At 39.1% G+C, this 288,358-nt stretch overlaps 2 protein-coding genes across 2 annotated transcripts; both read left to right on the top strand.

Annotated features, from left to right (window-relative positions):
• The first annotated feature begins 104,286 nt into the window (after positions 1-104,286).
• Positions 104,287-107,432, top strand: LOC138202342 (leucine-rich repeat-containing protein 51-like). The gene is made up of 4 exons (XM_069156280.1): positions 104,287-104,338; positions 105,360-105,565; positions 105,942-106,090; positions 107,312-107,432. Exons 1-4 carry the CDS (start codon positions 104,287-104,289, stop codon positions 107,430-107,432), a joined length of 528 nt encoding a protein of 175 aa, XP_069012381.1.
• A 9,102-nt stretch (positions 107,433-116,534) lies between these two features.
• Positions 116,535-285,934, top strand: LOC138201961 (protocadherin-15-like). Its single transcript, XM_069155579.1, has 40 exons — positions 116,535-116,658; positions 140,118-140,268; positions 153,227-153,241; positions 153,732-153,797; positions 163,839-163,999; positions 164,548-164,703; positions 167,775-167,894; positions 168,277-168,387; positions 172,164-172,334; positions 181,637-181,745; positions 183,556-183,668; positions 185,785-185,991; positions 188,622-188,756; positions 191,396-191,545; positions 191,671-191,762; positions 192,488-192,589; positions 198,875-199,007; positions 199,664-199,743; positions 202,253-202,346; positions 206,925-207,053; positions 216,447-216,566; positions 216,731-216,916; positions 217,794-218,030; positions 219,292-219,408; positions 221,828-221,968; positions 224,106-224,218; positions 244,578-244,687; positions 244,903-245,043; positions 248,296-248,423; positions 251,626-251,856; positions 252,207-252,295; positions 254,051-254,227; positions 254,757-254,975; positions 256,019-256,027; positions 257,369-257,479; positions 272,899-272,920; positions 273,548-273,586; positions 273,744-273,817; positions 279,779-279,908; positions 284,477-285,934. Exons 2-40 carry the CDS (start codon positions 140,136-140,138, stop codon positions 285,245-285,247), a joined length of 5,442 nt encoding a protein of 1,813 aa, XP_069011680.1. The 5' UTR covers positions 116,535-116,658; positions 140,118-140,135; the 3' UTR covers positions 285,248-285,934.
• The last annotated feature ends 2,424 nt before the right edge of the window (positions 285,935-288,358 follow it).

The raw sequence follows: 288,358 nt of genomic DNA, 5'->3' as shown, positions 1-288,358 counted from the left end.
ATGTTCACTTCGTTGCAGTTCAGATTTTGGTGGTCAAAGGTCAAAGCTCATGGTCACTATGTCTTTCCTATTCTTTTGAGCGTCATACCTCAAGAACGCCTTGAAGGATTTGGTACAAATATTTACTTGGATGCAAGGATGAAATGTTTAGATGTTGGTTATCAAAGCTCAAAGTTCAAGGTCAATATGACCCCACGTCTGTCCTTATCCACCCATTCCATTCTTGTGTATGTAAAATCGCAGAAATGCCTTAAGAAAATTTCATCAAATTTGTCACAAACATTCAATTTCACTCAAGAATGAACATTCACCGTGGAAATCCAACGTTCACCATGGATGGCCGTGGGAGGTCAGTACTGAACCTTTGCACATTCAGCATTGACGTCCAAGGGCGTTGAAAGGATGTCTTTTTTTCACCGTCCACAGTGGACCCCTTTTTTCAATGTCTTTTCAACGTCCACCTTGCACATACTTTGGACGTCAATGCTCAACGTTCAAAGGGTGTTTATAAAAGACATATTTTCGTAAAACAGTAGATTTGAACTGAAAGCCCTATATTATTTAAAACGTTCTGACTCACGAAACTTTCAGAACAAAAGAAGCTTGTGTGATTGGTTTACCCGAAGCAGAAATAAACTAGACTAATTATTTGTTTTGGTCTCTTCATGGGAAGAGTTGATAGTGGATAACAATCATTTAAAACTCAAGAACCAGTCATCCAATAAGAGACTTTTAAAAGTGTACAGCACAGTTGGATTTGAATTGGTTTTGTGGTGCCTATGGTGCCTAAGGACATGCATGTAGGACCTTGTGAAGTGTGAACTCTAGAGCGACTGGAGCTTTAGAAGGTTTTGAGGCAAAAGCACAGATATTCTGCAGTAATAAAAGCCACGTCTTTCCAAAAGGAGAGGATCCTTGAGTTTCTAGAAGATTTGCTCTTCCCTTGGATCCCAGCTGATTTATTCAGTACAAACATTATAAGTAGAAGTACAACAGGATGAGACAGCATGCAATTGGTTCAGCCATTCACACATACACAGCAGTAGCCACATCAGGACATACTGCATACACAAAATGTATGGGAATAGAAAAAAAAGAAAATAGAAAATTCAATATTGAACACACAGCATATGTGTATTTTCACAGTTTTTCAAGGACTTGGCAAGTTTTTTTTTAAGTTTCCTGGGGAACTTGTTACAGTTCTTCTGTGGATTTAGGTTGAGTTCTGTCTCTTCGTGTAATCCTAGACTGTACAATGCTAAGATCAGGACACTGGAGGCCACATCATCTGTTGCAGGACTCGTGCTCTATGTTTGGGGTCACTGTCATGCTGCAAAATGAATTTAGGGCCGATCAGACGCCTCCTTCATGGTATTTTGTGGAAACTACATCCACAGTCGCACACATTTTATGAGACACAGGAAAACTGACAGTGACCCTGCAATCCCCCACAATGTGAGAAATGTGAGTGCAGATACTCATATCCATACACAGAGTTAATGGATTCACAGTTGTGCTTGAGTGTGAGAAACAGACAGGGTTGGCATGAAAATAAAAAGTGAACGAGAAACATGTTTACAGCATATTCATTTTTGAGGCTATCATCTCTCGAGGCTACAGCAGAGGGATTTCAAACAGACACTTTTTTCCTCCAAATGCCATATATTCCCAGGTGAACCCAGGTCATAGCTATGATCCTCATTTGACTGCGCCCACTACATTGCAGTCATTACGGGGAAATGCAAACAAGACTGGGTAAAATTGCTGTGGAAAGATTTTTAAGGCCTATGTTCATAGTGAATGCAAGATGACACACATAATGTATCACACAACCAAGTATACATTGAAATAATGCCAGAACAAATGTCATTGTCATTGGCTGATTCAATAAACATGGGCTGAAACAACACACTCTGACAAAGCTGTACACTCACAGGGTGTCTGTTGGCTGCAGGTGCAATGGGGTGGGCGCACATGAAAAATTTCAGGTGGCACAAAAACATATCAAGCACACGGACAGAAAATCAACCGTTCAGACATCAGTGGATTTATAGGGGGCTAGCCTGCATTTAACAAATGCCTGCCACTTTTTCAAAATAAAATTTGCAAAAACCACTCAAAGGAAATACCCATGTGAAAGTGGTCCTTCAGTCACAAGCTTTTGCCATGGACTTGACCCCCTGTCCACCGAACCGAATTTAACCAGACTATCAAAAAATACTTACAGCATTGCAGTTAAATGCCTCCGCCAACCAGTAAAATTGCAGTCTACATCCATCATTTTGTGGTATACAATTTTAGTATATGAATAAAATAGATTTGACTTGACCTTACTGTTCTTGCTTTGCTGTATGTCTACCATATTAGGGTGTTAATTCAAATTCATTATAAGGGTTCACATGCTTGGCCAATAAAGCTGTGGAGTTTGCATGCTCTCCACTTAACTGTGTGGGTTTTCGCCGGCTTCACTGACTACAGTGTAGTCACTACACTGTGCTCTAACTCCCTCCCACAGTCCAAATACATGTTTATCAGGTCGATAGGTGATTCTATATTGGCTGCAGGTGTGAATGTAAGTGTTGATCATCTGTACGTCTGCGTTGGCCCTGTAATGGACTGGCAACGTGCCTTTCACCCAATGTACGCTTGAACAGGATCCAGCGCCCCTGTGACTCTCTATAGGATGAAGTCGGTATAGATGAGGGATGGACAATTGATCACAAAGTTGTAGCCATGAAAGTAGACCGTGCTTGAATGCAGCTGTTGCTGCAAAAAAGCAAAAAAAAAAAAAAAAAAAATTCTAAAACGTGGATGCTTCACACACATCTTGTTGAAAGGTTTGTACTCAAAGTCAGGATGGAGAATCGTCTTGTAAATTTGTCATTGTTTGTGCAAAGACAGTTGAAAATTAAACCAGTACAGAAATGAAGAAAAGGAATAATATCTCTGGCTGTGATGCACCAGAGTGATGTCAGCCATTGATGATGGATTGAGTTTATTCTGAAACGCCCTCAGTGGAGTCTGTTTGATTTACAAGGAGAAGAATAGGTGATGATGATATGGTGAGGTGGCTCAGGGACTTTCAACAGATGGCTGAACATAAGAGACGAGCAGGGCAACATTTGTGGTATACTGGCAAAGGACAGGGTTGACAATTGAATAGTTGTTGTACTTGATTGGTTTTCCTACCACGGGCTAAGATAGGTTGGGTGAGCTGTGTGTTAAAGTGTGCACTGCTGTGGGGGAAGTATCTGAATATGTGAGTCGCACTTCCCAACTTGGGTCGTGCATTCCAAATATGTTTCACACTCAGTGTGTGTGTGGAGTTGTTGATCTCAGTCGTTGAGAGCTCGTTCTTTCGCTCCTCCTCGGTTCTCTCTCTTGAGAGCTCCTCACAGAGCCACTCATTCACACACACAGAAATGTATTTTCTTTACCATTATTTTTAAGGCATTTGCACAAAGGATTCACACATTATATCCCTACTCACCCACCCACCCCATTCCCTCTTAGGTAACTAAAAAGAAATCAGGGACTCATTATTTGTCATATCTGGCAGAAGGTCCAGAATCTGTTGCTCCTCTGTGCACCGAAGTCATTTTGCATGGATTTGGCAGTTCTGACGATAAAGCAATATCTACATACTTCAATGGGAACAAAACTACTTAAAAGACAATGATATAATTTCTGCTCCACAGATAATTGCTCCAAACGCAACATTTCTCAGGTTCACATGTAGTGTGTGAATAATCATGACTATGAAACGTTTAATTAAATGCCAAGAAACAAGTCTAAAAAAATGTAAACTAAACTGAACTGCAGAGGAAAGGTGAGGCTTGGCTGCAAAACAGGAGGGAAGACTTTCTTCATCTTTGAAACTGCAAAAGAGACAAAACAAGTATTTAAATTGTAAAATGTAGGATCATGGCCGTACACATTTTTGTTTCGCAAACAATTTGAACAAGAGATTGATCAGTCTGTTAAAGAGTATAATATCCGGGCGCTCGCACAGTGCGCGTCGGGGATATGGCGGTTCGGGGCCGCCAGCTCGGAGCCGTGTCACGGCGAGACATCAAACTTTGCCTTTTGACAAAGTCGAACGAAATTCTCAATATATCATCGACCACATGTTTAGGCTATTCTGACCCGACTTTAGGCTCATGTGATCAACCAGCTCGATGTAGCATGTGAAAGTATGAAAAGTGTAATTTCGGGTTGTCAGCAGGGGGCGCTATGACTATGAGCGAATATTATCATACAGATGTGTTCAGACCGGACTGTTATCGTACCTGTAAACGTTTGGAGAAGGTCGATCCATGTGCCACGGGCACACCCATTGACGAAAACGAATTATTTTAGCAATTTTAATCCCAAACATATTAAGAGTGCACAGAAAAAAAAAAATGTCAAGTCGATCTGACAAAATCTCGAGGAGGAGTTCGTTAAAGTGCAACATGTGCGAATCGGCCAAAATGGCGAATGAATTCAAAATGGCGGTCTTATTGTTGAGTTGACGTAATGGTGCAACGTAACTTTTTTGTACGTCCAGGTGTGATACGCGTCCACTTAATTTCGTGCATGCAGGTAAATGTAGCCGCCGGGGCATCTCTTTAGGGGGCGCTAGCGAGCCATTTGGCCACGCCCACTCGCGACTCCACTAAAACGCTAAATCTTTCGCTGGGAGAGATGTGTGTAAAAACCTTCATGAGTTTTTGAAAATGATAAAGCCTCCATAAATGCAATTTATTTGTATGAATAATAATAATAATAATAATAATAATAATAATAATAAGGAACAAAAATGATCCCTTGGATAACAATAGGGCTTTCGCACTCTCGGTGCTCGGGCCCTAATACCTTTGCTGGATAATACGACATCTGTTGTGGGTGGTTCTTGTTAATCGCTTGGTTATATCCTCCTCTGTTTCCAAATTGTCTTATCTTTCGGGATGTTTGCCTCCCTCACAGCTCCTCTTGACTGTAACTACACTAATTTAGGCGCAACGAAAATCCGGCTTTGCCACCGTGGAGCACCGGGCGGCTCACGTTGCTGCGTTTCGCAGTTGGGAGTCCGGCGAAACCAGCTGATGTTCAGTGTCAGCTGATGGCAGTAGGCCTGCAAGACCAACCTGCGCCCTGAGGACTGAATCCTCGGACTTTTGGAAATATTATTGAAGACATCAAGGGTAAGCAATTTAAACTCGTTGATGAAGCTCGGTTTGCGCGTAAACTCGTAGGTAACCGAGAGGACCGTGGTTAAAAAAAAAAAAAAAAAAGGTGTGCATGTCTGTGGCCATTGTTGTTTCAGGTAGGCTACTTTTTTTTTTCTTTCCAACACGTGTGTGTTTGTACTGTTTATTGTTGCTGCTGCTGCTTGCTGTATTTGCTGTAAGTCTTGCTGTATCTTGCTGTACGTGGCAGATAATGTGCTTTTGTGCCCTCTACATGGAGTATTATACTCAGTTGGCAGTTTATTAGACGCACCTGCAAAAATCCAGTGCGGTTGAATGCAACACCTTGTATATCTGAAGGTTATAACCGTCAGTTTTTGTTGAAACTGTTTGAGAGAAGCTAAATGGTCTTGGTTTGGAGGCTGTAGTTTGTGGTGCTATTGAAATGGATTGCATTATAAAGAGCCGTTCTTTATTCTTTGATTGTCTGCGAGCTCTCCTGCAATAGTTCTGATATCTGGCTTCGCTACTGTCCTAAAACCAGCTTACTGCTGGAGGAAGCCGTCATTTAATACTGTCAAACACGACAAGATAATATACTGGAGATTTAATCTATATTGTCAAATCTATGGAGGCCTAACTTCTACAGGAATTATTTACTAATATTTATCTGCAGCACATAAAGTTAAGTACCTGTCAGATTTTGTATTTTTTAAGTGCAAGCAGAGATGAGTCTGGACCATTTTTCCAAATCTAAAAGTTTGACACCAGTCAGAGTGGCTTGATCTCACAGGATATGGGAGTCATCAATCATTTTTAGATGCTGGCGATTAAGTAGGAGGCTCAGTACTGTTCAAGACATCCAGCCAAAAGTGAACGCAGCTGAAAAAAAAAGCACAGAGTTCGAAGAAAAACTGTAGATGATAATGCTGGTTACTGCTATTTGTCTGTGCCATTAAGTATCAGAATAGTGGAGGCAGTGCAGGGAAAACCCCCCCAAAAAACATCAATTAAGAGTATTTGAAAAGCTGCAGCTGGAGATCCCCGCTGAGGTGGCGTAACTAATAAATCTATCCTGGACTTGCTTTGCACATATCACCCCCCATGCCTTTTCTAACAGCGTGGACATCAAGCATGATTCACGGGCAGAATTATTCATGCTTTCATTTAAGCTTCAGAAAAGAGAATGTTCCATTATTGGGGCGCACAAAATTCCCTCTGGGGAAATTAGTGTGTTCATTGCCACGTTGTAGTTCAGTGACACACTGAACTCGGAGAGCAGGGGATTGAAGGGAGTAGCAGTGTGTAGCAGTGATCCAAAATTAAATGCTTAAAACAGAAAGTGCTTCAGCATGTAGAAACTCGGCGGTTCTGAGCCAGAAAAGGCACCGTGGATTTATCTTGAAATAATCCGATTTACACCTTGATACATGTCCCTCTGCACATGATGCATGTATATTTACAAATAAGGTAAATAGCAACATATTGAAAACTTTTATAAAAAAAAAAAGTAAATATGGGAAATAATTCCTTCAACTCTCTATGGAACAAAGTTGGGACAATTTCATATAATTCATTTTAGATATTTTTCTTAGCTGCTGCAATTTGCTTCTCTCCTGAAGATCAATAAAGTTCATCTTATCTTATCAGCATGGTTTAGGGATGTTTAAAGGGGAACAAAATGAAACGAATGAAAAACGAAATGGAACTGCAGAGGCAGAACAAAACTTCACCAGTTTACGCCCGGAAGAAAGGCGAGCGCGCACACAGACATGGCAGCTGTGAGAATGGTTTATTGATTAGTGATCATGCCTGCAGTGGCATTTCAATCCTTTTTAACCAACAGAGGAAATTCCACTAAGCAATTTATTACAAATGACACTACAGCTGTGTGTGTGTGTGTGTGTGTGTGCGTGTGTGCGTGCGTGCGTCTGCGTGTGTGCGCGTGCGTGCGTGTGTGACACCATTGATGTTGGTTTGTGTGTGTAGTAGTCAAGTATATACCTATAAAACAGGTGGAAATATGCCAACTGTGTGTGTGTGTGTGTGTGTGTGTGTGTGTGTGTGTGAAATCATCACCCATCCAGCAGGGAGTTTGAGAGAAGGTTCAGACAGGCGAAGAACAATCAGCATGAAGGATTGAGAGAAGAGAGGGAGGAGAGCAGTCTCAATGGAGGCGGAGAGGGAAAGAAAGGGAGACAAAACAGAGGAGGACACGGGAGTCAAAGAGAAATAAAGAGATTGAGAGGTTTGAAAAAGTATCCAGACAGACGAGAGAAACAGTGGGAGAGTCAGCAACAGACACAAAGATGTGAACGGAGAGTGGAGACGTGCGGGAAAACTCTGGTTCTGAACATTCCCATGACATCTCATTGTCAATTCATATTTTATATACAGTACATTCTTCTATTTTTTTAAATTTTTTAAATTTTTTTACTGACTTATTTCCCAAAATGTTGTTTCTTTGATAGCATACTGTAAACATTTGGATGGCTTTTATTCTGAAACTTTGTCCTGTCTCGTCACTTTATGGCTGATGACAGTAACTTAATTGCAGCTGTCAGCATGCACTTTACAGTGGCTGCAGCAAAGTGCTGCTAATGTTACTTCTATCATGTGAGAGTTGCTTACTTTCCATCATAAAAGCCCACTGGACATAAATACGGGCGACCTTCCTGAAGAGGGAAGCTCTTTTGGTAACAAATGTTTCTGTAATGTTTCTATTTGTAATGTCGCTGACAATAGTTATAGTTATAGTGCTGTATAGACAGGTGTCCTTTTAATTACATCATTTTCTTCTGCCTTCTTCTTCTGCACTAATTTAATGGCACCCGCCTGAAAAATTATCACCACCAACTGTTTTTCTTGACCAACCAATTCCTAATAGAAGCATAACGGTAGTGGGTGGTCATTAATTCAGATTTTCTTTTGCCCATTTTCTTGTATTTGCATTAAATTTTAATGTGAACCCAGCCATCAATAGAGGTGGAAAAAGGAGGGAGGGGGGGGGGGGGGGGAGAGAGAGATATGACAAAGGCTTAGAGGGCCTTGACAGCATTAAGAGAGCAAAAGGGAGAAAATCCAAAAAGGCAGGAAAGAACAACAGTATCTACGGTACCTTGAAGTGCATTTTCTACAATATAGCCTAATTATGAGTGAAGTAAAAATAGCCTCCACTTAATTTCTGATATCACATTCAAAGTCTTTTATATTCAGGAGCTATGACAGCTAAGTAAATCCCTGATGTACAGTATTTTGCAACAGATAGAACATCCGAGGATTATTGAAAACATGGTTGGAGAACTTCTCACTGAAGTACAAGGAGATGTGCACATGGGTAGAGGGCAAGAAAGGCAGGCAGACAGAAAGACGAGACAAGGAACGGAGACCGAAGTCATTTGAAGTTTCTGTATATATTATTGACATGCATGTTCAGTCGAGCTTTACTGGTGTAATTCATATTCATGTGGCGCTCCAAGTCACAACAAAATATCATCTCGGAGCAAAATTCCCACTCTTTCTGAATGTTATCCAAAGGCAGCTGGACTAGTTTGATGTTCTTGAAGACATTTGACTCCTCATCACAAAGGCCTCCTCAGTTCCTCAGACCGGTGAGGAGTTTCAGGTCTCTATCCTGAGAGTCTGTTGGCGGTCAGATGTGAGTCCTTGACCCACCTGGCCTTCGTTTGCGTCCTGAGAGGTGCAGCTTTGTGTATGTGCTGTACGACCTATACAGTGTATTGTATGAGTCGTCGTGTCTAAATATGTGAATGAGCTGTAAAATGTTGACGCTGATGAATGGAACTAGTAGTCGTGGAAGTAAAGGTTGTGGTTACGGTTTTAATTGATCTTTCTGGTTCTTTATTGCTCCTGTTTTCTTTATATGGTTTGAAGAGTACTTTATTATTAGTTTACCTTACATTTGAGGACAAAGCAGAGCTACTTCTAGGCCAATTCCAGGACCAAGAAGGGTTTCCATTAGTGAAGAAATTGCGTGAATAAATCTGAACTTAAAAGGAAAAGAGATGATGACCTTAACCTTTCCGACAAATCTAATTCTGTAATCTACTCCATCATAATCTAAATAAGTGTACCTGTTATGAAGGATAAATCAATGTCGTGCTGGAAGGAGCTTGGTCATTTTTTGTTTTTTTTAAATGATCTGAATGAGCTTCAATAACTACAACTTAAAGATACAGTAACTGAGTTTTGGGACTTTTGGGGGCAACGGATACAAACTGAAAGCACAACATTGACATACTATTAACCTTCCTGTTGTCCTCGGGTCTTTCGTGACCCAAAATGGTTTTGAAAATGGGTCACGAAAGACCCGAGGACAACAGGAAGGCCTGATATGCTGACCTGGAAAGCAATGATTCAATTTTTTACACATTTGGCAGATATAGGGCATCATTAGCACTCATTTGGAATCGTGTCTCTCTATGCAAATCCAGTATGCAAACTGTTTTGGTTCTCTTTCTGGTCTTTACAAACTCCTGAGTGAAATATGTTTAGCTGCTAAGTGCTAACTACTGTTTAGCATTTTGTTCCCTGTTTGGTGCCAAGCATGCGCCGAGTTGTTTCTTTTAGACCCATTTCAGCGGTGCAGCTGCTTTTTAAGCTCCAAAAATGATGCTGTTTAAGTAACCCCAAGAAAGATTTGGTCACTATGCCGTAAAGCTCTGCGGAGGGAGGTAGAAGCAGCTGCATAACTCCAGCGTAGGTGCTGCCAAGATGCGCTCTGATGAACCGTACCTACCCCCCCCCCCCCCCCCACCAAAATAGAAAGTAAATGATTTAATTGCCATCAGAATGTGTTTTTAGCGGCGTCACAGGTGGAGCAATTTCTAACTTTAAATATATGAACGTTTGGGCCGGTTCTGCCAAAATAAGAGTAAGTTTAGGGCGTGAAGCCAGGGAGGGCACAACAGGTAAATTAGATCTACGGTGTGTATCAAATAAATCTTTTGGACTAAATCTATTTCAGTGCAAGGTACCTCATCTTTTGTGTGTTTATGTGAAAACATTATCATCATCAAACATATTTACAACTGTTTGGAGACATTTTTTTTTTTTGGTTTTGTTGTTTTTGCCTCTCTCGTACGGTTTGCTCAAGCCTCCTTAGTTCTGGCTCCGAGCCCTCGAAGCACTGGGAGTCAAGCTACCGATGGTAAATGAAGGTGATGATGATAAATGATGTACAGTTACTGAGGGAATATTTTTTATTTAGCCTTTCAAGAGGAGCAGCGTCAGTGCAAGAGCTGGCTGTCGACTTCAGAGAAACCACATCTTTGGGGTGAAGCCATGTTTCCATTAAGGGAGCCGACAGGGCGCGGGCACGTTCAAACGCATTCAGCGTATCTTAAGCATTCTGTCTTTCCATCTCTGTATTTTCATCTTTTTAACTTGCCCCCTTTCACTGCCGTACTTGGACACACACGTGCGCGAAAAACACACACACACACACACACACACACACACACACACACACACACACACACACACACACACACACACACACACACACACACACACACACCAGCGCTTCACATAGTCAAATGTGTGCGTGATTAATTTTTACATGTAACATCTGGGCTCGGGCGTATCTGTCTGAATACTTAGCAGCCTGGTCTCTGGAGAAAAATGCACCGAGATGGAAAAATGTCAGAAACTTTAAAAGTCAAACTGGATGCATACCGAAACGTATATATTTTGTTGTTGTTTATAAACCTTTTAGTAAAATCTGCTCATTGCTTCCTTCTCGGACAGTAGATTTCAGAACATGTAACCCACGGCAGCGGTGTGGAAACTGTCACTTGACGGTGTCATTAAACCTGTCAGAAGCTCGCAAACAAACCACCATGGTAACCAAAAATGTTGTTTTTCTGTGCTGATGTTATAATCATAATACTTAAGTGTCAATAGATTCGGTTGATTGAGTTGATTTATTCACCGTGTCATGCTAACACCAACATTCGCATACATTTCACTGTAATCGGGCTCCGTTTTGGACTTGAACTCTCAGTTACCAAGTTACGTCTGGGAACTCTGTGACACACGAGCATCATGTGTCCATTAATGTGGTAAGTTAGCAGCTGTTTGTGAGTCCTCTGTGCGTTCTGTGTGCAAGTCATGTCCCTCATAGTGAGTGAATGTTGTGTCTGTTTCTTTATGCAGTGATCTGTGAAGCTTTTGCAGTCAGATCTCCTTAATGCACTACATAATTAAGCATCATTTTCTTAACCTGCGCTTCATATTTGGGCATAGATGTTTGGCAATGTTTTAGATGTGTTGCATTATCTTAACCTGTACTTATCAAAGTGATGGCGGTCAAATGTCGCATGTCGCTGCAAACTCAAACCCCCATTTAACTTTATGGCACTTTTTTGTAACTGTGATTAGCATACTAAAGGTTTAAAGTCATTTTCTGGTAGAGTTTCACTTTAGTTTGTCTAGCTTCTGCCAGTATGAGATGATGACTGATAAGAAATAAGTCGTTGTTGAAATGCTCTGTCAAAAGTTAATTTTTATATTACATTTTGATTGCAAGGACCACTGCTGAAGCAACAGTGATTTGGTAATATAAATTTGTTTCACATTTCTATTCAACTGAGTAAATATTATAGGAAAAATAATTGATTTCTGAAAATATAAATTTACTTTGAATAGTGGTGATCTGTGAGGCATCGATGAGTCATCTCAACAAGTCATTTAATTTCATATTCTACAACAGAAATGTGATTATGAACCAACGGTATCCAAGATCTGGAAAATGATTAAAACTGTTTGTTGTATGTTTTTTGTTTTTGCACCCATTTATTATAACCACTTCAAAAATTAAACATGCCAGAACAGCTATGACATGCATTGTTCTCCAGTGCTTTGCCAAAATCTGATCGAGTAATCCAAGATGCCGATACTTGTATCTTGCTTTTGTACAGAACATATTAAGAGAGATGAAAGTAAACAAATACATTGTTAAAATGGATGTAGACCAGTGTTCTCCAACCTTTTTTCCGCCGAGAGCTACTTTGACAGCCTCTGAGAGCCTCTCGGGTTTAGCTACATTTATTCAAATAGCTGAGCTCCACCCAAACCAGCTGGATATGCTGCTTTTCTCTAAACATGAACAAACTGATACTTAACCAGTACCTCGCAAGCTACTGGTTGGAGACCCCTAACATAGGATATAGGGTTGCAGGACGATGTTCTCGCACACTGTCATGAAGTTACACATTTTTTTCTAAGTGTTGCACTTCTAAAATACTCCTGTCACCCATTCCTGCCTCTTATAGTTCTTATCAGTTGTACTCGACATCATTTTGAGGATGACTAAATGGCGCTCGTGTCAGATGGAGACACGCACATAATAATGCCTCAAAGTCAAGTCCTGGGAATCTTTTCCGCCCGAGAACCATATTTCCCTTTTTAGTATCCGTGTAACATTTTAAATGCTGAATGATATTGCATATTAATTCCATCTGTAATAGAAAGAGTGAGTCTCATGGCAGCCTGTTCACGTCTCGACTCGCAGCCGCTCCTCCAGTTCAGTAGCCTTGTCTTTTAGCTTTCAGCTCCAATTGTGGTGTTAGATATTTATGGATCAGAGGTTCACGATAAGGTTTAGAAATGAGAGGCAGGCAAGACCAACTCGCCAGGGAGAAACGGACAGGATCGAATATCACAGGTTTGATCTCGGTTAACTGACATTGTTTTCCATCAGTGTCCATGTGCACTTGAACAAAACAAGGAAGCCCCACTGTATGTGCTCACCGAAGGATGTTTTAAGACCGATTCCTCTGGCTTTTCAGGGGCTTTTCACCCCACTTTATATAATTTGGACATTTTTTTTTTTAACATGAATGCTAAATATGGCAGATGTTTGTTTGTTGCTATAGAGTGTTTCCTCGTGTCTTTCTTTTGTATATTTTGTCCTTTTGTAAATTGTTGGCGGATGGACAATGCCACTGTTCATCGCTGATGCCTGACAAAAGGAGTCCAAATAACGTTTTTTTCACATCGGGTTATAGTTTGATTCACTCTCATTAGTGTTTAGTAAGGAGTGTTATTGCATGACTGGTCAGCGAGTGTGTATGAGAGGGAGCAGTTTGTCTCATCAGCAAACTGTATTAGAAGACTCTTTTTCTGGGCTCAGCTTTTTGGTTTAAAGGGCTTTGGAATGGAGGGTGCATTTGGGGCTGGATTTAAGCTGGATAATAAATTTCAGTCAATCTCAGATTAGTTTAAAACAATGTTAATGTTTCACCAACAATTAGGGACGATTTCAAACTGGAACTAAAACACAAGGTAAAATGTAAATAGAACTGTAATCAGTTAATAAAAGTAAGTGATGGTGTATATTTGTATGTTTGAGGTCCTCTGATTATTTTTACATTAGCATTAATGAATATTCTTTTTTTACTATACTTAAAATTCACTATTTAATTTGTAATTGTGATATAACATTTGTATCATCTAATACACAGCATTCTAGTTCTCCACTTAAATCTGTTTAGAACGGACTTATCCAGTAAACCATGTTTGAAGTGACAAATGGGTTTCTGTAATCACTAATTCAGTTGTTCAAAGCTTCTGCCATTCTATATTACTGTGTAGTTGGCTATTTTTTTTTCTTTTTTTTCCAAGACACTCCCACGCAATCTGTCTGATTCGGTCTGTCTTTAAACTCCCTTCCTGCATCCTTTTCATTTCCTCCTGCTCCCTCCGATCTCCTTTTACCCGCTGAATTAAAACCAGTTTTATCGGAGGGAATCAGCCGTGTTATTATCATCATCAGTGCTGACTAATGTCCCTCAACGCAAGCATTGTAATGCAACAATCAATTCCAGGCTTTAATTATTAAGCGCGTATTGGTGTGCAGTTTGTATTAGCAGTGCTGGAGACTCGTAAATGATTAAAGATATTCAGTCTGACCCAGCAGTGTGTGTGTGTGTATGTGTGTGTGTGTGCGCGTGTGTGCGCGCGTGTGTGTGTGTGCGCGTGTGTGTGTGTGTGTACACAAAAGAGGGAGAGAGCACTGTATGGAAAAACGCTGCTTTGTCGATTTACGGAAGGCTAGACTTGCCATGAAAGGCTGTTGAAGAAATGAAGTGAAAGTGGTATTGATGGCAAAAACTCATGAATGCTCCAGTAAAAAACATGTTTTCATAAAAATGCAGAGAGCGACGTGGCTGTAGCTTTAACCCCAGCATCGGTACAGAAATTTCCCTGTACTTTATACTCGAGCAGAATATGAAAAGTATTCTTTGACAAAACAATCCCAACACATCGTTATCTGACCAGCTTTTTTTGTTGTTTTGTTTTTCCATCAAATGGTCTTCATTTGCAGATTGAGTTAGTGCGGTTAAAGTTTTTCCATGCATAAGCTCGGTGATTGCTATTTTCCTCGTCAATTTAAGTGACCATTATCTTCTCAATCAATCAATTGATCTTTATTGGTGATCTTTTAATCTTGTGGTATATAAAATGTTGGAACACTGGGAAAAAAAAAGTTTTAAATGATACAAAACACTAAGAAGCAAATCCTCACATTTGAGAACGAGGAAGAAAGGGGAATGGTGTTTTTGCTTGAACAATGACTGAGATGACTTAATGATTATCCAAATAGTTGTCTTTCAATCAACATCCACTGTATGATTGTTTCCGCTTTTAATCTAATTGTAATCTAGGAATTGTCATTTGTGTTGGCTTGAATGAGAACTGTGTACATTTTTTTTTTTTTATTTTGCTTTAAAATAACAGCTTCACAATTTTGATGGTGCACTGACTTGAAATGTAGAGAATGGCACCTTTTTCATTCCCACTCTGAATCCTCAATGCCTGTTCTGGCACTGTGTAACTTTGGCGACTGGGTACGATCTCCTGGGAGAAGTATGGAACACACTTGGTCTGTATTCTCAGAGCCTGTAGAACTACACAACATGGCGGTGGGTATCTTTCCGTAAGGACATCATCGTCAGTGGCAGAAAGAGAGACTGACCCAGCAGGAGACTGAACTCGAGTAAATCTCAGACGGGCTTTTAATAATTGACAAGAGCTTACCAAAATAAATGGCTGCGAGACAAACACCCTCCTTGCTGTTCTACTTGTAAGAAGTACCAGCCAGCTTGCTGCATCTTGTGTCGTTGCTCCGGTTTGGTGTTTGGCTCTCTTCGGAAATGTGTCACCTCACCTAGTTTTTGATCTTACGTCGGCCCATTCTGACGGAGGTTTAGTTTCGCATTGATGTTCACATTTTTTTTTGTGTTACTAACTACTATTGAAGTCGCTATTTTCGGGTAAGGATTGAACTTTTGAACTTTAAAAAGGTCCCTCTCTTTGGGGGATGATCTTTTGACCCCTGAAGACAACCTGCAGGAAGGAACTAGAGCGATAGTCCCATATTACGATTGTGCAGTTTTGTACCATTTTAATTAGCGGAGTCTCATAGTGAGGAGAATAGTAAACCTTGGTGGGCCTGAGGTGGAACAGTTGTGCTGATGTCTAATTACACGAAACAGTGCGTTTCCCTTCCCCTCCATGTCAGATAAAGCTTACGCCAGTCAATTACTGGGTCTACTCTGCTGCATTACACATATCTGTATATTATGCATAGAGCCGTAGACGTATGCAAATACCTTCTGAAACTGGTATTGGATGAAATACAGACAATGTCATGCAATGGTTTTGTGTGTTAAAATGTAATCACGTTCATGGTAATTTGCACATATTCATTGGGACAAGCAGCTTAAAGTTTTGTGAAGCATAATGAAAGCATGGAAATCCCACCGTGTCCCTTTAGGGGCCCTGAAGGAGTCTCTCCTACATTGGTGAAGGATTTAGATTGTTCAATCCTGGTTTACACTAGCGATGGGCATTTCAAGCAAAACCACTATTTGAAATTCGCTCTGAACTATTTGATTTTTTTTCTTTGAATATTCAGCCCTCTACCGCCCGACCGCGCGCGCACTCGCGCGTTAATACACATGTATTTATCTAACTTTACCCACATGGTTTGCACCTCCTCTTTATTTATGTTTTGAAGGAGTTCCGGTCGGAACTTTCCGACGGCTGCAGTTGTCTTTGCACGTTTCCCCATGTTCGCATCAGGACATCTAATAACGGGACAGCTTTACCCGCAAACCCCCGGACGCCCCTCCCCCCCCTCCCCGTCATTCTTCTCTCCATGTTATTTAATGTGGCTGGCAGGCAGCTTGTAGGCGCATTATCGCCACCTTCTGGCGGGAGCGTCGCATTACAACGAGGCGCCGGTAAAAACGAAGGGAAATGAGGAAGAAGGAAAGCCGCATGTATTAATAGATTTTTGGAGATTAGAACGACTAATCGAAATTCGGGACCCATCCTTAGTTTACACTTGGTGTAACATGTGACAAGAGACGACACAAGATACGAGAGAGAGGATCTGGCGATGAACGCTTCTGACTACCTGCTGTTTCTGATTTGGTTGAGAGAACCCACCGTTTTTATGGCTTGCCTGTGTGTGCGTTTTAGATGTGGATAAGCATATGTGCGAGTTTGTGGTTGTGTGCATTCATGTGTACAGTGTGTACATTTCCTTTACCATCTGTCTGCATGTGTATATACTTAGTTGCAGTCGTGGGCAGCGGAGTTTTTTTTTTTTTTTTCCTTTTTCTTTTTCTTTGTGAGCTTTTGAAATCCAATAATGTGAATCTTGCCTACAGCCTTAGAAAATCTCGTCAAAAAGTGTGAACAGCAGGGTTGTTCAGGTGGAAGGCTTTGTAGTTATAAGGTCTTTGATATTTGGCAATTTTTTAACGGCAAGTCAGACAAGGCTGCACAGGTAGGGGGGAGAGCAATTAACGTGACTCATAGCTGATCTAGCATTAGGGCACATAAGAATTAATATGAAACTCAAGGTATAAACGTTTTCATTGATGTGAGTTTATATACCCAATAGCGTACAAACACTAAGTTGCGTTGTATTCTTTTTCTTTTCTCTTTTTTTTTTTTTTTTATAGCTGTTCCGCTTACCCAAATGGCTTGTTAGCCTTACAAGTGTTTCTGTATTTAAGTAAATGGTTGAATGCAAGCACATATTTTTTTTATGTTTTAATGGATGATAAAGTCAAACGCATCAAATGTGTAGTTGCATTTAAAGATGCGCTGTGAGGCTTTCTTGTAAACAGCTATGATTACAGTCACTATAGGGTTGGGTCGTCATCTGTGTTTTCATGTTGTCCTATTTTCATTACTAGCGATCACGAATGGAGATTTTTACCAGCCATTTTCATTTTCTCTTTGTGTGTGTGTGTGTGTGTGTGTGTGTGTGTGTGTGTGTGTGTGTGTGTGTGTGTGTGTGTGTGTGAGGTATGCACGTTTCTCTCTCTTTTTCTCCAATTTCACACTCGGGGAGAGCGCAGACCTTTGCTAAGGCCAAAGTACCCTTTTCAGTGCAAACATTTTGACTTGTCATTGTAGGTAAGGCACCGCCATTGCTTAAATGGGGGACCGAATGGAACCTACTCTACTCTTCTATCGTATGCAAATCTACAACCACAGCCACTGCATACCTCGCCATAAAGACTGCTTGCTGTATTAAGTTTGAAAAAAGTACATGTGTATCCCAGAGGATTACCGGTGCCAGCAAATGTGGATCGTGATATGCCGTTGTCGTTTTTCTAGAATGGCCCGTTTTGTTGCTGTTGAAATTTTTTCTAGTAAAGAAAAAGGTGTCATGATGAACACGGGTCACAATTGTAATTTTATAGTCAAACTGAAAGTGAAATAGGGAAAAAAATTCGAAAGAACTGCAAATTATCTCAGTAAAATGATGCGTGAATGTATAATATAAGCTAATACATAATTCATCTACCATGTTGTGCTATAATTGTGATTTTAAAGTGCTATTTTCATTTCCAAACATAATAAATTAAAACACTAAAAGATACTTGGGTTTAGATGTGCAACTGTAATAAAGCAAAATGGAGTAGGAAAAGAATAATAATAATTTATTTTTTTTCACTAAATTGTTGGCTCTAAATGAGCGAGTACGCTGAGTGGTTGTGAAAATGAAGTTTCAGTGCGTGTTTGTTTATCAGAGTCTGCACATGAATGCATGTGCTTAACTGGCCATTAAAACCCTGTGTGATTGCAGTCAGCATTTTCAAAGATCTTTATCTTTATGATGGATCAATAAGTACATTAAGCATTCAGTTTACTGAGCAGCTATACGTGAACAGATGCTGAACAGACCTCACAAGTCTCGTCAGGGTTTTGACGTAGGTGGAAATTAATTAAGTGACTGACAACAGGCACATCAATTCAACAGACTCAGCCTTTTAAATGTTAAGTGTTTAAAAGCAAGAAGATGCACGTCAAGAACCCGGCAGGTTCAGCTCAGATGTCTTTGTGCTGCGATATATATATATAAAAAAAAGATATTTAAAGTGAATGAGTGCCAAATCGTCCAGGTGTTTAATAGTGTCATTGCGAAAGCAGTAGCAGTGCGTGCTTAATGGTCGCTCCACTAACTGTCCACCTCTCATCCCACCATAGATTGCGATGAGCTGTCACATTTTATCGCCTCCTTCATCACTTAAGACATCATTCCACACTGTCATTCAGTTCATCTCCATGTTGATTGGATGCCTTTCACCTCCTCGACAAACCTTTTAGGAACCAGCCCTGCCACAGTTTGCCTATTCATTTGCTTTTGATTTAATTGGCTAAATGTATCCCGGAAGGCAGAGTGAAGTTAGGCTGACCATTGCTAAAGAGACAAAGGCAGCTGCAATAAGAAACTGTTGGGGGTTATTAGGCTATTTACGACTCCATTTGTGGTTTTATGGCTGGCATGATGCTCCTAGAAAATGAGTTTGAAAATGCTTTGTTGGCGAGCAGCGGATTATGAGATTGAGGTCCCAGAAATAGTTTGGCTGCACAGTGGGGCACTGAAACTTAAAATCTCTCCCGTTTCCGATGTCGGTACTTTTTTTTTTTTCGTCGGACTGGCAGCCGTTGCAAATATTTCAGCCTTCATTTTCTCCTCTTTTTCCTACTCTAGTATGCTTCCAGTTCAAGAGAGTGTTATCTCCTCTCTTTCAGTTTATTATTCACCTTAATAACTGTCGGGTAAAGTGCCCACTAGTAAACACACAATTTCAACTTTAAACAGTGATTTCCTTTCTAGATGGAGCATTACATGTTCGCTGTCAAATTTCTTTTCTTAAAGCCCGTGTTATAAAAATGGACTTTTACAGAGAAAAAACATTGAAATGAAATGACAGGTAAACAAGTGGCAAACAAGCAGTCTGAGTAAGACAGAAAAATAAAATTATGCAAGCATTTGTTTTAGCCAAGAAATACAGTTGCGTGTTAAAAATCAACAAAACCGTATTGCCAGACTGCCTCTACTGTAAAAAAATCTGGTCATTCCATCCTTTTACAAGCCGGAATATAGGAAAGTCACAGCATTTTCTGACCTTATTGCTACCCGAGTGAGTTTCCTGTACCTTTGTGGTCATTACATCATATTTCAAAATGTGCTCATGGGAAAGCATCTTGTGAAAGCATTACCAGTCGTCCTCAAAACACTCTATTCTAGCGCATTTAAAAAAAAAGAAAGAATGTATTTAATAACCTTGTCTTTGGCAGATATTTCTGTTGCAGACTTTGTCACATATTTCTTTCATTTCCTGTACAGTATGTTCAAATATTGAAGTTATATGAAATATTTGTACGACATATACCTAATTCTGTCAGAAGAAAAACTAAAATATCTGTCCATTTTTAGATGCACTATTACCTCTATACTTACTGCCATTTTATATATAATGTCTTTGTTTATAATATAGCATTAATTAAGGCCCAAGGAATGGCTGTGTTGGTCAGTTGCTTGGTCCACCACTTTGGTCCAGATTGAAATGTTTCAGCAACTATTGGGTGGACTGCCATGGAATTTGTTACAGATATCCATGAATGTCCAGGATGACTTTGGTGGCCCTCTGACTTTTCATATAGTGGAAGCACCAATTCAAAATTATTACTTGTATGCCTCAACTTTACAATTAGATGGATTGGCATAAAATTAATGGATATCAGAGGATGTGTTCAATTGATTTTACGATGTACATCTCTGTTTTTCATCTAACCATTTAAAATTTTTTTTGTGTTAGTCTCATTTTTCACCAAATACCTAAAACCAACCAAACAAACAAACAACTTGATGAATTGTGAACATGCTAACATTAGCATTTCGCTCAAAGCCTTGCTTTACTCAAGTGCATCTTGTTATATTTTAAATAATTTACTCTTTTCTTAAGTTTGGCCGTATACCTAGCTATACAGTTTTTTTTATTTGTATAAAATTACCATTTGCATTTAATTTAGAGTTGCTATGTGCTCTACGCTCATGACCCTTAGTTTTAAAGAGGTGCTGACCTTTGCTCAAACCTTTGTATACTTATACTGTAGCCTGTCTTCACATGTTCAAATGTTCCACACAAGTTCAGATCTGAAACCTGATTTGCATTCAGATCAGGCTAAACGTGGAGTCTATGTGTAATTTGACGGGAAACCATGACGTGAGTTTAAAAAGAAAATTGCTACACCATTTTATGCTGATTTCAACCTGCATGAAGCATTTCAATCTACATAATGTCCTTATCACACAGTGCCACAGGGGCAGCTTGTCTCAAGTCTCTTTTCTTTCGTTTACTGTTCCTCTCGCTCGTCTCACTCGCCCTGCTCCCTCTTTGCATTTTGCACAGTCTGTTTCTTTTCTATCCGCAAGTTTCTTTCACTTTCTTTTCTGTCTCTAACTGCAATAATGAAATACGAATTTAATCGACAGCTTACAGGAGAAGTCCATTTTATTAGAATTAATGTCATCAAAATCCCCAATAGCAATAGGGAAGTAGAGTGTGGTCAGATAGATAAGAAAATCACTACACAGATATCATGTGACAAGATACAAGACGCACTAAATGAAAAGTTTTAAATGCTTACATTGAAAGTTCTTCTATTCTAAAATTGTTTATTGTGTACATGTTTTTTCTTGACCTAACCCATGATTTATTTATCACACTGTACACATTCAGTGTTCTTTCTGTCATACAAATGTACTAAATGCACCCAGATGAATTTATATATGATCGTATCGTATAGGCACACAAACACAAGGTCCCGTTCGTCCTTGTGTAGCTTTTTTGACAGTGGCCGCAGGATTTAATTGAGTTCCTGTCAGAAATATCAATTGTTCAATTTCTCATGTGTCATAGGGTTGGCGAGAGGGAAGTGAGAGGTTGGAGGATTTTCTCTCTCCCATTGTATGAACAAACTGTCAGTCCAAAGGCTGAAATAGAACAAAATCAAAACAAATAGAAATTGAGAGAATGGAAAGAAGACCAGATAGATCAGTTTTAATTAATTAATTCTTAACTGTTTTGATATCCTTCCAAATTAAAGGCTTTTTTTTTGTGTTGTGCAGTTTACAGACATTTTTTTTCTCTCGTAAAAAGCAGGTTTTGTTTGTATTTCTTTGCTTATTTGCTTGTAAATGCGTATTAATTAATCACTGTCAGTGCATTTATCTATGGCTGCATCTTCAAAGGTCAAGAAATCATCGGGTAGCTTGTTGTCAGCTTCCAGCGTCTAGTGTGCTGAACACTCAGGCCGCTATTCCTCTGTTTTCACCTTTATCCTTAATTCTTATTGAAACAGTAAAATAAGCACAAACCAGCTTCCATTCCCCTCCATGCCTGTGGTGTATAGAGGAAATGTAGGGATGTGGAGTATGAAGAAAAGGCTGGTAGATTAGAGTCACACAGTGTGATTAAGCACTTGATTGTCAAGTATCGGAAAGTGGTTTCAGGTGTAGTAGCTACTTCTTTCTATCTCCTTTTTCCCCTTTTCATGAATAGACTTTGAAAAACACTTGTTAGCCTCATTTCTAATCATAGTATTGGCTCCCATCCAGAAAAATGTGGAGAATTTCAATATTCTTACTAATCAAAGAAGTAAGACTCCAGATGTTACTCTGACAGGTTTATGTCTCTGCTAATATACCGTGAGAAGCTGTTTTCAAGCCGTTTCAGCCCATTTCAATTTCTCGAGGTCGCAGCATGTCACGAGAAGTCTTCCACCTGTCATGTATACTTTTGTTACAGATGGAGAAGTTTCAGCAAAGGTGTAGAGGGAATTGTTCCACCAAGGTTTACTAGATTTTAAGTAATTAAGAAGTCTAAACTGCAAAAAGCTTAACAGAGGGGAGTTTGACATTTTTCAACTTTTTATTGTGAGGTGTAACAGATTTTTAACTTGTGACCTTTGATGCCATCATTGCTTACAAGACGGAAAGCCAATTTCTTGGCCCCGTCGGGACTGCTTTAAACAATGAGCACACAGCTTCTCTTCTTCAGTTGTATGTAAACTGTCGGATTGCCTTAGTTGTAAGAGGCTGTGTTCAAACATCTCTTATGAAAGCTGGGATTTATGTTTGCTTGATAGAGTCATGCATACTATTTCAAAAATAAATATGACACTTGTAGCACCATGGGGTCCTTTTTGAAATTTTACATTTTTGGATATTTTTTTATATTTGTTTCATATTTAGCATTCACTTCTCCCAAACACTGACCTGCTCCAGCCACCTCACTAACTCCTACCCCATGTTCCACTATGTTTTATTGGCTCTAAGAGATGCACTGTAGTTATCTGAGCCAAAGGGATTTCCTTTGATGTTTCTGCCACAATGTGAGCTTAGTAATGACAAGCCACCGTCAAATTTCGGCTTTCAGAGTTTCCCTTTGATTTTAATGGTGTGGAGTAGGACAGTGAGTGTGTCTAATTGGCCTATGAGAAATATGAACGGAGATGCACACATGCAAAAGAATAGGAATGCATGCTTATGAACACAATGTCATCCACACGCATGTGCATGCTGTGTGTATGTGCACAAAGGCATGTTACAGTAGACGAGATACGCGTGCAGAATGTTTTGTTTCAACACAACTAAACATCTGGTGGAGGTGATTCACACCCAAACCATATTGCAAGTTAGTCCCCTCATAAATATTCTTTATGGACAGCATGGGCTTGCCTAGAATAAAGTACAGTGAATTATTCAAGTGGAAACGTTTTTTGAGATACAGCAGTGACTCAAATCTTAATGAAAAGCGAGGCATGGATTTATCAAGTAGCCACACTCGCTGGCATGCCCATACCTGCTCATCCACAGAGAGGAGGGCATGCACACTAACTTTGCATTTTGGATTTTTTTTTTTAAACCTGTATACGGTTGTTTTCTTACACACACAGTCACAGTAAATCATATCACAGGCATAAATATGCGCTGTCATTCACATGCTTTTAAAAATTTTTTTTTTTATCACACCTTATCACTTTCATTTTGTCATTCCACACTTGCATTCACAGTTGCTGTTGTGCATTATAATTACTTGTGTGCACTGTTACACGTGTTTGGCAGATCTTATTTAAGTTGCCACGGTGTTGTCTTATAGGCTCGCAGTAAGAGGATAAACAACAATTTTGAGCACTGATATGACTTAAAAATTATTAAAATTCCTGTGGTTTTGTCTTTGCGGGCCTGCCCGGAGCAAACTTTTTCAGTGAAGGTCATGTAGTTAAAGTTGATTAAAACTGCTGAAATAACCTATAATGTTCATTCAGTTCCATGCTTTCCATCACATTTAGGTTACACTCGGACTACAAAGTAGGGGCTAATATAACATTGACTGTCTTTACCCACTCACCCTCCACTCTTTCTTTTCACTCTGTTCCGGCGGCTTCTCCTTCCCTTCTCACTGTTTTTTTTTTTTTTTTTTTTTTTTTTTTTTTGTCTCGTCAGACTTCTGAATTTTTCTTATGAAACAAGCCTCTTTATACTGTCACAAAAGTTTTGGTTGTGAATCAGAAATCTTGCGAATCAAAAACTTTTGGTTGTGTAGGTCCCACGTATTATGTCCAACTCGACTCGCAACCGAAAATTTTGATTGTTTTTGTTTTGTTTTTAATGCTTGCGTAAAAGAAAGACAGAAGTACCTTCATACATATCTGCTGGTTTTATTTAGTTATTTTAGTCACTGTTTCACGCACACAATAAACACACTGATGGCTTCTATCCGACAGCAGTATGGTGGTACTTGCACTTTTGTGTAGATGTGTAGTGCTTGTGTTCAACGACAACAGCTGCAGGTTGCTCAGCCGCCGCAGTTTGAAAATAGGTTGATGGACCCTCACTTTTTGCGACATAAGAATGACAGTTCAATTCAATAACATTTTATTTATACAACGCCAAATCACAACACGGGTTATTTCATGTCACTTAACACATTTAAAATCCTTACAGCAGAACTTTACAAAATTATGCAGAGAAACCCAACAATTCAACAATTCCCACATAAGCTAGGAGGGAAAAGCTCCACTTTAAGGGAGAAAAACCTCCAACAGAGGGAAGGGAAAAACTCCCTCTTAACAGGAACAATTAAGGATGGGATGTATCCACCATCCGGGTACTCATAGTCAAGTGCAGTAGCATGCAGTGCACTATGAGACTATGAACTCTAAATGACAAGGGTAAGTATGCAAATATGCAGTTTCAGACACAGCCTTACTCTTGTATCTGTAATGCTCAGTGTTGGGTAGAAGCTATTGATCATTATGGTATTAAGGTATACAAAGCAAAAACTAGGCAGAGATTTGATCTACTATCTGAATTATATAAACCAGATTTGGTGCTCAAATCACAGTTAAGTAGTGCAGTGCTTGCTGTCATCATCTACATCACTCTGCAGAGTTCACTGATGAGTTCTGCTTCCAGCTGCCAGGCCCAATTGATTTTCACTGAATCTTTTCCAGACTAATACCTTGTGAAAACGGAGCTTGCAAGATTTGCTCAGACTTCTGCAAGGATGATATTTTTCAAGCCGGCCATGCGGGTATCCTGGAAATTTAGGTTAAGGGATGAGAGGTATAGTGTCACTGCGGGACTCTGTCTGGATGTAAGAGGAAGTCTTTTTTTTTGGTGGGATCAACTGTGGTGAGACTGAGGCTCTGTGGTGTGGTGTCTTGTCCGTAGCTCTCAGCAGGCTTCAGGGTAGACTGACAGGGAATGTGTTTTGAGTAATGGGTCTCTTGCAAGTTGCAGTATGTCTCAAGCAATTGAGGTAAGGCTGCTGAAGTCTAAGCACCTGCTATTGCATCTCTCATGCTGGGGCAGTGTGCTGATAATAAACAACTTGGCAGCTGTCTGCCCATGACATCATGCTCAATGCCCCCTCGCAGCTTCCTGGCAGAGATTCAGAAGAAGTTAGTGGATGCTTTCTGGTCTGGTCTTCTTTGGCTTGACTGACGTGAAGACTCCGGTGGCAGCTTTCCAGGTTCAGGCAGCGCAGACCAAGTTGCCAAGCTGCTGCATGGATCGTAAAGGCTAGGACACAGGCCAGTCTATAAGCAGACTTCCAGCATCTCCTAATGAGGCAAGAGGAACTTGACACCACAGCCCCCTCAGCTACATCTGGCCTGTCATGCAATTGGACTGAGAGGAATGATATGTGACAACTTTAACCCTAGATTTCCTCTGTGATCTGCCAGTTTAGTCGACAGACTGAACTCATCGCTTTGAGAGCGCTAAAAATGTTTATCCAGAAGGTGCTGGGGGCTCCGGAAGACACAGTTTGATGCAGTATCGTGATGCCACATGGAATTATAGGTTGGATGTGGGAGTGCAGCCTCAGTTCCTTATAGTAAAGGTATTAGCAGAACCTGGAGGCTCAAAGAGAATGGGGGCAGGGGGGGCTGCTGTCATTTATTCAGCCTGGCGCCCGAGGCGGTTTAAACAGACAGATCGTTGACTGTGTAAGAAGTCTTTGACAGGTTGAACTCTGTTTAGTCATTGGAGATTTATGTGTAATGATTTTAGTCATGGTTTCTGTGCGGCTTTAAGAATGATAATGTTGGTCAGTCAGTCCATCCACTTCTTTGCTCCAGGCTGAAATATCTCAACTAGTGTTGAACATTACATTGAGTACTGCCACCAAGTTTTTACTTGCCAAATAAAGTTAGAATGTTAACAAGCTGAATTAAAATGGTGAACATGAAAAAAATAGTACCATATTCATTAGCATTTTACAATCTGTTTGTGTAAGAATAAGGCCTGGGAGTGACAGTACACTGTTTTATAGGTGTTGTATGCTTCACCACTTCTTCGAATTGTTTTTTACCTTTTGAAAAGAATGTGACTTTCTGTTTCGCACTGTTTTCTGTCTTTTTGGTAAGCTTAGCTAACTAGCTGCTCTTTTTAGCTTCATGTTTATGAACACACGAGGTGGTATCAACCTTCTCATCTAACTCTTTACAAGACAGCAAATAATGTATGTCCCATAACTGCAAACTATTATATTATCTTAAGTTTATTGACTATACTGGCCTCGACTTCAGTGGAAACCACTATACTGTATGATCAATGTGGCAGACTTGAGGAACTCAAAAATGGCGAGGGTCACAGTTAATCCATTTGGAGTTGAAGAAACCCAATATGTTTCAGAGTTCAAGCTAATTTCACACATCCTAATGAGGCCTTGTTGGTGGAGTCCATTCATTTTTCTCAGAAATGATATTGACATATGCCTGGCTGTTTGGGGACTGCGACACAATATTGACTGTGAAAGGAGGATCTCTGGCTTTGAATTGCAATTCAGTCTGTCTGTGCTGCCAGCATTGTAGATATTGATGCATTCAGTCCTGTGATTGGGTTTGAGTGAAGATGAATGGGTGCTTGCAATTTCTTTTGTTTAGTAAACCCCAGTCCTCAGAGTACACAGCTTCAGAAGAGGTTCAAAAGTGGGAAGAAGAGAGAGGTTGAAAGGTTTTATATAATCATGGCTCACCTACCGTATCTCCTCCTGAGAACAGTAACACTTTTATGGATAGAAAAATACTTCACGGTGCCAGAAGGGAAATATCTACCTTGACATTACTGATTGAGGTGGAGCCAGAAATACTACATGGTTGGTTTATGTTTCACTCCAGAGACAGGAGTGCAATTGGAAACAAATCATCAGTATTAGAAAATAGATATACATCAGCTGAATTATTGAATACCATAACATATAGAACACAATTTTTTTTTAAATGGTTGTTAAAAAAAAAAAATAGCACTTCATCCTAACTGTACATGCCGTTCCTGTTACATTGTAAAATATATTGGTGGGATAAGCAGTATGATGTGAAGAGAAAAGCTAATTATTTGCTGTTTAAACAAATGTGCACTGAACTATATTTTTTTATACAAAACCATGTGTATTAATTGCGTGTAAAAGGGCTTGGTTGTTCTCCACGGCACCAAACAGCAGACAAAATTAGGAACTGACGACCTCTGATGGAAAAGTTAGCAGCTGAAAGACCCAGATATTACTTCACCTTGTTCTGCTGGCTCAATGGACGAAACAAAAATGTATACATAAAGAAGTAATGAAGCTTCAAATAGCAGATTTCCAACCTTGTCGTTATCTGAATTAGGTATTGTCTGAAAATCAACAAATACAAAAGTGGATGTGATGGGCGAGAATATGTTTTCCAGTGTTTTGGCTGACATCTATATTCAATCGTATTTATTTAAGCCAGAGTATACTGCCCAAGTAATGCAGCGAAGAGAAGCAGCGGCTGCCTGCATATGCATTAGGATATGGCCGTCGGGGACCGTCCAGAAACTGAACCGACAGCGACTATTAGCGCTTTCGCCCAAACTGTCCTCTGATGATAACAGAAAGAGAATCATTCCGCAGCAATAAACTCCAGCATGTTTTTGTAGGATGCTGTTGCAGACACATGTCAAGAGAGCGTGCTTTACTATGTATTAAAGTTTCAAGCCTGACTTGAACTAGAGGTGTACTGGAGACAACTAAAATCAGCAGGGCCGAGGGGGCAGATGTCCATCGAGTGGGTAGTTTTGTCCCCTAGCGCTATGTTTTGTCCATCAAAGTGGGCTGAGGTGGTTATACACGGCTACATTGCACAAGTGGTTTTCTCAAGATGCTGTGCTGTTTTTTTTTTTACGGTAGTTTCTAACATCACAGTATAATCGCCTTTTTTCACATCTTTTGCTCTCTGAAAACAATATCATCCAGCTGCTTATTGTTATGTTGAGTGGAGGCTGCAAAGGGAGTGATTTGGCAAAGGGAATAAAGCTCACACTGAGGAAGTTATTGCTTTAATTGAACACATTTACCAGCAACACTGATTGGACAGCCTCATAAAAAGGGAAATATTTCCCTGCAAGTCAACCTAGAAGTCCTGAATGTAGACGGGTTAACTGTCACATACTCACTTGTAGGAGAAAATAAATCGTTTCGAAAACTGTTTGTCTGCTAAAGTTAATATATTCTTTTTTTTTTTGTCTTCTGGTAATTTAACTATTTCGTCACTAGTTTTCAAAGATTCCAGCCAAAGAAGCACAGAAAGTGAAGGAAAAGTTTCCAGGTTCAGTGGGTCTGTTGTGAGATTTGATGTCAACTGTCATCCTTGGGGATTCTCGGTGGTTCAAGAGAATGTGGTCATGACTGGGTTCAAAGAGATCCTATTTTTTATTTTTATGTTATTTTTCTGAAAACGGTGTGTCATCATCAGCATAGCTTTTATACAACTCCCAGGCTTCCTCATGAAGAGGACAAAAACCTCAACCTTCATTATCATTCTGTACACACGCATGTACACACCCATATACTTTATTCTTAGAAAAAAAACATGCTGTGTCTCACTTTTCCCCCAACACAGGAACACAGACACACACAACACACACCGTTCTTTACAGGAAATAGAGACTATGATGAAACCTCAGTGAAATGTTCAGAGCTCTAATATCCGAAAGGACTGATGAACGTCAGTCACCTCCTCAGAGCGGATTATCCTGTGTGTGTGTGTGTGTGTGTGTGTGTGGAGAAACAGTGACAGAGAGGTACAAATACGTCCCACTAATATCTGAAATTGGATCACAGGATCAAAAGACCCGAGTACTTGGCTATTTTGCACACACATGGGATTCAAGAACAACTGGACAATGTCAGTTTTTATCACTGGCCGCAAAACATTCTGAGCGTGTGTGCATTTGTGCGTAGCAGTAGTCATCCATTGAAACACAAATAAATTGGATGAAGTCATACTTCATGCATTATTTTATTGAAATGAAACAAGAGTATAGATTCAGTATCTTTTGAGTGGTTAAAACAGTGATGTCTAAATCAATATGAATTGGTAAACAGAATATATATATATATACACGTGACTGATAGAGTCTCTACCTGTAGCTGAAGAGTCCAGTTCCGTGACCTCGGTACTGCGTCAAAGCTTTTTGCTGATGTTGTGGTTTCTTGTGCTTCACTGGACTGTGACCTAAAGCGCACAGTTAGGGGGTTTGCAGCCGAGTGTGATGCTGCCAAGATGTGGGTCACCAACCCCCAATTCTGAGACCACGGCATGCTACTGCAAAAAATGATGGATTCCCACTTTCAGGTTGTGAGTGAGATGTAGCCCGGAGTAGTGGCACAGCAGTAATGCAGGCTTTGTACCAGACTATCACGGCGACAAGGGACCTATGGGAAGATGAACCTCTCATTATACGAGATGATTACAACTCTCACCTACGATCATAAGCCCCGCGTAGAACAGGAGAGGCTGTTTGAGCTGTTTTAAATTCCTAATTAAGATGTCCTCCGCATGCTCCCCTATCAAAGGGTTACAGACATGTCCAACTGTGAAGGGACCATACGATTGGCCGAGGGCTGAAAGATTTGCCAAATTCTCATGCATTTTTTCCCCCTCCATATCGATAATTAGCACAGCATACATTTAATACCATTTCGGTGTTAGGAAAAGTATTTTATGTCATTTTTTTAAAAAACATTTTCAAAACGATTTATTTTTTTAAACTCCGCTACTGTAATAATAGCTACCAGCTAACTGTTAGCCTGTGAGCTAGTTGATTAGCCTGTTGGCATCGGTGTGTGAACAAAGAAGAAGCTGTTGATTTATGGCCAAAAGACAGCTGTTTTACCTCAGTGCACAAAACCTTAAAAAGTGTCCTTTTTATGCTGGAATCAAAAAAAAAAAATGTCACAAAAAGCTTTGGTTGCAAATCAGACCTCGGGTTGCAAGTCAAAAACTTTTGGATGCGAGTTGACTTGGGTGTAATGGAGGAGGAGACATGAGTTTCTATTGGTGGGTTTGACTTGGATCCACAGCATGGCCGTAGACACACTTTGCTTCATCTGGCTCTCAAAACCGTTTTTTTTTTTTTTTTTTTTTTTTTTTTTTTTTTTTAATGCTTGCATAAAAAAGACACAAAAGTACCTTTATACGTCTGTCTGTTGACCGACAGTAAAGTGGAAGTTTCAGCCTGAGACTAGCCAGGTATTTCAGAATAAAAGCACTGGTTCTTTTTCTTCGATTCATTTCTTTTGATTGTACACATATGGTCAACGGGCTTGCGATAAACGGACCATTCAGGCTCCTGTAAGGACAAGTGGACAAGTCCTGTTTAGAGAGGGACATAAAATTAGTAATTCAAAACGTAAAAAAAAAAAAAAGTTTTCCCACCAAACAAACTCTGATGTTTCCTGTCACAAAAACGATGGCACTACATGACAAGACACTTTTGTAGCAATGACAGCACGTGCTCATTGATGTCAAAATAGAAACGGGAGCACCTTTTAACTGAGAAAAATAGGGACACAAAGGATTAAATGCAGAAAAGAAAGGTCAGGCAGGCAGGCAGTTGAAATTTACATTTTATTATTCTGACACCGATTACGCTTATTTTGGCAAACTGAGCCTTTGCATGCGAGAGCGGAAAAAGTGCGATATTACTGAAATTGAGTCTTCTGACATTTTTGAGACCGCGATCGTGTGATTATCAACACAAAATGGAACTGGCTACGCTGTATTTGTCCTCTAGATGTGCATTGAAAAAAAAACCCAACAACGATTAGTTGAGGATGACGTGTGTTTTCAAGCAGCGCGAGTCCTGCGCTCTGCTGAATACCTCAGGCAGGTGGAAAGCATCTTGTACAATGGTTCAAATGAGCTCTGGCAGCAAAAGTTTATATTCAAACAATCTCTGTGAGGTTTCATTCCAATACTGTTACGCATGCGTTTGAATATAATGTCATCTGACATACAGTGTGTGACTCACTACTTCCAAAAATAAACCTCTCCTGTAAATAATGATACAGGTAGGAGATTACATTGGGTTTCATGAACAAACATTCTGTTGTAGATTTCACATTATCAGCCTCACATTTTGTCCTTGTCAACCTTTCTCTAATTTACAATCTTGTCTCACGACATCTGCACTGCAGCCTCGTCTCTCTTCCGCTCTCTTGTCACGCTATCCTTCTTTCGCCGTGTCCCTCTTTCTTGTATCTTATTGATTTGATCCTGTAGTCTCCCCTAATACTCAGCTTGGTTGGGCAGCAGCACTAGCTTATGATGCAGTGAAATGTCAGGTGCCTTTGGGAGGACAAGATTAGAGAGCTCAGAGCGAGCCGTCTGTCTTCGTCCCCCTCTTCTAATCACTCGTCTCTTCCTCTTTCTCTTCTTCGTCTCCATGTCCGTGTGTGTCTGTGTCTGTCTCACCCTCCTTGCTTTTTCCTTTCTTGTTATTACTCTGTCCACTCTTCCTAATCCTCTCGAGTGCTGGTTTTCCGAAACCATATTAACACGGGGATCATCTTTGTCTTGTTGAATTAGAATGGAACTGAGAAACAGCCGAGTAGCTGCTGTCAAGTTAAAACCTTGAATGTGCGGAGGAATTCCGGTCGACAGCACTAATATTTTTGTTGTTGTTACACAGCCAACCCTTATCTCTCCATGGGGTCAGGAACTTTATTTGTCACGTGACGGGGACACTGTAAGGTTTCAAATTATGTCAGAACGAGGCACTTTCAAACTCTGACATTTAAGTAACGTGCTTCGATGATGAACCAAAGTAAAATACATTTAAGCACCTCTTTATTAAACTACTAATGACTCTAACCCTAAACTAAAAAAGTTAAGATATCACATTTCATATACTGTACAATTATTTCATGATGGCAAATAAACCCTGTAGTGTTATACTAATATTCCTTGCATTTAAAACTTGTAACCATTTTAAGGCCCCAAACCTAAAGTTAAAGGCTTAATATATTTATAGGTTTTTGTTACAAAAATATTACTTTTTTTATTTACAAACGTAAATTTTTGTGTCCCGCTTTAGATTGAGGTTTGTCTTTATTTTTATGTATTTAACCTTTATTTAAACAGGAGAGTCCCATTGAGATTAAAAATCTCTTTTTCAAGGGATACCTGGCCAAGACAGGCAGCAACATAAGAAACGCATAGTTACAGACAGAAGAACACAGAATGAGACAAGTTAAAAGAAACTAAATGTTAAGAGTCAGTTAAGTTGCGTAACCTGGTTAATTTAAAATGCTGTTATTCACCCTCACTGGCGATAGCCATAGACAGAGGCATTATGTTTTTGGGTTGCCCGTCTGTTAGCCCATTCTTGGAAACACGATATCTCAGGAGCACCTTGAGGAAATGTCTTCAAATTTGGCAAAAACATTCACTTGGAACTGAATCATTTTTAGCGGAAAAAGGTGGCAAGGTCATTGGGACCTCCCATTGAACCATTCTTGTGAATGCGTTATCTCAGAGAATTTCTTTAAACCCGGCACAAACTTTTGCCTTCAGCTCTCGGATGGACTGATTAGATATTAGTGGTGAAATGTCAAGGTCACTGTGCCCTCGCATCTGCCCCATTCTTGTAAATGCGATCGCTCAGCAACACCGTGAGGGACGTTCCACAAATTTGTCACAAACATTCACTTGGACTCGAGAAGGAATTGATTAGGTTTTGGTGGCCAAAGGTAATTGTTGATCGTAAAGATCTTCTCTGCTTTTGGCTGATGTGTGTCAAGCGACAACACATCAACATTTTAAAATTCATAGCTTCTTTGCAGCAACATCTACCTTTTGAAGCATTGAAGAGCTACAGCTAGAAATATTATTGAAGACTTTTTTTTTGGCAGTACTGCGAAGGTATTTGCAATTGCCACATTTAAAAGAGGTGCTTGCATTTCAAAGTTAATTTGATTAATACAGCCACCATAAAACCATAAATTCATGAATAAATGATAAAATGTTCGACCGGCTGTGAATAGAACATCACTACATACCCACTTCCTTCCTCCCTATGAATGAAGTTGAATTGCCAAATTGATAACTCGTACTGACAGCACACACTTGAGTGGAGCACAGATCCTTATAAGTAATATTGATTGGTTTTGTCATCATTGGCATCCATTTCTTATTTCTTTCTCGACAACTTAAATAGGACGAATTCCAATAAAAAAAAACAAAAATAAAACAACCAAAAAAGTCAAGCACTCCTCTGAATAACAGTTGTCAGAACAAAATGCTGTGGTGCAGAAATATAAATGATTCAATTTATACTTTAATACAAAGGCACAAGTAAAAATAATTCAAGTAAACTAATCATGTCACAGCCTCCTAATAGTGAACTGAAAAAAAACCCCTCGTCTTTACACTCTGAACAAGAAAGGAGGGAGAGTTCACCAGGGTCACAGGTTTGTTTATGAATCAGGAAACAGGCAGAACAAAAACATTTTTTTTTTCTCACATTTGCGCTGTTGTGTACAAAAAGGACAAATGCGTATCATAAAATGAGGAAATAGAAAAGATATCCACAAGGGACCAAGCTTTTCCAGGTAAATTACATTACGCCGCTTTCAATTCTTGGCTGTTTTTTTTTTCCTGTAGGACGATTATAGGGTCAGTGTCATCATGAATAAGAAGAAAAACACAAAACGCCACATTTGATGCATAAATATCGGGTAAAACTCTCTGTAATAACAATAAGTCTCTGTTGCTATTTAGCTGTCTACTATTGTGAAAGTAATTACAGTCCATCACTGTCAAAAATTCATCATTAGAATGAATTATTACTTGTGCTTGTCATCAAATTCAGCTCCCATAAATCCTGAATCTTACTGTCAGGAGCAAAAGTTCTTGTTCGGCCTTACCAATTCTCTCTCTCTCTCTCTCTTTCCTGGGGATATATATAAACATGTTGGAAGTAAATTATTTTATTTCACTCCTTCCACCATCTGTCATGGTGAGAACCTGTGAAAGCTTTGGCTCCATTTGCACTCGAAGAACAGCACCCTTTTACTATTTGGTGTTACACATCAATCTCCTTTAGTGTTACTGTGGTCACAAAATGTCTAAAAATCAATACGACAGAAGTCTAAAAGAGCCTATTGGCAATCAGCCACAGTGATGAATATACAGCTTGCCACTCAGTCTCAATGGCTTATTCGCGCAAAGACGTTATTACCTTGGAAAAAAGAAAACACGTATCAGTTTCTCAAATGGCTTGATTTTCTTTTTTTTTTTCTTTTTTCTGTACTTGATGCAGTTTTGACCTTCTGCCCGAAAGCTATTTCCTCCCGTTTCCCTGTCTAAGCTAAGCTACGCTAACTGGCGGGTGGCTTTATCTGTACCTGAGAAATGGGAGTCTTCTCATCTACAGTGCTTATAGTTTCCAATCATTTCTTCGTTCAAAACATTTATTTGTTCTGTCATTGTCATGTGGTAATACAGCTACAAACGGGAGTGATTATGACAATGCTCTGACAACCCATATATTACACAAATAAACAAACAAAAATATCAGCAATGCTTAATTTTAAGATTGACCTGTGTACTCCCAGGCGGAAAATAGATAAAATAACAAATGTCCTTTGAGACAAGTGCAACATATTCAAGATAAAATTAACCATTAAAGCCTCCCATCAGTAAGATTTCAGCTTTATGGTGTCTTACTCTCTTTTTGTCAACGTTGAGGACAGCAATTTTTTAAATTTTAGTACAAAATTGATCAGGGGCTTCATACTTACTTTCAGTGAGCTCCACACGGTCGTGGTATGGGTCGTACAGTGAAGTCGCAGGTTCTGGCTGTGCTCTAGAATTTGTGTTTTGGCAGTGCAAGTAAATATGTATACTTATAATAGACTACTTTGACAGTAATTGTCTGGATCACAGGGCGTACTGAGCCAAGGAAGTCTCATTCTGTGCGGGACATCATGTTCCCAACAGGTAAGGGCAAAAACACTTACCCTTACTCCATTTCAAGCTGCACTACATTGTTAGAAAACCCAACCCTGAACCCAAAATTTGTAAAAATGGATGTTTTGTCATTTTAATGATTTAAAAAGATTCTCTTCAACTTTTTAGATGAGTCTCTGCACGCATGATGCTCAACAATCACTCCAGGAGAATTTAACTTCGGAAAAAATACAATAACGGCAAAAAATAGTTAATGTGATGGATTACTTCAAGTAACTTTTAAGCATCTGCAAGTTCTTGCTTTAATTAAAAAAAAAATAATAATTTGGAGTTTGTATAATAGGGGTGGGCATTTCGAGCACAAATTCTATTCAATGATCGCTTGGAACTATTTGACTATTATTTCGACTATTATTATATATTATATTACGACCACAGCTGTTGTCGTCTTTGCATGTTTCTCTTGTTCGCACCGTGGTATCTAATCTCACAGCGCCACAATTTTTCCTTGCAAAGCGCCGGACCCTCAAAGTAATGTGTACTTCTTCTCCCTATATTGTTTAGAGGCTGGCAGACAGCTTGTAGGTGCATTAACGCCACCTTCTGAAAGGATTAACGCATTACAAACAGACGCCAGTAAAAACGGGGAAATAAAGAAAGATGAGTCGTACAGATGGATCCATTTTTTTTTTTGTTATCATTTAAGGACTATTCAATTAATAAAAAAAATTATAACCCATTCCTAACATATAGTATACAATTAAAGATGCCAAGAATCTTGCAGATGGTCTCACTCTTAAGTGAACTTTACAATAATTATAAAAATGGCACTGTCAATACACAATGACTTACTAATGGGAAACTGATGCGCATGTTTGATATAATTCATGTGAAACGTTTCAAACTCCGAACTGGATGCAAGACCTGCTGCAGTATCCTTGAAAAAGAATCCACAACTGACCGGGACGTCTGACATCCCTCCACTCCCGTAGAACAAAACCCCAGTCGCTCAAGCTTTGACAAAATGTTAAGTAGCAGGACCACACATAATAATGGACAAGTCATTGGGGGGGTTAGAGAGACGGGGTGACTGACAGCCTGTTCATGTTCATCGTGCACCATACAAATTGCCCCATTACGGGTATTAAAGTTTTCTAATATAATCCGTTAATAAACTCAAAACACACTCACTGCAGGCTGCTCCTACTGTGTTGACCAACCAGACAAATAATATTTGTGTTGGCATGTTCTATTTTTTAACAAATATTGGAAGCCTGTACACTTTGACTAAGCTCTCAGCGGTTGTGTGTGTGTGTGTGTGTGTGTGTGTGTGTGTGTGTGTGTGTGTGTGTGCGTGTGTGATATCCCTGCCTTTTGTTCCATGGCTTTGTGCTGCTTGGGAGGGATGATTTTTGTGACAGTTTTTGTATTCACAGCATGGGGCTGTACAGTAGGCAAACGCATACAGCCAGGGGAGACACATTAGGATTGCCACACAAACGCACACGCATGCAATGTCTCGGAGTCTTATAAAGCAAAACAGAGAGAAGTAGAAAGGCCAAATGCAGAAATATAAATGGCAAAAAAACAAAACGAACCAATACTCCTCCTCTCTGCGTTTCTACCCAATGCTGTTCTTGCTCCAGGTGAAAGGCAGAGTATTAAATTACCCAAATTAATCAATCAAACACTTAACTGTTAAATATGTTAACTTTTTTATTGTACTCTCGCTTTAGACAAAATAGTCAGATATCTGCTGGAAAGCCTTGGCATCAGTTAGAGGCTGAATGCTAACTGTTTTTTTTTTTTGCTGGTAACCTTACTGACTCGAGTACTGCGTGTTAACTGAAATGTGAATGAGCCTTGACAGAAAGTGACAGTTATTCTGGTTCTACAAAAGAAAAATTTAACAAAAACTGCTGCCTTAACTGTAGACCTTGAATACATGTTCAGTAAAAAAAAAAAAAAAAAGTATGAATTATTCATCGATTAATTACAGTTAATAATTTGAAATATACAAGGCAGTATTGCAGAGGGACATGTGGTGTAAACGGTTGGTGAGCCAGAAGGAATCACAGATGTATTTGCTGACCGTCCATAAGTGCTGTTAAAAATGTTTCATTCATTTTTAAAAGTTAATTAAGTATTGATTGGAAACATGGCCATCTACGTGTATGCATTTCTGTCAGTTAAATGAAACCTTTCCACATTTACTGTGTTTGTGAGAAATTCATAAATTATGCCAGGTTATCTCAGGACAAAGGGATCTTGGGTTAAGGTGTGTGTGTGTGTGTGTATGTGTGTGTGTGTGTGTGTGTATGTGTGTGTGTGTGTGTGCGCGTGCGTGTTAAATGTTTAATTCATTTCGCAGGGCGGCCAAGGACAACAGGGAGATTTGGGTTTTGGAAATGTGTGCATGTTTTGGAGGCTGGAGGTATCCTGTGTTTGTGCGCGTCTGTTTTTGTTTGTCGTCTCTCAATGCCATCTGTTAAGTAATGAATCACCTGTGAAGTCTGCAACACCAGTACATGAGCGTCTCTGTGGGACGGTCGTAATCGCTGTCAGAGAGAATTAAGATTCGCCTCATCAACAACACGGATACACTCACATCCATATAAACACATGTTGACTGCAGCTACACAAATCCCAAAGAAATAACAAGTAATACATTCACACGTACTATTCTTTTTCTTCCCATTTACTCAGAAGTAGGGCTTTTTTTTTTTTTTTTAACGTTTTAGCCAATTAATCAATACTAAAAATGCAACTGTGGCTAGTAGCTCGATCCTGCATTATGTTTTGAGACGTTGAAAATTCTATCCAGCTCTGAAAAAGCCTTGAAAAGCTGGTAGTTATAACAAAGGTCACTGTTGAAATGACGCACTGTCTCGTCAAGTTGGTTCGGAGTAAACTGGCAGATTTCAGAAAGTTGCAGACTGTAAAATTGTGAGTTTCAATCATCTCGCTGTGGTTCTTTGGTCTCAACTGAGCCTAAAAGTCACTGGAATAAAAAAAAAAAAAAAAAAAAAAAAAAAAAAAGTCTAAACGTTTTTTTTTGCTTTGTGAGAAGGTGGAATTTGGCAAAAAAGCCAACAGAGGTCAAACATGACTCCAGAGAGGTCAAATTGCTGCATCAAAGTTTACTAATCTTGAACCGTTTGTAGAATATTTCACTCTTCCACTTGATTCTTTCTTGACCGGATTTTGATGGGCTGCCTGCAGATTTCTTTTATATATTTTTTTCTACTTGTTCACGTAAATCCAACAATTAAATACGAGGTCATGCAAATTAAAAAAAAAGCTTTTCCTTTCTAAAGGTCTAAACGAACGAGAAACTAAATTATTGTTAATCTCACCCTCTAAAATGAAAAACATGTTACTCAAAATGTTAAATTAATAATCTAAATGTCAGTAATTACTTCCAGCATTACATTACTTCTATGCCCATCTTCCTGTATTTCTGGTTATCACAACAAACACATGCAGTAGAGACATGTGGTGGTGGAACCACTGAAGCAGAAATGATGTCTATTAATCAAACTAATTGTGTGTGTGTGTGTGTGTGTGTTAGTGTTAGTTATTGGTACACAGGAGTGTTGCGCGTGTCACCGGGAGCAGTCCGATTTAGATACTTGTTTGTGTGTCGAAGGGTTCGCGGCGAGGTCAGCAGCTCTTTCTGACACCAGACTTTTCAGTACTCATTTATGTGCAGTACTAATTATCAGCCTGATAATTACAGACACATTGAAAGACAGAGCAATACGTGGCCGGGGGCATGCGCACGTGGGCGCACATATTTGCCGTAGGTTGACACGTAATGAGATGAAAAGAAAAGAAGAGGAGGCACATTTGTTGCGTCACAGGAGCAACTTGAAGGATGTCTATCAAGCAGCTTTATGGGTAAAAATGTACTCGGAGAATTGATGCGTCACTTCCACAGTCAAGCAGATGTTCACTGGAACCGCCATCACATCACGGTGTGAGTTTCTTTTTTTTTTTCTTCTTTTTGAAACGCGTACATTGGCTTTATATAACTGCATCATTAACCACTTGAGGATGTAACGGTAAATCATGACAAAGGACACGTTTAACAGTAAACGGTGACACAACGTTCACAAAGCCAAACGCTATCTTGTTTAGGCTGATGAAGCAATAGCTCATAACGTTGGCTCATAACGCTGGTTGGCTCCCGCCGTGGCCGTTAAGTATGTTCACCTTAATTTAATCAAATTGTGAGGTCAGTAAAGAGTCACACCTCTACTCGAAACATTACATGATTTTCAAAATACCCACACAATCCCAACACGACTGTTAAACTTAATTGAAGGAGTACGATTCTGCAACACATTCAGAGTCTACATGGAGGTCTGAATTAGAACTCCTCCGGTACACTAAACACTCATTGCAGTGCGGTAATTGCCACCCATTGAGTTTTAGGTTTTTAAGTTGCTGTAGTAAAAAAAACCAACCTAAATCAGAGAATTGGTGAACAAAATTCACATTTCAAGTTGAAGCTAAAAGTCGACTAATCATAAGAGTAGGAATGGTTACCAATACCTGAATATAACTTTTGAGGCAATTCAGCAAGTTACTGTTGCAATAGGATTTACTTAAATTATTGAAACCTATTCTTTAATTATATCCAAGGTCCTTCTTTATGTGAAGTTGTTTGGTGTTTCTTGTAGAGATTTTATGCTTGTTGTTCCGTCTTCATCATTGCTGAGTGCTCTAGTTCCGCCTGTCGATCCACAGGTCTGTTGGTTTTATGCGAGCATGTCTCCTTTTAATCTATCTGTTACCTCCATCTCTTTCTCCATCTCTCTCTGAATCCGTCTTCTCTTCCTCAGAAGCCACTGAACTTCAACAAGTTTTGCTTAGCTCGGAGCAATATTTAATTGGCGTTTCCTTTTGGCAAGCCAATCAAAGGGACCAAGAACATGAAATCGTCCCGTTTCCCCTGGCTACTGAATGAAATGGTTCCTGTGGTGTCGGGATGAGTGTGTTCCCATGACGACCATATGAGGTTTTGTTCCCGTGGTGATATGAAACTTATTCAAGTTCTTTGATTTCCCAACGGAACAGAACGAGGGAGAGTGGGAGGGGAGGAAAAAAAGATTCTGGAAAAAACAGGGGAGACGTAGAGAAAAAGAAACGTAGAGGGAGAGATGAGCTGGTAGAGATGGACGAGTCAAGAAAAATTGATTTTGAGAGGTGGGTTGGGGGGGGGGGGGGGGGGTAGAAATAGCCCTGTAAAAAAGAGGAAAAGAAAGGTATGAGGTCTGGACTACTGGTATGGCTGGAGGATGAAAACAGATTGTTTTTCTTGTTTTCAGGATCAGTGAATTGAACAGTCCTGCAGCAATCTTAAGTTTATCGCCAAGTTTTATTGCAAAACAGTCCGTCCGTCCGTCTGTCCATCCGTCCGTCTGTCCATCCATCTATCTGTTTTTCCCTTCTTTTTTGCTCCCCTGCTTGTTTCTTGTATTCTTCCAAACCCAGGAGCCTGTAAGGAGCAGATTTAGATTTTGTTTTTCAGGCTCACTGAATTGAACAGGCCTCCAGCAATCTGCTGTTTACCACTAAGTTTCCCTGCAACCCCACTCGTGAGAAAAATGATCTTCAAAACATGTTTGTTTGGTCCTTCGCTCTTTCTTTGCGGGAAGGAACAGAAAATCGATCGATTTTAAAAAAAAAATCGACGTGTACAGTAAAATTTGCAGTTTGTAATAGTCAGTTCTTTCATATGTTAAAAAAAAAAAAAAACCCGTGTTGAACATGGTAATATGAATGACAATCCTCAGTTTAGTATTAATATGATGGCCAGACGCACACACATTTGAACTCCAAACGTGTTTCGTCATCAGTTTGCTAAAACATTATTGGCTAACGTAGAGCATGTTTGTTTGTGTTGGCAAACACTGGCTTATGTCTGCAAACAGATGTCTTGTTGAGTACAAAGAGTCAGTGACAAACAGTGGGTAAAGAGGAAGAATGTGAGATTAAATATTTATGGGGATGTTTAAATATTAGGGTAAAGGTGGTAAAATCTTCTTTGTGTTGAACCTTTGTCCAGCAGTTCTGTGATTAGTACAATTTGGGGTCAAATGGTGGCTATAAATACATTGATTTAACAAACAAGATCCCACACTCTTTTTCATTTTAATCATTCAGGTTTATAAGCCCTCTGCTGAGGCTGAAGCCGATAGTCCTGGTAACGGGTCTAATTAAACAACAATGTGGGTGGACCTCGGGTGTGTTAACTCCAGGAAAAACAGTATCACCATGAAATTTAAAGAAGCCATGGCAAAACATTTTTATTTTACTGCACTTTCACTGTGCATGCGTTCTACATCATATGTTGCACGAGTTTACCCCCCCCCCCCCCCCACACACACACACACCGAGGTAATGAAAACCAGAGGCCAGCAGCATCATGGGATGTCAACTCTACAGTTGGAGTTGTTGCTTCAGTAAGACTTCAATACAAGTTTTCTGAAATAAACCTGTGTCACATTTGTGAATTAGGTTGAACAAATTGTAAAAAAGCACAGAAACAGTCATCAGGAAAACACTTACTGCAAAATATACTGTTTTATGAGCTTTGGTGACAAAGGCAAGGTCCTTGGAATGCTTTTGAAAATATCTCGCGTCACAGTAAACGGACCATTTACCTTTTATTAGTACAAATGCATCTCATTTACCATGGAAAAACGTTATCAGCTTAGTGACAAGTCTGAACATGTATTGTTTGCACTCAGTGAAAAAATGTCATCATCAATTGCTCATCAAAAATGTGCCTCTTAGTAACAAGCGGTGCACACGCTGTGCACCTGCCTGTTGGCACATATTGCTATCTTAATGAGGCGCCCCTTGAAACAACATTAAAATAGTGCCACTGGTTTCAAACTAGGTTTTCCTTCCTGCCTCAAGATAGCAATGCACCAACAACAAAGTACATTTGCTATTTTAACAGCTTGGGTGCTGGACGGGGAAATGACAACCGTGTCGGCCTGAAACGAGTGTGTTAAGAGACAAATGAGCAAACACTGATATCGAAAGGATGAGGTGGAACGTGACCAGTGCGAGGCAGTCGAGCCCATCATGTCTACATTTTATATATATATATATAAATATATTTTTGGTTTTTATTGACAGTCCAAGTTAATAATATATTTGTTACCCTTTAGATGTATATGTAGTTTTGACCGTTTCTTGCCCAGGTGCTCTGTTTTTCATTTCCCCAGTGTTTTGTTAGAAAGGGCCTAAATTGGATTTATTTTACGCAATCCCGTTGCGGTTTAACGGTCTACAAGCTATTTGGAGTTTGTTTTTCGGATTCCCTCCTCACATTTCTCATTTGCACAAACAAAAGATTCTAAATGGGGCTTAAAGCAAACTAAACCTCCGCCGAAGGCCCTCTTTATTCCAGGTAATCTCGAATGCATGTGCGTACGTGTGCGTCTTGTCTGTCAAGTGTCAGGTATGAGTATATAATTCAGCTCTTTCATCTGGCATCACAGACACACTGATAATTAGGTTGGTACACGCACACACGCAGACCTAATACAAGCTGATTGGAAGTGCGCTCTTGTATACACCCAAAGGCTCTTGTGCACCTGCTACTGCAGAAAATGAGAACAGACACACAAAATACAAGCAAACGAGATGCAAATGTGTGAAAGTGTCTACATGCACGCACACACACACACACACACACACACACACACTGGAAATGACCTAGCTCCAGGATGTTATTGGCATGTGGTTTGTTTTCAGACTTATTTAGAATTTGGTATTTCTATAAACTGGCCAAGTACAGCCAGTCTTTTTGGACTCACTCGATGCTTCTTTCTTGGCTCAGTTTTGTTTAGGTCCGTTTAGGGGTGTCTCAGTATACCGGCATCGATGTTAGCCGCGATATTTAAAAAAAATAAATGTTATTATTGCATTAATAAAGTACATGCAATAATATTGTAAAAAGTCCATCACCAACACCTTATCCAGTTTACACTCCAACACAGAAGGTGGCGGTATCGCTGCTTTGTGCTGGTTGTCACTTGCAATGCAGCTAACGAAAAGGAAATCTTAGCATAACATTGTAAACAGATATAACATGACAACTCTCCTGATAATAATATGAATATTTTTGAATAGATGTCGTGATAATATAGTTATTGTGAATTGTTTGATGTAGGTTCAGTGTGTATCAGGTAAATACATGGTGATCTAGTCTGGATTTGTTTTTCCATCAAGCTGTTTAAAACTGAGCTACTTGACAATCTTAAGTACGAGTTAGTTCATGGACATTTTTGTTTTGGTCAACCTCAGGTACTGAAGGACTCTAAATGTAATGTGTGATATGACTGTATGATGAGGTGTGTTTGACATTGTGTGTGCTTGATTTCTTCATTTTGAAAATTAATTATCAGCAGGTTACACCCCAATTAAAAAAAACAAAATATTTTGTTTGATGTCAGCATTTGCACGTGTAGAATATGTCAGCAGACTTCATATGACAGGAACAACTCGTCCTATCTTATCACTTGCTTGCACACTAATTTGATGTGTTCTCCTGAATACCGAATAATCCACTTAATATCCAACATAGTGCTGCTTTGTTTTGTCGTGTTCTGTTCTGCAAACATGTGTGTGCAAAATTTGTCTTGTCACAATTTGACACCTGTCTCTTTTGCATGAGTCCATTACTGTATTTTTAGATATTTTTTAATAGTTTGATCTTTGCCAAAATGTTTTTTGTTTTTTTGTAATAGATATTTTCTTATTGTCTGAAATTGACTTGAGGTTGGGTTGGCAGTATTATTTGTAAAATGGTTTACACTTTGGTTTGATGAAGGTATTGAGTGACTGATTTTTTTTTTTTTTTTGTTTTTTTCTCTGGTCCTTCTATTCTGTCTAATCTGTTTTTTGGCAGATTGACAAAAGTATGTCAATTTGTTCCCAACTCATCCTCTCTGTTAAACGATAACAGAAGTTTTTAGAAATGAATAGTATAACGGTGACAGAAGAACCGATGTTAGGTTTAGCAAAGATGCACCAAAAGTCTCTGGGTTCAGGCAGAATTTATGAAATACACTTATGGCTTTTCAGTAAAATGTTTTCTTTTTGGGTAAGACACTGCATCCTCGGTATGGAATGGCGTTAACAAAGAAGTAACAGTACGTGTGTAAAGGAGACTTTTGGGCCACATACTTGGTGGATAAATTTAGATCACTAATCTGAGATTATTACAATCAATAACTGCAACGTGATCTGGGAGTAGGAGAATTCTCACACTGTATATAGTTATTTCATACATATTTGTCAGTACCTAAAGCTGTAACTAAATCAATTTAAATCAAAGATTTTTAATCACCTCTAAGCAGGTCACTATTTCAGAATTAATTAGTTAATACGCTTAAAATAATATTAATATATTATATTGTATTATAATATATAAAATATTAATATATGACATGCATGAAAGTTTAACAGGGAGGTTCTCCTGAAATACACATGAAAAGATCTGCTACTGTAGCTCAACTTTTCTACCACTCTGATGGTCATAAAGGATGTAGAGACATAAAGTATTATAGGATTAAGGGGACTGTAGTGACAAAAGCTGAATAGAATATTCATAATCGTGTTTATATTTTGGTGTATAAACAAAAAACAAAAATCACCTGCAAATTTAGGTATTTTGCTACCAGGAAGTGAAAGAAATTGAGCTACTTATCAGAAGCAAACTGAAATGTGTAGAATGAGCCAAGTGACAAGTATATGTTGCATCTTGCAAGATATGATGTACACTACTCTATTACTACATGTCACACTAATACGCTACTGATACAAGAACATCAAGCAAGCTTTTAAATTGCTTGCACAGTCTTGTACACTTGAATGAAAGAGGAGACGGATAAGGCAGAACAACCTTTACCGTAAAGGACCAGGACCACACTTTGGGACATACTTTGCTCTCTTTTGCGCTCTTATGAAAAGATCAATCACTCTTCTGTCTGTACAGTAAATATTTAATTGGAGCAGGCGCTTGTGAACTTAGCTTAGCATAAAGAGTAGAAACAGGTCAGTGGAAATGAAACAGAATTTTTTTGCATACCAGCACTTCCAATTAATTTAATTGGGTAATTTCACAGGTTCTGGTTGGCAGATTTTTTTTAAATTTTTTTTTTTAAACAGCCAGGCTAGCTGTATTCATTCTTTGTGCTAATCCAGGCAAACAGGACCCTGGCTGTAGCTTGAAATTTACTGTGCAGATTTGGGATAATTTTATCTGACTCACTGCAAGAAAATATTAAAGTATTTGTTAAGACTCCAAACTCTAGAAATCTTGCGTTTAGTGCATTTAAAATACCCCTATTCTAAGAGTCCAAGTGAGGAATAGACATAATTGACTTGAGGGATGCGTTTTCTTTTTTTGCAAGGAGTGTTTCTTTAAATGCATAAACAAAAAAAATCTGTTTGGAGAACATCTGTCTTTTAAACACCCACATTTTAGTTTAGTTTTTATACAGGAAGCTAGAATACAAAGACACACAATACACCTCGACATAAAGGTTCCCTCTGCAGGGCACGATGGTGCATCTGAGTACTTGGTGTCTGTCTTTTTTTTTTTTTTTTTTTCCAAAATCATTATGTTGTGTTCGAGATGGGTTAAAAGTCCAGGTGCAAAGAGCTATGTTGCTTTTTTTTTTTTTTTTTTTTTTTATGTTGCTTTTGCACGCACACCTCCCATTTTCCATTTCTCCTCTCCACTGTCTCTATCATGGATCATTATATGATGTGTTCAGGTGATAATTATGAGTGAAAAATAAGAGCAGTGCAAGACATAATGTTATTTTATACACATGGCACGTCCACAGACGGAGAAACACACACACAGACAGTCTGTCTCTGGTTAAATAATTATGAAGAAATATTAGTGTATCGTCAGTTCAGATCGATAAGCAATCACAGTATGACCTTCATGTACAGGCACAAACATACACACACATACAGCTGGAATGGGTCCATAGCACGTTTTCACAAATGGATATTCCTCATCACGTGACACATTTTTTTGTGGTTGAGGATCTTGGATCTCCCATGCCTTAAACACAGCCTCGATACATAGTACGTTTTGGATTTGACATCACCGGTATTGCTTTACAGCAAATTGCTCTACAGCACAGTGTTCCTCCTGTGTAAACTGAAATACTTAGTTTTACACGTTTATCACAGAGTCAGATAATTGTTTTAAATGATAATAAACAATACTTTCAGAATTTGATATTAATATTTATAACCTGGGATTTTCTGCAAGCATGACAACGCAGAATTTTATTGTTAAAATTATTATTTGTGTAATTTCGCTATCCTGAAGAGATATTTGAAATCAGTGATATTAATTTTCTATGGTAAAAAGATACTTTAGACAATCATTAAGATTTCGTTTAGGAATAATTTGAACAAAAATTTAAGTTTTAAAGTAATGCTACCTAGGACCTTTCTAATACACCCCCCTCCCCCCACCACAAAAAAAAAAAAAAAAAAAAAAAGCTGCTAACATCGGAGCTAACAAAATGTTTGAGACAATCAGCCAGTTATATTTTCGAAATACAGGTCAAATTATTAAACCCCTTTAATCTGCAAGCCCTTCTACTGATCTGAATAAAAATGTATGAAACATTTAACTAAAGCCTTGGTACGCAAAGAAAGTTCCATAAAATATATTTTAGGGATTTTTGAGGACATAATGGGGAACTTACTAATAGTACTGAAGGTAATTAAAAATAGATACACATATTCAACAACCTCTTAAGTCAGTGTTAAATAATATATAACACTTTGGCCTTTTTGAACTCCGGTAAATGTTTCTCAATTTCTTCCAAACATTTCTTTTTTGGGATTTTAACGCGTACCTCAAGAGCAGAACTTATACAGTAAGTATCCAGATCTTATGCAAGAGAAATTAGGGTCAATGTTACTTTTCTGTCACTGAGGCATTCAAGTATAACACATCTGACCTCTTGAGCACTGCGTCGAAACTGCACATAATGAATGAATTAAAACTCAATTCACTTGTCAATATCCATAATTGTTTTTAGCTAAAAAAAACATTTTCTTTTATTGGAGAATTCTATTTAAATAGTGTTGACGAGTTAAAGTCAAAAGTTCGTAATTAGAATAAATAGGTTTAGGAGAACCACCTCAATATTTTTTGAAAACCTTACCTTTAAGCACAACTATGAGAGACATATTCACCCTTGATTGCAGCACTCATTTGTGCTTGACTTGTGATTAAAATATTTCCAACAGCACTTAAAAGGCATCATAATAACTGCAATAGCAAGCGGCATTATTATGTAGCTGCACATTGATTTCAGCAGAACTAACACTTGTTGCCCTCATGTCACATTGACTGCAACAAAATAACTGAATCAATTGTTGACATGGGGTCATATCTGCCTCTGGGTGCGGTATATATTTATTTAATTCTTTGTTTTCTCTGCAGATTAATTCTGTCACTTATCGGTGTTCATTTACCTGGGTACGCTCACTTATAATTAATGCACACCACAATGAGCCTATTGTTGTCACCCCGAGTTCACGCAAGACAGAATGTACCAAAGTAAAGTCGACAAGGTGAAGATGGATCAGTGTCACACTTAGTTTTGGTTTCTAATTTTCTGGAAAAACAAAGACTCTCACCAGCATACGCAGACAGGCAAGTGCACAGTCTTTTGTTTGATCCCGAGATACATCTCAGAGACTGAGGAAGAGTGAAACAAACTTCTGTGTCCGAAGTATCTCTTCAGAATTTAGATTAACACTGATATAACTAAGATTCATAAACTAATAATACAAAGTGACAAACTGATAAAAAAAACAACCTGCATCCCACTTTTTATATGATGGACTTTCATTGACAGACTGATAATATTCAAATTAAGTCAGTTATTTCTAGAGCCTATTTTAAAAACAGCACTGACCAAACTGCATACACAGGATAAATTGTATTATTTGATTCATGTTTAAAATCAAATTAAATGAGGAATTATGAATTAAAAACATAAAATAGTGGATCTAAGAAAATTAATAAAATTAACTAAATCATATGATGTATGGATATGATAATAAACACAACACAAACAACTAAAGATGAACAGAAGGTAGTTTGCGATCACTGATGTCTTAATGATGACTCTTAAAATGCTAAAGTGAAAAGAGATGGTTCTATTGACTGCTCTTAAAGATATCAATGGGGTGGAACGATTTCGTAAAAAGTAGCAAATTATCCCACAATTTGGCACTGACAAAATAAACTGCTTCATCACCTTTGGTTTTTAACTAAGTGTTTGGAAAGGAGTGCAGTGATTGGTCAGCTGGGAGGTCTGAGGGATCTGGAGATGGAATAGGAACAAGAAGTTCAGAGTCCATTCTGTGCTTTAAAAACCAATACAAAAATCCTAAAATCAATTCTGTTCCTCATCGTAACAGGTGAAGGGAGGCCACTACTGAGGATATGATGTTTTTCAAGGCTGACTAAATAGTCATTGCAACGAGACGACTACAGTTATCGAGGTGAGAGGAAACAAAAGCATAAAAACAAATTCAATTCCAAAGGAATTTAAAGGCCAAAAGACACAGCCGCTCCTATTGGTTTTCTATGTATAACCTGTCGCGGATGCGCGCACCCAACATAAACTCCACAGTACTTATCTTATTTCCAGCCTCGAGAAAATTAATTTTTGTACTTGCCGGCTCCCATAGACATTTATTTTCCACTACGTTCTCAGACACTTTGACTTTCTCACCTCTTTCTGCTGCATTCTCACAATTGGTGAGAAGAGACTATTTATCATGGTCGAGAAATATCCCAAGCTGCGCGCCCCTACTGCCGTTATTACCTGGACAATTGGCAACTTATCCAAAGTATGTTTTTTTTTTTTTTTTTTTTTTTTTTACATGTTGTATGTGGTCCTCTTGCATTGCTGTGTGACGCATCCGATTAATGCTAGGAGCAACAGTTGACGTGGGGCAAATGACGCACTTTTTTAAGCTTAACACTGCATAGATATCTAGTTCTCAGCGTGAGGAGCAACTGGGTGTTGTCTGCCTAATAATAGGAGTTCATATACTTAGAAAAAAAAAATAGACTTCAAAGGAAGCATATACAGGATAAACAAAATAGGGCCTAATATAGAGCCTTGGGGTACTCCACAGAATATGGGTGAAAAGGAAGAGACAGATCTGTCTTGGATTTAGAAGACAACAAGTCAACAGTATGCGCCTTTCATTGTGAGAAATATCAGAATTAGTCAAACACGGTTACAAATGGTAATTCGGTAGGCATTGTCATGATTTCTTTTATAAACACTATGCTGCCCAAATCCCATGAACACCTGATGGTAAAAATTACTATTTTTTTAGGATGATTTTTAGATGATAAGTAAAAACACTCATCAGTAAGCATTACAGCTTTGTTTTAATTAATAAAAGATGTCCATTAAATGAGTCATGTTGTTTGGCTTATAGTCCATTACATTTTCTCTCTTGGTGTACCACTCTAATCCCATGTGAGTAAATTTAGTGGCAAACTGGTCACAGCTTATCATATATTACTTGCCCTTTGTTTGTTTACACCACTGGCAACACAACAGGCTTTAAGCTGTGTTTTTTCTGTATGCGTGTCTGATTCAGAGGGAAAGCAAGAATAACAGATGAAGGTTCATGGGCCTGTCTGTCTATATTAAAAGTTTCCCTCAGATAGGGACTGTTTTTAATTGTGTCTGGAGGGTGTGTTTGTTTTGGTGTTTGTTGACCTCCCTGAGTGCATGCAGATGGTGCCTTGAACAACTGGGACCAGGAGGACTCACATCTGCCCATTTGGCTGGCTTTCGGTTTATCTTTATAGTTTAGTTTATCTATTTATTTATTTAGATTGATGCAGAGAGCTCTGACCACAACTGTGTCCGATTCCTTTAGGATGAATTGGAACGCCAACTGAGAGCGAGGCCTTATTGCTCAACCTCAGTGGCTGATGCCATTAATGCTCTCGTGGGAGAATGGAAGTAAATCCTTGCAGATTTGTTCCAGGAATATATTAATTTTGGAACAAGATGGTTAACAATTCTATGCTTTTTCCCATATGGTATACTGTCGTTAAATGAACAAAAATGTTGATAATTTATTTTGAAGTAATTTTAAGCAAAATAATAAGAAACTTCTCGAATGCAAATGTTTGATAGTTTTCTCACTTATGTGAATATTCTACTGGATACAAGTATTAATGTGAGTTTTTGTACATGTTTTTTTCCTCATTTCTTTGACATTTTGTTTAGACAAATCCAGTTTTTAGGCAGCACAGGGCTCAAAACAAAAGAAATTGTATAGAGCCTTTTATATGCTGGAAATATAGTCATCAAAATAGTCCTGGGCAATATATTGATATTATATCAAGGTTGTGATTTGAGAATAGACAGGTTCGATATTTTTAAACTGTAGTATTGAGATATGGCATAAATGTTTCAATTTTGTGGGTTTAAAGGCTGCATTGCAGTGATGTGATCATTTCTGAACTCACCAGACTGTTCTGTTTGTTATATTATTTGCCTTTTATCCACTTAGTCATTTTATAAACATTACCGATGAGTATTTATTAAAATTATTATTGTGTAAATATTTTGTGACGGCACCAATAGTCATCCCTACAATTATGTCTCCATATCAATATAAAGGTATTTGGTCAAAACTAAAGTATTATTTGGCTTAATCCATTGTCGCCTGGCCCCACATAAAACACCATTAAAATGAAGGTTTTGACAATAAACTTTCAGCTTTGGAAATAAATTAAAATCCACAACCTATGCTCCATGAAATTAATTTCATTCCAACAATGTTTCAATTGCATTCTGAACAGCATGAACTGCTAAAGATGGAGCAATCTGCCTTTATGGGGCCAATAAAACCGAACTGGAACCCCATGACTTTTGAGATGGGAATTATATTAAATGATGCTTCTCCTCTGATTATCATAACATAAATCATAGATTGCAGCTTAGATGATTCATAATGTAACCATTGTCGGCTTCTTCTTTGTATGCAAAAAAACACAATTTTTATTTTTAAGAATATAATGTGCCTTTTAACCACTAATGAAAACGTGTCATATGTTGGGGCGCCACTACACACACAAATACACACTTTCATTTAATGTGCACTTTCACACATGCCAGACTGTGTTTCACACACACTACAAGTAGTCTCGCGTATGTTCTCACTCTTTCTCTTCCTATCATCACATCTTTTTAGGCTACAGAGTTCACACTAAATACATTTTCTTTTGCAAATTTTTTTCTTAACCTAAAACCTTCATCGAAATGCCCTTTTCCTCCTTCTGCAAAAAGAGGTTTTCTTCGGCCAAATAATATTGCTTATGTAAAGGCTGCCTCACTGTCTCTGCCTCCTTCTCACTCTGTGTGACTGTGAAAGTGTGTCTGGATGTTACAGTGTGCGGTAGGGTGTGCCTGAGTCTGAGGTTAATAATTTAAAAATGTCCTCAGGGTTTGGCAAAGCAGTGTGAGTTACCGTGCCCCTGAGAGGACAGTACATTAATGTAAAATAGCATTCAGAGAGACAGCTTAAAGATAGCAAATATGAACAGGTATGAATGTACAGGAAGGAGATTGCTTTCATTATTTTGTATTGCACAGTGCTTATCTGTATCAGTTATTTTAATGTCGTGTTTCCTTGACTATATATACATTTACATTTTCATCTTTCTCCTTTTTATACACATAAAATTGACATAAAATACTGACATGTTGCTTAAAGCTCTATGATTGCATTATCCTTTGGGCTGGAAAAACAACATATAGTAGTGGGTATTGTTCAAAATCCCTGTTCAGATATTGAACATTTCATTACATTTCAATTAGCTGACGCTTTTGTCCAAAGCGACTTATAATAAGTGCATTTCAACCATGAGGGTACAAAACCCAGAACAACAAGAATCAAGAAAATACAATTTTCTTCAAGAAAGCGCGTCCGGTATATTGTATTAGGTAATAAACTATTAGGAAAAAAGAATTACACTGACAGGTAAATCTTAGATTGGACAGTTGTGGCAACTGTCATCCTTCATCATTAGCTCTTCATGGACCCTATGTAGGGAAATCAAGACAAATTCAAGTGAATTTATAATCCTTATTCTTTTATTTATATCTGATGAAGTGTGACTTATTAAATTTACTCTAATACTTTTCTCAAAACTATAGTTCCGAATTTTTGTTATATTCAAGCCAAACGAAATGAGATGTTTATTTAGCCTCTCGCCACTTGATAAATCTCTCTGTATTTCACGGTAGACAGAGTTTCTAAATCTCGTGTCTGGTGATACATTCCCAGGCTTTATGGGCAGAACATGTGCACCAAGGGCTAACACTGGCTAATCCAGTTCCATAAACTTCTATAGGGCTAACCCCATACTAACTTGAATGGCAATAAAATATTTAAATTGTGCAACTGCTAACCTTTTCAAGGTCTGAATGGATCACATTCTTGTAGTGAAACAAATCAGTTTGTGGATGCCGTTACACTCGGATCAATTTATCTACCATTTTACAGCCAAGTAGAAGCGACTGAGTAGGCTACGACAGAGCCGATGACGTAAGCATGCGTTTTCAGTGATTATGTTGGTACTTTCACTGGCCGAAGGTGGAGACAAATGTTCCATGCTGCCGGTTTAAGTACGGATTTAACTACTGGCGGAGTTGTATGAGGGTAGATCAAAGAGTTTCCTGTCTGCATCTGTTGCCCGCAAATGGTGCGCAGCAAGGCGATGTGCTCGGAGCACAGAGAAGCTTCAACCTTTTTAAATGAGTACTCCAAGTCACGTTGCTTGATCAGAATCCGCAGCCGAGTTACACATGCTTTTGTGAACAGTTGTCCGGGTGCATCGGCGATATTTTTATGTACCTGAAACTAGACTAGAGATCATAATCAGGCTTTTAAATTACCTAATTTTGCCAAGGTATACCAGAAGGTGGTCCCCTTTTTTCAGGCTGTCTCAGCCCAGTTGTTCAGTCCACAACAGATTTTGATTTGCATCTTTCAAACCAGCCCAATAAACAGAATTGGCAAAAGTATTGGAGTATGCTGGATCCAAAGCAAACAGATGTGACATAGAAGCACTCTATCCTATCTAATTTATGGAATATCATTCTCTTAAATTCATATTCGTTGACTTCCTGTGTTAAACAACATGCATAGTACAGGAGCACACACAGGATTTTGATGTGTGAATATCTACTCCCCTGTTAGTTGACCAGTTGTTTCAATTAAGAATTGACTCCTTTCTTCTGACATTTACTTGGGTCATTCTTGCACACGTCGTCGTCACACTCCCACAGTTGTGACAGTTATGATGTGTCCTGGATAGCAGAAGTCACAAAGTGCAACACTCTCCAACAAAACGGAAAACAGCTTATATGTCAAACAAATACACAGGAGAATTCACAACATCACCAAATCTGTTGCCTGAAGCAAACTCATGAAAAAAGAAGAAAAGTGTCATGTAAAAAAAAACAAAAAAAAACTGCTAAGAAACTAATCAAATTGCTGTCACAAACAAACAAGTCAAGTAGTAAAGACTAAGCTCTGTGTATAACTTACCGTGCATTCTTTTCACAGCAAACAACGTGTCAAAATTCTCCTTTTCCCCAAACTTATTTTGTCAGTGATGTGTAGAAGCAGTGCCATCTCACATACAGTAGCTAAAGTATACATTGTTTACCATAGTCCAGTGGATAATGTACAGGTGCTTTACAAGGAGCCAGCACAGAAAGAAAACAATAATTGTCTTTACTCAGTGGCTCCAGAGCTTTTTTCTTTTTATTTAAGCTGTCATCATTTTGTGTCGTTTTATTTTTATTTTGTCACTTGAACACCGCCAGCTTCCGTCGCTGAGTCTGACAGATAAATTACATTTTTCGTGCAGGTTTAAGAGACGATGGCGTTGGTGGCCCGGCAACGGCACAGCCATGACGATGAGGGTTTTAATTCAGTTTACGGCTGAAGCGTCCACGTTCTTGTTTTCTCTGTACGCTGTGTGCAATCATAAAGCAAGTCAGAGACACAAGAAAAAAAGATAGAACGAATGAAAGAAAGCATTAAGGTTGCTAATTTCTTCTTTTAAAAATACCACGTGTGCTTGGGTGACGACCTGCTGGGCATTGAAGGAAAAGGTCTCCTCTGAATTCAAATGAATCATACTGACAGTAAGATCCTGTGAAATTCCTTTAATTACCACCCAGTCAAAATATTGTGAAGGTCACTCACTCTGACAGAGTATGTTTAAAAAAATAAAGCAGCACAGCAGTCGTAACTTTTTTTTGAGCTGAAGTCACAAAAGTAAAATTGACTGTGTATGCAAATGAGGCATGCTGTAAATATAATGTAAATATACCTTGGATTCTCATTTTCATATGCCCATGTATGAAAAGTCCACACAGGAGTTTTCTGTGCTCTCCTCTTTGGATTGAGGTATGGACACAGTAAAATGCAAACTACTCGAAGACAGTGAAGTGGCTAAAGCTGCAAATATAAAGCTTAGTTTGCAGTTTTGCCGGTAGGCTGTTCCGTGCGTGCATAATTGCTTTGAAAAATTGCAGAATTATCCCTTTAACTGGAAAACTATTCTGTGCCCCAATGTGTGCGCGTGTGCATGCGTGTGCGTGTGTGTGTGCGCGCGGCTTTAGTACGGTTTGGGCATGCTAATGTGTAAATGTGCTTGTGTGCCTGTTTGACTGAGTGTATGAATTATTTACTAGTAATATCTCATAAGAAGCATATTATACAGACTGCTCAAGACAAAGCCCTCCTGAACCCCATCACTGACTATAATCATAGCCTACAGCCGCACAGTGGGAGAGACAGACAGAGCCGGAGAGTCGGAAATAAGTGTCAAAAGAGTAAAAAAAAAAAAAAAAAAAAAAAAAGAGGTGCAAATGGAGGAAAGGAAGTAGTCACTGAAGTGTCACTTTGTGCATAATTTCTCCTCAACTGTTTTCCTGTGTTTGTCTGTCTCCCCTTTGATTACTCTTCGTATCACTATCAACGTGTATGCGATTCTGCGTGTTAAATAATTGATCAAACCTTTTTATCGATTCTAACAAAGTGAATGGTTGCCAGTTTGTGCTCAGCATCGAGCTGAGTTCCGAACTTTGGTCATTTTATGGCACAGACGAACGACTTCGTTACTATATAGTAAAAAAAAAAAAAAGAAGCCTTTTCATTCGGTACCAAATTTTGATACTTAGGCTACATCCACACTAACACGTTTTCATTTTTAATATTCACACAAAACGCAAGCCAAAACATGATCCAATACTGCGTTTGTAGTTCTTCTTAAGTGGCCTGGCCACGTTAATAAAATCATTGTTTTAGCTTAGGTAAATTAATCTTAGATTAAAAAAAAAAAAAAAAAAAAAAAAAAAACTTATTTCATGATATTCATAATCATTTTTGGCTATATACCTCTCCGAGCTGTGTACCCCGCAGTGAAAGCTTCTTAAGGGAACATTGGTGAATTGTACCATCTACTGATTGCTTTCATCTGCGGCGTTAAAGGCTGATTTGTAAATTGCAGCTACAGAAAATAACCTGGGTTACATTCTCCCCCTCTAAAGTGTAATGTCATGTTTTTTTTGGTTGGATTTTGCAAGATTGGTATCCAAAAAAAAAAATCGTTCAATAGCCAAAATCACAGTTGAAGCACAGGCAATGGTATGGAAAATTGTAAAATGATACACGGCCATTGTGACACATTAAACAATCTGCTTTTTATGTTGCCAGAAAGAATAAATTTCTGTCCCTGTCCGTATCTCTCTCTCTCTCCCCTATTATCTGTCATCATCTTTCATGACATCTGACAATCTCCCCGAGACGAATAATGAGTGTTTCAGAGGTCACATCGGCCCTTATCATCTCTAGATGATGACAAACTGACCTCACACTAACAACTCATCTGCCTGACCAACCCCGTCACTCCAGCAATCAATCAATTTATGTAATTTCCATTGATCAGATCAGCCTTACTGTCCATTTTCCAGATAATGATGCCAGGCTGAGTGTAAACTGCTTTTGTTTTCCATCAGAAAAAAAACAGTTTTACTGTGGACTTTTTCATCTTTTGATATTTGAAACTTATCCCTTCTTCTGCCCCTCCTCCCTTTTGCTGTTTTCCTTCGCCCCTTCTCTTCATCCCTCCTTCTATCTGTCAGATAAATACCGTTAAGTGGTTCAGGGGTGGAATCATCACTCACTGTCCTTCTGTGCCTCTTACAAAAAACACTAGCCCCACACCAGTGATTTATATCATGTATATGGCCCCTCCTTCGCTCCCCCAGCCATCAATCAACCGTGCAGCCTGTTTTCATCACTCAGATCAGCAGTGATCCACGGCTTTAGAATGGAGGCAACTACAGGTGTTCAAGTTTAGGTGGATGTTGCCGTCTCGGCATCCTCAGCAGTTAATGATCCATATGGAAGAAATAGATAATTAGACGCACGAGTTTTTCATTGCAGCATTGAGGTGCAGTCTTAGTATTATAGCACACCATCATTGTTTAATTGCACTTAAAATGGCTTTTGATTCCAGCATATCCCCGTTTGAATATCTGCCAATGAGAGCTACTTTGGACAGACAGTACACAGATACAGAACTGCATTATACTTTTACTACTAGGATTTTCAAACAATATGTTGCACCTGAGAGAAACTATTTTGAGGATAAGTATGAGCTTGTTGGTCCAGAAAATATAACGCTATCAGGTAACAAACTTCACTGGAGTAGCTGGAGTTGTAGATTTTTCTAAAGCGATTATACAGCAGGATAGCGCTCATAATGTTAACTTAGACTACTTCCAGAGAATGGATTTTTGTTGGTAAGCTAGTTAGCTGCGCACGCTAACCTTTGCAGTCTGCATTGAAGCAGACAGACACAGTATTTAATCTCTGCAATACACTTTTTCTCTGGTGATTTTGGTTTTGGAAAGGTGACTAAAAAAACACTAGGTTTTAGTTGCATCATCCCACAGTTTAACTAGTTTAATGTATTTGGAAAAATGATATAACACTATTACTAAACCATATATCAGTCAATAACTAGAAATATCTTTTTTTTAATACTACGTCAAACTATCATAATCTTTTATAATACAGCTAGAGAGGGAAACATCCCACATGTTTACTACTGATTTGAACTGTATCAAATATCTCTATAAACCTGCTAGTGTGCTGCAGTGCCTTTGAGGAAAAATAGTGGAAAAGGCACCGATGAGAGATTATCTTTCTTATCTTCTTTATCTTCCAAATCTGTTTAAGTCTGCCTAATTGGGTATTAATTTGGCCAAATCAAGATTCTGATTAGAATGATCCCCAATTAACCCATTTAACTCAGGTTTCGAGCCTCAGAAAGGAAATCTTGCTTTGTTTTTTGAAGGCTTTCATGGGATGCTTCGATTTTATACTCAAATGGCTTAAAAGTGTACTAAAAAAATAATTACTTTTCTTCTTTGGAACAACCTCTGGAGAACTCTTAACAGTTCCATAATAAAATCAAACAAAACCCCCCAAAAGGGCAACATAACAGCATGTTGGGATTTGCTGGACTTATTTTAATGCTGAATTCTTACTGAAAGAAAGAAATCATGAAGGCATATTTGATGTGAGCGTGGTTCATTTTGTAGCTTAAAGACAACTACCAGATATCAGTAAACACGGATACAAATGCATGTTAGATAGCCTATATTTAGTGAAATTGTTTTCCAGTTATGGACACTCTTGTCAATATGAAACCATCAGTTATCACTGGCTGCCAGGGTGGCACGAGTTTTGTTTCCAGAAATTGCTACCTGCCTCCTTTGAGGCAAAAGCTTTGATAACTAGGAGGAAGTTGTGCAGTAATTAGTGCTCGAATTGATGCTGTCAACAGGGACCCATGGTTTCCTGTTGGAAGTGATACTTAAATTTGACTTGAAAACATTTTGTTCAAAAACAGTACCACAGAGTGTCCACTCCACTTTGGTATGTCTGTCTGCTGTATCTGTCTGCGTTTCTGTTTCTGTCTCTTTGCCAGCCAGTTTATCTCTGTGTCTGTCATGCAGTGCAGCTCAGGTTTGAGCAGGGGGGATTAGAACCTACAACCATTTCTTCTTCTTTAATAGGATTTGACAGAGAGGGGCTAGTTTCACTCTCTCTCTCTCTCTCTCTCTGTGTGTGTGTCTGTCTGTCTGTCTGTCTGTCTGTGCGTGTGTGCGCGCTTGTGTGTGTGTGCGTGTGCACCCCCATCAGGGCTGCCATGGTCACATGCCCCAGTCAGAGTCACATATAATGTCAAGTCTGAGGCCATCAGTACATTAATCCCTCAACGAGTGTGTGGGTGTGGGTGTGTTCTTGTATCTCATGCATGCTGGTGCCTGTGTCATGTGTAGGACTTTCCAAGTCATAATCCCCCATGGAATAAACTGTGTGTGTTTGAGTGCATACATGTGAAGAGTGTTCAGGAGGGGAATAGAGGGTCTGAGACAGTCTAAAGCTCAGTCTTCATAGGATATCCTCTAAGCTTGATAAAAGGTGGCGGTATTGCTCCTTCAATTACTGCTCACAATGAAACAAATACATTAAGTGAGGCAGCAATTCATAATCTAAGATGATCAAAATTCTGTTTATGTTTGATCAATTAAATTATATTGAAAATAGGTCAATAATTAATTTCTAACCTGATTTGGTTGGCTCAGATAGATCCCTCTAGTTCCAAACAAGCAATCATAGTTATAGCTACTGTATATGTATACCACCTTTTCACATCGTACATGAGCAGTTTTGTGTCATTGTCTGTTTATGATTGTCTTATAAAAAAATAAAAAAAATTCATTTGGTTGTTTTATTCTCAAAAGTTACTAAGAAGTAGTGCCACTGGGCCGCTGTTTACAATGCTCAGATTTCCTTTTTGTTAGCTGCATGGCAAGTGACAACCAGCACAAAGCAGCGATACTGCCACCTTCTGTGTTGGAGTGTAAACTGGATAGGTGTTGGTGATGGACTTTTTACGATATTATTGCATGTACTTTATTAATGCAATGATAACATTTATTTTTTTAAATATCGCGGCTAACATCTATATTGAGACACCCCAAAACGGACCTAAACAAAACTGAGCCAAGAAAGAAGCATCAAGTGAGTGCAGAAATACTGGCTGCACTTGGCCAGTTTATAGAAATACCAAATTCTAAATAAGTCTGAAAACAAAACACATGCCAATAACATCCTGGAGCTAGGTCATTTCCAGTGTGTGTGTGTGTGTGTGTGTGTGTGTGTGTGTGTGCCCCCTTTCACTTTGAGCCTTTCATTTTCTTGAAATATGATTGGAGTTCATTCATGCTGAAGGTCACTGTTGAACACCTCAGTTAACCCCTTCTTGCAACAGCTCTTTTGGGCCCTTTTTCACCAGATAAAAAAAACATTAAATTGTAATAATTTTATTTATTCCTCTCAGTGAGAGTGAAGGACAGTGAATACACACTACAGTTAAAAAAAAAAGTATTTAAATTGTGCATTTCCCAATTTCCATTGGAATAAAATTTCAGGTTAATGTCAGAGTGCTAAGCTTTTACAAGGCAACAAATAAAACGAGGCTTAGAATATAGTTACTGGTAATGTTGACACCTTCTTTAATATACCGCAAACTTAAGTTTTGCTTCATAAGCAATTACTTCCACATGTAATTCCACATGTTATTGGGAGGCACGGTGGTGCAGTGGTTAGCATTGTCGCCTCACAGCAAAAAGGTTCCGGGTTCAAATCCGGTCCTGGGCCTTTCTGTGTGGAGTTTGCATGTTCTCCCTGTGCTTGCGTGGGTTCTCTCTGGGTTCTCCGGCTTCCTCCCATCATCCAAAAACATGCACCTCGGGTTGGTTGGCGCCGCGGTCGTGGCAGCCTGTTGCAGCAGCTCCCCCTCGGGATGCTGCTGTAGCGAAAGAATTTCCCCTCGGGGATTAATAGAGTACAATAAAAAAAAATAAAAATAAAATAAACTGTAGATGCTGGTGTCCACACACCAGGGGGCTCTGCAGAGAGAGGTCAACCTGTGTGGTGTTTGTGTTGCTGTCCAAGGTACTGAATCAGTGCATCTGAAGTTATTGGAGGACACAGTCGTTCTGATTTTCGCTGCTAATTTGGGAAGTGCATTGTACTAGTGGTCAATGAATTATTGACTGGTAAGGAACACTTAAATCATTGAATTCTAAAACGTAGTAGCTGAGACTGATCAGCCTTGCATTGTCCTGCAGTGTTGGTCCTCAGAAATTACTGCTGTGCGTGCACAAGATGCCATTAAGAGAATGAATGGTGCGGGCCTTATATCAGAATGTGAAATAAGATTGGTAACAGACACAAAAAGAGCACAAGTAAGCAGAGCATGAGAACAATTCTGCTTGCTGCTTGTCAAAAAAGCATGCAAATCGGGAAAAGTTGAATGCTTGTTAGAGTTCTACTGCAGCTAATGAACTCTTAAAACGTATGTTTTGATGGTGATGGTCCTGTTGACATGTTAATTACTTTCCCTTGTGGAATACATAAATGACAGATGTTGTTTGAAGAAGGTAGCAATCTAGCAAGTGTAACAATGCCTCCTGACTTAATACAGATCAAGACGGGATAAGTCCAGCACCAAGTGTTCCTATCCACCCCCACAGTGACATCATAAGCCAGAATCAGTCAGTCACAAAGCTGCACCACCAGAAATGTTAGGATGAGTGGTCGGCTTCAGGTCAGAGGCTTTGTGTGAATTAAAGGTCTATCTAGTCACCCCAAACAAGAACAGAGATGGATGCAGCTGAGATTCCTGCATCTGAGGGTTTACAGGGGTTCAACCCCAATGTGAGTGCAATGACCAAGCCTACCCTCATCTGCTCTTGGCTCATGAAAGGTTAAGTCATTTATCTTTCTCTCGCACTTGATAAATCATTTTCATAGTCCAAAATTGATATGGTCCCTGTGCCCGTCTCTGTTGAATGGTGCCCTGTCTGAGCTATGCTACGCCACATCATTATCCAGGCCACCTGCTCGCGGGTCGACAGATGGGAGAGGCTTAGCTCGTGCAACCCCCCCCCCCCCCCTCCCCGACTGACGGCTCGAGTCTTGCGAGCAGACGTTTGTCAAAGACAACCACAACAGACTCTGCATGACTCTTGTATGCTCAAACACTTCTTGTATGTGGCTCTCTAATGTGCAAACCCATACGGGCTTCTGTTACTTCGGAGTTGGTGAGAGAGAAGTTATGCTGAGAAACGAATTCAAGAGTAGGGTTGCGACACAGCGGACTAAAGCTAACACGAGTAGTTCTTAAAGTTTTCCAGACATTGTCAAAGGGGAGAGGCAACCGAACAAAAACCAAAACAACAACAACACCGCTCTTTCATGTGAAGTTAAAATATGCTTTACAGCCACAGGCCTATATACAAATTACTGTATGACTTTGTAACAGGCTTAGCTCTATTAATTCATCTCATGCCAAGTTATTTTTAGCCACACTAATAGGTGGTTTGTACATTACTGACCGTCAGGAAGGCAGATCACGTTCAGCAGCTATGGAGTGGTAGACGGTCTGCATTTATATAGCACCCTTTTACCATAGCGGTCTTAAAGCACTTTAAAATTTGTTTCCTATTCACACACACATTTACACACCAATTTTATAGGGTGTATAGTACTACCATAAGTCAAGAGCGTACGCTTTCAATTTGAGAGCATGATTCATTGTTTTCCCCAATTAAATATTATAAAATTCTCTCAAAAGTCTCCCTCGTGGACTTGCTCAGCTCTCTTTCAAAACTGTATGTCTTTGCTAATATACACAGTTTAACCGTTCATCATTGCACTCTTTATTGCGCTCACAAAAATTCTGCTCTCGGATCTCAGCTCGCGCTCTCGGGAATTTTGGGAAATGACCCCAAATGACCCTGTCAAAATTCCCCAACCAATAGAATGGGCAGGTATGACGCTGACCAATGAAATCGTCACTGCCTTCTTGTGGGCGCACTTGCTCTACGTCTTACAGCGTCCCTTACAGACGGCGGCGGCTGAAGCAGGTTCATCCATTCCCGTCCTTCACAGCCTTATCAAATATACTAAGCTTGTTTTCTCAGAACTTTTGGAGTTCATAGTTGCACAAATGTCAGATTTTTTTTTTGCTATAATAGCTACATATACTACTAGCCCCATTTGGACAGGAGGACCCTGGAATTGGACCACCGACCTTACGATTTGGCCTGGGACGCACTGCATGCATGGAGTGTGCGTCGCGGCTACCTCGGTATACTGCTGCAGCTTGCTCGTGTGTGTGTGTGTGTGTGTGTGTGTGTGTGTGTGTGTGTGTGTGTGCGCCCACACTGGCAGCATCTCGGCTGCATTGCCCTATATTTCTAGATCATAATGGCCATCAATAATCACGTTTGAAGTCGGCCAATTTTGTTGTGACCAAAAATCTGGCACGTCATTTTTGTTCACCGTTGTTCAGAGCGAGACCCGGAGACGGAAAGCTAGAGAGGAGGCGAGCACACCTGCAGGAACTGTTTAATTATTGACATAATATGATAAGAGCCCACGTTGGGTTTCTGCTATGACAATGTAGTAAACGTATGATTTATAGATCACATGTCTAGTTGACACACCTCAGCTGCAAGGCATGACACACGTCTCGCACAGAGACTGTGTGGCTGCTGTAACCTGCTCACAAAATGAAAATCAAGACAATCTGCAACTGCCATGCACATGCCACGCAGGCAGTGTGTGCCAGGGTTTAGTGGGCAACCGGCTCCACCATCTGAGCCACAGCCGCCCCATTATATTTTGCACAGACTTTGTGGTCTTGGACAGATAAAATGTACTGACGATGGAGATCCCCTGACTTTTTGCCACCATGAGGTTTTCGGTGAAATGTCGGGACAACAGTTGGATGGAATGCGGTTCAATTTGGTAGTCATGTTCCCTGAAAGATCAATTTCAATGATTTTGTTGAGCCTTGAAGTTTGTTGAGCCAGTATCGAAGTCAAGGTAAAGTTCCTGGTATTTTTCGGTGTTTTCTGGCTTGTCAAACAGACTGGTAGAGCTCACAGCATGGTACTGTCAAAAACTAATGAAAGTACCATAAACCTCTGCTGTACATCGTGTTTACATCTTAGTTTTTTTGCATTCAAATGTTCTGAAATAAGATATTGAATATGGTAACGTTTTGGTAGGAGCTAAATATTAGCATGTTAAAATTGTCAGCATGCAGATGTGCTTCAGTGTCCCACCAGAGGGGTTATAGACTCATGATATTTAAAAACATCAGATTTTGTCAGTTGCAAAAAGGTTTTAACGTCAAAGATTGAAACAAAAGTCTGTTTAATTCCAGCCTCTCTATTTTTCTTCCTCTAAGTTTAGGACACCGTTATATTAAAAGTGCATTGAAAATGAAGCAAAACAAATTGTTCAATTTATATTTCTCATTATATAGTACATACCTCAACCCTGTTGAGTCACAATGACCTCCTGTCTCATTTACTGTGTTTATGTTGTGCAATACTACTATCTAAACTTTTTATTAAACTGTATTATCTGCAGGATAAAACCTGCGGTTACAATAGTGCAACACTGCTTATTGTTTCGCAATTTTAGAAAACCACTGCTTAAACTGGAAGACTTGAAACTCCAGTGTGACAAGCGGTAACGTTACACAATCATACTTGCTATTTAAAATCTTATAACAGCTGAACTTTATCGTAAACTTCACGACAACATACCAAGGCTGTGTTCAAATGGTTCACTTCCTTACTATAGTTCAATATGAAGTGCATCGGCCATTTTGCGGTGCTGTTAGAAATTTCATGAACTATAAATTTCATTATCTATACAGCGCACTACAAAAATCGTTGCAAGGCACACCAAAATCTGAGGGTATACCTTACATAGACCATCATGCATTGTGGCCTGTCTCCTGAGTGTTGTTGCCGAAAGAGAGCCGTTAAATGTTGAGCAAAAAATATGCTGCACTTCTGTTTTTCTAACCAACTCAATAATTACAGAGTACTGAATAATTACAGAAGGTCTCCACACTCTATTTCAATGTCCAGCCTAATATGTTTGATGTGGGCATATCGCTACAAATAATTAGCATAATGCTTGCTTAGGCGCTAAAAATAGGACTTCTTTTTTTTTTTCCCCATTGAGAGCCCGGTGAGCATAATTACAGGGTATTAAAAAAAAAATACTTTGAAAATGTCTCTCAGAACCACATCTAAGGAAATGTAGTTGATCAGTCCAAACTTGATATGTTTTGTTTGTTTGGCTAAAAAGCTAATTCATAAACTATTAAACAAAACTACCAGTGCTTCACAAAATGAGGTTCATTTAATGTGTTTGATTGCTTTTCACGGGTAACATTACACAATTAATAGGCTCTATTGAAGATTAGTAGATCATAATATGGTTAGAGCTGTAGTTCCCATCATGCCCGAGTAGGTGGATAGAGTGCAAAATAATGAATAATGCTGAAATAAAGTTACGTGTGCACAGCTCTTTATTATAAAGTTTTATTTTAACATTGTGAATATTTACATACATTTCCAATGTGTTCTTATCCAAAAATAGCAACATTGGCATCATGTGGGGCGATGTTCTGGTGCTTGTTAAGAAAAATAAATGACCTATATACTGCGCATAATTATGTTGCAGTGCAACATCCAAATATTGTCCAAAATCTATCAACAGCTGTCTGCTGTTCTCTCCTAGTGACTATTTTATGTAGCAAACAGTATATAGTGAGTTTACGTTTCGAAACGCATCCCAAATCTTTAGATTAAGACTTTGAATCAGGATGTTTGTGCAGTAAATTGCAAGATAGCATTTTTCCACATTTAGTAACGGATTATATTGAGACCGACTGTATTTTCTCATAATCTGCTCTCATCATAGAATGAAACACTCACTCAACCTTACCTCAGTGTTGGCCTAAAGCTCCATTAGCAACAATAACACCGAGCTGCCTTCTGTGTTTCTCTGAAATGCTGCTTGTGCTGCTGCTGTCAAACAGGAATGTCACCGATAAATGACTGCTCCTTTTGTGTCGCCATGAAAACGCTCATGACGCGTTCGAAGTCATTAATGCAGAGTCGATGCAGAATCAGGCACTTTTTGCAACCGAGTGCACACGCTTCCATCACAAACTGGGCTCGTATGTCGTCTGTGAGGCAACTGTATATAATAAAGCACTCAGGATGACAGTCATGTACGATTGAAACCTGAGATTTGAAGCATGATCAAGCCACATTGTGCTTGCTGCACGGTCTTGCAGGTTGTTAAATCTTTCTCGCTGTGCTGCGTAGTTATTACTCTCCGCTCACTGCTTTCTTTTTTGCTCTCCATTTGCAAAATCAAGTTTTAAATATTTCTTATTACTTCCCAAAGTCTCCGAAGGCATAACGGATAAAAATGCAGACACGCATATACACACAGCTTCCGCTGCATTCATCTCCCTCCCTCTCTCACAAACACACAAACCTCTCCGATGTCACGTACACAAACACCAACTTACTAATGTACACCAAGAGCAAAGCATAATTTCTGATTTGCTAAACATCATTCACTTCCCTCTTGCCTTGGGGATAACTGGTTCTTTTTTTTTTTTATTTATCGTGCTTTATATTGGTGCGTGATAAATGTGCTGTTTGCAACACTGCTTGCATTTATTTTGAGTGTTTGCATGTAGCCGCCTCTCTGGGGTAATTCGTGATGGATGAAAGTCAGATGTTCAATTGTTAAATATTTGATGACGTTCTATCATTGATTTTTTGTTTTTGCTGATGCCTCCTCCATAAAGGTGAGCAGTACTGAGATGGCATCAAAGACTTTGGAATCATTTCTTTGTTTTTCTGTCTGACTTTCTAACTCTGTCTCTGTCTGTGTCCTTTTTATTACACTGTCAGTAGAGCTGCAGGAAATATGCAGTCAGCACTTTTTTTTAATGAACATTGTGAAACATGTAGACTGAGCACTATCTCTGTAATTATTTCCATACAGAATTTATTTAAGTAGCCCACTAAAATCCCTCTGATGCCAGTCAAAAAAATTGTGTTTTTTGTTTTTGTTGTATTATTACATCCTAGGCTGATTAAAGTCCTGCTAGAATGGCTGAGCTTGCATAACAGCCACTTTAATTATCCATTTACCAGCCCTCCCTTGTCCAAGTAGCAATTGTCCAGTCATAGCTTACCAACCAAGCTTGGCAGGCCTGTCAGACTGTGGCTGTCTCCACATGCTTAAGTGGTGTGCATATAGTTCTGACTGTAATTACAATGAAACGATCAGAAGAAGTAAAAAAACTAAACATGGATACCAAAAGACCTCAGGGATATCCGACAGCGGCAACATTCCTCAATGTGAAAATAACTGTACGTGTCAACAAACCGCTGGTAACACGCAGCTTCAAGGCCACCATCGCTGGCAGTTACATCTAAATATAATCAAATATTAATACTGACACAACTGATTGGGCTAATTTCAAAAGAGCAATGCACGTTGGGTCTTTAACTGGTTTCAGTTGTTAAAACAGGCTCATAGAAATTAAGTCAAAACTCATTTTTGTCTTATTACATGGTTCTACCATGATACACGTTTTCAACATCATGTCCAAGAATACTTTTGAATATCATTTTTTTATTAGTTTTTCACTGTCACTGTTAAAATTGCTTTTTATTGCAATAAATTTCCATTTTACTTATTTTCTTTACTAAATTTACTCATTACTTATTTTGTTACCCTGCTAGATACAAGTGTTCCTTATACACCTACGTTTACTCTCTCTACTCTTTACTAAACTCTGGCACAAAAATTTCCTTTGGGAAGAATACTTTTTTTTCTTGTCTTTAAAAAAAAGCTATTTCTTTATTTTTATTTATCATCAGGTTGTGATGATGCTGACTTTTTGCTTGGGTCCATTCAGCCTTAGCCTCAGTCTTGTAGTACTACATGAAAACATGAAAGAATTAGCTGGAGACAATGTTTTTAACTACCCATGAAGCTAATTATTATCTTAATTGGATGCTAAATAGAGATTATAACATCTGCCAGCAATAGGTGCCTGCTTTTCAATATATTTGTCTGAAATAGGAATGGGCATTTCAAGCAAAAATACCATTTGATAATTGAAAACAAATTGACCTTCATATTTGAGATAATGGCTGATATTTGTGCTGTACATCCAACATCAAACTGACTTCATCTGGCTATTGATTATTGATCAGTGGATGGATTGTTTCTTGGTGCTTTTCTCTCTTATGATTGGGCATGAATGTGGTAGATTTATATGCTCGCTTTACCTGCAGAGATTGCATTGCACCTCATCTTCACTCATGTTTTAAAGGAGTTCCACGCTGAACTTTTTGACAGGTTTTTCCTGGAAAGTGTCAGGTCAGGTCAGGATGTTGATAAAATCACAGAGGCCTTAGAAGAATGGCGCTAAAATCTAAATTGTGATTTGAGAACACTGTCTTTTTAATTGTTTGGATGCCAAATTAACCCTTCTGGTCTGGGGAGGAGGGAAAGGAAGGGGAGGAGGTTGTTGAAGATGTTCAGCCTGCCACATTGACACCGTCCTAATGACCTCAGCTGTTGATTTGTTTGTTTGATGTGTTCTAGTTTAAATTCAAAGTCTGATGTCTTATCCCTGCACTGATTATATGATTACTAAATCTAATGAGCTCATTAATTGCTCTGAGGCATTTTAATGAATGTTCTAATTGAAAAGCAATCCTGCCCTGATGGAGAGAGGAAACCCCAGAGAATTTCAGTGCCGGATAGAGACAATTCAAACAGAAGAAATATTTCATTATTTTTCCTCATATCAATTAATTAGTTTTCAATTAAGGTGGTTGGTGAACAAATTTGGTCAGAAAAGGATGAGATGGACATTCATATTTTAGAGAGTTTGATCATAGTCTTCCTCCAGCATGTAGCTGTCTCTCTCTGTAGGCTAATGATCATTACAAATATCATTTTGGTAAAGTTCAAAACTTATGGCTGATATTTCAAGTTTCCTTTTCCTCTTGTCCTTTTACTGTTACTCTTTTATACTCGTCACTCCTTTTTTCTCTCCATGACTTTGCTGAATGACGAAGGAAAATATTGGCTTGAGAGTTTTTTAAATTAACTCATGCATTCATTCATGTGTTTTTTCTTTTCTCCTTATCTACCTCTTCTCTTTGTTTTCCAGCCCCTCACATTTCTGCTTTACTTCCTTCCTTCTCCCCATGTTCCTCTCCTTTATAACACTACTTAAACTATCTATCCATAATCAGGATTATCGCCACAGCTACCATGCTGGTAATGACCTCAACAACAGATGAATGGTAAATCAATAAGCACAGACCTTGCCGCATAATTGGACTGGGCCTCTCTCATTCATACAACAATAACTTAATTATGGAGGGAGACAACCAAAGTAATTGAGATGTTATTTTATGAAATTATCGTCGTAAAAAAGATGTGGAATTGTGTGGAGAGGCAGTGATGTGGCCTAGTAAGGCAAAGAGATTGATCTTTATCTGGAAGGTTAAGGGTTTAACCTTGGTTAACAGACATTGTTTGCCAGGTTGAAGTGTCCTTTGAGCAGTGCCGGGGTCTCCAGTCTTTTTAATGTCTTTGAACTGACACTTCTCCTCTGTATGATTAATTGTGTTTTTTATTTCCATATAGGTAATGGGTCGTGTTTCGGTCTAAGTCTGCACTTTAAATCTCAGAACCGGAGAAGGGTCATGGTCCTCTTTTTGTGGACTTTTCTTAGATGAGTATCATTGAGATCCACTTCTACAGATCTGTGGCCTTTAGTGGAAACTAAAGACGGGTCAATTTAGAGACTAAGTGAGGTGAGAGCTGATAGAGGAGCAGGTTTGCTCATTTTGTTTTGCCTGGATAACTCGTAAATGCTAAGATTCTACAGTTGTCTACATGAGGACAGCAGGTCTGTAAGTCTAAGTCAGTCTATGTCAGTTTGCTAACATGCTGATTTTTTAGCAGGTACAGTCATTTCTACCATGTTTAAAACCTTAGTTTAGCATTACAGCTCGCTATCATTCAATATACAAGTACAACACCAAGTACACGTGAGGCTGACGCAAATTAGGTTTTTCAGACACATACTAAATTACATGAACCAAAGTCTGTGACAAATGAAAATTATGACACGCTAATAGTGTTAGACGAAACGTTATGGGGACCACCAAAGTTATTACAACCAATCCTGAGGGAGATGTGAATGTCGGAACTGGAGTTTTATGGATGACACTCTATCCAACAATTGTTTTGTCAGTTGCGTAGAGGAATCAGAAGCGTCGTCTCGAAGGGCAGCAATAAGCACCGGTGGCCTCGTCGGAGCCAAAATGCAACACTGCTCGGCCTTTTGACTAAAGTCCCCATCTTGTGAAAAATATGAATTTCCATCAGTTTGTTAATGCAACTGTCGAATAATACTATCTGATCTGAGAGGTTTGAAAAAAGATCCTCATTTGTTGTGAACCAGGAGGAAAGCTTGTCCTCTTCTTTTCATTTACAATAATTTACCAGGGGAAAACAACACCCACAAACAAGAGCATAACAGAAAACAAAACAGATGAATCCAACAGACTGGCCCTGTGTACCGATGATAACATAACACCATTAGAACACCTAAGCCAAGATAATAAAGTGAACTAATGGAGATAATTGAATTTTGTATTGCCCTCAATTACAATTTCACCTTCACTAGCTTCATTTACCATCTCCCTCTCAGCCAGGGTATGAATTTAATGATTTGTCTTTCTTTCAGAGTGGCTTAATCTCCTTCTCTCCCTCCCTGCAGTATGCCTCCCCTCCTCCCTTTGTCCTTCTCTCTCTGCCTCCGTCTTGTAATCTTCACCTCCCTCTTTGTAAATTTCTCTTGGACGCTTAGAAACAAGTTCTTTTTGCAAATACAATGCAAATAGACAAAGATACACAAGTATGGATGAACAGCACAAGGTTTTCAAGAACATCTGCACACACACTGATATATTCAGTTTAGCTTGGCGCGCGCGCACACACACACACACACACACACACACTCTACCATACAAGGCTGTAACACCAAGTGATGGGTGTTAAGGGAGTTAGTACATGTCTGACTGGCTGATTGATCTTGTTGTGAATGGGTGTGTGTGTGTGTGCGTGCGTTTGCGTGTGCGTGCGTTTGCGTGCACGTGCATGCGTGGAGACAGCTTCAAACAGTAAAGGTTGACACTGGGTGGATGGTGTGTGACATACGTGACATACTGTACAAAGAGCACACTTTGTTTCTACAGTAGCAGTTAAGCAGCTGAGGGCAAAATGTTATTCGGTGACACAGTTCAGTCACCACTGTTACTGAGTAAAATGTGTTTGTAAAAATGTAACAATAACGTCTGCTGTAATATGACAAAGCTTTGTTTGCTTTGCAACATTTTAAAATGTGTGCAGCGTAATTAAGAGCCAATGTCACGCGATGACGGCGTGAAGTCAAAATGGAGGGAAGAAATTAAAGGCAAATCAGCGAGGAGAAGTAAGTTTCGAAACATTTCACACCGAAACTATTAACGAGTAAACGGTGCGCCCCTTGTTGCACATGCTAAAGGGTTGTAGCCTGTAGAAAGATTGACGCTGCTAACGAGCTGGTCTTTCGTTGAAGTATCATCAGTCTTCCTGAAAAAGTGAAGCATAGTCTGCGCTTTCCATCCATGTTTGAGATAAATGACACCATTTGCCATTAAAAGTTGAAACCACTGCGACTTAACATTGTACAACTTTTTGGTTAGCTTACAGAAAGCAGCGACTGAAACTTGTTTTCTTCCTTATTTTATTGCCATCAAAAGTCATTTCTGCCTTCATCTGTAATCTCCACTCTACAAAAACATTTAGACCTTTCTGGCCTCTCCGTTTTGCCGTGATAATAGTTACATTTGAGCTAAGCCCTGTGCTACGACTTCTATGTGCAGGGTAAACACTGGGAGTAACATAACAAGTTTACCTTTGCAAAAAAAAATTATCTAAAGCGGCAAGAAAGGGCTGCCGAGACACTTCAGGTGTAACATAGCATAACATGAATAGCAAGCTGATGAAGAAGGCTGTCTATGTGTTGGGGACTGCAGCTCGGGAGCGCCAAATGATGGTTGGAAGATGTTGGACAAACTTCTTTACATAATGAACAACACTTTACACCCCCTGCACGACTTGCATGTCAGACAGCTGAGTGTTGTCAGCTGATGGCTCCACTGTAATAAAGGCCACCACAGGAAGTCATTCCTGCCCACTGCAATAACAATATATGGTGAGCCCCCTCTGTGCAGAGAGGGGGGAATGTACAGACTGCATTTAATTTGCAGGATGGCTCAAAAAGTTCAGAGATGGCTCACTGTGTCGTGCTCAGACCAGGAAGAAGTTATGACCTTCCTGCCATAAAAAGGAAGGTTGAGCAGAGAGCGCACTTCAAAGTTTGTGTCCAACTTTTTGGGAACAGAAAGAAGTCACGGGGAGACAAATCCGGCGAGTAGCGGTGTTGGGGATATTCATTCGGTTCCTTTGCCTCTTTTCGCCGTGCAGGAGTGCCTTTTGTTTATGTCTCGGCATTTTGCTCTTTAAATTTTTAGCCTTGTTTTTGGTTGGTTCTCTGGTTTGAATTTGCACAGCAAGGCAGATGGCTATGCCGTGGAAAAAGGAGTTGACCTGAATGTAGACTTGGTTTGAGGTCTTGGGAACATTTTTTTGATTTACTGCAGCCAGAGTTTGCTATTTGTGATCTTTATACTTATAAATTGTTTTGCTGGTTGTGCTTCTATTTTAAAACATCTCAATCTTAATTCTGATTATATTGATTCAAGTTTTACAGTAATCAGTGCCAGCAGACCTGAAACGGTGAGAAATACGGCTCTCTACCATAAAAAAGACTGGATGAAATTGACTTGACTCGAAAAGGACATGATTCTTTGGACTTGGCTCCTTCTGCTTTTGACCTTTAACCCATCTGTCATGATTCCTGACCCAAGTTGTAGTTTTCTTTTTTTTTTTTTTGCCCCAATTTGTCAATTATCCATGTGCTCACCAGATGACTTTCTCATCTGTCCACTCATCCGACTCCCACCTCCAGCTGTCCTCCAGTCAGTGGCCAGATTGTCACATCATTCATGCTTTTCATGTTGTTCGTCGTTATTCTCGCCATCCTTTTGATTACCTATTATTTTTCCGGTACATGTACTTGGCTGCCAGTCAGCCTTTATTTTTGCCATCTCCTCTACTAAAGTCCTAATGGCTCCTTTTTCCTGTTACGCAATAACTTGACGCCATCAGGCTTGAGAACTTCTGGGAAACGGTGTTAAATGCTGCTAAAAAAAAAAGAAAGAAATATTCTGTATTTTAAAAACAGTGCCATGCCTGTCAGAACAAACAGATAGGACCCATGATCTCATACTGTTGAGCAATTATGTTCTGGGGCTTCAAATACAAACGTGATTATTTTTCTGTGTATTTAAAAAAAAACTTTTAACAGAATCTTTTAATAGAACATGGACATTTAATTTTCACATGGTCCTCTTTTGCCAGCTCTGACAGGTGCGTGAAGGCCCACCTATGGAATATGTGATGGAAATAAGACTTATTGTTTACACAAAGGAGCACTGGAGTAGAGGGGCAGAGAGCTGGAACAGGGAGAGACACTTACACAAAATGAATTAAAAGCTGCATCCGTGTTTGAACACGGAGAACACCCAACACGTCTCCTCATTTGTTGAAAACATCACGTAAACTAAAACACAAAGAGAGAGAGAGAGAGTGAGAGGAACACATGAAAGGTAGAGGGCAGGACAAAGATGAAAGTGAAGGAAGGCTGAGAGTGAGAAATGAGACGAGGAGGACGATGGATGGATCGGGAACTGAAAACGGAGATACGGCAGATTGACAGAGGCACTGTGATACAGGTGATTGACAAGAGAAGAGACAGGTAGAGAAGGAGAAAAGATGATTAAGGGAAACTCGAAGACAGAAAAAGGTCATTTAATTTCTTTACAAATCCATACAAACCTATTTGAAGTTTAATGGATGAAACATTAATAAAAAAAACTTGAACATTCCCAGAATTCCTGTTACAGTTACACAACCTTTTTCTAAGAAGTCTTATTAGTGAGAGTTAAATGCATTGCTCTGATCAGGACTTTGTTAAATGGAGGTGGAAAATGTGACCCACTGCTCCTGACCTTCTTTGGAAAAAAAGAAATGCTCATTACTTTACTGTCTGCTGACATAATAAACACATGACCTTTACTGTGTGAAATACACTAGCGTCCACCTCTGCCCTTTCCCCCCCGAAAGTCTCTAAGGTTTCACACTTGGAAGTCTATTCATTTCTTGCTAGGGCAGGCCGCCTACACAATAATGAAAACCTTGAAGTGGAAATGGGGCACTACCACGCACCACTAAACTTTCTTTTCACATATATTTAAACACACCCTTTGAAACTCTTTGTATACAAGGTTACTCCAAATGAAGATGTGATCTAAGGGGTCACGGGGTGTCTGGTACTCTGTCATCATTTAAATGGTTCACATATCCTGACATTCTTCCCTCTTAAACATCAATGAAGACATCATGCCACATTACAAATTGACTTGACTGACCTTACCATAGTAGTGAACTACAATGATTTTTTTTTTTTAGAGGTTTTCTTTCACTGGACATTAATCTGATGCCTTAACGTGCATAAATACAGCACATTTACAGTAGCTACCCATTCTCTTACGCCCACACACATAGTCAGTCTATATGTGTGCGTGTTATCTCTCCATTGCTCTCCCTTTATCGTTGACCTCCGCTGTCTCATTATCACAGCGATTGAGAAATTGTGTATGTGCGTGTCACAGAATAGAAATGGTTCTTTTTCATCGCATGTCTAAGGGGGCTCTTTAACTTTTTGGGACATTGTTGGCTGGAATTCAGCTGAGAATCTTTTTCTTGTATGCGAGAGTCCAGACTCATGTTGACCTAAATCTTTTGGAGACTGAATCAGCCATTTTGCAGAGGCAGAAAATAAGAATATGAGGGTGGGTCTGAAAGCTCTGTGACTGCCCTTTTTGTGCTTGAACGTTGTGCAGCACTGTGATTTGAACGGAGCTAAAAAAAAATAATAATAACCTGTAACCTGCGTGAGTAAGCACTCCAAGTTTTGTCACTTGATCAAAGAGTTACACATACTTTTGTGAGCAGTAGTCCGGTTCTCTGTCTGTTTGATTAACAGGTCTGTGGTGCAGTCAGGTTTTTGCAATAGGTGGCCAGGTGCAGTGTCCTTGGGTTCCCAATAAGGTTGAGTCGAATTCACCTCCTGCTCCTCCCCAGCTTGTCCAATTATGGTCACTTCTGGCTCCAAAATAGCAAGACCTCCAAAATGCCAAATTTCAGGCTCTAGAACGGCAGTTCACAAACTAATGATGTCAAGGGTGGTTGGTTGAGGAGAACGCCGTTCACTTTCCATTTCCAACCACGTGTTGGGACAGTTTTTTAAAACCGCTAGTTTCTGTCTCCATGACGACAACGGTTTAATAATGCTGGATGCAGAAGAACGCTCTTCGCTTCCCTTATCCAACTCCAACTTAGGACAGTTTTTTGAAACTGCGCCTACTGTTGCTATTGTGACAAAGGTTGCAAAATTTAAAGAGGCACTAACTTTAGTGCACAATATTTTCACACAAACCATTGTATTGCTCAAGTACTTTTCAAGTGTTTTTTTGTGCCTAAACCTATGCGGGGAAGCTGATTTAGGAAAAACCTGTTGGTTGCATTTGAAGGTAGGAACAAACCACCTTTATGGTTGTATGGGTTGAGTTGACTTGGTTTCGGCATACATTTCATTCATCGAAGCGAATACATTTTTGAGGATTCAAACCATTCAATCACTCATTCGGTTATCCACCATACACTAATTCATTGACCGAGATGAAGCATGAGCCATATTGGGAAAAGACAGCAGGCCATCGTGTATAAACATTTGCCAGCCAGGTTTAGTCTGAATGTTCAGAGCTGACATTAATAATACATGTCCAGTACAGCTGATGGTTTCATTTGCTCCTTGTTGTGAACAGTCCTGTTTGGTTGCAGTCAGACTCATCATGGAATGAGTCCTTCACGGTGAAAGAACTGGGAAAAAGGATCTCGCCTGGCTCTCCACCATCTGCACAATCCAATCTGTTCCCAGAGTCTCTCCTCCTGGTGGACAACATTGTGGCTATGTGAAGGTAGATGAGTCTCTTCTCCAACTGGATTGGCAGCGGCTTACAGTCACGATTTTCAATGTGGCGTACCATAATCTGCACAGATGCACAGTCCAGACTGTTTGAACTCAGTCTAGGCTCTGTGTAAGCTGTCAGTGCTGTAATGCTTCTGAGAACAACCTGCCAGTTTGGAGGAAGGTATAATAAAACGCTCAGTCGAGAGTAAGGTGCACATGACTGTTGATTTTTCATTATTTTAGTGTCAACTTTAAAAGGACTTTAAACTTGAAATCTCCGTCATTCACACATTGAAATAACGTAGAGTTTTGATCCTGATCAACAAATATATTCTCTACGCCACGAGAATAATTAAAGTATTTACTGTCCCAAGAACCCAGAGAGAAAACGAGGAGACATAAAGGAAAAGCCAGAGTCTACCCAAAGTGAGAAAAGGAAAGAAAAATGTATGCGTTTGTGCTCTTTGTTATGACTGTAGGTCTAACTTAGATGTCTTATCCGCAATAGAGCGACTGTGGACGATTTGGGGGATAAATTAATCATGAAGTGTCATTTTTATGGCATCGCTCTGGGTATAGCAATGTCAGTCTGTCGGTCTGTTCACCGCTGTTTACATCTCAACATCTACTCCATGGATTGGCGCTGAGCTCCCTACTTTTCCGAAAGCACCTCCAAGAGGTCGACCATTTGTGGTTTCATGTCTTGAAATTTGGTTAAAACAATGTCTACCTCACGGTAAAATATTTTGATGACTTTTTGTCATTGCAATTTCAAAGATCCCACAGTGATGACCTCAGATGTCTTCTTTTGTCTAAGCAACAGTCCAAAAAACTCCAACGGTATTGAGTTTTAATGATCATATGAGAGAAAAAAGTAGAAAAATTCTTAGATCTGCGAACCAGGCATCAGCAAATTTGTGAAATTATAGAAAATTTGAAAAAAACTATTTGATTATAAAATTTTGCTTTTTTAATTTTCTGTCAGCAAACTAATCAGTTAATGGATGTATTGCTAAACTGACATACTTTTCCAAATTTGTCACGAGTAATGTTGGTGTGCTGTCTCCCTAAAATAAGAGGGTGAACATTGTTAACATGACGCACACAACATTAACATGCTAACATTTAGCTCATCCTTGCAGAACCTATAACACAACATCTGACTCGTTTTCCCTTAAAAACAAATGATAAGAGGTTATACGAGATGTACAAACAAACATACACGGGTACAAGTATACATAAGTTGAAAGACACTCCCTCAGTTGGACACATACACACATCATCCAAACACAAACTTTGTTATGCCCTCCTGCATTATTACTCTTGCGCATTCACACATTCATGCATCATTTAATTTTTTAATCCCTCTCTCTATCTCGCATACTTATTCTGTGACTCCCTCTCTGTTTCTATTTCTCTCCCCAAAACACACACACACACACACACACACACACACACACACACACACACACACACACACACACACACACACACACACACACACATATCTCAGCTGCCACGGTGACTAATGAGAATATGTGACAGCGCTGGCGGTAAGTGAGACGGAGAGGAAGTGGATTCGAAGGACACCTGAATTTGTCATTGAGGAAATGAAGGGTTACAGGGTTCCCTGCTTTCAACTTCCTCCTGCCCGACCAATGCCTGATGAATATTTGGAATATACTTACAGACAGAGAAGACAAAATCTGAAACACTCAGTTATGAATGTGACCGCTGTCTTTTTTTTTATATTCGTTTATCTTTATCCACTTTGCTTTCCTGCACATTTATCTCTGCCTTAATTCGGGTCTTCCTCTCTTCCTCCCTATTTCACTATCTTGCTTTCGCTCGTCTCAAATCACTCCCCCTTTTGGTATTCATTTACTGCCTCTTCACCATCACTCACACTTTGTTTGTGTCTCTACCGTCTCTGTCCCGTCTCTATTATCATCTATTCTGCCGTCCTTTTCTTCTTTTCTCTACTCATCTCCCTTTTCCTTTTTATCCACACTCTCATATTTCTCTGTCTATCCATTTCTCTGTCCCTCTTTCTCAGGTGGCAGAGCAGATTAGTGGTTAGTGAGACCATCCCATTACTGTAAGGTTACAGATTCAATCTCAGAGGCAGGCAGTGTGCGCATCAACACCCGTGTGTCCTGTCAACATGTCCTTGAGCAAGATGCTGAATATACACTTGCAGAGTCATTTTGAGTCAGTCTTGATATAAGATGACGGCCAAAAATTTTATATTTTGCTTTAACTGCCACTGACGTCATCCTAAATGCATTCATTCTATCCTTTCTCCTCCACCCATCATAAGTGCTGTCATTACACTAAACCAGTATTCCCTGCAGTAATAGTTGGTATGCATAGACTTGTTTTGTACAGCTAATTTAGGTATGATTAATAATAGCTTTACAATATATTAATCTGCCATTCGTCTGAATAATTATGTGAAAAATAATTTTGGTCTATAAATGGTATAAAGAAAATAGTGAAAAAGTCCACCCTGTTTTCTCAAAGGAGTTAAAGGTGACATCGTAATATGAGTCTGAAACCCAAACATATGCAGTTGTACAACAGTGTGCAACAGAGATGAGGTCAAAACATGCAAAACTTACAAATGTGTTATCTGGATCAGGATCTGCATCTGGCGAAGGACGGTAATTCTGATTAGATAATGGGTTGTAATTTTTGAAGATTGCCTGAAATTCTCTGAGAATGTGAGAGATGAATTGTACAAAATTTCAAGGTAGCCTCATTCATGATCAGTGAAGTGTGAAATCAAATTTTGGCAGCATTTCTGAGAATGAATATGCTTTGACAAATTTGTTGTGTCTCTTCACACACTGCAGATCACAGAGTTGGACAACCAATTAAAAGAACGCATCACATCATCAAACATCTTGTTCGGTGGTTCTATGCCGCCGACTCTCTACATTCAAGTTATACTTCAGTGCAAGTGACAGTACAGGAGATATACCTAGAAAAACAATACATACACCAATTCCCCCACATAAAGTGGTATTTATGGAAAAGTGGTGAAATTTCAATCAATGGCACATAAACTATCCTGTGTTGTATGTTTTTCATTGTTTTATCATCATTGTTTTAATGGAAGGCATAATTTAATGGTTTTTAATTGTATGCTCTTTAGTAAAGCCCTGTTGAAAGTCTGTTTTCATATTGATATAAACTAAATCATTATGTTTGACAGTTCATGAGGATGCTGATTATTGATTGCTTTACGTAGTAGGCGTGAGAATTTCTCGGTTCAAAGATTTATCGTGATGTGGATGAGAACGGCTATGTATTGATGCAGTGACACAACGTAATCACACAAGATCCACTTCTCTAATTCTGAAGTAATCCAAGCTGCGTATAATGGGTGCACGTGTTGTCTGTTGTCTGGTATTGGTGGAGAACTTTACTTTCTTCCTTCTTTTCATTGACAAGTCGAACAGGTTCATATACAGTATATCTAAATGTGACTTGAGGTTCATGCATGTTTGCACAGTTCCTCGGTAAATTAGATTTATAAAACGGAGCACTGTGTACACTTAGCTTTATGAATCTGGAAATAATGCTTATTTCAATTTTTATGCATAAAAAATGTTTTATTAATTTGTCTGCACACACTGCTTAGATCTGGGCCCTGATGGTAATGTGTCCATCAGATTATTTTTTAACTTGAACCTTGTCCCATGGCCATCAACTTTGACAAAAATCATTGCGATAGTTAATGACGAACCAACAATCTGGGCTGGTTCCCGAGGAGAGAGCTTTTCTACAGAAACTGGTATACATTATGTCCTGACTTTGACATGTCAGGATGTAAGCATGTCATTTATGTATATAACTGGTGGTCTAAGGTGGTCATTTCATGAGTGAGATTACTTTTATTCAGAAGAAAAATATTCCAGTATCATCTTATCATATCAAGCAAATGAACAAATCATCTTGTAAAGTGAGAACAAAATGAGGTTTTCTCTTCTTTCTGTCAAGCGTCCTAGAAGACCATTTGCCACATCCTTATCTGGCTTTCAAAGACTTATCTTCTTGGAGAGAAAATATCTTTTTTTGGGGGTTGGGGGTGAAAGAAAGTGATGACAAAACAAAGGCTTTGATTGTTCGAAGGATTCTTGGAAGCGTCTGTCAAGCACTTAAGGTTTGAAGAAGCAGCTTTGAAGAAGAGTGTTATTTCTTGATAATTATAAATAGATGTTTGTGAGTGGACTGCATCTTTGCTTCAGTCAACATTTCATCACACCAGAGGCGCGCTTGTTTGTGTGTATGCACTCTATATGTAGCCTGCCAAACGTGGGCATGTGCTCCGAGGGCACTGCTTTAATTAAAAAGGCTTTGATTTAGCTTTAACAAGGGTTAATGATTATATTACAGACAAAGCAGTGCGTCAGAGACACACAAACCAACTCAGATGGAGAAAGCCGTGTAATTTCTCTTGATTGTGGATCATTTAATGCATTTCTCTGCATGTAAACCTCTCTGTCAGACGGCGTCTCAACCTGGAAACCAGCTCTGTTGTTCAGCGACAAATCGGAGCTTTCTTGCTTCGGGCTTTAGGAAGAGATTTGTTCATGTCGCAAATCAAAGCAATGCTGTCCAAGATTATAGGAACAGCATAAGTTTTCCTTTGAAGTATAGCGCATAAGTAGGCTTTTTTTCTTACTCGCAATGTGCTCTAGAACAAAGTCCTTCAAGTCGAATCATGTTTTCTGTGGCTGGATATTAACTTGTTATATAGAAAGCAAACAGCTGGTCAATTTTCTTGTGTTATGTGAAATATCCATTGGTGCTTGGTATATGCACGTAAAGCATATTTACTATTTATTTGTTTGTAGCTGCGTGTGCCTGTTTGCCCGTGTGTGTGTGTGTGTGTGTGTGTGTGTGTGTGTTGCCTTCCTGAGTCGATGATTGGAGCATTCTTGGCTTAACCTCTAACTCTCACAAGTCAATATTACAACAATTACCACCAACGCATAAAATGTCAATATATGACATTTGCAGAGGTCAAACTAGAATTTTGCTGCCCTGAGAAACTCGGCCAATATGAGCCAACGGGCGATGTTGTACCTTAAGTAAACTGCCAAGTCAGATTTTAATATTCACTGATTTTATAATGCAATCATTTGGAAAGGGTTAAAGGCCCTAAAAACATACTTTGCCAATCAGCATGGTACAGCATCCAGTTCCATGCACCAATCAGGATTTAGCATCATTTCAGTCAGAATGTGCTGACAGCATGGATGTTCCAGAGAGAGTAGTATACCAAGGCTGTGTCCCAAGTGGCATACTTTGTACACTAACAAATAGTGCTTTTACAAGTTAGCACTTTTACTTGTGTAGTACTTGAATATTGACAGGTTGCCGTTTTCTCAAACTAGACACTGCTGTTGTGCAGTTCGTGCATCACTTGCCAACATATCTGCTGAGTTTAAAATATTTTACACAGCCATTAACGTGTTTTCGTTCCCCTCTATTTAACACACAATAAACACTGATGGCCTCAATCCAACTACAGTATGGTAGTACTTTTATTCAGTGCTGCAGCTTCATTAGAAGCCTTAACTTAAAAATTATTTACGCCTGTGGTCCCTCCCTTTCTTCAACGTAGCCAAGATGGCGACCGTTGCATGTTAGTATGTAAGTACGCCATTTGGAACACAGCACATGTTTCATTCATATGAATATGCATGTGGCTGCTGAGGTGGATGACTTCCTGTTGGCTCTACATAAACTTGAATAGGAAAAAAATACATTGTTTGTAGACTTTCCAAATTTAATGACAGAATGGATAAAATTATAACAAAAAGGACATTTTGTGAGGTTTGTGTCACCCAGGAAATATATTGCACCTTTTTCAGTGATTGTGTATGGGAAAGATGTTTTGGGACAGCGTGCAGCATGTGATGAAAGTGGAAGTTGTAGTAATGCAGTTTGGCCGCTAAAATCAACACACGCAATGTTGGTGCCGGGCTGTGCACATTCAAATGCTAATTAGACAGCATGATTGTTGCACGTGTGCCTCGGACTGTTCACAATAAAAGACCAGTCCTAAAATGTGGAGTTTGATCATGGAACACACTAGAAACCTTCGATGACCCTTTGGAGAAGTGTTTTCTTCACCTTCTTCCTGAGGCCCATTGTCAGATGATTAGCCATAGCCATTAATCCATAGCAACAGATGAGGAATATATATTCTTCCTTCTCTTCCTCCTCTCTCTAAAGGACAGCTCTTTAGTCTCTCTGTGGTGGCAAATTGTCTTTGTCCTCGAGTATTTCTCTCAATAAAACCTGATCAAATGCAGCACAGGAGATCCACCATCATTTTAGGCGTTGGCAGAGTGGGGGCAGAGTGAAAGACAGTTTACATCCCAGTGTGTTGGCATTATCTGTTTATACAGAGAGACGTAAACATACAAGCATCCAGACTGACCAACACACTGGGAAAGGGGATGATGGTTATCACAAACTGGGCTCTTTGTGTTAGTGCGTCTGTGAGGCAGACAAACAGACCAGTGTAAATTATGTCTGTTGCGAAATTACTGCTCTGGAATGAAGGTCACCATTTTAGCATATCTTATTGTGCTCTCTGAAACAGACTCGGAATACAAATGCATGAATAATGCATCCAGAGACAAAGTTACCATGTTTGATGCTGCCGAGATGAAGTGCAACTTATTATTTCAGGACGTGATTGACAGATGATAACGACAAGTTGTATCATGGATTGGTTGTTTGATGTCACACACTCCTTTGATGCTTAGCTAAAAAAAGAAAGATCACATACACAAATATGGATGAACAAAAGCATAACGGGAAAATAAAAGTTTGTGTTTGGCAGTTAACTTTTTGAAGTCTGTTCAAAGGAACAGTTTGCCACCATTGATATGGTATTAGGTCAAACCTGCATCTTGGCTGTATTGATTTGACAAATAACGCAAAACCACAAGCATTTTTTTTTCCTGCTAAAGCAGAGTTACAACTTTTATTTTCAACGGTATTGCTTGCAAAATCTCTCTCTTTCACACAGAATGACATTTGGAGTTAAATGCTCCCAGCCAAGCCAGCTAAAGAAGTGTGTTTACCTTGTCAACAAGAAAAACAAGCTCAGCGCCTGTAGCGACTATTTAAGAACGCTAACGTTCCTGTCTGAGTTTTTCTGCTTGCCTGACAAATGTGCAAACATAACATTGAATGCACCACGACAATACCCAACAAGAAAATAAATAAAGTCTTGTTACAGTTAAAATCCCCATATTAGTTCTATCAATCACTGGCTTTATAAAAACAACACTGTTTCATGCTGTAGAAATTTTGATGCATGACTGAATGTATTGTATTTTATCCACAGGGAGGAAAAGATGAGTTTTTACTGTCACTTCTTTTTAGAGCCCTCATTTAGCATGCATGTTACACTGATTGATCAACGGTGTTGTTTCACATTTCAGTCCGAGTTTTATTTGGTGACACCCATGGTTCCCGTGGTGAAAGCAAGTGCAGTAAAAATACAACCACAAACACGGCTACTTTGTCAGAAATACATGAGAAAAGCAACTTGTGCGTCAGTTTACATTGCAATTAAACAAATGCGTGGCTTTACTGAAGAAATCTGTCAATGATAATTTCAACGGTGACCTAATTTATTGCTGCAGAAGGTGCAAATAGTGTCCCAGAACAGTGGGGCACAGTGAAATTTGTTACCTTCTGTGGAGATCAGCTCACTGTGGCTGCTCCATGTTGTTCTGTTACTTTCTAAAATGGAAAATGATCAACTATCAAAAAAACGTTAATTGATTGATTGCAGTAAACTTGTATTTGGAGCAAATTAATATCACTGTGATACAGTGTAAATAAACACGTTAACCAGTGGGTTACCAGCTGTTGAAATTAATTAAATTGGTTACATGCCTCATTTCCTTTCATTACAAAATGCAGCATTGACGGACTCTGCAATTAACAAGGGAAACGACTGAACTGTTCTTATTCGAGGGTGTCAAATTGTGCTGCTTTTTCTCAGCCCGCTGGTATGAGATACACCCAAGGGCCCTTGGGTTTAGGCATGAAAAAACACGTGGTTAGGATTATGAAATGATCATTGTTGAGTCGCAGTTTGATTAGGTTTACGCACCAAAACTAAATCATGATTTGGGTTAAAATTTTTATATTTACAAAAGTAACATTATGTTTGTCACGTGTGTTACTTGAAGTATGGTACGTTACGTTAAGTAAGTAACTTACTGATGTTACTTAAAAAAAAAAATCCACATTGACGTTTGCTTTCTAACAGACTCCAACATTGTCTCTTGGATGAAAGTACCATGTTAGAGAATGGGCTGAAAATACAGCACTGGGCAGAAAGGTAGTGCATGAGTGTAAACACATTGAATGACTCTCTCTTATTTGTCAGTAATATAAATATAAAAAAAAAAAGCTAAAGTGATGAAGTATTTAAAAAATTCCTGTCCAACCTCTGGCCACAACTGCATGAATACTAATTTCTCTGTCTTTGTTCTTTTCGTCACAGATTTTTTTTTTTTTTTCCCCCCTGCGTCTCTTTATCAACTACCCCACATGCTGCTCAACCTCCCACAGTCGCCCTCTGCACGATTCCTTGTTTTTCTTTCTCTTCCACCCCCTACAAGGAAAAATGTATTGTGCGCTTGTCAACATGACTTCTTATTATGGGGCTAAGTAAGTGTAAAATTGACTTTCGGCCAGAATGTGACAACTCACTGAAACCTACAACCCTGCAGACTCAAACCACAGTTGGTTTGAGTCTGTGGGGTTGCGTCTCTCTGTGCGTGCATGTGCGTGTGCGTGTGTGTGTGTGTGTGTGTGAGAGAGCATGTATTGCATATTTCTATGTTTGAGCACATCTACTGTGAACAACACGTGTGAAACTCAGTAGCACATTTGTCTTTCAAGTCGGAGATCTAAAGGGTAGAGGAGAATGTGATTTTACCCTTTGGGTTTCCTTTTAAGACAAGTATGTACCATCCTTTATCCTACAAAACAAAGTGGTTTTGAAAAGAGACAATGTTGGGTGTATATGTTGTCAGTCAGGTAAATGTTCTGCATTAGTAGACTAACTAATTTACACATCAATGTGACCTGCCAGCTCTGTTGTTCATTTGCTCAAAAGCATTTGAATGCTTTTACGAGGCACAGAGTGACTGCAGGTTTCAATATTTTAGCCTACATTTATTTATTTACACAAATTTACGTTAACATCACGCAAAACCTTTTGTGTGTGGACTATTTGTTGTGTATTTTGCAGATGTCCTCTTGAGGCTATTTTCATATAGCACCCCACTTAATCACACCACTTAATCAATTTCAACCTCCCTGGTCTTTAAAGTAGACCAAGAAATGTGTTCTCCTTCTGCTACAGGCACTGTATGTGAAATAGTTACAAAATAATTATGAGTGAATGTTTTTTTTAACAACTAAAACAAAGCAAACTTAAGTAACTTTGTAGGCTGATTTTTGTTGTTAAAGGAAATAACAACAGTAAACACAAAATGAACAAAAAAAAGAAACCGATTAACAACTACTTCACATGAGGTACAAATATCAAAAATGACCAAATTAGGAAGTAAAAAAAAAAACACAAGGACAAAACTCTGCTTCTGAAATGCTCCCGCCGCATCATGAATCGGTGAACAGGACAGAACAGACGTGACAGACCCGTCCGTGGTGGAAAATCCAGGTTACTTTCTGACATCAGCTGGGCAGCAGTAACTGGAGCAGTACCATAGAAACACGCTAAGCAGTAGAGTCCCTCACCGTTGCCCAGGCTGTTGTTCTAATGTAAGGAGATCTGTAACCCTCAGCGAGGAGCACCATTTCAGAGGAGTGCTCGAGGCACTTCATACAAAGTTCAGTCAGTTTGAACTTTGCTCCTTTTGCCGATGGCCTTTCCAAGAGCAGCCTTTGTGCTGAAATGAGGGGAAAATACAGGTTGAGATAGAATATAATACCTCAATGGAAGCAGCATCGAAAAGTAGAGATTTGTTTCCTGTCACAGAATTTAGACTCTTTCATATTTGTAATGTATTTTGTCTGTACTCAGCCAAAGATTGTTTATGAAGTCAAAGAAGCATTACTCTGTAACATGACAATCACGAGTAGACAGAGCAGTACTGATTGCAACACTTGAGTCCCAGGAGTTGCATTCTCTTAGTTATTGTTATTGTTAATTTTAATAATTTCAGATGGGATAACTTTTGAGTTTTGAACTAGACCCTCAGCATTTGTATCAACTAGATTGTGAAAAATAAGGTGTGTATGATTTGTTGGATACGATTGTTATTTCAATGTATCACCTACATGTTTAATCAATATGTAGATAAATGTAAGTATTGGACTGGACTCTGTCTCAACCAACTCCGAGTGATAAAGGATCCAGTTTGGGATTGTAGCCAAAATAACTTGATCTCACTGATTGACAATCAGATCTGCTTCTAAGCGTGAGACTGCTCCAGTCCCATTTGTTTATGCATCATTGATGCAACAGCAATTGTATACACTGTGCTGCTTCATAGTTTTCAGTCATTTAAGTGTGGAATACAGGACATTTTCGCATCTTTTCTAATTTTCCAACATGATATTTCTACTGTGATTTAGTTTAACTGGCATAACATTTAATCATTGCATTACTTTACAGAAATTACACATTTTCATTTTGAATTTTAGATTCTTTTTCTGGACTCGATTCAAAAATGTCGTGTTAAACCTGGAACATTTATCAACCGATGATGCTATTACAGCATTTGTTGCAAACTGTGTAACTGTGTTGAATAAGCACAATAAATAATACTAGATAGATTGATCCCTGGATTTTTCCATTTAAGTAGCTCTTCCTGATACTTCAAAGGGTACTTTTGCAAGTTTTTCTCGATTGTTATAGGAAACTGCCATCCTTGTTTTTTTGTTGTTGTCATGATTGGCCAGTTGATAAAAACAGCAGTTGATGTCCTACGTGCTTTTACGAAAAAGGTCAGTTGTTTTCAACTTTTGGTGGCACTCTCCTCAGCCAGAAAAAGCAGCTTGGCACAGAGCTTTTTAAAGGGCAGCTGCAGTCTGAGTTTTTCCATTGTTTTGTTATGCATAAACCAAAAGATACACACACACACGCAAACACACGAGGGAGGAAAAAAAAAAAAAAAAGTCGCACAGCGTCTCCTCTGTTCTGGGACACGCGAGTGAGATAGATGTCTCTATTAAACTGGAGGGAGTGGAAAACATGTGGATAGAGCATAACAGTGGAAATGAGTGTAGATATGTCGAGAGATAGAGCAGCAGGAGATTCAGAGTGGTGATAGAAACCCCAGACAGAAAGCACGTGAGAAAAGTATCGTTAGAGAAGTTAGAAAGAGTCCTTGAGTCCTGAATAGTGCAACGAAGTGAATGAGAACGTAGCAGATAGAGAGGAGGCGAGATTGCAGATGTCATGTTGACGGATGGGCTGACATTTCCTCTGCCCTCGCTAACGCTGTCTCACTGCTGACACTGCTACTGTACACACAGACACACAGACACACTTAAAGTTTTATCTTTACTGAATCTTTGTCACATTTACTTTGACACAAATGTGGCCTCCCGCTCTCATCCGATCGCACGCTTCATTAGCTTAGCCGCCTTGTTGTCGTCGTCCTTGTTGCCGTCGTCCTTGCTGTCAGCGTTCTTGCAGGTATCGGTGTTTAAAATCTAAACTGGAACAAGATGAAGTTTGTTTTAAAGAGTTCCCCAGATGCAGTTCAGATTGTGCCTCTGACAAAGACAAATCTAAAGTGATGTGTTGCACTTCTAACAATCTGTCCACTAAATAAAATAGACGACAGTAAATGAGTAATCAATCCTAACTGATCTTTCGTGGGAGACGTATATGGAGGCACCAAAAGTAGGTCTGCAACCCATTTTGAGCTGAAACCAGCTAGAAGGCTGTGTTGAATTATGGTTCACGGTTTTCTTTCAGCTTTTCTCCTTGTTTTTCTTGGTAACATTTTGAAAGTGGAATCTGTGTCTCATTCTTCATGGGAGATAGCGTCCAGATAGAAATACATGATTTGTTATGGCATTAAACAGGTCTTTTTTCTACATGAAATGCAATGCATTAGCTCAACTCTGATGTTAGAATGCCAATTATAAGGCAGGGTTATTTGTATGGCACCTTTTAAAACTCAAAAAACAGTTCAACACATCAAAGCATTTAATGAAAATGCCATGAAAAGGAAAATTGAAAAGACTAATACATAAAAGGAATCGAAGAAAAATCATGTAAAAAATATCACTTCAGCATGTTGCACCTTATAAAAAGACACATGACAAAAATCTAAGGCAACATGCAGATTTGATATGTGAAGAATGTTTTAATTTAAAAGTTGTTTCCATCTGTGTGAATCATACAGTAACTCAAGACCATTTATAACTTCAAGAAATGTACTTTGACTTTTACAATGGAGAAGTTTTCTGGACATAAAACACATAATTCGGCTTTAGTTGACAAAAGATTCAGTTGATTCAGTAATGGGACAGCTGATGGTATCTGATTGATACCATGATGGTATCTGTTCAAAATAATGATATTTTAAACTTCATTTTCTTTTTAGTTTTACAATCAATCACAATGATTGAGAGAGCAGATGATGCAGTTGTGCCTGCTTTGCGCACTTAACATTTCATGTTCGAGCAGGTCATTAATCAAGTAAATTTAATAAATAAATTGCCTGTAAATTCAACAAAAAATGAAGGCTAACAACTAAACTCTGTCAGTTTGCATGTGCTCGCGATCTTTACTTATCTTCCCACGTACATGACCACACAAGACGTGGATGACATGCTCCCTCCTATTAGCAGCAAGCAGGTTTTAATCGATGTTGGACAGATGAGGACAGCTATAAAACCAGCTGGAGGGTTAGCTAACCCTAACCCAGTCATGGGTGCAGATTAGGATGATCTGTCAGAAATAAAGTTGAAGTTAAAGCTGTGTTTGTTGTATGGAAACATTTTATCTTCCATAAAGAACAGAAAAGAACCACGATACAGGAAATGCAAATACACAAGGAAATATAGTTGCTGCTCCAAAGGTACACACAACCAATTTATTTCCTGAATCCCAAACGCAACCATGTCAGAGAATACGCTGAGTGCATGTCTAACAAAAAGGTAATAGCGGAAAATCACTTTCCTAACCTGGGGACTTCAGACACAGCAGTGCATTACACAGGTGCTTGCTAAATACGCTAAAACTTTAATTTGGTAAGCACCTTTTGGGGAATTGCGAGGGCCTGCAGTATTTATGTAATTTAATTTTTGATTTTCTAAAGTAACATAAGATGTGGAGTTTTGATTTGTATTTCAGCAAATGCTTGGCAGGGGTCTGAACCAGTTAAAATGACATAAAAAAAAAAATTACTCTCAAAGATGCCCAGTTGGAAACATTTTGGTCAGGAGAGGACTAGATTTTAATCAACAAAAAAACACTGTTGTTACGATTGACTGTTAAACTGGTGTTGCTTGGGGTCCAAATCCATGATTGACTATATATGTAATGCAATGAAAGTAAATCTTTTGCTTTGAAGATAGATTTTGTGCACAAGATACATTTTAAAGCTAATTAGTTGGGTGATGGTGCCCAACACACTTTCATATCAGGAAAAAAAAAATGTATGCTGATTTAAGAAGTGTTATTTTTATACATTGATGTACAACAGTCGATCTACACATCGCTTTTATTGCCGTTTCCATGGATGAGTTTATTTTTCACTGGGGAATGATGTCCCCATTCTTGACCCCACCGCCAAAGTCATGTCTGACTGTTTTTTTTTTTTTTTACATACATACTGTAATTGTTAGAAAATATGGGTAGTCATTTATTTAGTCACTTATCGCAGATCACAATCAAGGTCGATTAACGGAGATCCCAAGAGAGCCACAGTGATTAGCAAATATATCACTATCATGACACCTCAAACATGCTTCTCTGTTTTGGTTTTCAGAGAAAGGTAAAGCAAGGTGAATTCAGGTAGGACTTGTGTACTCCTCCTAAAAATGCTCCATTAAATGTTAAATGAAATTCTCTTTTTGTGCCTTTGAAGTTGTGTAGGCTATGATCAAAGGCAGGGCTGCGAGCCATATTCCTGCCATCGTGAAGAATCCTCTCGACTCCAAACATTTAGGTGTGTATGTGTGTGTCTGTTTCACTTGAAGAAAAAGTTGATGGTCTTTTGTGTTTAACTTTCATGACCCAAGGGCCTATAATTTTCTTTGTTGATGATTTGAAAAATGTACTGCTGTCAATCTGAAGGTATGTTTACTTTGCAGAAATTGGAAAGTTTTTTTTTTTTTTTTTTTTTTTTTTAACTTTTTTTGGTGGTTTTCACATGATCTTTCCGCTGTATTACATTGTACGCCAGAAAAATACAACACAAATTGGCATGTGGAGCTCAATGTCCCACTATGCTAAAAAAAAATACAATCAATGATATGCTCAATTTATTTCAGTCCCCAAACTGTACAGTTTTGGACCGTTTTATTTAGTCGGAGAGTCATGGGGAGCAAATGAGGTAGAATTAGTCTCGTGGGTGATGTCAGTGGAGGAAGCTAAATCCTTGTTGTCTTAATTAAAGCTCAGTGAATAGACGGAAATCACCGTGGCCTAAAGCCTCTGTGCACAACACCACTGGGAGAATAAAGTTTTCAAGCTAATAATTATGTTGATTGTGCTTTTTAGTGGGAACAAAGCTTTCTGAGAGTACAAAGCAAAGCAAGCCATTACAATCATCGTCAAGGGAAAAGCCAGTCTGTTGATGGAGCCATCAGTCATTTCTAAATTAGTGACAGTTCACATGTCGCACTTAAATAAAACTCACTGATGAAGCTAACTGGCGCCTCACAGAAATTGTGCACGAGTTCATCTTTTCCATGTTCAGGCCTAATAATGACCATGAAGGGAATACAATAAATGATTAGTGTATAATGGGGGATTTCTCACACAAATAGTGATCCTGAAGTGTTTGGGCTGTATGTGTAGCAGCTAAAGAAACAAACCTTGTAAAAAAAAACCATACATTTTTTTGTGTACCCTTTAATACAGCTCAGTATCACAACAAAGCGTATAAAACACCTTTGAGTCCACAAGAGGAGACTGTCAGTGTCACGTTTTGCCTCGCCTAGGCATGTATGACCAGGGTCGGTCAAGGGTGGTCGAATGGATCAAACCCAGGACTCTCACACAGGGGACCAGGGGTCAAGTTCGCGAGAAAGAAACATGGATATCTTTTGAGTAAGGTAATTACATACTGTAATGCATTGAACTTGCATAGCATGCATTACGTAATTTAACGCATGTTACGTTACTTCAGTAAAATCACAAATTTGAACCCAAACCACGATCTTTTCATAATCCTAACCACATGGTTGTAACTCTTACCCCCCGAGTTCTTGATGGCTAAGCTTAAGGCACCTTACTTCTCCTAGTATTCTCTAGTGGACTAATGGATCTATTACACGTTTAATGTGTTAATGGTTTGGTTGATCATACCAATTGTAAAATTAAGTATTTATCAGTCCGATGCAAATCTTATTTAAGACACTAGAATATACAAGATATTAGAATCACAGAATGGTCGGTCATTTTGTTGCTGTAACAACTTACTAAGGCTGTCAGCTACTCAAAAAAACTGCAAACCTATCCAGATTAGATTTTTTTTTAGCTTAACAGCTGCCTGGATCAGTTTTTACAGCTGTCTGTAATGCAATTTCTACAATGCCCAGCAAAGCATGGCTGGTCTAAACTGCTGCAGTCAGACTCCTAGAATTGCAAATTAAGAAAACTGCATATTACTCCCATTTTAGCTCAACTTCAGTGGCTCCACTTTGCAGTTTAGGATTGATTTTTAAAATGTTATTGATCACATTTAAGAAACACTTTGGATTAGTGCCCAGCCAAAGCTCCCTAGGCATTTCACATTTGAGGCTGAGGACTAATGCTGACCTTTACAGTTGATGATATTTGAAGTGATTCAAGAGTTTGGGACTATCTAATGAAATGAGGACAGATATATTTGGGTTGCTGGAAAGAAAGTTCAGAATATCAGTCAGATCTGTTCTTATACTTCCAAGAGAGTTTTATGAATATATGATATCGATTTTTGACATAGATTGTTGTTCCATTGCACATCTTCAGAATCCATGTCTGAATTCTTCTTTTAGATTTTTACCTGGAATTTTGTATCCCTAAATAAGGAAATTGATTCAGCAGCTGAAATCACTTTGGGTTTGTGGTTGTCACCTTGGGTTCCCTGATTAGTCTCTTTTATAGCTGAATGAAATACTGGTGGTATATTTCGAAACAACTTTTTGGTTCTGCCTTTTAACTTTTGGTTGTTATTGCCTGGTATGTTAGGGCATTTAAAAATGTGTAGTTTGGTTCATTTGATCCAGTCCATGCAAAAAAACTGACACATTGCTGCATTTGAGTTCTGGTCTGACTCATATTCACACTGACTTTGACTGACAACAGATTAGTCTTCACCTTAATGTGTCATATGTGTATATTTATGTTCTCTGGCAGCACAAATTACTCACAATACAACAGCTGATTATGCACATTATAAGTAGGTTATTACTGCAGGCTGCGCATCGACCACCTGTTATGAATAATGACAAACAGGTAAAGACTAGCAAGCGTCTTGCACAGCAATACTCTGCGATGTTTACTGTGGGATGACTCTGTATTTTTAATAGACTTAATGAACTGACAGAGTACACAGGGGATACAGACATAACAGCGCAGTTTAAACTGCTTTGGACTGTCTGATTGATCAGGGGAAATCATCTGCACTCACATCCTGTAGCAGATAGATGTAATTATTTATAGTGGCATCAATTATACAGATTGAACTGTTTAGGAACAGCAGATGGATTTATTAGTAGTTCAACTTTGGAATATGTACAAGCATATGAGAAAATATACAAAATAACCCAACATTTTAAACATGAACCTAAAGTAATGAAAATGCTGATCTGTATTCAAACTGCACCTTCAAAACAACAAAAAGGATGATTGAGTTCGGAAGGCCAACACCCTCTATACTTTTAGAATTAGGCTTAAAACTCTCCTTTTTGATAAAATGTGTAATTAGGGATGGCTCAGATGACCCTGAACATTCCTTTAGTGTTGCTCTGTTTGTGCTCTGTTGCTACTATTTTAAAATGTTCCTTAACATTGATGTTTTTTTTTTGGTTATCTATAATTTGACTGTCTTTAATTGTAAAGTGTAGGACCATGTTTCATGGAGAATTTGGACTGTAAGTAAAAACTGCTTCATTGATTGAACTCATAAACAATAAGGTTCAAATACAAACATAACATATAGGTGAGCTAGTCTGTCTTTGACAAAAAAAATTAGAAGCTATGGATAAAATCCTGATAAGTTTCTTCGGTTTACACCATTGACTGTATATAAAAGTAGACTGAACTTCCGGGTCTGAAAAGCTGATGCAGAAGTGCCTTAAGCTGCAATACCACCGAGTGCCACTAGAAGTTGGCTCCAAAAAGACTCCACTTCCATAGACTCCCTTTCTACTAGTCTCATGAAATACCACGTCAATAATTTTTTTTACACCCAGTCATATGGGTGTTGTCAGTTAAAGTCACTCCTTCTTGTACATTTTCGGGCATTCCATCTGAAAATAATCCCCACATTAATGAGAAAATAAGCCTCATAAAGCCGTGTTTTAGGCAGCGTGTCTGATTTATTGACCCGCCTATGGTGCAGCCAGGTTTCAATCATTGGTTGGCGGGACGTAATATTGTCGGATTTCTAATCAGATCGAGTCAGATTCACCACTCGCTCCCTCCCACATCATCCAAATATGGCGACTTCCAGCTCCAAACCGCTACGAATTGGCAAGATGGTGACGGCCAACATCCGACCTCGAGGCCTCATAACGACTATTCACAAATCAATGCGTGACGTCACTGTTGGTTGCCGCTTCATCTACATGCACTTTTCAAACGGTTCTCTGCGCCAGCTTATCATTTAACCGTCTACTGCCTTCGATATAAATCCACCACACAAACGGGCCAATGGTCAAACACTCTTCTGGGTTTTTAAAGATGCTCTCTGTAGGCCATCTCGCACACAATACCACAAACATTCATACACATGCAGAGAGGCATGCAAGCAGTGCATCTACAAGCACTATCATCTTTTTTCTCACACATTCACACACACATACACACATTCACTGTTGGGTGTGTTAAGTATTGTTTTTCTCTCTATTGCCTGTTGTGTGACAGCTAATTAAACCCTTCAGTAACGTCCTCTTTTCCTGCACCATGGACCGACATTAGTCACTATTATCTTCACAAAAATGCAGAATATACATATACATACACACACACACACACACACACACACACACTTGTGAAAGAAACACATATAAACAAGCATGCCCTCACAGAATCAGCTGCTGACACAAACACTTTTTTTTATGCGGTGTCAAACAGCTACTGTGTGTCCTCAGAATATATTTAACTTCCTTCTAGCTTTGCGCTAAGAAAAAAAAACCTCAGACATACAACACATTCTCATTCATCATTTCTTTCTTCACACATGTAGACATGCACATTCTCTCTCCATCACTTATTCCTCTAATGCTAAGAGGTCACTCTGTGTGTGGAAGATAATAATGAATTATGGTTTTCTCTGCAAACACACACACACACACACACACACACACACGCACATATTACATTCTCAGGGGAGCAAAGCACATTTAAATGACTTTGTCTATGATTGTCTGTGTGTGTGTGTGTGTGTGTGTGTGTGTGTGTGTGTGTGTGTGTGTGTGTGTGTAATCTGCTGATGTCAAGTGTTCATTTGACAGGCCATAGAGATATATATCTTCCCATTACCTTCTTAATCATATGACCTTTATAAAGTCAATCAAAATGGATTTATATTTTCCTCAAGTCTTTGAGCTGGTCATAATGTCACAAGAATGAAAGTTGTTTTAACATTGAATGTGTATTTAAAATCTTTGCTGTGTCACTTTCATCACTTAATTATATATAATATGTTAACAGTGAACTTATCCTATTATAACTTGATAAGAGTCTTCTGAACTCTGCATAAATTCTGAATCTGAATCTAATGGCTTGAAATTGGTTCATGCATTTAAAAATGTTCAAATGTGATGTTTAAACATGAATGCAACACACATCTTTGAACATTAAAGACCCCATGCAGTGAAAATCTATTTTTTAACCTTGTTTTTTTTTTAATAAGCTATGAATGAAGTAAGCAATCAATGCCATGGCTGAGCATTTCTGTTTTAGAACTGCATCGATAGTTTGGCAGTCTTAAAACCACAGGTTCAGACCATAGACTGTATAAAAATGGACAGTCAATAGGTTTGAAAATTTAAACCAGTGCAGAGAAGCCTTAAAATGCAATACCACTAAGGGCCACTAAGAACGGGCTCTGAGAAATAATTGGCTCCACTAGACTTCCATTAAAAAACTGTCAATTTCTCTCTGGAAGTACAGACTCCCACACACACCCTCAATTATGTTATGATCAGTGTTCTGGGGGTTCCTCTGAAAACAATTCCATAATTGATTAGATGTTAGTCCTTAAAGAGATGTAAATTTAGGAGCATGGCAGGTTTGATTGACATGCCTGAAAGGTAGTCAGGCTGCCAGTATAGGTGAGTGATGATCTCAGTCAGATCCATCCCTCAGTCCTCCCTATCTCATTCAAATATGGTCCAAAAAACAAGATGGCAACAGCCAAAATACCAGACTAAAGCCTCTAAAATTTCCCTACTGTTCCCAGACCCATGTTTTAACTCCATAGGGGCTCCATAGGGAATCGTTTGCAGTCGTTCCATCCTACTGGCCCACACTCTGTCAAAGCATCAACTACCCAAAGCCCGTGTCGATCAAAGCGTTTTTTTCCCTGAGCGCAGCGTATTTTCTTTAATTATTTTAATGGAAGTACCATTGTTTTTTCAAATGCCAGCAATGTGACAAAAAAAAAAAAATCCTGAACTATTTGTATATTGATAGATCTGTGCATGCTGAATGAAGGCAAAGGTTTCAAGTTACATCTAATCCACTTTAAGGTATTAGGGGAATTTTGTATTTAACAAAAAAATCTAAATAACCATGTGATGAGTTTGTAAGGGGTTTAATCAATGCCGGGAGAGGGACTTTAGTGACACTGACAATAACATTAGGCACACTGTAAAACATTTTTGCAGTCTGCTTCCTTATAAACCTCACTTACTGAGTCATGCAGACTTCAACTAATTCAAAGCCGTTCTCTCGCTTCTCAATTTCTGTGACTCAAGTTCAGTTTATGTAATTAAATTCCTTAATTTCTTATGCATATCATTTGGGATTCTGTTGTAATATCCTCAATTTGTGGCCAAATTAAAAAAAATAAAAAATAATCGTGACTGCAGAGCTTCCTTGAATTCTGTTCTTATTTCCCATCAAACTCTCACGACCTCAGAAACATCATTTCAGTTCAGTTCATTTTACTCCAGGGAATGCACATATTTGTGTTTTCTTTTCTGTGATCCATCCATAAAAGACTTTAGTTTTAGTTTTGGCATAATGACTCACTCACACTCGTGGGTTTCCTGTTTGAATGTTTTGTACCAGATCCTTCCACCCTCTTGTCAGGTTTCCATTTTACTCCAGGGACTGCACAGCAAGGTTTTATGTTCTTCTCTTAACAAAGATATATTTAGGAAGAGAGCAGAACAGAGCAACAGATCTGTCAGGTTTTTCCTAATTTGTATAAGCATCCCAGCATATACAGTGTTTCATTTTTACTCCTGGGAATCAAGACTTTTACTTTTCATTAGGTTGTGTTTTTATAATTAAGAACTAATTTTGAAGATGAAATTCCAGGTGAATTTAAAACCTTTCAGCCACAGAAACTTTGTTTTACTTCTGGGATGCATTCTTTTGAAGTTTATCATAAACTTGTATTCACTTTTTCTCTTATACCAGCCAGACTGTGCAGTATGTATCACAAGTCCTCTCCATAACAATAGTTTTAAATGTCAGCAGTCATAACTCCATATTTTATTTGTAAGTAGGAAAAATTCTTAAGTAACAGCTGGTAAAGCTTCCCATTTTATTGGATTCTTAATGGGGAATCTTGGGAATATAATGTAAGTACTCTAGTATATATGTTGGTAATGTCACATATGTTGAGGTTGAGTTTGGTTTCCCAACATGAGTCTTTTTAGGCAATTCAATCTCAAGTGTAGACTCAAATAAAATTATTTGAACATGCTTAGCCTCAGTAGTCTTTTGCAAACAAATTAAACCAAACTTCTACCCATATGTAATTAAATCCTTGGAATTTACACTACTTAATATGGTAGAAACATATTGCAAAATTATTTCTGTGTCCTTAAATAATCCCTTTTTGAATAATGGATTGCAGTTTGTAACCTTTAACTCAACTCTACAGTATACTGTACATGTTAGATTTTTGTCTGATAGCCAAACTGCCTGATTGAGAGAAAGAGCTCTGCCGGCTGCTGCTGCAAGAAATATAGCCAATTACACTGGAAGATGATATTATTTAAGGATGAGCTGTGATCTGTAAAGTTAAAACAAGACTAATACAGCCATGCTAGTGGATCTCTGAGGCTGTACTGAGGCTAATAATTGCTTTTCGGTAAATGTTGAGGTCTGCATAGAAGTGTGTTTATAATGGCAATGCTAACACATGCTGATCTTTAGAAGGTATAATTTTTTTTAAAAGTCGGACATCATTTGTTTTTTGCATATTCATTTTTTAAATAAAAAAAAAAAGGACGTTATGTCAACTGGTGCAGTTGGTGCACTCTCTGACCTTGCTTGGCAACAAGCACATGTATTAATTGAATTCTTACTGCTTCTTCAACCAGCCATGCTAAAACATCAAAAGAGGCACCAAACAGGATCAGTGTGGTATGACTGATTTTCCTGCACACCAGCACCATGATTTTTTTTTTTAGGTATATTTTAATCCTAAAATGAGAACAAATCTGTGAAATTTATTTGGCTCTTGCGTTTAAGTGATCAAGCTATGAAGATTTTGGCGTGTGACTGGAGTACCCCTCCTCAACTCTTTGCCAGAGGAGTTTGAGCAACGTTCTCTCATTTTTACCAGCAAACCTCTCTGGTGGCGCCCTTGACAAAATCACTTAACCTCACCTGCTACAGCTGAGCTGCACTGTGGCTGTATTGAGCAAGTCCCTGAAGTCACTGTGTAATTGAATGAAGGTGAAACGGGTGGTAGCAAAAGGGTTCCCAGTGGTCTTTAGCTAACAAAATGTTTGAAAAAAAGAGTGGATGATGAGACTGTGCAGCCTTTCAGTTGTGAATCTTTCTTAGGTGCTAAGTTTTGAATAAAGGCTTGATTTTTTTTTAACTAGAGTCCCGGTGCCACTTTGCTTTTTGCTCTTCCGTGTCACTTATCACTGGGCGTATCGGTTAATGTAAAGCTACTCCTTTGTGTTTCCTTAACAAAAATATATAATATAATATTTATACATATTTGTATGTATTCATATTTATACCAGGATAAAATGGTGTTTACTGGTCATTTAAAAATAATAATTCTCTAATGCTTCATTTTGTGTTGTTATTTTTTTCTACTGCCATTTGAGGGGCAAACAGAAACTTCAGCGACTGCTCCTATTGCGCGCAAATGTAGCGTAGCACTGTGACGTGCACAGAGCAGGGAAAAGCTGTAACCTTCATCAGTAAGTAAGTCATGTTGCTCAATCAACATTAGCACCCGAGTTAGTTTTTGTGACCAATTTGTCGGGCTCGTCTGCGATTTTGACATGGACCTGTGGAGGTAAAGAGCACACATCAAAGTTTGTGTTCAATTTTTGGGATACAGAGAGACGTTGTGTCAGGTGTTGGTGTTGATCAAGTGACGTAACTTAAAATACTTTCTCATAAAAGTTCCTGCTTCCCCCAGCTCCATGTAAGTTACAGGGCTGCACTGCTTACACACGCAACAGGTGTAGTACCAGGAACTTTTTGACTGGCCCTCGTAGCACATTGATAACATCATATTTTAACGATGTTCATAAATTCATCTATGAATCAATCATCACTTGGCAACTTGAAGCTGGGTAATCTGAACCCTGAATGTCGGTAGATGATGAGATGTCACACAGAGTAAGTGACTAGCTGGTGGTGCAAGGTTATAAAGTAGTAGGCCTCTTCCTCTGGGGACTGTGTGGCTTAAGTGGGAGATCGACTAACTGACATTGCCCATCCCTCCAGCTACACTGTGCCAGCATGGCTTCGCTTGAGATTGTGTTGTGTTATAAATTAGATGTTTTAGATTACATTAAATTAAATAGTTTTTTAACTTTTAAATTCAGTTTTCATCTATTGAAGTCATTTTAGTCAAATCAACACAGTTTTCTCTTAACTTCACACACAATGCCTTTAAAAGCAGAATGAGAAAATGATAAAGATGACATTTTTCTCTACGTTTTCAACCAAAGCTGTACAACTGAGTGAGTAACTAATTAGTAGCATCACTGTAAAGCATCAGAAGCCTAACTTCCTCACTAATGGACTGAAACACTGCTTGTCATATTGACTGACATGACTGATGCTTTGTGTGGCTGGTTGAACGGCCATCTGACAGAGCAGCTAACTGGCTGATTGACTAGCTCGCTGACTGACTAAACATCTGAGTATCTGAGAGAGACTGTCTGCGAGGGCAGCTGGTGGACAGTCAGTATACTCTTAATACTATGTAAGCAGCCATGCATGTCCATACCATGAGAAGGCTGAGTGACTGGTGGGCTAATACCATGACCTCCTAAAAGGAGAGGAGGCGAGGGATAGAGAGAGGGAGAGGTGACATAGAGAAGGCAAGGGCAAGTGAAGAGAAGAAGACGGGTTTTATATATATATATATATATATATATATATATATATATATATATATATATATATATATATATATATATATATATATATATATATATATATATATATATACAGAAGAAAATGAAGGGAAAAACAAATATTGGAAAAAATTGTGGCAAGAACACAGATTTGTTTTGAAGTGCTAGATCTGACACAAAGGGCCACTCACCAGTATAAGAGGACAAAAAGGAAAGATTGATGGGACACAGACAGAAAGAGAAAGCGAGAAAGTAAAATGGAGAAGATCAGTACTTCTCGATATCGAAGTGTGCTAGAGAGTGAAGGAAGGAAAAGAGGTAAGATGAGGGCAAAGCCTGAGCTCTGTGGCAGAAGAATTTCATGTAGGTGTACGATGGAGAAAGATTGCCTCCATGTCCCTTCGGGCAACACAGGATATGGATTGTATCTGGGGTCTCATTTTGGTGTTTGTGTTAATGGAGTTGTGTGTCGGGGTCTTTGTATTTTTACAGTAAGTGGGTACCTGCAGACATTCACAGTGTGCGTGTGTCCTTGTCCCCCTGGGCAACAGAGTTTCCTAGAGGGCATAAGCGATGATGTCTAGTATTGAATCCTCTCGTGGCATTACAGAAAGAGTTGCACATTTTTAGTAGAGAGGAGGGGCGTGGGGAAGCTGAGGATGCAGGATATGTATAAATGTTTCAAATAAAACACTGACACATATCACCCTTTCTCAACTTTCATCTGAACTTGCAGGAAAATTAAGACAAAAAAAAAGGAGCCTATCCCAGCTCACTTTTGGGCAAAGGCAGGTTCCACCCTGGACAGGTCGCCAGCCCATCACAGGGCCAACAAACAGAGACAGACAGAAACAAAGTCCATTCACGCGCTCTTTCGCCCCTAAGGGCAATTTGTAGAATCACCAATTAACCTGACATGCATGTCTTTGGACGGTGGGAGGAAGCCGGAGTACCCGGAGAAAACCCACGCAGGCACAGTGAAATATTAATATCTTGTTAAAAAATACATATACTTTAAATAAACCAATAAATGGGGAAGACAAGAAAAGAATACATAGCTAGTGCAAGTCTGTATGACGCAATCACTGAATCATTGACCTACTTCATCACAAATTTGCCACAAAAGTGAGTAAATTCATTTTACCTTTCGATCTTTCAAGGCTGCCAAAACTAAACCTGACGAGTCGATGAAAAGGCTTTTGAATTTTTTCCGCTTTATGTTGTATTTTTTTTTTGGCTTGGATTAGCTGCTATGTCATGACGCATGCCAACTGCCTGGTTCACATTTACTTCAACAGTCAAAACTCAGCTTGATTTTTATATGATTAACTGAATTGTAAGTTATACGTAGGACAACACCAGATCTGTCTGTGGGATTTCGGATATGTCTATTCATGTTCACTCTTCCTCACTGAAGCTGTGAAAATATTTTCACATGCAGGTCTGTATGACAACAGCTGCCATGCACCTAAACCTGATGTGAAAAAAAGCCCCTTGCGCTGCACGGGAGTGCTGATGCGTGCTGATCCTGGATTTATGCTGTGCCTTTCATCCAATATGACTCTAATTCTGAAGCATAATGGACTGGTCAAACTGCACACATATTCCTGATCCATTGTGGCAAAGTCTGTGGCAGGTGGTGAAACTCAAATGTCCTTGAAAGGCCAACTTTTGACTGGCAGTACAAAGGCAGGGATATGATCAGAGGGAACGTGGTGTGAGACCAGATAAATCCAGCATAGAAGTCTGTAAAACACAGCTAGTTAGAATGCACCGTGAATCTATTTTCTTAATTGATGGTGTATTTGGAACAAGGTTATTCACACCAAGATATCAGTGCCATTGCCAGAGTGGAGTTAGGGTGTCCGTAAATTGCAGGTTTCGGTGTCAGGTCGCCTCAATCAAAGAGCCAGAGCTCTGTTTCACCAATTATCCATTCAGCAAACAAACAAGGAGAGAACTCCTTTTCCCCACTGACAACAACTTCAATACATAATTCAGTTTGGGGACATAGTGTGCTAAGTTAAAGGTGTGACTTCCATCAAGTTTGGATTGTATCCAGTCAGAAGGAAGCTAGATGAGCGACTTGCGTCTTTTTTCTTTATTTCATGTGCTGATTATCTTGAGGCCTTCAACCTATAGTGTCACTGTACTATCATGCATATTTATGCATATTTGGTACAATAAAATACCTTACCACTCTCGCTACTCAGCATCTTAAGCTTCATTGTGTTTGCAGCTGAATGGACTCATTGTGGTACACCGGGAAGATCATCACTCGGCTAGATGGGACTTGCAGAGGAAGGAGAGAGGGCTACACACTCGCAGGTCCATAGCTTCCCATCTGGTCTCCTGCTTGATGTTTTATTCAGTTAAAATGACCCTGTTTCCTGATCTATGATCTTAAGAGATTCAGACACACACACACACACACACACACACACACACACACACACACACACACCTCCAACGTGCCCTACTGAGTTTCCTCATGTTAATATTCAGTTTCTAGTCTATTTTTATTAACAGCATTTTAAATTGAGAAGCAGCATGGAAGCAAGCCTGAGCATGTGCCTTATAAACACACACTCCATGACTATTTCACGGACACCGTAAAAAGTACTAGCCGCTGGTTCTGTGTCCTTGACTCCGACTCCTTCCCTGTCTCTCTGTTTTTCTTCCATCTTATTGAAGTACTGCCCTTACTGCTTCAATAAGACGCTGTTATGCTATTAGCGAGGCAAAACCACTAATACACACCGACATCTTGAGTGAGTGACAAGGTGAGGAAAAACTCCGGCTGATGGATATAATTTTCCATCATCACCTTTTCCTTCCATCTCTCAGCCCTCTTTCGGAAACTCGTCCTCCATTTGCCCTCTCGGACTCATGTCCAGGAGAATACTCTCATTTTCAATCTGCCAGCACAATTTGGTGGTCGTCTGGACAGCTCGTTCATAGGGGGGTCACGTTCAGACAAACACATTAACATTTAAGTCTTTGGCCAACATTGATTCAGCAGTTCATCTGACCGCCATGTCTTTGGACGATGTGAGGAAACACCCATCGTGCACGCAATGCACATACAAGTAAAGAAACATGCATGTGTATCTCTGCATGTGTACATATATTGCACGTGTATGCACTAAATGGATCTGCATGTGTATTATTGTCAACTTTTGTTTAAAGTAAGGATGGATGTGGTTCAAGCCTGGATGACTGACAGCCAAATCTCCAGGTCTTGAGACTGGTTCATCTCCTGTTAGTTGGCGTAGTAAAGATTACACCAGTTAAAAGAAGTACAAACAGCCTCTGCAGCAAACAGATATTAAAAATGAGCCTTTCCCCAAGCGTTAAGGCCCCGTTACTTTGTTGCTATTTCGCGTCAGCTCTTCATTAACTCGTAATTGGGTATTTAGTCGTAAGGGAGGACAATAATTGTCAATAGGAATTGTCAGCTGATGACAGTTCCAGGGCTGATCAATTCTCTGACTCTTTAGCCCTTGTGGTAACACTTCACAACCAAGGAAGCTGGCACACAAGTGGTGGAGAAGGGTCTACATGCAGAGACCTTAGAGACCTTACAGGCAACCTCATCGCAAACATCAACGTCCGAAGTATGCAAAGCAGCATCTGGATAAGCCCGAGAGTTTTGGTAACAAATGCTGTGGCCAGATGAAGTTCAATATGAGCTCCTCAGCCGTGATCGTCAAGGGTAAATTTGATAAAAGAACGCTTGACTAACTGTTAAACACTGATGTGGAAATATTCTGCTTTTGGGTTGTGTGACAGCCAGTGGCACAACAAACACTGCATGGACAGAGGGAAGAGTGGACTCTTCATTCTTCATTCTGGCTGCAGATGTCACAGTCAATCCAGAAACTGACACTGAAAACAGGCTGGGTTCCACAATAGAACAATGATCCGCTGCATACTTCAAAAATCCAGTGAACTGTTTCAGGGGAAACATGCTGAACCTCTTGGAATGGCACCTCACTGTCCACCTCACATCATTGAAAATCTGTGGGTAGATCATCTTAAACATGTCATGTATGCAAGACAGCTTAAAGCTCGTTCAGAAGTGATCTGCAAGGAAGAGTGTGAAAAGTCCTAAATCAAGAATTGAAAGACTCTTGACTCCCTACAAAAGATTTTTGCAAGCTGTGAAATCTGCAACAAGAGCAGGTTACCAAGTAGGGTGCCCAAACTTTTTAATAGTGTATTCACTGCAGGGTGTATTTTTTACCTGTTTTCTCTTCAAAGTTCATCAAAATATGAAATTTTCCCAGGAATGCCCAAACTTTTCCATGGTATATCTGTATTTGTAAAGTATTTTAATAATTCAAAATGCTCCTAAAAGAACAGCTTTGTTCATAAATCACTCCATGAAACTTCACAATTGTTTGTGTTTAAAAGAGAGAAAGAAATAGAGGCAAATTGGTAATGGTAATTATTTGCTTGTTACTTTAAATTCATAATGATATTAAAATTGTAAGTAAAAGAAGTAATGAGTGTCCATTTTAGAATTTCATCACTAGGAAACTGTTTTAAATATTTTGTTTTCAATGTATTTGTTTGTGCTTGAATGTAATTCTGCGGAACAGTCGTGTTCAGTTGCTGCTGTAGGTTTAATCTGAACATGAGAAGTGTGTGAACATGTATGGCCCTCCAGTGGATATGTCATTTAAAGATCTCTGCCATGTTACAGGTAGTATCATATTTCTCTAACTAGTTAACCTTACATTAGGTGACCATATGTTGTTGTTTTTTTATTTTATTTTTTTCATCAAAGTGCTAGGAAATACCTACTATCTCGTCTACATGCTATCATAATCAAGGCTCAATGTTGTAATGAATAGAACACTCAAAAATAGATGACAATGTCTGAGCATTTGCAGTATAGTAAATATACCGTTTAGGGTTGGGGACCGAAATTTGATACTTTCATGGCACTGACCGAACTACTTAAATACTCTATACCATCAAAACATGCCCTGTCATTTGATACTAAATTTTGATAGCTAAGCTACATCAATATTAAACATGTTATCATTTTATTACGTTTACGCAAGAGTAAAACTCATTAGCGTCAGTGAGCAACAACGTTTACTTTAAGTCCGCCCACAGAGATAAAGTCACTCTGTTTCAACTAAAGTAAATTTCACATTAAAATGCCTTATTTTACTCTTTTCAAAGTAATTTGTATCAACATATCTGTCTGAGTTGCATGCACTAAAGTGACTTAAATCTTCTCTGTGCGCAGCCAGCGAGCTGGCATTTACTGATAACATGTGAGGCGTTTAGGGAACATCAGTAAGTTCCAGTAAGCGTCCAGCAAGAATTGGCATGTGAGGCATTATAGTAAGCATCTGGTAATTGTAGGTACAGAAAATCCATCCATCCATTATCTATACCCGCTTTATCCTGAACAGGGTCACGGGGAGTACAGAAAATCACCTGGGTTAAACTGTCCTTTTCCGAAATTCATGAAAACTGTGATATATTCAAATTGTTTTTGAAAAATGTATTGTTCAGGAACAGGTATCAAAGCCAAGGTATCTGTACTGGTGTTGAACATTTTTGAACAATACCCAGCCCTAAAACTGTGTGAATCCAAAGAATCTGAGAAGACTCCTCATTTATCTTTTGCCAACAGAAATGTAAATGCCAGTATTCAAGAAAAAAAACAACATGCTTTACTGACTGTAATTGCTTCATTTGTGGTTCAGGTGTGCTGTCGGAGATACCCCGAGAAGGCCAGCGCCCTTTAAACAGAAACGTACAGGGGATGTACATGAGCCGCGTTTTGCGTCTCAGTAACAACAACCTCGCTGACCTCGACGGCCTCGAGTACACCCTCGGCCTCCTTCTGGCTCGACCATCAAAGATCGGATGGCTGGACCTGTCCTTCAACAAACTCAAAAGCATAGACTCTGTGAGACTTCTCTCATGGCTCTGTGTTTGCTTCTTGGCGTCTTCAGTTTCTGAGCTCTCTCCATTTGTTTGATCATGTCTCGTATTTGTTTTTGCTTTTGGACCTATGATTACACAATTATGAAGTCTTCTTTGTTCGTATTGTCATTAACGAAGATTAAAAATGCACCATTTGTGTTTATTTTATTCCCTCAACGTTATGAATTGAAACCGTATATATTTAATCAGTATTTAATGGTAAAGTTTCTCTTTCAAAGATGTTGTCATTTCAGATTTCTTTACAAATGAATCTTCTTTATTCCTGCTAGTACTATTTATGCATCTACATGTTGGATTTTAATTTACAACTTAGCTGTATGAGTGTGTCTGCGTTTCAGGTTTTGTGCAACCTGCAAGAGCTGCATGTGTTGTACCTTCATGGCAACCGCATTTGGAACCAGTCAGCTATTGACAAGCTGGGAGCACTGCAGCATCTACACACCATTACGCTGCATGGAAATCCCATCGAACACACCCAAAACTACAGGTGACAACCTCATTTTATGTTCTTACAGTTTCGTAACGATGGTACTTATAGATCACAATGATGCTCGGGATCTCAAGTCTTGATTGGTATTTTATAACTTTTTCTGCGGCAGAAGCAATCCCTGTCCGTCATTGTTCATTGCGAATGGCTGTTACTTCCACTGCATCAGATAAAGTGTATAAAGTTTCACAGCTTTCTCGTATAGTGTGGCTTGTGTGTGTTGAAAGAAAGTGGTTGAAGATGTATAACTATAACTAATACAACATTTTAAAAGTACTTCATTACGAGTAAAACTAATACAGATGTATTGCCATCTTAATGCACTTCCAATACCGCAAGTAAGACTACTTGTTTGCTGAACCCATCCTGTGATAGATAAATTAAATGGCATTATTAGGTTGTTGATATCAAACAGTGCTGATCAGTAATATGTCTTTTTACTGATGCATCAATGTCCACGCAGTATTTTACTGTTTGTCGCTGGTAGAGTTTGATATAGTTTTACCTTTACATATGCAATAGTGGGTCACAAACTGTCAACAAGAGTCACAAAATAACTGGAGGAACATGAGATAATTTGTCGGGTGGAACAGTTTTTCTTCTTTTGGGCCTTGAACAGTTATTGAAATTTGAGGAGTTTAGAGGGAAAATATCTCTTATGGAACAGTTGACATTCATAGATATATGAAATGTGACAAGACGGTGTCTTTTTGTAAGAGGGTCACAATCCATAAAGACTGGGAACCACTGATTTGATCCTAGACAACTAAAATACATCATGTTTAATAACCTCATTATGCTTTTCTATGCTTTAAAAGGAAAATCTAAGCTATAACTAGTGAAAAGAACTGTCAAATAAATGTAGTAGAATAAAAAGTGTCATTTTATCTTCTTAAATGGAGTGGAATAGACACATTAAGTTGCAAAACCTGAAAATATTCAAGTAAAGAAGAAGTACTTCTAAAGTGTAGCTGCAGTACAGGCATTTAGCTACTTGATTTAATGTATATCTCATTTCATATTATCATTCGTGTGCAATATTTAGAAAGTACAAACAAGGTCTACTTAGCACTGACTGAAAGGCATCTTCCTTATTCAACATGTAGTGTGACTTCATTGTATGGAAGCACATAAAGGTTCCATAGAGGATCAATGTTGACCTAAAATGTGTGCATGTGATCTCTATCTGTTTGTGGTCTGTGTGTATTTGTGTGTGTTTAGAAGTTATGCGATTTCTGCATTGCCTAAGTTGAAGAAGATGGACTTCAGTTCTGTCACCCGAAATGAGCGCGCCTTGGCAAAAATTCGGCGTTGCTGTCCCACATATGCCAATGACTTTTAACAGTTCTTTAAGTCGTTATTTTTGAATAAATGATTCTTTCTCACAAATCTAATACTTGTATGTATTTTTTTTTTCAAACTGATTCATTAAATCAGTGGTCCCCAACTTTTCAGACCTTGTACCACTTTGTACCAAATCAAATTTTTCAAGTAACTACCAATACTGCACATGCCAACAATTTTTTTCATATTATAAAATTCACTGAGTTTAGTCTGTAAGTCTGTAGTTCAAATGTTAGGCCTTACAGCAAGGCTCATATGTACCCACTGGTAGAGTAACTCCCGAACTGCGGCACCACAGTGTGGGAATCACTGTATTAAAAGATGCCAGTAACGCTTGCTGTATTTAATGGTTTGGAGTCCGAAAGCTTCGTCGAGCCGTCAACTAAATCTACTCTCACCTTTGGCTGGTGAGCTACTTATTTTTGTTAGTGTAGATACATTATGGTATAAAAGGCCATTGACTCAACAACATAATGATATAATAACTGTAACTCCCTATTCATTTATTTGGGCAATAGAAGGTGTAGGTTTAGTTTATTAGGTGACACACACTTATAGTTGGAAAATAAACATTTTGTCTGTTGTTCAATTGTTTGTAAAATTGATTTAGTTTAACATACTTTTACTTACTTTTTAATTGTCACTTTAAACAACTTCTATGTTTTGTACTATGTGACCACAGTGTGTGTGTGTGTGTGTGTGTGTGTGTGTGTGTGTTGTGTAGTGTACATGTAATGTGGATGGAGGATGGGTTCTGCTTCAATGTAATTAGAACTCGATTTACAGGCACACGCGCACACACAACAAAAGTACAGATGTGATATATTCAGTTTACATTATAAACAGCTTAGGGTCTCTGCTATTGCCGTCTGGTCATGTTAGAGAAGAAATGTACACCATATATCAGCCCTGAGGCTGAATTAACTGGCTGCCAGGCAGGCTGCGTTTGGTGCAGCATCACCGTATCTGTGTTTAATTGGTGCAATGGGGAAGTCCCTGAATCAGTATCTAGAACATGCCACACAAAAGTTGACCACTGACACCAATAATAATTACATTATTTAGAGGTTCATTTCGACCCTGTGGAATTAAACCCTGAAACTGATCCATGTGTGAAGTAATTCTGTATGTCAGTGTTTCAGTTTCCTTTGAAACCTGCACTTACATGGTTCTTTTGAAACAGCACTTAGACCATGTGTCAAACTGTGCAGTGAAGCCAAGATCAATGAATATCTTTCAGTCAGGATGGCAGCTGCTCTCAGTAGGATGGCCCGCTTTGTACACTGCTTGAGGAAACACTTGCACTTTATAGATTTTGACCGCCGACTGTACATGCATGTCACTTTTTTTGTTGATATCTTAGATGTACTTTGTATGTAGGCTAACGGAAGTAAAAATACATTAAGCACTATGTTTTAGAGGGTGGAGACAGAGGTGGGCATAGATCTGTGCTTACTGAATAAAGGCACTGGTGTCAGGCTTCTTTAGGCCATCTTATGGATATTATTTGGAGAAAAAAAAACAGTATTTTTAATCAACAAACGTTTTTACGGGTTAAATCAATACCAGAAGAGGGATTTTAAATGTGCCACCTGCATTTCTCCAGACGAGATGATCTGGCTTTTGGCTGAAGTTAACCTTCGCTTACTCAATAATTTGTTACCTTTTGTTTTATCAGTGGTAGAGAGCAAGCAAACCAACTGTGAAGTGGAACTTTTCATTGGAAAACGATTCAAATGACAAGTATCTAACCACTGAGAAACCTTCATGATTTCCACCAAAGCCACACTTGTTTTCACTGTTATTCTTAGGCATATTTTCTTGTACGTCATTCAGCATACTGTTTATATAAACACATGATCTATTAGTTCTATCATTTTCAACATCCCTCTCCAGATGGCTGCTTTTCTTCTGAAAAGAGCTAATTTGGTGAGTTTTTTTTTTTTTTTTTTTTTTTTTTTTTTTTTTTTTTTATCTCATTAACTGTGTCAGATCAGGGAGAAAAAAAAAGGATATCCAGCATTTAACATTCAGTGAACTAAGTGAATTGCCTGACAGCTTGAAAATGGTCTGAATGTGAGACAAAAAAGAAGAAACCAAATACTATTATGACACCTGAGTCACCAGCTTAACCACTGCCACAAGATGCATACCACATTCAAAAGGTGAACAGTGGGAGCACACCAAAGTGACTGATGGAAATGTTTTGACCAGATATCATGGCTCAACTGCACTACTGAGTTTTAAAACGCATCATCAGTAGGTGTGTAGCAGCTTGGAGTAAGCCCCAGCCAATCAACTTCCATGCTTTTCTGTCCTTTCAAAACAACACAGTGTGTGCTGTGGCTGTTTGACACCTGTGTGGTGCAAAGCAGAGCACAAAAATGTCTGGCAAAAACATAATGTCTTTGTGCGGGGGGGGGGGGGGGGGGGGGCACAAAAATAGCTTCGGCAAACACACATGACCTTAAATTGAATTGAACATGTGGTCTTCCTGTCTGAGAGGAACCCGTCGCCAGGTGAGAGCCACACAGGAGTTGTAACCAGTGGGAGAAAGGCATCCACTTTTAATCAGCCAATATGTATAAAGTAAATGGCTACCATTATGAGCCACACATCACTGTCCTGGCTAAGTGGTCTTTCACTGTGTGGTCACTCTCAGCACAGCCCCACATGTGTATTGTTAGATAAAAAAAAAAAAAAAAAGCTGTCTTCTTTACTCCTGTGTGAGGGAAATATCAAAGTCAAAGCTATCATTCTTAAAAGGACGGAGCAGAGCTGCACCTAGCACCACGCGGCTTTGATGTGGTCTGAGCAGGCAGACGACATGCACAAATCCCAGTAATCCTCGACACTAAAATTGTACTGCGCTGCTTGATCGTCGCTGACACACCCCCTGCTGTGCCTCTCCTCCCACTTGGTGCTGTTGTTCCCCGCTCCCTTCAGGAGATATGACATCACTACAGGACACAGACAGTGTTTAAAAGGGATTCTGTTTGTCAAGACTAAAAGCTCGAGCTACACCAGACAGTTATATTTTCAGGTTTGGGAGAGAATCCAGCAAGGGAGTCATAAAGGACACAGTCCAGAGAGTGTTATTTTATGGGTCCAGATGTGTTTAATAAATCATTTTTCCCCAGACCTAATTAAACACTTACCACCTAGCCCTGTTAAGCTATTAACATCTGCTCTATCAAATGAACTAGGAAGAGCTCCAGCATTAGATGGATTTAACGGTGGCAGGCAGAATAAATATAGTCTTCTCTTTCATGTTGTTCTTCCCTTTTCCTATTTTCTCTGCTTCTCTCTCCTCACTGTGTGTGTTTATGTTGCTTTCAGTCTTTATAATTGTCCTAACATCTGCTGCTCTTGCTTAACACTTTTTGTTTGATTTTTTTTTTGTTGTTGTTGAAAAAAAGGCATCCTTTGCTGCTTCTCTTATCAGAGAGGGTGTAAGTTATAAAAGCTGTGGTGAGTTTAATTTCCTCTGTGTTTCTTCCACATTCTTTAAAAGATTAATGGCAGACACTCAGCCACTGAGACTGAAACACTGCACATTCTCCAGAACAAGGCTCTTCAGAGGGTGTAATTACATGACACATTTTAAAGGAAATAACGCATTTTTTTAATACCTCAGACTATGACTCATGCTAACTTTGCTTTTACCACCTACATTGTAACATTTATGAGAAGTTTACATACATACTTCGAGTCCAACTTAAACTGAACACTAATTGGCCAGCAGATTAACTACTTTTAATAACCCCAGAATGTCCCCCTAAAACCTATATAGATTTTACTGCCATATAGGTCATCTGGTGAATCGGCTAACTACGACCCATATTTACATTTATTCTGACATTGAGTGGCCGTAGTAATCTTGACTGGAGCAGAGGAAGTCAGGTGAGATAGGAAAATAAGTTACCCAAAAAACGTGACTTGGTCTGACAAACATGTTAAGTTTCTTTCCTCATAGAACACTTACAAAGGCATTTTTTTCTCTTGATACTTTAAATCATACATTGTTTACATCCCTGGTTACCAGCTTTCAATCATCTCTGTTGCCTTTTTTTTTTTTTTTTTTTCCCCACTCTTTCCTTGCTATTTACCACTGAAAACTGCTGATCAGCAGAATTTGCCCCATGCATGTTCACCTGCCTCCTCGTGCATGCTCAGTACAAACAAAAGGTGGACAGCGCTACTATTGGTCAAATACTCCACTGGGAACCTTTAAGTGCACTCGGCTACTACTGCAGAAATGGCAGAACATTTTATTGAAACAGATTTACGTCAAAATGAAGATTATTCAGTGTTCACATTTTTTTTTCACCTTTGGCTTGCATTAGTATCAATGCAGAGGAAAGCACATCCACACATGAAATTACTGTCAAGTCACATTAATTTAAAGGAAAATAATTTGAATAAGTAAAAGTTAGACCCTACAGACTGAAGAAAATGCCCGTTTAAAAGAAACAGGGAGAAAGATGGAGATGGGCTGAGATGAGGAGTCTGTGTAAATATATGTGGTTAAAAAAAAAGCAGGGATGAATTAAAAAGCGGCATATTCTCTAAATATCAATTTCATTTAGGATTAAGTAATTCATTTAAAACTCATATCTCTATGCCTGCTTGTGTAACTTAGGTCTTCATTGCGGTGTCTCTACAGACTGATGGACAGCGAATTTCACCTTTACGGATCAGCAATATAAAATCAACTGTGTTCCCTCAGTGATATGATGGTATCTCTGCCCAACCGACTCTCCTGCTCGGCGCCTCATGCTGCTCCACTTATTATATCCATAACAGCAGATATTCAGTGTGACACCTGCTAATTGTACAGACTCAGAGGAGCGTCAATACCCAGTGAATGACAGCTCCTTTTTGATCCATCCTGTGCTTTGTTGGACAAGACAAACTTCCCTTGTACTGGGGGTTTGCCATGATTGGTTCAGGCCTACTGATCTTGGCTGCTGTCCCCTGAGCTCAATAGGATTTGGTGTAATCCCACAGAGCAGAGCAAAGCAGATGGACACACAGGTAAGATCACAGTAGTGTAGGCTATAATTGGCCTGGCCCTCTGCCTGCAAACCCCTTTTACTGGTAGTCATTTCAACCTTTTAATTATGTAATCGGATTTCAAATTAAAGTTACTTTTTTTTTTTTTTTTTTTGCTTTCAATGACCATTACAATGTATAACCAACGGGGACAATTAATTTAGAAATCCTTTTACTTTACATAGTAATCCTGCAGAGCAGATGGACAGACAGGTCGGTCTACAGTCATACTGGAGCACCAGGCAGGTACACTACATCCATCATATCTGTGTCATCAAATTAGAAAATAAAGCAAGTCATTACAAGATGCACTGTAATATAATTGAGCACATGGCTATCTTAAAGCTATCACTCTTCCTATCACATAAATTATTCGGAAAATATAAAGCCATGGATCACATCAGTTGTGGTTGAGCTGCACTGTCACAGCTACAGTAGTCTGCTCCGTGCAGCACAGCACTTTGGGATTGTGCATCTTTTTGGATATTTAATGCCAAAAGTTTCTCACGATAATAATGATAACAATACAAATTATTTTTTCTTAATTGCAGATGAAACATCTTGGTTTAAGAAGAAAGTAGCAGCATTGTGTTTCTGCTCTAACATGGTGACTGTACTTGCAACGACTCCTGGTATCCAAAATCGAACCTCTTTATACCAAAACAAGTTGCTGCTATGCCTTTAAATGACTGGAGATAAACTACTCTGTGCTGTTGTTTACCTTTTGTGTTACAGTGCAACAACATTCAACTTTTATATTGAACAAGAGACACAAAGATGGCGTTTGTTCGGTCTTATCTAACACATACCCTTCCAGATTGCTCAGTAAATGAGAAATTAAGATTTGAGGAAGTTGCATTAAAATTGTTTGTTGACAAGTTTAGCCAATTGTAATCAATTTAAAGTCCTTTTGCTGCCAGATTTGTCTCAAACGAGGACTCGTGTCCTATGCATTGTTTGCAGTTTGGTCACAGCCACTGCTTCGTAAATACTTCAAGCTTCTACAGTCAAATAGATGTGGCAGTAAAGCAGGATTAGTTGACTCTGACAAAGAGAGAAAAGGATTACTCCATCTTAGATCCCCTTACTTCAGTTTGCTGTACTTCTCTGTGCAGACAAACCAACAGAATTGACTTTGTGTAAATTAGCTCCATGTTTACTGATCTTGTCTTCTGGTTGCTTATTTCTACTGCTGTGTTGATATATTTTCTTTTTTTAAGTGCAAATATGTCGTTTTGGAAAGTTCAGTTACTCACGAAATAAATATCTCTTTGAAATTGCTTCGAAAGTAATCTCTTTTCAAAAACAAACAGTGAGCCGATCAGCAGGCTAAGAAAAACCTTTATGATGGTGAGAGCTGCAGGATTACACAAAAGTTTTCGACGGAGACTTTGGAGATTGATTAAACCACACTGAAGACGTACAATCAACTCTTTTGCAGGAGGTCGGTTTTGCTCCTTAAATCTACATATTCATAATCATTATTTTAAAAGTTGCTAGCTGTGATGCTACTGTAGCCAGCGTGTATTCTGCATCTCCCACTGAGCAAATAGAATGATTACAGCTTCAGAATTATTTTTTGAAACGCTGTGTGTGTTGTAGACTATTAGGAAGTTATGCAAAAACTTGTATTCAGAATGATTAAGCAAGTAGTTCAGTAGTAGATGGACTATTGTGTATTGTCATGGGCAAGAATACATGGAATAAGGAAGACAATGTCTGTTTTCCAAATGATGCAATTTCCTCAGTACACTCGCATATAGTGCTCTTACATGTCAGTACACTTACCTGTGTTGCCAAAAATAACTGCAACATTTGAATGCATCGCCTGCCAACATATCTGCCGGCTTTCATTATTTTACCCAGAAATCAACGCGTTGCCATGACCTCTGGGTAACGCACGCTATAAACACACTGATGTCTTCTATCGAAGTATGGTGGTAGTAAAATAAAACTTTTGTGTGGTACTCAATGACAGGCGCAGCTTCCTTTGCCACTGCAGTTTGAAAATACTTCAGGTTCAGGTCCCTCTTTTTTCCTCTACGTGGCCAAAATGGTGACTGCAGATTGTGAAAAGGGTCCAGCGTTTCACACCCAATTTTTGGGCTGTTTTGAGGTCACCATCTGGGTACCAAGAGTACACCATTCTTGACGGTGTGAATGCACTCAGAATAGTGAGTGGTAGTACGTCAGTATGCCCTGGAACACAGCCTATATGTTTCTGGTTCTGTTGCATCAATTTTGATCCTTTTTTTTAACTGTACATCATGACTGATATTTTTATCGAAATATGACGATAAATCGATGGAGAACTCTTTTAAGTACAAATTTGAGGTACTTTCTGCAGGAACTTTTGAATCTATAACTACATTTATTTCCCTTTTAGCCTACATGGTTTCTTACAGTTTAAGATTCTTCAACCCTTTGCCATAGTTTGGTCTACTATATTGTATAATAAATAAAATTGGCTCAAGCTCCACAAGATACAGCATCTAAAATCCTAGCATCAGTAACATCAAACGGAAATATCATTTCTGTTTAATGTATAATATATATGCTTACTTTTGAAGTTTTCTTAAAGTACATTTCGCTGATGTGCACTTGTGTACTTGAGTAAAGTTTGAAATTCTGTTCTTATTTTGTATTGTGTTGTTCATTTCCTTTACTTATAAGTAAAGGATCAGAGGAGTTATTTCACCATAGACTCCGCCCCTTAGGTTGTACTCTCCATGGATAAATTAATAGATCTTACCCTCTTGTAAATGTACTGACTTTTTGATTCTCAACAGTAAACTTCCAATAGGATATCAGTATTGCAAGTTCTTGTATCCCATTTATTTATCTTTTTAGTAATTTATTTGATGTTTATTGTCTGAAATGTTAATGCTGTTATTAGAATATGTACAGCATCACAGTTGCATGTCCACTTTTGGCAGTGAGGAAAATAATGAATAAGGACTGTTGAAGGGAAATGACCAAGACATTTCATTCCTTGCTGCCAAAGAGTCCGACTCCTGGCGTGAATTTGAATAGTGGAAGAAACACACATGAACTGTTAATCCTGAATAAATAGGGATACTTTACAGCTCCAAACACGCATGGAATCCAAGTGTTAATTGCACAGTGCCCTTTTTCAAAAATGATCGGGAATTAAAATTCACTTGGTGTTGCTCCTCTCTTACACCTGTAGCAGCGTATCGGCTACAACGCGAAGGGAAAATATAAGATAATCGGGTCGTCTTTGCTTCTTTTTTTTTTTTTTTTTTGGTGCCGTTTATTGTGCATTGCAAACTTTTGCAGAGAAAAATGTGTTTCACTTCAGGGGAAGATATTCGTCTTTTGTCTTTGATGCTACTCACCTCATTGGACTTTTGTTTTGACAAACGTGAGTGTGGAGGACACACTGACGAGTTAAAATCTGATAATACACTCCAAACAGTGCTCCTTTGCCTCGCTCTCCGCCATGGGGCGCAAAGACCGGAGCAGAGCGGAACACAGCAGAGCAACCACCCGGTAATCCGTGCGCCTTTTGCCGTGGAGATAATTCGATTATGGTGCACCGATCACACACCGTCTCTGCTGCTTGCAGCTCCTGCGGTAAATGCAAGGCTACCTTAAGACAAAACCTCCCTTTCTGACTGCGCATCGCCTCTCTCTCTCTCTCTCTCTCTTCCCTGAGCTGATGTCGCTGGGTCTCTCTGCCTCCCCCTCCCTCTCCGTCTCTCTGTGGTTGGGAAAGCAAGGGGGAACACTAGAGCACATATACTGTTACTCTGTCTCTCTCCTACAGAGCTCGTAGTTACCTTGCAAGTCCCACACTGGAGACTTGAACTAAAGAAGACTGGAGGAGAGGAAGCATATCAAGGCCACATCTCTTTTTGTGACTTGAAAACAAACTACCCGGCGTTTTTCTCGCCTTTAAAGACGCGGGCAGCAGAATTTCTCCCCTTCCTCCTCACCCACAAAAAAGTGGGGTCATTTTTTTTTTTTTTTTTTTTTTTTTTTTTTTTTTTTTTTTTTGTGGCCGGGCGGGCGGGTGGATGAGTTGTGTGGATGTTATTTCCTGGATTTTCCCCTCGGCCTGTGTTTTACCGCGGCCCAGAGACAGCAACAGTGTGTGGAAAAGTAGCTTTGAATGTTAAACATATGGCTTCAACGAGGATAACACGGTAAGTCTTCCAGTGTATCCCTCTTGAGCCCGTATTCCTTAATGAAACATCTATATTCTGATTTATGGTGTGTGTGTGTGTGTGTGTGTGTGTGTGTGTGTGTGTGTGTGTGTGTGTGTGTTACTCGATGGTGACTTTAGTGACCTAAAGGCAACATGTTTTTAACGTTATATCTTGATCTTCTTCCGGCTTCATCTTCTGTCAGCCTGTACACAGTTGATATTCCTCGGTGTTTTATATTGTTTTTGATAAAATAAATAAATACAAATTAAGCAGTTTGCATGTGTGCAGAGAAAACGCTGCTCCTGTGACTAAAATAGAGACAAGACAGATAGCCCTGATGGCAGACTGCTGACACATGCTTTGAAAAACTCTGGCTTTCTTCATGACTGTATTGAGTACAGTACTTTGGATAGTTGGAGCTGCTGCTTATAGATTTTGGGCCAAATGGGAGAGAATTCGCTCTCCGTGGTCCTGAACCCGCCTGATGGGATTATTGGTACTGGTTTAGTAAATTGACGTCGACTTGAATTAATTCAAGACGAGTCAGCGGATTTATTGGAAATGCGCAGCTTTAATTTATTTCACATCTCCTCTAGCTATTGATGATCACTGATGCACTGTGATCATTATGATAGGGATCGATTAGACATGAACTTCGGTGCTTTTTATGCATCCCGGCTTGATAGACGGTTTTTCGTGTGATTAAGGTGGATAAACTGAATTAAGTTGTATTTCCGGTGGTCTTACTACAAAAGGTTAAAACCAATTTTAGCCATGTGCTCTGTAAATCATTATTGCCCTTTCCCCCACACTCCCTTGTCACTGCCGTCTCATCCGGCATGCCGGGAGTGTGGTTTATTTTCAACAAGTAGACAGTGAGAGCCTCCACGCTAGGGGGTATATGGTCTGTCTGACAGGCATGCAGTGGTCCCGTCAAAAGCAGGTTACCTCACAGCAGCCTGTGTGTCTCGGATTATGAAGAGAGAGAGAGAGAGAGAGAGAGAGAGTCATCCGATTACTTTAAATTACGGCAAGCTGTCGCCTCCTCAATACAGAGCAGAAAGTCAAGGGGAGAAAGTCAAAGGTGACAGGAGGTGGAGGTGATGTAAATGATGTGTAACAGGTAAAAGATGTTGATGTTTCCTCTCCTTTTTCTTTCTTGATTCTGGTGCTTTTACAATAGTGTGCTTTTATTATGGATTTAATCAAGGACTGTAAATCAACATATGGACCTTTATGCAAAGTGAGGTTTGCTCAGTCATGTCTGAAAGTGGCTTGTACACACAGGAAGAGCTATTTAGTACTAAATAATCATTAATGACAGACAGATATGCTGCTGCTTTGTGTGTGTTATGATGAAGCGCAGCCAGAGACTGTGTCCAAGGGAGCATACCCAGTGGAATATGTGACATTGCTTTCTACCTGTGTGTGTGCGAGTGTGTGTGTGTGTGTGTGTGGGCGGGTGGGATTGTGTGTGTGTGTGTGTGTGTGTGTGTGTGTGTGTGTGTGTGTGTGTGTGCGTGCGTGCGTAGAGGGGGGTCAGACAGACAGAATGTGTTTTGTGAACCTGGGACCCGTCCACTCCTCACCATGTCAAATCCTGTTAGTCACGCTGGATGACAGAAGCACCAGGGCTTCAATTTAAATAACTGCAGCTTAGTCCTTGCCTTTGAATGGGAGATTTTCTATAAAGTGATGTCTTACTGTGGTTGGAACTTTTTTTTTTTTGTTGTTAGTTATGAGGCAGAGCCACCTTCCTTGAAGCAAAGCCTCTTTATTTCCTTGCTTTATACCAAAAAAAAAAATATATATATATATATATATATATTCTTATGTTTCTCCAAACAAATATTTCTGGGTTTGGGAGTATTTTTGATAGAACTTGCACTCTGTAATGTTAGTTGACCGTGATCATATAGAATCTTGCACCGATTGTGATTGCCTGGAAAAAAATCAACACATATCAAGTAGTGCAAATATATAGAGGATTAAGCAAACCATATGATTGTTCCTGAGATCTTTTCAACCAATAAGTCTTGCTCTGTCTAAAAGTGTCCTTTTTCAAGTACTTTAATGACTCTACATTCAACTTATTCTGTTGAGTAGTCGTCATTCAATTTTGTAAAACTCTTCTTATGAGGTTTGGAAAAAGTTCAAAGACATTTCATTATCTGACAGTGCCCACTTCAATCTTCCGTATTTTTGTACAAACACGTGTCCCAAACACTTTATGGGGAAAAAGTGCTTTGTTTCAAAGTCACCCAGAGTATTTTGTAATTTAATCAACAGAAACTATGCTGTCAAACAGATGAATCATTGCTGATTTGTGTGTTTCCAAAGTGAGGGATTATCATTTTAAAATACCAGTGTGTAGGTTTCAAGGGGATTAATCGGGGAAAATGGTATCATTTTGTTGAAATTATGTTTTCATTAGTTTATAATCACCTGAAACGAGGAGCTGTTGCTTTTACATTAACTTTGAATGAGCCCTCCATAATTACGTAGAGATGGGGTTCTTTTCCACAGTGCACACCATGTTGCATTGCCATGTTTCTACTTTCTACTTTTGTGAGTTTCGCGGGCACCATAGATTCTCTTACATGCTTAAAGGGGAAAGTGAGATAAAGACTGTTCAGTTCGTTGCATTCTGCAACTTTACCACCATACTAACATATCCTGCAAACTGGTCCTTTACATGTGCCATTTTTCTTTTGTCCTTTTATTGTGGCAGTTCTTAAAACAGGGTTTCTTTATTTTCAGGAAATTTGAGCTGACTACCTGGCAGGTAAACAGTAGCTAACTTGGGCCCCAAGGTTCACAATTATGAACTACTTTTTGGTCACAATCTCCCCAATGCTTCTGTGTCTGTGTCTGTGCTGTCTTTTATTTTGAAATGTAAGATTTTTTTTTTAACACTGTAAGAGCATCAAAATTCCTTTTAAGTTGTGCGTCATTGAGGATTTGAGTTTTTTCTTCCGCTTTTGTACAGTATCATACATCACTATAAAGAAAATGATACAAGCTATTAAAAAGGCTCTAAATGTCAAAAGTTTGAGTGTAGCTATTAGAAAATCAATAGTAAATGTTATCTACGGTGCCGACATGTATTCCCCCTATGACACAGCAGAAATCATATTAGAAACAAAGGGATCGCAAGAATATGGAGGTAGACGGTCTGACATTTTAAGCAAAAGTTACAAGCCAAACAAAATGTCCCTAGCAGACTAGTTGTTTGTAAATTCAGATGTCTTAATGGTTTTGTAAAAGTTAAAAAAAAATTCCTGGTACTTGTTTCTTGATTTTTCAAAGTGGCAGCATTGGAATGGGCCATTTAATGTAAGTGAACTCTGATCTGCAAACTACTATGTGTTAGCCGTACAAGTACGGTTTATAAATGTAGGCTGAATTTTCCCATTACAGCAGATGTGAGGCTGGAGTGATGGGGTTTCCTCTCTGTGACCGAACAGACCCAAAGGCAGGGTTACTGATTAGCCCGGTTTCCACAGAACTTGGCATAGCTGGTAGAGCCTTACTCAGATTTCATTACAGTCACCTGGAGCTGCCCCACTGACAGTCATGAAAAACTGACAATGATGACATAAACATTCAGAAATACTTTCCCCCGCCTCCGGCAGCTGTCTGAAATTCACACCTCAACTGCAGCTGTGGTCAAAAGTGTAAGAAAAGCATCTCAAATTTCCCAATGATTCGGTAAAAGCTTCATCATATAGAAATATTCTGACCCTGCATGACCTAAGAACATGTACACGGTAATTATGTGGAGTTTGACTGATTGAACTGTCATATTCAGCTGGGAAAGAAGTTCTGAGATTAGCACCCTCATTCATCTTGCCAAGGCAGGGAGGAAACCTTTCTGCATGTCCAAACCATGTTTCATTGTCTTTGAATACAGAGTCAAGCACAGGGCTAAAATGTTTGTCTCAAAGTTAAAAATTCTGGCTACGTTGCCCTAAAATTTGTATTTATCACTCTAAGTTAATAACATTTTCTCATCCCTGTGTGGCTGTGATTAGTAATGAACAAAACATGGCCTTGCAAAGACCTTATGACGCAAGATAATGACAAAAGTTTTTATTTTATGGGACCTATAATTAGTAAAGCTTGGGACTGACTTTTGCGTTTCATTTGATTATTTATTATTATTCATTATTATTATTATTATTTTGAGTTCAGGCATTGAGCCGTGACATTGATTCACAACACTCCTCAACCTAGATGCTAATTCTTAGATGAAAAGATCTATTAGGTCTCAACAAATGTGGCTGTTGTGTAGTACACTCGCTGCCATGGCATCATGTTTTCTATCTCTTTGATCATAATTGACGTAGATACCAGTGTGACTTAATGATTTGGTCTTGCTGAAATCTTTTATTTCCAAAAATATTTTTTGGGTTGGTCTTGTTTTGTTCTATAATTTCAAGCGAATGTCAGAAAGTTCAGAGAGCTTCTTCTGCTGCCTTTTTTTTTTTTTTTTTAAATTCCACCAACGTTTTCCACGGGTAAAAACAAAACAAGGGAAAGCCCTTATTATAGCTGTATTTACAATTACTTATGTCACACCTTTAACATCTGCACACTCTGCATTTGGTTTCATCCCTCCAGTGGCCAGACTACCTATTAGAAAGATGTCATATTCAATAAGCTACACTCATGGAGGCAGGCTTAACTATTGTTATTGCCGAGTTCTTCAGTTTCTGAGTGTTGGAGTATGTGCCGTCCTCAGAGGTATTGGCCAACTCTGTGTATCGCAAGCATACGTCTTCTATCTGATCTTATTAGGGGTTTTGCAAATGTACTGTACTTTCCCTAGTTCCTCTGCATTTACAGCAGAGTGGAACCCATTTTTAGGTCCAGAACTTACCATTTTTCTCGTGTCCATCTTTAAAAAGAACCACTGATTAGAAGAGCTTGTACTTTTGTTCCTTTTGTTTAACAAAACTCATTATTTTGAATGCTTCTTCCAAACTGTGCATTCATTTCAGTATTAATTTATATATATATATATCACACTCATTGGACTGTGTGAACCTAGACAATAAAGGTAACCTACTAGAGGGTGGGCACTTATTGTATGTTTGGCTTAACAACAAGCGGTTGTCGACATGTGCATAATTAGTCAGACTTATAAATAATGCTAATGGAATCCGAACTAAAAACATATGATTTGGGTTTATGGATTTCTATTTCCGTTTAAGTGTTCATCTCAGATGAGATATTGTGGCAAAAAGTTACAGAGCAAACGCAACAAGAGTTACTATTTTAAAAGTAACTTCACGGACGTTCAAACAATAGTCACAGCATTCTCTTTTTGTGAATGAGCAATAGTTTCTTTTATTCTATTAGATCTATAAGCATTGATAAATTATGTCATTATTATATTGTACAAACTGTGGCAGGGGGCAGGATTATGAAGAAATCTAACCCAACATTGAGAAATGCACATTAGATTCCAGTCTTCTCTGATTTTGAATTAGATTTTTTTCTTAAGAAGGCAATTCACACTGGTTAATGTTTCAAATGAGTTTAACTGTTATTATCCAACTTCAGCGCAGAAGTCTTGATCCTCATTGACATTTTCTTTGTTCAGGCTGTTGCTTGAGCCAGGTGCTGTTTTGAATGCTTTTGTGTGAGGGATTTAGTTTACATTCAACAATACAACTGAACGGAGTACATTTTTCCTAACAAGATTATCTGCCTGCTGGCCAAAAATGCTGCCTGAAATCTGCATATCTGGCAACCCAGGCAGGGAAAACAAAGAGGCAAATTAACAAACGCTGCCTAACTTATTTTCATTGTGACCAAATTTGTATTGTGTTTGTTACTTTTGAAGGGCATTACACATTTTATTATACGGTGCACAGTTAGTAACCACTTTATATAATTTTAACTGGCAACAGTCAAGCAAATAAAGAAAGGCAACGGGTGAAAAATAAAGAAACTCAAAAAAACAACTTACTTCACCAACATGCAAACCTGATGTCCCACTCTACATTTTAATTCAGCCAGACCCGCAGTGTCTAAAAGTGGGTCGAAAATGAATTTTTGGTTGTTTGTGGTGGGTCCCTGTACAAAAAGAACTTTACGAGTATCCCTGAGTCCCAGGGAGAGATTAAAGGAACTCAATTTTAATCCTGTGTGGTAAAAGTTCTGAGAACCCTCTGCCCCAGTTTAATACCCTAAGTATATTTCTATCTGATCAGGGTCTCCTAAATCTCTTCAGTCCTGGACCCAAATAAGAAAGAATTAGTCAATGAGCTTTAGACATATTATATCATGCTACTATGTTTTCCGTGTAGATTCACCATCTCCACTGCGGAGGCATAATCATAATTTTACATATTGAGGTAATGATACATGGCCAACAACAGTTAGTTCAATGGCAATCTATTTAGTGAGGCTGGAATTGTAAAAGTGGGACATAACCAAAGGGCAATGAGTTAATGAAGTAGCCGGCTTTCACCCATATTGAAGCCACCTAAGGCAGCATCCTTTTTTGCCTTTATTCTGGAAGCACAGCTGCAGCGGTTATTTAGGGTCAGAAATGGCTTTCATGTCTGTGTGTAAACAGCATAACAGAGAGAAAAAAAGCATTTTTATTATAATTGGAAATGTTGAGACAACATAAATGGACATCAGTTAGAATAAATAAAAGTAAACCTTTTAGTTTAATGCAAATGCCCCCCATACATACAGTCCACATAGAGTACAGTACAAAACCAAATAATAAAGAAGGAACACACTCACGCAGTTTGCAGTTTATTCTCTTTCTAGTGTTAATAATACAAATAATATTGTTTAAACTTACATTTAAAGCTGCTCCAATTTTTGTCTTTACCTTTGCCATTTTAATCGAGTTTCATCAACAGTAGCAGAACAGTAAACTGTAAAAAGCCACTGTATTCTATCTGCTCTGCCCACATGGCAATATGGTGTTACGCCAGTGTGTAATACACTCGTCAGCCCAGTCCTCAGAGTTGGGACACTTTTTTTTGTTTTAAAGAAAGCTATGTTTCTTTTTCATGGACTCAGTACCTCATCTCCTGGGTGAAAATCCAACCACCTTCAACCTGTCTGTCATATGTCCTCCCCCATATCACCTCCTTCTTTGACCCCGGACATACATTCATGTAGTTTTTCCTCCTAGGCAAGTCAAAATGTCACACTGACACGGTATCCTCTATGGACTGATGAGTGTGTTGCATGGTTTGGCCTGAAACTGGACTGCACATGGAAGACAGATACAGTTAGGTGTTTTTCTTAGAAAGTGGTGGAGTCTAAAACTAAGCTAAAATGTAACTAAAAATGTAATCTACAGATCGACAGATCACCCGAACTCCAAACTCTGTCTGGTTAACCGTGAAAACAGACAACTTTTGCTGACACATTAGCTGTCAACTTTTCAAAGCCCCTAATATGTCGAAGGTATGCGATTCGTGATGGGAGATTATTGTTTTCAGATTGTTGTTGAGAAACCTGCAATAATTGAGTTTTTCGACCTCTTATAGGCAGTGTAAGCAACTTAGGAACAAAACTCACTTTTTATGAGTGAACCCTTTGGGTTTATGGGAAATGGTTATTCGTAGCATAAGTTACAGAGTAACACCAGGAAAAGTGTTCGTGTCCACCTGATTTAGCTCTGTTTTTGGTCTCCTCCACCTCCTAAGGGAAATCTCTAGCGCTTTAGCTGTTAAACGCTCCACTGTATCGACCAGCTAGTTGCTTACTGTGCCCGTCTGCCATTTAGTCCTAAGCAGGTTGGTTTTTCACTGAAAACACCTGCCTGCTGCAGCCAAATATAGCTCTGTGAGGGTGGTGACAGTAAATGTGCAAGTGAGGGAGTCGAACAATGACCCCTGAAATATTGTCTGTTGGCATAAGCAATATTTCCTTTTACCTTTAAGTGCAAGGTATCCAGAAAATCCTTAATAGACGTAGATGAATAATTCATCAGCTGTGCATTACCTTCCGAACTGATGGGCAGCAAACACACCACAAGAATATCACTAATATTACAAACAGATTACATTTCTGTTTTTAGAGCAAAGCGTCATTTGTTGATAAGATATTGTATGTCTTACTATTAATATATTATGTTATTTGTCTCAAGGTGGACACTTCACTTAAACTACATGTAAAGTCAGACTATCGCAGGGAATTTAGTGCATTTGGAGAGCCACAGACGATTGTGCCAGGAAGTTAGCGTGTCTGATTTAAGACCTGAAGATTCTCTGAGGCTGTGGTGTGATAGGCGCTGGAGTCGTAGACACTTTTAGCTAAGCACACACACACAGTCACGCATAACTGTTAGCAAAAATTTCCATTACAGGTGCCATAAATAGAAAAAAAAAAAAAAAAAAAAAAAAGTACCGGGTGTTAGTATGCATTTGCATGTGATAATTTGTTGTTTTCTCTTTGGGTGGGGAACAGAAGATGCAGCGAGCTGTAACAATGGGAGAATATTTGTGTGGTGTGTGTGTGTGTGTGTGTGTGTGTGTGTGTGTGTGTGTGTGTGTGTGTGCGCGCGCGCATGTCTGTGTGTTAGCGGCCACATGCTAACCCACAGAAGGGTGCCAGTGTTAAGTCTCGCCTCTGGCTCAGTGTGTGTGTATGAGAGGAAGAGAGGGAGGGAGATTACAGTGGCTATTGCCAACTTCAAAGTGTCTACTGGTGTTGTGCCAGGTCAGCATGTTTACACAGGAGAATTGGTGTTGGGACACACACACACACACACACACACACACACACACACACACACACACACACACACTCTTGTAAATGCACATGTGCAGATACACCTTATCGCCTGTTCTGGCTCCTGAACACACACACATACTCACACACAAAACGGACACCGCCCAGAGTGTATTGGTCTTATCAGTGGTCCCAGTGAGTTAGGGGAGGCATTTAATCAGGGTCAACGTGCAGCTCTTGGCATCAAACTGATTCCACCATCTCGCTCTCTCTCTCTCTCCCTCCCTCCTCGCTCCATGTCTTTCTTTCACTCACTCTCCCTTCACACTGAGAAGTCGAGTTGGATAAATATTGCCCAGCAACAGAATTCTGTTCCAGAAAAGTTAAAACTGGATCACTGGAGGCTTAAAATAGTTTCGCTCATAGATTTACTAACTTTCCTAGCTACTTTTGGGAAAGGTTGGACAAGTGTAGCCAGCTCTGCATCATGCTGGACTTGAAAGTCACAGATTTTGACCCTTGTGGGAACTAAAGCAGTTGGACTTGCACACTGGATTTGTGTGAAAACAGCTGGCCTGGATATGGCCAACAGTCACAAAACTGCCAACCCAACACATCGTCATACCGAAATTAAATGGAAGATTGATTTTCACTGACTCCCGAAACCACACATACGAATGTTGTTAATTGGTCACAGTTTGATTCATTTTACTTCTTGGTTAAGTTTAGGAAAAGATCATTGATATATAATCTAGTTTTACTGTATATCATAAAATGCTCAACTAACAGTTGTTGCAAGTATAGTACTACTCCAAAGGTATTGTTTAGCATATAAAAAACATGGTTCAGTGGTTGTGGATGGCTTAACGAAAGAGAAAATCTATATAGAAATACCCAAATATACAACAGACATAAAATAACATGAACCAGAGGGCTGTTGATACTAAAAAAATATATTCTTAATTGGGTCTAATATGATATATAATTTATCCCATGATGCATTATTTATAATATGTTGTAGCATTAATAATTTATAATAAATTATATAATTTAATAAAAATTTATGGTATTTATATTCATGACAGTGAATTAACATGTTAAAGAAGATTTTGTACGTTCACCCAAATCACGTTTTGTAATTTATACTCTGCAACTCTAAATGAAATCAGCTTGATTCCTGCGTTATTAGTTCAATAGCTCAGATGTGTTCATTTGGAATGCATGTGAGGTAAAACATGAGGATAGCAATTTATAGATTGTGGGAAATATTTAAATTGTAACTACTGACATGTAAATCTACTAAAACGGCAATTGAATTAAGTATCAGTAATGCATATAGTAACACAGACACGAATAATGATCACTGTCTCAGTATTTGAAGGAGCTCAGTTGGTTATAGTGTGGATTTCCATGCCCGTATTGAGGGTGACGATTTTCTTGGACCAGCAAACGACCTTTAGGGGGAAAGACGAAGCTTAGAGTCCACTGATGAGACTTGTCCCATCCTTAGGGGAAAAGTAAGAACTTTAGATGTCAGTTAGTGTGATGTGAATCTTCACTTTTTCTTAGCAAAACAGTCCCCCAACTTGAATGTGAAACAACTTCTGAAGAAACTATACCAGTTCAAGATTGCCATGCAAGCAGCGTGGCTTTAGGGATGCGGTGTCAGCCTGGAAGACCTTTAGTTTGGTCATTTAAATGCCAAACTCGTCAGGTTTTTCTAACATCCCAGATCAAAGAAGTATTTTCCAGATTTTAATTATCTTTACATATTAATGAAATGTAATAAGTAGCTCCAACTGGGACTCATTCAGATTTTCCTTGATAGAAAATATAGAACAACTGCTCATCAAGTAAAATCCTGGACAGGCAGCAAGATTTTAGTTGGATCAGTAGACTGTTATCTGAAGTGCTTTGTCAGCTGTGCGATGTCAGAGTAGGACAATGTTGGCTCTGTTTTTATTGTGGATCATGATTTTTTTTTTTAAGGTGCAAGAATTCAAAAATTCTTTGGTGTACACAAGTCGATGTACAGTGTGTTTTATGAACATACTGAGACCAATTGAAAGCCAATTGAAAACTCAGCCATTGGTTACATCACTTTTTCTTTTTATCATATTCCCTCCTTTCCACTTTTCTTCCCCCTTTCTTTCTTGCAGTCTCTTTTCTCTCCTTTGTGTTTTCTCCTGCTCCCTTTCCACAACACAAAACCGGTAACTGTATGACCAATTATTTTCACCCGTTCACCAGTATGGTTTCCCCGTCCATTCCTGACTCTCCCTGCCGTCGTTAATATTTTACAAAGCTGTCAGTTTTGAAATGTTTTGAAAGTGGTTAGTGTTTTTCTGTTGCTGTTTCGTACAATGCTCATGACCTTGTATTTCAAGGGAAGGTTCATCCTGGTTTTCTCGTTAATGTTTTTGCCTTTGAATTATTGTATATTACTGTTTTTTTTAATTTCCCAAAATGTGAAATATTCTCACAATTTATTTAAAATCTTGACTCTTAAATGGAAAAACACGCTTCTGAATATTCTCTTAACACATGTTGGGATCCAACCAAGCCAAGCATCACAGGAGCTGCTCTCTCCGGCTGGTTTAAGATGTGTTTAGTGAATCATTATTTCATGCATTTGTTAATTTATTTAATGCCTCCTTTATTGGTTTATCAAATAATGATGGAAGAGGAGCTTTGTGCTCAAGCCCTGTGCGTGCCGATTAGTGCTCTACAGATCATTGGATCAGCAGCTTTGCAGCCAGACTCAGGTGGCAACATTTAAGCGGTGTTGGCAGATGTGAGCTGCATGCAAGCCCTGATGCCTGTTCCAGGGCAGTATGTCATGCCTGCATAGTGAGTGTATAAATTAGTTCACTTGGATGGCAGAGGTAGGTTTTAAAAATTTGACATTTTTCAGTAGCAAATTCATTGTGAAATGGAGAGCTCTGGTGTGGTGGCAGTGTTAAGAATCCCTGTCAGGTACTTACAAGTGTGTATTATAAAGGTGAATATTTCTTAAATTCCTGCCTTTTTTAAACTGGAAAATAGTAACTTCGGAGTGAGCGTTATTAATTTGCAGGAAAATGTACGGCCATTTTAATAATGACGTCGTGACGGTGAAGAATTTTTCATAGCCTCGATACTTCAGCTTGTATTTTTTCCATCACTGTGGTCAGTCGAGATTTGCTTGGGACATATGTCATTCCATGTTGGCTCTTCAATAAATAAATGACCGCAGTTCCCTTTCTCCGACAATATGTCACTTTCTAGCCCTGGTTGGACACACTCGCAGTTTGCTGGATGTCCTTGGGTTTTTCTGCCAATTTTCAAGCTAGAAAAATATGGCAGCTGTTCAGGGAATGTCAATGTTCTCCTCGACTCTTCACCAGAATCAGTTTCTAAACATTTTTCAGGCAAAAAATAGTATGGCACGCAATACTTCAATACTCCGTAGTTTACTAGTTGACTGTAGCGTATCTGTTTGGCCCAAACAGTTCTCAAACAATGTTTTCTGTTTTCAGACTTCAATGTCATTGCAGAAACTGATTTCCAGACATATTTAATAATTCAGTGGGACAAGCCAAAGAAAAGCAGAAACATCTCCAATGCTTTTACCCTAAAAATATAGACTTTGTATATACATACAAAAAGACTGCGAAGTAGATGCCACTTTTCTGAATATAGGATATCTGTGGTTTCCGTTGGAGAGACTTTGGGCTAACAAGTGACAGCTGACAGCTACGAGCTCTGCAAACTTTTGTTAGCTTGAGTTAAGGAAAAAAAAGAAAAAAAAAAAGAAAAGTATCAAACAAATTTAATTTTGGAGCTGCCATGACATTAGAGATGAAATCAACTGCATGAAATGAGATGTGAGATTTAGTGCCGTCCATGCAGTTATGTGACTGTGAAATAATTGAGGAGCAGAGAGGTGAGGGCTATCTGACTGATCAGCCATGGTCACCAGTGGCAGCACAATCTGTCATAGTTAACACCTACTTACACCATGTTAACTGCGGGGCATGCCTCATTATTCACTCCCTTACATATGACAACATATGGGACTACACCAGCTCATTGGCACTTCCACTCACATGCATGCATACTCATCCATACTGATTACACTCTATTGTGTGGTGCACTGAATACTTCTGATGTTTTGTCACCTGCCAGCAGAGAGAGCTGCTCAGGAACAGAACAGGAAATGAGTCATCACGGCTTAATGGAGGACAGGAAATAGATGGTTAAGGCTTAACTGTGCTATCCTGGTTCATTAACTACCAAGTGAGTCAAATGGAATATGTATTCAGTGTGTGTGCTGGTTGGTAAATTGGCCACAAACTGAAGTATTTTGCAGAGAGCTCCTTGTAAATGTCTTTTCAGGTAGTTCTCTGTTTGTAGCTTTTTAAAAAAAAAATGAGAAAACAGAATTACATTTTAAATAGATATCTTCAGCTTGAAACTTTTCATGCTAGTTTTTCATTCCCTCTTTTCATTCCCAGCATACAAAGTCCCGACTCCTGTTTTTGCCAGGAGGCTGCCCAATGTCAGGTATTAATTGGCTTTCTAATAGCCACTATAAGCACATATTCACACAAATACCTTTCATACCAAAGGGCCAACCAGGGCTATACCCATGTTGATTTGGTGTTTGAAAGGGTCAACCGGCGTTGTGTGACTCAGCTTTGTGACCGAGGTTGGTCAAGGGTCGATTTCAGTGTGAATGGAACCATCCGGCTTGCCGTGTTGTGCGCCCACCCACTTTTCCAGCCTGCGAGTTGATTGTTGCATCTCTGTGGGTGTCAAGTACTTCAACAAATTGCACTACGTCCCTGCTTGTGACCCAGGTCCTATCTGAACTGTCATGACTGGGTATTAACCCATGTTGACTGACTCAGTTTGACTTGATAAAAGAAGAATTGAACATTGGTCACATAACCCCGGTCAGACTCTGGTCATTTGTATGAAAGACGTATTACATAATCCTTCAGATCAGTGCCTTTAGTATCTTTAAAAATGTTGTACATCTTAATCTAGATGAACACGTGGGGCTGAGTTATCGGTCATTACTGTCTCATATTTAAGAGGTGACACTGGATGAAAACTGGATTTGAACTTCATTTTTTTTATTGATGTTGTTGAGCTTCTCTAAATTGTCCTGTCAGAGCAGGAGACACCAAATACTGTGGGACCCTACCAATAATAGAGGACCATTACAGTGGCTTACACTGCTTGCATTAATTACATAAATGATATTGCATGGAGACAGTGACCTGCAGGTCTTGCTATAATGCATCTATAATTTATGTCAGCCACCTGGGGGCTGGAGTTTCTGCACCTTTACATCCCACCATGATGCCTTGACAAAGGAAGTTTCCCAGGTACGTCTTCGGAAGGCAGCAGAGAGCCTAGACTTAATTTTACACTCTCACTGAAGAAGCACTGTTTCCATAAGATTTTTACTTTGATATCAAGCAAACCTTAACCCAGTTGTACTATAACTTCTCATACAGCCAACCAGCATTGAGCTGTTTTCCTTTTTGAACAGTAACAGAAATGAGCTGAAATGGATGTGTGATTAAAAAGCCTTAAATGTGACTCGACTTTTGAGGATCTGACAAAACATCCCCGCCAAATTCTCCAATGTGGAACAATTGGACATGCTGATAAATTGTCCTCAAATGACCCAACTTCGTTCTCCCCCCTCCCTCTTTGTGTCTATTTGTTTTTGTTCATTTAAACTTCTTTCACTTTCTCACTCTTGCTTTGAATTTAAATCATTCATTGGCATGACTTTTGAACAAAGTAATATTACCATGTCAGTTTTAACAAATGTATGAATAAAACAAACAATCACATGGTATTTTGGTGCTTTGTGGTGCTTTATTGGGTAATCACTCAGAATAGCAAACATGTACTAAACTGTAATATTTATATTATGTCTCTCCCTCTCTTTCACTAGAAATCCCCTTCTTCATATTTCTCCAAACAGTTGTTCCCAAATGTATTCTGTCATCAGTTTTTTTCACTCTTCTTTGTTTTCTCTGGCTCCATCCGTGCTCTCAGTTTTTGCCAATTTGGTGATTGTTTGGAAAATTTCTCCTGTAAATCTTGTGTATATATATTTTTTTTTTTCTTGCTTCTGGGGTTACCCAAGTAATCAATACATATATTTCCGTAGCTCTACAATAATAGACTGATTAAATTTGGAAACGAAAAGTCCTTCAAGGCGGATGCGAGCAAATCCCCCAAATTGCTTCATTTGTTTGGTCGCACTTGAGGTAACATAACTGTTGGTTTCGTTGGTATGAATGTGTGGCAGCGTTATGTCGCCTCTTAGTAGTCTGGCCTGATTGGTGCTTTGAAGTGCTGTTGAAAATATTCAAATTACAACTTGAGTGCAAAATAATTGACACTGCGACACAATAGAAAACAACCTGGAATTAAAAAAAGGGGGGATTCTTGAACAATACTTAAGGGGCCTGATTTACTAAGATCTCAAATAAAGGGTACAACATTGCGTGTTCCTTTTGCGTTTAATTTACTAAGAGTAATTGTGTCATTGAAATCAGGTGCAAATCGCTGTATTTAAATGAGGGGTTTGCGTTAAAGTGGTTCCAGCCATGAAAAACACAGAACGGCCACAAAAGGAAATCTGATCCCATTGAAATTAAGAAATATGAATAAATATAACAAGAACAACACACTTTATAGGAGATTATTAGCAAGAAAGTCAATATTGTGGGGAAAACAGTTGGCATTTATTTGACATTGTGTCCAAATATGCTCTGTCTAGTTGTAGTGCTGAGTGTTCATGTTGAAGGCTGTTGGGAGGAGAGGTACATATCAGGTCAGTTATGGTGGGCTGCTCTAATTTGTACTCCTCCTGTATGTTTCCACATTATTAAGCTGGACGTTTTAGTTTTATTTCAGAACCTGCTTTGCTTTGTCTTCGTCCCCTTTTTGTCTCCTACTTAAGAATTTGCTGTCTAAAATCCAGAACTTGAACATTAAGCCTTAAGCTTGAAAAACTCTTTTATAATTTATGTTTACTTCTGTGCTCTCGCTTACTGTCTTCTCTGTCTCTGTGCATTTTTCTCTTTTCAGTACTTACGTGCAATCAGGGAAATTGAGGTGTTTGCCTCTTCACACTCACAGGTTCCTGCTGCTTTGCTCCGTGACACTCGGTGAGATTGGCAGAGTGAGATGAGCACAGTGCCCCCCACCATTAGCGTATTGGGCAGCCTGGTCAACACAACTGTATGGGCATGAGTGTGCATATGTGTTAGCGCTCTCTGATAGTGCTAAGTGGGGTAGATTTTGTCCCTAATCAGCATGTTGCAAACCTAGTCAAGCTGGTTTAAAAGCTATTCATGCAGAAGCTCCAAATGCAGTTGTATGTAATGCAGTTTTCTCAAACCTACATGCATTATCTAATTCATTTTAACAGTGTTATGCAAGCTGTTTGTTGCATTAAGGCGCACAAAGCGGATTCAAAATGTTTAGCTAGACACTTGTCTATATGTACTTGACTATTGGCAGCCCGGAACCTACTTGCCTCGAATGATTACGTACGTCATTGTACTGTCAGCATGGCTCCATTTCATACCATCCTGTAAGGAGAAAGTTACAGTTCACTCGCTGTCTGTCCTGGTGAAACACACTCGAGCAAAACAATAAACCCCCCCCACACTAAGTTGCTCTGCGTAAGTCTGTCAGCCATCTGTCTTAAATGGAAAAGAAAAAAAAAAAAATTCTCATCTTGTTTTGGAAGCAGAATAGCTGCGAAAGATCCAAAGCAGGCACACACTCACAAACAAGCAAACAGACGGACTGACAGAAAATAAACAGACAGATGTCGGCTGTGACAGTACAAGGAAAAATATGCTTATTTGTTGTCACACATGCACAGTCAGTTGGATTTACAGTAACAAGGTCTTATCAGTCACATGCAATGACGGGAAGCGGATCACAAAGACCGAGCAAGTGAGCAACTTAAAACAACATGTCAACATCTCTCACTCTCACTTATTGTTTTTATAAGTCTTCCTGTTTGTTACTTGTTTATTTTTTACGCGCACGAATGTGGCACACATTCTCTATCAATATCTCATCTGTTTAAAGGTTAAAGTTTTGCTTCTTTCCTTTCCAAAGCTTCTATTTTCATTTGTTTGTTTCTCTCTCGTTCTCTTCTCTTTCGTTTCTTTCTCAGTTTGCCATTGTTTCTCTCTCGTCGTCCTATCTATCTTAACCACATGCCTGCTCTGCCCTCTTCTCATTTCCTCTTACTCCCTGTGTTCACTTCACATCAATGGGAGGTTGTTGGTGTTCAATGAAACCATTGGCCTTTAAAGTGCAGGTCACAAACTCTGCCTCATTCCTCTTCTTTTTTCTTTTTTGCCTGTCTGTCTCGTGTTGTCTGGGACAAAGTCTCCGTCTTTGGTTTCTTTTCCTTTTTTTCTCACGTAATCTCTTGTTGTCGCTCGTGTTTTTTTTTTAAGCCTCCGCCCGTCTCTCCTCTTGTTCTCTGCTCTCTCTCCCTTCCACTGTTTCCACTGCATTTCCATGTTTCTGTGACTCTCTCCTCATTTCCTTTGTGTGAGCATCTCTCTGTCTCTCTCTCTTCCTCTCTGTCGGGTGTATTTCCACTCCTCTCTGGAGGAATAAAGCTTTTTGAAGTCCTACCAGAGGAGAAGCGCCTTCAGCCCTAATACACTTCATCCCAGTTACTGACGCTTACAGCATGGCCTACTATTGTCTGCCACAGTGCTCCGTCAACTTTACCAGGGAATTAAACATGAGGCAGCAACTCTCAACGCACACAGTCTCACAGTTGTGATTCGGAACTGGTTCTTGTGTTGCGCAATATATGAACACATATCAATCAATGCCTTTTAAATAAACAACAACAACAACAACAAAAAAGGCACTTTTGGCCTCGTGACCAGGTACATGTTAAACCAAGTGTTTAAGGTAGACTTAGGTGCACTGCTGCTAGAGCACTTAAATGTGTGGCTATGCTCAGTAAGATGCAGTTGTGATGCAAAACTCCTTTCAGTAACTGTTATTATAGTATCATCATTATCTTATCACACAACAATATTACAGTCTTGCAGGATGGATCTGTAAAAATATTCTCAGTTGCAAAGTTTATAGTTTCTCATTTATTGATATCTTAATTATGTGTTCATAATTATGTGTCTGTATATTCATTTATTCTTCTAATTGTTCTAATTGGTTGTTTATGTAAAGTCAGACGTTGTACGATACCCTCCAAACCAACTTGTATGCCATTGACATTTATGTATAGTATAAGGACCTTGTCAGAGGAAGGTTTGGGTTATTATATAGTGAAGTGTTTTGTCTTAAAGCCAGGTGAGATCTGGGCCTCCTTTGAGACACTTGACTTTAAGCTTTTGACCTTAAGATTTTGATTAATGTTGCTAGCTGCAGTTGTGAACAATATTTCACTGTTCAGTGCAAAACTAAATTGGTTTGATTGCCATTAAACAGAGATTTTACTGTTTCATTTACAGTGCACCAGTGTATTGACCAGTGTATTGACCAGTGACACAAATATTTACAATATGCTTGACTGTAGTGTCAGTATGGCAGAACATATTCATGTACATTAAAATGCTGTTTTAGAAAAGTGCCCTAGTCAAGATAGGCAGCATATGGAAAAGCAAAAGATTTAACAGAAATTCTGTTTTGTGTTGAAGTTTAAACGCCCCTGAATTAACTCTTGTGATAACAAATGTTGTTGTTAACCGCTGAACAGATTCCACAAGTTAGTGTCAAACTTGAAAACTAATAGCAAACAATAAACATTGAATTTACATCTGTCAAAGTAAAAGCCTGACTATATGCAATGTTTAGGACAATTTAGCTTTATCAGTATTAAGAGAGCATCACTATATCATGAGTTGGAGCCCTATATTCAGCACCTCCATTTTCTCCAGTTTGATAATTCTGATGTAGTATAATAGTTAACTTGTCTGCTTCTCTTTATCTTCATATCATCCTCTGTGATTGGTCTACATTTAATGAGGAAAATCAGTTATCTGGAGTCATGTTGTTTAGCAGCTGCAAAAGCTTTCAGTCAGGGACTCATCCTCTCACGATTGCATATTGGCAAACATTAGAAGATTCATATAATATTGGGTTTAGACTCCAGGCTGAGAAAGTCAACAAAAGGTCTACTTTAGATGAGTATATCATTTGACAACGAGAAGGTTCTGGGTTCCAACCGGTTGGCTGGGCCCTGTGTGGAGTTTGCATGTTCACTTTGTGCATGTGTTCTGCTTTCCTCTCACAGTCCATAGACATGCGAGCTAGGTTAATTGGTGATTTTAAATTGGATGTCGGTGTGAGTGAATGGTCTGTGTTGGCTCTGTGATTCACTGGCAACCCGTACAGGGTCTGTGGATGAATGGATGGATCTCCTGGCCAGACCCAGTCATAGTTTAGAGATGCTATAATTTGAGGACCAGTGTCTCTGTTTTCTCATTTACAATTAACTGGCAATATTATTTGGTAATAAAGGAAGCTGTGGGGCTTTGGCTTTGAAGTGAAATGAGAAAATATCTAGTTTTGAAATGAGTTTGGTTGCGAGCAGGTGTACACAAACCCCTTTTCATCTGTCAAAAATCAATCTGTGGTGGTCGTGTTGGCCGGTGATAATAGGCTATGGAGCACCTTTGAGATCAGGTTATTGCCCCTCAAACAAATTAATTTTAGATTTGCTGTCCTTTGTCCAAATTCACCTCATAAAAAGAAAAGTTCAACTTTTATGAGAGTTTTGACTGTGGGTTTTAAAGAAAAGTGTAACTGGTTATTGGCTATACAGCAATTTAAAAGCAATACTATGTGAAGTGGGGATGGGTTATGATTTTTGAATTGGCATTATATCATAAAAAAAAAAAATCAAATAGTTTATGAGACTATTGTCTTATCTTTAAAACAAAAAACATTTACTTGTGCCTGATAGCAATACATTACTACCACCAGAGGGTGGCGGTAATGCACCTAAAAGCTGTTCGACAGCTCCCATTAAGCAACAAGAAGAATGTGTTACTGCCAGGTGTCGATAAAACGTGTGGCTATGTGACATAACATGCTACAATACAAACAACAGAAACATGCAAGGATGACCCCAGCCATCAGAAACTTATGCATGGAACTCCTTCACAAATAAGCAAAAATTAGGTGTAGTGCAATCTCCGATAAAGCTGGCATACCATTAACTCAATCAATAATCATGGCTAGCATTGTCACCAGAAGTTTGATGTTAAACAGAGCAAACAATTGTCCTCATCTCAAACACAATAACCAAAGAGATGCTTCTCATCAGCTTTGAACAAAATGAGGGTTTTAGTTTGTTGAGTCCAAGTTTACGGTCGGGAGTCACTCTCTCTTTTTTGTGTGCGTGTGTGCGTCAAAAACTTGCCAGTAAATATCGTATAGTAAGTCTACTTAAAATACCCATCCCTAGTTTGTAGTATGTCTGTACACTTTAGGATATCTGTTCTTGTAGTTGTTCATTGTATAGTTTGCAATTTGTTGAAATGGTATTTTCACAAATAAATGTCTGATATTTTGTTATTCTTTGAGCACATTCATACAAAATTAATTACAAGTATCAAAGTCATCCCTCATTTTGCAAAATTAAAAGATTAATCCTGGCATTGCAACATTACCTCTTGCATAAAATAATTCTGTAAACTGTGTTTCGTGCTTCTGATGTAATCTTAAATACAAGCCGGCACTAATGCCTGTGGTCCAAGCTCAGCCTCATGTATGCATCAGTTTATTGACTACCAGACTGGTTAGTCACCTGGCCTTATTAAAAACAAAACCCTGCTTGAATTATTTATGAAATTCATCAACAGGTCTACCACTACATTAAGGACTCTGATGTTCAATTCAATGAACATCTAGTATCCCTGGTGATTCATAAATATCAGTGCAATCAGCAAATTTGCTTTTATGTTGACAGAGTATCTCTACAATGTCAATGGTGTTATCAGTTCTCTCTGCAGCAGGCATTCTCTGCCACTCTGTCACATCTTGATAACCATCCACCACCTTCACTTGCACACCATTATGGATAATCAGTTAAGAGCACGATGGCATTGTGAGTCTGAAGTGTGTCCTACAAATGAAGCTGGTCCCGGTTCAAGTCCCCATGACTGCTGGATCTCACCTCTGGGGTTTGGTAGAATATCTCAATTACATTTTCATTGTCAGCCAACTCCATCTCCATTCAGAGGGTAGGGCAGTAGTACTCTGACTCTGTCACAGTAATCTCTGCTGTGGGAGTTTCATAAATCAGTCCTAATTAAACAGGCGGCAGATTTTGCGTGACGGGAAGCGGTTAATGTTGTCCTTACTGAACGAGCCTAGCACAGTTCAGTTTCACTTACGGTCCTACTCAGCATAATCTTATGTGTAGAGGAAAGAATATCCTCAGTCTTACCATGGAAATAAGATAATGAAGACTGGGACACAACAACACTAAGGAGGTGAAGGTGTTTGCCCGACATCGTGCTATATCTTAAGTAATTGAATTATACAAACAGAATAAGAAATTCTATAGGTTCTATAACGATACAGAATCAAAACAGTCTCTCACTACATGTTACATTTTATGTCTGAAACTGAAAAAATAAAATGTGTTCCTGTGGCTTATTTTCTTTATTAAAAGACAAATGAGCAACTACAGATGTATCAAGTCAGTGGCCAAAACATTCATGATTTTGACAGTTATCACTTTGTCCAGCGCAGGAAAAAAAAACAACAGCTCCATTGAATAAACTACATGCACAGCAGAGCGGGTACTTGATTTAGTTTCACCCATATCCATAAAAGGCACCTCCTTTAATGTATTTCTGACAATACTCTATGGTCAAGCTGTGACATTCAGCCCATGGATGTCCAGGGCTTATGGAAAATGAGGTTCATAAAAACTCAATTTAAGAGGGCTCAAAGGTTTCTGGACACTTGTAGCAACCATAGACTGTACATAAAAGTGGACGTAGCTTCTGGGTTTTGAAAAAGGAGGCCAGTGTGGAAGTGCCTTTAACTGCAGTAGCACCGAGGGCCACTAGGGGCTGGGTCCAAAAATGGCTCTGGCTCCATAGACTGCCATTCAACTTCTCTCATTAAATACAAACTCAGTAAATATTTTCCAGAAGTTTTTATGGTGTCATTTTCTAAAGTTACTCCTTCTTATTAGTTTTCTGGCAGTCCATTGGAATATAATTCCATCTTTAATTACATATTAGCCCTAAAAAGTGGTGTGTTTGGGAGCGTGTCTGGTGGTTGACAGGTCCGTGGTGCAGTCAGGTTTCTGCTTTTGGTGGGCGGGAGCACTGTCCTTAGGATCCCAATCAGATTGATTCTGATTGGGAAACTCCTCCCCAGTTTATCCAAATATGGTCACTTCTGGCTCCAAAATAACAAAATGGCGATGGCCAAAATACCACACTCAAGGCTTCAGAAGTGCAGTTCACAAACCAAAGGGTGACATCACAGTTGGTTTCACCAGTACTTAAGAGCTCACATGTGGCTCACGGTTGTAGAGTGAGGTGGAGTTGTCGGTAAGATGAGTAAAAAAAAGATGGCCATGCAAGTGAGGACAAGAGTAGTGCTGTAAAAAGTCTCTTCACTGGATGAGTGAAAGAAAAAAGTCAATACAATACATTAACATATCCTTTGACTGTCTTTAGCTTCAAACAAACCTTCTGCTTCCCCTTAAGCTGCCTGTCCACCCTATAACATGTAATTAATCTCATTTTAAGCAATGCACACAGAGAAGCTGCAAATACACACACCCCCCCCTCCCCACCCCTCACCCCCCCCTCCACACACACACACACACACACACACACACACACACACACACACACACACACACACACACACACCACCACACCAGCTTAATGTATTTTTCTCCCCCTCTCCTCTGTATAGCATTTCAAATGTGGCAAATGTTCCACCTCAGGATCTGAGATGTTGTTGGCACCGCTGGCATTTTACATTGCACAAAATATTTCTTCCTTTATCATCATCTGCAGGTTTCTATATTTTCCGTTGTGCTTGCAATCCCCGTGAAGCAATCATTTACTTTGATGCACGAGCACAAAGATTGATCAAAGATTTCAGATTGCGACGCCTTAGCTGTGAAGAGCAGCCACAAAATGAATATCAAATGCCATCTGAGCTTTAGATTGTGAGAACATCCCATCTTTGGGATGTAATGGAGCGCACTGTCAATATGGAAAGCATCTTTTCATTCAAAGCTCATTTCTGTAGGGACGGTGAATGCAGTGCGTAGAGTTCAGCTACATTTAATTCTATAGTTTGGTGTTGGATTCTGATATTTGGGAGCAGATTCTGGGTCCAGTGAAGCGTGTTTCCCCTTCCTTAATCTGGACCTAACTGTACCCCTTGCCCTAAACAGTTCTCTCTGCTGATGATTTGGAATCAAATGTTCTGATGTACTGATGCTGTTGCTGTTAATGTGATAATGTGTTTCCACATTGCTGTGTGATGGAACCAAAAAAGGAAGTACCTGCAAAGTGCTGCACTTTAATATATATATATATTTTTTAATTTAGAACAAGGCCGACCGAGGCCACCAGATGTTTTTGTCTTCCAAGTTGGATGCTGTGCAGGTAAATGTGAGGTCAATGATTGTGTCTAACCTGCGTTCTTATGTTCTTGTCTCTGTCTCTCTCTTTGCACAGCTGGATGCTCGGTGAAGCATGGTGTTGAAGATGGGTAGAATGCGCTTAATGGGGCCACTGTCACGGGGCCAGGTCAAATGGCTGAGCCTAACGGGAACGGGAGTCCTTTATCTGCTGCTGCTATCAACCTGTCTCGGCCAAGACACCGAAGGTAAAGGGAGTCTCTCTTTGCGTCTCCTCCTCTCTCTGCTTTGTCTCTTTGTCTATTTTCTCGGTTTTATAATTCAGAGTAGATTTAAGTTGTCTGAGCAGGGACTGTTTTGACTTTGTTTTAAAGTAAGTCCCAAGATTTTTCTAATGCAAAATTCATTTGTGTGGTACATTGTCAGAGGGTGTGGGTAGTATCCTCAGTTTTACTTTTTATATCATCTACCGCAGTCCTTTCCTGTTTTTATTCCATTTCATAGTCACTTCTACCCAACACTTTAACATTGATACGTTCCGCTTGAGCCATAAAGTTAATATTTGATTCTATTTAATTTACAACTTAAATGCAGCGTACCATGTAATAATACACTGATTGTGTGATAATAATAGTCCTCACTGCTCACCCAGTAATAAGTACATCCTCTCTCAGTTTTGCAGAGTCTATATTAAGATACTAATCTGGAGAGATGCATAGTGTCTGGAGATTTTTAGCCACATTAGCTCCATGGCTCAAGTAATGTCAGTGCTTGTTCGGCACTTTGGTCCAGATTGAAATATCCCAACTCTTAAAGATACTACAGTGATTTGTTTTAGACACGAAAAGTAAAGTAATGAAGCTGATGAAAAGTAACGCCATGAATAGTTTGTATTTATCAATCATACAGTTTATACATTAGTGCAGTAACAGAAAAAAACTAAATCATTTATTTAGTGTGACCGTCCTTTGCCTTTGAAGGTGTTTTCACCCATGAGAGTCTCGACCAAGGTCTGAAACAAGGTACATGATGTTACATTGTTTGAATTCAATCCAGTTAGTTTAAATCTCATATAATATTGTGAGTGTACTGGTTTGTAGATGGGTGTGAGTCTGACGTTCACGTGTTCTCAATTGGTCCGGTAACCTTTCCTGAATGGATTGATGTCCTTGTCATGATACTATTATTATTTTATTTTTTTCATGGCATTTGTACCAGCATTTATTTTCCTCTTCAAAAATAAGTTATAGGTTTCTGCATTTTTATTAGTTTTTCATGTTGACCTTTGATTTCTTTGTCAGACCAAATCACCACACTCTAAATAAACCAAACCATGATTCAGTTTGAATTGGAGCGAGATCACCTCTTTTGGGAGATCAGTTTCTGATCATTTGGGGCACCTTTCACACCTGCTATTTTGATTCAAACAAAACTGAAAAGTGTGAAAGTACCCTAAAACCGCTACAATTGTCCTTGGTACAGCTAGGCACACTTTTCCAATGCACTTGGAAAGTTGGCAAACAATCTGGGAGAAGTTGCCACAGTTTATCTCCATTTTTTTCTGTCTTTTCATGTACTCCCAGACTGACTTGATGAAGTTGAGATCCGGACTCTGTGTGTGTGTGTGTGTGTGTGTGTGTGTGTGTGTGTGTGTGTGTGTGTGTGTGTGTGTGTGTGTGTGTGTGTGTGGAGGGGGGAGGCGGGGGGTGAACAGATACACAGAGCTGCTTGAAGTCTTGTTACCTTGTCCTGACAAACCAGAGGGATGCCAAGAGAACTATGTGCCTTTACAATCCCATTGCGACACATTACAGGCAAAAAAACAACAACTAAAATTTGCATGCTGAATACCCAAATTCTTAAATCTGTTTTACAGACAGACATTCATGAAAAGATGTGACTCATTTAACCAATGATATGTCATTTCTAATTAAATGTAACTGTTGATGAAAAAGGAAACTGTGATGTACAATTATAACATAATGATGATAAACATGGTAATAATGGCCATCTTAGCCAAAGTCCTGATAGAGGAAACAATCTAATTGTTTAGGTGGATGTTACTATAATCCTCAGTTTTAGAGCCCTGTTGTGACACAAAGTCTCTTCTCTCACTTCAGAAAGTATGAGTAATCCGCACTTCATTTTACAATAGCCACAGTTGACGGGGAAAAAAAAAAATCAGACGCTGATATTTTAATGTTGAAAAAACATCCCGTAACTGAGGGGAAACTGAAGCAAGGTAAAATAGAAATTAAGTCATCACCAAAGGGAGACCTCAGCATTATACTCCCTTGACTTTCTGCTCGATTTATCAGAATATTAATATTCCATTTAACTCGTAGTCTGTGAGATTTATCTGGTTGGCATTTAGCTGACGGGGGGGCTCTAGCTGGAGGTGAACGTCTGCCAGAGTACGCTTCTGCGAAGAAGTAGAAGGGGATCATCTGTGAGCATCAAGTATGTCTGTCAGTGTAGGTTTTTTTTGTGAATTACACAATTCTAAACATCGCTTCAATTCAGATCTCCCCGGACCCATCTGTATCTCTCCTCCCCATCACATCCGTCCACCTGTATTCTGTTACACCTGCACAACCACTGACAGGGTCTCACAAACAGGATTGCAGGCATTATGCGGGCGGATCTGTACATAAGAATAGTATGTTTTAATGAGCCTGGGTCTCCAGTTGACAGACAATGTTGTACTTGGTGTTGATCCCCTCATGACATGAGTGCTGGTGTGATTTTAATGAGCTCGAGTGCCAGGACAAGCGGTTGATTTCAGCTGTTTGCACCACAGCACGACAAGGGTACTAGCATGTTTTAATTAGTGTGGGTCCCTTAGCACCAGGCTATATTTACTCCCTTTCGGTTTTCCGAGTGTGAAGGATACCAGGATGTTTTTAATGACCCTCAATCACAGTGTGAGAAACCTCACAATGTGTCAAATCAGGCCTTAAAGTTTAATAGCTCCAAACCCTTTTACTCCTGTTTGTTTTTCTTCTCTCGAAACATTTCATAACTTCTGCTTAAGCTCAATGTTTTAGCACTGATATCAGTTTGACTTGTAGCACACCAGCAGCTTAATTTAGCCATTGTTACAGATTCAAACTCAACAGTCCTCTGTGCTCAGGAACTACAGCCGAGTGACAAACAGCAGAGTAAAATGCAAACTTCTGTTGAATTCCCATACTTGAGTTGACTGAATTATCCATTTATTTGAAGCCAGTTGTGTGTAAGCGGTGCTTCACTGGTCGTTTTAATTGAATGTGACTTATCTGCGAATGTGAACAAGCCCCGACAGAAGGGATGAAACGAGTTACGCTTGAGTTGTGGTATATTGATGGTGATGTGTGTGTATCTCTTTGTTCATAATGCTCTTTTCTGAAGCTGTGAGTGAATATTACCTGTGGTAGTGTGGCACTGCTGCAGTGGAAATATAAAGGCGGTTTGCTAAAAAAAAAAAAGAAAAAGAAATAAAGACTACCAATAAAGTACTTTCTCTGTCCTATTCCACCATAACTTCCACAGGCAAGCCATATTTCTACAAGATGTACAAAAAAAAGAAGTTTTTATTGCAATGTAAATCACAGTCACATGACTATGGTCCTTTCCCAAACCAATTGCTACTCACTAGCCCTTAACCACTCTGCATTAACTCACTTTTTTTTTTAGAGCAGCCTTTAACTAACCGGCATTGCCACCATGTGATATTTGCTGTGTGCCGAAAATCGCCAATCTGTAAACAACACAGACCCTCCAATGCGACCAGTACAAGCCATGTTGGTAAATGATTATGCAGACGTATTGATGGTACTGTTCTTCCTTCGACTTTCTTTGATATTTACTAGCATTACTACAACTATTTATATCATTGCGTTGGCGGTTGCCGCCACTGCTTTTGTTGGAATTGAATTTCAATAGAAACACTTCAAGGTCATTGCACTTAGCCATCGCCACTGCTTGTTGATTCCTTGGAACCTTCATACAAACAGGGTGTCCAGAGGTTAAGCACAGCAGAAACTAAAGCTTTGAGCAATAAATAGGTGGTTAAAGACAAGCTAGGGGATGATATAAATAAACAGGCAGATTGTTGGACACTCTTGCATTCGTCCACCATGAAACATCTGTTACTATAGATGCTGATTAACAACATGCTCATCCCACTGTGGTGCTAGCCTAATATATATTGACTATTGTTTAACACCGTATCCTAAACATTCAGCACGTCATTAAAAATATGTTTTTTTTAATGTTTATATTCACAAAAATGCAGTTTTATGCCTTTACCCCCCTCTCACATGTTTGACATAATTGTGTGGCTGCTAGTGGAGAACAATATGTAAATTAAAGTGAACTGGCTCATTAAAACTTTTACTTGATGTCACTACTTGTGAAAATAAAACTTGCTGGGTAGCTTTAATTAGTGAGATTGAGTTTTTTTTTTTTTTAATGTGTTAAGGCCTGCACAGGGATAGGGAAACAGAAGCAGGTGACTAGCATTGAGGCTTTACTGTATGCGCTCCTTGTCCATCAGTTACCACATGGATCAGACCACCTGACTGAATCACTATCCAACATCTCTTTTTGTGCATTTCAAAGAGTGAAAAACCAAATCCAGAGTGCTGTAGTTATATTTGTATATACGATACATCCATTCAATTCATTTTAATGCTATGAAGTGCTTTTATGAAAGTCTGTTCTTCTGGCTGCCAAAGTAACGACCATTTCAACATCTTCCATCATTTTCAAAGCTCCACATCAAACAAGAAGCTGACTCTTAATCATGCATCAAATAATACTTTTGTTCTTTGTTCACCAGGCTGACTGTATCAGATTGTGTAGGTGTTCCAGATATTTAGTCCACCCTTTGTCTGTCTGTGATGGAGGAGGACAGAGTTTGTGCCCTGAAGATCCAACTGGGACTGAAACGTTGTCATTAAACCTTTGTGGCTTGAAGCGAGTGTGCAGGCGTAACTTTTTTTTCCCATTGGTGCTGTCCTCTAATGGTCTTGCTCCTATTGTATGTGAAGTGTGTATAATTATTCTCCCCTACAATTCATTATAAATATGCAGCCACTCTTATGTCAGCTGTGTCAGTGTGATAGACTGAAGCTTCAGATCTATGCCATATTTCGTGGGTTAGGGTTGTGTCAGTGTGTGTTGATGTGAGTGGAGTTTCCAAGGTGATTTTTTTTTTTAGTTTACCATTGCCTCCCTTTTGTTGTTAGATGTTTCACGGGAAGTGAATGTCTCTCCTAACATCTCACATCAGCATTACTTTCTCTTCTCTCTCTGTCTTTGTCCTTCTCTCTGTTTTTTTTTTTTTTTTCATCTACCATTTCTTCTCATCAGTCCTTGACATCTCACTGATACCTCCATCGCTGAAGCACGCTGGTATTTCTCTAGATCAGAGGTCTTCAACAGGGGGGGTCCGTATATTCTGTATATTTTATAGAATATATATATAGCAGGGGGTCCCTGCTCCATCTCTCTATCAGTTTGGGGGTACTTGGCCTGAAAAATGTTGAAGACCCCTGCTCTAGATTGTTTTTTTGTCCAGCTCTCCCTTTGCTTCTGGAACTTTACCCCTCTCACATTTATTGCTGTATCTACTACATCACTACCTCAGTTGCTTTCGCTTCATCCCTGCATATTCCTTTCAACAAACAAAACTTCAGCACCTGTTAAAATCCAAATGACATTCATTGCAATAAAGTGTTGAACTTGTCCTTTAAATCTTTTGATGAGTTTACTCATCTTTATAGAACATCCAACATCCAGATTTTTCCTACAGACATCAATGTGCATGCTTACAGTTGGTGGACACCATAAGAGCGTTTGGGGTTACCGGAGGAGTGTTTACGCATTTCCACCGTGTGTCTGCAGAACAAGTGCTGTCTGATTACCACCACTACTGCTGTCAGCTGTGTTCAGCCCTGCACTGGCTAGGAACAGACCTGACACCCTGAGACAGAGACCGAAAGAGAGAGAGAGGGAGAAAGTCGGGATAATGGATAAGCCAGCACAGTGACAAAGTGGTGATCCCTACAGCACTGAGCCTGTGTGTGTGTCTTTGTGTGTGTGTGTTTTTTTTTTTTTGTGTGCGAGGGGTCCACAATCCGTTTTCTCTCGAGATACATCAATCTAACACAAGGTCACACACTGTCTCTCTTCGACAATCCTCTCTTTTTTCTCCTCCTCTTCCTCTTCTCACAAGTCCCTTCTTCCTCTCCTCATCCTCTCTGATTTCAGTCGATCCTCTTCTGCCAATTGTCTCCTTCTTTTCTTTTCTCAACTCCCATCAAATCGTCTCCTCTCCTCTCCCCTCTCCAGTTTTTGTCCCCTGTGTTCCTCCTCTGCCCTCCATGGATGAATGGATAGAAGGGAAGGATGGATGGAGAGATGAATGGGTTGATGGATGAATGGCCGGCTGGTTGGGTAGAGGAGGGAAGGCAGAGAGGAATTGGACTCTGGGGAGATGTGTAGATTGGTGTACCTGCTGATGGAGGCTTAAAAAGGACATGACACATGAGAACTTTTAGAGGAAAAACCACCCATTTGCCTGTCTGCCGGAATTTCTACCCTTTACCACCATGTCTTTCAATTCTCCCGTTTGAAACACATGTGCAGTATATTTTTAGAAGTCCCGCCTGTCAGTCGGTTCTGTAGTGAAATTATATGTTTTGCGCTGTGCTGCGGACCAGACACCAGGGCATGGGATATAATGAATGAGCAGAATTACTAGCTCTGCTTCTTGTTTTAACATGTTCATTTGCGCTGTTTTAACAATGTGATTTTAATGAGTAAATTCTCCTGAAGGGGCTCTTTGCATATTAAGTAAGTTACATCAAAAAGGCCCAATGTGTAATTAACTTAAAAACCCTGTGAAACACTATTAATGGTCAAACGCCCACACATACTGTGGGAATGCTACACACATATGGTTCATATTATTAGGTCAGTGTGATGCCATTAATCCTCATTAATTCTATTGTGTGCACACTCAAACAACATGCAGTATTGTAGAAAATTGTCTTAAAGACCATTTCTTTAAATTACTTCTCAATATATGACATGAAGCATTTCCTTCATCTGACTGTTCCGTCGCCTCATTATATTATCTATTTCAGGGTGGACAGTTTTATCACAAAATGTTTACTTTGTCATTTTTTTTTAGTTGTGCCACATCGAAATGATGTAGCCATCAATCATACTGTGGAAACTGCTTTTTCAAACTACTCCCTTCTTTTAGAGTAATTTTTTTTAGATATCTGATAAACACAGACGTCGCCCCTGATAACGCCCGTTTGCCTTCATTGCTACTGCATGTTCACATATTACTCCACCATATTTTGGAGTTCACCATCATTGGGTTTTCCTATTCACAGTCTAGACTTCAGGCAAAGTGTCCAAGCGGATATATAACAGATGGTAACAAGCAGAATGCAGTCAAGTACAGCTTATTCAAATGAGCTCAAATTTTTCACAACATGGTATCATAGAAAATGTATTAAAATGCTTTCGAGACTATTTCTGCCTGAAATCAGAAAGTTACCAGCCACTGTGCTACCCTTAAGATTATTCTGAAAATCTTTAAATGTAATTTACAATTTTAGGAGTTTTTGGCACAATATGATGCAAGTTTTGAATATTATTGTTGGATATTGTGTTTCTATTCAATGCCAGGATGTATATTACCATTATTAATTTAGCATGATAATTAGTGAGCTTGACCTAGTTGCTGGTAGGTGGATGTGTTCAGGCAACATATCTGTTTTCACTTCTTTTAAGTGTGTATGCTAAGATGAGCTAGCTGTAATTCCTGCAAGTAGCTACTGTGTACATATATATATAAAAGGGCTTTTCATGTGCTCTCGGCAAATATGGATTAAATGTATTTGCTAAATTTTGCTCCAAGTTTTATTTTTGTTTTACAACATTTACAACAGCCACCTTTGACTCCTTTCCTAATGCCTAAGAAGCAGGTAGAAAATAAAAATCTGCAGAAGATTACCTTCTTCTCTTTCCACCCTCTGAAATGATCTCACCATGCGTCACTCACAGGCCCAATCTGAAACATTATTTGATGAAATTAGTTCAATTATTTCAATGGAAGCAGGCCAGGGTGATGGCTCAAAAGGATCAGGGATGCTTGTGGTGTTCTTCAGTGTCATTTGGGAGGAAAGCAGCCTTGGCTCAGCAATCCTTCATGTTAGTCCATGTCATCTGATTTTGTGCCCTGGAGGCAACTGCTACAGAAACTGCTAATTTATCATTGGATTACATGTACTGAAGCTATGATTCAGATTTTCCTTCCAGAATATGTTCTTTTGGTCTACCCAAGCGACAGCCCACCGTGACGTCACCCACTGGTTTGCAAACTACTGTTCAAAGCCTCAAGTGTGGCATTTTTTCCCGTCGCCACCTTGTTTTTTTCTTTTTAATCAGAAGTGAACATATTTGAAAGAGAAGGTGGAATTGTGAAGGAGTGAGGGGTGTATCTGACTGAGAACCAGAGGACACTACTCCCACCCACCTATACCAATCTAACTGCCCCCAAGGCATGTCAATCAAACCAGGGGTGCCCTGAAACATACCTCTCGTTGAGGCTTAATATCTAATTGATTATGTAATTATTTTCAGAAGGACCACCAAAAAGAGATAATTTAGTGAATGACACCATAATAACCAATACAATTTATTGTCTTTGTATTTCTTGAAACAAGTTGATGCTGTTTAAATTAAGCCTGATGGTTTTTTTTGTAGCAAGTCCCTAGTGGCCCTCATTGGTATTGCACTTAAAGGCACTTCCACATTGGCTTCACTTTTCAGACTAGGAGTATTCTCGGCTTCCCCAGGCATTTTATAGACGTATTGCCCTGTAAATCCCATTTAAATGTCTCATATAATACTTTAATGTACCTTAATACACGCAAATGTTTTCTGCATGAGCCTTGTATGGTGTTGAGTCTCCATTCTTGGTTTAAAGGACCAGTTAACAGTTTGGGATTTACATTCATTCCCTATTTTCAGAGACAAGATCAATAAATATGATCCTAAAGCTAACACCCTATTAGTTTAGCTTAGCATAAAGAAAGACACAGGCAGAAACATGGCTCAAAGTGTGGATTTAAAGCTTACTGATTAAAATAGCATATGTCATTTATTTAATCCATCCAAAAACCAAAGTGGGAAAAACACAATTTTTGCTTTTAAGGAATGCTAAACACAACAACACAACCCTAAAGACATCAATAATACTGTTCTCTTCTATCTTATGTCTTTGGAGTGACTCATTCTCCGTATCCAATGCACCCTATCTCAATACACACACAATCAACCTTGTCCAGGTGCCCCATTGAGTCACAGCCTCAGCATGTATATTTTATGGTAACTCTAGCATGTGTGACTTTGCAAATACAGACAGAAATAAGGTCTCAATTGTGTCAACTGTGTAAAGTGGTGTGAATGTGCACATGCAGTTGTGTGAAACGGTTCCTAAGCAGCGTGCATGTATTTGCGTGTCACAGAGACAGTTGCTAAGCTGTGTGTCTGTGTGTACTGAAACAGCCGGAGTTGTTTTCAACAAGCTCAAAGCCTGCTTGGAGTCTCGGATGACTGCTGTGGTCTTCAGCAGCAGTCAAAGTCACTTGTCTCTCTCCTCTTCTTTAGTCAACTTAATGGAGACTATTTTTCTGCCACCCTTTGGCAACTGTTACTTGCTTATTCTTCCTGACAAATTTAGATGGACAGAATTTGAATAGTAAATAAAGAATGTATTGATTGAAACACTTTCAGTTTAAATAAAGAGGTGTTGGATGGATGATGAATCTACAACGGAGCAAACTTTTTTCATTGACAGCCTGTGATAGTGAGATCTATTTCAAAGTTTTAAGCCCTTCTTTATGAGCTCCACACCTTGAATGCTTCACCCTCATTCCCCTCACATAGTTCTCCATGGAGCCTTTCATCAGCTTGACGGAAACCTGGCATTAGATGGATTTATGCACTTGCTCATGCACAAAGTCATTTCAGTGATTTTTTTTTTTTTTTTTCTCCAGAAACTTTGAAAGAGGAGAGCACAAGTATATGCTCAATGGAGAATAAGTGTGTGCTTATAGGAAGACAAGCACATACCAGTGAAGGAAGAAATGCACAAGTAAACATCTGAAGGCGAGCATGAGTAGACACTTCAGGGGCGTAAAAAAACTGCATACAAGAGAACACTAATTGTGCTATAGGAGGCCCTTTACTGGTTGAAGAAACAGGCCTGTGACCTCTGTGAGAGAAGAGCAGTGAATTTGCATTTCTATGCAATTAACTCTTCATCCTGAATTGCTCTGTCATGCAGAGAGAAAGAGAATTGCTGTGACACGTGATTTAATTCACAAACTGCAAACAGTGCAACAACTAAATAGATTTCATCTTTGCTTGGTGTTAATACTTGGAAGAATTTGTTTTATTCAAGATTTAACTGGAAAAAAAGTGTCTACAATTTCTTCAACATTTACTTTTGCCACAGAGAGACTTAAAATTAGCACTACCTGTCTCCAGTTTTTAAAATATTTAGTTCATTTGGAAATCTCACCGTGTTCATCTGCCACTTCAAGTTACAACCCAGGCTGTTTACTTTTCATATCATTTAATTTTGTATTATTTGAGGGGGAAATCAGACTGACAGGTAGAGAGTCGGAGGCAGATGAGAAGAGACAGGAGAGGGAAGAAACCAAGGGGAGAGAAAGAGGGAGAGATAGAGATGCCCCATAGAGAACAAATGGGTGGTTAGTAATATATGAGGGGCATCAGCTTACACTGAAGGATAAAAAGGCAGTCAGGCAGGGGATACACATCTGTCATCTGCTGTTCACACACACACACACACACACACACACACACACACACACACACACACATACACACACACACACACACACACACACACACACACACATATGCCAGCTGGTAGACTGTGATGTAACTAGTGACTATTGTTCCATGGCTCATGCATCTTTCTTGGTTGCTAACCTGAGATGCACTTGTAGAAAAGCTTCTGAAAGTGGAAGAGTTGAAATTCTGGCCCACCATCTTTCTTATAATGTCAACAAAAATAAGAAATGAATAAGCTTTGCGAAAGTCAATTTATGGCAGATTTGCTGTAATGGATTTCTCTCTGAGAGCATATTTTATAGAAAACTGAATGCCAGTTGTGTCTTTGCAACATTATGAGAAAGCTCTGTATCTGCAAAATGTTCTGACAATTAAAGCATGAATGATTTTATTTTTTTCCCTCAAATATGCTTAGAAAACTCAAATCTCTTAGTTGGAGGGACAGATTGTTGTCTGGGTTGAGAATTAAATAATTTCAAGTCTGACTTGAAGCAAAGATGTGAATAGTTTGACATCCAGGAAAAGATGAGTGTTTTCCAACCATTTAGATGAGCAGATTGCAATACTCTCATGACTGTGCATTATGAATGGAGCCTATCTTAGCATAAAGACTTGAAGCAGGAGAACTATGAGTGTATTTCTAAAAATCCTTATACGTTACTTTTACCCAAGGCCCTGTATTTTGTATTATGTTTCTTCGCAATCCATGAGAAGATATCTACCAAAAACTTTGTAGTTTTACATTTCTTTTTTTAACCTTCCAAATGTTGGCTGCTTTTGATGGCACACACCCAGGCCAACCACAGGTTGTTGTTTTTTTAGGTCTTGTAGTTTGCTAGCTCCGCGGGTGACTGCTTTGCGTTTTCCTCCACATAAAAAGATGGACAGTTGGCCAAGCTGAGGGCATCCCAAGGTCACAGCTGCTGAAAACAGACTGTGTGAATTTATCTATGGACTTAATGTTAAAAAAGAAAAGAACCAAAATAACAATGTTTCGCTTCATAGCATTTATTAATCTACAGAATAACGCACAACACGAGGGGCGTAGTAGATAAAACCTGGTCTTTGCTGTCAAAGTCCTCTGCTTTGTATATACAGCCATTAACCCCAATAGCCTCACTTTGACTCTGCAGTGCAAGACTGTCACATTTCCTTGATTAAAGAAAATGGTGAAAGCAATAGAGGCAGAGATGTTTTATGAATAAGGTATTTCATAAAGCAAACTTAAAGTAAAGGAAAAAGGTTGCCTACCTGTAGCAAAGTCAGATTGCTAAAAGGTGTGCTGGGATAACTGTGTTGTGAACGTGGGAGAAAATGGGAGGTTTTGTTTTTTTCTTTTTGGTTTGAACTAATTTAGTCATCATAGTGCATTGGCACAATAATTGTCTCAGAATGCTGGTTTGAACAACTGCTTGCTTACTAATAAATGCCAAATCTGTGGAAAAGCTAACAAGGCAACACGCTGAATGTCAACAATGAATGTAGCTCTTTTTTCTATGAGCAAAGAAAACAGTCTTTCTCTCCTTTAGTATAACCAATTGGAAAACCAATAATTTCCAGCTCTAAAATCAGCTAATTTGGATCCCCGGGACAGTTTAATCGATATTTGGGAACTTTCCGTCTCCTGCAGCAAAATAGAAGAAACCATGCCAATGAATCTTGAGATAATCTACTATGTCACACAGTTGTAATGCTTTATCATAGAGAGTAAGAGAGAGAGAGAGAGAGAGAGAGAGAGAGAGAGGGGGAGAGAGAGAGAGAGAGAGAGAGAGTGTGATCATTGTTCCATGAAGTCTATTTTCTAGGTGAGCAGATATCCATCTTCAAGCCTTCCTCTGGGATTTTCACAACCATCCTCGAGAGCTGTACAATAATGTTGGCCTGCCTGGTGAATGTGGGTGTTCTTGTTTTCCCGTATTCTGGCAAGGACGGAGGGATAAAGGCAAATGCTTGAGTGTTGGCACGGTTTCCCCTCAGAAAGGGACCATTTTAAGCCTCCAGCCGGGGTTAAAAATCATTTCTCCTTATAGTAATACAGTGAGTGTGGGTGGTAGCTGTGAAAGGAATAGGAAAAGCTTATAAAAAAAAATGACACATCAACATTTGTGTACAGAACATGCAAACACACACCTCACAGCACATTTCAAAACGCCTTTCTTCTGCTGGTTGCTTTTCAGTTTCTTTCCTCTGACGGTAAATTCCTGTCTTTCATAATATTTTTATTCTGCTTTTTCTTTCTCCCTCCCTTCCCTTGATTCTTACCTTACATCTCTTCTTCCTTCCTTCCTGGTTGGACGTGGCTGTCTCTGTCTGCAGATTGGCAATATGAGGGTAAGAACAAGCTCCTTTTTCTTCCTCTGCTAACTGTGAATTCGGTCACCGTGGTAGTTCCTTAACACCTGTTAACCCCACCGGGATGGTTGTAGTAGTATAGAAAATGGGCAAAACTCTCTCTTCACTGATGACTCTTGGCTCCCTCAAATCACCTCTTTTGTACTACATTTTATGCCAGTTATATAATTCATCTGCTCTTCTTCTACCTAACCCATTTCCTCTTACTGTAGAGAGAAGAATGAGGTTAATAAGCTATAGATAATATCTGCCAAGCTTATCCTTTACACTCTTTCATTGCTGTTGTCCTTATTTCTTAATTACTACAAGTCATTATTAAGCATTTTACTTCTAAATACTAACATTTATCAAATGATCTCACCCACAGGCTTCACAATTATATTTAACATTTTAGAAATTTTAAAGAATTGAAACCCTGCGATGTATAAATGCTAACTTTATCCATTTCTTTTTTTTTTACCCTTTCCAGAATGTAAACTTTCCCGGTCAGGTCCTCCAGCTACCATCGTTGCCATAGATGAGGAAAGCCCCAACGGTAAAGTATTCATCTTTTTTCGTCTTCATTCTGTGTTGGAAAGTGGATTTAAATATAGCTCTAAAGTCAAGTGAACCCTTTGTTTGAGTTCAAATTTTTAATACAATCATAATTTTTTATTGTATGTAAACAAACACTGTTGGATGATCTTGACCTTTTAGTTCGTGCTGATTGGCATGGCATGTGGCCTCCTCATTAAAATTCATCAGGTCTCTGCCAACTGAGTCATTCTGAAGTCTGGTCCCCGTTACAGAAGTAAGAACATGAGGTCATTCAGTTCAGGGTAAATTTGTGTACCAGAGTGTAAACACCAACAAATATGAGTGTCGTTGCAGCTTTCTGTGTGTGGAGGGATTATGTGCCTTTTCTGGCCGGGCGCAGTAACTTCCTGGCGTCTTCGCTTGTTGCCTGACAACTTCAGGGTGACAAAAATACTTTGTTCTCTTGTGGTAAAAGGTGTTAACTATTGGGTTATAGAGGTGTTCTCGCAGTTTCCCCATTTTGAAACTTTATACCAGGCTAAGCGAGCTGCTGTTGGCTGTAGCTTCCCGTTAAATGAACAGATATAATGGAGGTATAGATCTTCTCATCAAACTCTCCTCAAGACGTTAATTAAACATATTTTATCTAATATCTAGATATTGCTTGAAAATAATTTACAATAGTTTTTTGGATGAGGATGTAGTGAGCTATATTTGGGTTTCAAAGCATCCTTTTCTTTGGGGCCTGAGTTGTGATGATTTTGTCAGTAAGTATTCCAGTGATACTTGGTTAAAGTCCAAATTCATATTTTTTTTCTTCTCTTCTCTTCTCTTCTCTTCTCTTCTCTTCTCTTCTCTTCTCTTCTCTTCTCTTCTCTTCTCTTCTCTTCTCTTCTCTTCTCTTCTCTTCTCTTCTCTTCTCAACCCCCTACCCCACCTTGAACCACTTGACTAAATATATATATTTTTTTATATATCTTTTATCTTAACATCCAAGTAAATATCTTCCTTGTGTTTTGTCTCCAGAGTAGCTCAAACTGTTTAAGAACTTCTTTGCTCATTAGCGGCTCCTGGTTTGATGGCTGTGCCATTTAGATTGTACAGGATATAAACAAACACATGGTCCCAGAGTCTTCTCAGGGGTGTGTTTTAGTGCAGGCTTGTGTTTGTATATATAAACATAATTTTTGTGAAATTCAGAGGAGGTTACAGTTTTTGTGGAGGCTACACATTTTAATTCATGAGTTTAATCCTCCCTTTGGTCACAAGGAAATGAAGGCTTATGCCGGCCTGTAGGAGCCGACCTGTCACACTGTCTGCCATGTCGGCTCTTCCGTAAAGTTTTACAGTAAATTTTTAGACCTGATCACAGTAATCCTAACTGACATAAATAGAGATTAGCAAATCAACGCCAGACATGGAGGAGAGCAACACCATCCATCCACCCAGCTGGCATGTCTGTATCAGTTGATAACGGCGTCCTAGAAGCTATCTATCCTCTTATTTCTCCTACTTTGCCCTTTCACTTTGCTCTTCTGATCTTCAGAGAAGTGTCTTTTGGGTCTGCACATCAGACTGGGAGTGGTAATTACATGTCGGGCTTTGATTTGCATTTTCTGCTCGCCACCCATGTTGGTATTCCTTGATAGTAACAACAAGATTTATTTACAGTACTTGCAATATGATATGAGCAACTCAAGGGTACCTGGAATTAAATTACTTATTTACTGTAAATGTCACATGCATTATATCATATAGAATATTACCCCAGTCTTTCACTCATTTAACATTGACTCAAGGGTGAAGTTTTGTTTAAGAAGGAGGAAAGACAGAAATAGCTTTGATCTTAGCTTCTTTTTTTTCTTTTTTTTTTTTTTTTAAGAAAAGACAAATTAAATTATGGCGATAGTGAAAGCTGTTCCTGACATTTTACTTATTTATATTAGGTTACCATTTACAGTGCAGTGTATTTTTTTTAATGGATCAGGTAGAAAATAGTTACCAGTTCCTACTGCTACTTAAATCAAACAAAACTAACAAAGGAAAGTAATTTTAAAGCAAAGGTAAAATAATATATTTACTATAGTTTTTTTTTTTTTTTTTTTTTTTTTTTTTTTAATCAATACTGGGTTCCTATGAGGTAAAATAATGAAAAATAATAATAAAACAGTTCTGGCAAAGTGGTGTTACAACAACATTGATATTATTTGAATATATAAACAAATTATGGAGTGGTTAGGACTGTTATCTCATAGCGAGCTGAAATTGGCATCTCTGCTGAGTCGGCTCGTCGTCCCCATGCCTGTGTGGGTTCTCTCCAGATGCAGGTCAGGTTGCCAATTAGTGTGAATATGAGACACAGGAGGCAGCTGTTTGTTTCATGTTTCAAATCCATACTCAGTGTTGTTGTGTTTTAACCATGACCCTTTTATAACTTTAACCTTGTGATTATTACTGCAACTATAACCAAAAAGGTCCCATAGCCTGAACAGAGTACCTACTTTAAATCAATTGCTCTTTCCCTTAACCTAATCAAGTTGTTTATGCACCTTAGTCTAACCAAACCTTTGCCACAGCATTGTCACATTATAAAACAGTCAGTTATTTAGTTTTCAATGATTTCAAACTGTTCATCTGTGGAATATCTCAGACCACCATCACCCTACAACGGGAGTTATGAGCCAGTATGAACAAAAGACCTACACTTTTGGTCTTTGGAGGACTTTCCTCAATACATATGTAGCTGAACCCCATAAATCATAGTCGTTCATTGTTTAAGATCTGAACCCCTCTTCCTTGAGCTTCTTATTGCTTCTTATTGGGTTGAGTATTATTATATTAGTAGTATTGAGTTGCTGTCATCATTTTGGGAGGCTAGCCCTTACAATTTATATACTCTTTAATAACCCTTTCAACTGAGATTTGAGATTATACTAAAGCCCGTTTCCTTACCTTACCTTATTGTACCCCTACAGTTTTGTTAGCAGTATGCCTAGTTGTCCCCATAGTGTTACTTTCATCCACTGTTCCTAAATTTAGTAGAAATGGTAAATAGGAGTGGTTTATTATTGTTGTCTGATTACATTGTAAGTGATATGGACTGTTGCATTTTATCAAACTAAAAAATAACTCTGTATTAGGGGTGGGTGATGTCTGCAAGCTGGCATATGACAATGTCCACAGGGAACCAGATTTACTTGTTACTAAACTGATCGACAACCAAGTAGCTGTTTTTTTTAATAAAAGCACAAGCTGTCAGACCAACACTTGTTGCACTAAAGCCTCCTATGGGTTTATATGAAAAAAAAAAAATGTTTTTTTTAATTTACCATGTCTATAAATTCTGACACACATCATGCCAGGCTTCCACCGTGAAGACTGTCAGCCATCACCAATTGCAATGTGCTTTAGCCCAACCCTATTCAATATTACAAGTGATTTATTCATATTTTTCTTTCAGACATGATAATGAAACAGTGTAAGTAGTTAGCTAAAACATGACAAAGTGATACGCAGATGATAGGGTAGGAGTTTAAGTGTAGGTGTGGCAGGCTGATTGGCAGGAAATAAAAAAATTGTGCAGAGATACAGGTGTGTAATGGTGGTGTCCGGATATATGAGGATAGGGGTGAGTGCTGTGTTGAGTGTGCTAGCTGTAGGATGACTCAGTTAGGCAATGACTGTGCTCATCTGACTGCATGGCAGCAGTAATGGGGAGGTTTTAGCCCTCCCGTATATAATCAACAGGAGCCATGTTTCACAGTATTACTCAGTCCTGTCTGTCCTCGGAGCTCTCAGCGTTTCCATATTTGCATGGTCTGTTAACAGGTGTGGGACATTGGTCTAGTGAAATTTAACTTGTCTCTTTCAAATTTAATGTGCCCACTTTTTTTGTGAATGTTAAAGAGATTAAACATTTAATGGGATGGCTGATAGGTCCCCAAGCAGACATAAGGAAGATGCCTTTGAAACGCTGAGGTCATAAACCAGTGAGAGCCTCTTGATGTCCTCTGACCAGAAAGGTCTTCTACCATGCTGGGAGGATCGTTCTGACAGTTTGGCTTTTGAAGCACTGATGTTTTTTTTTGTATAGTTTAGTTAATAAACAGTAAGTCTTTAGGTTTAAGAGTTGGGGGACTGGGGAGTTTAGAGCCATGTTTCCAACAGAATGCTGTGATGAACATGTGAACCTTGTTTTTCAACAGAATTGGGATGATTACAAAAAGATAAGAGAGTCATGCCCTTTTTTATTATAGCAATACAGACTAAAAGTCAAAGAAGTGGCTCGTGTCATCTAGGTCGAACATCTTTTTTGTTCAGAACATTGGCAAAGGTGTTAAATTCAGAGAAGCTTTTTGGGATTTGTTGAGACATCAATATCTACTGTAAATATTCAATTCGAGTGCTGAGTTTAAAGCACTGAGTGCTGAGTGCTGAGTTTAGTTCCTTCCCCAACATGTGCCTCATGACTTGTGAAGTACAGCAAGATATCGGCCACATACAAACCAATTTTGTCTTCGAATGTATTTTGAAACCAAGCATGCTGCTGGCAGGTGGTTCTATAAATTATGCTGGAGTGGAAGATTGTGTGTGTTAGTTCCTTTCAAATTGAAAGGGATGAGACACAAAGCCATTAGTTATTGTTTAGTTACTGAAACTGTTAAAGTGAGGACAAAAATGGGATTTTGAAAATTGAGAGATAAATATCTCCGTCATCTTCAGTGGAAATTAAACCTTTGTAAATGTTGTGTTAGTTAAATATATAAAAGGAGTTTGTTTCAATAAGACAATTCTCAGAAGAGAAATACTTCTGCATTTTGGGTATTACAGATATAGATTTAGTTGTATTATCTGTTTAATATTGTTGTGCAGCTGAAAGATAAAGCAGTAACAGCTAGGGCAGCTACAACGTGAACACCATGGCCATATCTGCATATATACAAGTGTCTGTATGTCACCATTATTGTTTAACAACAATGTGTGTGAGTCATGATTCATCCATCTGTGTGTTAATTCTGTGCATAATATATACAAGTGTGTGTTTGTGCCTGTTTATGCTCTAATCTTACCAACAGGGCTTTTGTAGAATAATTCAGTATTGGAATCGTTTGTATGCATAATGCCGTATGTTACTTTATGGCTGTGAAATAGTGTTATGGATTTAATAGGTATACTAGCTTTAGGGTGATTATCTTGGGTTAGTATTAGCAAAAGGGAGAGACTCGAGGAAAGACAAGAGGGTGACGGGGAGGGGGGGTGGAGTAACAAGATAGGAGCTAAAGGATATTTTCTCAGTGAAATGTAATCAAATACGGTAATATTGAAATTAGTAGGGCTATTTTATTAATATCAAGTAAAAGGGTTATTAGAATAGGTAACGATATGAGGGTGGGACAGACATACACATTTACATGTTTACTGCATGTACATGAACATAGGGTTATACTCATTTAGCATAGAGACACTGGTAACCACAGTTTAGCAGGGGCTCTCGCAATAACATATATACAGAATGAATGAAATTACCGTGATGCATTAAATGTATAATTTAGCGGATAATACAAGCTACAGAACAGTTGCATCCAAATTTGCACGTAATAGTATATCATCATCTTTGCTTACTGCTCTAATATTATTAGTGTGCTGTGGAAATATACTCGGCTTTCTTAATCTAGCTTGACCACTGATTATGCTGTGGCTGTAAAATAAATAAAATGCATGACGAGTAGCAGAAAAATATAACAGTACAGTGGTTAACTACAGCTCCACTATATAGTTTCTGTACTAAAAACTAAAGTGGGGTTAAGGTTTTAAAATGCATCAGAGTAATTATTATTGTGATGACACGTGCATGATCCAACTAAGGATGGATATTTCTAGCAAAATTCATATTCCATATTTGCTGGGAACTATTTGACTGCTAGTTGAGAACTCCTCCTCCCCCACTGCCACCACACGTATACACACACATATGCACACACATAAAGAGAAAGTAAGACTTACTTATGCAATAAACTCAGGCTTACCACCCTCACCCTTAAACAAAGCTTATGGGAAGTCTTTAGCTTCATCTTTGAGATGAGTGCGATTGTTTTCTCTGCACGTCTGACATCAAGATTACTTCTTCTAGTTGCAAAGCTAGCTGTTGATTGTTGATTTGAGGATTGATCGCCTTCTCTGTGCTTCGCTCTCAAATGCTAGCTTTACCTGGCAGAGTTTGCATTTCTCTTCCTTTTCGTTAATTTTCCGAGGAGTTCCTCACAGAACGTTTTGACAGCTGCAGTCATACTTGTTTCTGCTGTGTGTACTGTGGCATCTAATCTCCAAAAGCCACAAACATTTTACCCATTGAAGCTGCGGAGCCTGTAACCACTTGTTTTGTTGTTTAATGGCGGTTGTCAAACAGCTTTTAGGTGAATTACCGCCACCTTCTGGTGGTAGCAAAGCATTCCTACCAATTGCCGGTTAGGTTAGGTTAGGTTTGGTTAGGTAGTTACTTTATTAATCCCCGAGGGGAAATTTTTTCGCTACAGCAGCATACAGGAAGCAATAGATAATAATAGAATAATAGAAAGCAATAAAATAGCAATAAAAATATAAAATATAAAAATGCACAGTATATACAGTACAGTATATATCTGTATATATTATATACAAACAACCAAGAACACAGACAACAGACAACTTAACATAACATAACGGTTAAAACAAGATAAATAAAAAAAGACAATAGTTGCATCCATTTTTGGACGATTATTCGGAAATCATGGCCTATAGCTAAAATAGAACAGGAAAGCCTGTATCTGGCCATTAAGACTAAATTACACATACCATCAAAAGCAACAATAAAGAGATAAAGTACAAATGTCAACACGTTCATTGTTTTTATTTCCATTTTTTTTAACCTCTGCTACGCTTTTCAGATAATGTGAAAAACCCTTGACCCACAAACCCACAATGTGTCATTACTACTGCTTGTTGTGTGAACAGAAAACATTAACTTGCTCTCTCCCACGCCAAATAAAACGGTCTGACTGAATTCATAATGCTTTTGTCTTGTAAGAGGACTATTGCCTCCAATATGGGTTATCAGTGAATACTTCTTCATCTTGATTCCCTCTTTCCTCCCCCTCCAAGAGCTGAAGGCAGATGTAGATGTGATGATTACTTTTCAGTCCATTGCTCATACCTGGATGACACAGCAGCACCGTCGCCACATTCAGTTAAGCTAATGTCCTGTAAAAGTTCTATTAATGCACCACCACAATGCTCACTGTCTCTCCATTTACTTCCAATATTCTCTTTATATTTTTTATTTCTATCACCCTCTCATTCAACCCAATCTTTTTTCACCTATCCATAGTTCTCATTTCTCTTGCGCTCTAATTGTTTTTGTGCTTCTTTTTCTTGGATAGTTCCCTCTTCTGCTCTCTGTGTTGCGACACACACACACACACACACACACACACACACACACACACACACACACACACACACACACACACACACACACACACACACACACACACACACACTCACAGCTTCATGTGGTTCTGCCTGTATGCTTTAACAAATGGGTCAATTTAATCAGGTGCTGCCAAGTGCAGTATTCAGTCACACATCCTATAAAGTGAGGTCACTGTGAAAAGAGCCTTTTTTTATATGAGACGGTGTGTGGTATTAAATTAGATACAGTTACACAAGGTGTAGGCGCTACCTGACTCTTTCTTCTTATCCTGTACTTGAGTTTTGGGGGTTTTATTCATTAATTTTAAGAGACAGAGTCAGAAAAAAACAGAAGAGAGATAGCCAAAAAACAATAAGGACTGAAACTCTCCAAATAAATTCCATTTTCCATCCCATTTCTCATATACAGAAACCAATTTTATTAGATTTCCTCGTTTATTTGAAATCAGCAAATCACAGCAAAGCATTTGACATGGTTTCCATGGTAGCACAGAGGGCCATGACCCAATTTTATGTCTAGCAGATCAGTTATGAGATTGTTCTGAGTGTGTGTTTATGTTGTTGTGTGTGCGTAGATTGGTGTGTGCACATGGATGGTAAATATGAGGTTTTCAAGTACACACACACACACACACACACACACACACGCGCGCGCGCGCAAACAAACAAACACAATTCTGCTTGCCTCTCAACTTTCCTGCCTTTCTTCCCATCTACATCTCTGCCTTTATCTCTCATTTCTAATTTTCAAACTTCCTGTCTATCACTCCCTCACACACATACTCACACTGGTTTGTCAGTTAATTGGTGACAGTCCAGGCCATGCATTAAGCTGGTGTATTTTTGCAGTTTTTGACCACCTTTTTTGCGTCTGTGTGTATTCGTTTATAGGTGTTCGGTTCTTCGTGTGCTAACATCTGTTTAAATGGCAGATGCCAAGGGGAATTTTTGATTAAGTTTTGCTCTTTATCCCCAAATCTATTTGCTGTACACACACATATGAACACGCAGAAAATTGTGTCTGCACACTAAGAGCCTACAATGTGTAATAATGTGCTGAAGGATGAGACACAATGGTGTTTGTGATTAATAATGCAGTATGTAGGGCCTGGTAATGGGTCTCTTGTGATCTGGAGATGTACAGAGTCAAGCAGTTAGATTTTTCAAAGTTTTTTTTATTCCTCACATATTCTATGCACCTCCCTGCTGTTATAATATTTCCCAGTAAACTTAAAAAAATGACCCTAAATGGATCATGTCTGTATATTTTCTCAAAATGAGTTTGATAACTTCACCAAGCATACATAAGACTTACCCTAGAGTTGCACTTGAAATACAGCAGTACATTTAATTGCCTGTGAGGGAGTTGTAATGATACAACGACTTATGCAAACGATGTGAAGTTTGAGTCTTGTTTTCACTGACAGTCTATCAGCAATAATGTCAGGCAATTTCAGTGACCATTTTCCTTGTGCCTTTTCTCTTTTATTATGAAACGTATACCTTCTCTGACCCTTGGCCTCCTCCTGTATAAATTTCACTGGATTTATGTTGGTTGAAAAATAATACGACATAATCTAAATCAAAACCTAGTATATGGCTAGCCTGGTGTTACCAGACATATCTGGCCACGCTTCATGGAGGACCATATTCAGACATTCTACTAGGCGTAGGCCTCAAGAGAATTTTGAAACTACTGGAGCAGTCTGTAACCTACAAGTTGCAGAAACTCTGCAACTACATTCAGAAAAAAAATACTTGTCTTCAACAAGTATGGGCTTTTAATTTTAAATGAGGGCTTTTAATTTGAAACAGCTATATGATGTCATTGTATTTGTGTAATGTTCCGGTGTAACTTTATCACTCAGTCAGTGACAAACATTTGCTTTAGCTGGTGTCGCTGTTGATATATAACTCACTGTTACCATCCATATTATGCCCTGTCTCACTGTTTGTATTTTTCTCAGTCTGTCTTTGATTACTATCTTTCAACATCCCTCATTCCCAAATTACTTCACCGCCCACAGTGGATTCTGTTAAATGAATCAAGTTTTATTCCATCTGCACCATCTGTCTTAATAAAATGTTTACTTTTTATTTATTCGGAGGGGTTTTTAATAAAGCCACGCAGATAAGAGCATTGGAGTCATTGGAACATTTGCTGTTTTCTGGCATGCCGTATCTCTTTGTTTGAAAAGTTTTATTTTGTGTTCCAGTTGGTCTCAAATATTCCAGGTGCTGGTATAAGGAGGGCAAAATTAGTTGCCCCAATATTTGGTCTGCCTCCCTTGGTTAAATTTGAGTTCCACATGATCATTACTGTTTGTCTTGCTTTCCGTCTGCTGTGTGCTTCTACATGTCATTGCCCTTGACCCTAGCTACAACCTACATATCATTTCCATGATTGAGATTACAAAGAAAAACAGAGGTTTCTTTTTAAAATGTCTGTTTCCTTTTTATCAGTACATTTAGTCCTAAGACTGAACCATTTCTCCGTCTGTTTCAATTTAACTGCTGAAATTAATTAATTTAGTCTTTGCTTCTCTGGACATTGTGTGCAGTTGGGTTCATACAGGTTTTGATTTCATTCCAGGAACATTGTTGGTGGAGAACATGCAGATAAATGGTGTAGCCGAGGGTCCAGATCGTACCATCTCTCTATCTCTAAGGGACAACCATAACTACTGGGTGATTCTCGACCCCTCAAAGCAAGCCCTTTACCTAAACAGCACCGGACGGGTTCTGGATAGAGATGTAAGGCTATTTAATGTTTGTCTTTTCTATGCTCATATATTGCTCATGTTTTTTAGTCATGTCCAGTTTTTATCTTAGTCTCTTTTTGATCATGATCTGGTGCCTTCTAATTTCACACTATATTGGCACAGGCAGGACAACTGCCTTTTAAATTGAAAGTGCATTTGATGTAAGATTATTGTTTCAGCAAATGTTGTTTTTGTTTCTGGGGTTGTTGTTTTTTCATGATGGAAATATATTTCCGTCATTTGCTGAAACAATAATCTTTCCATCATGAAAAAACAACAACCCTAGACATTGCTGACTCACTTTTACCAGCATTTGCTGTTGTGAGAAATTCAAAATTTTTTAGCTCGACTTCCTCTGAGAAACATCCAGTCTCCTGGTGTTTTGCTTTGTAAAGTGATCCGGCTGTTGTCTCTAAAAGTCGGATTTGGCACCAAAAGTAAATATAAGTCTTATGTGAAATATTTTTTTTCTGGTTAATTTTTTATTGCTGCTGTCCAATTGTAACAGTCTCTATTGAATCCTCTGTTTCTCTTTTCCAGCCTCCATCGTATATTCAGTCCATTGTGGTTCAGGTTCAGTGTACCAACGAGCTCATAGGCACCGTGATTTTACACGAGGTCCGCATTGTTGTTCGAGACCGCAACGACAACGCACCGCATTTCCAGCAGCCTAGATACTACGTCGCCATCAGTGAGGTAAAAACACTCACACACGAAGTGTTACACACAGAAACATACACAACCCTTGTCTCTCACAGAGGTAAAGTTAAGAATTTAATACTCAGGGGAGTGGAAATACTTAACTGTCTTTCACCAAAATCCAAAGCCATTTATTGCACTTATCCTGCAGTGTTGCTGTCTATCATGATGGAAGGTAGTGGGCTCGTTGGTGTCAAACTGGAGGCAACGGGGGAGATAAAGCTACAGCTCAGTCCAGCATGAAGATCAAGCATACTGTACCAAGCAGTTCTGTGGGTCATGTGACAGCATTAGAGAAAACGTAGCCTGGCATAGGTGCATACTGTTTTAGATGAAAACCTCTTTTTGTGTGTCTCTTTGCTGTCAGAATAAAGTTGAAGGGCAATACAGTCAGCAGGATGTGGGGAAAAAAAAGCAGAGTTCCTGGGCAGCCAAGTAAAGGATCTAAATCTGTCTTTCTGAGGCTTCCAGAATAATCTTTAATATGCCAATCCCACTGTTAGTTTGTCCTCCGGAGTATGGGGGAGCAGAATTTAACTAGAGGAGGTTCAAACTTAAGCTGGCCAAGGATGCATGTAGCTTTCTGCCAGCACAGACCTAGGCAGACCCAGAAGAATATCTCATTACACAAACTTCCACAGCCTGTCCAACTCAATCTGTCTTCTCAACCTCTCTCTGTCTCTCTCTTGGCCTCCCTTCTGTATTTGCAGAACCCCATCCCCCACTCACCAGTCCCAGCTCTTCATTATGTCACCCTTTTCTCAACCTCTCCACCTTTCCTCTGCCACACTATATATTTCTGGTTGTCTTTCCTTCTCTTCCACCCCTTCCACCCCTCCAGCTGCTCGTTTCTCCCACTAAAATGTTTCCTTCCATTCACTAACAGCAGCCACTGTATAATTTAGAGATGCATTGCAAAAAATATGTTTCCTTTGCCAGGCCAAGGTAAATTCAAGCATTTTGGTGGTAACAATTTTTAAAAGGTGAATACATTTATTCAGATGTGGGCAATAATTTAAAAGCTTTAGTAGATTTATTCAGACTTGAGTGCAGGTCTGCTCATTAGGCAGACAACTGTTGTCTAATACACTTCTTTTACCCCTAGAACTCTAGCCACCTAATGCAATAAATTAAATATCAAGAGCTAATCCAGCTTTATCTGCACTATCTACATTAAACCTGCTTGTACTTGTCCATTATTCACAAAACATTAAGTGACAAACACACACAGAGGCAATATGGTTATTAATAAGAATGTCTAGGACACAATTTATGGGTTCACTGTCAACGTTTTTGAGTACAAGGTGATCCCTGTGGCTGATTTCATGAGTTGGCAGTGGTGCGTGAGTCTGGAGTTGTTTCATTAGAGCTGTATCCAAAAGTGGCAAAGTGACAGTATGAGACGTTGTGAAGACCATTGTTAGATTAGTGGGAGGTAGAGATAACTCTGTTGAGAGGAATGATTGGTGCAGCAGCTAAATTAAACTTAATCTGAAATGTTTCTCGTGCTCTCTGGAGGTTAGATCTCTGTTTGACACCTAGAATCACAGATCCTGAGGCACATGGCTGAAAAAATATATCACGGCAATTTAATGTTGGCAAAGTTCTTGTCTTTCTTGTGCTGTGGCAAATGTTCAACTCTCATGCTAAGAATTTCTTTCAGGAAATTTAAAATGAATAACTTTCTGAATATCTAGATTTTCTTTTCTCTACAAGGAAGTGAGTAATTGTGTTTCACATGTGCAGTGAAAGTAAAGCAAAAATGGTTTTAAAAATACTTGCCTTTGCTCACAAATGAGTTATTGTAAATAAACAGTAATGTGGTGATAATTTACGTTTGTATGTACATTTTAGGCCACTGATTACATGTCATGTCGTGGAAATCCCACACTATACAATTATCAATTAATCTGTCAATTATTTTCACGATAAATCAATTAGCTGTTTGGTATCAACAATAGATTTAAGGAAAAACTGTTTTTTGTCTTTTGACAAGAAACCTTTAACAGAACCAGGCTCAGAGGTGAATGACCATCTGAGGTGAGAGTGGAGAGAAACAAGAACAGAATAGATTGTACAACAAACAAAACTACAAGTATATATGCGTACACCAATCAGCCTTAACGCACACATAACAATGGTTAGTAACAAACACAATGCATGAATACTATGAAAAGAATGATGCGAGTTTGATAGATACTTTAATTCTCCGAGACTCTCCATCCTTTGGCAACATAAATTGGCTGAAAAGCATGCTGTTGGTGCGGTGCCTTTATTTTGGTGAAGAATGTTTTTGGACTGCATTAGCTCAAATTTCTGGGGCCTGATTCAAACCACAATACTGACTGACAGTTGCAAAGCCAATTCTTACTTTGTATTTATGTTTTTCAAACAGAATGAGGTTAATTGAACTCAGATTGACAATAAATCCCAAAGTTCACCAACACATTGCAGCATATTTGACTGAATTGTTTGTACTTTGTTCATTCATTTTATTAATTTTGTATCATGAAAAGTGTAGGAGTAATAAGCTTTGGCTTCTGCCTACACCTTTTTGGTCATTGCGGTAATCTGTTATGACATTGATTCATTATTTTATAGCTGTGAGCATTTGGGTCACCCAGTTTTCAACTTTAATCAAATGGGGTGATGAGTTGTAGCAAATATTCACACAACTGAGAAGGAGAAAGAGACAGGAAGTTTATTAAATCGCGCTGCCCGTGATTCATTTATTTCCAGCATAAGTCAAAGCACACAAACAGCTCCTAGCTGATCTTCTTTCTCAACCCCCATTTGAGCACAGTAAATATAAAACTGCAAGTCATTTTTTGTTTGTTTTGTAGAGACAGTAGGATATCAAGATCCCTAAAAGATCCATGTGGATTTTTGTTGTGTCTTTCCTTCATCTCTCACATAAAGACAGTAGATGTTTGCATCATACTGTCAGGAAGACAAGACTCTCTGTACAGGATGGAAGCTGTCAGTGATAGTTTGAAAGTGTTTGACATCATGTGCTGAGAGTTTGTAGACAAAGATACTGAAATTCTTTGTGTCTGTTGTGTTCTCAGCTGACTCCAGTAGGGACTACCATCTTCTCTGGTTTCTTGGGGAACAACGGGGCAGCAGACATTGATGACGGTCCCAACGGACAGATAGAGTACACCATCCAGTACAACTACAAAGACCCGGTAGGTTATCCATCTGCCTAATGAGCTCTATCAAACGAGATGTAGCTATGTTATAAACTCATTATGTAGACTAATGGTTTAACACCAAAGATAGGGAAAAAAATGGCCAGAAATTGGATGTCTTCTCATCAAAAATACTGACCACATTCCTCTAGATTTCTACTCTTTTTTTTTCTTCTATTATTACCTAGCTCATAAAACTTTATCAGTCTTAAGTTGTGAAACTTTTGAATTCATTGTAATTCAGTGCAGTATTGAGATGATACTACACTTTTACTGCTGTAAATTCTTTGTTTAAACTCTAAAAAAATGAAAACAATATTATTAACCCTGGATGTGACTCACTGTGTTTACCTTCGCAATGGATCTGTATGTATTTCAGACGGCCAACAGAACCTTTGACATCCCCCTGACACTGTTTGGCTCCGTAGTTCTCAGAGAAAGACTCAACTATGAGGAGATAACACGATACCTTGTCATCATACAGGCAAATGTAAGTGGGTTTTTTTTTTTGGGGGGGGGGGTGCACATGTTATATTACTGTTTTTGTATCCTTGCACTTACAGCGATCAAGGACCATTTCTTACTTTAATATAGTATTTTTGTTATACAATATAAAAAGAAGGAACTTTTCGAAAAGGACGATTTTCCTCTCAAACCTCTTATAAAGGATGGCTGAAGAAAAGAAAATAAACCCTCTCCTGACTAAGTGGGAGTATAGTCTGAAGCCTAGAGTGTTGTTATTTTTATGTACATTTTTATTATCATGGTAACATTAGTGTTTCACAGCCTTTCTGGCTATTGGGCTTTGTTGGGTCAGCCTTAAGGGATCTGTAAGAGCATCTTTAATTACCACAAATGTTTTTTTTTTTTTTTTTTTTTTTTTAATGTAATTGTTTCCCTTTAATTTCCCTGCACTCTGCATGTTTTATTTATGAAAGTGATTTACACTATAGTTAATTTCAGTCAACAAGCAAAGCACTCTCATGGGGAGCAGTGGCAAAAGTTTAAAGGATCTAAATGGAGGCATGACAGGAAATTGTTTAAGTTGCTGATTGCGCCATTAAGGTGTTTGTTGTGACGGGAAACCTTGCTTACAGAGGCTTTAGTTCTGACAAATATTCATATGTCAAGGCCCATTTACCCTGAAAGCATTATTAAAAGTCAACAGTACACTGAAAGATTAATGAGTTTCTGGCAGCTGGAAAAGCCGACATATTCACTGTTCATCCAAATTCAATATTAAGAGTGTTTTGAGTGGCTATGAATTTGCTGAATACAAATTCTTAGAAACAGACTATGTGCAACCATTGGAAGAAACTCTGGAATGAAGCTGACTTTGCCCTCATCTAAATAATGTGTCTAAATTAAAGAATTAGTATAACTTTTTGTTTTGTTTGTATTCTATCATAGCACTTTCACTTCACTGCTATAAATACAAATTATGTTGATTAGAAGTGAAAATAATATTTCAACTTTTTTTTGTTGTTGCTTTCTTTCTGAGAATTGGATAAGAGGCTTTAAACAGGGCCCGTCTGATCGGCTGATATTAAACTATCACAGATATATGAGTTTGGGCATATATGATGTCTGATATGAAAACCTTTTTTTAGAGAACATAATACCAAAAAAACATAATGAGGCTAATTCAATTTTTTTTTCTTTTTTTTGTTTGTTTTATATGCAAATTGTTAAAATTATTTGTTTTGGTTTCTAATATCAGTATTGGCGTCGGCCCCCCCCCCCCAAATAAATCTAGTATCAGTCAGGCTGTTCTCGATACTACTGTTATGTGTGTAACTACGATACAAAGCTACAACTATGAGATATATAGCTTGCTTTCACTTTCTAATTTGTCCGGTATCAACCATTGCCTGATGTCCTTGTTATGAAACATGCCTCACAAAAGTATGTCAAAATTACGTGTGTAAGGTATTGTGTTTTGAACAGATTGTTTCCCGGCATAGACCATTTCTTTCTTTTAATTGTCAGGTGATTGAGAGCAAGATGTAAGTAGATGATGTATATCTCACGTGTAATTCAATAATGACAACACAAAACTTAATTAACAAATCCTAAATAAGGTTGTATTCTTCTTATCATTTTGGCAAATATTTAGGTTCTTTGAACCCAAGAAAGGTTTCATATCAGAAAATAGTTTTATTTGAAGGAAGGGAGACAAGTACTACCTGAAATGCAGACACCACCACATACTCTATCATGGGAAGTAAATATAATCTAGATGACTTGCACAAACTTGAAATAGCAGATATTATCTTTAGAGGTTTTTACTAAGTAAGGGGTGGGTATGCGATGGTTGCATTGATTATTCAGTAGAGTTACAGTTCCCTGTAGATTATGTTCTGAGAACTGTACAATACAAATAAATATTGTTTGTGTATGGTTCAATTATCTTTAAATAAAAACTGGAAACTCAGCAGTTATATTTACCTTTCAGATAAATAGGCCTGTTAAGTGTTTCCTTTGAATTTGTTGCACAGCTCACTTTGTAATTGGATGGCGAATACTTCTCTGAAAAGAGATCAACAAGTTGACACTAGCACTGGATTTAAAGATTTTCACACAAAACAATGACATAGAAGACACAAGAGTTTGTAGCTTTACTTTCAGTGCCTAACTCGAACCCTGTGTTCCTTGTCAAGTTGTATTGAGCCAGCTATTTCAGCTTAAGGTCTTCTGAATGTCTTTTTTGTGTGTGAGCACATCTATTTTTAATTTTGTGTCGATCAAGGTCATACATTTTGGTGCTGGGTTTTTTGAAAAGCTAGACCTTTACACAATGCTGTTTGAACTATTATTTTTTTCTGAATAAAATGTGATAGACCACCAGGTGTACTACTCATTCAGATACAATTACCATAGCTGCCTGTTTATTCATGTATAATGTATTTGTGTATCGTTTACATGGTAGACACATTTGGATTGCTGTGTGTTACTGGGATCAAGCCTTTTGCTGACGATACAAATGAGTGTGCTGCAAATGTAATTAGTTAAGTAATATTCAATTAAACACCATTTACAGTTTGAGCTGTCATTTAAAACTGACAATGTGGGAAATGAGGGCAAAGCGGTATGAAGAAGTAGTCAACCATTTCGCACCTCTGCGGTTTGGGGTCATAGAGGTATCTGGTTTCAGTTTCAAGATAATTAACTGGCAATGTCTGAAGGTCATTGAAATATACAACTGTTTTGATGTTATGTTCAGAATCCTCAAAGACTCTCATTACCGTCTGCATGAAAAAGTATCCTCAAACATTGTGGGTTAAAACAATGTTTACCCTGTGACTCCAGTGTTTGCTAATACATAAGGGACTATGGTATTCCACATAGGCACACCAAAAAAACCAAAAGCAAGTCATCATTTTACTTGTGTCCAAGTTTCTTGTTTAAACAACATACCAACATATCATGTTACAACAATAAAGTTAAATACAGAAAAATGTAAAAGAAAAACATCTTGTGGTATCTTATGATGATTACAAAAATTTGTTGTAATGTTATGTTGTAAAATATTTATTGTTATAGCATGAAAAGGATCCTGTAAAAACAACAAACATCACATCAAGGTCAAAGGTCAATTTCACTGTGGCATCAAACATTTCTGCAAAAACCTTTTTCTGGTCATTATTCAGCGCCATCACTCAGGACAAGAAACATTTGCTTGGATACTGAATTGATGATACTAATCTTTGTTGTACACCTTGAAACTATTGTCATTGTATAAATTAGTATCCGCTGTCAGGCTGAACATGTGTGAAGCATCAATATTTTAGAATTTGTATCTTCTGCAATGTTGTGCTTTTTAATTTGTAATCCTTTTGGTATAACTTAATACTTTATTTGAATTAATTTAGAATGCTGTTTGAATGTGTATTTTTTTGCTTGAATTTGGCTCATACTAATTAAAAAAAAAAATCCTGAAATACATTACTGTGATTTCTCATCATCATTCCTGTGCAGTCTGTGAGAGGTTGTGGTGAACCACCTGCAATATACTGCAACTGCAGTCAAAGATTGTTTGGTTGCTCTTGATGAGGTATAAATGGAACATGTACATGGTACATATGTCAAGTAGACACCAGCCCTTTAATGCATTCAGAGTTCCCTCCCAGTTGTTGATTTCAGTTTCTGAACATATTACTAGGCTGCGGTCTTTTTCTGTTTAACGCACAAAAATAAACCTGTCCAAATAAGAGTGTAGAATATCATTGAAAAAAATAAATAAAACGCCCCTCTCTTTCTGTCTAGGATCGAGCCCCCTATCCGAGTGAACGTCGTACAGCCACCACCACGCTCACTGTGGATGTACTGGATGGTGATGACTTGGGTCCCATGTTTCTACCGTGTACGCTCGTGGGAAACACCCGTGACTGCAGTCCCATCACGTACACAGCTAGTGTGCTCGAGCTGACAGAACCAGTAAGTGTGTGCTTCTTATGTACACATATTATATACTGTACTCTATTTTTGTGGATGGTGCAGAAGGCATGTTTGTATTTCTATCTGTGGGATCATACAGCACTGCTGCATTACTTACTCCCTTCAGTAGACAATGTTAGTATATGTGTGTGTAGCATACATTCTATTTAGTAGTATTACACATAATTGTCTTCCCTTCAAAACCAATGAAATTGTATTCTCTTGGCAGGTTTGCAAACAGTTTAGAAAGGATCGGACTTTATTCTGGTAACTCTTTTGTTGATAAACAAAGTACTTACAAGGCAAACATTATCCATGTCTTCAAAAAAATAAGAAGCACTTTTGTTCTTGTTTTTGGAAGTAATTATTTTCCTTTCCATTTTATGTAAACAGTAAGAGGTCACAACATAAGTAATCTGAGGGCACTTTACATAACGTCAAGAGTCCACAACATAGAGAGAAACCCCAACAAGAACACAGGGTAATTCTAAGATGTTGTTGGTAGTAATGTGGGCTGTAGCGCTATAAACCTTATAAAATATAATTTTTTATTATTTTGTTATTGTGTCTCTATAAGTGAGGGATGAAAAAGTGCTACTTGTTGGGTTGTTTTTCTCTTTTAAGATTGCACAGGGTATTAATGTCCTCCTGGTAAAGTCCCATGGCGTATGAAACTGCTATCTTAAAAATGTGGCATTAAATTATTTTGGCGAGCTCTGGACTTGAGAGGAAAGCTCGTGCAATTAATGAGGCCAGGGAAAGTTTTGGACGACCACTCAAGGTTTATCTGTTATTTCTGACAGATCGCACGATAAATCTCTTGAGTACGAATAAGTGTTACGAGTTCGGGTCTGCAATGCTGTGGGATCTATTTATGCTTACACAGCTGTATGTAGTTTTTCATTTGTGTTGCTGGCATTTAGCTGATGCTGTTATCCCGAGCAACTTACACCACCACTTTGTAAAAGAGACAAAGTCGCTGCAGGGAAAATCCTCAACTCTGACAAGTCAGCAGAGCATTCATCCTTTACCACACACAGGCGCACGCGCACACACCCTGATGGTGACAAGCTAGCAGTGCGTTCATGCCTTTACCCCCCCCCCCCCCCCCCCCACACACACACACACGTAACAGTGTCAAATCAGTAGAGCAGTCATGCTTAACTGAGCATTGTCTACTTCATCTGTTTATTTATACTGAGATCTTTGTCACACGCACACATATGCCCACTGTACCCCAGACACACTGAGGGAACTACTTCTTTGTCTTCAGACATCTTTCTTTCTTTTTTTTCTTTTTTTATCTCTTCTCATCCTCACAAACACTCTTCAGAATCACAATCAGATTTATGGTGAAGTATGTTAACACACACAAGGAATTTGATTCTTGCAGTTCATAACTCTCAAGCAGTGCATATAATATATAGACAATGTATATATATTTTACAGACAATTGCCCATGTACACATTATCTGGAGTATAAAAAGCAATCATGAGACATAATGAGCAAGTCTGTGTGGTAATGCAAACAAGAGTAATGGGAATCACGTACAGGAATGAAATGTATCAGTATTGGACCAATACAGTGTTTTTGATGTGAAGCACAATGTAATAACTATTTGAAGAATCATAGCAGATGGTCAGCAATTATGAGGGTTATGGCATGAGGGAAGATGCTGCTGCAGTTTCGGGTCAGGGCGGTAGTCAGGGTTCTGTAGCGCCTGCCAGAGGGAAGGAGTTGAGAAAAGGTTGTGTCCAGAGTGTGAGGAATCTGTGACTAATTTCCCCTGCTCTCTTCTGGGTTTCTTAGAGAGAGAGTCCTGGAGGGTGAGCAGGAGTGCACTAATGTTGTTTTTCCCTGCTGCCTTCACTCTTCGCTGCAGTCTATAACTATTCTCTTTTGTGGCTGCTCCAAAACCAGACCGTGGTGGATGTGCACAGGTTAGATTCGATGATGATGGTGCAGAACTGTCTCAACAGCTCCTATGGCAGACCATATACTTCCTCATACTTCCTCAGCTGCTGCAGAAATCTGCTCTGGCTTTTTGTGAATGGAGTTGATCTTGGTCATCTTCAGAAAAGGTCGCTCTCAGAGCAGTCAGATTTTGTAAGGGGAGGCAGTGCCAAGGGGTGTCTCCCAAAGTCTCCCCTCTTCTCCAAAAGAGCAGTATGGAGAGGACATGTCCCTGAGGAGCAACAGTGGTGAGTGTGTGTGCACCAGAAGGGACTTACTCCAGCCTCCCCTGCTGTTCCTACTGGTGATCCACTGACAGAAGACAGGGGATACCATGAGGTGGGACAGTTTGTAGGAGAGGATTTCTGGAAAAATGATGTTGAACGCCAAGCTAAAGTCCACAAACAGGATCCTTGGGTCATAAGCACTGTGACAAATTCCACAACCCCTCATTTTCCCTGATTGCTGCGTTATGTGACCTGCCAGGTTTAGATGAAAACCCGACAGACTGATCCAGGTTGCATTGGAAAAAAAGAGCAGCAGAACAGGCAAAGTCCTTGTTCCCCCCCGTCCATTTCATCAGGGAAGATATGGAGATTCACTGAGTGAATCAGTTCAGAGGGTCACTAAGGTACCAGCACACTCCTCCTGTCTCAATGTCCTCTATGTCCCATAGAGAGCCACTGCTACTTAAACTAGGATCTCCAAAAAACGTTCCGGGTTTGTGAAAACAGCGAACTTAATTTGGTTTGATTACCAAAGACACAGAAAAAACTAAAACAAAGAAAGTAGTAGAGACCTTATGTACCAAGGCTGCAATCCATGAGGCCATCAGCAACCTGGTCTTGCATAAAAATGGGTAATCTCTTCGACACACACACACACACACACACACACACACACACACACACACACACACACACACACACTTTTTCTTCCCAACCAAGAGAGACATGCTGAGGGGCAACAGTAAATCATCTTGACATCTTGTGGTTTTGAGAAGAAACTGGCAGACAAGGACGTGGTTCAAGAAGGAGAGGTTGTTGGGGATGATATGGAGAGGGGAGTCAAACAGGGAGAGATGGTGGGGAGGCAGGCACACAGAAAAGTTATGGTGGGAAAATTCTTGAGATGTTTAAAAATCCAAAGTGATGTAGAAAACACGTAGCATCAAACTCAAAGATTGTTTCTCACTTGTCAATTTTCTGCAATACAGAAATGCGGCCAACTCCAGATGCTTCACTGATTTCAGTTTTTATGATCTTACACCATCACAGCAATGAAAAACGGAGTCATACAAACAAACTGCTGTTGCTTGGCCTCTCTTTACTGTGAGCTGTTTTCGTCGGCTATTGATGAATTTTAGACTGGGTTTTCTGTTCTCTGCAGGAGTTTGGTATGTGCAGATGTCAAATTAAGGCTCATATTTGACCTTTTTTACAGAAGACATTTTGACATAACAGAAAAAATACAAGTGTGTTTAATAAAGGGAATGATTACGACATCCCATGCAGTTTTGCTAGTTCCACAGCACATGGAGACTCAGTGTTGGGCTCCTAAATTGTTAAATCCTAAACAGTGACTTTGGGATGTAGGAAAAGCACAAGTATAATTGATAACAATATTGACTGAGCCACAGTTAATACAATTTCTTACACCTCTCTCTGCTTCTCCTGCTTTGAGAAGTCAATACGTTTTCTGTGATAAAGGTCAAAATGAGTCTACAGTGAATCAGAACTATTTTATGTTCTAATGAACTATTTAACAGTTTTCTAATTTTGAATTTTAGGACATATTTGTAAAAAGGCTGTCCTTCAAATTTATACATGAAATTCAGCTTTGCAACCACGAATATCTGTCTGTGAAAGAGGAGTTATATAGGAAGTTAACTATTACAGAAGGCAGGGCAACATGGACTTTGAGTCACTTTCAACCTTTTTGTGGTGCCTTTGTGAGGGATTTATTTATTTAATAATTGTTGAAATTTCAAAGCATGTGATTGTCTTTCCATACCATACAGTATATATTTTCAACTTCGTACAGCCAGTCACTCTGACCAGGTCCTCTTCACACCATTTTGTCATGATTTCCCTTTTGGTTTCCACTAAAAGGTGTTAGTCCTCATGTATATTTTCCTGTGTCACATTACCTCAACATAGTACCACACAGGTCTTGGGTAATACAACATCATTGTAAATTCTGCCCCTTACATCATCCCAGTAGTTTCCCATTTTCAATCATTTCCAGAATACATGAGTGTGATCTACACTTTTCTCACCACAAATCCTCCTGCATGACAGTTGTGCAGATGAATATCTACTTCTAGTCCTCAAGAGTAATGAAAACATTGACTATGTACCTTATGCATATATCTTAAGACGACTAGTACTATATATATATATGTTTTATATATATATATATATATATATATATATAGTACTAGTCGTCTTAAGATATATGCATAAGGTACATAGTCAATGTTTATATATATATATATATATACATATATATATATATATAGTACTAGTCGTCTTAAGATATATACATTTTGTGCTCTATTTCCCATTTATCTCTAATATACAGTGTAAAGGTTCTTCTACTCAACACTACACTTAAAAACTTAAAAACTGATATTCTTCTACCAACAATGTTCTTGTATGAGCTGCACAGTAGCACAATAACAAGCTTCAATTTAATCATTTCTTTTGAAAATTATCACCAGCGATACTTGTCTTCTCCAGCTCAGTGGTTGCCAGGTATCAGCTCAGTGCTACACAAACAAACAAAACCTTGCATTTTATCCCACAGCCCTGTGATACCTTCACTGCCAACATAGTGGTCAAATTAGAATGAATGACGGAGTAGTTTGTGGTAGTTGGTCTGAGCACACACACCTCCAGAGAATTTAGCAGCACTTTGAATGATATTAGAAGTCAAAAAACTAAAAAGCTTACGTAAGCAGCTCCATCAACGGTTACAGAACACCAAGTAACCCAAAGGAGACAATTGGTCATGCAAATCATGAAATGCACTGAAAAAACTAAAATGATTAGACTGTAAAAATACCAGATTTAAACAGACCTATTTAAGTCAGGTCATTCAAGTGAATGTACATTTATGCCAATAGCACAATCAGTCCTCACCACAAATCCTCCTGCAGTCAATCAGATGAGGTACATTCAGGTGAACCTAGTTCACCTGAATATACCTCATCTGTTCAAAGGAGATTCCTCTCAGGAGCCCTGTTTGAATAATTAGAGTAGACGAAAGAAAGAAAAAAGGAGGAGAGGAGAGGAGAGGAGAGGAGAGGAGAGGAGAGGAGAGGAGAGGAGAGGAGAGGAGAGGAGAGGAGAGCGGAAATATAGAACGAATGGAAAGGACAACAAAGAGCTGGTGTTCCTGTGGTACAGAAAGATGTGGAGGTGAAGTGAGGAGAGGAGTGAGTGAGGAGGAGAGTCAAGGCACTATAATAGTTTGAGTCCTAATCAGACTGATAAGATATGACAACCTCGGATCCTTAGAGCCAACATAATGGCAATATTCTCTCTCTATATCTCTCTCTTTCACACACACACACACACACACACACACACACACACACACACACACACACACACACACACACACGTAGATGCTGGTCGTTTATGCCGAGGAATCGGCTGTCAGGCCATGTTCACACATACACTTCAAAAACATTGCTGCCTCTGCAACTCCAAAATGTATGGGTATAATAGAAAAACTGATTATTGAACAGTACAGTAAACAACTCACCCAAGACCTGACCAATCATTTAGTTTGTATTTACATCATGCTGGCAATTGATTGGCTTCAAGCAGCATAAAGCTGGACAAAGCATCAAAGACTGTGCCATAACTTTATTTTGTCGATCTTTCCCACACCGACCAAAACTTTGCAGCACTGCGTTGCACTGTCTTGTGTGAACGTCCATCTGTTATTATTTGTATGTGATAGGAGGGGGGGGGGGGGGGGGGGGGGGGGGGGCTAGATCTACGTTGCACCACGAACGTCTTGCCATGCACTTTATTGTTGCTCAGTGCTTGACACAAAACCTCACCTGAGCACCAAATGCCAAGAGGGCTTTTTCTCCTCCTCTATTGATCTTCTCCCTCTTCTGGGGATCAGCCACCTGCCTGCACAGCTGCTGCTCATTTGCTCATTACTTATTTGGTATATAAAGGCAGTTTGCCAGGTGCTGTTGCTTGTTGTTGTGTCTGATTCAGTCATGTCTGCTTGATACCTGTTGCTGCCATTCTTCCTGCTGATGCTGCAGTATTTGCTTGCCCGAGCCTGCCTGCCTGCCTGCCTGCACGATGCTGACACTAAGCTTTGAAAGCCCAGCAAGTAATGACCTTCTCAATATTTCCATGCCTAGGTTTCTGTGTCGGCTTGTGGGTCTACATTTTTGGTTTGAATCATTTGATATATTCCAAATGACATACTTCGCTTAGTACACTTACAAATAGTACTCTTACATGTTTGGACTCTTACCGTTCTGCACTAACCATGTGAATGCATCCCCCACCAACATATCTGCAGCTTTAATTATTTTACCCAGATATGAACGTGTTTTTTCACCCTTTGTTTAACACACTCAATAAACACACTGATGGCTTCTGTCCAGCAGCAGTATGGTGCTACTTAGTGAAAAATAAACACTTTTGTGCTGCTTCTGTAACAGCTGCAGCTTCCACTGATGCCTTCATTTTTTAATTCTTTACATCGGTGGTCCTGCGTCTTCCTCTACGTAGCCAAGTTGGCGACCGTTTTGAGTGCATCATCTGGGTACTAGTAGCACACTGCATTGTTCTGTACTTGACAGCGTGAACGCACTCAAAATAGTGAGTATTAGTACACAAGTACACATTTTGGAACACAACAAGAATGTGTGTTTGGTTACATCAGGCTTTCCTAGAGTGATCTGGTTTTGATAAAATTGTTAATTGTGGATAACCGATCTCACATGGTTCAATTACATGCTATACTAACACCAGTTTTTTTCCCTGGCCAGTTAAACATAAAGGAGGCAGATAAACATCCATTTAATAAAATACAGTAATTTTAAGAACAATGCAGTGTTTAACCCCAGTTAGAACTGAAACAATTACTTTATAGAGATAATCATGTTAGAGCAGTTTAAATAATGGATAATTTAAGCTTAAACAATCCAACTGAATTTATAAATTGTTTTGGCAAATAACAGGTCTCTGATTATTTTATTATATTTCTGCATATTGATGCATCATTAGCTGCAGCCCTATTTCAAGTAAGATACATCAGCGAGTGCAAAACCAGGGGCAATGACTCAGCTAAGTGGACTCATGTTTGGCCAGTTAAAGTGTCCTTTGTGCCGTCTCTTTTAATGAATAGCCATAAGCTATACAGCACATTATAATAAAGTAATGTTGTTATAGGTTCCAGAGCTGCAGGTGAAAACTACAACTAGTGCAAGGTAAAGGTTGTCTAATGTCCTCAGAGTGAAGGGCTTTGCTTTCAGTGCTTGCTCGAAAAAAAGCAGAAGCATACTATCTTTGTTAGACCGAGGTTGAGCCTTTAACAACTGGTGCAAGTTCAACAGAGGCTCATTGACATTATTTATTTTGTATTCTGAAGGCGGGAGGTCTAATTTTTAATGGAGTGGATAATCAGGACATTCAGGGATTAAATTGTCCTGTTTGACGACAGGATGAAACTAATCGTATTGAAGCTTACATACCAGTCTCTTTTAGCAGCCAACTTCATCAAGCAGTTTTTGTTTGCCACGGGCTTCCATGCTAACAATACACATGGAAACATCTCGCATCTAAAAGGGATTCATTGACCTTAAACTGTTGCTTTTGATCCATCTTGTAAAGGCTGTCAGTGTTTGTCTAGAACACAGATATTGTCGATGATTATTTACATTATCAATGCCTTTACTATCGCTTGCACATTACACATCCTAACTCTTGCATTGCCTTAGCAGTTCTATATTGTTGTCAGTGCTTTTCTATTTTATTCATTGTGAGACGGTGCGTAATAATGTTGTCAATAACAAAAACTGTAGTATAGTATCTTAGTGTTTGCAGCGGCCTGGCTGTCTTTCCCAGACTTTTTTCTTTGCTGCATTTTCATCTCTCCCGGCTCCCTGTTTACCCACAACTCCTGGCAGATATCCTTTCTATACATTTACGTCCTCATTTACTCCACTTCATTACTCACCATAACTTTGTCTCTGCCTGTGTCTCCCTCCTCTCTTCTCTCAATGATGGGCAACAGGAGACATAGCTCAGTAATGGCTAGTAGATTTCAAGTGCAGCATGGCAGGTGCAGCGGTAAAGTATTGTATCATAGGAGCGCGATGTCGTGTACAGTGGCTATGTATCAGTGCGGTTAAGCACCGGTGCACATTTGGAAATCTGTGCAGCGGTGTTGGTGTGCATGTCTTGACATTTCATATGTAAAGTTAGTGTTAATTTTACCCGATAGATGTGTTATATTTCTCCCATCGGGGGTCTTCATATTACACACACCACAGCAATATCGCACTATTATAACTCAACATTATGGCCTGGCCACATTCGCATACAGATGGAGCCACACTTGCAAACTCTCTGCTGTATCTATGTGTAATGGTATGCAGTAGCTATACATACAGATTCAATATGCTCTTTACGCACATTAGAAATGAATCACATTTATTGTGTGTGATGTTTTTTCCAGGTTTTGATAATTTTGCTTCTTTCCCAGTTGGTTTTGTTTCTTTTATGCTGCATATTTGCTACACAGATTGAATATGTGGACGTGCATGTGTGCCCTATATGTGATTTAGAGTGTACCGTGGTGTGTTTTTGCCGGCAATTGAATTTCTTATTTTACTTTTCAACTCTTGCTTGCTTTGTGTTCAGAGTTTTTTTTTGCTAATCAATAAATAGCAAAGCTTGTCTTTATACCAGAACAACTGAATCAGACATAACACCAAGAACTCATTCTTATATATATTCCTTACCAATTTAGCAATTTAGGCAGTCACTGTTTTTGTTATAGATCTTCAAAGAAAACTAAGATGGGATCTGTATTCACACACATTACAGCTGGCAGTGTATGGTGGAAAGTTGTAAGGGTTTTTCAAGCTGTTGGTTTTTTCTGACAATTCTTTGTTATTTACTCTAAAAATTAAGCTACACAGTATGACACATACATTACTTGTACATTTTGATTTAAGTTATTAAGAATTGTGCCCTGCTTTACCTACAATGCAATGCCTTACAAAACTATTCTGGTTTGTCTGTCGGAGATGGTTCTGACCGTAAGGATGTTCAACTAATGATCTCATTGGTTTTGTTTTCAGAATAAGGTGAATCCTCTCAATGTGACACCTCCCATACAAGCTGTGGACCAAGACAGAAACATACAGCCTCCCTCTGAAAGACCAGGGATCTTATACTCCATCCTCATCGGTACATTGCAAATGTTGGAGTTTTGATTTGTTGCCAGTTGGGTTGGTCAATTGGACATTCTATACAGTAAGAAAATATACATACCGAGAACAGAGCTGACCCTACCATTAAGAGCATGTGCGTATTAAATAATTGTAGGCTGCGTTCATCAATCAATTATCAGTATTGTTTGGTATTATAGAATATATGTATTAAATGTGTGAAAAATTTAAGACAAACTTTGATTAAATAATTTGGTATTTTTGTTTTAATCAAAAACGGAGATACTTCTCTCTTTGAATTGACCTTGGTTACACAAAAATAAATTTAACAGACACTTTCTTTAGCCCAGAGTCTGACCTCAATGTTTAGGTGCAGGATTAACTTCTCAGAGTGAAATGTAAAGCAGGGTAACCAGTTTGCAGAGTACAATATATTACAAAAATACAGAGATGGAACCAATTAATCCCTCATAAGTACCTTAAGTTGAAAGTGATTTATAAGGCTAGCGGTGCACCACTGCTGTACGACATCATTACATCATTACAACACATTAATGTTTGAAACTGCAGAGTCACAAAAATGTTTTAGTTTTACCAGCGAGGATGTGTTTAGTCTGTTTAAATCTACTGACATGACATGACACTGACTCGATTACATTTCCCAGACTCCTCCTGTGAAACTAATATCTGTCTGAGCAAGGATTATTAAAGATTGACAAAGGGGACATTTTCTTTTTGCAATTTTGCACCTCATCCAACGTTTATGATTTCATAAATAAGTAAAGGCATTTACATATAATTATCAGTGATAATTAGTTGGGGAATATTTTTAAAGTGGTCATTTTGCCTTTATTAGATAGGACCATTAGGAACAGTCAGGGATCAATCAAGGGAAAGACAGCAGGAGAATGACACAGTAAATGGCTGGCTGGCTCGGAATCGAACCGAAGACTCACTGCTGACAGCATTTGTGTCCATGTGGTAAACGTCCTAAGTACTTGGCTATCAGGTTGTCCAAGATTTAATGTTAAATGCAGTGGTTTTAGTTGTACTTCATCCGACTGTACAGTGGACACAAAACATTATTTAAACAACAGACTGTCAAATTATTTTCTGGAACTGACTGTTGCCTAGTGGTTTGACCATGTTTGATTCCCAGCTGGTTAAACTTTTACGCCCTCACTCTCCCCGTATTCCCTGTCTCCACTACCATTATCAAATAAAGACAGACATGCCAAAAATAGTATTAACAAAGATCAGAATTTTGCAAGTCAAGGATATGTATTTGTTGAGGCCTGGACTTCCTGCTGTAAGAGCAAACCATGAGAAAAACATAGAACTCACACAAACAGCTGTTTCCACCAACATTGCAGGAATCCTGCTGTGTTGAATACATCGTCCCTCAGTAGGAGCTGGACAAATCAATGCTAGCTATAAAGATGTAACATACACAGAAATGCACACTTGAGAAATGTGATTGTGCACATGTGCCCGTGTTGCTGCTCCTCTCAACAGAGCTTGATTTCCCCACTGAACAATGCAGCGTTCTAATGCATCAAATATGTATGTGTGTGTGTGTATGTGTGTGTGCGTGTGTACGTGCATCCCCACCTGTCGAGAGCTGAAATGAGAAAACTGGGAGCATTAGCCATGCCTTTCACCCCCTCTTTCATACTCCCCATGACACACACCAAACTCACAAATATTGATTCTTAAACCAATTACTGATGTTTTCTCCTCTCTCAAACACAAGTGTTTTTTTTATTTTGGTGTAAATTTTGTTTTTGCTCTCCTCTTACTGGTTATGTTTGCTGCCTGCTCTCTCTTAGGTAAACCAGAGTCCTATGCAGAATATTTCAGCTTGAACAGAACCACAGCGGAGCTCCTGCTACTAAAGCCCATCGACAGAGAACTCTACCGCCAATTTGATCTGGTTATCAAGGTGAGAAACAGTGTAGGGCCGTTTTAATGTGATTTTCTCCCAGCATGTTTCTTATAGAAACAGCAGAGCAACCCCTCACCTCACCGTGCAACCCTTTTCCTTTTTTTTTTTACTGCTTTAATCCTAAATTATCCACCAAACTGTTGATCAGCAAATCTGTCAGCTTAAATAAAAACTAAATGTTCCTCCTCAGGTTATTTATTTGGCGCTTTGTGGTGTCTGTCAATTAAAAGTAGTCCTCCCTGAACATATTAAATGTCAGTAATTGTAAAGCATTAGAGCTATCCCATGCTGTGTGTACATGTTTTTGTCTCAGTTAGCCCAGTAATGGAATTACGCCACCAAACATACATCAGGTTCTGCTCGACTGAAAGTGAAAATGGAATTTCTCCTCTGTAGGATGTTTTTCTGTTGTAGCTAAAGGACTGTGTAGATCTGTCTATGAGTGTACCAAAACATTTAAATCCTTAAATGCTTGTGGGATGGTAAATCTGTTAAATCCTACAAGAATTAATGAATGATGAGAGGAAGGGCGACGGGGCTCACAGAGCAGAGTAACAAAATAATATGTAGATGACAATGGCAGACAGAGGTAAGCTGCAAACAGAAAATAATATTTCGTTGCATCAAAAAATATTCAGACATCTTTACATCGTGCGCACTTTATAGTCTTGTAGATTATATCTTAAATAAGTAAAAAAAAATGTAATCGATCTCGTAAAAACATTGTGGAATCAGAATTCGGAATCTACATGAGAAAAAAAACCTCATCTCACAGTAGTTAAAATCTCCCATTTTCAGAAGTGCTCAGACTCTGTGCCACAGCTCTCCAGATTGTGGTCATTTGAATTCCATTTGTATTAATAATTCTGGATGTGTCCAAACTTGATTGGATTTCCCTTGTGGAAAATGTAATTGATTTGATTAAGTTCAGAGAGAAAAACACCTGTAATAAACCACAAAACATACTGTCTTTCAGGACAAAAACCAAGCCTCGAACTCTGAAGTGTAGAACTCCATGATAAAACTGCAGCAAAGCATAGATAAGGACAAAGGTGTAAAACCATTTCTAAAGATGCGGGTGTTCCCAGGAACACAGTGGCATCTCACAATAATTGTGAACGGAAGAAAGAAAGTAAAGAAAAAAACAGAGAAAACAGGACTCCACACAGAGTTGGCCGTTCAACAAAATTGAGTAACTGAGCAAATAGGTCCTTGGTCTCCAGGGTGACCAAGAACCCGACAGTCACTCTAACAGAGCTTCGGAGGTCCTCTGCAGAGATGTGAGACCCTACCAGTGGAACAACCATCTCAGCAGCACTCTATCAATCAGGCTGTTATGATAGAGTAAGTAGATGAAAGTCACAGTAAAAGGTACATGAAAGTTTGCCAAACAGTGTTTAAATTACTCTGAGACCACAAGGAAAATGATGATCTGATCTGATGAGTCAAACACTGAACTATTTACACAAAACTGCTGTTGAACACCAGGCACAGTTCATTACCAGCTAATACCAGCCCTACAGTATAGCATGGCAGTGGCAGTATCATGCTATGTGGGGTTTTCGGGACAAAGAGACTGATCACAATTGAAGAGAGAATGAATGGAGTCAAATGCAGAGAAGTCCCTAAAAAAAAAAAAATCCTACCTAGTGCAGTGACAGTTCACATATCAGCATGACAATGAAGCAAAGCAGAAAGCCAAGACAACACTGGAGTGAGTTGAGGGCAGGAGTCTGACTGTCCCAGAGTGGCCGCTGAAGCCCAGACTTAAACCCCAGAGAACATCTTTGGAGAGACACCAAGATGGCAGTTCGCAGACAATTCCCATCTAATTTGACAGGAAGGATGGGATAAGCTTCCCGAATTCAGGTTTTCAAAGCCTGAAGAGACTTACCCAAGAATACCCAAAGCTGTATGTCAGCCAAAAGGGTCTCTTAAGTATTGAATTAACAGTCTGAATGTTAGGCTGTTAGGCTTTTAGCAACACAAATATTTTTGCAAAAGTGCAGGGGTAAAGCAAGTATAAATACTGCCTTAGCAGCAGAGTTTGTGGCTGGTCAAGTACAAAAGATTCAAAGTTAAATTGAACTATTATTTTCTGTCTCACCGTCAGGCAGAACAGGACAATGGTCACCCCCTGCCAGCTTTTGCCAACCTCCAAATTGAAGTCCTGGATGAAAACAACCAGGCACCCTACTTCCTGCAGACCAGCTACCATGGCTACATCAGTGAGGCATCTCCAGTGGGAACCACCATAGCGATCAACGGCAACCTGTCCGCACCACTGGCCATCATAGCCCTGGATAACGACGTGGAGGAGGTGAGGATAAATTCATACAGATCCGTTATTGACCGAACTAATGAATACTCATGGTTATGACCAATCAATTTATAACAATAGCAGTGAAAATTTAAACAGAGGATAATATAGATGTTCCTTTCTGCAACTTAGGTTTCTTAAAATGTACATTTTCATTGTATATGACTTTGATGTGCTAATATTCAAAAAGACTTTGCCCTTGTGCAAATAAATATAATTTTTGTAAATATGAAAACCTTTATTCAGATTTTTATTTCTAATATATATTTTTATTTATGCGTTTATTTGTTGTGTTTTAATCTGATACTCCTGAGGAGCCAATTTACAGTATATGATTTGTTGCTTTGACTTCCTTTATAGCTTACAGCTAATGAGATTCCTGTAGGTATAAGCCGAGTTCACTCCTTCTGTCTTTACCTCCTTTTGTCGAGTTCTCTAAATCGCCCACTGGTTGATGTTGACAAAGATTGTGCTACAAACCCAACAATCAATTTATTGTACATATCAATGCTCACTGACAAGTGTTTGATGATCACTTAACACTTAACCAGATGGAAATTGACCGTTCATGAAGCCCCTAGTTACTGTTATATTAATGTACATATTACTGCCAGCAGGCCTGTCAAGCTTCCCATGTGGAGCATATAATGATAAGACTGGCAGATTTACTGCTCAGAAGTCATGCTTACTGTTGAAACAATACCTGCTTGACTTTAGATTTTCTGAAAATAACAACTGTAGCTGGCAGATTCATGAGCAGCAACAAAATAATTAATTAAGCAAACATTAACTCCATAAGGTAGTTGAAAACACAGTTTCCAGCGGAAGCAACAAATCAGTAAGAGACAACGGAGATAGGAACTCATAACCAAGTTGGCCAGGCTTGTTTGCAGCGTGTCTTAGAGCAGACAAACTTGTGCCCTTTGTTTTTGATTTTAGACAGGCTAAATTAAAAGACATGAACTTTCTTTCTTTACCATGCAGACCGCTCACATATGGCAAAATCCCAAGATTGACAGTACCTTAGTCATAGCTTTGACAGCCAAGCGATGACTGGACAATCTCTACTCAGGAAAGGGATGTAGCCCATGGTCATCTGTTAATTAATATGCTTTGCTGGTATACTCACATTTACATTCGTAAAATAAAATCCTGGTCTAAATTGTTTAATTAAACAAACTCTTGCCTCAAATAAAATGAAACCATCATGTAGACTAAGCTAGCAGCTTGGTGACACAATTTAAACATACAAAAGTGAAGGATTGGTCTAGTCAAGTGTCCGTTTCTATCCTCCTTTTCGCTCTACTGAATCTCAGCTTATTGCCTTGCTTGCAGTGTTTGAAGTGCCCTATCTAATTTCCCTGTGAATCTGGATAGTAAAAACCATTTCCCTCCTTAAATTGCCTCTCAGTAATAATGTAAGAATTTACAGTGCTGCAACATTGTTATCGCCGATGCATTCCCAAGAGCTTAGTTTGTTTAAGATGTAGCATAGGCATTTTCACAAAAACAAGCTTTGGTTCATTGCTTTCTAAAAGACCCCAACAGCAGGGAATGAGCTTAGGGAGGATAATGTGTATGTTTTTGAGGCAGTTGATATACATTGAGTTATTTTTAATATCGCTAACCCTGGTCTTTCCTCCAGCATTAAGCACCAACAATGATGATCAGTCCTAATTGCTTTTATGTGCCGTCCATCACTTTCATTTATGTGTGCATACAAATTTGAGTGTCTGTGTGTGTCTGTAACTTGTGTGTGTGTGTCTATAACTTGTGTGTGTGTGTGTGTGCGCATGCTTATTTATGACTCACTATCCACACCGGCTACATCGACAATATTATCAGCTCCCTTCCCTGCTGAGCCAGCCTTATCTGGAATGAGAGCTCTCTCTAACACACGCACACACACATGCACACACACACACACACACACACACACACACACACACACACACACACACACACACACACACACACACACACATACATATATCTACAGCGCGCACACACAGAGGAGATGACTGTGTAGGTAATGTCAGAGGAGAACTTGGGTGAGGATTGCCTCTCCATCACTGAGTATACCACACATACACAGACATACACGTACTTAGCCCTCTTAGGAGAATCTCAAGAAAACATCATAGGTGTTTTTCGTACATATTCTCTTGTCTAAGCACCCCGTGCTCTCAGCTGTTTTGCATATGAAGCATCTGCAATCACAATGTTTCTCCACTGATTTATTCAGTTTTACCTTGCATTTCCTTGAATTTTGAAAAATACAATTTTCAAATATATACACGGAAAGCAAAGCATGTAACTAAATACCTGGTGCTTTACTTCTTCAAATGTTTATTTCATATGTTCATCAAGCATCCAATCTATCAAAAATTCTATTCTAGTCTATTTCTTTAACCGTTCAAAGTATGTGTTCTTAGGAGCCAAAATTACATCACTACAGATGTGCCAATTACTTGGCTGAAATGTGTAGGAACCAAATGAATGTGACGCATGCCACTTGTAGCTGAGCACAATCCTTCCTTCAATGGGTAAATCAATGGTAAAGAAGAAAAGTTCACTGTTGTTATGCCCTCCCTATACCTCTAAAAAAAGAAACTGTTTCTCTTCAACAGACCCGGGATCCTCAGCTCCACTTCCTACTGGACAGTTATTCTCATGTTTTCTCTGTATCTGCCACCGGAATCAGAAGATATCTCACCCTGGTGCAGCCCGTGGACAGAGAGACACAAGACTCCTATACATTCACGGTAGCCTTGACATTTCTGTGCATTATATACAAAAGGTGTTTGTACTTGAGAGGGTGAGGGATAAGCGTCTGAATGCGTCTGAATAACTCCCCTCAAACCCTCGATAAAACCGTTACACTTGAATAAAGACGTATATCTACAGAAGAGGTGGAAACTGGAAAACACAAAGAGACCAGAGGATTGGGGGGAAAAAAGACTAGAAAGGTTAGAACATTTGGAGGTAGAGAAGAGTAGCTCTGGGTTTTTCAACCCGACACATACCTCTGACTTGAAGCCATTTTACCAATAAGGAGGGAGAAGGGAGAAAAGTCAAGGCGTGGAGAAAATGCAGGGTATCTGACTACAAGTGGAAACGGATTTAGAAAGAGACTGGAATAATGTGGAGAGGAGAAGAAACATTTTAAACATAGGATGACCTGTGCATTATAGTTATGCCCTTCTATAAATGCGTAGAGTCCCGAATTTCACTTAGCTTCATGACTTTTCAATATTGGATTTAATTTTATGGCACAACACTACCTCTATAAATTAGTTTGGCGTGACAAGCAAGGCTTTTATTAATGATTGGATTGTTCTCAGCATCCAAGCCAGTAATGAACTCTTCCCCTGCTAAAAAAGATGCTGAAAATGAGACTTGTTGTGGTTACCGTCCACCTGTGTAAACCTCTCTCTGGCAGTTTTTCTGCTTTTGTCAGACTCTGATGTCTTTTGTCTCATTGGCTTCCCTTTGTACATTTTTTTTCTTCTTTTCTTTTGCGGCTGTTTTCCCTCCCACTCTGCCACTCTCCTTTTTTTTTTATTCTCTATCTTATTTCAGGGTAGTCTAATTCACTATCCTATTCATTGGCAGGCCATAGTGAGGTTACCCATTGGCAAGCACAGTATCTCAGTGTGTGCCACACCATATGAAGTATAGAGTTGTTGCCTCATACAGCAGTCTATTATCTGACAAGTTAAGCCTGGCAACACTGGCAGCATGAGCGTGTGCACATGCGTTGATGTGCAGCGTAATATGTGGCGCCATGTGTCCTTGAGTGTGCATTTAGCAATTTGGAAGTTAAAGATGGAAACCGCAGAAGGTCTGGTGTATTGATTGAAAGGTAGAGGTATACAGTAATCATCATGAAAGCCTTGAAGGAGAAATTAAACTCGAGGAAGAGAGAGGGGCTTTGAGAAATGGATGGGGATTTTCATTCGAAGGAGTCTCCGCTTCTTGGCAGATGAGCTTGTAAAGAAGATTGGTATCAGTGAAGAAGCTTCTTTTCTGTTGATATTCACCAGGTACGATTTATAAAATCTAGAGAAATACATGTAGTTCATTTTGGCAGTATTGTATAGACTGGAGTGAAAGCAGGCTGCATTCACAAAATACAAATTGTCATGTAGGAAGGGCCCAGCAGCCTGCTAAACAAACTTTAAATTAACACTTTAATTTTGAAGGAACACTAAAAGTGTTTTCATATCTATCTGGTTTGGTTTGGACCTTCAGACCAAAGTCCAGACAAAAGGGCTCAGATCACCAACGAGGTGGAGAACAAGAAAGGAGGAAGAAAAACAACTGAAAGAGAAGTAAAAATGAGACAAAGTAGCACATGAGGAAAGGAGGAAACAAAGTAATTAATGGTAATTTGGTCTGACAAAGAAAAGTCAACTTGAAAATACTGAAACCTGTTGCTTATTTTCTGAAAGGAAAGTAAGTGCTAGTAGTAATGCAACATTGTATCATGGCAAAATAGGAATATTTTCATCCATTCAAACGCAAAAGGCAAATGGATAACACTTTTGCTTACTGACTGAAAGCTAGAGGAGGAAAAGCAAGAGTGCACTTGTGTCTGTATGATAAGTAAGAAGCTGAAGCCAGCAAGGGGGGTTAGCATTGTATTTATTGTATAGAGTGGCATCAGTCTGCTTTGTGAGAAAGTAATTAAACGTATTTCCCAATGCCAATGCTTCATTTGATAATTTATAGATGTTATACACCAATCATCCACAACATAAATCCACCTGCTCAATGTTGTGGTTATCCCCCTTGTGCGGTCCTAACGGCTCTGACTCATCAAGGCATACACAGCGCAAAACCTCTTAAGGTGTCCTGTGGTGTTTGGCACTTAGGCACGAGCAGTAAATCCATTAAGTCTTGTAAATTGTGAGGTAGGTCTCCACAGATCGGACTTGTTTTTCCAGCACATCCCACAGATACTCTGAAGGATTGAGATCTTGGGACTTTGGAAGCCAAGTCACCACCTTAAACTCTTTGTGCCGTAAGAGTTTCCTGAACAATTATTGCTGTGCAACAAAATGCATTGCCTGCAGAGAGATCCAGAATAGATTAGATTAGAGAGTTTCCCGAGTTTTCAGTTGCATTTCACTTGATAAATACACCCAGAACATGGACTTAAAGTGAAAAAGCACAAAGCAGTTCTACCTCAAAGAAAACAAGGAAACAAACAGAGGTCAAGGACATATTCAGCACACAGTCCGCCCACCTTCTCTCCACCTGCATTCTCAAAATCATAGCTTTTCCAACAGGAAGGAGCATTTTATTTCTTTGCTCTGTTTACATTGATCTCTGTGTGTGTGTGTGTGTGTGTGTGTGTGTGTGTGTGTGTGTGTGTGTGTGTGTGTCTTTGTCTCCTCAGCTTGAAGCATCAGACGGTGTCCAGCAGAGCATTCCGGTTACCGTGACAATAACAGTGTTGGATGCCAATGACAACACTCCAACATTTCCTAATGTCTCTTATAATGTCAACCAGTTCACTGATATGATGCCTGGAGAAACTGTGTTACAGGTACACACTGTCGAACACCATGGCCTTGATAACACAGTAGTTCAAGCAACATACTTTATTGAAGCATATATAAAAAAAAAAAATTGGTTTGGACACATGGCACTTTTTTGTGTGTCTCTTCCTAGCTGTCAGCAGTTGACTCCGATGCAGGTGAAAATGGTCAGGTCACCTATCGGATCTTGGCTGGCGACCAAGGACATTTTCTTATAGGCAGCAGGTAAATGGATTACCAGCAATGTTATATTCATTAGATTTTTATTTTAATATTGAATGACCTGCAGTTAGACATTTTGGGACATGTGCTTGTTCGCTTTTTTTTTTTGCTGAGAGTGACATGAGAAGGCTGATACCACTGTCAATAGTCAGTTAGGTCAGCATAAAGACTGTGAACAGGGAGAACAACTCAACCAGCTCCATCTAAAGGTAAGAAAAAGAAAAAGTCTAAGTGTAAAAAAAGGCAATTTGGGGTTTTACAGAGCAGCTTTTTGGGACGCTGTTTCTTGGCCCGGGGTGTTCACTTTCTGTCATTGCCTTACGGTTGCCAGGCAACCATAAGAGACTAACTCTCGGCAAGACAGCAAACAAGCATGTTTTGCCAAAATGTCAGACCATTTCTTAAACTAATTCTATAAATCCAGTTCAAACCTACTGAAAACACAGCTAAATGCATGTATTGATGATGTATTTTCAGAGATCTTATTGATGGTATTAATGATAGTATCAAAGGGAACTTGTATAGGAACACCCATATGTCATTGCAATAATAATACAATTACAATGATGGTAATAAATTGACTTCAGCAAAAATGCCATTGATGACAGTCGGTGGTTACTAAAGTAGGAGATTTTCTGAATTATCCTCACTGGTGAGAAAATAAATGCCGTGTGAAAAAAATCTGAAGTGTTCATAATCATGTACAATTAAATTACCTGTTTCCACAGCACTGGTGTCATTACTGTGGCACCAGGTGTTGAGCTCACTGTTGGACGGAGGTATGCTTTGACTGTCGAAGCCATGGACAACGGGCATGCACCTCATAGAAGGTAAGGGTTTCTCTCTCAGCTTTACCAGTCATTTCCTCTGTCTGTCTGGAGCTGAGGTTTGAAAGGTCATCAAATTTCCAGAGCTTTCACACTCATTGCCAGACAATCCACAGCACAGTCTGTCGCTCCCTCTTTGTAACTCCCTGCCATTCTCCATCTATTCACCATTTTCAGGTGAGTCGTTTTCATTTTGTGAAATGTGTCATGAAATGCAGTTTTAAATTGAAAAATGGCTGGGAAGCTGGCTTAGAGAGGAAAATGGATAGTACAAGTGTGTGAGAATGAATGGTAAGGGTGCCTCTTCTTGGGGACAGAAAGGAAATTATCCTGTCTGTATTTTGAAAAAGGGACGGTTTCAGTAAATGCAGAATGCATCTAAAATAATTGCCATGGAGAGAAAAAAAACAACACAATGCATGGTGGCATGTTGTATTCTTATTACTTTAATAAGGGGACTTTTTTTTTTTCTCACCCCTGCCTCCTGTTTTTTGCCCTTCATCTCTACTTCATGAATTAAATCAATAAGAAGCTGCAACTTTCAGCTCCTCTCAACATCAAATGATTGCTCAACTCACATTATTTCATCACAAAAGCAGCTCTTCTAATATTTTGTAAATTTTGTGTGTACTGATTGGGTAGCTAAAGTCTGGCAGACATGAGTTAAATTGTGAAATTTTAGCGTTTGCTGTTATCGTGTGATATTTAAACTTACACCGTTCCACACATTGATGAAGCAGCTGCACTGGCAGAGTTTGATTCCTTGAGTGTTTCATGTTGCGTCGTGCCTCAAGAAACATCATAGAAAAGGGACTCACTGGGAACAGCCCGTGTGCTTTTGCAGGTTGCAGTCTAGCCAAAAGCTTTTGATGTACATTGTCCCTCTTTTTGTTTTCCTCCCAGTTTTCTGTTTTCTTGTCTTGATGGATATCATCACATAAAGAAACACTGTAAGAAGAAGTCTTAAAAAACAAATTGGCATCAGTGAAAACAGCAGCCTGTTGTATTCTCACACCCAACGCACACTTGGGTGTAGTTTCTTTTGTGTTTTGCACTTGGGAATAGCTCGACAAAAGGATAAATTAACATTGCAGTGTCCTTGCTAAAAGGACAAACAAGCCGGGTTATTGTGCTACAAACAAGAAGTGAAGAACAAAAGCAACTATTTACAGACAGACAGGAACATTAAATCAAGATTGTTTTTAACTAAAAGTGTTTGAGGAAAAGACACAGTTCAATACTCCGGCTGGTTAGGTACGCTTGTGTGAAAGGAAGTGATTTTTTTTTTTTTTTTTTTTTTAAGTTGATTTAGGCTGAGCAGTCAATGGGGAATATTTCTCCCCCACTCTGTGATTATATCGAAACACACTTGACGATGTCGCCGAACAGTCAGATGTTTAATTTGATCTATCCGTGGCCAGTGCTGGAGATTTCTGTTCTGGTTAGTGTCCTGACAAAAATATGATCAAATTTCATCAACTCCCCTGGTGCCTGGTTAAATGTTGGAATATAGAAAAGAAGTATGGACATCATCTATATGGAAAGGTATAATAAATGAAGTGTAACATAGTCCCGGAACTCTTTACTGTCCCAAAATAACACACAGGAAGGAAACAAATAACAAAAGTCACATCAAAAACATCAATGTAAAAAAAAACAGGCATATATACTTTACATTCTAAAGGTTTTTCTGAAGTCAATAAAGCTTCAGCAGTCTGAGTGAGACAGTTCAAGGTGGTATCTTTATAAAATACACATTTTATAAATAAAGTGAAGTGAAATATTACTAAATATGTTTCCAAACACCATTTTAGCGTTGTCTGCCCTCAGCCTGATTCAGGATGTTTACTCTATGAAACAAATGCCTACAGGGCTGGACACGCTTCAGAAACTAAAAACTCAATTATGGCAAATTGGTTGACTGTCAACTTTCTGTGACAATGTCTTTAGTGTTTTAAAATTGAATTCAAACAGAATTTAATTTGGATCAATTCTACTCCATGTTTGAAGTAATAAACTGATCATTTGCTCTGAAAACCTGTAAAAATTCAGGTTTATGAAGTGACACAAATGCTCCTGTGATCATGTGTCAGAAAAGGATCTCCCACCTTCAAATGATGCTTGATTTCTGTCTCCAACAATATTTGGCAGTCAACACAAAAAAACTCAAATCTTCTCTCCTCTCATTCAGTCCCATCGATGTCGCTGCCAAATCAATACAGAATGTGAACCAAGGCAGATTGAGGTGGTTCCAGTGACTGGCTCACAGATTGTCCCCAAATTTCCCCAGACCTCCTGTTTATCTCAGCTGAAAACATAACCTGCATAACAAATCAATATCTATCTCTGTTACCTGATTTGTTAAAACTTTGGGTCAGGGCCCAAAATGAGCCGTGTCCTCTTCCTCGTAGACACTAACAAAACATGAGTGACAGAATCTTTTAACAGGTTTTGGTCTCAGCTTTTGAGTATTACATCTCCATGTCAGGGTTCTGAATATTCTCTAGAACTCACAAGATACATGTTTCATTCAGATTAGAAGTGCTTTTGCATGGCCTAGATATATGCACGCTAGAATACTGACAACAGTTTGTGCTTGGGGTACTCATTTATACTGTCATGAAATGAAACTTGAGGGGAGAGAGAAAAGAGGGGACCACTAGAGAGAAGAGATGAGACAGGATAAAATGTTAGATAAATAGCCAGATAGCAAAAACTAGATCATTTTCTCTGTACCTTACAAGGCTTGTCTTGAATTACAGAGGTGGCACAAAGTCACTGTTGTGCAGAAGCACAAGTTAAGGAATTACTCAATATACGCTGCTCATTTGGACAAGGAAATACATGACCTTACTAATTACTTCACAATTTATTTCATTACTTTTGTCCCTTTACTTTCGTTACTTGGCCTAACTTAGTCAGAGATGCCTTTAGGCAACTCTAAATCCCCCACACTACTCATCTTCTTGATTTAATACATGTTGAAACAGAAATTGAGATACTTTTTCCTCTTCTGGTAGAAGCTAATCATGTTCTTACACTGCCAGCTTCTGCACCATCCTGTAATAAGCTGTCCACTTTCTGCAGAGAGATCAAACTGAACTATAATTATGCTCATAGGCTGAAAGAAAAAAGACTCAAAAATTCAATTAAAAATTTGCTTTGGGTTACATAAAGTCTGAGCTGTGACTCCACAGGTGTAGACAAGCGTCTTATCAAATTCTAAGTGTATGCTTTTCGTCAGAGACTGTATTGACAAATGTATGTAGGAGAGTGTAAATGAGGAGTTTTGGACAATTTGATGCTGAGAGTTCAGAAAAAAATAAATGGGATTGTAAAATAGGCTGCACTCGGTGATAAAGTCATTCACCTATAAACACTCATCCAACCCAAAAATGATTTGCTAGAACACCAAATAACTGTCAGTGTGCATGGAGGCTTTATGTATTATTGCACGTTTTTGCATGTCTTTGTGAAATAAGTTCGAGTGGTTCAGAATTGAAAATGACTAAAGAAGAATGTGGTTTCTGATGCTAGACCAGTTCAGAACTACTGGGGAAGAGCAGCTCACGAGTGTGTGCAGTCGGGCTGAGTGGTGACTCATAGTTGAAGTCAACAGCAAAGGCTCACAAATGTAAGTGTGGTCAGCCGGTTGTATTTAAGACTGTACAATTTCTGTCTTTCTAAATTTGTCTTGACAGGAATTTGACACACATATGCATGATTGTATGTACGACTTTGCAGGTGTGTGTTTGTGTGCGGATACTGAACATCGAGGAACAGTTGTATCCAGACGTGTCTGTGAAATGATGATAAATATTAAATAGAAAACAAAGAAAAAGTGTTTTCAAAGAAATAATTCCCACTTTGGAGGACAGAGAGTTTTAGGATGGAGAAATAGGCCCCAAGTTACCGTACAAAACTGTGACTGAATAATCTCCAGCCAATCGGTTTTCATCAATAATGCAGTTTGAATTGTTTAAATAAAACACTGGCTTTCACTCTCTCTGGCAGCTTACATTTTCCATCCTTTATCTATTTTTTTATTTATTTATTATTGTGAACGTAAACAGATTTTGTGGGCTATTGTTTAGACTCGAGGTTCTTTGGCTTTTTCAGTCGATGAACCAGTTTGAGTGGAGTTAATCTCTCCTTTTTCCCCACGCTGAAACTCTGCACTCTCACCAAGTAGGAACAGAAACCCAATCCCTGCGGTTTATTACCCTGAAATTCAGAATGAAAAAAACTGGAAATGGGAATAGTACAAAGCTTTTTTTTTCTACTCTGTAATGAAATGTTAGTATTACCTGATTTGACCAAGCTTTACACTATACTTTATAAATTAGTGGTGCCACTGCGCCAGTGAAACAGCCAGAGCTGGAGGCATTATGTTTTCAAGTTGTTCACCTGTATGGGCGTACATACGTCCATCTTGTTCTTGCTATATATCAAGAACATCTGGAGGGGATTTCTTCAAACTTGGCAAAAAGATTGACTTGATACCAAGGATGAACTGATTAGATTTTGGGGGTTAGAAGTCAAAGGTCAGGGTCACCATGACCTCGTGTTTTTACCCTTTTTGTGTATGCGATCTCTTGGGAACGCTTTGATGGGCCTTCAAATTTGGTACAAATGTTCACTTCGCCTCATGGATGAACTGCATGGATTTTGTTGATCACAGGTCAAAGGTCAAGATCACTGTGACTTCCCGTCCCGTCCTATCTGCCAATTCCATTCTTGTGAACGCAATATGTCAGGTGAAAAAATTTCAATCAGTATTTCCCACAGCCCGAGATGAAGCCGCAAGTGTATTCTTTTGTCCAACCAACAGTCCACAACCAAAAGAATTAATTTATAATTATAAAGGAGGCCAAACATTTCCACATTTAAAAAGTGGGAATTATAACATTTAAAAAAAAAAAAATTCATTAAAAAATTACTTCAAGGGATCAATTAATTAATAAGCAAAATAAGTTGCCAATTAATTTTCTGTCCATTAAACAGCTGACTTAACGTTGCACCTCTACTTCTCGCTCTCTTGCATGTTGTTAATTTGGAAGGGTGCATTCAGGACCTTAACTTATCGAACATATAATTTGTGTAGCTGGGGTCGGTGAATTGGTCTTTAAACATAGGTAATTAAATCTTTTCAGGAAAACAAACTGGGACACAAGCTATTTAGAGTACAGGAAATAAACGACTCTTACATTAATAGGTTTTTACAGTGACATGCTGTTTTGGAACAAGTGTTAGGTTGATTAAAAACGTGTGAATACAGCTTATTAAACAGCCAAAGCTGTTTATCAGAAGGGAGGTAAAACTGTATAATTAAGACTTAATTTCACAAAATGAAACAATCTACTATCAAATACAACTATAAAAGCATTTTCTCATGTAATTCTCTTTTTTCTGTTACCTAATCTTTAACATATTTTGTCTACTTCTATAAAAACCCATATTTATGTAATTCCTACTTGAAATATTGAAGTTTCCACAGTTTTACTCAACCATGTTATATACTGTATATATCATTCCATTCATTCCTAAATGCAGCTCTTTACATGTACAAAACCCTTAACAAGATACATTTTAACATTATATTAAAATTGCAGGTGTTTTAGGGCAGGGCTAAAGATTCAGTATGAATTCAGATTCTGAAAGTCTATTATGCTACACTGCACAAGGTTCATAATACTGCATAATAAAGGGAATGGTAAAGGGTGATATATTACTGCCATAACAAGACAGTGTCATTCTGTGTAGACATGTTTTTATTAAAATGAATGAAAAGAGAAATAAATTATTTCTCCTGGTAAAACATCACTACGCTCTACATGAATGAATGATTGAAACAGCAGCAAATGCTTGTTGGAATACACAATAGAGATTTAAGCTCTGCGAAGAGACTTTTGTTAAAGCCCAGCAGCAAAGCACTATCTGGTCTCTTTGTCACTCACACTGTTGTTGACTTTATGCACTTATTGATTAGTTAAACACAACATGAAGTACAAAGACACAAACACTGGCCAGCCACTCTTAGCTTAAATACTGGGCCACTCACCCTCCCTAAAACGTCTTCTTCCCCTCACTACCCCATTGTGCTTCCCCGCAGCTCTTCTCTTCCTCCCCTTCTCCTCTCATCTCTCCCTCATGTTCCTCTGCTGCTATTCCTCATTTATCTACTTCTCTGTTAAAGGCGTTTTCTCTCTGTTCTTGTACTATCCCTGTCTGTCCTGGTTGCCTTATCCCATTCTCTTTTGTCTTTTCACCTTGTCTCCCTCTCTGTAGGTCATCCATTACTACGGTCTATATTGAAGTTTTGCCCCCAAACAACCAGAGCCCTCCTCGTTTCCCCCAGCAACAATACAACCTGGAGATCAGTGAGGCTATGAGAACTGGAGCTACGCTGCTTAATCTGCAGGTTCAATCAGGCTCTCTCTGTCTCACACACACACACACACACGCACACACGTTATATACCAGTGGTTATCAACCCTTTTCATCAGCTGTTACATCTACCGCCCCTTAAAGATAAACTCAGGTAGCTGACACTACATAAGCAACCCATTAGGTTTGAAATGTATAAACTAAATTTTATAAAATCATATATTGCCACAATAATTTGTACAGTTACATTTTTCACTGTCAGGATAGTAGAAAGTGGATGTTCTAAATGCTTGTCCATAACACTTAGCTACATTTTTTTCATCACTTTTTGCTATTGCAACCATTTGTACGTTACATTTTTGACAGATTATTTATTTGCTTATCAATTATTTGAAAGCCGTTTACAAACGTATAATGATTTCAACCATTATTTATCGCTAACTAGTTGGAGTTTTTTGGTTTGTGTTTTAGCTAAATGTTTAAATTTTCCTTAATTGGTGAACAGGGGTAACAGCTGACTCAATCAGTTCATATACTTTATGTCTGTATATAAATACTCTCTCGCAACTACAGAAGTACTTCTTGGGGTATAAGTAACTATGAATCACCGCCTGTATACAACATATCTGCAGAGGAGAATTTTCTAATGGACAATAAGAGTATATGGTTGCCTCTCTTTTTACTGTTAAGGCAGTGGATCGGGAGCAGGACCCCATAACCTACAAAATCCACAGCGGAGACGCCAATGGACATTTTGCACTACAGCAGAAGTAAGCGTGCGCACGGTTCTTGTTTTGGATTGAATGTGTGGCGCTTGTTGAAGTTGATATTTTCAAAAATGTCAGCTTTTTCTTACTTTTTTGAGAACTGTATTTTTGCTTTCTGATCCTAGTTCCTAGAAATATGTAGATATAGTTTGTGTGTGTGTGTAATTGTGATGGAAAGCAGTTGAAATTATATCAGGGCCTCAACTCTGTGAGGGCTTCCCCTAAACACACCCATACTCTCTCCCATGTGCACACATTCTCACACACTCATACATAAAGACTCTGAGGGGTTTTGTTGTATTTATTCATTTATTGCTCATTAAAAATTTATTTTTGATGCTGTGGTGAGATCCTATTTACATTTCTAGGTGGAGGAGAAGAGAAAGAAACAAAAGAAAGTGTAGTGACAGACTGCAGGAGGAGAGGCAGAATTATTAGGGTGGGGGCAAAAAGGATAGAATGAGAGCAAAGGGTTGGAAAAGGAGATAAGAAAGCATGTTAGGGATAGAGTAAAAGTTGAGAAACAAAATGTTAGACGGAGAGAGCTGGGAAGGAAACAATGAATAAGAGTGACAGACAAATGAGGAATTAAAAGCACAAAATAAAAAGACTAAGAAAAGAAGCCCGTTGCACAGAAATCCATAACAGATTCAAATTAACTGAAGAGCTTTCACTGGCTTTCTAGGAATATTTGGTCTATTGTGTTGGACATCTTGAAATCCTCCAACACATGCCAAAATATTTCAGTGCCTCAGCAGTGTTTTCTCCTTTATGGTACTGTGAGGACCAGCCAAGTTTTTTTTTTTTTTCTTTCCCACTGCACAAGTGCAGTATGCCATGCAGCTTATACTGGAACAGGGTTTTTTTCATGGGTTTTGTGCAGAATTTGTCTTAGTTAATCTAGAGCAGATCTGGTATTTTTTTAATCTTTTATTTGGCAAGGTGGTTGGCATTGATGTAACAAACACTCATGGCCAAATATTTGGGAGTACGTAAATACAGAAATGAAAGGGCCAGCATTAGGATGCAATGCAAGCAATGAGGTTGTTTTTTTTAAATAATTGATCTTGGCTTCACCCTGAACAATGGGATTTACTGTGGGCCCTCCACACATCGTAGCAGATGTTTTTTTTTTTTTTTTTCAAAGCAGTCAGCATGTGAGGGAAAAACCGTCAAAATTTGTGGCACAAATATGAACATAAGACTGTGTGTGTATATGTTCATGCCTGTGCACGTGTAGATGTGTATTTGCACACTTTTTTTTAATTACCCATGAATATACATGATCTGTCTTTTAGTTAGTTTAAAACAGCTTCACATCTTTCTCTTGGTGGGCCACTTAACATCTGCCCACACACAGTTTCTTGTGCATCTGCACACACATCCCAACACACTATCTGGCGAAAATGTGCATTTTAGATAGTTTTTAATTTGTGAAAGTAGATCAAATTGAAAACACTTCCATCATTATGTAAATTTTCACTGGAAAATAAAATAATGAAAACAAAAAGTCAATCAGTGCCAACGTCAAAGATTTTTCCCTTGATTGGTCTGAGGTTCCAGACAGGATGTACTGGATCTGATGTTATAGAGTACATTTTTACATATGCTATAATCATTTGCTCTTAAATTCTACATTTCTCTTTGCTTCAGTTTGGACATTTTTTATTGAATTGCATTCATGGAGTAAGTCAGTCGTGAGTTCATGCATTACGTTAAATATTCACATGCTGTGAAAGAAAATTAAAGAATCTAGTTTCTTGTCTTTTGGATTTCTTACTGTTTGGCATCATTCGTGATTACATAAGGGTTACATTATTTACCAGTAAATCCATATATTGATGTTTTGCTATTGGCCAGTGAAGTATAATGTAGTTTGTATTTGATAAGAAATTAATCAGTATTAAAACTGAGAGATGCTCATGCTGCAGTTTTAAAACATTTATAAACTTTCAATTCTCTGAAAAGACTGTTGTCTAAGAATAGGGTGTTTAATAGTGCATCTCTGTCTAAGCCATTATACCAACAGCACCCAAGAGGGCACTCTTTAATGTCATTGTGGGTGAAGTGATGGGCATGAGGTGCCATCTGCATTAGCAAAGTACCCATAATCACAATAAAAATACTCTTCTGGGTGTTAAGGCTTTTATGCCGTGCAACTGTCTGAAAAGTCGTCTCCAGTTTCCAATTTATCCCCCTGTCAGTAGTCTACGTGTTGAAACTACTGACAAATAGCTGTAAGTATCAGCGTAGGAGTGATTAACACGGTTGGCGGTCAACAACTTATGGACCAAAACTTTTCATGACATCAGTTTTTTGGGGTATAAAAACCAAAGTTTACTGTAGTATACTTTGGTATTCTGTTCTTCCAGGTTTAGTCCAGTCCTGTTTTTTTTATTTTTTTTATTATTATATTTCTTATTGTATTCTGTCTTATAGTTTCCTGTTCTGATCTTTTTTTAAACTTATGTCGAGAGGGTTAACCAGAACTCTGTGTTTTCTCTTTCTCCAGTTCAGGGTTTTTGTTCCTGGACAAGCCTCTGGACAGGGAGTCTCAGGATTTTTATACCCTGGTGGTCACAGCCTCAGACAGACACCCCGATGGAGTAAGAAACTCAGCTGCACCACACATATTAACTGGTTGTCCTTACTTGAGTTGTTTCAGATCCCCAGTGGAATTAAACAGAATGGCTGCCAGAAAGGATTCTGAATCCTTCACAGGGAAAAGACACAAACAACAGCTGTGGTGTTTCATGAAAAGAGGGATATTTTTTGTAAATACTTGTCATTTAGTAACAATAATGACAAGCAGATAAATACATAAACAGCAAATATGAATAGATTAAGTTTAAGCTAGACCAAGTAGGACTCAATAGTGGTCCACTGACTTTTTTAATTGGCCACTGATAAGACCAGCTTCTATCTTTATTAGATCACAATTTTCTCAAAGTAATTGTAATCCCAGTTCTTTTATCTAGAATGAATACAAAAAAAAAAAAAAAAAAAAAATTCCCCTCGGGGATTAATAAAGTATATACCTACCTACCCCTACATCTGTTCAGCCCCACACCTCACACACTTAAAGAAGCTCTTCAGTAACACCCTCCAAAGGGAATTAATTAGCATGATGTTTTGTTGTTGGGGTGAGGAAACTGAACTTTTTGTAATCTATAGTATAGTCCTGCTAAAACACAGTTGGGGACTATGGAGCACAAAAGTTTAAGAAAGTAATTTTCTGTCCCTTTCAAACCAGGTAAATACTATCGCATTTCCCACGTCACTCCATGATGGCAGGCTTTTTACTCCACCAACCAGCTCTGAGTTTAAAAACCTGAATTAATGCTTAAATCTACAAAGTGGCAAAAATATCTTCTTTGGATGTTTTTACTCAGCTACACGAGCTGTTTTTCCAGGTTAAAGAAGTGTGTGCCTTTGCTCACTTTTTCAATTAATCACAGGTCACCAGAGTCACTTTCTCCATGTCTCTCTGTGTTCTTCTCTTCTTCCCTTCTTTTAAAAATCTCCCATTTTCTTTCCCATGAAAGTCAAATGAGGACATTGGATGGAGTCCCCCTGCTCTTCCCTCCTACCTTCTTCTCTGTTCCTTTAGCTTTCATCAGTTTCCCGTTCTTGTTTCTCCTCTTCATCCATCAATTCATTAGTCTAGAATTAAAACATTCCTCCTTCTACTACCACATGTCAATTAAAACAAAAGATAAAGTTTACGATCCCTCTGAGGAGAGAAAATGCTGATTATAATACTGTGACCTTCTCTCACACACAGCATCACACACATTATGAAGGGAAGCAGCAAGTGGGAGGACGTTAGAGAGAAGGAGGAAGGGAGAGAGATGTGAGAGGTGTTCAAGGGGCTGTTATTACCTTTACAACTGCTCTGTGTGTTCATACACAAGTCTTGATAACTACACACTCACACTTGTTCAGCCATATACTTAGTCAATTACTCTCTGGGATCTTGACAATTAGTGTATTCTCTTTGTGTCCTAAGGGTTCCGAAGTCAGAAAATGGCTAAAAGTATTTTGGACATTTTTCTGCTTGACACTTCATTATATTTTGAACGAGAGGAAAAAAAAGAGTGGAGCGTTGTGAAGAGAGAGAGAGAGAGAGTGAGAGAGAGAGAGGATATACAAGAGGAATGGTTTCAGCTGCAGAGAGACAGAAGGAGAGACAAGGAAAGAAAGAAATAGAAAAAGGAAAAGAGAAGATTGGAGTATAGTTGCCTTATCCAGGCCCATTAATCAGCATCACCCAAAAGGCCTTGGGTTGTCTTCATATGCACACACACACACGCACACACACAGACGCACGCACACACAGACGCACGTACGCACGCACACACACACACACACACACACACACACACACACACACACACACACACACACACACACAGCCGTTTGTGTCCTATATTATTAAATGTCCTGTTGTGAGAGTGTCAGACTACAAAGTGCCTAATTGGCTATTTGGCCAGTGAATCCATCATCGTGCCACAGATTGAGGACCCTACAAGTTGGTTCAGTAAAGCAGCTCCACTGTAAGGACACTGTACATTGTAGGTTACAGTTGAAAATTTGGTGCAGGACAGTGTGCTGTCATCAGATGCTCACTATTCAGTTAAAGAAGCAGCTTTCACCATCAAATATTGTGTGCATTAGAGCTGATACTTTACGCATGTGAAAATGGCTTTACTTAGTGGGTTAAACAACAAGGCAGGGATTAAAAAAAAAACATATGTTGTAAGTAAATAACATGAAAAGACCAAAATGTGTACATTCCTGTCACAATGCTTTCCAACATCTGTGTGACAGTCAGCTCCATGCCCATTCATTCCCACAAAAGAGATAACTTTTATAAAAACAGGTCACAAATGCTGTAGTTTCATCAATGTAAACTGTTTAGTCTAAAAAAATACCTATGTTTTTCTCCAAACACATTCTTCAATTCATAAGATTAGTGTTATCACATATGAGCCATGACATTGCATATCGTTGCACCTCCAAAAATGATACAGCTGAACCCTTTAGGAATATGCCGTCTCCAGGGGTTGTTAAGGTTTGGCAGGTGGGCACAATATTGGTGAGATAATAAACTCTGAGGTGTGCAACTATTGAAAATTGATGTGCTTAGGGACCCCAGTGCCAAACTGAGCTGACTATCGCTTTCTTTTGTGTCTGTCTGTTTGTGTGTTTGCCAGTGTTGCTCACAGCCTGCCTTTTCCTCATATCAGAGCTCCTTCTACTTTGCAGGCGTATATTGGCATTCAGATAAACTGTTTTGTCAACTGTGAACTCTTAATCTCAAATTACTTGCATCACCATGTGCTCTGCCAACCTCAATAGCCTATTGTCACCGCTCTGATTGTCACTCTCCCCCGCTCACACCCACACTCGTGGCTTTTTTCATCCCGCTGTTGTAAATCGGTTAGCTCGCCCTCATTCTCCTCATCCTCTCAATTCGCTTCTTTAAAAGTCAAATCTTGGATGATTCTCTCTTCCACTCAATGATAGTCAAATTAAGGAATTTGTGACCTCCTAGCAACCTCTCTCTCTGTCTCTCTTCTGCCCTTACTTCCTTATTTGGTGGCGTTTACTGTCAAACAAATTAGTGACATTTTCTTTAAAAATGTACTTTTAATTCATCTCTTACAAATGCTTCAGTTACATTCATTTCCCATTTTTGTTGACAAATTGAAGAATTTACGGTTTACATTCCCAACAAGTATCAAATCCGACTTTTACATCCATTCACCAATAATTGCTCACATCTGAGAACTCATGTTTTTCTGAGACATTCTCCTCAGAATAAGCACTCATTTCCAATCCTTCAGCAAAAATGCATCAAATTCATTTTTGTTTATTGTTGTTTTTTTTTTTGTTTTTTTTACAAAAAGCACATCATTTTTTGGGTGGTTTGAGTAAACCCCCCGAGGCCAACAATTCCAAGGAGTTAGCTGCATCTCTTTCACACATGGTTAAAGGCTGATTAACTCAGTCTTGACATTGTCTTTTTGACCCTCGGCTACTCGTCGAAAGTACATTTTATAATTTTCTTCATTATTCATATCTTATGAACCCTTAACACTGACCAGGCCAAATACGGGCCAAGTTCCTTCACAAGGCCGTTTTTTTGATTGCCATCGGCTCATGTGGGATTATTGTTTGAAAGCACAAATCCTCACAATTCTAATTGGAAACCATTTTAAAATTGTAATACCAGAACGACAATAGTAACAGCAGCAGCAAAAATTCCTTACTTTGTAATACGATTGTATGCACATGGGAATGGACATTTTAAGCAAAAATACTTTTTGATATTCACTGGAAACTATTTTTACCTAACAAAGTTACAGTAGCTTGGTAGCAACATCTTTTCCTTCTCCTCCTTTTGTTGCTTAATAGCAGTTGGCAAAAAGCTTTTAGGTACATTTCTGCCACCTTTTGGCTTTACAAATGCATTACTACTAGCTGCCACTAAAAGCAGAGAATGGTATTTCTTAAAGACAAGGTGAAAGTCACATAAACTATTTAAAAAGGATGAACTATAAATTATTTAATGACTATAAATTAATTCAAAGACCATGACCCATCCGGTGTACACAGTAAAATGGTAGTTTCTCACATTTTCTGTTGTGAGGGCAAATACTTGTTAAATCATTATATGCTGCACACTGTTTTCATCGTAAGAGTCCATCAAACTGATTGCTTCCGAGCTTTTAGTCTTAGTAAAGACGAACTATGTTAACACAAATATACCTTTTAACATGGCAAGAGAAGGCATAAAGTGGACCAACAGTGAACAGTTTTTTTTGGGTTTTTTTTTTTTTTTTTTTTTTTTTAATCTATTTTTAGAGTGAGTAGTTGTTACAAGCACAAAGAGATGGGCAGCCAGAGTGCAGCTAATTAGCAAGAAAAAAAAGGTCTCTTTAGTTTGTTATATAAAATAGCGGGGTTAGCAAGAGGGACAAATGGACTGAGATGTTGAAATAAAACCTCTGTGAAATGTGAAAATAGATTCCTCCTGTGTACTTTGATAATTACTCCCAGAAAGGACTAAATGTTCTGACATCAGTCAGATGTTTTTGAACTGGCTAGAATAATAACACAAACTTTTGTGTGTGTGTGTGTGTGTGTGTGTGTGTGTGTGTGTGTGTGTGTGTGTGTAGACCTCCACTGCGACGGTGAACATTGTGGTGACAGATGTTAATGACAATGACCCGCTGTTCAATTCTTCACTGCCAGTGAACCTCACCGTCACCGAGGAGCAGGATCACGCCTACGTTGGACAGGTCAAGGTAGGAGGATGCACACACACATACACACTCTAAATCATGTTGAGACGCAGCCAAAATGCGCAATCTCCTCTCTCCCACTCCATCATCTCACTTCTCCCTACATGGTTTTAGATACATCTTAATGTCCTCACTGTAATTCATGTTTGCGTGACCAGGTATGATACCAGCATGTTTATGTGTTTGTATGCTAATTACATTTTTGTGTACTTTTCTTTGCACACACACACACACACACACATACACATTAATTTACTGGAGGCTCAATCTAACCATGACTACTTCTTGTCTAACCCAAACCTTATCATCACCTTTAAAATGCAATCACTTGTAAAGGGAGGCAGGTCCCCACAATGTGACTTTATAAACAGATTAATGTCTGTGCAACATCAGTAATGCAGTACACACACACACACACACACACACACACACGCATTCACGCACAAAGATTCACAGAGGCTCTAATTAAATTCAGTTCTTCTAATCTTTTCCAATGGAGACCAAAGATCACTAACATAACTCTGTGAACCGTTGTAACTTTGTAAATAACACTTTACACTCCGTTATTATGCTTAGAGGACTTTGAGTGCATATTGCAACTTTTGGTAAAGCAATGACTTATTTGAAAAGGACAGTATTTTTGAGAAAACTCATTATGTGATTGTTTGATCCACAGTTTTTGTTTTTTTTTCAATTTACAGAACCATAAACTATTATTTTCATAAGCATACTAATTGGACCAAACAATAGCAGCTGAAAATTTAAAACATACTATACTGAACAAATTCTAAAGTTAGACTTTGCATTACAGTGGTTGGCAGGATTTTTTGATGTTTGGATAATTTTTTCATTTTATTCCCCAGAAGAGAGTTGATTTTCACAAAAAATATTGGTTATATCCCCTGTATTCAGTCCAGTCTGTGCTGGAAAAATGTTAAATATCAGAGGCCAAAAATGGATCAAACTGTCAAAGCCAAAAAAAAGTTAATAAATTCAAATCTGAAATTAATTTAATTTAAAGGAAAAAAATGCAAAACATTAAAAAAAATTGTGGGATGTGGTTTACCTGCATCAGCACCCTCTCTTCCACTTACCACAAAGAGTCCCAGACTTGTTCCAGACCTATTAACTGACTTATGTATCTCCCAGATGGGGGCATGGATAAATCTGACACTTTGATATGCTCTGATCTTTAAATATGCTCCCTTGGATGCATGCTTGCTTGGATCTACTCCAAGCTTAATTCATAGCCTTTATACACCAGTGTCAGGGGGTCTTTGATCAGTCTGACGCTTTGCCAGGTTCTAAATGTTAATCATGCTTCTTTGGTTCAACACTAGAACTTCTCCTGAGATAAATATATGGCCCTTGTACACCCGTGTCCAGGATTTTGAAAAAGTCATAATTTTAACAGCTTCCAAACTGAAAAGTTCAATATCTTTTTTCATTTTGTCCATTGGGCACAATTCCAAACTTGTAAATCCACCCTTATCCATAAAGAGGACATTTTATCCCAAGCATTCCAAATTTTAACTCTCACTCAGACCTTTGGGCACGGTCCAAATTCAACATCCAAAACCCCATCCTAATCTGTAGAGAGGGCACTTTGGTGTATTCCAATCCTGAACTTCCTCCCTTTCAAGGACCTTTGGAATTATTCCAAACCAGAACAGACGGTGTGATCCCTCAGCGGGCTAAACAAGGCACGACTTTGGGCCTCATTCCAAACCAGGGTCCGTACCTGTAGGTATTAAACAGATTTCTGGAAGAATGAATAGACCTGACCTTGGTTTGCTGATGCTAGTAAGGTAGAGAGAGATGGGGGGCTGAGGGTTGGGGGGATGCTTGGGTGACAGAGAGAAATGAGTGGAGGAAGAGGTAAGAGAGATGGAGAGAAAGAGGGGTGATGACAGAGCGATAGGAGTACGGCTGCATTCTCGATATAACTTTCATGAGTCTAAGATATGGTTTCTATTTTAAAGAGAAAAAAAAGCAGTAGAAAAACGAAGACTGAGTTAATTCACAGAGTGTCATCTGACCATCAAAGATAAAATTGTAGGAGGTAAATACAATATTTGTATTGTTAAATAAATTTAAAAAAAAAGAAAAAAAGAAAGAGTACATCATAAATTAGTAAATTATTGCTATGACTTCTGGATTTGGAATGGTTGGACGGTGTTGAATACCTTTTAGTAACCCGGCAGTTTAACTGACTTCTATCACGGAAGTGTTTGTTTGTTGTTATAAATGAATTAAACTAGTTAAAAAGAGCAACAGTTGAACCTCAGCCAAAGAGATTAGAGCTGTTAAAGAGGACTTAGATATAGTATCTAAATAGAAACAACCAGTAGCCTCACTACATGCAGGACAGCTGCAGGGAGAAGAGAAGAGAGAACACCCGACAGGAAATACGACCAAAGCCGCACAGAAAATAAAGAAATGTGAGGAAGTCACAGGTAGTAGTGAGAGAGGCAGGAGGAAGAGAGCTTATCTCCGCTGGACAGACAGTTTGAAAATAATACAGTATAGAATGCACTGTTCTCTCTGTTCTTGAGATGGACAGAAATCAATGAAAAGTTCCCCTTTACATTTCAAAAGTTGTAAGGATTATAAAGCTCTGGGCTGAGCCCTCTATCCCTTTGTGTTCAACTAGATGTTCCCCAGCAAGGAAAACTCTTTCTATTATGATTTTTTTATATACACAGAGGTTTTATATTTGTTAAACTTTGACAGAGTTTTATTTCCATGAGAGCATCAGAATTTAAAGTCTATGGATGAAACGGGACATCTTGGATGTGTGGGTTTGAGGGTGATGGAGGGGACATGGAAGTAAAGCTGACAAATATTTTTTGGCTCACGAACGAGGCAATCAATTTTCATTTAACTTAGAGGCCGCCATCTTTGAGTCCAGTTGTCATTCATGATTATATCTGCAGTATTTAAGTCTACTTTAAGATTTCAAAAAGATAAATTTGTCATTTCTATTATATAGTGGAAGATGGAATCAAGTTCCTCTGAATTTCGGAATATTTTAGAGTAATTTGAAAGTAGTTTTCAGGTTAACGAATCTTAGGATGCCACTCCATCATATAGAGGCTGCAATAGTACCACTTGCCCTTTATGTTTATCTTTTGAAATTCCTGCCCAATCAGCATGGCATAACATTATACATAACTTGAAAATCAAATAAAGTTTTATATCAAGCTAGCCACACATCAGCGAACCTCTTGATAGGTTTACAGTTTGTTTTTTTCCCTCAGCTGTGGAGTTTGGCGGGCCTATACCATGGAGGACTTGGAGGCTTTTCTTGTCTTACAACAAAACACCAGATGATTTTTTTTTCCAGATTTTTTTTTTTACACTACACTGTAAACCTCAAACTGGGGAATGAATCAGTGAAATCACTTGCTGCAGTTGTTAACTGGAAAAAAAAGCAGTCTGTTGGCTGTTCGTGGACATGATTGCCTGTCCCTGCAGCATGGTGGAAAACTTTCTGTTGTTCATTGAAATGTGCTGCACAAAACTAGCTTGACTTTTCTTTGTAAATCGGTTTAAAGTGAATCATTAAAAAAAAAAAACACCTTTAAAGGAAAAACTTTTAGAAAAGTAGCGCACATCGATCCCTCTTCACTGTTTTTACTCTCTTCATACGAGAACTATGGTGAATCCATTATTTTATGTAGTGTTTCAATATAGAAAATAAAGCCAATTATGATGAGTGGAAAACGTATGTGTATCACCATAAATATATTAGCTCTTCATTAACATTACCATCCAATTTATCATGTTGCAACCATAATTTATCTGGTGACCTTTTGTGGGGTTCCCGTCCCTCAGGATGGAGAGCCACTTCTCTAAACCATGTACACAGAATGTAACAAAGTAGTAAAACATGTGCAAATACATTTTATTTGTAAATTAATTTGGATGTGCGTGTGTTTCCCCTGCAGTAAATTACAGTTTACTGAGTGACTCTACAACAAACTATGAAGTTCATTTCAGGTGCAGCATGTTGCCTGATGAAAAATAGAGCTGAAAGGAAGAACTAACAGATTGAGAAGCAATCACAAACTCACTACCAGACCATGTAGGGATTAGAGTAGTAGCAGTGGCTTGTCTGTATGTGTAACCCACTTAGTAAAGATCCCCACACTGTTTCAATACCTGTCTATATGTTTTATTAGTGCAATGAAAGAACCAGAAACTCAGGCACAGATTTTAAAAATACTTTCAGTAATTCTGTTTCAGTTGCAGGTACTTCAAAAAAGAGGAAAGCTGTAAGAAAGGAGACATGAGCACCTGCACAGAAAAAGGCAGAGCGAGTGATTGTAGAGATCGAGTGCATATTTCAGGTTTCTATGGGCTTTTTTTTGAGTCTGTGTGTGTTGAAAGCCACAGATGTAAGGCAGCTGAGACATTAATTGTATTGTGTTCCTGGCTTTTAACAGTCTGACAATGTAATTATGCCGAGAACTGTGAGAAAGACAGTGAGGGAGGGATAAGACACGAGCACAGAGAATAAAGGCGAAGGGATAAAGGCAGAGAAAGTCACACACACACACACACACACACACACACACACACACACACACACACACACACACACATGTACACACACCCTCTACAGTACCTAACTCCAGGAACTGCAGTCATCAATACGTTTGACATCAAGCGATTAATCCAACCTGCTTCTTCTTCTTTTTTTTAAGGATTTAATCCAGTCTCCAATTCAGTGCTATGACAACTTTACTATAGGCAGCTTGAAGGAGGGTTTTATGGAAAGTAATATTTCCCTGTCATATATTAAATATTTGCACTTTTTATATTTTTTTCATCTTATATGTCAGCAGGAGAAAATGTATCCCCATTTATCTTTTTTCCAGTTTTTTTCAGTTCACTTGGCTGACGTCACAGAGGTACATTTTTCATGTCAAGATTAAACTGATAAAATTACAGCACATTGGACTGTGATGTTCAGCAATTTCTGCAATTTGAAATTTATGTGAAAGAATATGTGAAGACAGTCAAGGGCTCTGAATACTTTGAATGTACATTCACTGCTGCTGGCAGCATGAAAATGTGCCTCAAAGAAAAGGTTTTACATTTCTGGCGAAATACAGTTGTTTGCCTTCTTGTCAGGAGATGGAAGAAAAGATTGATACCAGTTATTTGTCTAATATATATAAGGCTGCAGACAGATTTAGGTTAGGTTCGCATAAAGAATGGAAACGCAGAGAAACGGCAAGCTTTGCTCTGTTGAAAGGTGGAATACTTCACCTACCAACACCTTCAAAGCTCACTGTTACATCTTGGGGAAAAAAATGACTATACCTGTGTCTGAAATCACTTCTTTGGTCACTTTGTCGGGCTCCAAATGGAGGTTTTGGACGATTACTAATTATCATCATTTTGTATCATCACCTTCAGCTGTTGAGGCATTTTGCCATCTGTAAAATGTATCACATTGCATTGTGGGATTGTTGGCAAAAAGCAGTGTACATGCCATGGATACTACTGGACATGAGTGTTCGGTTGATGTCTCTAAACTAGTCGAGCTGAGAAATAGTCCTGTAAACCACCCAAAATGCCTCATTATGTGTTAATTACGGAGTTTTAGGTCATGTTCATGTCATATTGGAGTTATTGTAGTTATAGGTTTCTGACTTGGGATACACGTCAGAATAAAAAGTCATTATTGGTTCTGGGGAATTTTTGTGGGTGGAACAAATGGGCTAAAACTGACATTAGGGTGGTTTCACCAACTCCCAGCTAAAAAAAAGTGCGAAATAAAACACTGAATTTGAAAAAGTAATGATTTAATTAATTCATTTATAACACCACATGGATTTAAATATAAACCTACTGAATGCACAAACACTTCACGTCAACTTTCTCTGTTTTAATTTCCACAAAACTTGCATTGTTTTCTTTACTTCAATTTTTTTTTTTCTCTCTCTCGCTTCTCTCCTTTCTTACTTTCTCTCTCTCGTATGTTTCATTTGTTCTCTCCCTTCTGGAAACAAATCAAGATAATCACCCGAAAGCTGGACGCTCCATTAAATTTATAACACAGTTTTACCCTCAGGTAGTGATGAATCACTGAATACAAATCACATCAAGAGGACTTCATTTCTCTCTCTTACACTGGCAAGTCTGGGTCTAATTTCCACTAATTCTAATAGTACTGTGTGAGATACATTGAAACTTTAATGATCCAAAATTGGAGAAACAGGCAAAAATAAGTCACTGCAACAGCAGGTAGTGACAGCAGTCCAGTGATTAAAGAGGAGTGTAAATATGATTTCAGTAATGGGGGTTGGATCAACATTTCAGTCGACAATGTTGATTATTTCACAAAAATAGTTAGAAGCCGTTAAATTATGATATATAGACACAAAGAAAATCACAATGCATTATTTTGGTGTTAAAAACGCATCTTTAAGGTCTATTTACATACTTTTTAATGAGTTTTCAAACTTTTAAACTTGCATCTTAAAATAATGTTTCCATTACATGCCTTTTTGTTTTGACATTAATTCAGTGATCCAGCCTTAATTGTTTTCCCTCTGCATTTGTATATATTCACATCACATTTGAAATTCAGCTGATGTCAGCATTTTCAGCTGATGACGTCTTCCCTTCTGTGTTGAATTGGCAAGCTCCCCCTATATACACCTTATACTGAGTGTTCTGTTCAAGTAGGTTTCAGGGAAATATCCTAGGCTTTTGCTCACATCTTCAGTTTTCTTTGCTGTGATTGTAGTCTAGAAACCGTTTGCACTAACATTTTCTCAGCCTCTCTGAAGGGCGGACTAATCAGCGACTAATGTCTGTGGCTAAGTGCCATGTCGTTGAAGTCAATCGTTTTTTTTTTTTTTTGTAAAAGTGATTGCAGCAACAGTAGAGTTTTGACGCATATTGTGGTCAATGCTGATTGGTTAAAGGCTACTCCAATAGTTTCAAAATTAAACAGAAGTCGACGCCCAGTAGGGTGCAACGACTGAAAATGAGTTTCTGTGGAATGTGGTCGGACCAATAAATTCACACAGTGAATTTAGGTGTGGTAACAGCAAGCCAGAAGAAGTGCACTAGATTTATTCTCTGCGTCCCACTGCTTTGGCTAAATTGTCAGCAGAAAAAAACAGCTTCCAAATTCTTCAATAAGAAATTCCTCACACCATTTCCTCAAATCCAAATTGCAGATTGATTGTACTTTGGTTAAGGATCAATTACCCATAAAACCACATACATAGACATTTGTGAGGATGTTAACACTCATGTTAGCATTTTGATCACAGCACTGCTGTGTTAAAAAGTGCAGTCAGACAGAGCCGCTAGCATGACTGTAGATATCAATAGATTTTGTCATCATTTTTAACTTTAGTGCGCAATATATCCTTGTTAATGCCATGATTTTTGCTGACAAAGTTAATGCTGAACCCTAAAACCAAGTCTTAACCTTAAACAGCCCTTTGAAGTTGTGTCAGAAAGTGAGGTCTGGTTGAAATGTTCTCACAATGTCCCAAGGTCTAAAACTCAAATTGGTCCTCACAAAGACAGACATAAAGGTTCACAGTTTTCTTACTGTTAACAACAGATATGGAGCAATTCTTTTTAACATTTACCTCAAACTTTCAAATTACATTTTTCTTTCGGGGACTTGCGTATAGTCAAAAAGCAACGTCAGCAAATCTTTACCCCGTACACACAAACACACACACACACACACACACACACACACACACACACACACACACACACCATGTTAATGTTTCCTCTGTTCTGCTCTCCTCTGCTCTCGTCTGCTCTCATCTCATCTATTTTAATGTCGTCAGAATGCTGATTGGACAAGATGAACACTCACATGGGGTGAAAGGAACACCGGCTAGCAATTTGTCACCTTCTCACTACCTTGTTTTATTAGTTGAAAGAGATGATGTGGAAAAGGAGTCAGGGTTTGACAGGAGAACAGATACAGGAGGCTAGTCAGATGAAAGAAGTGCAACAAAGGAAAAAAGGACGCTGTGCTACTTTTTTCCAAGTAAAAATTGAAACCAATGTCTCATTAACTCTGGAAAAGTTGAACAACTGGTGGAAAGTAACTTTTATTCCGGTGGACAAGTTGCAATAAAGGGAGAAAGAGAGCCGACAGCAAGGGAAATGTGAGACAAAGAGGTACAGAGAGAGAGCATATCCCTCAGGTCTGTTTTTATCACCATGTCAAATCAATACCTAAAAAGTTAGAATTTTTGTGTGAAACCAACAGACAGGAGCAATAACATGAAGAAAGAAGTAATGAAGAATAGAAGCAGGGGAGGAAGGAAGAGAGCAAGACCAACTTTTCAAACTTTTTAAAGCTTTTCTGTGGGACTTTTATATCTCAATAAATGTTAGTTACAATTCTATCCCTTGCTAAACTAATTCACACAATGCTCATTAAACTAACAGCAGCTGAATCTCTCTGTATTTCACAGAACAGAGTCTTCAAATTTGATATCTGATGAGACATTCCATCATTGGCCGGATATGCAAACTGGGCTTGCTTTGTGGACAGAGCAAACTGGCAAACTTCTGGCTTAGCCCCATGCTAATTTGAATAGGGATGAAATAATTCAATCATGCGGTTCTTCTAGATTTTGCAAATGTTATGGGACCAAATAGATCAAATTCTGATATTGAAACAAGTCCTTTTGGGGGATTTTTTTAAATTTTATTTATCCAAAGTTTTATAGGCGCTACGGTAGAGACAATGATGTAAACGCGTGTCAGTGGCGTTTTTGGAATTACTCTCACTGGCAGAAGGAGTAAACAACAGTTCTGCAATGCAGGTTTAATTAAGTAGAAAATGGATCAAATGATTTTGTGGTAACAGCACAAGGTCAAAAACACTGAGCTAATACAAATGCATTGTGGATGTGTACCAACCTGACAAAAGTTCCCTAAGTGATACTGTAAGGCAGTCATGCCATTGATAATTCTTTTGCGAGTCATTCTCTAGCATGTCTGCCTCTCACATACACACACTCCAAATCTCTCTCAATCTTGTTGATATTTAAGACGCTTCACTTCCAGAATAAAGAAAGATACTCAAATTGAGTACAGCCACTCAAACAATTTCAAATATCTTTCTTTATTCTAGAAGTGAAGCGTCTTAAATATCAACAAGATTGAGAGAGATTTAGAGTTTCATGGCTTGCATATATTCGTAGGCATATAGATGCTTGATTCACACATTTAGCTTGACTGAAAAGGATGTTCACTTTTAATTAAAACAATGATTTCCCTCAAAAGTAGTCTTGAAATGTGTTTCAAAATGGCTGATTAAAACCTTTTCATTCCTATTTCTGATCACATGTTTACTTGTATGTTGTTGTTTTTTTTCCGATTTTATTTTAGGCTACAGACCCCGATCTGGGGGCGAGTGGTCAGGTCCATTATCGACTCGTCAACCACCAGAAGCTGTTTTCCATTAATGCCACCGGAGCTATTCGAACTGCAGTGCCATTGGACAGAGAGGTCAGAGGACGTCATAGATTTGCTCTACATGAATGTCCGAGTTTGTTGCTTTCATTGCAGAACAGTCATGAGTAAACAAGCAAAACAGAGGCAATTATGACAGCATTAATATTCTTTGCAGGTGCAGTGGTGATGTTTGATCATAAATCTCTGTTTTTCTTAAGGTGAAAGGTCATTACTTTTTAATCGTTGAAGCCTGGGATGGTGCGGTGGACCCACGGAGATCCAGATTAACACTCTCTATCACCGTTCTGGATGTCGATGACAATAGCCCGAAATTCACCCAACAGACTTACAATGTCAATGTACCAGAGAACAGCCCAAAAGATACTGTCATATTACAATTAAAGGTGAGTGTATGGATAGATGGATAGGTCAATTCACAGCTGATGTTGTGCTTTTTATGATAATTTCAGTTGCTCATTGCAAAGTAGTATATTTTATAAAGTGTCTTGAAAAATGCCTGATACATCTTATAAATCTTATGAACTAGGAAGTTCCCGTGTCTAAATCAGCCCCTTTTGCAACCAAAGCATATATTTTCCAAAATACAATCAAATTTCCCAGTTTCAAAATTTGATATGCTGTCTTTGATGCTGTCTATATTCCGTTAAATATGGGTTTACATGATTTGCAAATTCACATTCTGTTTTTATTTACATTTTACACAGCATCCCAACTTTTTTTGGAAACAGGGTTGTACTTGATATACAAAACAAGTCGACCTAAGATGAATGTTCTAAGTTAATAAAAGTGCTCCAAGTCTAATTTTGATTGCTGAGGCCAGTCTGAGACTAATAATAATTTTACTTAGTTGCTTTTCTACTTCTTTTGAATGACCAAATTGGCTTAATTTTACATTCCAGTCAGCACCACAGCCGTCTAAGAAAGTCAAATATAAAAATTGAATATTAAAAAAAATTATAATTTGACAACATTTGCAAGCACCCTGTGAGTTATAGAACAATGTAAAATTGAAAAAAATGAATCTGCTCCTCAAAGCCAAACAGTTACATTAGGAAAAAAAAATAAGATATGGACCTCCAGCTGGACTTTTAAGGTTACTACCACAGGTGTTTTTGTCATTCCAGTTCAACATAGACCTACTTTCTGGTTCTACCTTCAGCACATGTAGATTCTTGTCCTCCTGGCAAATATAAAAAAATTTATTAATGATATTACTTTCCTTCCCACTTTCTCACTCTCTCCTCTATTTTTCTCCTGTAGGCAATAGACGCTGACCTCAACTCCAACCTCTCATATAAAATCAGAACTGAAGGCTTAGACCAGGAGATCACTCGGCTATTCTACATCAACCCCATGACGGGGGAGCTGTCAGTTCTCAAGGCTGTGGACTATGAGGCTCTGACTGACTCAGGAGCCACATACACGTTTACTGTGGAGGCCTTGGACAGACAGGGAACCATGCCTCCTGGACTAGCCTCTGTAACTGTCAGAATAATGGTGAGTGTGTGTCTATGAAATGGTCTCTGACTCTCAGCATAAGGACAGATAGATAAGTGAGATCAGTGAGTCACTCTTTAAGTTAAGTGTCTTCTAAGTTAAAGTTTGCCTCCAAGATAGAGACAGTGTTGCTGTCAAAAATGTTTTGGAGAAAGTCATGTTTGCTAAACAAGCTAGCCTTTTACTAGTTTGGATGCACTGATTGCAGCAGATTAAGCATCAGTGTAAGCAGCATGTTACTGTTGTAGCTGCTGCAGGTGGAGCTAGTTTGAACTACTTTATATAAAATGTTATATTCAGCGACAACAGATATATCTGAGGGATGATTACTGGGAGAGAAAAGAAGAAAAAAAAAACGAAGCTTTGATTGACAAATCCATTTTCAGTTCTTAGACTTTTTCCTCTTAAGTTTTGATTTTTGGTGATATTGATGTTATTTGATCATTTCAACATGTATTCATTATATTTTATTGTTGTTTACTGTTTCTGATCCTGTTGTATCTGGTACACTGACATTTAGGGTCCATACCGGTGCTTTCGCATCCATTAGAACATTTACTAAATGTACTCTGCCACGCTGATTCCACATTGGGAAGTTCTGACATCTGAAACTTTAAAGTTATGGAGAAATATGCTGTCCTTTTCACAGCATTTTTGTTTGCTTATTTTTCTTTGTCTCTGTCTGACAACTGTGAAACAAGTTTTAAAATCCATCATTTAGTCAGTGAATAGGAAAATTAAAACCACTGTTGTTCTGTTTCCCGCACTTTCAAACTCGCCACGGACTCGTTTTCTAGTTCTGCTGACGCCTGCTGTCATTAAAACTCAGCACTACATTTATTGTGCTGAGAGAAAAAAAAAAAAAAAATTCTAAATCCAGACCAAAGTAAAACAAAACTCTAGCAGAACATATAAGTCAGTATAAGAACTCGGGTTACGGACTGTAGTTTTTTTTTTTTAACTGAGATTGTGTTACTGTTACTTTGTTCTGTAATGTTCTCCATTGTGGAGTCCAGATGTTTCCAAACCTATGAGGAATCCACTACAGTGTGTAATTTAAGGACCACAAAGAGAAACTTAGGAATCAGCATAACTGCAAAAAGCATCATGAGTCAGTCACAAAGTCAGTCTGCATAATTTTTGTATTACTATTATTAAAAATGTCTAAAGTTTCAGGCACTTAAACAAAGAAAACAACAGCTTGGTGCACTGTATGTTTACAATGCCAATCTCATACTGTGCGTGTGTTAAATCTCTCCAGGACATGAATGACTTTTCTCCGGTATTCAGACAGTCAGTGTACCGAGGAATGGTTGCCCCTAATGCTGTCAAGGGAACCATCGTAACCACAGTGATGGCCAATGACTCTGACCCCGCGGTGAGCATTTCTAGCTGCTGCTATTCAATCAAACTGTTTTTCACAGCCTGTTCCTCAAACTGTGTTGGAGTGATTCAACGTAATGATGCTTGTCTCCACTCAGTGTGTGTGTGTCTCTTGAATGTGTTTGCACTTCTTTCTCCAGTGGAGCTGTTTCTCTTACCCCAGCGCTGCACTTAGTGACATTTCAACTGGGCTTTTAATGCTAAACATCTTGGTAATATAGGCTGGTTTATTCTGTTGTAAAATGAAGGTTAGCTCACTTTAGAGTGTCCCATTGTGAGCCATTACGTAGTCTGGTGCTGTTAAACCCAGGTTTAAAAGGTGGTAAAATGCTCATGTATGGGTTTAAGTGCAGTGTGTGAGGCTACCTCCTGAGGATTTGCTGAGTCACACAGCTTTTAGTTCAGATGGAGAGCTAAAATGCACTGTGAAAAATAGCTCTAATTTTTCAATGGAAGCAGAAAACAACCAACTGGTAAATTTGCAATTTTACCCACTAAGTAAATATTCATGATAAAAGTGAGAAACACTAAAGTGTCTTTAGTTTGCGTCACTGCTCAAGAAGCTTCAAGAGCTTATTTTCCACTCTCCCTATCTCCAGGCATGAACTTATACACTGGCAATGTTGCGCCATAAGCCTATTTAAAAGGCTCATCCTCCTTTGAATAATGTGCTTTTTGTCTTTGTACATCAGCTGCATTGATTCAGACTTCAGGTTTAATCATCAAAGTAGATTCTCTTAGGTCAAATGCAACATTACTATCCAGGATATGCTGTAAAGGTAGTCCCAGTGCCCAAACAAGTAGCTAAATAGCATCTTAACAGCCCCGGATATATATATATATATATATATCTTTGGGTATAAATGTCATTTATACCCTCCAGTTGCAAAATTTACTCCTAAAGCACAAATCGTATCAATAATTTCTCAGTAAAGTTTTGCTGACTCACTGTGAGCTGTTATGTAATGAAATACTACATTGGAACAAGCAGCTGTGAAATAAAGTTCACAACTGCCGTGCTTCTACAAAAGCTGACTCATTTCAGAAGAAATGACAGTTACCTTGAAAAATGACCATCTACCTTATACATAATAAGATGTCTATATTGTCCTTCACTAAGTCTTTGCTGAAGGGATAAGGTTTTGGTTTTTTTGCTTTTCATTTCATGCTGACATTGCAACCTTGACTTTTTGAGTGGTAAAATTGAATGGAAATATGAGCTTAACTGCCTTTTATTTCACTTGAATCTCTTTATAATTACTGGCAATGTGGCTTTGTTGCAACTTTCTACTTTAACATGACACTATTATTCAATAATACCTGGAGTACCTTGTTATTGTTGTTGCAGTTTTGTAATCAAAATAATGCAATAAATCTAGCAAGATCATCTCGGCTCCTGTGAAAAAAGAAGAACCAAGAGAGAGAGATGTCATTTTCACATAAGAGAACAATTGTAATGGAAATTCAATCTGTCACACAAACAGTCAGATACAAACCTTTAGATGATAGACACTTTTGGAGGAATGTCCACTGCTAAGATACAAATATCCTTTAACTCACATTGGCTTGTTCTTTCAGATAGACCATCCAATCATAAATGCAGATAGGAATTACTCACAGAAACAATATATCAGGACAATAATAACCCCCCTTTTATTTTTCTTGTATTATGTGGAAAATTGCTTAATCCATTCTTTAATTCTAATGAAGTGACATAAAGTCATTCTGCAGATGTTGACATGGGTGTATCTTGCCAATCCCAACTCTTTATTCAAAAAAGAGAGACAAATGAATTGTTTGTCATCCACATATTTACAATTTCTGCACAATAATATTGCAGAGACACTAGGCTTCCCAACATTTTACCACACACACTTAGTGTAAGCCTCCAAACTACTCCTCGGAGTAAGGTTTAAATTAAGAGATCTAATTTCTTGAAACATCTGCTCATGAAACTCCCCTGCACAGAACTACATAAATGTTTTTCCCACTCTTTAAATCTTTTCTCATACCAGATATTGTATAAAATCATGCAATTTTATGTTTTTCTTTAGTCATGGCAACTGATGGCTCCTTATTATCAGCAGCACTGATAATTTACAACCATTACATCTTGGACCTCATTTATCCAAAGTAAAGATTTGTGTGTTGTAACTCCTAAGTAAGTACTTGGATATAGAAACACCATTTGACATTTGGGTCCAAATTAATTGCTTTCGGTGTTAAATACTGTAAAAGTCATTACACAGTCATTACTACACTTATGCTTTAATTTCAGGCTGCTGGGCAGAACATCCATTAGAGTGGCAGTTTTCCAGAAACAATCTGAGAGACACTTCGTCCTATCATGCAACATCCATCTAAACTGCTCGACCTTAATTTAAACGCAGGTACTATTTTGTTCTCTCCAATAGGGTACCCCTGCAGGTCTAGTGCGCTATAAGGTGGACCAGGACGCATATCCATACTCTGCCAGTATATTTGATGTAGAAGAAAAGACGGGACATGTGGTTACCAGAGTGAACCTTAATGAGGAGCCTAACCTAAAGTTCAGTGTAAGTATGCACAGAGAGTTTAACTTCCAAGTTACCCATTATCCACAAAGTGCAATACATTGTATGCTTTGGGTGGGGACCTTGCTTTATACAGTCTGTGGCTGAGACTCATTGCTGGTTCACATGATGAATCTAAATATTTGTGAGAGTAGAAAAGAAAAGAAATAATGCTGCTACATGCAATTATCTTTGTTCTTCTGACTCTTGTAACTCTGCAAGCAGCATCGTTCGAGGGATGGCAGGGTCTACATAACACTCCTATTTGATTTCCAAGAAATTCTCTACAGACATTTATTTATTGACTAAAATGCATCCAATAGATTAAATAACCCATCGAGTGAAAGTCAAGTTTTTAACTTTGTTAGCATGTCCGTGGGGTGTTTTTATATGTAGTAAAAGACATATCATGATCTAAATGAGCAGTCAAAACCATGGCTGAGTGTTTCTGTTTTGGAACTGCAATAATGGTTTGATAATCTGAAAAACAAATTCAAACAGCGTGGTTTCATATGTCACATAACTAAGGAACCAATCCTATCAACTTGGGGTGGGGCTTTGCATATCATTGAGCGGCCAGCTGGAGATTGCAGGCAAGTGGTGGAGGGGGTAGATGGAGATAGAGACTCGGCGTAATTGCATTTCGATAAATCTGCGCGTACTAAATGAAGGCAGAAGTGTAAAGTTACATCTAAGCCCCTTTAAGGCATTAGGAGATTTTATTTTCTTGGAAAAAAACTTCTAAATGTGTAATTTTGATGAATTGAAATGAGTTTTTAGCAGTTTAATTAATGTCAGTAGAGGGATTTTAAATATAACTTCGTGGCATTGAGTCTTGTAAATACACTATGCAGCATCAGTAATTCCCAATTAATCACATTGATCTCTTCAAAGTATAAAATCTGGCACTGAGGCTGTAGTTTAATAGAGACATCATTACTGCAGAAGACTTATCTGATTGGCCTCTCTTTTGCTATACTTTTTGGATTCTGGTATTTAGTGGGTACAGGTTTGGGGAAATTAATTTGTTCATTACTTTCACACTTTACTTGCTTACATGTAGTATTTACTTTTTTTTAAGGCGTCTGTACAGAGCACTCTTATGAATCCCTATACACTATACAAAGCATACGGCAGTCGTTTATTACTTTAAAATCTGTCTTTTCCCAGCTGAATCCCTCAGTGGGGCTTTGAGCCATGCTAATTTCATCTTTTCATTGGGCTTTAATTAACACAACAACGATTCAGCGTCCTCTGAAGATGTCACTCAGGGGAATGATTCTACCTGGTTTGCTCCAAATAATTCAGTAAAAACGAACTGGTCCAACACTCGAGACACTATCTGAGGTATTGATTTTACAAGGACGTATATACAGTTCGACAATTTCACTGATATTTAGCAAATGACTAACTTTATTGCCTAAATGCACCATCAGCTTTTTAGGTGTTGTCAAAAAAAAAATGGGTCAGTTCAGCATGCATCAGCATTTGGGCAAAGCGACCAAATCAAATCTTCAGTCAGCTGAAAAAACATTCTGATGAGATTGAATGAGGCAGTTTACTGCCACATGTTCCAAGTTCATAAGTACCCTGCTGGTAAAGGGTTATTTCTGCATTCAGTAGTTTCCTCATTAAAGTGTGAGTTACTTTATGAATGTATTGAAGGGCAATGCTCTATCTTGAATAATTTCTTGATTAAATAAGTGGGACAAACCAGCGTCTTGATTTTCAAGGTTGGTCCTCATTAGCATTCCTTTGGGTCTGGTTAACAGTGGTTACCCCTCCAATTAAAAGTAAAGAAGAAAGACTAAGCAGAAAAAATGAAGCACTCCAGTGGGATACACACTCATCCTGTTCTCTAATTCCCAAGCATATAATATGCTGCTTTTAGAGTGCAGGCAAAAAATATGTAGACATTTATTTTGGTTTATTATAGGCCTGTCATGCATTAGCGGCACAAATTTATTTAGCTGCTCCCACTGTAAAACTGCAGACTGTAAAATGGTATAAACTGATACATTTGCATTGTTAGAGGGTGTGAAGGAGAGAAGTGGCAGCAGTACAAAGCCATATTATAAGGAAGCATGTGGATAGCTATGATATGCGATGTTCTGTCTTTACCCGTGTGTGTGTTTGACAGCTGGTGGTGGTGGCCTATGATCACGGAGAGCCTGCAAAGGAGAATACAACTCTAGTCGAGATCACAGTGCTTCAACCTTCTGTTATTCCTGTGTTCACTCAGGAAGAATACAGGTACACACACACACACACACACACACACACACACACACACACACACACACACACACACACATGAATTACACTATATGTACACTATCATACACAGTGATTGTATTGAAGCTGCTTAAATGTAGGCATTTTTTGCAAGAGTGCCAATTCAATGGAGAGCAAGAGGCATTCTTCTCAATTTTACACACTTGACTGAAAAAAGCATCTGAAATTTTGGAAGGTTCCCACTTGGTCCTTCCAAATAATAATAACAATAATGACAGTAGGTGTAATTGAAATATTAAGAAGGTTTTTAAATGCAGAGAACTGGATTCATTATTTCACTTTCTTTAATGGATTAAAAGCAAAAAAAAAAAATGCTTGATATGACATTTCAGCACAATCCACACAAAAATAATAATAAGGACACAACAGGACAAAATAATGGTCCAGGACACTGGGTAACTTTTTTGATAACTGTTTTCTCAGCTCAGACGCTCAACCCACATAACACAGAAGGTGCAAAGTGTGAACAGCATGAATGATGTTTGCTTCTGAAATTCTGTTTTGATTAGCACTTAAATGATCTGCTTTAGAGTACAGAGACTACTGAAAGGAGTAAAGATAACAAATTCGGAACTTTGGTTAAAGGTGGCAAGAAAAACAAAACATTCAAAACAAATATATAGAGCAGCATCAACTGTCAGGGGCAGCTTTTCACCGTCTGCTCGAAAATTCTCATTATTCTATAAAAGCAGCATTCACCTGTTCTGCAAGAACTCCATACAAGATACCATAATAAACACGCACAGAGTGTGCCACGTTCTTCTTCGTGGAACATTATCATCTGCTGGATAAAAGTAATTTCATCATCAGCCAGGCAACACAACTAATGCACAAGTGTCTGTGTTACTTTGAAGTTTTAATGCTATACTGTCCTAAAACATTGACTAAATCATAAAGCTATAGTATGTTATATTGGGTTTTTTTCTAATCCAAAAGAAAGCAAAGGAAGTGTTCCCCTCATTTTTGTAAAGGCAGTGTACACAAACACACACACGCTACACACAGATCTTTGCCTCTGTGTTCTGTGACGCCAATAAGCCCAGCGGTCACACACTACAATTAATTAATTGTAGTCTTACCTTATATGCAGACGAATGCACACTCACTCTTAAGTCATTGTTGTAACTCTTTGAGATTGTGCTTGTTTTATAAGGTCATGGGGTTACCTCAGGTTTTCTTTTCTGTGATTGGCCGTGTCAGACGAGAAATTGGTCTTTAATCTCATGCTATTATCTCTGTTTTACTATCTGGGTCTTTCCATTTTTTGCTGAATATAAAATTGTTCTTTGTTATCCCAGTTTTCATCAGCCCATCTGTATGTGTTTGTCCCCCTTAGTGACATCGAAATGAATATTTGCTCTTTTCTTATGTTTTCTGTCAGGCACAATATTGAAGACATCAGACATAGATGAAATTTGTGGGCAAAGGTGCTTTCTTTTAAGATTGGGCATTTTTGCCTTTTTTCAGACAGCGCAGTTTAGACAGTCAGGAAATGTGGGGAAAGAGAGCAGTGGAATGACATGCAGCTAAGGTCCGGCCAATCATGTATCAAAACAGGCACTCGCTGTTGTCAACATGTGCGCTCATATGGTAGACGCCCTAACCACTTAGCAATCAGATCACCCAGGAAAAAATGCTTTCAAACATCATATTTTTCAAAATATTTCAGGTGTTTTCTGCTCAAAACACAGTGGACTTCCTGTGATTGATTGTTCATTAGATTGCTATTCTACGATTCACTCTTGCAGATTTTGCTTCCCTTCAGCTGTTTATTTCCTCTTTCTGTCCAGCTTGATACCATGTCAAAGGGATTTGCAGTGTTATGTGCAGAATAGGTGTTGACATTTTATGTGAAACAACATTTCACATAGTTGGCATGCTATCTGCCGTGCAACTAAAATGGTTCCTCTGTGATGCCTCTGTATTCAGTATTAAATTCACACCTTTGACCCTTATTTATAGAAGTGTATCGTCATTGATGTTGTGGTCACTTAAAACCTGTTGGCTTTCTTTATTTATGTTTGGGACTTCAGTGTCAATTCAGACATATTTTCCCAATATTGCAGATCAAATTTCAAAATGTCTCTCACACAAAGCAGAGTAAAGCTCCAACTCTATTTTTAGGCAAAGGGTTACAGGCAAGAGAGCGAAAGATGTCAGCCAGCTATATAATACTGCATTTATGAATATGTAACATAGCTTCCAGCTCAAAGAGCATGTGTGCCTCTGTGTCTATGTGACTTTGCACTTTTTAGAATCTGTGTGTATTTGTGTCTTTTTGTATTTGTTAATCATCACACTGTGCACATTAATGTGTGCATACGCACATTTTTATGTTTTCTGCATTGTGAATGTCCCTTTCTGTGAGTATGGTCTTTTGTGTGTGTTTTGCATGTCTCTCTGGATGTGTGTGCATGTTTGCCTTATAATTTACATTTTGTCCATTTATTTTAATATCTGTGTGTCTGTGTGTGTGTATATATATGAAAGAGTTTTTTTGGTTGTTTTTTTTTGTTCTTCTAATTTCATGTTGTGCTCACACAGAGTACACTGCACCAGCTTTGAATTCATTATCCGGGCTTTATTGAATAAAAGCTAACCATTGTACCAGTACGGTTTTAAGAGCTTACTAATGTAGCTTAATGATTTTGTATGGTTTCAGCCGACAGGCTTCTGGCCATGGGCATATCTGACTTAGTAATATTGATTCCCATAATGAAAAAGAGAGTGATAATGAAACAGAAGTTCTGTTAATAGTGGCTTTTTAAAAATATACAGCTTTACATCCCAACATTTGGATTTATTTGTTTGGTTTGGTGTGAGCATTTAATTTGAACAGTTTACAAGATATACATGTATTTACATTTTTGTAAAGTTTTAAGGTGTACTAAATTTATTACTTATGGTTGTTGTTTTTTTCAACTGAGTCAACAGCGTTTAGGTAGTTTTCATCCATTATCTTTGATCCATGGCCCTGTCCAGGGTAAGCAAAAGGAGAAAATGGATTATCAAAAAGAATAAAGGATGGATGGATTTGGGTTCCTTGCATCAATATATATGGAAAAAGCCCATATGTTATGAACCCAAGAGATGTTTAAATCTTGTTTATTAATGTGTAATTACGACTCTCAAAGTTTAGTCGGAGTGACACATTTTTTTGTTGTCCTGTTCTCCAGAAAACTGCATTTCAAATGAAACATCTCAGGAGTGCTGATTTTCTGCTTCAAGCATGTTTTGGGTTGTTCACATCCATACTAGGTGAGCAGTGCAGGACCTGTAGCCCGTATGTTTAGCCCTAGTGGTATCTATTAAAAAGGTCTACAATTTCCTATGGTTTTCATACAATGGCGTCAGCTGAATGTCTGCGTTTTAACCTTTTAATAGTAGATCCAATGAGCTGCAGAAAAAAAGCCCCAAAACAAAACTGTCAATGGGTCTCTATAAAGGAAAGGCTCACAATAATACAAATTTCTACAATATAATGCAGTGTTTCAACTTTGTTGGCCAAACTCAGAAGATTTCATTTTTATAAAATGTGTCTTCCTATTTAATAATATAAGAAGCTATATCACTCACTCACTCACCAGAGAATTTAAGGCACAGTAGACAGAATTAACATTTACTATTTATGAAGAACATTGTCTCCATGCTTGTCAGGATGAAACCTGTTTTGCGTGTTTGAGGTGTAAATAAGAAATATTTTGGGATACAGCTGCAGCCACGCACAGATGCATACCGATGCGCGCACACTTTCGCACACATACAGACACACACACACTCGCAGTATACTGAAACTGAACCCCAGTGAAGCATTGACATCACTCGATGTTCGTGCATTTTCACTCTGTGCGTTCCTCATCTCGTAAAACAGTTAACAAGCTGAGGAGGAAGTGTGTTAAATCATTGTAGCGACTGTGTGCAGTTTGAGCTGAGTTTCTCCCGCTCTCTCTCTTTCTCTCACTGTAGTGCCATCCTTGCACCTGCAGAATTAGTATGCAGTTAGTATCGCATACACATGAATACTTATCAGCACCTAGTGGCAATTATCAGCATGAGGTTAAGTGAATAGAAAGAAAATATAGCTTTTTAGAAGATTATTGAACCCCCCCCCCCCCCCCACACACACACACACACACACCACCACTTTCCCACCACTATGCATATGCAAGTATGTGTGTGCATGTCCATGTGTTTGTGTGCATGCAATTGTCTATCTGTAAATGCAGGCACAGGTTCCCCCCACGTTGGCAAAATGCCTCACGGCCTGTTACGTTGTTAATAAATCTAATTAGAAAGTGGTGAGAGTTAAGCTCCAAAACACTTCTACACATCAAAGCTTTGTCTTTAATCAAGAAATTGTGTGATCAAAGATGGCAACATGTTGCTTTGTGTTACGTCATTACAAAGATAGAGACACAACACACCACACCATGGCAAGAGATTTAGATAAATCAGGCTGTTATCTATCAGCGCCTCGGCACGGATATACAGTACACGCTCTGTTCAAGAATCACAGGCAGCCAGGTAGGAGGTCACAGTTTTTATCGCTATCAGCCAGCTGGACAATTGCAAACCCAGAGGTGTCAGTTTTCCCTTTAAAAGCCAATGATCCCATTTTATCTGCCATCAAGGAAACTGAAATACCAAGAAATGTAGTTTTTAGTCCGGTTTTATATAAAGATATAGAGTTATAGTAAATGCATGCATTAACTTCTGGTAAAATTATCCAGTGTTACAGCATACTGCAAAGACTAAATCTTTAATCTTGTGCTGGGAACAGAAAGAATAATTGTGTCTGCTTCTCTTGCCACTGCTTCACATAATGCATGCAGCTGTGAAATATTCCAACCAGGCTTTTTATTGCTTTACTTCATATAGAGCTAGGGTTTCTAAATTTAAAGATTTGACTTTTCAGACACTAAAATCAATCAAGCAAATGTTTTTTTTCATACCGCCTTTTAAACAGGTTAGTGTAATCTTAAGTGACATAGTTGTGCAATGCTGGGACAACAATGAAAATAATTCTGATTCAGTATATCATATTACAGGTCCTGAGGCCTGAAGATCTCGGACAGATTTTTCAGGATTCTCCGAATCCTTTAATATTATCTATCATAGATTAAATGTCTTCCAATTTAGCCTTTTATGAGGAACATTATTCTTAATTGTTGCACTATTTCCCTACAGTCTTTCACAGAGCGGTGAACCCCTTCTGCCAATTAACCTAATTAGTTGTAAGATGTTCTACCAGTTGTATTTTTTTGCATTGCATAACTTTTCCAGTCTTTTCTTGCTCCTGTCCCAACTTTTTTGAAACGTGTTGTTGGCATCAAATTCAAAATTAGCATTTATGTTTCATAAGACAAAATTTCTCAGTTTTGATATTCAACATGTCTTTGTTCTATTCTCAATTTTATGATTTGGAAATCATCACATTCTGTTTTTATTTACATTTTAAACAGAATCCCAACATTTTTGGAAACAGGTTTGTATAATGTCAGCGTTGTTGACAACATTCTCGAGTGTAAATTGTCTATGTCTAAGTTGTCCAGGAACAGGACACCCACACTAGTGTGCACTGCAAGCTGTCCATCACTGGTTGAACTGAGGAACACTATCTTCAGACTGAAATATGTGTCAAATACGCAACAATATTTCGCACCTATCACACTTGTTGGAACATTTCCAATTTCATCAACCGTCACCATCTCGCGGAGAGAGCACAGCCAGCAGGGTAAGACGGCCAAACACTTGACGCATTTTATTCAGCACCTTGCTTATATAGACTAGTTTTCCTTTAAAATGTGTTTATATTTCTGTTAAAAGCATCAACATATACACAATTTACTGAAATCAAGATTGAGATCAAATTTTGTCAATTTATATTTATAAGTTAATACACATTCAGTCAGATCGATAGATGAATATGTGAATTGCTAACTGAATACCTAATATAGACAGTTTTCCTCTTTAGTTCTATAACATATAACCTGGTTTGCGATATGATAATGATTTCATGTATTTTTTTTTTTAAACAAATCCACAGGAATATAACAGAGGAATGGAAGACATGAGGACACAGGTGGAGGCACAGATGAAGGAGATGGAGGATAAGTTAAGGACAATGGCAAAAAGTATGATCCTGAAGGAGAGGAATGCTTGGAAAAGTGAGAGACAGCAGCTTCTGAATGAAAACAAAACCAGGGAGAAAAAGCTGTCCATCACTGAACAAAACAACAGGAAGCTAAAGGCCGACTTCCATAAGGCAGACAGGGAGATTGACAACAGAGAAGAGATGGTCAGCTCTCTTCACCATAGTCTCTCTGCACTGGAGGCAAAGAGAGTTCAGACAATTGTGATTTAAACGGGGCCTCCACACCCAAAAACAGGAAACGGTGTTGACGCAGCTGACGGTGCCACTGCTGACGTATCAAGAGAGTACAGCTGGCTCGAGAGTATTGAAAAGAGGTGGCAGGAGAAAGTCAGCCAGTTTGAAGAACTCCTGCATGGAAGAAAAAAAAAACTTTGAAAAGATGAAGACGCACAAATACACATGTCGACACTTTGGCCCAGCTGAGGGAGGTGGAGAAAACTCTGAAATGAAGCAAACAGGCATCCTCAGGTCTTGAGGAAAAACTCCAAGAAACTCAAAACAAGCTGGCTGAGAAAGAGGAAAGTTATCAGAAGGAGCTCCAACAGAAAGAGGAGAGTGTGAAGAAGGAGCTTTCTGTTAATGGGCTAACGGCCAGAAATTATCCTTCCAAACTCCCAAAGAGTTGGGAGAGGAAGGAGCAGCAGTTGGAGAAGGAATAAAGAGACATAGAGGAGATGGTGCTGGCCAGGGGGATGTTCTGGCTCAAGCAAGAAGCTGAGAGGAAAGAAGAGATCCAGTGCATAGAGAAAAATATTCAGCTTCAGATAGGCTGTCTTCACATAAACCCAAGATTCCAACAACATATTATAGATTTCTTAAGACCTGGATGTGAAAAGACCTACCGCCTTTTTCTTTGGAGAAAAAGCAGGAGAAGAGCTTCTGGAGATGGAACACTTAAAACAGCCATGGTTGGATGGACAACGCAGCCCTCAGCCTCCCAAACCTTTTATCCCTACCCCTATATATCCTTCTCACCCTTTACCCCTACACACCGCACCTCACCCTCCAATTTCTTTAACTTTCTGTATTTGTTTTCTTACTTCATGGAATAAAAATTTAAAAAAATGGTGTCTCCCTCCTGTGTTTCTGAATAGACATTTAATTTGAATACAGTAATATTACATTGTTACTGTTGCAATAACTCATCTTCAATCTGAATTTAAGTAGGGCAGTCTTTTGGGTCCACTTTTTCTTTTCTTTTCACTGTGCATTAGTAACTTAAAGTCAGACTGCTTTAGCAATGTTTTGATTATATGCAAATGACTATGTTCTGCAAGTCATAAAAAAGTTAAACAGTCTGTCAGTACAGTTCTTCTGAATTTGAGGATTTGGTTGATAACAAGCCATCGTACATCATTACAAAGACCAAACAATGTATTATTAGGCATAACATTATGCATAAACTATATCAAGTCACAGTTGGCATGCTATTCAACATCATGATTTTTTACTGCAAGCTGTGTTACCTCTAAAAACGACTTTCACCCTGCACTATGTGCCGTTTTAGTCGGGTTTTTTTCGATAAAATGTATACGAAATTTTCATGATTTAATTGAAATATAAATGGCGAGCATTAGCTGAACTTATCAATAAATTATGCCGCTGAACAAATTCTGTTTTCGTTTTCATTTGTGATTCAAATAATATTTGGTTTCTCTGAGCTCAGCTTAGTTTGAGGTATATGAACTAAAACCTGATGTCCAAGCAGAGCCTATATTTCAGTTGCATTGTGCTTCAAAACAGCTCTGAACAACACAAATTCTTCAAGTACATTAATGTTTTTCTCATCCAACCGCTCCACCTATCTACCTGTACATAAAGGTTCACAAGTGAGCACAAAAGTACAAAAGCTTATAATAACACCAAAAAAAGTGGGACAAGAATTGAACACTCACAGCCCCCCCAGGGGCTGCATCGGTCAGTTATCCACTTGTTTAAGCTAAAGCCTGCAGAATCAGAGGCTCCAAAAGTATTACAAATATGATGTGATCACATGTGTGACCTCATTGAGTTGTCATGGATAAGAGAAGACACATGTACCCTCTGTTGAATTTAAAGTCTTATATATGCCCCAGTACCAAGGGTGATTTCAATTTTGAGCAGTTAGTCTTCGGGATTTATCTTTTGCAGCCTTGTTATAAACCTTGTTACAGTTTCATTAGCAAATGCAGACATTGTACATGCTGTGCTATCAATATGTTAAGTCACAAATGTGACACCATAACAGTAACATTTGCCACCTTTTAATATGTGTCAAGAAGGTTCGTAAACTGCACCATTTCTTGTCTCTGCAGGCGACCGTGTTATAAAGCTTTGGGAACATCAATCTTAAATTCTATTACTCCCATAGTGAAAACGTATACTAGCTCAGTGTATGTCGAAACAAGCACGTCCAGTCTGTGGCTCTATAAAGCTGGTATATATCTAACGGCTTCACTTGAAGGTTACCTTGTGTTGTTGATGCACACAAACAGGCAAGCGCACATGGAGTGCTTCTGGCAATGTTACGACTCTGACAACAAATGGCAAACAACCATGGTGTTGTTATTTATAAGATCGCTTGCAGTCGGGAGACATCGAGAGAGGGAGGGAGAGAGGGAGAGTGAGGATGAAGTAGGAGATTGAAAAGTGAGCGACAGATAGAGAAAAGTGTTTGGAGAGGATAGCGGGGGAGAAGCAGTTGAGAGATGGTAAGAGTGTAAGTTTCAGATGGAGAAAGTGAAAGTAAGAGAGAGGAGGGGGGGGAAGAAACCTGAGTAACGAGAGGACAGGGGAGATATTACAATAAAAGTTCGAGAGAAAAAAACAATCCACGGTGCTGCCAGAATACACCATTTCAAAACTACACTGAAGTTGACAGGCAGAAAGGCAAGACACACATGCACACAGACAGATCAACATACAGGCAGAAAAGTCTTTAAAGTGGCAGATGAGCTGACAGGCTGACAGATTGAAGCAGACAAGCAGGTAAAGACTTGAATAGAGAAACGCTGAGACCCAGATGGACAAGAAGATATTCAGGCAGTCTAAATGATCGGCAGGCAGACTGACACTCAAAATATTCTACCAGCTTGATAGATAATGTTCAGAGTCACTACTCGCGTATCTTGTGCTGTTTTAAACTTTCTGTTATTTTATTCTTGCTGGCTGAGAATTTACTCTTGCTCATTTCAACTGACAATAAATAAACCTCATGCATATGCATAAAATTCAAAACAAAAACATAAAAAAATTGCATAAGGAGCTTGGATATTGGACGAGACACAGCAGGTGAACAGCGCTCTCTTTTTGTCAGATCAAACGGCTAAGGACTACACCAATATGAACGTTTCAAAGCCTGAAAAAATAGCAACTGCATGAACTCCTCTTTCCATGACCTTAGACCAGCCCCAGAGGGTCACAGTCACATGTTGTGAAACTTTTGAACAGGATGGTATAGGCACAGTCAGACAGATTCAGACATTTTCATATCCTGCTTTTTGAATAGGCTGATGTCATTCTGCCAAGTCCAGGTTATTTTCCTGATTTCTTTAACAGCTGTACAGACAATTTTCTTGCCTTTGACATCCAGATTACTGAACCAACAGATGAAAGGAAAAAGTTAAAATGGGCTCACTGTAAAACCCCCAAATTTGGACAGCTTCTTTAAACTGGAAATCTACTGCTGACAGCGAGACTGCATATCTGCATTGCAATGAAAAGGTCAGCTACTGTCACGTTCTATGTTGCAACTTGAAATTACCTTGATCTCTGTTTACTGAAATGTAGCTGCAGTGCAGTGTGAACATGAGCACAGGGTGAGAAATCATGACTGAAAATTGGTTTTGAGCCAGCTCTGAGGAGAACCATAATGTAGCCATTATTTCCAAGATTCTTCAATAAGATGGGTTGTTTTGTCCCATTACAGTATACAGGGTATTGTACTATTGGGAATGTGTTGCCTCCGGTACTTTTTCATGAATGTCCCTCATGTCTGTGAGGAATTAGACTGTAATTCAAAATTGTGAAAGTAGTCCTCTGTGGACTTTTTTTAAGCTACTGTTCAGTCATGTAATGTCAGGTGAGAATTATTCTCCTTCCCCAGCGTGGATTAATACTAAGGATGGGCATTTCAAGCAAAAATACTATTTGAAATTTGCTTGACACCATTCAATTATTAATCAGCTAAAACCATTTCTTTGTACAGAGCTGATAAGAAACATGTCTTTAGCTTCATCTGATGAGATGATGATTGTTGTTTGCACTGGAAGTCCAACATGAAACTCATTTTGTCTGGCCATTGATTACTGATCAGTGGATGGACCGTTGCTTGGTGCTTCACTCTAATGTCAGTGCTTAGCTGCTAGCTCTACCTGCAGAGTTGGACTGCATGCATGTAAATTTATGTTTTGAAGGATTTCCACACAGAACTTTTTGTCGCCTGTAGTCGTCTTTGCATGTTTCTCCTGTTCGCACCGTCGCATCTAATCTCACAGTGCCACATAGTGTTACCTGCAAAGAGTCTGGTAGCAACATGTTCTTCTTCTCCCTGTGTTTTTTAATGGCAGCTGGCAGACAGCATTTAGGGGAATTACCGCCACCTTCTGACGGGAGTGACGCTCCATTATAATCAGGGAAAATAAGGAGGAACCAGAGTTGGCCATACTAATTGATTTTTGTATATTACAACGACTATTCGAATATTCCAAAATCATGTCCCATCCATAGTTGATACTGTACTGTTAAGGTGGTTAACATGTAATGAAACATTTTTATAAGAACAATGTATATTGCAAAACCCAATTGACCAAACTTGCTCCCAAAGTCAAAGGAAGATTGCATTGTGCACCATTGCACCATTGTTTAGCTGCATATACGCCTTTAGCTGTATATATGTTTATTTATGTCTGTTTATGTGTATGTACATTGAGAGCAAGTTATAATTAAAATCCAATTCCTTGTATGTGTAAACATACCTGGTCTATAAAGCTGATTCTGGTTCTGAAGATGTAATGACATAGCTAAATAAATTAGACATACTTCAAAAGACTAAACTGGCCAAAAAGAAAAACTTTCAGGTAATGTATTATATACAGTCCTTTGTTATTACATACTTATGTAAATGGCGGGACTTAAACTAGCCTGGGGCAGGTAATGAAGATATTCTTCCTCTTTATCAGCCTCATGCACTTAGCAGCTGATTACATAAAACCCAAGAGTTCAAGAGCTATACAGTGAGGATGGCCAAAAAAATTTAAGCAGGCAGCTTGTAAAAAAAACTGTCAGCTTTTAAATTAGTCATTTTGTCTGCCTGGATGGTATCTTGTAGAAAAGTCAAGTGTTAGGTCAAGAAAACAGAGCTGACTCGTCTCAAATCACAGACTGAAGGCTCGAGACAATAAAGTTTACAATAAAGCAAATTTGCTTCCACACACAGTTCAGTTTGATTCATCGTACAATATCATGCCATATTTTTGTAATATTTCTCAATACATCTGAAAGATTTTTGGGATTAGATGTGTTTGCAACTGTTGAGCATCTAATAAGAAATGGAGATGAAGGATAATGAATAGAGAGAAAGGGGGGTGAAGGGGTGGTATCAAGGGACGGAGTGAGGATAATCAAGATAGCCTTAGTGTTGAATAATAATGATTACAAACCAAGTTATTACCATCTCGCTCTCTGACACAGATAGATTGAGAAATTAAAGCCACACAAATGTTCAGTTCATACTCCTCAAAATGCACAAATTACACACCAGCACATACAAGACGAATTGTTAAACTCACTGCGGTATGTTTTCTGTTTATTTTTACTTGTTTATTACAAGATTAAGAAGTGGAGATGAAAGAGCCATTCACCGGGACAATTCCAATATAAAAAACAACTCTCTCCTTCTGTGTTTTCAAATCACAATACCAAGAAAGGAAACAATAGCTTTGGCTGTGAAACATGGTTATGGTATTTCTGAGAAGATTATTGGGCATTTTTAAAGGAGACTTGTTACATTTTTAAAGGAGACTGCAGAAAAAACAAAACAAAACAAAATAATGTTCATTTTTGAGCAGGCATGTTTCTGATCTGTGTCCTAACAACAAGCTGGGTTTGTTGCTTCTAACCATAACCATGATCTTTTTCGAACCTGAGAGGGTTGTTTTAGTGGCCTAAACCTAAAGAAATCTTAACCATTTAAGTGTCATTTGAATAATTTTTTTGTAAAAGTTATTCGTACAATTTTGTCAAAGCTTTCTTGTCCCACAAGTGAAAAGGCACCTGATCAGAAAGGTGCCACTTTTTTTTTTTTTTATTGTTTGCTTGAGTAGTAGCTTTTGGAAGACATGTTGAACTGACTGATTTACATATGTATATAACACAAGAGAATACAATTAATAAACCATGCTAGATTCAAAAACTTGATTTCTCTTTTGATTTTGGACCTAAAAATGTCTGAACTTTATTTATAAAATGTTTTATTCCATTAAACCCCCTGCTATATTATAGTACTTGACATAAAATGTCTATTATGCTCCCTTTCTTTTTTTTTTCCTTCCACCATTGTAAAGTTAAGTTTAGCAAAGTAATTTCCAGCAACACCTGGTTTGGTACACAGAACTTTGTTTAAAGCATAATGTGAAACCATGAAACTGTTGGACGTAGATCTGTAGTCATTGACACTTGTTGTGGCTGCAGGTTACAAAGCGTAAAATGAAGTAAAATTATGTTTTAGAGAAACGTACACACGCATGCACACAAACGTTCAACCCAAGCAATACTCATATATTATATATATATATATATATATATATATATATATATATATATTTATATTGAGTGAAATAAAGGTGTCAAACTCAATATAGGGAATCCGTAATGTCATATGATAAATTCAACAGAAAGAGTGGACGTCTGAGTTTTTTGGTATTCGTTATATTTAACAGTCTAAAATAGGATTTTACAACAAATGTCTGTGCAAGTGTGTGTGGTTGAGATTGTGAGCTTGTATGCTTGTCAGTCTGGGAAGATAGAAAGATGGTATCAAGGCTCTCAAAGACATGCATATATGCTGGACAAAGGATTTTTCCAAAGGTGATGTTAGATGAAAAAAAAAAAAATATTTTCTTCTCTTTCCGTTTTCTTCCATCCTTTTATACAGACATAGAAACTTGCAATATCGCCTTCCATTGTATTCCTTTGCATATGTTTTATGTATTGTACTTGAGCATTGCTCCACTCAAGTTCAGGCTGTTTGAGAGGTACTAAGCCATTTGACCCTCCGCTGACAATCGCGACAAGGCTGTAACGTGAATGGTTAGAAGAGGGCCATCAAAGGCCATCAAATAAAATATACCAAGACACTTACTGACAGAATACATAGAAGCGCAAATCCATCGTAGAGATAGAAAGTGAGCTGTAATGACCAGAGAGAGTGATTGACACGGAGTGACATACAAGCAGTGGTCACATGTGAACCAGTACAACAGAAAGGAGAGAGGTGGAAGAGAGATTTGGGATTAGTCAGAGAAGGAACAGTGCCAGAGGGTACACAACATTTATTTTTGATTAGTCCAACAGCGCCATGTAGAAATAAGAAACAGAAAAAATAATTAGTTACATGCCCAGGCAAATGTAATAAAATCACCAATATTTTCTCCCTTTTCTCCCTGAATATTTGATCCAAAATGGTCCAAAAGTAACAGTTCAAAAACCTGATTTAAAAATGTGTGATCGCGTAAGAGCAAGACACCTATTTGATTAGAAAACCGTTATTTCAACCATCATGTCTCCCCAAGAACCTACAATTGTAGGGGCATGTCAACTGAAAATTGAAACCTTCCAGTGCTGAAAAATTACCACAGCAGGAGAAGAAGTAACTTACAGAAGTCAAGCCTCCCTGTAAAGGTTATTACTGTGGGCAGTTATGACCCCACGCTCAACAGTCTCCTAATGAAAATCCTGCAGGCAATTAGAAACCTTCTGGAAAAGGAAAGAACGAGGCAGCAGGAAGATAAAGTGAGCAAAGTAGAAACAGCAGGAGATTTGTCCCAATTTGTCATTTTAAGCTGGTGTTTGTGCAGTAGAAGTCAGAGCTCAGGCTGCTGACCGTATTTCAAGCAGAAGTCCTCTTATTAGATATCTGACTTTCTGTACTAGATTTGATTGGCCCTGCCAAGATAACATAAAAGCACTTGAATCAGTCTTTAGATGATATGTACAACCAAATTATCCCTCCAAAATGTTGACATATAAATGGGATCATTTACAAAAGAAAGTCCATAGAACAAGCTACCGTAACAACAATGAAGAATGCCCCCATAATGTTGATTCATAACTTAATAACTTCAGCTGTTTGCCTCCTAATAACCAGGACCCTAATGGTCGGGTTCTCCTGATAAAGTAGCTGACAACCATGTTTAGACTATTTATTATTGGGTAACCCTAATATCCTGCAGACAAAACAGCTATTCAGGTATGTAAGGAAGTACTCGTCGTACAGTGTGAACACGTCTTGCCCTATTTGTTATTGAGCAGTGTGTCAACAGTGTGGTCGGAGCAGCTATAAATGCTTTTTATCTTTGGACATGGTTGATTGACACGTTGTATGGACTGACTAAATTAGTAGCTCCCAACTGTTTTTGGAATTAAATAAATTCTGGTGTTTGATATTCATTTTGATGAGGGTTACAATGCCTGGCTAGTTGCCTGAACAATCAAGGAACCTGATGTAGGAAATCTAGATACATTTGTGTGTCTGTGTTAAGGCTGTCTTGCATTTTGAACAGATCTACAATCTGATTTCCCATATATTGTGTCTCAAATTTTTTTGATCAAACTGTAGTTAGATGTTTTCATATTTTCATAAAGTGCCCCCAATGAACTCATCACTGCTCCATGTACTAAATACTGAACTTGTTACCTCTCAATGCTCAAAGACATCACTATTGTTTCCAATGCATTTTCAAATATAACCATTTTAATTATCCCTCTGGCTTCAAACAACAATCTTCATATTCTCTCAGACATTCTCAACAACCTTTTTTGTTCCCAAAACTAACAAAGCAATCGGCTTTAAAAGCTACTTCAGGCTACAACAATCTTCTTGTTAACATGAACAGTGAATACATTACTCCTCTTTTAGAATGTGTTACTATATCCTCGCTTAAAACACCATGGTGCTCCTTCTAATGGTAATATTTCCCTCCCCTTCAATATTACTAGGCAATTTGTGTAATTATATTACTATTATTACCATTATTATTAATACATTATATCCGCATTCTATGGTTGTTGTGGGTTTACAGTAAAGATGGGTGTGTGGGTCTGTAAATGAGAGCCTTCATGTACATATATTGTATGTGATTGTTGTATTGCCCTGCATGTTTTAAGTTGGACCCCCCTCAAGGGGCTATCCATTAATAAACTTGATTTATTATAGTGATATTTCACATATTTTGGCTCCTGTAGTTTTGACTGAGGCCATGCTGTGAAATAAGTAAAACTGAACTTCACTGCGAAACAGACCACACTCAGCATGTACTCAGGCACGGCCTCCCACACACTGTAAAGTATGTCATACAGCAGATCAAACATCACTGTCATGTGGAATAAAAAAAGCCTCTGCGAGTTGTTTTGCCAGAGCCCCACAGAACCAAAGCAATGCTCAGCACAGAAGAGATTGTGGTTTGTTGTGGACAGACGCGCACAAGAGGAAGAAATGTATTAGCAGAAGTGACAGAAGCAGGCTTGCAGCGGAGAAAGGGAGAAATAAAAAGGAGCAAAGTGAGGAGAGACAAAAAGAATAATGACAGGAGCGGGAAGATGATGCATCATAGAGGAACAGGAGCTGAAAGAGACAGGCTAAAAAGTGAAACATAATGAGTCAGACAAACGAATGACAGTGGCTATGAGAGAAAGACCCACAAAGAGGAGGGTATCATTGCCAACATCTATCACTATCCTCATTATTCTGTCTGTCCTTGCACACTGTGGAAACTCTGTGAACACAGCTCTGTTAATCCTTTGCACTACATTCAGTCTCAATATGTGCTGCTGGTGTGTGTGTGTGTGTGCTTGGTTGTGTGTGTTTATTTTATAGTTAAGACCACAGAGCTGCGCGCAGGGTTCATGTTAAAGTTATGATGACATTGCAGTTAGACTAAGCCTCCGGTGAATGAATGAAAGTCCATACAGCGTCCTCGTAAGTATAGTCGTACAAGTGTGTGTATCTGAGAGTGTTTCTGTTGTTATCAGTATCAGCCCAGCTTGTTGTTGTCAGGAGGGCAATGATTAGGCAGCGCAGGAGGGGGTGCGTTGGCTTGATAATGAGCTGTGCGTGCATGTGCGCGTGCTTTAATCTTTGCCTAAACATGTGTACGTATGTGTGTTTTTGTTTCGGGGAATCCTTTCACCTTTGTTCCTTTTACCCCTGTCATAAGCCTTTGCGGAAAAAGGGGTGATGAAAAAAAAAATGAAAAAAAAAAAAATAGCTAGTAGTAGCTGAGGTCTGCTGGGGTGTTGGTTGGAGGCAGCAGCCTGAGGGAAAGAGGGAGATGGGGAAGGAAAAAAATACAAGAGGAGAAATGTAGATCGGCATGAATGAGGTGAGGATAAGTGGGAAACCGAGATTTTAGGAGGGAAGAGGTGGAAAAAGAGGAAAGGTGCTGCATGAGAGGGAGCAAGACACTTCAGCGAGAGGAGAGTCCAACTTTATTGATGGATTGTATCTCTGCTGCTGCTGCTGCTGCAGCTAAATTAAGTAACTCCAATTTTAGACTTCTTGATTTTGCCTTCTGGGTAACAAAGTAAATGCCTGAAGAAACACGGCTTCTGGGAAATTACACTTTAAAAAGTACATGGTTGTGAATAACAACAATGGTTTTCTTTTCCTTAATCACTGAATATTAGTGCCAGTATCTTTTCAATACAGTATGAAGAATAATGTTTGCATGTGGCACAGGATAAATCTTAACCCTCTACTGTTCAGCATTGCCCTCGGACAACGGGAAGTTTTCTTAAGCCCCATGTGCACCACATGTTTCTTTAAATGATTGCAACCAATCAGAATAGTCCAAAAGGTATTAAAGAATGTTCCAATGAGGTGTAGGAGTCACTATCAAGCGTCATTTGAAGGCGGGACATCCTTTTCTGACACAAGGTCACAGGAGCACACAGTGTGAGAAGAAGGTAACATTCAGGGCTTTTTTAAATTGGCATGAAAGTCAAATAAAAATATATATTTGTGTGTATAAAAGTGTAAAAAAGGATTTTGTCAGGTTTTATGACATTTTATTCATTTAGCATGTTCAGAAATCCAGGTTTTCCTTTCGTTGCCCAGGGCAATGTTGTGCGATAAGGGTACTTTTTAACAATAAAAATGAATACATTCTTATTCACTCCTAATGGTCTCGCCTTTATTGAACTGCAGTTATTCTTGTTGTGTTTTCGTCAGCTTTGGAAACTTACTTTTTACATGTTTTTATAGACAGTTCCTGGGTGCACAGGAACACCATAAGTAATGTGCAAATAAGTGCAATGTCAATCTCTGTTTCACAGCAGAGAAGAACTGCTTTTTTAAGTTTCACATGGATGGAAATCTCATTTCAATGAAGTACATTATATGACATGATCCGCTCTGTGATACAAACACATGTCTGTATGTTTCAAGTGTGTTTACTTCTTTTGTTTTATGATATACTGTCAGTTTGTAAAGATTTTGTGAGTTTGTTTTGCCCTCTGAGCATTATTTTATAATCTATAAATTAATCAATTTCTCTGTGATTTGGTAGCATCATTGCAGAACGTTGCCCTTAAGCAACAAAATATTATTTTAGATGAGGGGTGGAGGTCCCAAAAATTAAAAAAATATTTTCATTGATAAAATGTCCCAGAAATTAAGTGGAATCATTTTTATCATGTGCCATCAAAATGTGTGCAGTAGAGTGTTAGCGTGCCTTTTGGCTCTATGATTTCAGGATTTCAGCTGAGGATCATTATTGATACTTTCTCTTTTCACTCATTTCCTGAAAACCTTTCACCTAATATACAATGTTTGATAGACATTCATCAAAATGTCAGCCTGTACTAAATAACAGCAGTCTGGGGCTGTATTAGGGACACAATAGGCCTTTTTTGTTTTTACAGAGGACATTTTGACACATCACACTGGGAAGGTGTGAATTACAATAAATGATGGCTGAATTTGATTTAAATCCTTCAGTTTCAGGGATTTGGCTTTGTGCATGATGGCTCAGTGTCAACGCGCACTATAACAGTTGAATAGAGCAGAGCTATCATGAATTTCATTAGTAACACTTATGCTTTCTTTGTACATAGCAGGTCAAAATGTCTGCTTTGAAAAAAAAAATTATAAATAATAAATTAAACATCCTGAAGTTGTATTTCCTCAAACGTTTCTTCCTCATTTAAATCTATATCCACTCGATACGCTTCAGATTCATTATCTATTTGCTTAGAGGAGAGTTTGGACAGAGCAGGTGGTTTACGAAGCAATTGACGGGGCTGGAAGTTACCGTCTACACAAACACACGCTGCACACAAGCACACACTCGCCCTCTCTCTCTCTCCCCACAACAGTCCCATTTATCACGTTGTGATGACTTGATAGCTTAGCCAGTTGGTAGCCCGTGTTATAATGTTTAGCCAGCTGTGACGGTTGGCCTAATGACTGGACTGGGTTTACTTAATGGGGCAAAATCAGCTGGAAATTTGAGACTTGCCTGGCTCAAATAAAATCTGTCAGGGTTGTAAGCAGGGAAAACTGCTCACCACACACAAGGAGAGGCAGGTGGACAAAAACAAGACCATGCGTGGGTTCTCTTTGAAAGCAAATTGATGGTTTAATTTCCCCGCTTGGCTCAGGCCACTAATAGGGTGTCAAACAACCTGTTCCAAATGTGCTGTATCAGACCAAGTGTCATCCAAACACAATGTACTAAGCAGACTTAAAACAACCTTGCAGGCAGTTTGGTATGTTTTAACCGATTAAGTCATATATGGTTTATATTAGCCTTCTATAATGAGGTGGATTAATCAACTACAAATTTGTTGATAAAAATACTTTTTGATAAAAATACTTTTTGATCAACAGAAAAATAATTTAAAATAAGTATTTTTAAAAATCAACCTTTTTTTCTTGACATTCTTTGCCTTCAGCTTCTCAAATGTGACCTCTGTCACATGACCGTAATCACATGACCTCTGTTACATGACCTTAATCACACGACCTTTATTAAATGACCACCTTTTTTGACCGTGGTTAATGGTGCCTGTAATTTTCATGCCTAGTTGAGGCAAAACCAGGCGGCAGCCAACTATGACATCAGCCGTTTGTTTGTGAACTGCCCTTCTAAAGCCTCGACTTTGGAATTTTGGCCATCGCCATCTTGCTATTTTTGAGGCTTAATACCGAACTGATGTTGGGATTATTTTTAGATGGACTGCCAGAAGACAAAAAAAAGATTGATTTTAGCGAACGACACCATGATGACCTTTCGGAAAAAAAAATCTATCGATTTTATATATTATGACAGAAGTTAAATGGTAGTCTACGGAGCCGAAGCCTTTTTTGGAGCTAACGCCTAGCGGCCGTCGGTGGTATTGCACTTTATGGCACTTGTTCGTCGGCCTCACTTTTTAGACCCGGTAGCCACGTCAACTTTTATGGGCAGTGGATGGGCAAACGTGACACTGACACAGTATCCTCCAGTGGACTGACAGGTGTGTTACACGTTCTATCACCAGCATCCTGCAAGTGACTTTAGGCTGTTTAATGTATTCTGTCTGAAATTTCACTCCAGGAGACAACAAACATGAGTGTTGTCAAATTTGTTTATTATCCGCCATAAAATGGTTGTTGTTCAGCAGCCAACTCTCACTTTATCTCTAAACACAGTTTTCCAGATCAACCTCCTACCTGATTGCGCTACCCTCTGGCTTTTTAAAAAAGTGAACGGTGCTTACACACACTATCTGTTGGTGGAAACTCCTGCAACAACCCTGTCGGCATGAAGGAAGAAAATAATCTTGGACGTGTTTTACAGATTCAACTCACAGCTCTATTTAACTTGCCAAATTGCAGTTGCCCTGTGAGAGGAACTGGGCCCAAAGTCTACGGATACATATTTAATTTTCTTATCTGTTGATATTGATTGACTGATCCATTTCCAGGTTTCTACCAGTGAGCGAGGAGGCTTCTGTTGGAACCCTGGTGGGAAACATTGTGGCAGCTGCTGTCAATCAAACTATTGTGTACTCCATCATTGAAGGCAATGAGGGAGGTAAGTATACTCAGAGCTGTTTATACACAATTTTCCTACTGTGGCTTGACTTTTGCCATTTGTTAAAGCTTTTAACTTAACCCTCTCAGCAGTTAGTAGTTCAGGGCATGCCATACTATTTTCTCTGTACACTGTAAAACTGCCCTCTCACTAGCCTTCTGCTTTATAGCATAACAACTAAAATACTGCTCTCTGTCTTTATCGCTCCTCTGCAGGTGTGTTTGCATTAAATGAAACAACAGGAGTGATTTCCACAGCCAAGTTCCTGGACTATGAGGCCAATTCCAGCTACGTTCTGAAGGTAGAAGCGGATTCCATGCGATTGGTGTCCTCAAACCTCCGAGCGCCTTCAAAGAGTAAGAGTGCGACTGTGTATATGTGTCTCGAAGATTAAAGGAGTTACTTTCCACATTGGATTGCGTCACTGGAGATCTCACAGATTTCCCTCTAATTATACACACACACGTGGAGTGAAACAGTGCATTACCCACAGCGCAATATTGTTGAGATACAGTTTCTTTCTTTTGCACACCTGTATCAGTCAGTCACTCACACTCTTTGTCTCTACTCTACTTTTACCTTGTACAAGTTCTCCCAGCTCTCCTTCTCGTCTGTAGAGTTACATGTCTCAGAAGACACGTTATATTGGGCCTCGGCTGTTGTCATTGCCTTCCGAGCAGCCTTCTCCTCTCCCTCAGCTGTCTATCAAATCTTGTACGCTGCACCAGCTTGTTGCCTCCCCCGTTGCTGTTTTTAAAAAAAAAAAAATGCTCATCTTTCTTCTTCTATGTGTGTCTCACTGGTTATCAAAGGGTTGGCACATTCACAATTATATAACTGTCCAGAAATTAATTCTCAAATGTCAAACATGTTTGCAATGATCAAAGTTGGCCAAATAAGCTTGTGAGCAATTTGGAAGATTGAAGATCATATCTGTGAAAGCTATAACTTTTTCCAGTTTTGGTTCTTAGTGATCTGTGCAGTTCAAGTTAGTGTTAACTCTGCTGCAAGCTTTCATTTTCCTTAAATTGCATGTGAAAGGAAGTATTGACCAAACAATTTTTTTCCTGGTCTTAATTGAAATTTTAAATGAAGTGAAAATGGCTCTAATTAGTCTCAAACTCTTTCTCCTGTATCTCTCTTTCTTCCTTCCTCGTCTCTCTGCCTTTTTTCTGTTTCTCACTACTAGTCATTCTCTCTTTTCTCTTAATTCCTTTCAAAACATATCTGCATTCTTCCTAATTGATACTCATCTCCCTGGGTTTCTCCTTTCTTCTTTAATTATAGTGTTTACCACATGCTGTTCTCATTTCATTTGAGCTATTTGAATTTAAGAATTCTGCTGAGATTAACACTGCAAATCATTGTAGTCATTAGCAAATCTCCTTCAGTTCTTTTCGGTACGCATTTTAATCAGGCAACAAATCAATAGGATTCTAACAACATGTTAATCTCGTTTTTTTAATTGAAGTGAAGGTTTGGACCGTAAACAAGGCATCTCGGTATTGTTTCTTGAGGATGGCTCTTGTAGATAAGCAGATTAATGTTTGCCTCTGCTTGTTTGTTTGACATTTTTTCTTTTCACGTTCCGGTACTGGGTTTTTTTTGTTTTTTTTTGTCCTTTTGTTTTCAATGTGATTTTTTTTTTCCTTGTGTCATTCTCGGAGTTTAACTTGAACAGTTTACAATCCTGGGATTTGTTCTTTCTCCCTCACACAATACAGCCTTTTACAGAGTTTGGTTGATATATTGTGTTGCAGTTTTACGTGGGTGTGATTCAGAATTCCCTGTTTGTGGCCAGATAAGACTGAATGTGAATCATTCCATGTTGCATCACTGAATACAAATGATGGAGGCTCAATGGCAAAATGTTTTGTCTCATAATGAATACGTTGCATGGTTAAATTACAGTCAGGCCAAAAATATTTTTAGAACAGCCAGGATGTCTGCAATGTTGTGAGGTTTCTTGATATCTCAAAATGTTAACAGATTGCTCAGATCAGGGTCACCTCTACATTCAGCAGTTCCTCATATTTCTCACAGTTCACTTTCAGACTGTGAACTTAAAATTTGAAGCGAAGCCAACAGTCCTTCAGTGATAATTCACTCTACTGCGCTAACTTTTGATGTAAATCTTTGAAGGCCTTGAAAACTTTGTGTATTTATCAGCTTCTTACTACGATGGTGGATCAATAAATTCCGAGACTGCTCCTGTTGCACTTGAACGATGCGCAGAGCACGATGCACAGAGCAGAAAGATGCTATAACCTCCCAAGTTTCGCCACGATGAAAATCAGCACCTGAGTTACTCATGCTTTTCTGAGCAGTGGTCCGGGTGCATCTGGCAATGTTTTACAGAAAGTTGAGCAAAGAGCGCATATCAAAGTTTGTGACAAATTGTTAAGGAACAGAAAGAAGCAACAAGGTGCCAAATCCAGTGAGTAAGGGTGGTGGGGAGCGCAGTTGTGTTGTTGTGGGTGAAAGATTTGTGCGTTTCCAATATGTTATGAGGGGGCGCAACGTCATGTTGTAGAACCCGAGTGCCATCATGCCAAAATGATGTTTTTTCTCAGATGCCTCAGAACATCACATTATAACTCAGTGTTGACAGTTTCCTCCTGGGGGATGAAATTACTGTGCACAAATCCACTAATGTCAAAGACAACCCACCTGGTTGTGTCCCTGACCTGATGCACTGTTTTTGGTTTTGGACACTGTTTTTACTTGTTGAGCCGCCACATAGCACATACTTCTGTATGCCACGTACTTCAGTCCTCCTGAGATTTTAGAAACATTAGAATCAAAATGTAACCACAGTTGTGCTGTTTATGAAATTTGATCAAGCTACACATACAGAGTCCCGATGAAACAGATGAGTTTCAGTGTTTAAGTTTCAGTGTTTCCATTTAAATCTTTATTTGCTTTCTCAAAATGCTGCTGATTGCCTCAAAGAAAAGAGGTTGCAACTCTCTATATATTTTGCACGAGAGGAGACAGTTGTAGACAGGCCAACCTGCATCACCAGATGGAAAGCACCAGCAGTGTTTATACCTGTGGTGGAGGCAAGTCAATATCATTACATCCAGGCAAAGATAGTAAGAGCTGCTGCAGTTACACTTGTGCCACCTGGAGCCCATGCAGTTGTTGCAGGTGATACAGATGTCTGTAGCTGGCATGTCCATGTATCTGCAGTTCTAAACAGTTGCTGTATTTCTTGCCATTATGTGACACAGGGACTAGTACTGTGGGTCTAAGACCACTGGAGCTGCAGCTCTGCTGGGGGTTGATGCCTTCTGATCTCGGTTATGGCTGCCTTAACATCGGCGACTGTGTTTGTCCTCGTCAATTTTATAGTTTGCACTTTGTCCCCATTGCTTCTTCCTTTAGTTTAAAACACACACTGTGTTTCTCCTTAGAGAATTGGAAAATAAATTATATGCAGCTCATAAAGCAGCTCTATTCAGCCTGTTAATCAGCAAATACTGCACCCATTCTGTCATGACAAAAAGTGTTACATAATGTCTTGTGTGTGTGTGTGTGTGTGTGTGTGTGTGTGTGTGTGTGTGTGTGTGTGTGTGTGTGTGTGTGTGTGTGTGTGTGTGATGTAGCTAACACAGCTAGGGTGATGATCGATGTCCAGGACGAGAACGACCACCCACCAGTTTTCACTAAATCTCTTTACATTGGAGGAGTCGCAGAAGATGCCAAAACTTTCACCTCAATCCTGCAAGTACAGGTACGAACACAGACAGACGTACAAACCCACCCACATAAACAGCTCAACTCATTATATAAGGATTGTGCATAGAAAATAACAGGAAAACCTCATAATTTAATAATCAATGCTGTTTTCCTTCTGGCTACTCTACTGTATGTCTGAGTGTGTGTCACAAAGGTGAAATTCAACTGTATTCCACTTTTTTTTTTCCCATTTCTATTTTTTAGGCTTATTTAAAAATATCTGTTAGTGTGAGGCTCAAAATATTCGGACTGGGTCACAAAAGCTTGTGAAGGTGCCTATCAGGGTTTTTCTGCTTTTTTTTCCCCCATTGTTTATATGAAAAAGAGAAAATGTTCAGTTCGGTAAACCATAAGATTAACTGGTAAGAATATTCCGCTTTTTTATTCTGTTGATTGTTCCCGCTTCTTTTTACCTAACTGGAAAGAATTTCATATCATTGTAAACAACGTGAGCGACTCTCGTATTATTAAAATGTCTTTCAGGACACAAAATGGGTCACAGAGTCTATCTCTTTCAGCCTGTATCTCAGAAATAGCAATATGTTTTAATGAGCCTGGGTGCCACGAGAGACTCAGGCAGGGTCTGTGGCATAAAAGTATGCGCTTTAATATTTTATTACAGTTTTTAGGATCGTTCTTAGATATTCCTGCTTCATTAGATCATACACAGTGAGAGTGACAGGAAAGATGAGAGAAGAAGGGAGAGCACGCAACAGAGTCGTATTTAAATTTACAGTTTCACTAGAGTAGAGAAATGTGTTTTTCTCTCTCAAGAAGGTAGTATCTCAAGTTGTTGTTTCCTAACTGCAAACACCTACGTGTGTGGGTTGGCATATGTATCCTGTGTATATTCAGACTGTATCTGTCTGTAACTGTTCTAAAGTAACCTGCTCGTCATCTGACCCATTTAAAGAAAGAGCTAATAGCCTGCTACAAGGCTTGATCACCACAGGGAGTGGCAATAGATCTGGAGGTTAAAGGAGGTTAAAGAAAGAGAGAGGCTTGATGGTTAAATAAAGCTTACCGGTATCCTGCTGAGAGACCAACTGACTGGACAGACGAAGGCAGGAAAGACATGCATGATTCATGGCTGAATGAATAGATGAGCGAAGGGGGATGACTAGAAAGATGGACAGGGAGGCTGCCGGAACATAACATCAAGATGAAAGAGTGAGTGAGACAAAAGATGGAGAGAAAGTATAAGAATTGTGCATTTTCAATCTCAGGGGTTGCGCTCAAGTATAACTAATTCCATCACATCTGTGTGAAGCACGCACGTTGTCTTAATGAGTTTTGGTGTGGGTTTACAGGGCTATGTTTCTTTTTTGAAATCTATGTGTATTGCTTCATCCTGGGCTGTCATGCCTTGAGAGTGTATGCATTCAAGTGTGCAGAAATTCTTCCGTCTCTGCCCCGGAGCACTCCGTAATACAAATATTGATTAGATTGCAGATGAGTCTCATATTAGCAAACCAACTCATTACTGTACTGCCAAAGTCTCTTTTAATTTTTTGAATTCATTTGTGTCACATTTTGTTTTTCCAAGATGCTTCTGTCCCTTTCCCCACCAAAACCGACGCAAATATATAAATATATAAATTGACTTTCTTCAGATATTCCCCCTCCTTTTTAAATTACTATCTTCTCTTTAAACTGCTGTTTTGGCCAACATAGCTTCAAAGCAGAGGGCTACATTGGTGAGGTTGTGCTGCTGGGGTTGATATACTATTCAGAAAGTCCAGTTTTAATGATGCGTCGATGTTTTGACATTACAAAACACCACACAGCAGTAGAATTTATCAGGGCGACAATCCAATCCAATCTATCTGGAATGAGGACTAGTATGAATTTAATTAGGCCTTGCTCACCGAGTGAGGTAGTTAACGCTCAGAGTGCTCGCTTTTATTTTGACTTTCACATTGTTGATTTCTTGTAAGAAGGAGCTTTTAAGACGCTGAAATGTTTACAGCACTTGCCAACTTTGCTGACGTGTCAGTGTATTAATTTGTGAAGATATCTTGTCCATGTTTTCGCAGATGTTCTTAGAGCTCTTTCAGCATGAACATTTAGTTTTTCAACTCTGAGAACCTCCTTAGTTTACTTTATTCTTTGCCTCATGGGATGATAGTATGCATATTTAAAAATCTGTTTGTTCTTTGTTGCATATTAAAGAAAACACAGTACAGTGCACAGAGTACAGTGTTCTTGGTCACATTTCCACTGTAAGCATACCAGCTACAAATCTGCTTGGATTTAGGACACGTACTTTAAGGGGCTTATTCAGCTCTGCACTCCAAACTTGTGCTGTTGCGATTTAAACATGTGGTTGTTACTCGTGCATGTATAGTGCTGAAAGATAATTCAGCCATGAACCTCTGCAAGTAAGAGCACACAAAAAAGATCTACACCTCTATTCTTTCCTCAGTCCTCCCTGCCCTTCTTATTATCTCATATTTCTCCTTATTACCTTTTATTTCTTCTCTTTTTCTTGCTTCCATTTCCTTATTCTCTGGTCAGAAGAAAAACGCTTTTTTTTTTTCGGGTTACTTTCTATCACAGTGCTACCTTTGATGTGGTGGGTGTCTCAGAGCTGAATATCTAGTCTGTACTACCAGCCCTTCCTGCAAAGACCTGCAATAAATCAATGTCTGTCTGAGTGCATGTCTCTGTCTAGAAGTGAATGTGAGGTTTGCATGTGTGTGTGTGTGTGTGTGTGTGTGTGTGTGTGTACTTGATAGTTAGCCAGAAGGACAAAATAGATTAATAGAGCTGCACACAGCTCAAAGCACCACTTTTACCCCCTGCTGCTGACTCAGAGTACTACATCTACTATATCGGTAAAACACTCCTGAACGTTTTAGAGCTGCCTTCCTCACAAGCATAAAAAGAAGCAACGATAACATGCGACCTGTTGATGAATTAGAATTCAAAGATGGACACTATCAGTCCTGACTTCATCAATGTACATGACCGTGCCTCGTATTGGTCAGCTGCTCAATTACCTGAATCAAATGATGATGATGATAAGGAGGTGGAGAGTCCAATACATAGTTGTAATAATTGCAGCTTATGGAATTCATTGTTTGCATATATGATGAGGATGATGACATGTGATTATGATGACGCTATAGGTGGTGTAATGATTATAATATTAATAATAACACCATCTAATGACTCTCATTTTGCTCATTTTCCAGGCTCAGGACAAAGACACTGGTAACTTCAGTTCTATGATATACCGGCTGATCATTCCCCCTCCTTCTGGTAAAGACACTAAAGACAGCAAAGACGGCTTCGTCATCCAACCGTACAGCGGTGTGGTGAAGACTGCTATCATGTACCGCAACATGAGGAGGTCATACTTTAAGTTTGAGGTGGTTGCTACGGACAACTACGGTCGCGGACATAGCAGCAAGGCAGAGATAGTGGTGTGTATATTATATACATCGATGGCAGGTTCATAATCACCTCTTAAAAGGAGGTTTTCTATGTTTAACCTAAAACAAACTGGATGACATGATGTAATATCATTGCAATGAGATTAAAATGTCTCCCAGTATTTCCATTGGCAGATAACAGTTAACAGTGTTAACAGTTTCAGTTTGTCACTGGCAAACATTGAAGCATAGTTGGATGGGAAATGTTATCTCTGCGATCTTTATTTCCCATGGGTGTAGGCACTGTTTTCTAAGATTCAGAGCCAAGCATGCTATTTGTAGCTCAATTAAAATGTTCCAAACAAGTTTTATTTTATGTTTGTTTTTTTTGTATTGTGTAGGTGTCGGTCGTGAACCAGCTGGACATGCAGGTGGTTGTGTTGAATGTCCCTCCAACTTATGTGGAGAAAAACAAAGACAAGCTGCTCGGGTAACAAACATCTATACTGTATAATGTATCCATCATTCGACCTAATGACTCTCCTTTTGAAGTTGGATGATGCTTTCATCCCGACTAAGCAGCTTGGGTTCAACATTATGTACTTTCAACCCAGCACATAGCTCTTGATAGGCACTTTGCCTGTTAAACTACTTATCCTCTGCTTGCATAATATACATTACAAGACTTTGATAGACAGACAATTACCCAGCAGCCTGCTGTACTTACATTAAGAGACTTTGAAACGTGTTATTTCATAGAACAGCAGGGTGATATAAGTGAAGAACACATTTAGCTGTCCATACATACTGTATATATCACTGGTTTGCACAAGCCAGTGATAGTTCACAAAAAGTCTCTTTTGTAGACACACATTATGTTAACTGCAATACAGTAATAAAATTGAGACTTAATTTGATGTCATTTTAGTTTGAACATGTATATCAGTCAGTATATTGGTTTTGCTGTGGTGTGTCTCCACAGGGAGGACTTTAGTTGTAATTGCCAAATGGGGAAATCAACAAGAGTTGATAAAGAGCACAAACAGTCTTGTATTTTTTAAAAAACAGTGCTCTTATCATAATGAAGTGTCCCAGTAAGAATAGAAGTGAGAACCCTCAGTGGGAACAGGCATCAGACCACCACTGATAGCTGGACCACTGTTACAGAACAAACAATTGCCTATTGTCAGAGTTTATCTTATTTGGGGACTTTTTTTTTTTTTCTTCTCTTTTGCCAACAATACATTTTTGGGGTGTTCTAAGATTTGAAGACATTCAGGATTTAGTCCAGAAAAGTGTAAGGATATATTTGTCTGCTGATGCTTTTACACAAAATTTCCACAATTTTGATCTTTGTTGCCAGTTATTGTTACCTACACGACCAGCTGGCTCCTTTGTAATCCTCATCCACCTTCTCTCTCTTAAAACTAGCCCACACCATTCAAAATATGACTTGCTATGCTCAAAGCATTTGAGGATCGAGCCCTGAAAAAATGATCTTATCAACACCACAGTGGCTGCTAAAATGCAAGATACTCTGACTTTGCTCCGGTGCAGCTCAGCTTTACTGAGGAATCGGCTTCAATCGTTTAAATTCATCTCTCCACAGTCTGGAAAAACATATTTTCATTCATTTGAAGAAAACCAAGCAACATTTTAATACAAAACACAAAATGTATTATTCATCATATGATATTATATATTTCTGCCATATACACACTAACCTGTGGGCCTTTCTGCAGCACACTGTGCTGCAGCTCAGTAAGGTCACTGCTTTGTTTTGCCTCAAACGTAATTTGATAATGAAGCTTTAAAATACTTTAAAGCATCTTTTTTTCCGTCTTCCTTGACACACACACACACACACACACACACATGCACACCCAGACACACATGCACATACCTGAGTGAGAGCATTCCTGCTGTGAGCACGCGTTTCTCAGGGGACAGAAATCAATACTGCACAGCAGAAGTCCGCCTAGCAGGCAGGATGAAAAAAAAATGTTTTACGTGGTTGTGTGTTTGTTTGGTACGATGGACATTTGTCTGTCCATGTACAGTATGTAAGTACAGTCTTGTGTCCAAGGAGGTTTTCTTTCTGTACATGAATGTGTGTGTGTGTGTGTGTGTGTGTGTGTGTGTGTATGTGTGTGCGTGCGCGCGTGTGCTTATCACGCTGGTAATTCTGAAGGAGTTACAATAGCGTGATGCTGTGTAATCAATATCCAATATTTTCCCTCCTCAGCATTTTGGAACGCTACGTCCAGGAGCAAGTACCGGGAGCAAAGGTTGTTGTGGAAACCAACGGGCCCCATCGCCATGGTGATGGAATGGAGCAGGAAGACTACACCAAGTCGGACCTCATGATTTATGCCATCGACCCGCTGACAAATAGAGCTGTATCAAGACAGGAGCTTTACAAGTAAGAACTTTACCAACAAATCCACAACAAGTAAAATGCTTTATATTGCAAAATGGGATTTGACTTAATCTACATTATATGTTTTTGTGTGCCAGATGATGGATATGTAAATTTCCCGGTTGGGATGAATCTATCGATCTCTATCATTACTTTGCTGTTAAGTAATTATGAAATTAATTGATGTCAGTTAGTTGTTTCAGGAGCTGCCACTCAAACAGGTTTTCAGATATTTTGTTGAAATAAATTTTGCTCTTTCTGGCAGTCTTTTCTTTTTCTAGGATCGCAACACAAACAAATCGGAAATTATGAAACAATGTGCAGGTATAACAACAGAAGTGGGTGAGGGTTTGTTTATGGGATTTTAGTTTGAAGCTGGTTGACTTGGTGACCAATTTGCTGCCTGTTGTGCATCAACAGCTCCCACAGGATTCTGACCCTCACCACCACACTGAGACTTGATCTTGCCATCACTTGCACCAACTAATAGAACTTAAGGTGGTCTCAGTCACACTGTGTTTCTCCTCCCCAGGTTTCTCGATGGTAAACTATTGGACATCAATAAAGAGTTCCAGCCTTTTCTCCCTCCCGGTGGTCGAATTCTTGAAATCCGAACCCCCGAGGTGGTGACTAGTGTAAAGAAAGCTTTGCAGACTGTAGGCTACACAGAGGGGGCGCTGTTGGCTCTGGCAGTTATCATCATCATCTGCTGTGTGCCCGCCATATTGATTGTCATTATCACCTACAGACAGTAAGTATGGTTTATGTGTGGTTTTGGAATAAGGCACGCACTTTAACCAGGAACAAATTAGACTAAATGATACAATTGGGGCCTACCGTCCCTTTAATGGGCTTAAAGTATAAGACTTGTGACATTCTACTTCATTCTTTTTGCCAACTAATGCCACGAGTAGACCAAAACTAACCTTACCACACGAGCCGTTATTAACCGAGTAGCCAAAGCTATTAAAATATAGCTTCTAAATTGGTGCAGTATACCTCCATAGTAGTGCAAAAATGATTTAAAACATGACGTGACGTTTCTGTTCGGTACTTTTGGTGAGGTTTCCAGCCACTGACATACAGTAACTGTGCTTGAGCTGACAACATCTACCCCAGCATCATTTTGGGCCGACCAAAATATAACAAATACATTTTGATCCTCAGAAGTAGTCAGTGCAGAGAGGAAGATTTGACTTCCAAAAGAAATTACAACAAACATAACAAGCCATGTAAAAAAAAACAACAACAACAATGAATTACTTTGAAGAGTACATAGACAGTCAGTCATGGCTGACATCTTTTAGCACTATTTATCATCACCTGAGCCAGACATTTCCCCAGATGATTCAACATGGCAGTGCTGATTCTAATAGTTTGTTTAGCTAACCACAGTGAAAGGCTATTAATTTCCGTCGTCTCCCAAACACACACAAACATCTACACACACACACACACACACACACACACACACACACACACACACACACACACACACACACACACACACTTATACTGGATCAGTGCATTTTAGAAAAGGCTTCTCATCCTTCCGAGAGAAAAGAGACAAATAACAGACAGAGGAGAGGACATTTAAAGAAAGAAAAAACATAACTGTGATCATTAGCTTGATAATTACTTGTATCTGTAGCTAAATGACTTTAATGAAGAGCAATTGTCCAACTTTGCTGACAAATTATAATAAGTAAAAACAAAAGAGGCACTGTTTGATTTATGGTTTAAATAATCACTAATCTTTCTCTGTCTCTCATCTGCTGCGTCTGTCGCCACCAGATTCAAAGAGTGAGTACTGCTTTTATATTCCCAAGATGAAATATTAATGTCATGGTTGTCTTAAACACCTTTCACTGTGATTAATCCGTTGACTTTCATTGTATAGCATAATGAATGAGATCACAGAGGGCTGTGAAATGGAGAGGGCCGTATACAATCAAACAAATGAATCCTGAAGAACATGGGATGTAACTGTCCCGGGACAGATGCTTTTGTTGCCGTGTGTGTGCATGTGTATGTGTGAGTATGCACCGTTAAGGGCACTCAATTCAGTGAAGTCAGGGGTTTTGCTGCTCAAACCTGCAATGATCAGCTACCTACATTGTCTGATGTTAGCTAACGTGCTCTGTATCACATCACAGTACGTTCTCTACTTGTGTTACCATTACAGAAAGTTTGAGCATTTAACACTTTAACATTTTCTGTGATTTTGGGACTTAAGTAAGCATGACATCATTTTAACATGGTGTACCTCAACAGGACATAAATGTTTGTTGTTCCCAGCTTGTGATCCCATCCCGCAAGCGCTGCCGGGCATTTTATAATGATGATGAAAGCAACTGAGTCAAAGGGAAATTCAGTGTGCCATTATCTGGCCACAATGGATGCTGGTCATATATATTACATTGTCTTCCTTCAATATAAAGCCACGCAGAGAGGCACATTGAACAATCTATCTATGAATCACAATTTATATGAAATGTTTCAAGTCAAGAAACAAACTTTCAGATTATCACTAAGTGGACAAGAGTCTACAGCCATGCTAGAGGCTCTTTGAGGCTGGGGGGCAGCGCGATTGGTTTGGTGGGTCACTGGTTACAACATGTGTTGGATACACTTAAGCGATCACCAGCACCATTACAGTTCATCCTGAGAGGAACAGGAATGTTTGTGCTAAATTTCAGTCCATCAAATAGTTGTTGAGACATTTTACTGAAAGCCAAAAATGTCAACGTCATTGTGGAGGTAGAGAAAAGGCCAGAGGTCAGCAAATTCAGTGGGCTCCATACCCTTTGGGATTATGAATGTCTGTCAAGTAGTTGATGTCATTTCATTCATATTTCAGTCTAAATTAAAGTGGTGAACCAACACACATCGGCTTTTTGCTTCCACTTTTATGGATATGAACTATACTAAACTAAAGCAGAATGTACATTTTACAGTATGAAAATATCCATATTTTATGTTGCATATAAAATATGCACAAATAAGTAGTATACAGAATCTGAAACCTGAAGCTTTTTTGAATAAAGTACAAAGGGGCTGATTGTGAGCGTTAAACTACTTTCAATGGTTGGCTTTCTCCAACTTTAGATAACTAACTCTGGGTTTCCTCTCTTCTGCGTCCAGGCGCCAAGCTGAGTGTGCCAAAACAGCCCGTATTCAGATGGCACTGCCAACAGGCAAACCTGGGGGAGGTACTGCCAACAACCTGTATGAAGAGCTGGGTGACAACGCCATGTAAGTGAAGTGTGAAAGTGGAATTTACATTGATGAGCCAAAGCGTATTAGCTCCTGTTTCGACGGCTGCTAAACTTCAGACTTTGGCAGTGTGACACAGTGTGTCAGTCCATAACATTACATCAGCCTACGTTTGAACGATAAAAGATGACCCTGTAAATATACTTCTATCTTTGATTTCCGACTAAAAACCTTATTCACAGAGTAAAGGTTAGGCACAACTCCTCTATTTTTCTAATTGTCGTGTTGGACATGTCACGAGTCACAGTTGGAATTCCAACTGTTACATAGTACTAACATTAGTTAACAATAAAGACATGAACATTTTAGGAAAATCCATCGTCAATCATCATCGTGTCCTAAATCCATATTTCAAATAAAAAATACAATTAAAATAAGGCACAAACATGCATTACGAGCAACCATGAAACAAAACCTTTGATCTAAATCTGCTTAAGGATGCACTCGTGCTGAAAAAAAACAAAGTGATTACCACGTGAAGATGCTTGTTGAAGAAACCAAACTGCAGCAGTGCAGACACAATGATCATTAATTACTACAGCCTAATTACACAAACAAGGTGTGCTCCTTTCAAGTCAACACAACAGCCTCAGTGGGGAAAGTGAACTATTTGTGTTCTTCAGGTCACTGATCAACACATATCCACATCAGACTTGTTCAACAACCATATTTAAAGGCTTGCCAACAAAGACTTGCAATCAAACTAATTGGTCAAACCACAGAGCCAGTTTCATGTCACACTGATAAATGCTAAGGCGGCCGTGCTCACACAAAATAGCAGCATGTATCAGCCTGTCGTGACTGATCATCCATTACTATATCTTTTTTTAAAGTAAATTATACAAGCACAAATTCATAAATCATATCTGAAACACACACCCTTTTAGTGACATAAAACTCATTGATTCATCATACATGAGTTGCTTTGTTGAACTTTCCCAAATCACTCCTAAGATGGTAGCCTTTATAAGGATTTATACGCTGAGTTAAAATATCCTCAGACTTTAGTGAATGGGGTCTTGCCATCTTTTTTTGTAGTCTAGAGGCATTTCCCTTTTCCTTCATTTTACATTTTGCAGGGGCCAAAGAAGCTGACATCATGTAGAGATGCTACAATCTTGGACTAATCAAGCAGAGCCTTCTTAAACCCACATCAACCTTAACACCAAGCAAAGCTCTGATTTTTGGAATGCATTAACAGTCGCAGATAAATCCTGCAATTTTATCCTCACAAAGTTCAGTGGCATTTAGCTCAATCCTTTTCAGTTCCCCTGTTGTAATGCATACCAATGTCCTTGCTATATGAAAGATAAAAAAAAAAATGAAGGTCACCAATCTGCCCACAGAACAGATTTCATTTTGGCTGTCAAGTTCATGTCAAAATTTTCATCGAATGGTGGCTTTCAATAACACCGTCATCATTGTAATCACAAATAAAACATTTATTCGAGACACATTTATTGAAATGTCAAGCTCACAGCGAAGTCCTCCAAATTTATCCTCTGAGAATGACCTCTTTCTTCATCAGCCCTCGCAGCAGATTGTTCTTTTGAATGTTTGCTTCACGAGTAATTTGTTTTCAAAATTCTAGCGTTGCTAATCATAAAGCCACGGACCATTGACAGTAGATTGAGGCGTTACAAATAAGCTTTTCGGTTAAATTACTTCTACTTTTTATTAATTCTGTCCTTCGTCCCAAATCCTATCTGTGCTGAGGGGCTTTATTGCCCATTTACTCCACACTGCCTCAAAATGTTACTTCATTTTTGTGCAATTTAGTCATCTTCTCTTCACCTCTTATACTCTGGCGCTCCTGCAAACTGCTTAATCTCTCCTCCTGCCAGTTTCTACTGGTTTGATACATGTTGATGTGGTTAAACAAGAGTTTAATAGGGAATGTGTGTAGAGACACTATATTAACTTTTATCTATAAGTTTTTACATCCATACACACACACACACACACACACACACACACACACACACACACACACTCAAGGCAATACACAGATAGTTCATTTTCAATTCCTTACTGGAGCGTTAAGAAGGAGTTGAGAGGAATTCTTATCAGCATTACATGCCTCACCGGTTTCCTGTCTGTCCTTGATATGCCTCCCCACTCCCATTAACATGAGAGCAATTCATATGCAAGATGGTAGGAACTATCTCCGAGTGACGACAAGGGATTTCCAACTGTGTGTGTGTGTGTGTGTGTATGTCAATGTGCGCGTGTGTGTGTACGTGCATGTGAAATGACTAAAGCCCGAGCGATCCTCTGAAAAATGTGTGCGGAAATGAACTTGGATATGAGATAATTGAAATAAACTCAGCCCATAATTTATAAAGACCACCCTGGGCGATAATTAATTCTATTGATAAACCGCAGCGCATGTTTAATTGTGATGGGATGGTTTTCTATGTGTGTGTGCGTGTTTGCAAAGGAGGCAATTTGAGATTTCTTGTGTAATTCTTGTGTGTGTGTGTGTGTGTGTGTGTGTGTGTGTGTGTGTGTGTGTGTACAGTATGTATTCTGTAGCACTGCAATCTTGTCGGGACCAAATAATCCCTAAAGACTATAAAACCCGGCAAAGTGCAAAAGTTTGACCATTCATAATTAAGGTCCATTATCAAAGTGCTCAGTAGACCGATTTTCAAGGCTTTTTTTTTATTTGTTTAATTACTTTTGGTTGGTGTCTTGACAGGCTTAGGTTTTAATGTCTGTTTTCAATTACCTGTGAAAAGTGCTCTGTAACGTATTATTAGCAGCACATTAAATGAAGTCTTTTTTTCTTTTTCTTTTTTTTTTAAATGTTTCATGAAAATTCACATTATTTAGAACTACAGCACATGTTGTTGTCATCTCATGTGCTGGGTAAATAACCGGATCTGTATAATATATCCCCACTTATTTTATTTTTTAAGCTGGTCTCTGTTAAAATGTGGTTTTGTTCAGACATCTTTGCTTGAATAATGTTTTTCCCCTCGAATGTTTGCTGGAGCTTTTTTGGTCTTCATGATTCTCCTCTCTATTATTCCAAATTATATCGAAAAACTAAAATTGTAATTTTAAGATAACCTGATAATATCAACAGTGCACATGTTCATAATATTTACTTCGAAAACAACAAAAGGAAGTGGAAAATAGCAACTAAATGTTTTAACTTTAATACTCTTCACGTCACTTTTCATACATCTTTTGAGATGAGGCGAGATTTGAAAATGGGAAAGTTAGCAAAACATTTGGGATGTCACATATTATGTAAGTTTAATAAGTAGCATCAATAGTTTACGCGTAGTCATTAGTTGTACTTACAATCTGTTAAATTGTCCAAACAAGCTCACAACACCTGGTTTGTTTGCTGCGTAAAATTGCCTCAGTTTGGTGTATAGTTAGATGACGAACTAATTTAGCTAGTCAAATACAACCATTCTAACTTGTCTGAACCGCGTATCAAGAAATTTAGCAAACATATTAACCCTGTCTGTAAGTTATGCAATTAACAACCTTTATAAGCTATTGCTTCGTCTAAAAGAAATGCTTCGGCTTCGATTTATCACCTCTTTTTGTTTTTTCTTTATACAAAATGTGGTGTCTTGCTGCGAGTGGGTTGGTTTTGGTGGTGATAATTGTCCGCTTTACAAAAGCTTCAGCTATTGTTGACTTTACTGTTCCATTCATTCTGACAAGAGGACAGAATATGCTTCTTTTTCTTCATCTCATGTTTGTCTGAGGGCAGACTGGATCGCCTCTTGAGGTACTAAGCGGGATTACAAGACAGGACGGTCCAGGGCTCTCTGGTTCGCATGCTAAGTTGTGTAGATGTCTCTGCGACACAATGCGTAGCTATCTTTGACAAAATGTCAACACTGCTATTTCTTCACATTGTTTTTTAATAATAGATAGGTTAGATACTTTATTTATCCCAAATTCAAAATTTGAGGTATTTTTTTTTTTTTTTACATAAAATGATCAATTTGAGGTATTTTGAGTGTTTTCAACTAAAATTATTACACATTTTGTCTTTAAAGATTTTTACAAAACCAATGATTGCTGAACATTTCATGTTTTTCATAACTAACATACAGATTTGTGAGACAAAGCACAGACAATTTTATAATGCCTCATAGTAAAAATACGGGTATAAATTGTAAATAAGGAAGCCTGTTGTACATTACATTACATTACATTACATTTCATTTAGCTGACGCTTTTATCCAAAGCGACTTACAATAAGTTGTAATCCCAGACAGGCACCGAAGAGTATTTAGTGCATATCCTATATTATCTATTTCCAACTACCACATATTTTTAAAGGTACTTACCCCTTTTGGATGGCAGAAGATGTGAAAAGGCATCAGTTGAGTGTAAATGCCTATCATAAAAGTGACACAGAGCAATGAAGCGAGACTGCACACTGTGCTCAACCGGCAACCTGGCTACTTCGGGAATGTAGAAGATGCTTTTTAAAGTTTTTCTCTGCTTCTTAACTCCAATGTGTTACCATGTGCTGCAGAGCTTTTATATTATAGGAGCACTTCTCTTTCACAACTTTGACCACTCTGACATCATCCTTTGTTATCATTTCATCATTCTGCTTTTCCTGTCCTCTTCTGTTCTCTTATTCTCATTCGTCCACCTTTATCCGGGGCTGACAGACAAAAGTGAGTAGGATGTTGAAAACTGCTTCCCATCTGTGAGTTTCTTGCTCTAGTTTTGTGTTTGCGTCCGTGGTCATTAGTGATTTGCTGTTGTTTCATGTGTAGGGTAAGTTGGTATATCTGAGAGCAAATTTGTTTTTGCTGAAGGTAGATTGTGCTTCTGGCAAATCAGTGATGAATTCTAAATTTGTTTGTGTGGTTGCCTGTGCATAGAAGTAGCCAGCCATGTGCCATGGGATACCAAGAGTCTGCAGAGTTTCTTCGCAGTCACAAAGTACACCACTGATTTCACTGATTAACATACCTTCTACTGAAGAGGAGGATGTAATCAGCCTTTTGTTGTAAGGAAATGTGCATTCTCTCAGAACTCCATGACACACAGTTGTGCATCCCTCCCCCGGCAGATGTGGAATTGTGTACAGCTGTGCTGCAGTAGCATCTTTGTGGCGTACTTGGAATCTATTTGCATTCTTTTTCTTTGTGTTAAAAAAAAAAATGTTGTGCTCAATCTCGTCCTCCTCTTGTAAAAACAGCAGAGAAAAATGTCCTCCTAACGACCCTTGACCATTTCTTCTCATTTGTTTCCTAATTCATCTGTTAATGTGAAGACGGTTTTCATTACATTTATTTAAACAAAGCTCTGGCAGACTGTGTGTTACCTACCTGCCATTCTTTCTATCTCATCTTGCTGTCACTCTCCTTTGTAAAACATTCATTTGTATTTGTTTAAATCTTTCATTCAAATTTCCTCCAGTCTCCATCTCTCCCTTCCATTTAATTTAGTTTAGATTTTTACAGTTACATCTTTCCTGTTCATTATTACCCTCTCCGTCATATTATGTCTGTAATTCTTTTGTCCCTTCATTCTGTTTTCTGTCTCGTTTTTTTCCCCCCTCCATCCATATACCAGCCAGTCAAACCATTGTGCTGGTGGCGGGAGTCGTGGCAGTTTGGATGAAAGCGACCGCCAACGTCTGATCTCAGATTTTGCCACACGAGCGATCGCCGCCCATCGTCAGTGCATGGCCAATGGAGGGGTGCTCAACAACCTCCCCAAGTCTGAGTCCAACATCACCTTCTTCTCAGATGAAAACCCCCTGACAATCAAAAATCCCATCTACCATGAGGACGGGACTTTGAGTAGCCCAGAGACTCTTGGAAGAAGCCAGAGGAGAAGAGACCTTCTTGGGAATTTCTCCCCTTCCAGGAAAGGCCTCCGAGAGGCCTGGCTGCGGCTTAGCTCTCCTGGATGTGATGTGGGGTTTGGTGGATACAGCGGCAGTGATAGCGGATGGGTATCAGGAGGTGGACACAGCTGGACCCTCCCATCAAGATTACATCGAAGAGATATGTACGATGCTCTGAGGCGGCAGGTGGTTATGGATCCTGTGCAGTGGGAGCTGGAGCTCCTGAAGGCAGAATTCAAGGAGAGCAAAGATGCTGGTCTGGATTCAGGCTTTGACCGTGGACTGGATTCGGATTTAATGGGAAGTCCAAGTCTAGAACCCAAGCTCACAGTGAAAGAACAAGCCCGACAATTTGAGCAACAAGCACTTCAGGAAATGAGGCAAAGGCAAAACAGAGAGTCCCGAGGATCCTTGTCGCCTGATATTCTACTATCTGTTTTCCCAGAGTCTCCTCAGCCTCACAAGCAAGCCCCTACTTACAATGTCCCAACTGTTCAGATCAAAGAGGGTCCCCCATTTATCATCATCACTCACAGTGATGGAGGGACCCCTCCACCGAGTCACAAGCCAACACCTCCTGTGCTGCGGCGCTTTGGTACAAATTCAACAGGAAATCAGGGTGCCGAAGAGAGACTTCAGGTCCATTTAGAGATAATCCCTGATCCCCCTTCAACGCCTCCACCACCACCACCATCTCCACCGCCTCCACCACCACCACCGCCATCTCCGCCGCCTCCGCCCCCTCCCCCGCCCCCGCCTCCCACCTCTGCTCCTCTTCCTCCCTCATCTCCTTCTCCACACCACCCTCCCTCTCCTCCTCCTGTCTCTCCTGCATACTCCAATCATACGGAAACACTTGCTCCTCCTCCTCCACCGCCTCCACCACCCCCACCACCTCCATCGCTTCCACCGCCTCCACCTCTCCCTCCCCCTGTGTCGCCCTCGCTCCTGCGTCCGTCCATGTTCGTCCTTCCATCACTCTTGGAGGCGCCGGCTCTGCGACCCGTGTCCCTCCGACTGTCGCCACCGCCCCTCCCGGTGGGACCCGAACCACCTCGAAAGGAGCGAAAAGGAATCCTAAAAAACATCCAAAACATAGCAGACATTGAGAAGTCTGTGGCCAACATGTTCAGCCAGATAGATCAGAAACAGATCCCACTCAAAAAGGTCATGAAGAGCCGGGCTTCAGTGGATTCGGTGGATTCTCTTGTCTCCTTGGATGCATTAGCGGTTGGAGCAGGAGAGGGTGGAGAGGGGGCGAGGGAAGGAGCCAAAGAAGGAGGAGGAGAAGGTGGAGGAGGAGGAGGAGGAGGAGGAGGAGGAGAAGGAGGAGGAGGAGAGGATCCTCCACCTCCACAGATTCAGCCCAACACAAACATGAACTCAATCATGGAGGAACTTGAGAAGCGATTCCCCTCTCAGTCTACAATGCTCTAGCCTTTGCTTTTCTGATTCGGAAAGCCCACAGAGGGGAATTTCTTAACACTCCTGTGTAGTTTGCGGCGGAGCTGTCAAGGGACTGATCCTCAAAATAGCTCAGTGGGATGCTGCAATGATTTGGTGATTTTTTTTTTTTACCGTGCTCCAGCTACGCTCTACCAAAATGACTTACTGTTTTTTACATATGAAAAGAAAGATAAAGAAGTAGTCCCAATATAAACTCTATGGGCAGAGGAAAAATGTGTCTCATCTCCGTTAATGAAACTTGCCATGAACAGAAAAAGAGAAGAACTTCAAATAGCTGCAGATTGGGGCTATAAAATCAAATGATTAGAAGTGGTGACATGTGTCCTGGTTAATTTTCTGTTTAACTACTGTCATTAACATTTTCTATCCATGGCAAGTAACTGACATACTTGTCAATAAACAATCATAATCAGTCAGTGTCCTTCTCAATGAAAAGACACATGATTGTTGTCAGACACTTCCTATTGCGAGAGGCTGGTGACAAATTCTGGTTGGCCTCTGAATTTCTGAACAAGTTTGTTCCAAATGTATCAGATGTGTAGAAGAAAATCGAACAGATGAGATGAGAACTTTATTGGCCAACTTGAGCTGGACAGTGGATCTTTGTAATTTTTTTGCATGGATAGTTTTGCTTCAGTATTTCTGCTGTTACCGAGCCACAACTTTTGGAATGATCAGTGTCACATTGAGTCTTTACTCTCAATTTAATAAATTTGCACTGTTTCGTAGATACCATGTTCTGTAACGCTCACTGTAAGATCACAGATCCTTTTCTTTTTTTTCGCAGTATTCTGTGCACTGCTACCTGCAAACACATTTCTATCTTTGTTATTAATTTGAGTGCTGCATTGTGTATCTTTTTCAACCCTGTCTCCTAGCAAATACCTCATTCGACTGTTTTCCAGGTATGTTGTGCTACGAAATGTGAGTGCTGGCTTGATGGTCATAGGCAAAGAAAATTGAGCGATTTAAGCACTACATTTATTGTTTTCTACTGCACACGAGTTTTACTGCGGTATTTAAGCTGTTACAGGGTTACATAGAGGTGGTGGGAGTGGATGCCAAGCATACAATCCACAAGACAAAGTTAGCATCCTGAGTCTTTGCTGTGATTTATTGGCAACAAAAGCACTTCGGCTAAGGTTAGGGGAAGATTATAATTAAAATGTTGATAATTGTTGGACTTCATGATGGTGAAATGGCATTGTTATCACTAAGTTTGAACCTTGGTGCCTAAAGGTTGAGTGAATGGTTCCTCAATTTAGGAACGGTAGGTAATGTTTATTCAAGCTGTGCTTGCAAACTAGACCTTCCGAGGCTTCAGGATTGCCAAGCGACTCGAAGGGTCAAAGGTTCAAGGGTCTGAGACCGTGCTGGAGATGAGGGGTTCCTTATATCTTTACTTGGTGTTTCAAACCACTTTGATTAAGAATATTGGTCGTCTGACTGATTAATTGTTCAAGATCCTGCGGATTTTGTAAACTGAAGATCCTTATTCAGCTTTCACTGTGGACTCCCTCATTTAAACAAGTGGTGTCAGAGCCTAAAAGTAACTATACAAAATGCTTAATATGTAGTCACTATATGTTGTGTCTTGTTAGATGAGCTACTTGAAATTACTATTACGAGAAAACATAATCCTGGCAGCATCATGTTTCCTTTAAAACATGTTGTATTTTAGTTGTTTTTAAACTTAATTTCTAAGATACAGGTTTATCCTTTTATACAGTAAACATCAACAGTTGGCTGCAATCTTGTGTATTTTGTTTCTGCTCAAGTTTCTGTCAAATACTAATTTACGATGTAGTTTTAATTTTTATTTTTATAAACATGCATTTGTCTCAAGTCCTTCAGGTTGATTCTTAGCGCTTTGTCTTCTATTATTGCTCATTTTCATAAATGTCGTTAGTTAATTGTATCTATTCCTTTACCTCTGAATCCACATTGTCTGGGCAACTGCAGTGGTCCTGTATTGTCTGTTCATGTTCCACAAGGTCATGTATTTTGTTTCTTCAAGGAGACAAATGTTAATATGTGGGTAGGTGAATAGCAAAAGGACAAAAAAAAAAAAAAAAAAAAAAAAAGTAAAACATTCACGTAGTGATATTTTTATTCACAAAATGCTTTTTACATTTTCTGGGGGGTTTATTGCTTCTTGATTTTAATAATACTTAATGATGTACTTATTAAGGATGTGAGACAGAATTCTCAATAACATATGCGGTGCTAATTAAGAGAGTCAAAGACCATTTTTACTTGACAAAACTTTCAAATTATTTTTAAACCCATCATCGCAGACATTAAAAAAACATTTAGAAATGGTCCTCTTAATAACGGATAGCTCCTGTAGTAACTCATGCTGGTTAGTTCCCGCTTTTGTATCACTTTAGCTCTGGTGGCAGAGCAACTAATAAACTCCTGTTGCATATGTTTGTCTTGCATGATTACAACACCTTTTTCCCATGAAAGATGCCTCTGGGAGGAGCAGAAGTAATACAAAAAGTGTCACAGGCATGTGCAAAGTGAAACATTTACTCACTGACAGTGACGGTATATTATGTGCAGTTGTTTTCTCTTGATGGAACTGTGGCAGAAAAGTACGCAGCAGTAGCCACATGCCCAGTGTCCTACATCTATAGTATACTGATGAGGTAATACAATGTTTCACTGTGTGTTATGAAGGTCACATAGACACATTTATTATTACTGGAAGACATTTCACCTTACATTTAAGTTGCTTTATTGTAGGTTCTTCTGAAACAACATAAATGTCAAATCAGCTGAAGTTACAGTATAGTACCGTGTCGTTTAAAGGTTTTGTATCCCCAGTTCAGTGGGTAGAAGTAAGTGACAGAGTGACTCATTTGTTTTCATGACTGCTTGTAAGATATGACAGATTTGTTCCTTTCCTTTGATGAAGTACCTGCAGCTGATATGCAGCAGAGGGAATGACACATCCATCTCATCTGTTGGCTCTAATTTGGCTACTTAAACTGATTATGGAAAGAAGTGGCCACCTTTCGAGGGCAGATGTTACAGAAAAAGGTCTCAAATGTGTCACAGTTTGTTTCAGTTGTGATCTGGAACCAAATTCCGTGACTGTTGCTCTGTCAGTAGGAGATTTCACTGCAAACCTCTAACACACTTTCAACAAGTTGTCTCCAGACACATATTATCATCATGGAGTGACAGTATCACATCTGTCCTGCATGACTAGAACCGATTATCATGACTGTGCAATTGGACCAAATCATGATGTACAGCCAAATAAAACAAACCCTGCTGGTCACATCGCTGATGTTACGAGAGGATACAGCTATAAACCAATGTTGTCACTCTGCAATTGTATAAGAGGCTCTGTACACCCAGAACAACAGCACAGTCACATGTTCACTTAAGAGTCTGTGCACAAACAGGAGTGTGAAAATGTACACACACACACACACACACACACACACACACACACACACACACACACACACACAGAAATACACAGCAGCATTAAACAGGTTGCAGGCAGTGCTTCTTGTTTTAGCTGACTGGCTTGGAAATGTTTTATGTCAAGATTAGCTTTCAGCCTCAGTCTGCTGCATGTCATTACACATAAACACGCTCTCACACACACACACACACACACACACACACACACACACACACACACACACACACACACACACACACACACACACACACACACGCACACAGTGTATCTTCATCTTCTCACAGACAGATTTCTGTTTTCGTTCTCTGTTCTTATTGTGTGCATTTGCGAGAGAACAGACCCCTTTTGACATTTTGGGGAAAATGTATTGTTTTCAACATCCATTTTGAATTGAATTGTGAAACATAGGTACAAGACAAAGCAAGTAAGAAATAGGTTGTTATAATTGTACCGTCACGCGTTTCATGCTCGCTACAGCAAAGATTATATCGGGAAGTCTGTGTCGTTGATGCACCAAATAGCCACTGGATTACAGCAAAGGGAATAAAGTGTTGATGTAAATGGTTGATGTGTCTGGCTACATCAGTGCGATCCATCATATCGCACCTGCCTCCAAACCTCAGGATAGTTCTGGTTTTCTCATTGTGACTCATTTTTGTAGTTTTGGCCATCGTCTCTCTCAGTAATAATAATAATACTACAAACGCAAAGTTAATTGCTTATATCTAACAGTGTCTGGCAAATTACAAAAAGTAAGCCAGAAGAGGAAGAAACACCGGCTGTCAGACAGGTATTCAACTGCCAGGTGAGCTTAGATAAGAAGGTGAAAGGTAACATAATGGCCGTACTGTCTGTTGTAATCACGTCACAGTTCAGCTTCCTCCTTCAACTTTGACCTACATTGCTTGCCAAAGAGCTGTAGGTTTGTTTACAACCTGTCAAGTCACCACACTGCTCATTTCTTGCTCAATCACTATATTTTTATGTTGGTGCGTTGCCAGAACAATCTGAAATGATGGCAAAATCTACAAAACAAGTGGCAGATTTAATAAACCAGAATTAGTCTTTATTGTTGTTTAGGGTACAAGTATTGCCTGAATGACAATGAAAATGTAACAAATGGTGGTAGTTTTTCGTTTTGATATGGTGTAGTTTGGTTCCATATGTTTCAATTGATGCCCCCATCTTTAATTTACCTAATTTCCCCCCAGTGATCCAGAAACTATTTTCACTATTCTGATTTGTTTAGCAAGTAGTTATGCTCTTGTACACTGGGGGAAACAGTCGTCAGCCAATCAGAGCTGTGTAGGATTTTGAATAGGCCAGCTGACCAGCTATAACTGTATAGCTGAAACAAATAATTAAAAAAAAAAAAAAAAAAAGAACACCAGTAAAATGATGATCCTATAGGTTATTGTGTTTCAAAATAATAATAAAAAATAATTACTCGTAAATCAGCAAATCTCACTGAATTAACTGCTCCAGCACCATACCTTATGCGTCGAACCAAAATCATATCCGTAAGATGGATATTTCATTACTACAGCTTAGATATTGCAATTTAAAATATCCATAACCTCAACAAGAAATGGGTCAAGTAGTGAAACACTGCAAAATGTTATGATAGATAGGCAAGATATGTGAAAGAAATCTGAATCTGTATAATGCCAAATTAAGTTCATTTTATGTTGTAATAAATGTATGCTGAATAAATATAATGTAAAGAGGACAATTGTTTGCCTAAGACAAATTATGTCAGAGCCCATAACTCTCACCACATTTACAAAACAAAGGAGCCCCTTTGTACTCTCTCTTCCTGCTGGTTCATCTTCCTTCAGAGGGGTTTATTCTGGAAATGTGAAGAGACCTGGTTATTTTTTCGGTTATTTTCTACATTACATGCAGCCACAATGAGAGAAGAGACGGTACAAAACAAAGAGAGAAAGAAAGGGATGCGGCGACACAGAGGAGGCTGAAATAGACAGTGAGGCTGAAACAAGTTGGAGGAGAAGTAAAAGGAAGTAACAAATGAGTGGAGGCGTGATGGTGTAAAAGAATGAGGGGAGAAATAGAGAGGAGAAGAAGAAATTGGTATTGGGTGTCATAGTCTGTTCTTTAAGAGCTAATAATATTTCTCCCCTCCTGTTTCTGATACCCACTACGAGACAAGGTGGAGAGGACACAAAGAGTGAGAGTCAGTCATGTCAGATGTGGATGTGTTTGTGTGTGTGACAGAAATCAGATTGCTGTCTGTGTGTTTTTGTCTCGAGAGGACCTAATAATGTGTCTGTCAGAGCAACAAGGGCACAAAGATAGACTTATCTTCGCACACTGACACACTCACAAACACACAGACTATACTACACTACACACAGTGCTGGGCACATACTGTTAGCAGAGTACACACACACACACACACACACACACACACATACACACCCCCACCCACCATGACTGTGAATAGGGTCATTTCATTCGAACCTGTAGATCACCCAGAAACCATTCTTTTCATCGATATATTCACCATTAATCCTTCCATTCATTCCCTCCTCCGAACCTCTGTTCATCTCCTCAGATGTCCATCAGGTCTAATTCACCCAGCCAGCCTTCTGCGCCTTTAGCTAACCAATAATCTCGTCTTTTTGAAAGCACACACATTCTTTCAAAGCTGTATTTTGCCAATGAATGGTTTTTGTGTTGGTGTGTGCGTGTGCTTAAGTAGGTTTAAAAGGCACAATTGTATTCCTGTGTGTGCTTGCGTTCAAATAATCGAGGAGAATCTGACGTGTCCTCTAAAAGTCTGCGTTTGTTGTTCTGTGATTCGTCTTCATTTTGTCAGCTAATGACCTTGGTTTCACACCACAGTGCATTCTGTGGCTACATAGTTAAGACACATGGACAGAGGTTATTGTCCCTTTTTCTTTGTTTTTTCTTTCTTTGTATTTTTTCCCTTTGACTTTTTTCTCATCTCTCTAATTCCCAGTAAAATTCTCCCCTCTTTTTTTTTTTTTTTTTTTTTTATGTTTCTGAGTCTTAATCGGTCGCTCTCTCTCCCAGATGTTTTTTATCACTTTATCTTACTATCTTTGTTGAGAGTTTGTTTTCTCACAACACTAATTATTAATTTCACAGTATTGTAAACAATATGGCGCTGTTGTTCACACTGCCATCAATTTGACTGCTGGGTAAATCCAATCATGTATATTTGGTGAAATCCATTGTATGTTTGGTGACATTGCAATTATTTAATATTTTAAAAAAGTTTTTTAAGCATGCCATTGTGAGCATGGATCCAAGAGAGAAAAACAAATTAGCTTTATTTGCTGAGAGTTACATGAAAATATTAATACCTCCAGTTAGAGCCAGCTGGTCACCAGCTTAGCTTAGCACAAAATGTGGCGGCACAGGTAAACAGTCAGCCTGTGGTAGCAGGCTGCTTCCAGTTGTCTGACTACCTCACAACGATGAAATAAAGCAAATAACATGTTCATTTGTGAGCTTTAAAACTGCTGTTAGCTCTATTTTAATCTTTGGACTGAACCCATACTGTATATAAGAGTGGACGTAGCTTCCAGGTCTGACAAGTCAGGCAAATGTGGAAGTGCCCGAAAGCGCAGTACCACCGAGGGCCGCTAGGGGTTGGTTCCAAAAAGGCTTTATGTCCATATACTCCCATTAAATGAATACAGTATATTCATCGCATTTTCACTCTACCATTTTATTTCAGAATAATAATTACATTTTCTTGCACGGCTTCAAAATCAGAACACTTTGAAGACTTTATGTGCACAGCAAAATGTCTCCATAGACATATAGTAACCTGTTTCAGTGAAGGTCAACTATTTTTCCAGTTTCCCCGAGCTTAATTTCGTTTAAGACGTCTGCCTACACAAGAAAGACAGCACAACACATTCAGCATTCAGCAACATCTGAGAAGTAAATATATGTTGAGCAGCTCTCAACTACTCACCACATGGGTCCCTTTTCTTTTGTAAAGTGCCATTAAATCTGAACTTACACTGGGTTTTATCTGGTATTGACCAGCACAGTACCGCAGTATTTCCTGATCTTGATAATAAATGCTCACGAGTCTAACATCCCACCTACCAAATTAGACACAAACTCCACTGTTTGTTAATTGTTTTTAAATATTGTAGTGGCTTGACATACACCATTAACCGTTTCCTGAACAACAGAATGAGCTTATTTGGGCTGTAAATGAGATGTAAATATTACAAATTAGCTATAATCAGAATATTCATCCAAACAAAACAACACATTAAATAGTAAATGACACAATGGCATGCTGTTATTTCTCAGTTTCTTTGTATTGTGTTTTGTAATTTGGTCTCTGACTCTCTTTTATACAGTAGTCTTTCGCTTTACATTTCCTTGAAATTACATACAATCTCATACATACAGTCATAGACATCTCATCTTAATTCCACCTTGTAAACTGTGTTAATGTGAAATGTTTTCTGCGAACCATTTCCATTTAGGTTTTGATTCAAACATGTATTTTTCTCTGCAGTAAGAAACATGCATGGCAACGTGTTGCACCTATAAAGCATCTTAATAGTTTTATCAACAGGTTTTCTTTGTAATATGAAATACTCTTACTGGTTTTCTCCTTTGATCTTCTAGGCGTGGATTTGGGCAACATGAGGTATGTGTCTTTCTCTGTGTGCCTGTTACAGTTTCATGTACATTATTTTTTTTTATTTTCCTGTTACGTATTGTTGTGTGGTTCGATGTTGTCTACTCTTCTTTCTGTTCTTTTCTGTTAGATGCAATTTAAAATCAAGTGGCATTTGCTATGAGTTTCAAAGTGATAGGTATTTTGGGGTGGGGAGGGGGAATACCTGCCCAACAAATTGATTGACAACATCAATTTCAAACATATACACATATTCCACTCTGTGCATTTCAGATACATTGAATGTGGAACATCAGATATCGATTTTGTTCCCAAAATAGATGTCTATGAAGATTCTCAGTCGTCCAGGACTTACTCTATGCAAGTGTATCCGAAGGCAACTGGATTTCAAATCACACAAAAGGCTTCTTCAGTTCTAACTGCCTGGCTTAAAGCCTGGGACTCCCCACAATTCAGAACTGCAGAAGCTTTTCAGATGAGAGGTGAAATGTCTTTACGAAACTCAAACAAGTCCAGTTGCCGTTGGATAACACTTTTAATATTTCAGAATAAATGTACTTTATACCTTTCTAGGGTAGAGCTCTGAACATCTTCCATTTCTCTTTTTATTCAACCACTTTTCTTTCCCTCTGGCAGACACAACAACTTCTTCGACCTTCTCTGCTCAGGCCAGAGGTACTCTGTCTCTCTTTTTTCTGAACACTTCTTTACTGCTCATGTGTGTTTTTCTGCTGGAGTGTGGGTTTGTGGAAGAACAGCTGAAGTCAATGTGATCAGGGAGTGTATGTTTATTTGCTCTATAGCTGCTAATAATGGTCTGTCAATCTAACAGGAGTTATCAATGGAATCGGGCATCGATCCTGGCCAGGATTACTACACTCAAGATTATTACAACTATGACCATGGGTTAGTACAATTCTGCACATCCTACATATGTCTTTGGTACATACAAGGTGTATTTGCTAATTTGTGTTTTATGTTTGGATGGTTTATCTGCTATTTCAGTCGTATCAGGCTTTTCAAGCTTTTGACTTTCTCTAAACTGATGTTAATATAAAATGAATCTGAAAAAAAAAAACACATTTACGGTTTCGCAGATAGTAAAAGCAAATCCACTCAGGAGCTTTTCTAGATTTTTTTTCTTATATCACATGATACTCTCCAGGGGTTGGAGTTGCCAAGTCGTCATGAAAATGTAGATTTTCTAATTTCTTTTTTCTCTCTGAGCACCTCAAGGACTTCTGAGCTACACCCTTGAGCCAAAACATTATGACCACGGACAGATGAACCGAATAATGTTGATTTTCTCGTAACAGGGTTGCGTGCCATTGTCTGGGATATATTTGAAAATAGTGAACCATCGGTTCTTGTTGTAAATGTGTTGATGTAGGAGAAATGGGCAGGTGTAAAGCCCTGATCAACTTTGACAAGGGCAAGGCTTGTGGGTTGCTTGAACTCAACAGAGGTTATCCTGTTTGGTGGACTGCGGCTTGAGTTGCTGAAACTTTTAGCGATGGTTAACAAAGGGATGTGCATTATACCGTGCTGCGTACAGTTTTGGGCTGCATAGTTCCAGACCGGTCAGAGTCTCCATGCTAATCCCTTTTCATCATAAATAGCATCTTTGATTGGAATGTAGGTGTTGGAACTGCACCTTTGAGAAATGGAAGAAGGTCGTCTGGTTTGACATCACATGAATGACTGACCTTATATTTTGTTTCCCTGGAGAAGAGGCACCATCAAGAGGAGGTCAGAGAAGGGAGTGTAATGCTCAGGACAATGTTTTGCTGGGAATCCCTTTGTCCCAGCATTCGTTGGACATCAATTTTCTTTGGGCCACCTACCGAAACATTGTTGCAGACCAGGTACACCCTCAGCAGGGTAATGAGTCCTGCTGCACTGTTTGTATTTGGTGAAACATGACAAAGAGATCATGGTGTTTCCAAATCTGTGGGATGTACTGGAACAATAAGTCTGATTCACAGTTGCTCCATCTCACAGCTTACAGGATTTAGAGGTGTTTGTTGTCACATACAAAGGTGGATCAAAAAATTTCAAGACTGTTCCTGCTGTGCATGAATGGAGCACAGCACATAGATGCACAGGAAACAGTGGGGAAGCTACGCGCATTTGCAATATCAGCATGGAGTTGGGCAGACGGCAAACATCAAATGTTGTTCCAAACTCTGGAAATCGGCAACAGGGACCCTTTAAATCAGGGGTGTCAAACTCATTTTAGTTAAGGGGCCACATACTGCCCACTTTGATCTCAAGTGGGCCAGACCAGTAAAATCATAACATAATAACGCATACATAACGACAATATTTCTCTATGTTTAAATCATTGGTGAAGGTTTTTGGATGATAAACCCTATTTTAAGGTCTTTCTACAATAAACTAGAAACATAAAGAGCAAAAACTCAGACATCAGCCCACTGTTTATCTGCCTGGGCTCTCCTCTGCCAGCGCTGCTGCCTGTGGCAACGGGCGCTGCTGCCTCCGGAGCAGACGTCGCATTTACGCTGTTTTTGAAGCAACTACTGGATCGATTAAAAAAACAAAACAAAAAAAACAAAAAAAAGTTCGTACTCATAAACCTCCATATTCTCATAGAAATGCAATTTATGTCTTTCTGTAATTTTCACACTTAGCAAAGTCATCCGGCGGGCCGAGCTGGACCCCCTGGCGGGCCGGATCCAGCCCGCGCGCCGTATGTTTGACACCCCTGCTTTAAATGCTTCACAAAATCTACAGCAATGAAGCCATGAGCTGGGTGAGTTGTTTTAAGTGGCAAATGCATATCAAGAGAGGCAGAACATCACTGTCCAAGGTCTGAGGAGGTGAGTTTTCTCTGATGGTCATGGGGTTGCGCACTGTGAATTCATCCAATAGTGTCAGACTGTCGACACAGAGTTCAACTGTGATGTTTTGAAGGGAAAACATTTGGTCTGAACAACCTGAACTCCAACATGACAACGTGCCTACTCACTGCGTATTTTGAAATGTGCAGGTTTCTCACTGCAGCTCATTGGATTGGACTCTCTACAACTTCTGTCTGTTCGCCAAAACATTTGACACCCAATATAATATGTGCTCTCCGCTGAGGTTTCCGGTCCACGGTGAAATGTCGAATGTGCATGTACCAGTGGTAAAAAAAAAAAAAAAAAAAAAAAAAAAAGCATATAACTGGTGCTGATGCTAAATAAGAAACGTAACTTAGAATAAAAAGGTTATAGCTTCCCACTGCTCGTGCTGCGTTCATCTGCAACAGGAGCAGTCTCTGAAATTTTTGATTGCCCCCTCGTAACAAATAGTAATGGAACATGCTCCATTGCCCTGAACATTTGTTTATTACACAGATGAAATTACACTTATAAGTAACTAACATACTAGCATATGTCATCCTCTCTAAAATCACAACACCCTTTTTTAAATTTTTTTTATCCATATGGCCACATTTGCTGATGAGATTCCCAAAACATTTGTCACATTTTGTAAACAAAAGAAAAACTCAGTAAGTCGTATCAATCACAGTCACAGCTGCAGAAACAGAGCTGCAGCGTTTCGTAGTTTTCCCCAGCAGTGGTGATCGTCTTGTAGAAAACGTACAGACCAATAACGATACGCAGTGGAAGAGATACGCAGACCGTGAATACAGGCCAACTCCACCGTGTTCCATCTCTTACCTTTGACCAGCAGCAGTGACGGACAGGTTTGCTACAATACTGGAGGAACATATTTCCTCGAACATGAGTGAGGACCACAGGGTGTGCACTTTATCCAACTGAGCCTCGCGACAGCCACATGGCAGCTGCTTCGACATCAATGATTGCATCAGTCACGCAGTGTGTTGGCTCCAGTGAAATGTTGACACCGGCGACCTACTGTTGGTCCGTATATTTTTGAACTACATGAAGTCAAAAGAGTAAGGGAGGAGGGATTTTGTTCAAAAAATGTGTATGTGTGTGGGTGTGTGTGTTGTACTGCACATGTGTGCTCTTTGGGTTTCCTTGATGTTAAAAGAACCAAAAAACATACTATAGAGGACATGTAACGTATAAAATCCCCACTGTGGATCAAAGAGATTCTGAACAAGCCTGAAAAAGACTCTTTGCATCCCTTTCAAGTGTTATTCTCGATGCAGCCTGACATCTGTGATGCATTGTGTAATTTTTTGTTATAATTTTAGCTACAGACTCCTGGGAACTTGATTTTATACACCCACCTACACTCACACATATATGCACAGTAGAAGACACACACACACACACACACACACACACACACACACACACACACACACACATACAAATTCTCTCATGGCAAACACGTTCATTCACTCACTCGTACAATAACTCAGAAACACACACACACACACACACACACACACACACACACACACACACACACACACACACACACACAGCTAATTCTCTCTGCCTAGCTTTGCAATACTGTTGCTGCTAATCAGGCAGCCAGCCGTGGAACAGACAATGGGCCAGATGCTGGTGGCTTAGAGCAACATCCACAAACTCATGTCTGACTCTACGCAAAGAGGCTCAGGAAATCAGACTCTGTGACCCCGTAGGACTGAGATCTAATCACTTTTGTTTTATTTGTAAATACAAGTCTGTGCCAACAAATACGAAACTACTTCTCAGGGTACAAACAACTTTTCTTATCCCCGAGTTTTGTATCTGAGAAACAGACAACAGGTGTTACAGCATTTATTTCCGTACAGTAATCCGTTTTGGATTTATGGTTCACGACCTTTTGACCTTTGCTTTCATCTTGTCTTCAAAAGATGAAACCAAAATGGGATTTTCTCTGCATGTGGGACTGTAGCCATCCGCCATTGGCATGATCCTGATCGCATTTATACAGATGCAGAAAATAACTTCAACCCATTTGTTGCACAGGTTTGATGTTTGGATGCCTGTGTCAAAACAAACAAACAAACAAAAACAACAAAACAAGCCAAATTCATGTTGCCCTCCAGTCAAGAGGAAAATACTCAACCAGTAGATGCCGTGGAGCAATAAGGGATTAAATCTTGCCTTTCCAAAATTGCTACTGGCGTGGGTGATGTGCAGTGTGACTGCTCTGTGTGCTGAGTTAGGGCGCCCGCATGGAAAATATTAAATGAGGAAATTAGCAATATGGCATGATCCTGTCAATAAAGATACCGTTTTTTATTTCTTTTAAATGGGCAGAACAGTGCAAGATGTATTAAGACCGTAATTACTAAAGGGAAAATATGTTAAAGACATGGGTCAAACTTTTGGGGGAAATAGTTTGTTTTGCTCAGTCAGACAAGATGGGCATCAATCTTGAGTCTGTATGTATGAAGTATGAAGAAATGCGTAGCTGTTTATTGTTTAAACAAAAATTTAACTTGCTAAAAGAGTAATTTTTCTGACATTTAAAGGGTCACTTTAAAGACAGACATGATTGTTAACAAACTGAAAAGTTCAAAATGTTTTTCAAATGACATTTGATGAAGCTGATTGTGTTTCTCACCCAGTAATCTGTTACAGCACACAGGACCAACTCTCCGTATCATGTCCCCCCCCCTACAATATAAATATCACATCATAGCAGGGATCATTTAGCATTTGGAGAGCCACCAGAAACACAGCCAGTGATCCAGATTGATCCTTTTTGATGTACACACACACACACACACACACACACACACACACACACACACACACACACACACACACACACACACACACACACACACACAGGTCCAGAAAACACTAGGATGTGCTGGCTGTGTATGCCAGATATCCTTGCAACTTGGAACTGCACAAACAGATTCTGTGACTCAGTTTATTACTGCTCCCTAGTGGTGACATGCAGAGGTGGGGGGGAGGGATATAAGGAAAGGGAGTCAAGAGCAAAGGGAAGCGAAGAGCTGGGGAGGGGAGGTTACTGAAGCCTTCAGGTAGTTTGATTGTGTACACTTTAGTTTGAATCTGCAGGTTAACAGTTGAAATCCCGTGATCGGGTTTAATTTGAAGGTGCATTTGCTTGCAGAGGTCCTACATTAGAGTTTATAAATGTGACAATTATGTATTACCTGTTTTTTTTCTCCATTCTTTTTACCTACTCCTACCACCCTCTTCTCTCATTTACACCTATGTGTCATCCATGTGTGGTTATGACTTGGCTACAGTTAATATGATGGGAGGGCAACTCCCCCCCCCCCCCCCCCCCCCCCCCAGTTGACCGGAAGCCGAGTGATTGGACGAGGCGATGTGTCTTTACAACTCTGTTAGCAAAGCCAAAGGACATATTTGTTATTTTAATCACAGTGGGACATATTGCTTTCACAATCGCATTTGAAAAGATGTGTTTTCTGACCCACTGGCTCCCTGAGTTGCTTGCTGCAAGGCTCGGAGCTCAAGTGGTGATACGCAGAACATTTCTTGGCCGGTGTAGTCAGGCAGCGCTCCCGGCAACAGACAACAAAGAGAGACGAAAGGGAGGAAAATCGATTCCAGTGTTTTCTGCTAACAAAATGTCTCCTGGCAACAAAATGCTCCTTTTGTGATTAAGGCAGCTTTGCTTAGGCAAGTCATTAGACACTGCTTATCATTGGAGTGAACCAGTGTGTTGCACTATGTGTTATTGCTTTAAGTGGCTGCAGATAAGAATTGGCCAAGTGCACCAGTTTGGTTTGTAAACAGCTTTCTCTTCTGTTTTTACTTCTGATTGGCTGAAGCCGCACAATAATTTAAAGATAAATAATAACTCTTAAATATCGACAACAGTGAAGTTGTGCTGTGCACCGGCTCGTACTATTTATGACTTACCTGAAATATTCTCTTTTACTCTCTCGCTAACTCTCTGTCTCTCCAGGTATGACCTTCCTCAGTACGGCAGTCGCAGGAAGCTGATCTCACCCTCCGGCCTCTACGATGAATACGGAGAAGTTGTTGTTGACGACGACGGCAGCTACTATTACAGCCCACAAGAGTCTGACGGAGAGGTAAACACAGAGAAATAAAGTAGAAGGCAGGAGAAAAGTGTTAGACAGCCAATAAAACACCCTGGTAACACTCCATGAGATGAAAATAAATTGTTGACAACATTTTCACAGTTTTCTGGCAAAACTAAAATTTTCAATTTTAGGTCCACTTGCTGGATTTTGTTTTCTGGAGTTAGCTGCATTTTATTAATTTACTATCATTTACAACATCAGGAATGGACCTATATGGTTCTAGAAATGGTAATACCATTGTCAAGAATGCTTTGAAGGTACGGAAACAACATAGTTTTAAAAGAATAGTTCAACATTTTCGACATACAATTTTTGTACTTTCTTGCACAGAGTTAGATGAGAGTGATGTAAATTTTATGTCTGTCCATTGACGCTGTGACTGGAGATTGGGGAAACATCTAGCCTAGCTCTTCCCAGGAAACAATACTCCCTGTTTAATACTTTATGCCATCTTAATATCTACCTGTCTGTCTGTAATCCATGAAAGTTCAACTAAAGGTTTAAGACTTTAGTATACGACAGGCTTACTCTGTCATGCACTGAAACCAAATTTTTCAACCTGGTCTTCCACCAAAGTGTGTAACACTATGAATATGGTGTCAGTGTCATGATTTGCCTCGCCTACACGAAAAGTAAGGTGCCTTCGGTTTAGCTTCCAAAACCATGTGGTTAGGGTCAAAAAGAGATCCTCATTTTGGTTTAAATGTGACGCAGTTGCAATTTGGTTCAGTTTAGGGACCGAAACTACTTGGTTAGGGCAAATAAAAGGTCATCGTTTGGATTAAAATAACTAATTTTACATACATTTTGTAATGTACATCCCGTAAATTATTTAACGTACATAACATCAGTTAATCATATTAGGTTACTTTCATTACGTAACTTACTCAGATGACTGAAACGAAATCCACGGTTGACCAAAGCACTGGCTGTCTAGGAGAAAGCCCTGTGTTCTTATCTGTCCATGCACCCGCAACCTGCGAACTTTATTACTCTTTGTTCTTTGTCACATGACGTCCTTCTTCAAACCTGGTCACACACGAGTGTACTTTTCACACCTTGGGGAGGCAAAACATGACACTGACACGGTATCCTCTAGCGGACTGGCGGGTGTTTTACAGGCGGTTGTATTTTTTACGATAGTGTACTTTTTTTGAAAGTGAACACAATTAAATATTTTCATATTATGTAATCTTCCTTTGTACAAGCAGCCTGTGAAAGCTCTACATAGTGCTAGAAACCCTGCTGCAGAAAAATTGGCGGTAAAATGTTAAGGCCTGGTCCTAACAATTCTCCTGACATTGATTGTGAAGCTTTTGGCAATTTGTATATCTTATTTGTTCCTTTCATAATTTATCTGACTTGTTTTTGGACTAATATCATCGTGACAACAGGTGAGGAGACAGTTTCAAGGAGACAGATTAGCCCCACACCCCACAAACCTCCAGCCCCGACCTCCACCTATTCCAAAAAAGACCCCAGGACCCACAAGAACTGAGGGTGACAAAAAACAACAGGGCGGTACGACCGCGAACACCAAACCTAAGAACTTGAGTGCAGCTGCCAGGTTGAAGGCTGTAATGAGAGTGAGTACACTGCTGTCCTCTGGGGGACAGCCTCCTGCCCTCCACCCACCGTGGAAAAAAGCCAGGATTGGACCGCTAGAAGAGGGAGGCAGAGGGAGGGAAAGACTGGGAGGAGTGGAGTTGGAGAAAGGAGAGGCATGGAAAAGAGAAAACAAAAGGGGAGGCAGAGATGAAGCAGCAGAAAGAGGGAGGGAAAGGGGAGGAAGAGGAGAAATGGAAACATGGGGGAGTAGCAACAGAGGTGACATGACAAACAATGGGATGAGAAATGCAGTCGGAGAAGGAGAAGGCATCAGGCCAGAGCACAGGGGACATCTCCCAGGCTTGTTGTCCTCTGGCCAGTCTTTCAGCCTGGATGGCGGCATGGTCATCGATGGGAGTTACTTCCAGACGTCCATTGAAGCAAACAAACCCCCACCAGTGAAACAAAAGATGAGCGGGGCCCTCAGGCTTATCTCCCTAGCCAGAAGGCTCCAGGGACCTGCCAGGGTGGGAGATGAACAGTGGAGCGATGGCAAAAGCTGGGACAGAGGAGAGGAAAACAGTCGGAAGATGTATGGCTCCATAGGAGATATGAGTGTTTCTGCATCGGTATCTTCGAGAGCCACAGAGGAGGAGAGAAGGACGCGGTGGGAGTCAGGAGACGAGAACAGTTCCTGTGACGGGTGGCGGAAAAAAGGAAGAGGAGTTCACGACAGAGATGAACAAAGCGATTCGGAAACGGGAAGTGGCAACAAAGAGTCTCAATCAGAGTTGAGCCTCTCTGACACAAGCAGCCCCACCTCATCTGTTGCAACAGAGCAAGACAAGACCGAGTCCGATACGGAGACGGGAAAAAATGAGTCAGAATCTGAAACGGAGAAGGAGGAGAGAGATGGGTCGGAGTCTGAGGAGGAATCGGGGTTAGCGAGTGAAGAAGAGAGGGAAGAATCAAGCAGAAAACGTTCCAAAGTTAGTAACAGTTCTGGGAGTAGCAACAAAATAAGTAGTGAAAGCAAGAAAGAGAAAACCAGCAGACGACGAGAAAGGACCAGCAAAGAGCCAGATCGAAGCAGCAGCAGCAGCAGCCACTCTAAAAGTTCTAGATATTCAGGTTCTACAGTTTCTAGTTCTCGGCCCAAAACTTCTCGACACTCACGTTCTTCACATGAAACGACAGAGCAAGAGGAAAGTGAGGAAGATGAGGAGTCAGGAGAGGAAGGAATGAAAAGTGTTAGGTCGGGAACATCCTCGTCGAGCAGGCGATCCTCCAGCCGCGTCCAAACAGACATTGGCTCTAGTGTGATCAGCACCTCGGATGACTTGTCGCCCATCATCGAGGATACTGAGGAGGAGGAGGAGGATGAAGAAGACGAAGAAGAGGGGGATGTGGGAAATGAGTCGGCTGATTGAAATGCAGATGAGGCCTTAGCCCCCCCCCCCCCTCCCCCCTCCCTCCTCCAAGATTAAATTCAGAGCCACTAAGTACGGTATGGGTGAGAATGCCTGGATTGGGTGTGCGGTCTTTACCTGAGTGCAATTTATTACTGTAATCTCTCACTTTTTCCTTGTTTGGTGTGACTTATATTCACAAGAGTTTAAACTGCCGGCATGTCCTCTACTGCCCTCTCAGAGTACCTCTGTTCTGTGGTTCTTTGCGTCTTTCTTTTGCTGGTATCTTTAATCCCATTTTTTTTTTTCCAAATCAGCCCATCTCTTCACCTGCCTCTTCTTCCTCTGCGTCTCGAAGTCGTCGTGCAGTTTACACCCCGAGTTGATGCGTCTCCCGTTTCCTTTTCCGAAAGCTCCACTACCAGCTGATTATTTCTCTGCTGCCGTTGCTGCTGCAGCTCAAAGATTGCTGTTCGCCGACTTCTCTTCGTTGCATTTACAGATTGCTCAGGCCTTTTTCATTAGTCATTTCTCTTTTCGTGTCGATCCTTCCTCCCGTATCAGTCGTTTCCCCCACTGCCCGTTATGTGCGGGGGGGGGGGGTTTGATGTTTTCTTTGAACGTATTCTTTCTTCCATACTACGAAGGTTAAATGGAAAAACCGTGAGGGTTACATGGTGTAAAAGCAGAATCAGAGTTATTCTCACAGCAGCCTTTTTCTTCTGTGTGAAGTGTGTGTTTGTGCGTGTGCGTGCGCAGCAGTGTTGGCTCTGACCCACCGAAGAGGATGTTACAGCGTTACAATGTATGTTACGAAAGGTCGCATCCAATGTGGAGATCGATCTACAGTATATTTCAAAAGCGCCTCCTCGATACTTTCTTTTGTTAACATTTCAAGCAGCAAAAGCTGCTTTGATTTGCTGGTGGGGAATCTGGAGTCAACACCGCTGCCCTGACCCCTCTCTGTTTGCAGTGAGTGAAAGGGCTACTTTCACGTTGCATGTTCTCTGACGTTTACAGGACCAGAATTCAATTAGGTAGAAGTTAAATTAAAATTGGTCAGAAATTACATTTGAGCCTATCAAACCTTAATGTGAGTGTAAAATGTTGAGTCTCCTGACCTCTAGTGGTTAAAGTTATCACCATGCTGCAATCAGAAATCTGTGAGACTGTGTTTTCAACCTGGTGTTTAAAGGATAGGTTCACTTTTTACATGTGTACATAAAAATAGTTTGTCGGTCTTTCCTTCGGCTGGTTCTGGCTGCGGAGAGATCTCGTGTTAATGCCACGTCAGACATGGGAGGACAAACTCCAAGTTTAACCGGAACACAAATGCTACCTCAGCAGTCATGGTTTGTCCAATCAAATAGAAATCTTTGAAGGGTTTTAGTATTACTCTATTCGCCTCTTTTTGGTCACATGGCTCTGGGAACGGCTTCTTAACACCATAATCAAGTCATAATTTCAGATTTGTCCCACACTCATCAGCCTCAGCTAAAACATGTTTTTATTTCATTTAAGATCATAGTAAAAAAAAAACTTTTAAGGTTAGTAGTTTGATGCCATATTATTTATGTGATTTTTTTTTTTTTCCAACAGGGCAGTAGAAAACCTCGGATCAAGTTGGTGTTGGACCGAGAGTACGAGACCAGCTCCACCGGTGAGGACAGCATGCCAGAAACCCAGCGCAGCCGCTTATCCGCCACTCACAACAGCCACGTTAACGTGAACGGAAGCATCTACGTGGCCCAGAATGGCTCCATCATCCGCACCCGACGTTCAGTCAATGCTACAGGTCCCGCACACACCACCACCACCACCTCGAACAACAACCTCAAACTCACCTCCCCCGTCTTCAGCTCGCGGCTCGCTAAGCACTTTAAAAAACTAGACAAAATGGCTGCCACGCTGGAGGAAAGAGTTCCCCTGAACACGACCAGAACGACAGCAGATGGCGGCTGCAACACGCTGCGCACCTTTCGAAGCTCGGGAACGGCCGCCTCCGCGGCGGCCCCTTCCTCTCTCTCAAATACTGATAACGCTAAGACGCCGAATGTGTTTCACACTCGACCGTCCAGCGTCTCTTTAGGGTCAACCAGCACCGGCAACACGGGCCCCGAAAGTGCGGCGTCTAAATCAAACCCGCTCGAAGCATCGCCAGGCGGCGCCGAGCGGCCTCGGAGCGCAGCGGATAGAGACGGAGCGGCGGAAGGTGAGAGAGAGTCGAAAGTAGACGGCAGCAACGACGACAACGATGGACTCGTCGCAACAGAGCCGCTGGAGTGCCCGAGTGACAGAACGCAGTCGGACGAGGAGGAGTTATGGATGGGCCCGTGGAACAGCCTTCACATACCCATGACCAAACTCTGACTGATCCCGACGCCGCCGTGCTCGTTCTCATTGCCGAGATCGTTCAAAAATGTTCAGACATCATTTCTGTTCATTAGTTGTGGAACTAATTGGGAGCCTCCAATCCAATTAAAAGAAATCTAATTAACAGACTGGTACGCAACGTGTTCTGTTATCACAACTTAATTTCATTATGATGGAAGATGCTTCATATAACAAATAAAATAATTTCATTTATTTTTTAAAATAAGAGACAGATCATATATAAAAAAATTAAAAAAAAAAAAACAGTATCTTGGCACTTAATTGGTTATTTACTCATTAAAATGTCTGTTTTGTAACTTGTCAATATTCCAATCTGTGCATTCCTTAAATGATCTCAGAGCTTCAAGAGAACTGGACCTAGAATGAGAGGACTTGTTATATTTCTACTTTGATACAAGATAATGATGGAAAAAGCTTGAGGATAAAGTCTTAAGAACTCTTTTTTTCATGGCCCTTTAAGCGACTGGCGTCTGTACGGAACTGAGCTCGTTTCATTCAGTATTACTGCTACCGGTGCGTATCATCTTGAATTTGCCTGACACGTTTCATTGACACATGACGTCTTGTATTGTTCACACTTGCCTTTTTATCCTTGTCAAGTTGCTTGGCAGACTTTATCCAAATAAAAATTTCATCCAGTGAAATGTGGAGTTTGGCTAACTGGATGATGATGATGATGATGATGATACTTTGTCCTTTAAAAAATGTCCTCTATTCTATAACAGCCTTTAATGGTTATTTTCAAGGGAGAATATACTTATCTCCTCTGTTGCCTAATAGCCTGATCAAATGATCTCTACCACTCTATCTGTCCATTGAGGGTTTTGCATGCTCATTTCCTGGCTGGTAGCACAAAAGAAAAAATAGTCTGGGGCACAAGTTCAACTGAAACCCATGCATGTCAATTTTAGACCTATACTTTTGAAATGATTAATCACGTTTTTTACGTTAAGGTCATGAGAGCGGCATTGATCATCTTGTGAAAACAAAGCAAAAAATATGTCCTTATTTTTCCTTCTTTGCCTTGAATAGATAATTACATTTTCTTTCACTTGAAAAGATACTGTGTGGAAAGACGATATTCGTTTTTAATTTGCTAACTTCACTGGAGCTCTGAGATATCCACCTCCCTCCCCCTCTCCCTCTCCCTCCCTCCCTCATCACGATAAAGGTGGGGAAGCTTTTTAATTGTGAACCACATTACAGTGAATTGTTTCATTCAAAGTCCTGAAGAAGCCGGATCATTAAGCTGCAGAATTACCAGGTTTAAAAACTCTCACTTTGAATTTGATGACTGCATGATTCTGTATTAAGGAACTCGACAGAGGGTCCCATATACTGGTGGTGATATTTGAAACTGAGTGCTCCTTATTACTATTATTAGCGGACTGTACAGGAGAGTAATACTTTAAACAGTTTCTGGAAGGAAGGGCACGTCTGAGGGGCAGTTATTGATTCAACTAAATGAGCTGATTATGTTAGTGACTCCTGACTCCACTGTGCTTTACACCGACAAGGTAGACTATGCTCGGCTCATTAGGCTATGGCACGAACACAGAAAATTTGATTTGTCTCTGGAATGATGTTAAAAGTGTTATTTCACCTAAAAAAAAAAAAAAGAAAAGAAGCTGATTTATAATGTGTATTCCATCTTACATGCTCAGAAGCTTGGTCAGATTCACTTGATATGAAACTAACGTGTTTTATAAAAGAACAAATGCATACACAAAGTAATAACCTAAAAGTAAAATATGTCATCCTTAATATGGATTGCATGAGTTAGTCATCCATATTATGGGTGACAAACTCTTCTTTTAGGTTATTAGTTTTGCAGGAACATGCAAATTCCACACAGAAAGTCCCGGGTGGGAATTGAACCTGGTACCTTTAGAATGCGAGACGACAACGCTGACAACCGCACCACTGTGCTGGCTTCCACAGCCTGAATGAAAGTCATACTTATAGAAAGTCGTCAGAAATAGCACAAAAAAGTCATACTCCAAAAAATGCTATAGTATGACTTTTTTATGACATTTTGGACAACATTAAAGTAAATACATTTAATTGTTTGTGTTATTTCTGATGACATGGTATAAGTATGACTTTCGTTGAAGTTATGGTAGGCAACACAATGGTGCAGTTGTCAGCGTTGTCGTCTCAGTCTAAAGGTCCTGGGTTTAATACCGGCCTGGTACTTTCTATGTGGAATTTGCATGTTCCTATAGTATGACATTTTGGACGAAATGCTCTAGTATTACTTTTTTATCACATTTCAGACGACACGCTACAGTATGACTTTTTGGCCATATTTCTGACGACACGCTAAAGTATGACTTTTTTTGGCCATATTTCTGACGACACGCTAAAGTATGACTTTTTTTGGCCATATTTCTGACGATACGCTACACTGACTTTTTGGCCATATTTCTGACGACATGCTCCACTATGACTTTTTGGCCATATTTCTGACGACACGCTACAGTATGACTTTTTGGCCATATTTCTGACGACACGCTATAGTATGACTTTTTTTGGCCATATTTCTGACGACATTAAAGAACTGACTTTTTTGCACTTTTTGTGACGACATGCCATAAGTATGACTTCCGTTCAAATTTCATCAGGCAACACAATAGTGCAGTTGTCAGCGTTGTCGTCTCACAGTCTAAAGGTCTGTGGTTCGATCCCTGCTTGGGACTTTCTATGTGGAATTTGCATGTTCCTGCATAAATAATAAGTAAAAGTAAAATATGTCGTCCAAAATATGGATGACTAACTTATGCATGTTATCATGCATGTAGTCCATGATGTAAAACAAACATCATGTAGTCGTAAATGTGACAAAGTCACACTCCAGGCAAGAACATGCAATCCTCCACAGACAGAGTTCCAAGCCCCTGATCGAACCGAGTACTTCCTGATTGTGAGATGACAACGCTAGCAACTGTAAAATTGTGCTGCCTTTAGTGCATGTTTGTCTGACTTATATAACTTATATGACTTTTAAACTTTTTAATGAAGAAAGAACAGTGGTGCAGTGGTTAGTGCTGTTGACTCCAGTCAGAGAGTTCCAGGTTTGATTCTTGC

The sequence above is a fragment of the Embiotoca jacksoni genome, unplaced genomic scaffold (assembly GCF_022577435.1).
Source record: "Embiotoca jacksoni isolate LCO1_2020_lvr unplaced genomic scaffold, fEmbJac1.0.p SCAF_20, whole genome shotgun sequence".
Classification (NCBI taxonomy): Eukaryota; Metazoa; Chordata; class Actinopteri; family Embiotocidae; genus Embiotoca; species Embiotoca jacksoni.
Note: the sequence above shows the minus strand (reverse complement) of the source record. Positions and strands in the feature narration are given on the sequence as shown.

Coding starts and splice junctions, on each gene's coding strand:
- LOC138202342 (XM_069156280.1), top strand. CDS start 104,287: ATGTATGGCCCTCCAGTGGATATGTCATTTAAAGATCTCTGCCATGTT. Junction 104,339..105,359: donor AGATCTCTGCCATGTTACAG/GTAGTATCATAT, acceptor TTTGTGGTTCAG/GTGTGCTGTCGGAGATACCC. Junction 105,566..105,941: donor AACTCAAAAGCATAGACTCT/GTGAGACTTCTC, acceptor TCTGCGTTTCAG/GTTTTGTGCAACCTGCAAGA.
- LOC138201961 (XM_069155579.1), top strand. CDS start 140,136: ATGGTGTTGAAGATGGGTAGAATGCGCTTAATGGGGCCACTGTCACGG. Junction 202,347..206,924: donor CAGACAGACACCCCGATGGA/GTAAGAAACTCA, acceptor GTGTGTGTGTAG/ACCTCCACTGCGACGGTGAA. Junction 219,409..221,827: donor CCAATGACTCTGACCCCGCG/GTGAGCATTTCT, acceptor TCTCTCCAATAG/GGTACCCCTGCAGGTCTAGT.